Source organism: Carcharhinus amblyrhynchos, chromosome 4, assembly GCF_965287045.1.
Source record: "Carcharhinus amblyrhynchos chromosome 4, sCarAmb.v2.hapA, whole genome shotgun sequence".
Lineage (NCBI taxonomy): Eukaryota > Metazoa > Chordata > Chondrichthyes > Carcharhiniformes > Carcharhinidae > Carcharhinus > Carcharhinus amblyrhynchos.
This window is the reverse complement of record NC_137327.1, coordinates 110,632,343-110,920,700: the sequence shown is the minus strand read 5'-3', so window position 1 is coordinate 110,920,700 and position 288,358 is coordinate 110,632,343. Positions and strand designations below refer to the sequence as shown.

The following is a 288,358-nucleotide window of genomic DNA, read 5'->3' as shown; positions in this document are numbered from 1 at the left end:
CTAACTTCAGGAGTTGCATCTCAGTCTTAATGCTTGGGTGGACCTAAAATGTGTGAGAACACCTCTATTCTATTGTATCACTTCAAGCAACTATGAAGCCACATTTCAAATTGGTTCTTTTATAGTTGCAAGGTTAACTTAACTTTAAATTAGCTTGGTTAACATCAATCCATGTAGTCTTCATTAACGTCTCCTTGGAATATTAACTACACCAATGACCACTGACCTACCTACAATAATTAAATCCCCATTTTTGGAACAAGGTTGTTGTCACAATCGAGAATTAATTAATGATAACCCTCATCCACCCCCAAATCACATTTTGATTCACCCACTGTCATTCTTCTTGCCTAATTATAAAAATACATTCTTTTCAACCCAACTATAAAGACTGCATGATCCAAACATGAAAGTTTTTATTGTTTTCTTGTTGGTACCCAAAATGCTAAATTTAGTTATGCCATACTCAGATTTCAATAAAATGGCAGCACATTTTATAAATATAATGCTGATGAGGTAATTTAAACATAATGCAAGGATTAGCTTTGAATGAAGTTGGGTTAAACTGCAGGTGTCACCTAGCTGTTAACTGGTCTCTTGCAGGATCACAAAAGGAAAGACATGCCAAATGCAGGAATCCCTGATGAAGGGTATTCTAGACGTGAAATGTTAGCTCTATTCTCTCTCCATAAATGTTGTTAGACCTGCTGAGATTTTCCAGCGTTTTCTGTTTTTGTTTCAGATTCCAGCATTCACAATATTTTACCTTTGTGTTTAATTCACTGCCATTCCCCTTCGAGGAATGCCAACCAAGAAGTACTGCTCTTCTCTCTGACAGGATTTATTTGTCTCTTTCACCCTGTCCACCGTCACTGCTTCCCATTTCCCATCTGGTGTCTGACCAGGTGTTTACCAAAACTTGCTTTCACAGTCATATCTCCAACTCATCCCACGTAGATTCCAATTGAAGTTCCACCCCTCATCTTTTGATTCCACTGAGGATTACAGGTATCTCTAGGACATACAACACTCCTCAGACTGCTGTTTCTGCCGCATCCTGAGATCCATATTTAGCGCCATGCGCCACCATACATAACACTCCATATCTTTCTCCAGCAGCACCCACACCAGCCCTGATGAAGGGTCATCCAGACTCCAAAGGCTGGCTCTATTCTCTCTACGTAGATGCTGTCAGACCTGCTGAGTTTCTCCAGGATTCTCTGTTTTTGTATCTGTGATTGCTGTTTGTCTGAGGACAGCTCCCTTTGAACTATTAAGAAACAGAGCGTGTCTACCTTGATGAGGATGCCAATGAGATCCATCAAATGATAGAACATAAAACTCCAATTGCTACTTTTCCATGTTTGGTTATTGCTTTTTAATGGATGGGAATTTTCATCCAGGTCACTGTTGCACTTGTTCTTACAGGGGTTGGGGGGAGCATTAGGGGCAATTGGGGCCCCTCAGAGGGTCGGCAGGGGGTGCTCCCTGGGCATTGGCACCCAGCTGGTGCCAGTCAGTGCCCTGGTACAGCTCAAGGGACAAAGAGCCAATGCCCACTGGGCACCTTGGCACTGCCCACTGGGGATGGGGCAGGAAGTCCAGGGAGCGGGGCATATGTGGGGGGGGGGAGGGGGGGTGCTAGGGGGTAGGGCCCAGGGGTGATTGGTCAGGTGGGGGATCCCACTGCCACTCTGCATAGGGATCAGTGGAGGAAGCAGGGAGGCCAGCAATTGGGATGGGCTGGAGGAGGAGGGTGCAGAGTCAGCCAGGGGAACGGTCAGCCTGCTGGGGGGCAGTTAACACTGTGGGGGGGGGGTGGTGTTGGGACTGTAGTGGAGCTATTGTCGGGGGCGTAGATCGGTGGCAAGGGGCTAGAGATCGCAAGGGGCCATAAGGGACCAGCGGTCGAGGCTGGGCCAGGGAATGGTCATGGGGGGGCCCAGAGATCGGGGCACAGGGCCAGCAATGCGGGAGTCGAGGGGCTGGCCACTGATTGTGCTGGCCAGCAATCGGGAGATCATCAGTGCGGGACAACTGTGCATGTGGCAATCTCTGCACTGACAGATCAGCACATGCGCAGTGGCCCACTCATTGTGCTGTTTTCACCCCTTTCAGCAGGAATAGGCTCCACCCTCTGAAATTTAATAATATTCACACTGGTGGCCTTCACAGTGCACAGAGTGTGGGAGATTCTTCTCTAAACTCGCAGCGAAAAATCCAGCGTGAAATATCTCAGTTTCCACATAAATTCAACACTTTGAGTTTCTTTAGGAGAATTTAGCGCAGTGTGTGCAGATTGAAGTAGCATAGAGAAATGCTCCTTGATTTAAGACAAAATAGTGCATTCGCTTCTGTAAGCACTAACACATTAAACAATTCACCAGGTACATTAACACAAACTCATTACTGTGCAATGATTTCACACATTCCTGTAGTCAGCAAATGCATCTTGGCAGTTTCCATCACATCATTCGGCTGAAATGAAGGGCTGGTTGTCCATTTAGAAATACGTTGCTGAGTAAAAACTGACAGCAAAGATGTTAGTAGAAGTGGACAGGTTCACTTGGATTTTTTTTAACCTAAGTCACTGATGTGCACCTGCAAGATTCATGTCTCTGCCAGTTAATCTTAATTTACAACATTCACAGGCAATCTGGGGCCTGGAAAATTGTCATTATTTATTCTCCAGGCATATCTTAAATCATAGAATCATAGACTCATACTGCCAGAAGAGGCCCTTCGGCCCATCGAGTCCACACTGACACATTAGAAACACCTGAGCTTCCACCTAATCCTATCTTCCAGCACTTGACACATATCCCTGAGTGTTATGATGTGTCAAGTGCTCATCCAGATACTTTTTAAAAGGTGTGAGGCAACTTGGCCTCTCCCACCCTACCAGGGCAGTGCATTCCAGACTGAGACATCCCCTAAACCTCCTACTCTTCACCTTGAACCTATGTCTCCGCGTGACTGACTTGTCAACTAAGGGGAACAGCTGCTCCTTATCCATTCTACGTTTCTCATAACTCGATCAGGTCACCTCTTAGTCTTTGCTCCAACGAAACAACCCAAGCCGATCCAACCTGTCTTCATAACTTAATTGTTCCCGGGCAGCATCCCCATGAATCTCCTCTGCATCCCTTCCAGTGCAATTACATCCTTCTGATATTGCGGTGACCAGAACTGCATACAGTACTCTATCTGTGGCTTCACCAAAGTTCAATACAACTTCAACATGACTTCCAAGCTTTTGCAATCTATGCCTCGAGTGATAAAGACAACTGCCCCATATGCCCTATTCACCACCCTACAAACATGTCTTTCCGCTTTCAGAGATCTGTGGACAAACACGCCAAGGTCCCTTTGTTCATAGTGTCCTACCATTCATTGAGTACTTTCTTATCAAATTAGTCCTTCCAAACCTCACTTTTCAGGGTTAAATTCTAACTGGCACTTATCTTCCCATTTGGCCATGCCGTCAATAACTTTTTGTCGCCCAAGACATTCCGCCTCACTGTTAATCACCCAGCCAATCTTTGTACCATCTGCAAACTTACTAATTCTACCCCAACATAGTCACCTATGTCATTTATATACATGGTGAGTAATAGGAGGCTTATCGCAGATCTCTGTGGTACGCCACTCTCGACACTGGCTTCCAGTCACTAAAGCAACCTCTGTCTTCACCCTCTATCTGCTACAACTGAGACAATTTTAAATCCTCTTTATCAAATTACCCTATATTCCATGTGAATTTACCTTCTTTATAAGTCTCCCACATGGGACCTTGTCAAAGGCTTTGCTGAACTCCACAAAACTACATCAACAGCACTACCCTTATCTACACACCTGGTCATCTCCTCAAAAAATTCAATCAAATTTGTTAAGCATGACCTCCCTCTGCAGAAGACATGCTGACTATCCCTGATTATGCTTTACCTCTCCAAGTGGAGATAGATACTCTCCTTTAGAAGTTTCTCGAATAATTTCCCTACCACTGACATGAGGCTCACTGGTTCCCTGGTTTATTTCTACAACCCTTCTTAAATAGTGGACCATATTAGCTGTTCCCCAATCATCTGGCATCTCCCCCGTGGCCAGAGAGGAATTGAAAATTTTGGTCAGAGTCCCTGCAATCTCCTCGTCTTCCTCAGCAGTCTAGGGCACAATTCATCTGGATCTGGAGATTTATCCACTTGTAAGGTGAACAACACCTCCAATACCTTGTCCTTCCCTCTGTCAATTTGCTCAAGAATCTCACAATTTCTCTCCCTCATTTCCATACCATTGTCTTCATTCTCTTGGCTGAAGATGGATGTGAAGTATTCATTCAACACTCTACCAATGTCCTCTGGCTCCACCCACAGATTGCCCTCTTTATCCCTAATGGGCCCTAGTCTTTCCGTGGTTATCCTGTTCCCATTGATATCGAACATTTTGGGATTTTCCATATTTTTATCAGCCAGAGCTTTCTCATATCCCTTCTTTACATTCCTAAATGCTTTCTTAAGCTTCACCCTACACTTGTTATACCTCACTCATGCATCCACTGATTTGCTCCCCTTGTACTTTCTAAAAGCCTTTCTTTTCCTTCTCATTGTATCCTGAATGTATCCTGGATATCTCTGATCATACATGGTTCTCTGGGATTGCTATTTCTACCTATCACCCTAGAGGGAACATGCTGGGCTTACACCCTCCCCATTTCCTTTTTGAAATCCCCCCACTTCTATTGAATTTCCCCTTTTTAGCTGTCCCCAGTCTACCTTGGCCAGATCTTGCCTTATTTTACCAAAATCTGCTCTCCCTCAATCCAAAATCATTTCTTACAGCTTGTCTATTTCCTTATCCATAACAAGCTTAAATTGTATCATGTTGTGATCATTGTCACTAAAATGGTCGCCCACCATCTACTCAACTACTTGTCTGGCTTCATTCTCCAGAATCAGGTCCAGCTCAGCTCCCTCCACATATAGACTTAAAATGTTCTCCTGTACACACTTCAAGAAATCTGCTCCATCCAAGCCCTTAACACAATGTATACCCCAGTTAATGTTGGGAAAGTTGAAACCATCTAATATGATAACCCCTTTGTTATTGTTTTTACACACCTCCACAAACTGAGCACATACTTGTTCCTCAACATCCCTCTGACTATCTGGCGGTCTATAATAAACACCTAACAATGTGGCTGCTACTGTTTTATTTCTAAGCTCTACCCACAAAGCTTCATTTAATGCCCCCTCCAATATAACCGCCTCTTCGCACACCATGGAACCCCAGTGCGTGAGGGGCCAACAACGGAAATGTCTGTTGACCTTGGGTGGGAATTTCTGGTCTCACTCAAGCAAGGCTGCAAAATCCCACCCATCATCTCCCCTTTCTGCAGTAACTGACTGCTTAACCAATAATGCAATGCCTCCTCCTCTTTTACCTTGTCCCCTGTCTTGCCTGAAGATTCTACATCCTGGAAATGTTGAGCTGTCAATTGTAACTATTGATGACCCATCATTGTAATATCATAAATTTACTGAAGGAAGAGGTCACCCCCATGACTTGATATATGCTCACTGCAACTTGTACTAATCTCTGAATGCAAGGTTCCACCTTCTGGGTTTAAATCCCACTCTGAGGTTTGAGCACAATAATTGAGGCTGGCACTCAAGTGCAGGAACGGTGGAAGCATTGCACTGATTGAGGTGCCGTCTTTTGGGATGAGATGTTGAACCGAGGTCTCTTCTACCTGCTCAGCTGGATATAAAAGATCCAATTGCACCATTTCAAAGAGCTAGGGAGTTATCCCTGCTCTCCTGGCCAACATTTAACATGCAATCTACATCACAAAAACAGATTATCTGTGAGAGTTTTGCTGCTGCATTTCCTACATGACGACAGTAAACATACACTTCAAAAAGTACTTCGTAGGTCATAAAGCACTTTGAGACACTGAGTGGTTATGAGGAGTGTTACATAATGCAAGTCTTTTTTATACAAAAAGATACATACCTCTCTGACAGTTCTAAGATGGACAATCTGCTATTTTCAATTAATGAGTTAAGGTGCAAGTAATATTCATTCTCCCCTCCCCCAGCCTCTTTTGCTCAATTATTTATATTATAAAATGCTCACTTTTCTGCTCCAAACCAAGATCATAAGAAATAGAAGCAGAATTAGGCCTTTTAACCCCTGGAGCTTGCCTTGCCCTATTTTATGATCAATAAGATCATGGCTGAATTAATTGTGGCTCCAACTCCACTTTCCTGTCTGCCCCTGTAACCCTTCACTCCCTTGTAAATCAAAAAGCTGTAACCCTTCACTCCCTTGTAAATCAAAAAGCTGTCAAAATCAACCTTAAATATATTCAACGAGCCACAGTCCTCTCGGGCAGTTAATTCCAAAGATTGGTAACTCTGTGAGAGAAGAAGTTCCTCCTGTTCTTAGTCTTAATTGGGAGACTCCTTATTCTGAAACTGTAGCCCCTGCTCCTCCATGAGTGGAGACATCCTCTCAGCCAGCACTCTGTCAAGCCTATTTAGAATCCCATATTTTTTAAATCTCTTCACATTCCAATATATACAGGCCCAAAATGTTTAACCTTTCCCTACCAAGTTTTTCCACCACATCATGGTGCAAAGTAACCTGGAGTGTTCTGGAGGTGTTTTTGTGAGTTCTTGTGTTTACCAGGTATTGCCTCATCTTCAGTGGGTTGGGGGTTGTGGCCAGTGGCCTGCACACATAAAGACTGGAGCAGATATAGCAACAGCAAGCAACAGTCTCTCTGGATCTGCAGCACCATAGGGAAAGGGGCTAGAGGCTGAAGAAGCACCCCCATTTATACCATCCCTCCTGCTAGTTTGGATCAGGACTCATCCATGCTCCTCAATGGTGACAGGGCACTGTCTGGCAGGCCAGCCAAAGCACCTAGCACCTTGATACCCATTCCATTGAGGTGTCATTGATACCCCATTGAGGTGTCATACAAGAGGAATTCTCTGTAGCAATATTCATCTGTCACTTCATCCTCTGGTAAGCTGGCAAAAGCACCACTGATTAACCCTGACCTGGAAAGATGCCACTAATGCCCAGATAACTTACTAAATGCTAATCCTAACTCTATATTGAGTCAAATAATTCAAGATCCAATGATCAGCCTCGTTTCACATGATTTAACAATTACTTCTGTAGTTAAAATAATTATATTAACGGCTTAGTCAACTTTAAGGCTATGTCCAATGGATCATAAAGGATTAAACTATAATAGACAAAGCACTAAAGAAGCATTGCAGGATTCCAGTATTCACATTTGTATTGAGGGGAATGCCTTTTTATAACTGTCCAGTAAAGATGACAGTGGTCAGATTTTAATCATCAAGAATGTCTGAGTTGGGATTTGTGAGCATTTAGGATCATCGAATTCACTACTGCACATAAGAAAGCCATTCAGCTTACAGGTTCTCCCATGGGCAGCACGGTGGCACAGTGGTTAGCACTGCTGCCTCACAGTGACAGGGACCTTGGTTTGATTCCCAGCTTGGGTCATTGTCTGAGTGGAGTCTGCACGGAGGCTGCATTTTCTTCCCATGTCTGCATGGGTGTCCTCCGGGTGCTCCGATTTCCTCCCACAGTCCAAAAAACGTGCTGGTCAGGTGCATTGGCCATGCTAAATTCTCCCTCAGTGTATCCAAAGAGGTGCCAGTGTGTGTCAAAGCATTCCCTTCCCAAGACCATGCACTGCAGGATTGATGGAACTGCTGGATAATCAGAAAGTAATTAGATTTTCACAGTCACTTCATTGCAGTGTTAATGTAAGCCTACTTGTGACACTAATAAACCTTATAAACCAAAAGGGCAATTCACATATTCCTCCACCCTTATACCCGCACATTTTTCCTTGTCAGATATTTAGAAAAGTTAGAAAATGTAAAAAAAAGGATTCCCCTAAGTAGAACCACAAATGGTTTCAACATCCAATGAAATTGAGAAAACTATTCACTATTATATGTGCATGATGATACTGTGTCTTTAAAAAATATATTCACATCATGTTTCTTGGAAGAGATTTGTTTTAATTTCATATCTGTTTAGCAAGGTGCCAATTTATCCAGGAAAACCCTTAAATTAGTAGCTGGGAAAATAGGATAAGTACTCATTTTAGACATGAAGTATTTGTTTAAGCAGTGCTAATGTACTTAAGTTCCCCTTGGGGTTTGAAGACCGTTACTTCAATTGATTGACAGCAACAGATGTGATGAATGGGAAGAGCTAAGCTTGCAGGAAAAAATGGTTTCAGTTTAATCTTAAAACACAAGCAGTGAAAGCTCCAGGGCTGGTAACTTAAGTCACAGTAATAATGCACATGTTTTGCTAACTAATTTTAAAGAGGAGGTTTAAGCCTATAAGAGGAATATTGCTTAAGTTGGAACTCATAGCATTAGGTTAGCAGTTAAGACTTGTATCTTGTCATGTTTAAATATTGTTCAATTATGAAAGGTTAAGCTAATTGATTTGTTATTGTTAAACAGTGTTGTTAAATAAAGTTTGTTTTGATAAGAGCTTCTTAGTTTTTCAGCAAAATCATGCCTGGTGCGAAAATCTTATCCTCACACAATGACAGAAGGGAAGTAGAAAGAAACTTAAGCAAGGAGTAAGGAGGGCTAAAAGGAGTCAAGAAAAAATCAGGATTAAGGAAAATCCCAAGGCTTTTTATACATACATAAAGAACAAGAGGGTAGCTCCCCTAACATAACAACCCTCTTTCTTCCTGCCTCTCTGCTCTCCAAAATATACCAGCTCCAACCACTTGCACTCCCTCCCTTGGCTAGCTAGATCCAATGATGTGGAGATGCCAGCGTTGGACTGGGGTAAACACAGTAAGAAGTCTCACAACACCAGGTTAGAGTCCAACCAGTTTATCTGATAGTAATCTCACAAGCTTTTGGGGTTTGCCCCTTCATCAGGTCAGTCGCCTGACGAAGGGGCAAACCCCAAAAGCTTGTGGGATTACTATCAAACAAACTGGTTGGACTCTAGCCTGGTGTTGTGAGACTTCTTACTGTATCTAGATCCAACCCATCCAATACCAGATTCACCTCACTCCAGGATCCATTAAGCTTACTTCTTGGGACTGGTTGCAGTCCCAGCAACACCCACTGCAGAGATCTTGGTGCTGCAGGGGTTCCTAGAGCAGTTAGCCAATCTGATTGGCCGATAGCTCCCTCAGGATGGAAGCCCCAACCTCCACCAAATCAGCCCACCCGCAGTGTGTTATGACTGTGGGGTAAGCTGGCTTTCTGCTGAATTTCCTCCCAGAATGTAGGGGATGGTGAGCCATGGTGCATCTCCCCCCCAACTCCCCCAATCCCATCCCAGTAAAATGCAGCCCATTGTATATAGTTTGTAGCAGGATAGAGGAATGATAAAGGGTTGTATCATTTCGGGGATATAGGGAGGCAATGGCAATCAGCATGCCCCCTCCTACCCCCTGCCCCCACTGCCCTACAATCCTGGAAGCAAAGTTCCCATGAAGATTTAATTGATGCTGGCCCACCCTGCAGCAATAATATTCTGATTACTATCTGATTATCCAGCAATTCCATCAGTCCCACAATGCATGGTCTTGGGTAGGGAAGCCTTTGACAGATCAGGGATTGGAGCTGATGGGATGGCATTGGGTTTAAGCTCTGGGAGTTTAAGAAAAAAAGAAGGTTGCATTTTAGATGGGGCACCACCCCCCAATGCCACTCCCACACCCCAACCTCCACCCCCATGTAAGCCACCCCCATCTGCAAAGGGCAGCCTAGAAAGATGAACGCCCCTTCCCTGATGCTTTTCCTCCTACTCTTTGATGAATATGGCTAACAAATTGGTTGCCTACTCCCATTTGATGTCCCACACCAAATATTTGATGGCTTGGGTTTTATCAGGGTCCATTAGCTTGGTGACAAGCCCAATTGAATATAATGGATGGGATGTTAATCAATGTTTCCAGGCCAGTCACTGGAGGCGATTCTCCCATTCTGACCCACTAATTTTTTGGCAGGTCAGGCCAGGAGATGTGCGTGTGCGCCGATTCACAGGATTCGCACACGCGTTCCCAATGCACTTGTATCTCCCACCGCCGGATATCCGGTGTGGTCAGGACCATGCAGGAAACCAGTGGGAACACCACTTAAGTAATTTTAATCTATTTTTAATGTCATTTGAATGTGATTATCAGGCCCAGGACTGAATTCTCCAGGCCCGATAGCATCTCCTACCCCAGCAGTCCAACTTCACTTTGGCGGGGTATAGAGTAGCTTTCCACTTTTGGGCAACTGGCAGGAGACCACACTGGAGTGAAGGGGGGAAATGGGGGCTCCCCTGGGGGTTGGGCAACAAAGGGATGGTACTCACTGGGCATGGGCACTCTGGCAGTACCGGCTCATGCCCCCACCACTGCCCAAGGGGAAAAGTGACCATGAGCACCTGAGCACTGCCCACTTCACATCGGACAGTGTCAAGGGGGCAGACCAAGGGGTGGGCTGAGGGGATAGTGGCTTGGGGCATAGGATGAGGGGGGGTCTGCCTCCCTGGGAAGGGGTCTGCCTCCCGTGGTGGACGTGTCTGCTAGGGCGGGGTGCTGGAGAGGATCGTCACTGCTGGGGATGATGTTAGAGATCAGAGTGCTCAGGAATAGAGGGTGTCAGGGCTGGCCTTTGAATTGTCATGTGGGCCTCAAGCGGGCTGTGGTGGGGAGGGGAGTTCTAGGCGGCCAGCAGTGCGGGGATCCCGGGTTGACCAGCAATCAAGCTGGCCAGCAAAGTGCAGGCTGACAGTTTGGGGCCATTGCGCATGCGCAGAGTTCCAGAACTGTCAAACTCTGACGCAAATAGGCCCCACCCCCCCCCAAGCTTTTAATGATATTAACAGTCGTGACCTCTGCATTGTGCAGAGTAAGGGAAATTCTTGTTTGAACTCCCACTGAAAAAACAATCGGTAGTTCCATTTCAACCTACTCACCTCACAAGGTTTGTTTTTTAACACCAATCACCTTCGACATTCTTCATATCCTAATTCCCTGATTATCTGGACCGTATCTTGTTTCTGAAGAAGCCTGCATCTTTGCAACTCCCTTGTCCTGTGCAGCTTTTCCTAACAGCATTGAGAGATGTGCACTCCCCAGTGTCTAATCTCCAATCACAATATATATCCAGCTGAAACTAAGACTTAAAAGCTTTCTTACCTTCCAATTGCTAAGCAGCAATTGCTGCTGCTAGTTACACTTCACAATGTGGAGTTGCCAGCGTTGGACTGTGGTAAACACAGTAAGAAGTCTCACAACATCAGGTTAAAGTCCAACAGGTTTATTTGGTAGCAAAAGCCACGAGTGTTTGGAGCGCTGCTCCTTCGTCAGGTAAGTGGGAGTTTGTCAACAGAATTTTCACTTACCTGACAAGGAGCAGTGCTCCGAAAGCTAGTGTCCTTTGCTACCAAATAAACCTGTTGGACTTTAACCTGGCATTGTGAGACTTCTTACTGTGTTTACACTTCACGCCATAACCCTCTCTAAGCACAATAGAACTACAGTTGGAATTGAAACCAATCCCCACACGTACAAATAGTTCTGTCCAACATGAATCTTACAGCAGGTTTTACTCTTCCAGGAACAGAAACATTATATTAAATAAACTTACATACCTTGGGGGCAATTTTCCCAAAAGTGTTGAATTGGTGGGAAAATTGTTCTAGGTCACTATTTTTTCAGTGCAGCTCCAGACCTGTGCAATGGCCCCAGTCTGTCAGTCTCCCCATTTGCTAGCCAGCTTGATGGCAGTCCTGCCCCTCTAGCACACCTTCCCCCCCACTGCTGATTGCAGCCCCCACAATCCAACCCACCCCTGCCAAAATAGCGAACCCCCCCCGCCACAACCCCTTACTCCAGCCGGCCCTCCCCCCCACCAGCCACCACCACCGGGGTCTGACCTCCCCTGGAAGGCAGGCCCCCTCCGGCAGACCACCTCCCTGTCAGCCCACCCCAATCACTGCCGTCTCTCCATCACAGGCCGATTGCTCTGCATGGGATCCCCCCCAACCCCACTAATCACCCATAGGCCCTGCCCACAATAGGCCCCACCCCCTTGGCATTGCCCAATGCCAGGTGGGCAGTGCTAAAGTGGAGGGATTTGCCCCTTGCATACTGCCGGGGGCAGTGCCAGGCTGCCCATGCCCAGGAAGCACCTCCCCTCACCGGCCAACACCTCCCCCACCCCCCCAGAGGGTTCTGATTGCCCTCCCCTTCAGTCCGGTGTGATCTCTCGCTAGTTTCCAGAATGTGGAGAGCTACTCTAAACTCCGCTGGAATGAAGAACTCCTGGTGGGGTGGCAAACGCTATCGGACCTGACAAGTTCCATGCCAGGCTCGATAATCGCATTTCAAATACCTTTCAAATATATGTAAAACATATTCAAATACCTCACTTCCCACCGGACATCTACATGTTCCTGACAGTGTCATTTTCTTCTAGTTGGGAGATGCACGCTGGTTGTAAAAGCTCGTGGGGTACCCTCAAAATGGCCAACACACATATCTTCCAACCCCGCCTACCAGAAAAGCTGCAGGTTGCAATGGGAAAACCAGGCCCTAAATTTCACATATTCCACCTGAAAAAAAACCCCACTGATTTCCCATCCTGTCTCTGTTCTCTTTGTCAGAAATTGCTAGGCACATTTTTTTCACAACTTTGGAGGTTTTCAGAGAATAAGGATCAAATTTGGAGGCTTGCTGGATGTGGGTTTTTTTTGCACGAGTTGTGAATGTCACCTGAAAGGCAAAGACATGCATTGTCCAGAACTAATTGCCCTTGAGATGGTGTTGTTAGGTCTTCATCCTGATTCTCTAAGCATCCATGTGGTGAGGATACTGTTTGGGAGGGAGTTTTAGGGTTTTGACCCAGCGAATTTGAAGGAATGTTGATATATTTCCAAGTCAAGGTTGTGTGTGATGAGGAGTTGGAGCTGGTCATGTTCCCATGATCCTGCCATCCTGTCCTTCTAAATGTCAGAGATCATAGGTTTGTAGTTCTACTGTCAAAGAAACCTTGGCAAATAACTGTAGTGCATTTTGTAGATGGTATGTATTCAACATTTCATCGCCTTCCCGTTTATCCAACTACCATTGCACTTAACTTTTCCTTATGCAATATGAGCTTGTATCTCATGGTTGTCCTCACCAAATGCACTGCATCCACCTTCAGTCACTCACAAACCTGTTCCTGCACCCCTTGTGCCAAAGGGAGGGGATGGAGGGGGAGAGGAGGGCAAGTGCAGGAGGGGCAGTGGGGAAGTGAGGAAGCACTGTCAATAGTGCGGCTCACACACATTCCCCGCAGGTTAATAGAACATTTGTGTCCCTCTCAGGCAGAGAGGTTGCAGAGAGCTGCTAACTGAATTACAAATATCCCTGGCACACATCTGCTGAGTCTATTTCATCAATTGCTGAACTAATGAGTAACCTCAGCATGGTGATTGTCAAGGTACTGACTTTTCCATGACAAAATAATATCCCTTTCTTTTGTTTAAAGTTGAGTGGGCGTAAGTAGTGACGTGATGGAGAACACTTTGCATGACAGAGTGAAAATGGGGTGGGAAAAAAAGCACAGAGGTAGATGAATCAGCACATGTACTCACTTTAAATCCCTTCCTACACTGCAACCATGGCCAGAGCACTGAGTTCCTGCCGCTGACCTCCTCGGCTTCCACCCACCATCACTTCCTGGTGAGAGCAGCAGATTTCTTTCACCCATCACTGGGGAAAAGTATATCCATCCTGCTCCTGACTGCAGCTAGCAATGATACCAGTGCCTCCTCATTAAAACTGGAATAAATCCAGCCCTTACCCTGTATGTCCATCATTCATCCTGAAAGCCTCCAATTTCCCACTGCTGCACTGTTTCACTTTAAATGTGGTTTATGTGGGTGCAGATCACACCAGCTGTGCAGTTTAGAGAAGCAAAATCCAGAAAGTAAAATTAATTGGTTAAATTTTGTCACAGATTGCAACTCAGTTCCTAAACTTCTGGGCTTTCATCCACATATTTGCACCTCCCAACCTGCTGCAGCTCCCCAGTCCCCCATCGCCTGCCCCCCTCTCCAACCCCACCAGCATCACCAAAGTCAGTCCCAGTTTTTTCACACTAATATTGAGGTCAATGAGTCACATTGACAATCAAAAGAAATCCTCTCTCCCTTTAACACGCAGATTCAGGCATGATTTTACTTTAAATTTTAATATTGTTTCAGGGCTTGTTTTTTTTTATTGTAGGCATTGCCACGAAAATGTCACACTTAGGTAACATGTTAGCAGTGATTGACCCACATCTTGCTTGTCAAATCTGTCGCTGAGGCTCTGTCACAAAGCAAAATTTTAACTTTTGTCTGATTCCTTATGCATGCTCATGAGATCCCCTGGGCCATTTGGATTTACACTGCGGCAGCCTGCTGAGCTTTTCCAGCTTCCTCTGTCTTAAGCATACCTGTCTGTGTAGTGCCTCAGCACAGACTATGCATGACTGATGGTCCCTATGGTTCTGTCCCACATGGCTTCATCCAGCTGTGCAATTACCTATGTCTTGACTGCATGAAAATCAGCTACATGGTTCCCGTAAATATCTTTATTGAAAGAGACAGTGTTCCTTTCTGCAGGCTGTAATGAAATTTACAGAAGACCAGCCCTTTTGAAAATCCCTGCTGGCAGCATTTGAGAATCATATTAATGGTCAATTAATTTCTTCCCCAGGACCTAAGGTCTATGCGTTCACCTCCAGCATCACACCTTTTGAACGCAGCTCCAAAAATAACTTTTTACCTGCTGCATTGCTTTGGAACAAAATAATTCAGTGTCCGTACATCAGGAATTCTGCCACACCAATGATTTGTTTTGGAACGAAGCCAGGCCAAAAGCTGCAGTAAGTACTGTCTCAGTTATAAAACCAAACCTCAGTATCTACATATATCCATCGTTTTCCAGAGAATGCAATCTGAACATCACACTCCAGGCATCATTCTCAGTTTCAGTAGTGAAAGCAATCTTGTGCTTATTCCTTCTGGAGCCTGAAATGCACCAAAGGCTTGAATTGCCCTTTAACTGGCCTCAGGAGTTTTTAGGTTAGTACAATTACTCGAATTTGCTTATTTATATTTAACTGCCCTCCAATTCCCAGAAAAAGCGCAACAAAGAGAGGAAGAAAGAAACAGTCTTTCACAACCGTAGGATGTCCCACAGCACTTTACGTCTAATTAAGTACTTTCAAGGTGTAGCCCCTGTAGTAATATACAAAATGCAACTGCCAATTTACACAGCAAGCTCCCTCCAATAGCAATGAAACAAATGACCAGACAATCACTCACTCAATCACTGCTAACATGCACCTCTGGCCAGTTTCCCACATTGCATGCTCTGCAAACTAGCAATCATTGAAAACCCTGCAGTCTGTGTGCTTACTCAGAATGTGCCCCACTCACCCATCTCCCCAGAACAGGTGGTCCAGATTAATTCCAATACTTGGACTTTAAAATTCTCATTTATGTTATCAAATAGTTTCATTCCCTCCTCGTCTCTGTAATCTCTGTCAGCCCTGCAATCCTTCCAGATCCCTGTGTTCCACTAATTCCAGTCTACCGGGCATTCCAATTTTAATCGCTTCACCATTGTTGGCTGTGCCTTCAGCCATTTAGGCTCTAAGCCCCAGAACTCTCTCTCAACGTCTCATCATCTTATTGCCTATCTTTCCTCCTTTAAGGCACTCCTTAAAATCTTTAGACCAAACATCTGCTCTCATCTTTTCTTACTTGCTGGAATACCTTACTATCATACACAGTGAAATGTATACTCCATTTCAACTTTCTCAGCAAGCTAGCCTACAGGGCAGTTTGTCTTAAAAATGCTCTTAGTTTTGAATGAAGACAAAACATCTGCTGTAATGTCTCCAGCATCCAATTTTACCTTATAATTCTCCTTCATTTTAATTCATTCATGTGATGTGAGCGAGGTCAGTAGTTATTGTCCATCCCTAATTGTGCTTGAGAAAGTGGTGGTGATCTGCCTTCTTGAACTGCTGCAGCCAATATTGTACAGATACACTCACAGTGCTATTAGGGGGGGAGTTCCAGGATTTGATTCAGCAACATGGAAATAATAGTGACATATTCCCAAGTCAGGTTGGCCAGGAGGGGAAAGTTCAGGTGGCGGTGGTCCCATGTGCCTGCTATCCTTATCCTTCCAGGTGGTATCAGTCCTGGGTTTGGAAGATTCTGTCGAAGGAGCCAAGGTGAGGGCCTGCAGTGCATCTTGTTGATAGTACACACTGCTGCCACTGTGCATCAACGGTGGAGAGAGTGAAGCTTGTTGACGGGGTAAACACAGCTACGTTCTAGCACAAGCTTTCTTCAGACCAACTGTTAGTATTGCAGAGAAGTTCCACTCATTTATTTTATATTTACTCACACAACCCCTGTAGTGTGCTCACGCTGAGGGATATAGAATATCAATTGCTGTGTTACGGCATGTAATGCTCAGTGTGTTAACTGGACCACTGATTTACAATGACTGAGAAAATCAAAATATTTCTTATTACACAGTATTTTGTTATTTTTATGAATGCTTCCATTATCGAATTCTGCAATCCTTTATTTCCCTGTGAAAGTCAAAAATCAATAGTCTTGATTATTTTTATATTCATAAATGAGCATATTAGATTCTTCATCATCTGAAGCAATTAAAATTCAGCAGCATAAGTGTCATGATTTGATTATGTCAATCGGTGGTGGTGGTAACAAGGATCTCTTGGAGATGGAAAGTCCCTTACCCAGAGTATCTTCAGTGCCCTGATTCCTCTGATTGACAGGGAAGAGATTGAGTTGTCATTTAGGGGATGGGGATGAGTATTTAATGTTGAAAGGAAGATTTGGTTGGCCTTCTTTGATCTGAATCAATGAGATTTCATGGACCAGGCTCAATGACAGGCCACGCTCACCAAACTCTGTGCCACAATACCCAAATCTTGATTCTATCCCGTACAGGTCAAATTTAACCCTATCCTCCTATTTGATGGACAGTTCAAACAAGCAAGTTTCTTACCAATTCAGAACCCAACCATTTCTGATTTGAACTGGCCAGCCCAGTTGCTGCCATCCATGCCGACTGGTGCAATCAGATGTTGGGCCCTCAAGAACTCGAGTTCCTATTGAGAAAGGTAAAAAATCATTTCAATTTCATTTAGATTTTGTTTATGAACCCCTTGGTGCCTGGATAGACTTGTCACTGAAAGGTTTCACCTCTTTTGTGTTTAATTGTACATATATATAATGTATATGTATGTCCTAGGCCCAGCCATTTTCAGCTGCTTCATCAATGACCTCCCTTCAATCATAAAGTCAAGTTTGCAAGTGACTACACAATGCTCAGTATCATTCACAACTCCGAGATACTGAAGCATTTCATGTCCAAGTGCAACAAGAACTGAACAATATCCAGGTATGAGCTAACAAGTAGCAAGTAGCATTCATGCCACACAAGTACCAGGCAATGACCATTTCCAACAAGAGAGGAACTAATCCATCATCCTATGACTTTCAATGGCATTACTATCACTGAACACTAAACTATTATCGGCGGGGGGGGGGGCGGTGGATGGCGTGCTGTTGACCAGAAACTGAACAGGACTCATCATATAAATACTATGGCTACCAAAGCAGGTCAAATGCTCGGAGCAACTCACCTCCTGACCCCTCCTCAAAGCTTGTCCACCATCTACAAGTTACAAGTCAGGAGTGTAATCGAATACTCTCCACTTGCCTGGATGAGTGCAGCTCCTACATCCCCCAAGAAGCTTGACACCATCCAGGATAAAGCAGCCCGCTTGTTTGCCACCTCTTCCACAAACATTTAATCCCTCCACCAACAATGAATGGTGAAAGCTGTATGTGCTATCTACAGGGTGCATTTAAGGAACTCACCAAGCTCCTTTAGACAGCACCTTCTATGCCCAAGATCACTATCATCTAGAAGGGCAAGAGCAGCAGATACCTGGGAACACCACCAACTAGATCTCCCCTCAAGTCAATCACTATGTTAATCTGGAACATATTCCAGGGTCAAAATCCTGGAATTCCCTCCCTAACAGCACTATGGCTAAACCTACACCTCAAGAACTGCAGTGGTTCAATAAGATAGCTCACCACTACCTTCTGGATGGCAGCTAGAAATGGATAATAAATGCTGGTCTAGCCAGCAATGTCTATATCCTGTAAATTAAATTTTAAAAATGTATATTTTTAATGCAGGTTTACAACCCTGGAAGTGGAAGAAATGGATTAAAAGGGATTGGAAATTCAATGGTTCAGGAAATAGAATAAAATAAAAAAATGCCCAGTGACAGTGCTTCAGTGGCAAAGGCAAGCAGTGGATAAACAGAGAGTTCAGTGCATGTGTGTCAGAGAGAGAAGACGGAGTTTAAGTTCTCTTGACGTAAAACTAGAAGGTGACTGGGATAGTAGTTAATTGAACAGTCAGTTACAGGACTTAGTAAAGTGATCAGCATAGCAGAGTGCTACTAAAAGACTAATTTTAGGAAACTTAATTGCTCTGCAATTGAAGAAACAATGATTTTAGAGTGCAGTTTTTATTGGGTGTCTCAGGAGAGAAACAACTTAGGTGAGAAATATCAAGTAAATGCCCAGGAATTCAATGGAAGGAAACCTTTTACAATGTGTCAGCCAGGCTACTGGTAATTTTTCACTGGTTTATATGTATCTATAAAAATTTTGCTGGTGTAATACTGTAAATTTAAGTCATCTTCTTGTGTTTGTATTGAAATCTTTCCAACCTTTGGACCCAGTGTAATACAGTTCACAATTCTTGATCTAATAAATGTTATATTCTTTGTATTAAAAGTTTATCATCAGACTCCTGTGAGTTTATTCACTAATTTTCCTCCTCAGCTTCTGAATAAAAGTTAGGATCTATCAAGCCAGGTTCCACTCTGGGTTCTGACTTGTCCAGTATCAGAGGCTGGAGTGTGTGGACAATTGACTGTCATAAAGAAAGTCAGTGACATTTTTTCATCCAACACCAGGGTCACCTTTCATCAGGAATTGCCACGATTCCAAAACGTTTGGAAAGCTGAAGGCCAAATATGATGGGTGGGATTTTATGGCCTTGTTCATCCCGAAATTTGAGGTCATCCGCCAGAGGTCAACAGATCTTTCCATGGTCCACCGCTCACCCACTCCAACTCCCGTGGTGGGTGGGATGGTAAAATTCCAACCCATATTTTTCTGCTCCCTAATGACATGCCAGTCTGTCCTAAGGAAGATCCTGTGCCCATTAAAAAGGTAAAGTTTATTGGCCGTAAGTAAGGCTTACATTAACACCGCAATGAAGTTACTGTGAAATTCTCCTAGTTGCCACACTCCGGCACCTGTTCCTGTCAATGCACCTAACCAGCATGTCTTTCAGACTGTGGGAGGAAACCGGAGCACCCAGAGGAAACCGACGCAGACACGGGGAGAATGTGTAAACTCATGACCTAAGCCAGGAATCGAACAAACGGTCCCTGGCACTGTGAGGCAGCAGTGCTCACCACTGTGCCACCATGCTGCCCACATGCCAAAGGTTAAGGAGGAAATTGACTGCATGTTACACAGGGCATTACTTCTGCAGTCATACAGCACAGCCCATTGGTATTCTGGTCTTGTCACCGTTCTCAATGCTGGAATTTTGTGTGGATTTTAATAAAGTGATGCAGTAGGAAATCTGCCCAATGGCATTTGTAGATGACAGTTTGACAAAGTTCACCTGGTCTCTTCAGATATCCTGGCACATTGTAACCCCACATTGCCTACGATCATCGCTACAAATGCTTCCTCCACTAACTGCAGCAGAAACCTCATCTCTCTGCAAAAGAATGATGATAGAAAATTTGTCTATTTAGATTTGGGAGCTCTCACAGAAACCAAAGAAAGGGAAGTCACTACTGTGAAGAGGCACTGGTGGTTACAAGGGCAGTCAAATGATTTTCTGATTATACTCTTCCAGCTGAGAACAGATCACAAGCTCTTCAGACCAATTCTTTGGAAATCGTTAATAAACATAGCTATAGGCTATGATTTTGTCTCAAGTTGATGCGTTACCAACACACACCATCTATAGCTCAGACATGTCACAAACCGCATCTGGTGCTCTCTCCAAAACCCTGGTCAACCATGCTGTCACTATCCATTCTACATTCGTGTCAGAAGGGGAAATGTAGTCATCCAGCATCATGGGCCTCTTGCCCAGATCTGTGATGAAGCTTTAAAGTGCCCAAAATGAAGGTGCCGGATATTTTGAAGTGCAAAGGTTCTAACCCCAAACGTGATCCAATGACAACCCTACTGATTATCTTATCTGCGAATATCATAAGCAACATGCTCTCTTGACTAGTATGGAGGACCTTCTAGTTTATGCCCATCATTTGGCCATTTCACATGTCTTGTGACAGGAAAGTCTTCACAGTCTTCAAGGGTGTAATCTTAGCATACTAAATGCGGACTGAGGCCCCTACAATCAGTGTGGTGGTCGGTTAACATACAAGTGGTCCAGAAATTTGTCCTATCCTGCCACATTCACATTCCAATACCAACGGAACTCTTGTTACCATTTGTCTTTTCTAAACCCCTGTGACAGTAGTTAGGCCTCAACCTCTTTGACTTCCATGGCAAGACATGGTGGTGGCTTATTATTATTTTCTGTGATTAGAGATAACAAAATTTCATAAAGTCACAGTGGAGTTTACCATCAAACTCTATACACCTAGGGGTTCCCAGATGAAATTATTTCAGATAATAGTTTACTAAAAACTATTTTCAGCACTTTACCTTTGATATTGTCACAAACTCTCCTCTTTACCTGCAAGCCAATGGGAAAAGAAATCAAGCTGTCCACATTAATAGGGGCCTGATGTCCAAGAATTCAGATGGACATCAAGTAGTATCAGGCTACTCCCCTAGCCAGCAAACTCTATATGGGTTGACATTGAAAAGTGTAGGTTCCCCTGCTACCTGCAAGCTTGGAGCCTCGTATCACCCTATTGGCTGTAGCACAGTGAGAGCAAAGACATTGAACCTCTGGCAAAACAATGCCAATGATACATTACCAGACACAGAGTGAAGGTTTTGCCATTTTTAATATCTAGTCAGTGAGTCTGGATCCCGGACCAGAAATCTGAAGCCTTATTCTCACTATCAAGTATCAACCACACTCATTTGTGTCCAGATGCCATATGGTACTATCCAGAGAAACAGAAGCACCATCATCACACTCATTCCCACTCATCAGAGGGTCCTAAAGACTAGAAAACACGGCCAGACCACCATAGCAAAATTCCAGATGCTCCAAGGGACGTTGTCCCATCCCAGGAGCCATCCACCACCAGTGCTCCAACCCAGGGAAGCAGTCACCAGGACATGCTCAGACAGAGTGGCGAAGGCACCCCACAGACTTAATCTGTCACTGGGGGTCTCTGGGAGATAGTGAGGATGGAGTGGTGGCAGGGGGGTGGGGGTGGCTAGGTGGGGAGAAGGAGACAGCACTGTAAATAATTAATACTGGGATGAGGCATAGTTCGACGGGTTAACATAATGGGCATGTTAATCTATGTGGCACTCATGTCAGGCCTAAGGTAAATAGTTTTGCTGCCCCAGCAGCAACTTGTCCAGCCTGTTTGCTTCCTCAAGTAATGCTGCTATAGCGGACGCCTACAAAATGAAACCAATTCCTAGGTATCACACACTCAATTGTGTAATTTAACTTTTTAATTAGAAACAATCACTGGAAGCTTTTCTTATTCATATTAACCATATCATTAATAAATAGCTACATGTACCTTCAATGGGGCCTGTGCTTCTGAGAAAACTATCATTCAAAGTGTGATATCCCAACTCTCTTGAGGTCGCTATGTGTTCATGGATGCAAAGAAGAGGTGTTTTCCCACCGAACAGTGCACCAAGACATATCTGATACATTGGTGCAGATACCTATCAAAAGATCATCAGTGGAGTCTCCAAAGAACCGAACAGTATGGTGGCACACTGGTGAGCACTGATTGCCTCACAGCGCCTGAGATGCGGGTCCAGATCTTGGCTTGGATCACTGTCTGTGCAGAATCTGCACGATGTCCCTATGTCTGCGTGGGTTTCCTCCACGTGCTCTGGTTTCCTCTCACAGTCCAAAAGATATGCTGGTTAGGTGCATGCTAAATTCACCCTCAGTGTACCCGAGCAGGCACCAGAGTGTGGCGACTAAGAGATTTTCACAGTAAGTACATTGCAGTGTTGATGTAAGCCTTCTTGTGACTAATAAATAAACAAATAAAAGTAAATAATATGGAAATGTGAAATAAAGTGATCTTCACAGACAGAGCTGTCCCTTTCACTGGATATGTTTTCTGCTGTTTTAGATAAATGACAAACTGGTTCTTAGATGATAAGGTTTCTCCAGACATGTGGCAGCCATTGTCCAAAATCCCAGCAGTCAATGTCTCTGAACCAAGAGCACATTCTTTTTCTTCCCTCACAGGAAATACTCTTCCTCCTCACAATCTAGGATTATCGGGGAAATGAGAAAAGGAAAACAGCTGTCAGCAAAATTGCTGTGGGAAAAGAATTGAGGAAAAGTAGCTTTGCAATGCCAGAAAAATACAGCAAAAGTCAGCACAAAAACTACACAACCAGATCTGTGCCCATACAGACACTCTAGAATGTAGAAGAACTAGAAGGGTCACTGCACATCTTTGGGGAAGGAACTCCAATATATTCCATTAACGCCATTTTATGCGATTTGGTCCAGGCAGCTAAAAGGAATTGTAATTCTGGCCTGTGACCATTTTACATAAGAATCAATGAAATTCAAAGGTCCCATGAGACTTTCCAGTGCTCAGTTGAACCTTCATCTTTCCTTGGCCTTGTTCCCTCCAGTTTCTGTAACCACTTCCAGAATTAATTCCTCCTGAGGTCACTGCACTTCTCTAGTTCTGTCTCACCCTCTATTTTCATTTTTCCCCCCTAGGTGGTCTTGCCTTTAGCTGTCTAGATCTTTAGGCTCTTGAATTCCCTTTATAAACTTCTCATTACTTCGCTCTTTTTCTTTAACATGCTACTCAATACTGTTGCCGCCACCAACAGTAAGTCTACATCTGAGACAAACCCTGTGCTCATTTATCCCAATATCTGCCCATGTAACATGCATCAAATTTTGTTTGTTATGCTTTTGAGAAGCTAGTAAGAAGCCTCACAACACCAGGTTAAAGTCCAACAGGTTTATTTGGTAGCTCAAGCTTTCGGAGTCTCGTTCCTTCTTCACCGGCAGAAGGTGCGAGACTCTGAAAGCTTGTGCTACCAAATAAACCTGTTGGACTTTAATCTGGTGTTATGAGACTTCTTACTGTGCTTACCCCAATCTAACGCCAGCATCTCCACATTATTTGTGAAGCTATTCAGGACATTTAAGGATATTAAATGTGCACTGAAGCACATTCCCTCAGCGTATGAGTGCTAAGATGACCCATGCTAGTTACAAATTCTTGCTGACAATATTGATGGACAATCTCACTTGCACAGTCATGGAACGGTTAGAGTCTAGAAAGAGACCGTTCAGCCCAACAAGCCTGTGGCGGCTCTCTGCAACAGCAATTAGTCCCACTCCAGTAGCCCCCAATATTTTTATCCAATTTGCCTTTAGAAAGCCATTATTGAATCTGTCTCTGTCCAGTATTTTAATAGTGCAATTTACATACTTAAAGTAAATAGGTTAATGCCTCTTCAGTCAGCAAACATAGGACTGTCATAAAAGCATGTTAAATGTTCATCTGCTAATAGAGACCACAGCCATTTTTCACTTTACGTTTCCTTTCTCTGTTGCTGTGCAGATAATTGAATCAAGGTGAAGATATAATTTTTCAAACTGTATATAGTATATATATTCAGTGGGAAAATCTGACACATTTTCTACATCAGAGCCCATGTAGTAAATGAGGTCTCAGAGGTTTCTGATTCTGAGAACATCTTCAGGGCAACCTGTTAGGATGGCTGTAAAAACTATTTTTATATAAGTGCGCCGCTACAATTACCTGGTGTGAACAGTCAGAAAAATGAATGAGTTTTTATTCAGATTCTTGCTGTATTCAAAGTTCCTGAAGCCATTCACCTTCCACAAGGTCAAGATTGCACATGCAAAGCCACTCAATTCCCAGCACCACCCCTAGTGCATAGCCTCATAATACACTAACAATTCTAATTGTAGCGTCACCCACCTCCAAGGTCATAAAACAATAAAGAGTAGCACAGGTCTGATCTGACATTAACAACCCAGTTGTTCTGCTTCCAAGACACAAGTTCATTCTTTCCCAGCATGATTATGACCTTTTTCCAATGATATTAGGAATTTATAATGCTTTGAAATTTAATTGAACCCCCACACTATCATTGATTTGTCACATTCTTATTACTAGACACAAGCAAAATAAGACCAGAAATTACCTCTGCTGATTTTAGCAGGTAAACATTTAACACATTTGCATGGTGTTGTATGCATGGTGTGTGTGTTGGCATTCATTAAAGAGGCCGCATAACATTTTGTTAGCGAGCCTTTATCCTAATGCCCTCTCACAACAGCGACCAGTGGTTTGCGACTGAGAGCTACTTAAAATGTTACTCATCATTTCATGTTCATTCCTTCTGGAGCCCTGAAAAAGACTATTGAAATGCATCAGGACACGTCCTGTGAATTACGTTTGCAATGATTTCACCAACACTCAAACCACGTTTTTCTGAGAACTTCAAATAAAAGGAGTAAGTGCTGTGCAACTCTGCCTTTTCAGAGACCTTTCACAAATCGTGAGGAAAAGGGCACAACATCATAGGATTCCTCCCCCCTCCCCCCGCCCCCACCCCCCACCACTCTCCCCAGTCTGGGTGAGAAAAGGGATGTGGATGTGAGGACAGACAGAGAAGCACCAAATGAGGTGGTCTCCTTCCCTTGCCAGTTACAGGACATCATTGTCCCTCTTGACTTCCTCAGCTAGCATCTCCAGTGCTGTGCTCAAGAATCTGTGGGTGTTCTGTTTCAGTCCCTGAACTAACTGAAATTTACCACCTCGTGCCAGCCACAAAACATCAAACTCACATAGGAACATGGGAGTGGGGTAGGCCATTTATTCATTAATCAGCATTAATAAAAAGATTATCTGGTAATTTATTTCATTACTGTTTGTGGACTTTGCTATGTGTAAATTGGTTTTGATGTTTTCTGTGTTGCACCTCTCAAAAGTACTTAATCACTAGTGTTGTGCTTTAGGAAATCCTAAGACAAGAAAGGTGCTACATAAATGCAAGTCTTTTTGTTTTCCAATTCTGTCTGGTCTTCAGAAGAAGTCATGCTGGATATGATCCACTTGTACTGGCAGCTGTCCAGTACTTCAGATATTCAAAAAGTCTACATAACGAATATCAACAGCCTATTCCACTATTGAAACAGACATGCTCAATACTCTCCTCAACCAATAACTTCATACACACAGAGACCACTCTCTGCTGTTCCCCCTCCTGGTGGAAGGAAGCTGTGTGCAATTAAGAATGTAAAAAAATGGCAAGATCAAGAAAACTCTGCAGCTTTAAGCTCATTTCTTATTTCAACTCACTCAGCCCACCAGCTCCTTGAACCCAATTAGTATCTGATTCCACTTATTCAATGCATCATTCCAAAATATAATCACGCTTTAAGTTTGAACATTTTTCTCTCAAGTTTGTCATAAATTTTCTATACCCTAATTTGAATTTCTATTCTCTTGCCAGTTAGCTCAGTTGGCTGGATGGCTATCACATGCTGCAGAATAATGCTGTCTAGCGTGGGTTTGATTCCTGTTCTGGTTGAGGCAGACTTGGGAATAGCCTCCTCGCCTGATCCCTGAGAGTGGAAGGGAATGGCAAAGCACTGCTCACAAAAACTGCCAAGGAAACAGCTCAGAATGAAGTATCAGCAGAGAATGAGCCAAGCTGCCTCCGGACATAGCACATATGAATAAATGAATCCTCTTTTTCTAACAGTCTCGTTGGCAAACTAATAACTCACTTATCATCACAAATTCACATGGCCCCAATGGTTTGAAACAGCATCATTTCTATGTGGTGATGCAACGGTGTCAATAATCACCAAAGGGTTTGCGCAACTACTATGAACCAAAAATGTTTGTAACATACCCTCTTCCTTCCTCTGCAAACAGTCTTTCACTTACAGCCTAACTTGAAGTGCTCTGCAACATTATATATGTAGTTATCATTTTCCCTGTACATATTTCCTACCTGCTATCAGATACAATTGAATATTAAAGCTCATGCCTCTTTCTGAAATATTTGTGATGGTTGTGCTGGTTATCTGCTCGTTCTTCCCTTTTTTGTCAGCTCCTCAGAAAACAGTGGGAGGGCTGAGGCGAGGGACTTGGTGGCTGAGTTTCAGGAGTAAGTCACTGCTCACTCCCTCCCTCTCTGGTGGTGAATTGTTATTGAGCTGGAGAGCAACGCACAGGAGCTTTACAGAGAGGCCATAGTAGTTTGGAAGTAAGAGATGAGATAGCATCATTGATGGTCAGCCACTCAGGAAACATCCAACCCTCAGCTGAGGTGCCTCAGGATAAGATGATAGTCCAGTCTTTACAGAAACTGCCAGTCAGCCACCTCCCCATGTCCTACCACAGTGGGTGTATAGAGGACAAGTAACAGGATGATTTGAAAGGGCACGTAATTGCAGGGCAGGTGGTTGGAAACATTAGCAACACAAACATTTCTTCTGTAGATCAATAAACTGTCAGCACTGACATTATATGTGCAGATTGATTTTTGGCAAGGTGGAGAAATGCCTTCAGGAATGCAGAATAAGAGTTACGGTACTTGTAGACGAGAACCAAATGTCCATGTAGTTTTGCTTTAATGTTTATCGATAAATTGGAGCCTGATGACAGGTTAGTTTATGTAATGGTCGCAGGTTATACAAAGGTGGCTCTTATTAATGCTACAGAGACGCCATACAGTTGGTATTCTGAGATGTATCCTTCTGTCTTTGATTCTTGGCATGGGACGTGGTTCTGAGATAGACAGTGGACTTTATCTGGCATCTTCTTAACACTTGCTTATTAGCATTACTTCTCAACAGATTGCAGAGTCTGCACATTACTCGTAGGCATGGTTTCAACCTCTCTCTCAAGTGTCTGACACAAGGCTGACTGATGTCAGTGGTATATCATTATCTATATGAACCTTACCATGTCCCATCTGTCAAATCCTAATGCTACACCTCCCCTCAGTATGCCATCCTACTTCCAGAAATGACATGAAACAATGGCTGGAATTTTCCGATTTCACACGCCCTGCTACTGCTACCAGTGAGAATGGAGAACTTCGTGCTCAGCCAAATCTTCGTTCATTGCAGCAGGACCAGAAGATCCCAGCCCTGAGCAAGGATGGAAAATGCAGGCTTATATCTTTAAATTAGTTACATTGCATTTCTGTAACTCCCTTGGCTGGTTCCAGCCAAGACCAATTCATAGAATCCTAGAGTGCAGAAGGAGGCCGTTCAGCCCCTCGATTCTGCACCAACTACAATCCCACTTGGGCCCATAACCCCATGCATTTACCCTAGCTAGTCCCCCTAAGGGGCCATTTAGCATGGCCAGTCCACCTAACCAGCACATCTTTGGATTGTGGGAGGAAACCAGAGCACCTGGAGGAAACCCACGCTGACACGAGGTGAATGTGCGAACTCCACACAGACAGTGACCTTAGTCAGGAATCAAACCAGAGTCCCTTGCACTATGAGGTGGCAGTGCTAACCACTGTGCCACCGTGCCACCCTCTTCCTTTCCTCAAGTGACAGTCCTGAGGGATTTAATCTCCCACAGGACTCTCAGCCCTTAGGGAAGAGGTCTTTGAGATATGAAAGCTTTCTTCTGCATCTGGAAGGATATTGTCAACTGCAGAAAGGGACAACACTTTAGCATCATTGCGATCAGCACAGCTGGGAAACTGAGTGTAGGTTGCAGAGCGACTGAACTGAAAGGACAAGAAAGACTTTTCGATGAAAGACTGATCCAAGAGAGAAGTCTGAAGAGAATGGACCACTGGGATAAACTCAGGACGCTCAAAACATCCATAAAAAGAGCTTTGTAAGACGAATGATATGCAACTCCAAGGAAGTCTGTCATCGCTGTATCATCCATTGCTGTATGATCACTGAAAAGAAAGGAAGACCTGCATTTCAATAAACTTAGACAATGAAGAAAAGAAATACATTCCTGTAAGACTGTCAGGAAAAGAAGAATAAATTGTTTCCCTATGATCTTGTACGAGGGCTATCTACTTTCTGTAAAAGTTTTTTTTTAAAGTTCATTTATTAGTCACAAGTAAATCATACATTAACACTGCAATGAAGTTACTATGAAATTCCCCTGGTCGCCACACTCTGACATCTGATCGGGTCAATACACCTAACCAGCTCGTCTTTCAGACTGTGGGAGAAAACAGGAGCATCTGAAGGAAACACATGCAGACTCAGGGAGAACGTGCAAGCTCCACACTGACAGTGACCCAAGTCGGGAATTGAACCCAGGTCCCTGGCACTGTGAGGCAGCAGTGCTAAACACAATGCCATCGTGCCACCCACGTAGGCTGTGGTAAGAGAGCCACACTTTTTCTGTGTGAGGTTGCTGCACTCTGAGCAATGGGAATTGCTGAGGATGTGGAGACAAGACAGCATCATCTTCAGTGATGAGAAGAATGTCCTGTAGAGAGTCAGCTCTGGGACAAGGTTGCAGAGCAGGATTCTGCAGCTTCAGAAATGCCACAGATTCTGCCACAGCCTCTCTGCTGATGCTTCAACTCCAGGGGGAAGAAAGCTTTCAGAGGGGACTGAAGAATGGACTTTTCCTCTTGGAAAGTACCAAGTTTTTCAGAGTATGATCCTCTGATGTGGGCTCGGGCAAGACTTCCTCCATGGAAGGTTCTTCATGGATAACCGGAGATAGGCGAGGAAATACATTGGTAGATTCAGTGCGACTCACATGTGCATGCTACTCAGCCATGAAAAACACAGCTGGCTCCTTTAAAAAGACTAAAGATATTTCATATGATGCACCCATCACGCTGAAAGATGAATCAACCTATAGCGCCTTGAGCTCCATGAAACCACTCAGCACTGCAAGAGGTTCATTCCAATTACTCTCAAGGAACAGCCAAGTCAAGTCCAACAGGTCATCATGGGAATAGTCACTGTCTGCTACTGTATCTTCTGTGCCTGCCATATCTGGCTTTACTTCATGAGTAACTGTAAGATTCATAACTTCCGTCTCTGCTGGGGATCTAATGGACCCTGCCTCTGAGAAAAAAGAGCCTTGATGTGGAGATGCCGGTGTAGTACTGGGGTAAACACAGTAAGAAGTCTCACATCACCAGGTTTAAGTCCAACTGATTTATTTGATAGTAAACTCAAGTTTACTTGCGAGTGCTTGCGAGTTTACTACCAAATAAATCGGTTGGACTTAAACTTGGTGTTGTAAGACTTCTTACTAAAAAAGACCCTACCATTGATTGTATAAACTTCCTCAGCTCCTAAAAGCTGAATGTCCACTGCTTCAAAATAAATGGATGTCAACTGTAGCAAGAAAGACATTGAGACGTTCAAATGATGAGGTGGTACAGTTCCATTAGAAATAATTCAATTGGTTTCCGTGGTCATTGCGACAGCTGATTAAAACATGCAAATTCAATTACTAAGTTTTGCTTTCAACTAAAGTAAGTGTCAAATGCTTTATGAATGGATTATGGGTTCCTGATATTGGACCAACTCATAGAGTCATTGAGGTTTACAGCATGGAAACAGGCCCTTCAGCCCAACTTGTCCATACCACCCTATTTTTTAAACCCCTAAGCTAATCCCAATTGCCTGCATTTGGCCCATATCTCTCTATAACCCATGTTATCCATGTAACTATCTAAATGCTTTTTAAAAGGCAAAATTATCTAAATGCTTTTTAGAAGACAAAATTGTACCCACCTCTATTACTACTTCTGGCAGCTTGTTCCAGACAGTCACCCACCCTCTGTGTGAAAAAATTGCTCCTCTGGACACTTTTGTATCTCTCCTCTCTCACTTTAAACCTATGCCCTCGAGTTTTAAACTCCCCTACCTTCAGGAAAAGATTTGACTATCTAGCTGATCTGTGCCCCTTATTATTTTAAAGACCTCTATAAGATCACCCCTCAGCCTTCTACGCTTCAGAGAAAAAAGTCCCAGTCTATCCAGCCTCTCTTTATAACTCAGACCATCCACTCCCAGTTGCATCCTAATAAATCTTTTCTGCACTCGTTCTAGTTTAATAACATCCTTTCTATAGTAGGGTGACAAGAACTGCACACAGTACTCCAAGTGTGGCCTTACCAATGTCATGAACTACTCCAGCAAGATGTCCCAACTCCTGTATTCAATGTTCTGACCAATGAAACCAACCTTGCCTTCTTCACCACTCTGTCCACCTGTGGCTCCACTTTCAAGGAGCTATGAATATGTACCCCTTGATCTCTATGCTCTGTAACTCTCCCCACCACCCTACCATTAACTGAGTAAGTTCTGCCCTGGTTCAATCTACCAAACTGCATCACGTCGCATTTATCTAAATTAAACTCCATCTGCCATTCGTCAGCCCACTGGCCCAATTGATCAAGATCCCGTTGTAATCGGAGTTAACTTTCTTCACTGTCCACTATGCACCAATCCTGGTGTCATCTGCAAATTTACTAACCATGCCTCCTATATTCTCATTCAAATCATTAATATAGATGACAAATAACACTGGACCCAGCTTGATCCCTGAGGCACACCGCTGGTCACAGGCCTCCAATTTGAAAAACAACCCTCTATAACCACCCTCTGGCTTCTGTCAAGAAGCCAATTTCTATCCATTTAGATACCTCACCCTGGATCTCATGAGATTTAACCTTATGCAACAACCTATCAAGGGGTACCTTATCAAAGGCCTTGCTAAAGTCCGTGTAGACAACATCGACTGCACTACGCTCATCTACCTTCTTGGTTACCCCCTTCAAAAAACTAAATCAAATTTGTGAGACGTGATTTTCCACTCACAAAACCATGCTGACTGTCCCCAATCAGTCCCTGCACCTCTAAATGCCTGCATAAAGAAAGGAATTAATCTGAATTCTTTTTCACGAAGACGTTGCTCAGTGCAGGAGAAAATGGCATTTCTGTAGTTCCCACTGCTGGCCTCTCTGGCATCCCTTGAGGCAGTCAAATTGGTCATTCGACTGGATTATTACATGGAATATAGTCACACTCTGGTTTCTTATCTCATACTTAACTATTAGTGAGGGAGAGAGACAGAGTCAGAGAATGAAGGTCTAACACACTGATGTCAGTATCTCAGCCCAATCTGTTAAATTATGCCCCTGGATGAGGAGGGGTGAACTGGCTCCCTTGCTTTGTTTGGTTGGTCACAAGTTTAATTCAAAAGGATCCCTCCCTTTGTGGAAACCGTTTTTTAAGTCCAAATGTTTTATGTTTTAAAAGAGGAAATTTAACCAGGCTTTCCTGAGTTAAAGAAAATGAGTTTATTCACTACTAAACAAGAGGAAAATAATAAAATATAGTTCGTGCACATTCATTCACGCAGATTAGAAATGATAATTGAGTCCTAAAATAAGTTAAAAAAAGATTTACAAATCAGCTTTTGATTTGTCCGTAACAGTAGATGATGAAATGTTGCAGCCGTGAATTCATGATTCAATAGTGTTGACTTTGATAGTTGAATAGCTGGTTTCAAGATTCCAGGGTTTTGCAGTTTAATTGTGAAAAGTTGCCCTGCTTCCTTTACAGCTGTGGCTTTTCTGACTTGGATTGCTTTCAACAATCAGAGAAAGGGTGAGACTGTTAACTGCAATCCTTGCAGGGGCAACTGCTGCTGTCCTTCCTTGCTCAGTGCCACACACTCTGACACACTCAGCATTAGCCCACACTGACTATGTTTACAGCTGGCTTTTGACCCCACTCTCTGTATTCCTGAAAAAGGGGATAATGCATAACAGGTCTGTGACATACCTGTCAAGATGTGATTCCTGCTAAGATGGTAATGATCTTCCATTATCTCCACAGGAGATTACAATCAGTTGCCTTGTGCTTTTGATGTGTTCCTGTCTGGAAAAAGAATGTGATATTCCATTGCCTCGTAGGACTTAGGTTCACTCACAAAGGATCCTCTCAGACAGTCACTGAATTTATATTTTCAAAAACAAATGTCTTGTTGAGAAGTTAAATATGTCCATATGCAACTCAGGCTTTTGCTCCATCATCATGACTGCATGCACAGCTCAATTCACTCTGTACATGAGAAACCCTTTGATTCAGTAGTGTTCTTATATTGGTGCACAAGGTTATGAACTGGAAAAAGCAATGCACCCATAACATGTTTGATTTTGTAAAGTTCCCCTTGTGCTGCTTGAAAGAAATCTTCAGCATAGATATAGATTTTCCAGTTTGCTTGAACAATAACAGAAAATGGTAGGAAAACACAGAGGTCTGGCAGCATCTACGGAGAGAGAAAATAGAGTCTTCTTAAACATTGCTGCTGGTTGAGTTTCAGAAATGGTCAGGATTTGATTGTCCTGTCACCGCTTGTCTCCCGCCAGCGAATACGGCTGACCATCTAAATAGCTGTTCACTTTGGCAGGACTGTAGTATCCCACCAGGCTAGAGGGGCTGTAATAACCCGCTGAATGAGAGGAGCTGTAATATCTCACAGAGTGGAGCGAATGGAATCAAAGATTATGGAGAGAAATCAGGATTAGGCTGTTGAGTTGGACCATCAGCTACGAAGACTGTAATTACCCAACAAGTGGGAGGCGCTATGATATCCCACCAAGCAGAAGGGGCTGTAATTTCCCCCTGAGCAGGAAGACCTGTAATATCCTGGTAAACGTCTTTTGTCAGGCAAGAAACGGTTAACTTTGATGCACAGAAGGAATGAGTTAACTGAGTCCCTGACTCGTAACTGGTTTGGAAAATGTTAGCAACTGGATGATGCCATAAGTTAACTGCAAATATGAATCCACATCAGTTCCTGGCAGCTTTGACATCAAAAGAATAGGATGAGCAAAATGCCCATGAGGGAAATCACCTTATATTCTGTTGTGTAAAGAGTAAGGCAGGAGATAAGAAATTATCTACAATGTGGCAGCTTCACATAGTTCAGGAAATTGAAATACCAGGATGATGAGGTATGCAAGGCCAGATGATAAAGCAGAGTGTTAACTGAATCTAATCTGGTATATGACAGCATGACTGGGACACTATAAGATAAAGCAACCTCAAAGTGTGGGCACTGTAGTAAGGGGAAGAAGAAAAGGGACTGGTCATCTCCAGATCCAGCCTATAGTCAACACTGGCAATGACCAGTCGTATGGCTGCTTGTAAGTTTCAGTCAACTCATAAAGGAGTTTGTATTGGGGCTTTATTTGTTTAATAACAAGTTTACGGCTGAGCCAAATTTTGATTTGATTTGATTTGATTTATTATTGACATGTGTGTGAGCATATAGTAAAAGTAATATTTCTTGTGCGCTATACAGACAAAACACACCATTCATAGAGAAGGAAACAAGAGAGTGCAGAATGTAGTGTTACACTCATAACTAGGGTGTAGAGAAAGATCCACTTAATGCAAGGTAGGTCCATTCAAAAGTCTGATGGCAGCAGAGAAGAAGCTGTTCCTGATTCGGTTGGTACGTGGCCTCAGACTTTTGTATCTTTTTCCTGAAGGAAGAAGGTGGAAGAGAGAATGTCTGGGGTGCATGAGGCAATGGGAAGTGTAGACAGAGTCAAGGCTGGTTTGCATGAAGGATTGGGCTATATTCATGACCTTTTATAGTTTCTTGCAGTCTTGGGCAGAGCAGGAGCCATACCAAGCTGTGATACAACCAGAAAGAATGCTTTCTATGGTGCATCTGTGAAAGTTGGTGAGAGTCATAGCTGATATGTCAAATTTCCTTAATTTTCTGAGAATGTAAAGCGTTGGTGGGCTTCCTTCATATAGTATCAGCATGGGAGGACCAGGACAGGTTGTTGGTGACGTGGACACCTACAAACTTGAAGCTCTCAAGCCTGTCTATTTTGTCCCCATTGATGTAGACAGGGGCATGTTCTCCTCTATGCTTCCTGAGGTCAATGACAATCTCCTTTGTTTTGATGACATTGAGGGAGAGATTATTATCACTGCACCAGTTCATCAGATTCTCTATCTCATTCCTGAACTCTGTTTCATCATTGTTTGAGATCTGTCCCACTACACTGGTGTCATCAGCGAACTTGAAAATCAAATTGGAGGGGAATTTGACCACACAGTCATGAGTGTATGAGGATTATAGTAGAGGGCTGAGAACATAGCCTTGTGGTCACCTGTGTTGAGGATGACCGTGGAGGAGGTGTTGATACCAATCCTTACTGATTGTCAAATAGTGTTTGTCACGTGCATTTTATTCTTGTAATTCCAAAGTAGAGGAAATGAACTCTTTACACTTTATAAAAGGAGGGATGAGTGGGAATGAGAGTGGTGGCTGACCAATCTGGAATTTAGAACCCATCTAAAAATGGGTCATCAATCTAAGGTAAATTAACTCTCTGTATTAAACAGCTTAAAATTTTGAGCAGATAATTCTGGTTTTACCTGTCACTGCATTTGGGTTCATTGTTCCCCAGGGATGGTTCAATTTATCTTGCGTTGAGTGTTGTTGCACGCTCTTCACATTGTCTGTCCAGCTAATAACATCATCCAGTGGCTACAATTTGTGCAAACACAGGGAAAAAAACAGCAGTGTCAATGTCATTTTGAATACAGCAGCCTAAATTTTTCTAAATTTCCATTGAACACGTTAACTGTTAAAAATGAAAAAAGTATGTTGTTGCGTCAGAGGTTTAGTTGATAAAATAATACAAGATAATGTCTGATAATATTATAAGATCTGCAATTGCACGTCAGCCCAATTTCACTTTGAGTACTCCACAGCTTTGAAGTGACATTTTATGGGCATTAGCATCACTATGAATGTTTAATATATTCATTTGAAATTGAAGTATGCATCCATATATTTTTCAAAAATAGGTTAACTCCTCTGTTATAATAACAGATAAAAGATTGCTACGTCTATGACTGCATTAGGGAGCATATGTTAACAATCTCACACTGTAATTTCAAGGACTGTGTTCAAGCTTAAATTTGGCCAAAAAATATTTTGGCCAAATCCTGATTTCTTTTCCCAAGAAATCCTGCACAATGTTGCATCAGTGAAAACAATGTTTTTGCCATCATCCAAAACTCCCTGGATCACTGAAAACAAATTCTTAGAACTTGGTTCAGGAAGTTGAAGTGAGAAACTCAGAATTAGGAATGGGGGTTGGGGCTGATTCATAGTGCCAGGAACCTGGGTTCAATTCCAGCCTTGGGCGACTGTCTGTGTGGAGTTTGCACGTTCTTCCGTCATCTGCATGGATTTCCTCCAGATGCTTCGGTTTCCTCCCACAGTTCAAAGATGTGCAGGTTGGGTGGATTGGACATGCTAAATTGCCCCTTAATGACCCAAGGTATCTAAGTCAAGGGAATTAGAACGTGAATAGGGCGAAAGGTGGGTCTGGGTAAGATGCGCTAACGGAGAGTCAGTGGAGACTTAATGGGCCAAATGGCCTCCTTCTGCACTGTAGGGATTCTGAAGAAGCAATCTGTCAAAACCTGACGACCCCCAGTAATTCAGCATGCCAACATACGAAGCTGCAAAACTTCCATACAGGACTGTCACATTGCCAGGGTACTGCAAATATAGGTCACTAATAAGTTTGTTTAAAGGTCAACTGATAAGGATGAGATTTTCTTTGCACAACTGTGAGCATGAGGATAAATATATTCAGAAGACTTTTTTTTAAATCCACTTCAAAGTTATTTTACATGCATTTCTTCACAACAATGTGCCCATAGAAAAGCACATAGTAATGACACATTCTTAATAGTTTGGTTCAAAGAGTGGGAATAATGATATGGATAATACTGAAAGTCAACGGAATAAAAAAAAATGAACCTCCAGTCACAATACAACGCCTCCTCCACAGCAGATACATGAGTGCTGCAGTGGAAAGGCAGATGCTCTCACCACGTAAAGGAAAGAATTTGCTGTTGAAAGAAGCAAATTATGCATTCCAAATGTCAGTCACAGCACGCTGCAAACGTGTTTTACACTGACAACAAAATGCTCGTTTATATGGCAAGATATAAACTGTGCTGGCATTTTAAGAAGAAAGAACTTGTATTTATATAACTTCTTTTATGATCTCAGGAGGTCCCAAAGTTTATGAAGGAAATTTGAAATCTAATCATTTTTGTAATCGAGAATGCCAGACAATTTACACACAGCAAGGTCCCAAAAACAGCAATGAATAAAATGATTAAATAATGATTGCATGAATTTCTGCAATCGACCAAGAACTATTGCGAGCCCACTGACTCTCACAGTTACTTTGACTACAATTTTTCACATGCTTCCTGTAAGGATTCTATTCCATTCTCTCAGTTTCTCTTTTTAAAGTTTGTTATTAGTGTCACAGGTAGGCTTATGTTAACACTGCAGTGAAGTTACTGAGAAAATCCCCCAGTCACCACATTCCGACACTTGTTTGGGTACAATGAAGGAGAATTAAGTATAGCCAATGCACCTAACCAGCTTGTCTTTCAGACTGTGGAAGAAAACCAGAGCTCCTGGAAGAAACCTACGCAGACACGGGGAGAATGTGCAAACTCCGCTCAGATAGTGACCCAAGCCAGGAATCAAACCCAGGTCTCTGGTGCTGTGAGGCCACTGGGCCACTCTCTGTCACAACTGTTCCCATAATGCTACTTAAAACTTTGACTGCATGCTACTCTACATTCCTGTTATTATTTGACAGCTGAAAGTGATCAAGTGAAGTTACTGCCCTGAAATTAATTTATACAGCACACAACAACACATTAGTTGTTAACATTTATTTGCCTGAATGCATTCCATTGGCATCACAGAATCAGCTCTCAGCTTCACTGCGCTTTGAGCAACTACCTTAGGGCTGTTCACAACTCACAGGTAAAATTCCCCAGAGGTGTTGGGAGCTTAACTAAGACCCTGCAGTGTGGTTTAAGTGCAAGCACTAGAAATTATAATTGGCCAATATGCACATGTCAACCTCCCAATTTCTGGTGTCATGGAAATGTAGCCACTAAACATTTGATATAAACTCATCCACCCTTAATGGCCACTCCCCCACCACACTGACCACCCAAAGCCTCCCACATCCCACCCTATCCTTACCCTTCTACCCTCATCCCCATCCCCTACCATCCATCCTCCAACAGCTCTCACCATGCTCCATGACCCCATCTAATGCCCCCCAGCCCCAACAGCCACCCACTATCACCTCATCCTTTTGCAGCCACAGACCCATTCCCATCTTTTCCTATGGCCCAACACTCCATCCCAAACTCCCCCACCTCCCCCAAACCCGATATTAATTAACAATATATTTTTACTTTTTTACTGACCTTTTCCAGTAAGATGTAAATTTTGCCTAGATGTCCGCTTTTCTTAGGCAATAGGATGGCATGGCTGTTAGGCATGCTGTGGTGACTTCCCCAGCAGCTTGTTGAGCTCCTTGCTATTGCTGACGACATGCTGCATGTAATGGAAACTAATTTGTGTACTCTTGCTGAACTGGCTCACATCGCCTGCTTATTGCTCGGTGTCAATGATCAGGTAGTCATGAACAGTGGCCAAGCATCAGAAGGAAGTTCCAAAACTTTAACCCAATGACAATGAAGAATGGCATTATCAATACAAATCAGGATGGTGTGTGACTTTGAGAAGAGGTTGCAAGTGATGGTGTTTCCATGCAACTGCTGCACTATCCTTAGAACCATAGAATCCTTACAATACAGAAAGAGAACATCCAGCCCATTGAACCTGAATCCACCCTCTGAAAGGGCATCTTACTCAGGCCCTCCCCTCTGACCCATCCAATTGACAACCACATCTTCAGGGCATGTGATCAAAGCAAACAGGACTAGGTCAACACCTAGCCTGCAATTGGCCTTTGAATCTTATCTTTGCACAGCAAAAAATAGGATGAAGGAAAGGAAGGCTATGCACCAACAGCAAAAGCTTAATCCATGTTTTACCCAATGTATGTACTGCTAGCCTGTTCATCTGGATGTTATAAAACGGCTCACACACGGTTACTGTTCATGCATACTGTTACACCTCAATAAACTGGTTGTCCCAATTTAAAAGGGAAAGCGTAATAATGTGATGTCAGGAGCACAAGCATGAAGTAGTTGCTCAGCTAGTGAATAAAGTGTTACAAGTCCTTGTTGTCAATGTTTGGGAACCCAGTACTTATTACAGAAATTACTGGACATGTTATTTTCTTACAATTCACCCTCAGTCCTTTCTTCTCACTTTCACTCATTTGGCAACCCAAATCTTTGCAAGTTTCTCTGCAGAGTCAGCAATAAGAACAGTGTCATCAATGTATCTCATACCAATAAGCTTATAATCTCTGACAAATAATCCCAGCAGGTCTTAAATCTCTCACCTATTTTCACTATCCAAATTGAATAAACCTCTGGACAAAGTACACCCCTGTCTGACCTCTCTTTCAATTTTCACAAAATCATTTAGATCGTTCTCAAATTTTATGCCAGCAGTTTGTCCCCAATAAAGATTTCTTAAGACTTTTGTTATCAAGGTCAACAAACTACTAAATACAGAGCATCAATTAAAGAAAAACATCAAGTATAAGTTCAAAAACATTTCAAACAGCATGAAGACAAAGGAAAGCATTCAACATGGGAAATGTTCAAAGCACTCGGTTTTAGAATCATCAAAAAGCAATATTCTGACTAAAGAAAAGGAAAAGCAACAAAAATGGAGAAGAGATGAACTATTGGATCTGATGGAGCATAGAAGAAAGGTGAAGCAAATAGACGAGATCAATAGAGATGGCAGGATTTGGATAAAATGATCAAACAAAAATGTGAAGCGGAAGTGATTGAACAAAAACTGTGAAGGAATAGAAAAACATAAAATACCTGCTGAATCTCTGTAACATGAATATCATTTTTTATTTTGATTGATTTTTACAAACTGCTGTCCCCTCCACAATGCTATTTCCCCATCCCCGGCCAGCTTCATTTCTACTTGTATTCCAGTTGTAGTTGCTGTTTCTAATTCAGAGTTGTGCTCTATTTATTCAGTCTCAGAATGCTTGGATGTGCATGACCCTGACTGACTCAAGCTCTAATTTCCTTCCATTTCTGTGGGCAACTCAAAAGAGCTGAACTGAGATCAAGAACTCCATTCAACTGTGTGCACAGTTCCAAAGACTGACACCAGAATCATTCCATGGCACAGCATCTTTGTACACCAGTCTGTTACCTTACTGGAACGTGACCCCCTTCAACAGCTCATGTTCAACAAACTAATTCTAGGAGCAATTACATTATCATTATTTGACTAATTTATATGTTGTCACCTCCTTGAAGTGTAGCACCTGAAATGAATGACTGACAAAGCACATGAAATGTAAGAAAATAAAGTATTGGCAATTATATATTTTCATTCACATCCTCAGATCATTCCAAAAATGCTTCATAGATGATGAATTACTTTTCAAGTGCAGTCATTGCTGCTGTGTAGACAAACACAGCAGCCAATTTGTAAACAGCAAGGTCCCACAAACAGCAGCCATCTGAAATGCATAACTAATTGTCTGATACAACTCAGCTATAAATTAACATTTAAGTGATGTTTGGTGAGGAAAGTGTAGAGATTGGAAAGTTATTGGAAATTTTGTACACTTCTGAAAGTTGAATTCATATGCACACAAAAATATATGGCTCTCTTACTTTTTAAAAATAGCTTTGTTTTGCATCTGTAAGTGAATGTGACTTCTGGTGTGTGAAAGGCAAATATACATACTCCCCATGAGGTAGTAGCAATGTGCTGATTAGGATTGAGAACTCAATAGGGATGCTATTCTAAAGGACGTTAAATCTGAAACTTGATGGCACGTAGCACCATGGTAGCACAGTGGTTAGCATTGCTGCTTCATAGTGCCAGGGATCTGAATTTGGTTCCCAGCTCAGGTCACTGTCTGTGTGGTGATTACACATTCTCCACGTGTCTGCTTGGGTTTCCTCTGGGTGTTCCGGTTTCCATCCATGTTCTGAAAGATGTGCTGATTAGATGCAGTGGCCCGAACAGGCACTGGATTTGGCTACTAGGGGAATTCCAGTAACTTCATTGCAGTGTTAAAGAAGCCTCACCTGTGACTAATAAATGAACTTTACTTTTTGATTGGGAGATGCACTTGTACAATGCTGGATGTTGGGGAAGGGCTATTCGGGCCCTTAGGTTGTGAAGCCCATGTTCACTGACAAAGATGGGATATCAGAAATGATAGGCAGCACTTTCACAGCAAAATATACGTGAGTCTTTTAATAAGTAATGTTGTTTCATAAAAATTACACTCAAGGACAAAACATATACCCTTCCACAGATCAGCACTATTTCCACCTCTAGAACATCAGCCACCTTCAATCTTGTCTCAAATAATTGGTGTTATCCAAGTTTTTAAATGTTTTTTGTGTTTATATTATTTTCTGAACCTTTTTCTTAACTTGATAAATTTCATTTACTTAGAAAAATGGCGGGTGAAAAGAATTGAATAATTTTGAGTGATTTCATTTGTTAGTTTAATTGACATTCTCCGTTACAAAAGAAGAGGGAACATCAATTAATAATGTTGTGTACCACCATTCGGACATTCAGTTTATAACACACCTTTACCAAAAAAAATCACAAGATGTTTTAGAGCCAGACATTGTAAAGAAAAATGGGCGCCAAGCTAGGAAAATGAAATTAATGTTTATGTTTATTTATTAATGAATATGCCAAACAATTTGTCTGATAAAAAGCAGAGAGAGTGAAGTGTAAAAGTGGATAGCTCAGCCTAATAGTTCCAGATGTTACGACTGAGGTAATGTCTAATGATGGGGTGAAGGGAGGAAGGTGAAATTGAAGTGACAAAGAAATATGTAAGTTGTTCAACAGTGGAAGAGTTGAGATTGAGGAGTAATAGACAACACTGCAGGGTAAGAAATGAGTGTTCATTTTGATTGGAAGAAACTGTGTGATGAGTGGAGAACAAAGAACAAAGAAAATTACAGCACAGGAACAGGCCTTTCGGCCCTCCAAGCCTACACTGACCATGCTGCCTGACTTAACTAAAACCCCATACGCTTCCAGGGACCATATCCCTCTATTCCCATCCTATTCATGTACTTGTCAAGATGCCCCTTAAAAGTCACTACCATATCAGCTTCCACTATCTCCCCCCGCAATGAGTTCCAGGCATCCCCCACCCTCTGTGTAAAAAATCTGCCTCATACATCTCTTTCAAAATTTGCCCCTTTCACCTTAAACCTGTGCCCCCAGTAATTGACTCTTCCACCCTGGGGAAAAGCTTCTGACTATCCATTCTGTCCGTGCCTCTCATAATCTTGTAGATTTCTATCAGGTCACCCTTCAACTTCTATCATTCCAGTGAGAATAAATCAAGTTTCTCCAACCTCTCATCATAGCTAATGCCCACCATACTAGACAACATCCTGGTAAATCTTTTCTGTACCCTCTCCAAAGCCTCCACATCCTTCTGGTAGCATGACGATCAGAATTGAACACTATATTCTAAGTGCGACCTCACTAAGGTTCTATAAAGCGTCAACATGACTTGCCAATTTTTAAACTCAATACCCTGGCTCTTGAAGGCAAGCATGCCATATGCCTTCTTGACTACCTTCTCCACCTGCATTGCCACCTTCAGTGACCTGTGTACCTGTACACCCTGATCCCTTTGCCTATCAATACTCCTAAGGGTTCTGCCATTTACTGTATATTTCCTAATTGTATTAAACGTTCCAAAATGCATTATCTCACATTTGTCCGGATTAAACCCCATATACCATCTCTCTGCCCAAGTCTTCAACTGATCTATTTCCTGCTGTATCCTCTGATGGTCCTCATCACTATCTGCAAATCCACCGATCTTTGTGTTGTCTGCAAACTTACTAATCAATCCAGTTACATTTTCCTCCAAATCATTTATATATATTACAAACAGACTTTGGCCTGAGTGAGGCAGAGAGTGAATAAGTATATTTGGGAATTTGGCTCAAAGTGCAAATCTGGGACATAGAGGAAAGAGTTGCCCTCGGTAATGTTTACCGTAAGAAGTGGAATTGAGAATGGAGTGCTTGGCAGTGAGTAACTGAGGAGTTAGGGAAAGAAGAGAAGGAGCTGCTCTTTTGCTTTCTATCTTTCTCAGCCTTCAGGGAGTGCTTTTACTCTGCAGCATGAAAATAAGCTAGATATTTGAGTATCTGGTTGGTGACAAAAGTTTAGTCTATTCTTAAAGTTCAAAATAGTCTAGAAATTGGTGGCAATGTTAATAAAACATATAAAAGCAAAGATAAAATATGTAATTGAATACAATAATTAAATAACTAATTAGAACACATTAAGGTGGCAGGACAAGGTGATGTGTCACATCTGTGGCACGTGGGAGCTCCTGGATGCCAATGTAGTACAGGGTAAACTCATCTGCAGCAAATGTTTGAAGTGAAAGGAGCTTGGATTCAGAGCTTAATGTTGGAAGCTGAAATACAGACACTGCAATGCATCAGGGAAGAGAGAAGTTCTTTGGATTCTTTTAAACAGGAAGCAGTCACACCTCTTAGGGCAGGCTCTTCTGATTTGGTTATAGGTTTTTGACAGACAAGGGAATTAAGGGTTATGGGGAGAAAGCGGGAAAATGGAACTGATCCACTTCAGATCAGCCATGATCTTATTGAATGGCGGGGCAGGCTTGAAGGGCTAGATGGCCTACTCCTGCTCCTATTTCTTATGTTCTTATGTTCTTATGCAGTAGGAATTGAAGTGATGCAGGTAAGTGGCCTCAGAGGGCTGGAGCAGAGGAACTTCAGCTCTTACAATTGTCCAATAGGTTTGAGGTTTTTTCAGCCTGTTTAGCTGAGAGTGGGGTTTGCAGATTGGATGAGCTAACTGTCCATGACATCCGGGTACAGGGAGTCACTCAAACGAGGGGAGTAGGGGATGGTGTAGTCAGAGGGATTGACATCATTTTCTAAATCAAATAATGTGAATCCAGATCGCAATATTGTCTGCCCAGTTCCAGGGTTCAAAACGTCTGCTTGGAGCTCGAGAAGCTGGAGAGTAACTTGCAGTGGGAGGGTGGAAGACCCTTCATTGTGGTCCATGTAAGTACCAATGGCATAGGCAGGACAGAGAAGAAGGTCAGTGTGAAGACCTTGGCACGAAATTAAGAAGCAGACCATCACAGGTCATCATCTCTGGATTATTACCTGAGTCATTTGTAAAACAGCACAGGACAAATCAGATTAGAGATAAATGTGTGGATCAAAGACTGGTGTGGGAGAAGTGGATTCCAGTTCATGGGCCACTGGCATTAATACTGGGGAAATTGGAATCTGTACCATTAGGATGATCTACAGCTGGACCATGCTGAGTCCAGGGAGTTTTTTGTGAGACACATGACTACAGAAGCAAAAAGGATTTTAAACTAAATAGGGAGGCAAGGAATCAAATGTAGGAAGATGTGGCAAATCATAGAACAGAGACAAGGCAAAAGAGAAAAAGAAGTGACAAGCAGACTGTGTCAGGAAGGGATAGACTGTACAAATCAAACTCTAAATCAGCAGATGCGCCTGGAGATAATAAAAGAATCAGGTATAAAACTAAACGCCCTGTATCTGAATCCATACAGCATTCTTCCATTAGGAAAAAGATACAAAAGTCTGAGGTCATATACCAGCCAATTCAAAAGCAGCTTCTTCCCTGTGTCAGACTTTTGAATGGACCTACCCTGCATTAAGTTGATCTTTCTCTACACCCTGGCTATGACGGTAACACTACATTTTGCGCTCTCTCATTTCCTTTTCCATGAATGCTATGCATTGTCTGTATAGTGCACAAGAAACAATACTTTTCACTGTATGCTAATATGTATGACAATAATAAATCAATCAAATCAAAAAACTGAGAGCACTCATAAAAATAAAGAAGTGCAATTTGATGGCCAGTATAGAGGCAAGGCTGCAAGAGGAAATGGATTGGAACCTGAATATTGAACAGTACAGGATATTTAGGAAGGACAGAAGGCAAGGTAAAGGTGGAGAAGTGGTTTTGTTAGTTGATGGTGGCATTGGCATAATAGACAGGGATGACTTAAGTGTAGGAAGCCAGGATGTGGGTAGATTTGGGTAGAGATGAGAAACAGTAAAAGAAAGAAGTCATTTGCAGGAGTGGTGTACACGCCCCGCAATTGTAATCACATGGTAAGGTGGAGCATAAGGGAAGAAATAATTGGAGCTTGTCATAAAGGTACAGCGATAACCATGGGAGACTGTAACTTGCATATAGACTAGAAAAGATAGACGGGCAAAGGTAGCATAAATTAAGAGTTTATTTAATGTTTTATGATAGCTTCTTAGAAGTGAATGCTCTGGAGCCAACCAGACAGCAGGCCATACAAGACCTGATATTGTGCAACAAGATGGGTGTAATTAATGATCTCATAGTGAAGATGTCCCTAGGGAAGAGTGATCATACCATGATTAAATTTTACATTTGGTCCGAGTGAGAGAGAGGAGTGGATCTTTAATACTTAAATAAGGGCAATTGTGAGGGCATGGAAGCTGATCTGGCTCAAGTGAACTGGCAAATGAGGTTAAGAGATGAGTCAATAGAGATGCAGAGACAAATATTGAAGAGGATATATCAGGATGCACAAATTAGATGCATTCCAATTAGTAAGAAAAAATACACAGGATGGACCCACCAGCCATTGTTAACTAAAAAGGATGCAAATCAAACTTAAAGAAAAAGCATATAATTGTGTAAAAACAAGTGGCAGGTCAGAAGGTTGGGCAGAATATAACAAACAACAAAGGATACCTAAAAGGAAAAAATTAGGGTGCAAGAGAAAATGAGACAGAAATACAAAAAGAGATGGTAAGAGTTATTAATAAGGAGTTAAAGAAGAAAACAGTTAATAGAGTAAGCATTGGTCCCATAGAAAGTGAGTCTGGAGAGTTGATAATGAAAAACAAGGAGATGGCAGATAAATTGAACAGATATTTTGCATCAGTCTTCACTATTGAAAATGCAAGCAACATCCCAGGGCAGCTAGAAACCAGGAAATGGAAGCGAGGTAGGAACTCAGGAAAGTTACAGTGGTGGTGGTGCTAAGTAAATTATTGGAGCTGCAGGCTGATAAGACCTCAGGTCCTATTACACTTCATCCTACTGCCTTAAGGAAAAGTGGCTGGTGGGATAGTTGATGCATTGGTTTTAATTTTATAAAACATCCTAGATTCAACATTGATAGGATGCAGAGCTGGGCCAAAAAATGGCAGATGGAGTTTAACCCTGATAAGTGCAAGGTGATTCATTTTGGCGGGACAAATTTGAATGCAGATTACAGGGTCAATGGCAGGGGTCTAAGGAATGTAGAGGAACAGAGATCTTGGCGTTTGTATCCACAGATCTCTGAAGGTTGTCACTCAAGTGGATAAAGCTGTGAAGAAGGCCTATAGTGTGTTAGCATTTATTAACAGGGGGTTAGAGTTTAAGAGTCATGGGGTTATATTGCAATTATACTGGATGTTAGTGAGACCATATTTGGAATATTGTGTGCAGTTCTGGCCAACTCACTATAAGAAGGATGTGGAAGCGTTGGAGAGACTGCAGAGGAGATTTACAAGGACTCTGCCTGGTTTGGAGGGTAGGTCTTATGAAGAAAGATTGAGGGAACTAGAGCTTTTCTCTTTAAAGTGGAGGAGGATGAGAGGCGACTCAATAGAGGTTTATAAGATGATGAGGGGGATAGATAGAGTGGACTATTTCTTCGGGTGGATGTAACTGCTACTAGGGGGCATAACTATAAGTTCATGGTGGGAGATATAGGAGGGATGTCCAAGGTAGGTTCTTTACTCAGAGAGTGGTTGGGGTGTAGAATGGACTGCCTCCTGTATTAGTGGAGTTGGACATTTTAGGAACTTTCAAGCAGTTATTGGATAGGCACACCAGAATGATAGGGAGTGGGATAGCTTGATCTTGGTTTCGGACAAAGCTCAGCACAATATCAAGGGCCAAGGGGCCTGTATTGTGCTGTACTGTTCTATATTCTATGTTTCTATTCAGGAAAGGCCCTATCAGAATGGCGGATAGCAAATGTAACTCCATTATTCAAATAGGGAGAGGTACAGAAGGCAGGAACCACAGGCTTGTTACCTTAATACATGACATAAGAAAGGTGTTAGCAGCTATTATTAAATAAATTACAGCAGGGCATTCTGATAAGCACAAGGTAATCAGGCAGCTTCAGCATGGCTTAGTGAAAGGGAAATCATGTTTAACTGAATTATTGGAGCTCATAGTGGAAGTAATATGTGTTATGGATAAAGGGGACCAGTATGGATGCAGTGTAATTAGATTTCCAGAAGGCATTTGATGGAGTGCCACATCAAAGGTTATTGCAAAAGAAATCTCGTGTTGTAGGGAGTAATATACTGGCATGGATAGAAGTTTGGCTGGCTAACAAGAAGCAGAGAGTAGTCATTAAAGGGTCTTTTCAGGTTGGCAAGTTGTAATGAAGGGTGTGCCACAGGGATCAGTTCTGGGACCTCAGCTATTTACGATGTATATAAATGACTTGGGTGCAGGAATTGAAGGGATGGTTGTCAAATTTGCTGATGACACAAATACAAGTAAGAAAGTAAGTTGTGAAGAGGACATACGGAGGCTATAAAATGACTAAGATAAGTTAAGTGAGTGGAAAAAATTCAGCAAGATGGGTTATAGTGTGGTAAAATATGAAAAATCAATTTTGGTAAGAAGAATAAAATAAAAGCTATTACCTAAATGGTGAGCAATTGCAGATTTCTGAGGTACAGAAGGATTTGGATGCCCTGGTGCATGAATCATAAAGTGTTAGTATGTAGGTCCAGCAATTAATTAGGAAAGTTAGTGCTAATGTTATCATATTACAAGAAGAAATGAATAGAAAAGTAGGGAGGCTATGCTTCAGTCATACAAGGCATTGTTAAGATTGCATCTGGAGTATTGTTTGGCGTATTAGTCACCTTATTTAAGTAAGGATGCACATGCGTTGGAAACAGTTCAGAGAAGATTCACCAAACTAATACCAGGGGTGGTAAGGTTGTCTAATGAAGGAAGTTTAGACAGGCTAAATTTGTGCCCATTAGAGTTTGCAAGAGTGAGTGATGATTTAATTGAAACATAAAAGATCCTGTGTGTCTTCGCAGAGTGGATGTGGAGAGGATGTTTGGTCTTGTGTGAGAATCTAGAACTAGGAGTCACTGTTTAGAAATAAGGGGTCGCCCATTTAAAATGGAGATGAAGCAAAATATTTTCACTCAGGCGGCCAAGAATCTTTGAAACTCTTTTCCTGACAAGGTGGTGGAAGCAGAGTCTCTGAATATTTTTAAGGCAGGGATGGATAGATTCTTAATGAACAAGGGGTCACCAATGTGGGAGGCAGTCACAAATGAAGTCCATCCCACAGGCAACAACAGCAGTACAGGAAAAGGATGAATGATCTCATCCATACTACCAGGGTAAGTCACCTTTAGCTCACTCCAAACTCACACTCTCATAACGGAATCATGTAGTCAAAGGTTTCCACTGCTTTGGGAATCCCACGCAATATTGGCAAGGGAGATGTCCGCATTGAATATTTCACAGCCATTGTAACATCACCAGCATCTCATATTACACAAACAGCATCTTAAGTTCTTACACAGCGAAGGCTCAGCACACACAGTAGGCATGCATTCTTCCCAACCTCTGCCCCAACCCTTCTTATTATATTCTATCCATTTACCTAATGCAGGCCACAACAGGGCGGAGAAATCCCAGACAGGAGGAATGATGGCCAATATTCTAGAGCTCACTCGATTCAAGGAGGATGCTGCTGAGTTAGCACGGAGGATACAAATCATTCCTTTGACGAAACTGAGATCGGCTTCTCCCAACAACTCAGTACGGTGGAGCCTCAGGAGCAGATCACATCCTGATGTGCCCAATAAGTGACATGAAATGTTATATTTAGTCTGCTTGTGAACTAAATCCATCTGCTCTCTCCTAAAGGCACGAGCAGACACAGGCAGACCACCAGAGCTACGATTAGCCCCAGACCCCAGGGGAGGATGCTTCAGGTGAAGATCCATCACTGCAGGATGCAGGTAAATGCAGTGATAGGTCTGGACGTAACTTTTGCTGCAGCCTTGTGGCTATTAGAGTGTCACAGGCACGTCATCCACATCATGCCACATGTTCCTGTGGAAGTTAACTGTCACCACCTATTAATGTTCCTGCCTTTTCAGTTCTTCATTATCCATAAAGCTCTCAGCCTCGTCCATGTTGTGAAGAATATCTATGAATAAATAAGTAGAATTCCACAAAGTAACTGCTACAGGTCATATCTCACAAGATTGCCCAGAGTTCTTTGCACCCCGTATGCATTGGCCACTCTACCTACTGCTGTGCAAGTTAAAGTTCAGTTTGATACAGATGCTGAATTCACTGTCTTAGATTTTTAGGGCCATTGTGAGAAGATATACACAGCCTGAACTACAATCTGTTAACATTTATTGTCTTCCTATCACTGTTTATGGTGTTACAGCCAGCCTTGAGTTTGGACTGGTGCCTAGCTTACTTTGTCGTCTTATTATAGGCCAGGCTGTTAATGAAGCACTTCCTTTGAATTTCCTCCAGGCCTGTGGGCCCTTCCATGGACCAGGATTACTGTCAGCTGCATCTTCAGGAACATTTAGATCACACTTGTGTAGAGGGGAGGAGAGAAAAAGTCTCCTCAAACAACTCTTTAACAAATACTATTCTCATTTACAAGACACCCTAATCAAAGTGGCAAAGTGGACAGAGCCTTATTCCCTTAACACTGGTTGACACCAGCCTCACAGACAATGGCCCATTCACAACCATAAAAGTAAATTTGATTTTCTTACAATCATTATAGATACAGGAGAATGTGGAGTTCTCGTTATAATGTCTTCCCACACTAGCTCACATTTGTTTTGCATTCCTGAATCTGATAAGAGAGAGGAGGTTGATTTTTTAGGCCTTGGTATGACTGGAATTGGCCATGGGTTAGCCCATTCCTATAAAGAAAAATGAGCTACAATGAGTATCCTAAGACATTGAAGAATTTTACACCAACCTTTGTCAATCTCGCAGCACTTTTGTGTGCTCGAATGGGTGAGGCGGCAACAAGTTCATTTTTCCCTCCCCCAGATGATTTTTCCAGATTACAGAAATTGTGTCATGACGTATAGAGAACCATCTCTGGAACGGAGAGACTTGCAATTAATTTCCACTCATCATCCATGTTCAGATTTCACCTAAGGTAGCAGTCATTGTTTGAGTCACATAGTTCTGGTTCAGTTTCATTCGTAGAATTTCTCAAACGTTGAAAGGTGGTGCAATAGAAAGGGACTCAAGGCATGTTCCCCCCAAGGGAAATATCCCCTTATCTTTTGCACTAAAATTGCAGATTTACAATCCATTTTGCATATGGTACCTGATGAAAAAAGAGCCACTCAGATAAGATACAGTAAGTGGGTTCATTCCTGAAGGATCCAACATTCTTTTCAAATTTTTACCCTTAGGCAGGGATTTAGAACATTTACCTGTTATGGAAGATGATGATATGGATGAGGGAATTAAACAAATGCCTTTGAGACTACTTGCAGATTACTAACAGGTTATTTACTGCGATGAGTCATTGGTGATGACTGAATGAGGGACATCCCAATAGGTCTCAGCTGGGATGAGAAGAGTGATGGATACCCTCTGGGACTCATTCCTTTTATCTGGAGGATTTACTAACCATACCCCGTGGTCAGCGGACAACATAGTATGCTGAAACGGCAGTGTTCCAGTGTGCTTTAGAAAAGGTGGTTCCTATTAAGCATTTATACTGATAATGACACTTGCAACCAGGACTTGGTGATCTGGGAACCGACAGGTTTTACAAATCCCAAGGGGAAGCCTATAAAATGTAAGTCACTATGGGGGGACAGAGAATGTGATTGTCAGGCAATTCATGCACCCAGGCATACTACTGGTTCAGTCCACTCAAAATGCAACGGTCTCAGAGACAATCAGGAAAAAACTGCACACAGTCTGCATGCCACCTCCTCAGAAGGAGGCCTGTTACAATAAGGGCAGTAACAGCAGATAATCAGGATGAGGAACTGATTCAGCTATTAGATCCAAGGAAAGAGAATCCAAAAAGACACCCATCAAGATATTTTTATCCTATAGGATATTGTTCTGGTACAGTTGCCCAAGGAATTATAAGAAATATCCCCAGTTACAAATGAGAACACCTTTAAAAAGAAGCTCACATGGGTGTAGACCAGGTGTGTTCTGATGTCCATACAAAATTTTGCAAATTGACTCCTTTACAATGGCAGCCAGGAATGCTCTGTGTCTGTAACACATAGATGAAGAGTTGTGAGCCATGTTGCAAATAATTGTCATTCCTTTGAAACTTACTCAATTGATGCCAAATTTTTTAAGGGATTTTATTGAACCACTTCCCCCTTCATCAGGGTATAGGCATGCTCTCATTTGTGTAGACAGTTGCACTTGCTTCTGTTGGCTGGTCCCCACAAGGTCTGTTTCGGAAACTGCACTTGTTGATGCTAGCACTAGAATTATTACTGTGGCTGGTGCACCCAATGTCCTGCACTATGGAGCCTTCATTGTCAGGGTCCTGCGCTATGAAGCCTTCATTGTCAGGGTCTTCAGGGATTCTGGTGAGCAAAGGGAATCCCCCTTAGAGCATGGCATTCCATGTCATCTGCAGTCAAAGAGACTGGCGGAATATAAAAATCAGGAGGTAAAGTGACCCAAGCTGTTGAGAATTGGAGGGAATAAATGGACCACCATCATTCCAGAGGTGCAACTATCAATAAATCATATGCCCATATCTGTTTCTGGAACTGTACTATTTGATATATGGTGTTGACACAAAGGCACCACTTAGCCATGGTTCTTCTATGGCTTGTGCACTTTTTGATTCCTTGACCCAAAGCAACAATTAGATTTAAAACAAGGGATAGTAAAAGAGCTTCATGCAATTGATCAGGGGATACATGAGACACACAAACAAGAATTGATGTCTGGTAAAGCATGGCTCTCTTTAGCTGGGGAATGGGAATGTGAGAAAAGGTTTGAATCTTCACCACTGACTATAGCAATGCCTGCTCCACTGTGGTCTCTAGATTTGTTTCTTGCCTTGCAGGTCATTCCCCTATGATTTCTAAAGAAACATTAACAGTGTCTCCAGTATCACTTCATTTTTTGTATTATCCTGACCCGTCAGCTACATACACTTGTCCGATCATAAGGGTCCATTTATCAGCTTACCTATGTTGTATTCAACTCCACTATTTTGGCTATGTAATTCAGCCTATAAATGAACTGGTTGCACAACTTCATGTTACTCTGTGCAGCCTTTCATGAGGAGAACATTTTGGCTGGTAACCTAGGTGAAGACACAGAATGAGCAGTTATTGACTGGGGTGGACAGATGCTTTATCCTCATTCTTGCTCTTCAGTGATTTTTATCTTTAACCCTTTGCAGCACTGTTGCTATTGCAGGGTTGTTGTCTTCCTTTTTTTGCCTTTTATTGATGTTGTAGTGACTCTGCTCCAGATTAAATGACCTCGTTCTTCGCTACATCATGGGCTATCTCAAACCCTTTCATACCTTGTTTTGCTCCACTACCTCTTCCTATAACTTCCTCTGGTAGTTTTGGTCATTCTATCACACATGGACATGTTCCGTATGCAAAACTCCTTGCTTTGGACCAATGATGCCTCTTATTTACATTGTGCTTTGTTGCATGTGTTTGTTATTTATGTCGTATCTTTAATATTTTATTATTGCTGTTTTTATTTGTGTACTTTTGACTTCTGCATCTTAGGTATTTGACTTGATTTATTATTGCCACATGCATTAACATACAGTGAAAAATATTGTTTCTTGCATGCTATACAGAAAAAGCATACCATTCATAGAGAAGGAAGCAAGAGACTGCAGAATGTAGTGTTACAGTTATAGCTGGGATGTAAAGGAAGATCAACTCAATGCAAGGCAAGTCCATTCAAAGTCTGATGGCAGCAGGGAAAAAGCTGTTCTTGAGTCACTTGGTACATGACGTCAGACTTTTGTATCTTTTTCACCTCTGGTTTCGGGAAAGCAAGAGTAGCAGGTTGTGATGTCTCCCATAATGGGTGTAAGGTCAAGCTAATGATGTTGTGCCATCTATAGCTAATCATTTGATTGCATGTTTTCAATGGCAGGGAGCTGCAGCCATTGGCCTGACTCTGCTGGAGGACAATGATGGCTTGCAGCAAGGATGAAGTGATGTTTCCCTCATCCTCAGCGATATGTCTGATTCCTGCCTAACAGGGAGCTGCATGTGTCATGCCAATGAATGGGCACATCATGAGTTTCATCAAAGCTGGAATGATAGCTTCAGGCATTGCAGTCCCCTCCAAGTATGAGGCCAGGATTTCACTTTAATGCTACTGGGCAGGACCTTGCAGTTTTGGCCTCAGTGCGCTTCAGTGATGACACCATCTCCTTTTACAAAAGGCAATGGGATTCCTCGAGACAGGCTTGCAGTCCATGAAGGGATGCTGTCATCCCCTCCTGATGCTCACGGCTCCCCCTTGGCAGCCATGGCAGCGCTAGGGCAAAGGTCAAAGTGGCTGGGTAAGAGATGATATTGGAGCTGCGAGGAGTGTGCGCAGGTGTCCAAAAAAAGGTGGCATGAGGCTCATTTATCCTGGCTGAGCACAGAAAATCATTTATCTTCTCACAGCACTGCTGTTCCATCCTCTTCTGCAACTTGCACTGACCTGGGCTGCCATTACGTCGTAGCCAGGCATGGTGACCTTGGTAGGAGGCCCTCCCCTGGAGCAGGGGTAAGAGTGCATCCTGTTTCTGTTCCATTCCATCAAGGAGACTGGTCAGGGATCCCTCTGAGAAACATGGTGCAGGCTTCCTGGCTGCCGTCCCCTGAAGTAGCTGTGGAACTGGTGCTGGGGAATGCTGGTGAGTTGATCCTAATGATGCAGAGATGCCAGTGTTGGACTGGGGTAAACACAGTAAGAAGTCTCACAGCATCAGGTTAAAGTTCAACCAGTTTATTTGATAGTAATCCCACAAGCTTTCAGAAACGCTGTTCCTTCATCAGGTGTGTGGAAAGTTCACCTGATGAAGGAACAGTGTTTCCAAAAGCTTGTGGGATTACTATCAAATAAACTGGTTGGACTTTAACCTGGTTTTGTGAGACTTCTTACTGAGTTATTCCTAATGCCATCCCCCAGTGGTTGGTGTGGATAAGTGCAGCCAAGGCAGGTGGATCAGAGGGAGGCTTTTCTTCCTGGAACCAACACATTTTTGGGTAAGATTTCACCCATATGTTTTTTTATCAGTTGTAGTCATTAATGTTACAGCCTACTCAACCATTTTAAAATGTATAGCAAGTTAAATAATTCTGTAATAAACTTGTCAATAAATTGGTAAAGTATAATGGGCAGGATTTTACAGCCTTGCTCGAGCGAGACTGGAAATTCCCACCCGAGGTCAACGGTCATTTCTGTTAACAGTCCCTTGCCTGCTCCGATTCCATGCCAGATGAGGCGGTAGAGTTTCAGCAAATATTTCTTGGAGCCTTCTGCATGCAGTGTAAGTGGCAAGATACAATTTTTGAAGCTAGACCCTCAGACTGAGGAGAGACTGAGGGATTTGGGGTTGTTTTCGTTAGAAAGAAGGCGGCTAAGAGGGGACCTTATTGAAACATATAAGATGATTAGAGGTTTAGATAGGGTGGACAGTGATAGTCTTTTTCCTCGGATGGAAAAAGCTAGCACGAGGGGGCATAGCTTTAAATTAAGGGGTGGTAGATATAGGACGGATGTCAGAGGTAGGTTCTTTACCCAGAAGGTGGTTAGGGATTGGAATGCCCTGCCTGCTGCAGTTGTAGATGCGCCTAGTTTGGGGCGTTTAAGAGATCCGTGGATAGGTTTATGGATGGAAAGGGATTGGTTTAGGTTAGAGGGTCATTGCTTTTTTAATTGGTCGGCGCAACATCGTGGGCCGAAGGGCCTGTTCTGCGCTGTAATGTTCTATGTTCTATGTTCAGACAGTAATAATATCCAGGAAGTTATAACTTGGCCAACAAATTATTTAACAGGGGGAATTTCTTCAGTCAGAGAGTGGTGAATCTGTGGAACACTTTGCCCACAGAAGGATATGGAGGACAGTTCATTGAGTATCTTTAAGACAGAGACAGATAGATTCTTGATTAATAAGTGGATCACGGGTTATGGGGAAAAGGCAGGAGAATGGAGATGAAAGAAATATCAGCTATGATTGAATGGCAGAGCAGACTCGATGGACTTAGTGGCCTAATTCTGCTCCTATGTTTTATGGTCTTATGGTCTTAGGTCTATCTCGGAAACGGTAATATTTCTTAATAATTGCTTTCCTTGGGGAGGATGTGGTCCACTTTCTCAGACCCAGAATTGGTGTTTGTGTGAAGTTGCTGCCTTGAACTCAGAAGGGCATGGTCATTGAGAGAATGCTCCCAATCTAGAGTAGTCTATATTTTATATAATCCACTTCCAGCTCTTCCTTTGGCAAGTGACATCCCCTTTGAAGCACTAGGCTGTGCAAGGCACAACAGACCATGATTATGCGGAACACCCTTTGTGGAGAGTACTGCATAGCCCTAACTGAGAAATCCAAACATCAGAAGCACAACCATTCAGCCAATGGTTTGCTCAATGATGGATTTTGTTTCAGTGTGTAATGTTGTATTTCTCCTCCAAGGCACTTTGAGGACAATGCACAGGTGTCACGAGCCATCTCTACTATGAGTAACCCTTCTCACCCAGCACCTAAATCTATAAGCTCTCCAACCCCATGAAGATCTGTGGCACCTACAAATGACTCATCAATAAGTATTAATGAGAACACCAGGGTACATATCACAAATATGCATGATGTGCTTCTGATGATCGCACATCAGCTGAACATTAAGAGCATGGAACTTTTTCCTGTTCAGGAAAATCAGAGGCTACTGTCCGGGAGCTCTTAAAGGTACATGTGTGCATTGTACACTCTAGCGAAGACTGAAATCAACAAATCCCAGAAATCTAGCAGACTGGCTAGTGTCAAGAACAAAGAACAACCCAGCATGGGAAACAGGCCCTTTGGCCCAACGAGCCCGTGCCGCTGCATCACCCTACACCTATTCTGCCCTGCGTGTCTACGAATGGAACCCCTAACTTAGCCAGATTCAGGGGAGAATAGTGTCAATTTGGTGAACCAATCAGCCTAAGAGCACATCTTTGGGGTGTGGGAGGAAACCGGAGCACCCGGAGGAAACCCACGCAACCACAGGGAGAATGCACAAACTCCCACAGACACAGGCCCAAATCCATGTATCTGCACAGCTAGCAGTCCTAGTCACCGAGCTGTTGCGGCGCCCGTCTACCGGTCCAGGGTCAAGCACACACACCGACACGAAGTACTAGGCCACTCCCGGAACCTCCAAGAGCAGCCCACGCATGACCCACCGTGTGCATGCCCCTCGTTTGACAACGAGGTGGACCTCCACCTGCAGAATAAAAAGACAAAAACGTTAACTTACAAGTCTGCAGTCATCTATTGTGATCTTTATATAATAACATACATTACTGTCGAGGACATTCACCATCTCCTTTATGCATTTATATGTGGAGGACTGTCAGGTGCCATGTAGATCTCTGGGATGAGCCACTTCCAATGATTTGAGCACAACGATGACCTTCTCGGGCACTGGCAGAAAATGGTCTCCCAGTTCATGTGGCCCTAGATCCTTCTGTAGAATGTGGCAGATATAAGCCACCACATTTCCTGACAAACACACAAATGTGTAGCACTGTGTCTTGCTCATCTCCAAGTAGCAAAGGCATCTTCAGTAGTCCCTTGGTTGTGCCAATTATATCCGTGGGTTGGATCTGACCTCCTCTTCCTCTGGTTCTTCCTAGGCCACCCCTGGCCCATGCAGCACAGGCTGGGACTCCCTCCTAAGCTGTGCTCTGGCCTCTTCTTATCCTCCTCAAACTGAGCACTGACATCAAGAAGGCAGACTTAAATGAAACCTCCAGTATTAAATCCTCCTCCTTCATGTGGACATTTAGATCCAACAAATTAATTGACATTGACCAATTATAGTAAGTAGACCTTCCAATCTAGCCAGAAAGCCTGTCATGTCCTAGTGCTGCACTTATGCTCCTCACCTTTCTCTCTTCTGGCCCTGTGCCTAAGGCATTCCTTCACACATTATAGGTGCCTAAGAAGCCACCTGAACACTCTGACATCTCAGGTCTATGGAGGATGGGAGAGGCTTGAGCACAACCGTGCTACGGTCACCCTCACTAAAGGCACTCATACAATGTGTGATTTAGATTAGAGATTAATCCTGCCTGCACTTATTGAATGTCAATTGGACCATGCACTTTACAGGATATGATTGAGCATCTTGCAGATAACCAGCAGCTGTGCCCCCTTAATGGCTGGCTGCTTCTTCCTTTCTCACATTCCTGGCATTTTAATGCTCAATGAGGCCATCTCTAATGTGAGCCCATTGACTATTGTTGTCTTGTATAAAAACATACTATTACTTAGAGATTCCAACACTTCGGTCTCAATAAAGTGTTCATGAGTTCCATCAGCTTTATAGGTAAGAGGGTATCCCCTGAAAAAGCCTCTAAGTCCAGCTTTATGCTTCTCTCACACAGCCTCAGACCCCTCCTGTGGAATATTTTCCAATTTTGTTTTTAAACTGCATCATTAATTTGGGATCGCAATGTGCAGGTAAAATTCCCTCCGGTGATTCTCCAGCCTCCTCCAGTAACCCTGGAACCCACTGTAGTTGTGGTGGACATTCCTGCTCTCCCCCGCCCCCCCCCCCCCCCCAACAAATCCATCATTGTGGATATCCCCATGCCCCATGTGAAAAGAAATGAACATCATGATGAAGAGTTGCCAGCATTGGACTGGGGTAAACACAGTAAGAAGTCTCACAACACCAGGTTAAAGTCCAACCAGTTTATTTGATAGTAATCCCACAAGCTTTCAGAAATGGTGTGCCTTCGTCAGGTATGTGGAAGGAACTCCATTGCTATTTTTTTGATATTGGGGGCAATCTTGAGCCCATGCTAGCTGCCCTCGGGAATAGAGGAGAGGGATGCTCAGGATCCAGCAAAACGTGGAAACTGGAATCTCACCAGCGAGATTGCAAATTCTGATGTTTGGTACCCCTCGCCGGTGACATAATAATGTCCACACCCACAATGGGCATGAACCTGATTTAAATACATTTGGATAGATTACCATGTCATTTAAGCCCTCTCCCCCCACCCCTTGCCATATAATGAGCCTGAGGCATATTATCAAACTGACATGACATCACATTGTCGCAGTTTACAACACGTTCACCCAGATGTGAGCCTCTCCAGGGGCTCCCCCCAGGACGTAAAGTTAAGCATAGCTCTCGGGAGAGAGGAGAATGTGGCAGAGGTGTGCCATCAATGGTACTCTAAGATCCTGCCACCATGATGGGCCAAAAGATCCTGCCCATTGTCATCAAAATTTGTTATATCTGAAGAAGTGTTAGCAGTCAGCATTTTGCTCCTCAGGGAAACAATGTATTTTAGCCAGGAGCGCAGAAACTGCTTGCGAGATTGGAATTAATTCAATTATGGGCCATTCAGCTTGCTGCTTTAACACCAAACTAAAGGAGCAAGCAGCTGAACAAGCAGCCGGCAATCATCTCTCGACTGCTTGGAGCCTGTCTAATTTCAAAAGTCTCTGATCATTGCCTGCCAAGTGGTCTGCCAAGTATAGAAATCCCCATCATGCAGCATTTTCATTCATTTCAAAGCTTCTCGTATTGCTGTCTCCAACTCATCTGTACTGAACTCTATCACAAAGGAAATATCCGCTGGACTTTGATTTCTCAGACCCATGATTTGATATTAATTTCTGTGATTACTTTACTGTTGTTGCCCACAGTTGCAAGTCTTTCTCTTTTCTATCCCTAATTTACTGTATATGTTGAGGTTACAAGCACTACCCACCCACCCACCCACATTCCTTTATTGGGTTTGAATGTGAAAATACGAACCTTCTGAGTAATAATGCATGTTTGCTGTGAGTTATTACTAAAGTTGAACACACAAACTGAGGTTTTGAGGACACATGTCACTGCCTACTTTAGAAATAATTTAAAAACTCCTCTGCCTACAGACAGAATGGGAAGAGGATAAAGAAATTCAGTTTCTCCCTCTTTTATTTGTAATATACCATGTTTACCTTTTTTTTTATTCATTCATAGATTATGGGCATTGCTGGCTGGCTAGCATTTATTGCCTGTCCCTAGTTGCCCTTGACAGGGTGGGGTGAGCTGACCATTGTCTTCCTTCGCTGTATCTCAAAGAATTCAATAAAGTTGGTCAAGCATGATCCTCCCTTTTGAAATCTATGCTTATTGTTTCTTATATTTTCAATTTCTAGGAGTTTTTCTGTTGCATCTTTGAATAAGGGTTCCATTATCTTTCCTATCACCAATGCTAAGTTAATTGGTCTTGTATTTGTTCTAGCTCCCTTTTCAAATATGGAAATCACATTAGCTATATGGCAGTGTTCTCTTTTATAGTGAAATATTATATATGTTTTTTATATTTAACATGCAAAGATGCAATCCATCTGGACCAGGTCACAAGTTTAATTTGTTTTTTCAGCTATCTTCCCTGTAATACTGTATGCAATTCCGGTCACCCTGTTATAGAAAGGATATTATTAAACTAGAAACAGTGCAGAAAAGATTTGCTAGGATGCTACCAGGACTTGACGGATTGAGTTATAAGGAGAGGCTGAATGGACTGGGGCTTTATTCTCTGGCGCGTAGGAGGCTGAGTGGTGGCCTTATAGAGGTCTATAAAATAATGAGGGGCATAGACAACGTAGATAGCTAATATCTTTTCCCAAAGGTAGGGGAATCTAAAACTAGAGAGCATAGGTTTAAGGTGAGACGAGAGAGATAGAAAAGCGTCAAGAGGGAAAACTTTTTCACATAGAGGTGATGAGTGTCTGGAACAAGCTGCCAGAGGCAGTAGTTGAGGCAGGTACAATTTTATCTTTTAATAAGCATTTAGATGGTTACATGGGTATGATGAGTATAAAGGGATATGGGCCAATGTGGGCAATTGGGATTAGCCTAGGGGCTTTTAAAAAAAAGGGCGGCATGGCTCTAACTTGAAGGTTTTTTTCCCAACTCATTTCTAATGTCAGGTTCACCATGTTTGTTATGTATACACCTTTAGGGTACTTTACTATTTATTTTATGATACTTGATAGTCTGATTTTCTAGCTTCCCTGCATCTAGTTGTTTTTTAAATTCTTTTCTAATCTTCGTATACTCCCATCCTTTCCATTGTCCATCCTTTCCTTCACCCTCTCCTTTTTCTTTAGTTTCAAGTTTAATCTTTATTTCTTTATTCACCAATGGTGTGTCATTACTGGCTATTTTCTGCTTGCATTTTAGTGAGATGTATTTCTCACGGACTCTATTAGTCATCAGATTTAAATGTTTCCCGCTGCTATTCCATATCTTTGTAGTTTTTCTTTCAAATTTACTTCCCTGAGTTGTATTCCCACTCCCTAAAACATGACTTCTTCAAATGTATTACTTTTGTCTTATTAATATCCTTCTTATTCTTTATCTTAAGCCTTGTGATCGCTATTGCCTAGAAATTCCCTGATCCTTACTATCCTTATCTGTTCAATTTGGTTATAAGTAGGAATGATATATGTGATGAATCTGTGTGCAGTAAGTAATTTCAAAAAAAATTACAGACAGTTACAAATAATCTCCTGGAGCACAAACCTTGGCATGTCAGAGTTGTTGGAAGTAAGTATGTGCCTGTGGGAAAGAAGTTCATGTTTCCAATGAATGAAATTGGAAATAAGTTTGTAAAAACAAAACCGTCCTAAAATTTTACAATATCTGTTCAGCCTCAATAAGAAACTTTATCAGTGGGGAGCATTTCTTATGTATAAAGCTTGTTAAACGTAATCTACGTATTTGTTATAGGCATGTATTACCAAAGGTTAAATCTTTGTCTAGTTTAGAATGAAATCAACTATATCTTATTTGCATCTTGATTTTAATCACTGATCACAAACTGCAATGAAATTAATCTAAACAGCTCTATTGGTAATTGTGTGTGAAAGAGCAGTTTTGGTGGATTATAGCATATCAGAATTGTTACAGGAGGCAGCCATTCAGTCCATCATATTCTGCATTGGCTCTTCGAATGAGTAATTCATTCAGTGGTATTCCCCTGCCTTGTCCTCTGAAACATGCATATTCTTCCTTTTCAGATAATAATCTAATTGATTTTTGATTGCCTCCATTGAAGCTGCTTCCATCACACTCACAGGCAATGCATTCCAGATACTAAAAAAAGTGAAAAATTGTTCTTCATGACATCATTGCTTCTTTTGCCAAGTACCTTAAATCAATGCCCTCTGGTGCTCAATCTTTCCAAGAGTGGGAGCAATTTCTCCCTATCTACTCTGCCCAGACTTCTCGTGATTTTGAATACCTTGAGTACATCTCTTTAGAGTCTCCACTTCCTCAAGGAAAATTGTTCTGACTTCTCCAAGCCATCCACATAACTTAAGTGATATTATAAACATAACAAGCAAGACAAGGAAGGCAATGAGATACTCCACAAAAAAGCCACAAGCCCAGGATAGTCACTGTGTTATTATCGAAGTAAATCTATAACGTTACTTCTCGCAAGTGGATTGAAAAGTTGTATCAACAAAGACATGCAGCGACAGGAAGTTTCTATAAAAGAATGTAAAAAGCAAATTTGGGATTGTATATGAGCAGCATTTCGTTTTGTCAAAATATATCACCCCATAATATTTTCCAGTCAATTAATTGTCAATAATCAATTACTTATAGACAAGTTTAAAAAACTTTCATGTTAAAATTTGTATTTATTATTTAAAATTGTGCCAGCTGCCAAAACACTTTTATTTAATGGTCAATTCAGAAAACAATAGAATAGATCAATATTTCAGCATAAAGGCCAGGATTCGCCCAAAAAAATTCAATGTCCCCAGATCACGTGAAAACGGGAGTAATTCCCAAAGGGTTTTTTTGGCGTGATTTTCAGAATGAATCTCCCACATTCTGAGCACAACAGAGTGTCCTGGTTAATTCACTCTGAAAATCAATGAGCAGGACCTATTCCCGCTGGAGAGACCAGCAGCAGAGCATTGAGCGGGCCATTGCATTTGCACCAATGCACAGTGGTCCCAAACTTCTAGCCTCCCAATCGCTGGCCAGCCCTGCAAAGTCCCACCATCACTGGCCTTCTGACCACCCCCACTCCACACCTCCACCTCGCCCACCCCTCTCCCCTGCCCCTCCGATTGCTGACAGGTCAGCCCCGACGTTCCTCCCCCCAACTCCCCTGCCAGACCCAATCTCCCCAGCCACCACCCCTCCCCCCCGACCCCCCCACCTTCCGGCTGCCCCGACTACCCCTCCCACACAAATCAGATGGCCAGTCCCTAATTCAGAGAGGCAGCAGATCCTCTCATCCCAACTGATCGCCCCTCATAGGCTCCACCCCTTTTGGCCCTGTCCCCTTGTCACTGCCCAATGCCCGGTGGGCAATGCATTGATGCCTGTTGGACATTGCCAGTTTGCCCATTGGGCAGTTCGTGGGGCCAGGCTGGCACTGCCAAGCTGGTATTGCCCCTTACCCTGACTTCCTGGGGGAGGTGGGGGAGTGGTCAATCCATGGCCTCTGTTCCCTCCAGTGGGGTTGGCTGCCAGTTCCCTGTTTATGGGGAGCAGTAGTAAACTCCACTGGACTGAACCTGGCAGGGTGATAGTCACTGGTGGGCCTGGAGACGTCAGTCACTGGTGGGCCTGGAGACGTCAGTCCCAGGCCCGCTTATGGGGTGTGAATACCGATTTAAATATTGAAATCAGCTCCACGCCGATTTTCAGTACGGAATTAATGACACAAAAAATCTTTGCCACAGAGGCTGTGGCACCCAGCAGAGCAATGGGCTGGGGGAATCGCCTTCAACACTTTTAGAAGTAATACTGGAATGAAGGAAATGTAATAATGCTTTGCAGTGGAACACTGACTCACAGTGTCACAGAGTGGGAGGAGTCAGGTTATCCTTCAGACCTACATTTGCAACCAAATCTTTGGTCTCCTTCCTAATATATTTTTATATTATTCATTTACCAATTGGCTTACTGTCCAATTTTATCTCATATTACCTCTGTACAGCCCTTTAGAGATTTTTACTACATTAAAGATAAACTAAGATAGAAATACATACTGCTTTTATCCTTTGACAGCCTTTCCCTCTCTAATCTGCAGCCAGTGAGAAGAAATAGTATAGAGAGAACAGCATGTCTTTGAAGCAGGAAGAGGAAATCAGTAGGTATGTTGTTACTGGCTCAATATCTCATGCCTCCTGGTTGCAGGTAAAGAAAGGATGGTGGAATAGTAGCAGTGCTTCTGGACCAGTAAGCTAGACGAATGTGCCAACGATGTGAGTTCAAATCCCACCCCAGCAGCTGGGAGATTTAAATTCAATTAAGTAATAAAGCTGGGACAAGAAGTTAGTCTCAGTAATGATAATCATGAAACCACCAGATTGTTGTGAAATACATCTGGTTCAACAATGTTCTTTAGGGCAGGAAAGCTGCCACTTACCCTTTCCAGCTTATGTGTGACTCACAGACTCACAGCAATGTGATTGACTCTTTACTGCCCTCGGAATTGTCTTGCAAGCCATACTGTAATATCAAACCACTGCAGAAAAGTCAGTCAAAATAAAACCAGACAGATAACTTGGCATCAATCTCGTCACACCCTGCCAGTCAACTCTGTAAAGTTCACTTCACTAATGTCTGGGGACTTGTCACAAAACTGGGAGAACTGCCACACAGACTGGGTAAACAACAATGGAACCTAATCATACTTACTGAACCAACTACTTATAGCCAACATCACTTCCTGAATATGTCCATCCCACCAACAAGGCAACCCACCGGAAATGGCAACACAGTGACCTATGGTTGGGAGGAAATAGCCTGAGAATCCTCAACATTTACTCCAAACCTCAAGAAATCTTATGGTATCGGAACAAATTTGGGCCAAAAGCTCCCTGCTAGTTCATACTGTGAAGATCCTGTGCAATTTTGTTCTATTTTGTGTTTAAGATGGGGTGATGATTGCGCAGTGTTTAATTCCATTCACAACTCCGAGGATACAGAAACAGCCCGTGCCTGCAAGAAGAAAGACCTGTATAATTTTCAGGCTTGGTGTGACATTTGGAAAATAATATTCGTACTGCAATGGTACCAGACAAGCGACCACTTCCAACAAGGGGGAAGCCTCACTAAAGCCTGGTTTTACTCCATTTAATCGTTTTTTAATCACATCACAATACATCTCCCTGCTTTCTCTTGATGTTCCTTGGTGAGGACACTTTAGGAAGGTCACACCTGCAGTACTATAGCCAGCTTGACTCCAGTTTGTTACTTCCAACAGTGTTATCAATCTCCAGAGCTGGGTAAAAGTGGCACATTTATTGCCCCTTAAAGAAGTTCCATCTGTATATCTTCCCCAGCATGAGCTTTCCTACAGTTTAGATCATTTTGCAGAACTTTCTGACTCTAGAAAGCTTTCACTTAACCAAATAAACCACCATGCTTTGTATTTTGAGCCTATAGTGCAGTTCAGTCTAGTTCTTCAGTCTCGCACCTTCTTATATCTCAGTGCTCTATGTTACCACCATGAGGCTGACTCCACCACACAAATGGTTACACTACAACCAGTCTACAGTAAATTCATGTAAAATAAATAAAGAAACAGTTACATAGTTAAAAAAAGTAAATTAATAAAGGTAAATAATACATCGAGATACATCTCTTAACATGCAAATTCAAGCTATAAATTGAACTTCATCTATACGTTATTCTTAACACAATGATGTGGGTGTACTTGCACCACATGAGCTGCAGAGATTCAAGAAGGTGGCTCACAAGGACTGCTCAAAGGCAATTAGTGATGGACAATAAATACTGACCTTGTTAGTGATCTCGCATCCATGAATTAATATATTTTAAAAAACAAGGCTCTAAAAAATTTAATAGTAAACTGCACACTTTAATGGTGATGAAGGAGGACACTCCAGGCAAGATGTTTCAATAGAATGTAAACACACTCAAAAAGAGAGAAAACGCTTTTTTAAGTAAAAACTTAACAGCAAGACAAATGGACAGAAATACAAAGTAGCGAAAAACAAATGTCAGACTGTTGGCTCGAAGCACTCCTAAACACACAACAAAGAGTGGTTAATACCTGGGATGATCCACTGGAGGCAAAAAATTCTGAAATCATTCAGTTACTACAACTAAAGGGGAACTATTGACATCTATGGGCAGAATGAGCAAATAAATAACAGGTAATAATACTGTGCCAAAACTATGCAACAACACTGCTGTTTCACCCATATCACACATGCTCTGTTCCATCATGGAATATCTCTGACTTAATTAAATGAAGGAGGTAAATAATCAAGCATAACACTAGAGATGAGAAAGATCAAGTCTTAAGAGATATTCAGAATGTCTCTCAGTGAAATTTCTTCTTGACTGCATAATGTAATCAAACAAAAATCCAAGATAGCGCTAATAATGCAAGAAATGTTATACAGTCCAATTAGTTCCAATTTCGGAGATGACATTCCTTTGGTCTCAACAGAGTGGAATCTTTGAGAGTTATTTTCTGCATGTTAGTCATTAGGATCTTTAACAGAAAAACTGTTCATACAAAGTAACTGCTGTAAGTTTCCTCTAAGCAATTTGTGATTGCTGTTGTTTTTGACTTTTGCTCATTTGTTTCGAAATGAAGGTTTTTCCCTATAGTGTTGCAAAATATTTACAGGCCAGAAGAAGGCCATTCGGCCAGGAAGGTTCTTGCCAACGGTTATACTCCCAATGAGCTTCCTCCCTCATTTAATTCCATTAACATATATTTCTATTCCTTTCTACCTCATGGGTTTATCTAGTTTCCTCATGTCTATGATGTCCACTTCAACGACTCTATGTAGTAGTAAATTCAACATTCTGCCAATCTCTGGATAAAGACGTTTCTCCTGAATTGCCTAGTGGTTTATGGACCCTCGTTCTGAGTGTCACCAGAAAGTGGGGAAATCTTCTCTATATCAATCTTTTAAAACACTGCCACATACATCTAGTGCACTACATATTAACCCATCACCCAACACCAGCCCCACCTCTACCCTACCTTTTTTTAATTTTATAGTGCAAAGAACCCTAATTTGTTCAATCATGTCTGATGCATATGGTTCTCTGATGACATTATGCCAAATTCCATGGTCCACAGATCTCTTTTGCACTTGGCTGTCTTACGCTACAATTGTTCAGGGATGATAATTGCTGATTAAAACACAACTTATTTTTTCTGAATGAAGGGCTGTGACAAGTGGTGTTCCTCAGGGATCAGGTCCTCAGGGACCTTTGCTGTTTGTAATATATATAAATGATTTGGAGGAAAACATAACTGGATTGATTAGTAAGTTTGCGGATGTCACAAAGGTTGGTGGATTTGCGGATAGCGAAGAGGACCATCAGAGGATACAGCAGGATATAGGTCAGTTGGAGACTTGGGCAGTGAGGTGGCAGATGGAGTTTAATCCGGACGAATGTGAGGTAATGCATTTTGGAAGGTCTAATACAGGTAGGCAATATACAGTAAATGGCAGAACCCTTAAGAGCATTGATAGGCAAAGGGATCTGAGTATACAGGTACACAAGTCACTGAAAGTGGCAATGCAGGTGGAGAAGGTAGTCAAGAAGGCACTCGGCATGCTTGTCTTCATTGGCCAGAGTATTGAGCTTAAAAATTGGTGAGTCATATTGCAACTTCATAGAATTTCAGTTAGGCTGCACTTGGAATATCGTGTTCAATTCTGGTCGCCACACTACCAGAAGGATGTGGAGGCAGGAAAGATGGTACAGAAAAGATTTACCAGGATGTTAACTGGTATGGAGGGGCATTAGCCATGAGGAGAGGTTGGAGGAACTTGGTTTGTTCTCACTGGAGCGTTGGAGGCTGAGGGGAGATCTGATAGAAGTCTACAAGATTATGAAAGGCATGGACAGAGTGGATAGTCAAAAGCTTTCTCCCAGGGTGGAAGAGTCAATTACTAGGGAGCATAGGTTTAACGCGTGAGGGGCAAGGTTTATAGGAGATGTATGTGGGAAATTTTTTATAGAGAGGGTGGTGGGCGCCTCGAACTCACTGCCAGAGCAGATATTGAAAGCAGATACGAGAGTGACATTTAAGGGGCATCTTGACAAATACATGAATAGGATAGGAATAGAGGGATATGGTCCCCAGAAGGGGAGGGGCTTTTAGTTAAGTTGGGCAGCATTGTCGGTGCAGGCTTGGAGCGTCAAAGAGCCTGTTCCTGTGCTGTAATTTTCTTTGCTCTTTGTTCAATGATGGCGTGTTCTGTTTTGTGTGCCCAACGGCACTTGTGTTTGGTTAATTTATTAAAGTGGGACAGGGTGCCTGTTTTCACATTGGGATCTGACTCTCCAAGCAGTCAGCCATGTCATCAGTCATCACATCCAAATACTGCAACCAGAGATGAAATGCTAATATGTTGATCTTGAGTATGATACTTTCATGCACAAAGACTTTCATTTTGCATTGGAAAGCATTTATGAACTAATTGAATAGAAGCTTTTACAATTTCTGATGATGGCTATAGAGTTAAAATTAACCTATTTCAGTCGAAATGATATACCCTCAAGGTACATTTCATATTGTTGATAACAGAATGGATACTTTTAGTGAATGAACCTCATTCAAATAGTTGTCATATTTGACATTGGGCATTCAGCGCTTGGCAATATACATTTCATTTCTCCCGTACCAATGTGCAGCACCATGTAATTTCTGACATTAATTTCTTATCTTCACTCCTTAGATCACTCATTTCATTTAGCCAGATGTCTATGAATTCTACCAATCTCATTTACTGAATACTTGGGCCATGTCTGTTTTTCTTAATTTATATATATATATGTGTGTATGTATGCAAAATTAAATTTTATACAAGAAGTGGGAATGTGGCCTCAGGACACTATTTTACACGTGCTTGCACTAACTTTTATAATAATTACAGACAAATGAAGTTTCATGAATTGTTGCACTATTAATTAGGGTGAGGGATGGTCAGTGACAAAGCTAGAACCATTCTTGGTTAAGGGAGGTTTGTCGGGGAGGAGTAACGAGTTTCTCCAATATGAGAATGAACTACCTAAACAGCGTTGTGGAAGATACTGGAGATGGTCTCTCCAGCAGGATTGCCCTGTGGTTGGTTCAGCTGAGTGGATCTGGAATGGATGAAAAGGTGATCTAAGTGAAAGGAACACACTGCTTTGTGGTGTTTCTCCACTTCCCTTCTGAGTAGCTTTGTTACTGACTCCGATTGACACAGGGCTCAGATCATATGATTGTGGTCATAATGTTGGACTGCAATGCATCAGTGAGCTACATATTCTTAGTGGCAAGAGTATGATCTGTATGAATCATTGTTCTTCCTGTACTAGGTTAAGTATGCATAGACTGTCCTGAGGGCAAGGTTAGGCTGTCATAACTTTAGCAGCCTCCAACAACTTTGTCTAGAAAGACTAGAGGTTGGCTAGATTATCAGAGAGTGCCCTTGGGTCTACAGATTTTCAGCATTCATCTGCCAGTGTACTTTTGAAAAATTAATTCTTCAGATATCAATACAACTAGCAAGGTTCAATGTGAATTGTCATATTGTTGCCCTTTAGAAGTTGGTAATGAGCATTCTATTCAAATTTTTGCAGTCTGTGCAAGGACGATAGTCTCACAGTTCTGCTGCTAGGGACATGATGAAGGAACACCGATATATTTCCAAATCAGAATGGCATGTGATTTGGAGGGGAACTTGGAAATGCTAGTGTACAGCCATAGTATATCAGCGGTGAAGGGAGTGGATGCTTAAAGTGGTGACGGTTGGGGTATCATTCAAGCTTTTTGAATTTGACTGAGAATGATTTTTTCCAACAAATGGAGGGTGTTCCATAATTCTCTGGATTTGTACCTTGTAGGTGATAAGGTTTTGGAGAGTCAGAAAGTGACACATTCACTTAAGTGGAGATTAGGAATAGCTGGTGGCCCGCAAACAGGCCCCTAACAGTAGTTAGATTGTTGGACAGAACACCAAACACAAAATTACTGGAGAGTGCAACAAAAGCAATGCAATAATGGTGGGAACTTTAATCTTCATATAGACTGGATCAACCACATTGGCTCAGGTGGTCTAGAAGATGAATTTGACAAGAATTTATGCGATAGTTTCCTGGGGCAGTACAAAGTGCAACCAGCTAAAAGCAAAACTATTTTAGCTCTCGTATTGTATGATGAAGCAAAGTTAATTAGTAATCTGAGTAAAAGATCTGTTGGGAACTAGTAATCATAACACAATTGAATTTATGTTAAGTTTAAAAGGGACATATTTCAATCACAAATACAAATCTGAAACTAAAAACAGTTACGAGAGGAGAGCTGTTTAGGCAAATAGGCCAAATAGTATGCCGTAAATGAGCAATGGAAAACATTTAAAGAACAAATTATAATTCATCAAAAAACAAAAACAAAGCAAAAGACTTATTTGTGACTTACTCAGGCACTTAAGGTTGGTAGCAGATTGAAAGAAGAGGCTTATAGAAGTGGCAAATAATAATAAAAAGTCCGAGGGATTCTGCATATTTTGGAAACCAGCAAAAGGGCACTAGAAAGTTGATAGAAAAAGAAAAAAACAGAATTATAGCAAATGAGAAAAGAAAATAAACGTAGATTGTAAGAATTTTTACAAGTATATAAATTGGAGGAGAGTAGCTAAACTAAACATCAAAACTTGAGGAACAGAGATGGAGAATTTGTCATGGAGAATGAGGAAATTACAGAGATGCTAAACAACTATTTTGTATGTATCTTCACAGAAGAAGACATGGATTACAGGCATAATTAGAGGATAAAGCAGTTGCTAAAATGGTGAGGAAATTAAGGAAATTGATATCCACAGGGAAAATATACTGGAGAAACTCAAGGAATTAAAATCCAACAAATCACCAGGATAGAAAGATAGAATCCTACAGAGCAAAAGGAAGTCATTTGGCCCATTGAGTCTGCACTGACCACAATACCACTCCAGGCCCTATCCCATAACACACATGCAATTACCCAAGCAAGTCCCCCTGACACTAAAGGCCAATTTAGCATGGTCAATCCACCTAACCCGCACATCTTTGGACTGTGGGAGGAAACCAGAGCACCTGGAGGAAACCCACGCAGACACAGGGAGAATGTGCAAACTCCATACAGACAGCGACCCAAACTGGGAATTGAATCAGGGTCCCCGGTGCTGTGAGGTAGCCGTGCGAACCACTGTGCCACCATGCCACCGATGTGGAGATGTATATCCTATAGTTCTAAAAAAGTTAGTTGTAGAGATGGATGATTTGTCAATGATTTTCCAAAATTCCCTAGATTCTGGAATATTCTCAACAGACTGAAAGCTAACAAATGTGATACTTCGGGGAGGTGTCTGACAGATCTGAGCGTACACAATGGCGCCCTCTGCTGTAATCTGTTGGCTTTCGGTCGGCTTAGGTCTTGCCCCCTCTCCCTGCTGGTGGGAAATGGATCTTGCTTCTTTTTTTTGGTAAGATCTCCCCCAAAGTTTTTAGGAAATCAAGCAATATGGGGAGTTGGTGAGAAGATGGAATTGAAGTCCAAGACCAGGAATGATCATACTGAATGGCACAGTAGGTTTGAAGGATAGTAGGGTCTATTCTGCTTCTATCTTTTGTGTTCTTTCTCTAGTAGCCATAGGTCATAACAGTAATGTGGCTGCTCCATGCCTTGGGGGAGTTCATTTGAGTAGAGTAGCTTGGCCATAAAATTATTTGCAAGTAAGGTCAGCAATATTTTGAACCATTAGAATATAACATGGAAAGCTAATGGCATTTGGCAAGGAAGAGAGTTGATACTTATCAAATTTTTTGTGGATGAGGATGTGAGCTGTAAACCTTCGGACACTTTGCAACATATTGCAGATGTTTAGGAGAGCATTAATGAAGTTGTGCCTCATGGTTACAAAGTCATTGACTAAGATTTCTTGTGGTGGTTGGGTAGAAGTACACAAAGTGGGAGGTTAAATGAAAATAACTTGTCTCAGCATAAATGGGAAGGAGGATGTTGGGTTTGGGATTCTGTAGGATGCCAATGGGTGCATTCTTGGGTCAGGAAGTTAGCCCAACATGTCTTCTGTATAATAAAAGGGAGAAGAAGCAGAATAATCTCTTTGTGTATTTACCGTCTTCAATTTCTCATTACCGAGCCAATTTCAAAACAAGCAGTAACTTACCATTCATTCAATACACATTTAATTCCAAATTTATGTGCCAACAAACATTCTTAATTTTTAAAAGATACATGTCTCATCACTAATTTTATCTCCTTACAGAATTCCTTCAGATTGTTAATTGCTTTCTTAATTCTCTGCAGAATTTACAAGAATGTCACTAGGGCTTGAAAATTGCAGCTATGAAGAAAGATTGGATAGGCTAGGGCTGTTTTTCTTAGAACAGAGAAGCCTGGGAGGGTGGCCTAATTGCGGTGTACAAAATTATGAAAGGCCTAAATAGAGTAGATAGGAAAGACTTGTTTTCCCTATCTGAGGGGGCAATTACCACAGGACATAGATCTAAGGTGATTGCTGGAAACATTAGAGGGGACATGAGGAAAAACCATTTCAGCCAGAAGTTGGTAGGCCTCTGGAATTCACTGCCCGAATTAGTGTTTAGGGTAAAAATACTCAACTCATTTAAAATATCTCTGGATTTGCTCCTGAAGTGCTGTAACTGGCAAGGCTATAGACCATGTGCTAGAAAGTGGGATTAAAATGAATGGCTAGTTTGTTTTTCACTCTCAATTTTGACGGCGTAGACATGATGGGCTAAATGGCAGCCTTCTGTGCCATAACCTGTCTATGGTTCTATTTGATTTGATTTGATTTGACTTGTTTTATTATTGTCACATGTATTAACATACAGTGAAAAGTATTGTTTGTCGCGTGCTATACAGACAGAGCATACCATTCGTAGAGAAGGAAATGAGACAGTGCAGAATGTAGTGTTACAGTCATAGATAAAGTGTAGAGAAAGATTAACTTATTGTGAGGTAGGTCCATTCAAAAATCTGATGGCAGCAAGGAAGAAACTGTTGTTGTGTCGATTGGTATGTGTTCTCAGATTTTTGTATCTTTTTTCCGACGGAAGAAGATGGAAGAGAAAATGTCCGGGGTGTGTGGGGTCCTTAATTATGCTGGCTGCTTTGCCAAGGCAGCTGGAAGTCTGGACAGTGTCAATGGTTGGGAGGCTGGTTTGTGTGATGGATTGGGAGGCCGGTTTGCGTGATGGATTCACGATCTTTCATAGTTCTTTGCAGTCTTGGGCAGAGCAAGAGTCATACTAAGCTGTGATACAACCAGAAAGAATGCTTTCTGTGGTGCATCGGTAAAAGTTGGTGAGAGCCATGGCTGTCATGCCAAATTTCTTTCGTCTTTTGAGAAAGTGGAGGTGTTGGTGGGCTTTCTAAACTATAGTGTCCGCATGGGGGCACCAGGACAGGTTGTTGGTGATCTGGACACCTAAAAACTTGAAGTTCTCGACCCTTTCCATTTCGGCCCTGTTGATGTAGACAGGGGCATGTTCTCCTCTACGCTTCCTGAAGTTTGATGACAATTTCCTTCATTTTGTTGACATTGAGGAAGAGGTTATTGTCACCACACCAGTTCATAAGTTTCTCTATCTCATTCCTGTACTCTGCCTCGTCTCCATAAATGCATAAAGCCTTTAATTTCTTTATAACACAGGCCTTATTATCCTCAATACAGACTATAGTTTGGCAAGCTTAGTTGAGTGCATCATGAAATGAGTGGAGTAGGTTCATGATCGGAACGAAATACAAAGACTTGGGCTAATTTTTATAGCCAAGAGTAGATAGTGACGTTACTGCATAATATTTGGAAACTATGATGCTGAAGTTATTAAATGGTTAACAAAAAGAAAACCTGAGGTTTTGATAATAAAGGTAGATTTAAAACTGAACAGCACACACCATCACAGAAAGTAGAAATTTCCCAAGTGGGAAGGAAAGCAAGACAAAATCAAGACTTGTCTTGCTTTCATTTCCAGTTTCTCCCTAGAGGAAGTCCATAATGTGGAAATTTTGTTAGATTTCTAGATCCTGTGATGTTATATGATGTTTTCTTGAAAATCTAAATTGCTTCTATATCAAATTTCTTTTAAATGCACAAAAATATCTAAATTTTGTTTTTAATGCTGCACAATTTATTTTGATATCAGTGATGCACTGTCTCAAAATATATGACTGGAGACTGCAATTGGCTTGAAATATATTACAAGGCAATTGTTAAAGGACAATAACACAATTATAAGGTGCTGATAGCATTATATTGCTCAAGACCAAATATCACACAGTTGATTTAAGTCATTGAGACCATGACATTGTGCCACGACCCATAGCTTATTCCAGACCAATGATTATTTTATATAGTGTTTGATGCCTACATTCTTCTGTCAGTTGCAGTTGATGATGATTTCCATGCTGTGTAGTCCAACAGAGATATAAGAAACAACTGGATTCACATACAGGATAAGAAGCTACAACCCCAGTTATGATTAAAGTTCCCAGATATGTCACATCATATGACAAAAAGAAATCCCGCAGTGAAATAGAATGCTCTCACCATTCTGTTAGTGAAAGATAATACAAATGCAATCCACTTAGGAATAACTGCAAAGCCTGGAGCAAAGGGGACCAGGCAGAAACTGGTCCTAACACTGTCCTTTCAGTTCTGAGACCTCAATTCCAAATCAGTTCACATTAATGGGATAAACGTGATTTCTCTCTTTGCTCTCTGCTGTTCATTATTAGACAATGTTAAATCACACCTTACTTGCTTTGAACCCACAAAGCAAAATTTAGCCTTAATTTCAATGAAGATGTCACTAAAGTATGCTGTAAAAATGGTTCAAGTATGAAATGCAGATGCCATTGACACAATTGTGAATGCTTCTGAGATTGGGATCATCTGATTTGGAACGGAATAAATATTCTGGGGTAAATAAATTCTCAACAATTTTCGGACGCGTGTGGTGTGATGCATGATTGACTTATGCCTAGTCCCGTTGAGGCAGGCAGTGCATAAAATTTGTGCTGATTCTCTTCTGCTGCTGACGGGCTTCATGCTGAATAGGACACCCAGAAATTTAGAGGGCTAGCATACACATGGCTGACATTCACCCCTTAGAATCATATAATCCCATAGAATCCCTGCAGTGCAGAAGGAAGCCATTCGACCCATCAAGGTCACACTGGCTCTCCAAAACAGCATCTTACCCAGGCCCACGCCTCCACCCCATCCCCGTAATTCACGCATTTACCAAGGCAAATCCACCTAACCTACACATCTTTAGACAATAAGCGGCAATTTAGCATGGTCAATCCACCACATCTTTGGACTGTGGGAGGAAACCGGGTCACCCCGAGGACACCCACGCAGGCAAGAGGATAACGTGCATACTCCATGCAGATAATCACCCAAGGCTTGAATTGAGCCCAGATCCCCGGCACTGTGAGGCAGAAGTGCTGAGCACTGTGCCACCGTGCTGCCCAAAGACAACCTATCACCTTCTTAAAGGGAAGCTCTTCTATTGTGCTGCAGGTTGTCTGTGGAAGCAAATACACAGGAAAAAAAGAGCATGGGCTCTTGCCTTTTCTGATGGTAACACCAAAGACATTTGTTTATTAGAAAGGTGGGAGGGCAAAAAGTATCTTCAGGTGGCCAAGAGGTATAACTTGAGAAGGAAACGGATCATCAATTCACAGAGTTTTGACCTAAGGACCTGATTCATTGTTGGAAGGAGTTCAGTGACCTCACATGGGTGATCAAGGTCAGTGAACGTGTTTTCATATGGCATTTCCTACCTGCTAACTCGCACCTCAACCCCATCACTCACTCATCTGCAGTCTCATGCAATCAGGAGTCAAGCCTAACACTCATATACGCCAAGCCACCCTCACAACCTATCAATTCTGCCAGCCTCATACCACATCACGTTGCTTCCCTGTCCCCCAGATATTCAGCAGTGGCATGGGGAACAACATGTAATGTGCTCAATGACATCCTTCCTTCTTTTTTGCAGGATGAGATAGCACATAGCCATGGAGCTTACCACATATTGAGCAGGGGACAGGAGTGTCAGTATCATTTGAGCCCTCGGGGGTAGATGATACTATGTATCTTGGAGTTCATGCACCTATCATTGTTGAGTATATTCAGGATTATGATAGTTTCCTGCCTTCTGCCACTTCACAAACTCCACCTTATCCTCATCCTGCTACCTGGCATGAAAGTAAGCTATAAAAGATGATTATCTTATTATTCTTTCACAGGATTTGGCATTGCTGCATTTATTGCCCATCCCTAATTACTCTTGATAAAGGGAAATAGATCTGCCTTCTTGAATCACTGCAATCCATGTGGTGTAGTTATAAAATGCTGTTAGGAAAAGTGTTAAAGGATTTTGATCCAGCGTCAGTGAAGACAATATAGTTCCAAGTCAGGATGGTGTGAGAAGTAGAGGGGGACTTACAGATGGTGGAGTTCCCATGCACCTGTTGCCCTTTCCGTCAAGATCACAAATCGTAGATCATAGAATCCTACAGCACAGAAAAAGGCTATTTGGCCCATCAATTCTGCACCAACCATGAACTCACTCAGGGTCTATCCCCATAACCCCATATATTACCTTAGATAGTCCACTTGACCCTAAGGGGCAATTTATCATGGCCAATCCACCTAACCCACACATCTTTGGACGGTGGGAGGAAACCAGAGCACCCAAAGAAAACCCACGCAAACACAGGGAGAACGTGCAAACTCCACACAGGCAATGACCCAAGCCAGGAATTGAATTTGGGTCCCTGGCACTGTGAGGCAGCAGTGCTAACCACTGTGCCACCGTGCTGCCCAGATGATTGAGTTTGCATGCTGGAAGGTGTTATTTAAGGAGTCTTGGTGAGTTGCTGCAGTGCATCTTGTAGATGGCACACATTGCTTGTTGGATGGTGTTGAACTTCTTGAGTGTGCTAGAACCACACTCATCCAGCCAGGTGGAGAGAATTCATCACACTCTTGACTTGAACCTTGTAGCTGGTGGACAAGCTTTGGAGTATCAGGAGGTGAGTCCTTGCCACAGAATTATCAGCCTCTGACCTGCTCCTGTAGCCACAGTGTAACCACGAACATCTTCCCTTTCACCCAATTCTGCCGTTCTTAACTTCAACCCCTCCCTTTAGCATTTATGCTTTAGGTACCAAGGCACTGCCTCCTTCACCAACTCAGATCCTAACCCTGCACATTGGTTAGAAGATGATACATAATGTTGATTAGCACATGCTGAGCCGTTGGGCATTAGTGGGCTGTAACCAGATCAGAGGGGAAAACATAGTTTGTGTCCACTGGAGAACAAAATCATAGACAAGCTCTGCTGCAGAGGACATGGATAAGGGCTTATCTGGACTGGTGCATGGTGGGTCGAATGGGTGGGGGAGTGGGTGCTGCTGATGGGAAGGTACATGGAGATGCTTGGCACATTGGTAGACTGTCCCAGACCCTGTTGCCACTGTAGAAAGCATGGAGGAATCTAGTTCCAACTTGGCACAGGGGCTTCTGGCAAAGTGTGGAAATGGTGAACAACTGCATGACACACCTTGTACATCAGCCCATGATGCGACATTTGGTCTTCAATATCTTAGCTTACTTTGAAGGGTGGCTACATCTTAATAATGCAACAGAAGCTCAGACTGAGGGCAAAAGCTCCATGTTTACAGCCATGCAGAGCATTCAGGGTGGCAGTTACGTTCCCACCTTTCTCGAATTCTACTTCACTCTTATCTTGCAATCTGACATGGAGTACAATGGACATACCTGAAGTACAACCTGCAAATGGTATCAGCATGGCTCTCTCGCCTTCCACCCAACAACCCCATCTCTCACTCCAATATCCCCCGATGTCATGGTAACAAATATACTCAAAGGGACATGCATGCTCCCACAATCTGTCCAACAACCATGAAAATGAGTAATACATCTGCAGTTTCCTCAGCTCTTTGTTTTAACAACACATAGTGAAAAACATCCAGGCATAGATTTGTGAAACTCGGGTCCAATTATTTCCCCCATTCTGTTCCTCACCCATAATTAATTTTAAGCCCTTCTTGTATCATGTTTATCGTGTTCATGTTCACTTCTGACAGTATAAAATGGATATAAACTATTAACTTAAAAAATCAGCCATTTCCATATTATCCATTAAGATTTCATCTGAAATTGTTTTCAGTAGGCCTGTATTTCCCTCTCACCACTTTAGATATTTATAATTTTTCTCGTAACTTAAATATTCCTCGCAGTTTTTTAGAATCCATTTTTGCATCCCTTGTTACTTTTAACTTGAAACGTCAGTCCAGGAAACTGTCTTCTGAATGACTTGCTATACCATTGCAGAGGGTAGTTAAGAGTCAACCACATTGCTGTAGGTTTGGAGTCAAATGTAGTCATTCCCTAAGCCAGATAACAATCAGTAATCGCAGCCTGAGATGAGCTTCACATTCCAGAATTTAAATTCCACCAGCTATGCAGGTGAGATCTGAACCATCTCTCCACAAAAGCCTCTCCATTACTAATCCAGTAATATTACTGCTAAACCGCCATCTCCCCATGCATGCTGACACTCATTTTCTCCAGGTATGTGAAACTTTTCACAGTAACTTCATTGCAGTGTTAACGTAAGCTCAATTGTGACACTAATAAATAAAAGTAAAACTTTAAATTGAAATCAAAGCCAAAAATATCAGCGGACAGAGGGTAAGGTGAACTGAGATAAACATTAAAATCACTAAGGATGAAAGTTCCTCAGTGGAATAGAACGGAAGATATATTGGAAAGAGATTTGGGATGGGACATGAAAAGGTGGAGTCTAGAGAAACAATATTAGAGGAAAGGCAAGACTGATGAAGTAGGTGCTATAAGATCGAAAAGGTGCCAGAGAATTAGGAGCAGGCTGTGAGGTAGGTCAAGATGTCACGTGGGACTAAAGGCCACAGCAGCTAAACAGTAGCAGTTTTAGTAAAGTAGCTGGTGGAAAGTATACCTGGACAAGACTGTTTTGGCGAGAAGTAGGGTTGTCACCACCCGCAAGCCAAGATTTGGTCAAATCCAGGATGTCAACAACAAGTTACCTTTATGGAACTCCTTTAAGGTGTTGAAACATCTCACGGTGCTTCATGGGAGCATCTGCAATCATTCACAATAAATTCATGGATGGCAAAGATCTGGAAGGAATCTGGCTGGGCAGTGATTGGTAATGTACTGATAAGAGGCTGAAAGCACAATGGTAGGTGCAGTGAATGGGATAGGGACAACGTTTGCAGCGATTGACTCACAAAGGGTGGGCTGACACCATGGATGGTGAGACGGAAAGATGGAATAATTGTTGCTGCTGCTTGTAAAGAGGCAGTGATAGATTCTGAGTTGGCATGTTGGCGAATGATAACTGAGTGAGTGACAGGTGGCAGTGGTTTTATCCAATAATGGCAGCAGGAAAATTGGTGATAGGAATTGTGCTGGAATGTGGTGTGGTTGTGGCAGAAGGGGCAGATAGCAAGAGGAACGATCTGAGAGGGGGGAAATGAAAGGAGACTCAACTGGGTGACAGGAATGGGAGGAGAGTAAAAAACACAGAGGTAGAAGTAATGGAACAGGGTCCGTTGCAAGATTCAAATAGAACATGGATGGACATGGAGGGAATTCAAATTGTATGGGCATGGCTGGGTTAAGGAGGGATATGTGAAACATTAGACATATATGAAATAGGACAGGAACAGGCCCTTCAACACATCATGGCTGCTACACAATTCAACCTTCTAACTCAATTTCACTTCTCTATTCTAAAATCCCTTCATTCCTTTCATTGTCAAAATCTATCAATCTCTGCCTTAAATAAAATCTGAGCATCTTCAACCCGCTCAGGTAGAGAATCCTAAACATCTGTAGCCATCATCTCATTTCTGTCCTGAATACCATCCCTTATTCCAAGACTTTGAGTTCTAGTTCTAAATGCCCCAATCAGCAGAAACATCCTCCCAGCATCTACTCTATCAAGACCCTAAAGAATTGTATCCGCTTCAGTTCAGTCTTCTAAATTCTGGTGAATATAGGCCTAGTCAACTCATGTCTCTTCCTAGGACAAGCAGTATCCCAGAATTCAATTTAGTGAACCATGCTCCAATCTCTCCAAGGCAAGTATATTTTTTGTTCAGTAAGGAGACCAAACTGTCACAACAAGGCCCCATACATATACTCTTTATCAGGCTGCCATTTCATTCACTTTCTTAATTGCCTGCAGCACCTACCTGCACATTGCCTTCCTGTGACTCATGCATAACAACACAGATCCCACTGGGTACCAACATTTTCCACTTCCTCACCACTAAAAAAAACTACCCCACTTTTGCATTTTTCCACCTGAAGTGAATATCTGCCTTTTTCCCCACGTCACGAGCTGGATGCAAGTCTTCCTGGCAAGGTCAAAGAGGCTGAGTCCCTCGCTTTTCCCCCTGTTACATCAGTTCGAATCATAGTGTCAGCTGGCTAGCTGACAGCTGGCCAATAGCAATGCCAGCCATTTAACAGTGCTCAGTTAGGCTCCTCAGCAAATTGGGGGCCTAAGGAGGGATTGCATCGGGAGAAGTGAGCAGCCCATCCAACACTTGCCCCGCCAATCAGGGCAAGTAGCAGGTATGTCTCCAAAGGCATGGTGTCCTATTGTATGGAGCTACCCATCTGGTCTGCCACCCATTGGCGGTCTGTAGAATCCAGCCCTATGAATGATGAATTTTTAAGTGTTGCCATTGCTTATCTACCGTCAGATCTTTAAATCCAGTTTTGTGAGCTATCTTAGACAACACACCCTTTATTCCAACATAGTTTGTTTTGTTCAGATTACATTTGGACTTAAGTTCTCAACCTCAATATGAAGAACAATCATATTTTGCTCTTTATACCTGAGAGCGGTGGTTCCCAACCTATGGTCCATGGACCACTGGTGCTCCATAAGGGTACTGCAGGTGATCCATGGGGAAAAAAAAATCAGCCTTCTCATTAGGTAAGTGTTATCTATCCATTGGTTGACCTGCTGCAGGTAAATGGGATGTGACAAGTGCAATGTATTTGTGAGTGTGCATCAGGAACTATTAGCAATAGCTGTTTCTTTAATACCCGCTGATGTTTAAGTTTGACTCCCATCAGCCATGGGCCATGCAAACAAAAAATGTGAAAACAGTTTGTGTACATTGTGGTCTGCATAAGCTTTTGATGATGATCTAGCGATCCACATAAAGGAAAAGGTTGGGAACTGCTTCCCTCGAGGTTCCTTTAATGCAAGGATATTGACTCATCTTTCCTCAATTCAAAATACCTGATTTAAACTCATCTGTCCCCTTGTTAGTTTTTCGTTTCTACTGATCTAGGAAACTATCTTCTACACATGCCATAACTCATCCTCTATACCAGAGGTTAGCAACCTTTCAGTATTGCTACGCTGAGTCTTCGCTTATTCATTCCAACTGAAGGTTTCACATGCAGATAATATATTTTAACATTTAAATGCCTTCTATATGTAAAGTTGTATGTAAAGTAAATAGGCATTTTAAAATGATTAAAAAACCTCATTTAAAATAAAATTACAGTGCAGATTTTACCAATTTAGTATGATTCTTGGCCCTGCCGAATTTTCCAATGTCCAGCATGTATTTAAAAGTAAAAGTTTAGTCACAGGTAGGCTTACATTCACACTGAAATGAAGGTACTGCGAAAATCCCCTGGTTACCACAGTCTAGCGCCTGTTCAGGTACACTGAGGGGGAATTTAGCATGGCCAGTTCACCTAACCTGTATATTCTGGATTGCGGGAGGAAACCAGAGGAAACCCACACAAGACACAGGGAGAATGTGCAAACTCCACACAGACGACTCAAGTCGGGAATTGAACCTGGATCCCTGGCGCTGTGAGGCAGCAGCATTAACCATTGTGTGGCCCATTTGGTACATGATACGTGCAGCCAAATGCTGAAAGCATTGCAAACACAATTTTCTGCAAACAGTTAAGTTTCACTGGAGGGGAAGTCCAGCAGGTTACAATAGAGGCCCATAATTTGTCACAGCAGCTTCTAGTGCACTCTGCACATCTCTAAACATTGAGGCCCACAGTTCTGTTCCGTCACGAAATGCCTTCTAGAGCATTGTTTGAAAATGTGTTTGAAAACTCGATGTAAAACAAAACAACACTTTAACAACAGAAAGCACAAACAGCATAGCCTTTCCTTTGAATAAATCCAAATTCGTCTATCCAGGAATTCTGAAATGAATGGACATTCAATTTGGCTTCCTTGGGAGGTGACATTTCGTCAGATGTGCCTCTCAATTTACAGTGAAAAGAAATTACGACAAATAAAAAAATCACAATGTTAAATGCATCGCACTCTTCCACATAATGTGATACTGCTCTAAGCAGCAAATTAATTAAGTCTTAATGGCAGCGATCTTACCAGAATTTGGCAAAATGGCAGGATCTGACTGGAAACCACAGATCATCTGATGCTCTGTCAAAAAAAAGGGACATGTTTCACGCCATCATGTTGGACCCTAAACATGCCAGCAAGCCCAGCTGCACTGGCATCAGTGACATTTTTAGAAGGTGCTCCAATCAGAGGAAAAAAACCCTACCCCAGCAGATGTCTCAGGGCTACCCTCCCCCTTGTCCTATGAGCAGAGCCAGTAATGCCCCCTATCCCGATGATCAAAGCCATTATTCCCTCCACTCTGTGATAAGGACTGGATTTCCACTTTTCCACTCTTTGTGCTCCCCAGGATCAGAGTCGATATCTCTCCTTGCCCCCATCATGACCCTCGACATGACTCCCATCATGGCCCCAACATGTCCCCTCCCCATCATGATCCACCCCTGCATGAACGCCCCCCCCCCACATAGTTTCCCCCTCACCATAACCCCCAATCAGGCCCCACCCCCTTGGCACTGCTCTGATATACTGTCGGGGCCAAACAGCACTGCCAGGGTGCCCAGTGGCAACTGCCAGTGTCCAGTGGGCACAGTCAATGTGCCAGATGGGCACTGCCCAATAGATTGCCCACTCATGCCCCTGACCACTGCAAGCCTCAATGGCCTCTGGGCCTCCCGGTGTGGCTTTTGGGCCAGGTCTCTGTCAGTGGAGAGCAGCAGTGATTCACAACAATGTGACCACCTGCCAGAGAGGTGGGAACATTCTGGGAGGGGGGACAGTTGTGTGTCAAAATCGCTAATGAGAATAAAATGTAGCCAATCTCATGCTAAACAGCCTCGTGCCCTTTCAGGACATTGTCTGGTTCATGCCAGTAGAACAGAACTGGGTCCATTGTAAACTTTGACACTGACACAGAACTGATTTTTAGCCCCCAGTGGCTGTCTTGACCAGGGACAGCTCTGACTCAGCCATGACTTGGACCCTGCCACCTATGACAACCATCTCCTGACTCCACTGTGGATGCCATTCTTGCAGTGTTGGCCTACAACAGCTCAGGAGACACCTCAGAGGAAGGCCCCAAGGAAACCTTCGAGACTAGGACCAGCCAATCGACACAGGCTTCAACCACGCAATCCACCAGTGCAGAAACTATCATTATGGTGGGATAAGTTAGTGATGAGGCTTCTGGTTCACTCTGTCGTGCGCAGAACACGTACATTGCTGTACCTCGGCTGCAGGCAGGAACATTCAAGGCCTCAGGCATGAGGAGGCCTGCCAGAGGCGAGGACTCAGCTGGCCCCAAGCCAGGTGCTGGGCCTCGGCACTTAGTGCCCCATAAGCTGCTGGAGATGCAGCAGGACAGAGAAATAGAGGAGGGGGTGTCAGCCACACTGCAGCAACTGCAAAGCTATTGGGAGGAGTTCCACAGTCTGTGCCAGTGCCACCTTGTGCACATAAAGCCTGGCAGATGGAATACAATGTTGCTAAATGTGAGGTTATCCATTTTGATAGGAATAACAGCAAAATGGACTGTTATTTAAATGGTAAAAAATTGCAGCATGCTGCTGTGTCCTTGTGCATGAATCACAAAAAGTTGGTTTGTGGATGCAGCAGATAATTAAAGTTAAGTTAAAATTTATTTATTAGACACAAGTAGGCTTACATTAACTCTGCAATGAAGTTATTGTGAAAATCCGCTAGTCGCCACACTCCGACGCCTGTTCAGGTACACTGAGAGAGAATTTAGCATGGCCAATGCACCTAACCGGCACATCTTTCAGATTGTGGGAGGAAATCAGAGCATCCAAAGGAAACTCATGCAGACACGGGGAGAACATGCAAATTCTGCACAGACAGTGACCCAAGCCAGGAATTGAACCCAAGTCCCTGGATGTGAGACAGCAGTGCTAACCACTATGCCACTGTGCTGTCCAATTAAGAAGGCAAGTGGAATCCTGTCCTTCACACTGCTGAAGGGATGGAGTTTAAAAACAGGGGGGATGATGTTGCAGTTGTATAAGGTACTGGTGAGGCCACATCTTAAGTATTGTGTACAGTTTAGGTCTCCTTACTTGTGAAAGAATGTACTGGCACTGCAAGAGGTACAAAAGTTGATTTACTAGATTGATTCCAGAGTTGAGAGGGTTGGCTAATGAGAAAAGGCTAAATAGACTGGGGCTATACTCCTTGGAATTTAGAAGAATGAGGGAAGATCTTATGGAAACATATAAGATTATGGAGGGAATAGGTACGATAGAATCAGGGAGGTTCTTTCCACTGGCAAGTGAAATCAGAACTATGTGTCATAGCCTCAAAATAAGGGGGAGCAGATTTAGGACTATGTTGAGGAGGAACTCCTTCACCCAGAGGGATATGAATCTGTGGAAGTCCCTGCCTGTGAAGCAGTTGAGGCTGCCTCATTGAATGTTTTTAAGGCAAGGAACAGTAAAGGAATTAAAGGTTATGGTGAGCGGGAGGGTAAGTGGAGTTGAGTCCACGAAGAGATCAGTTATGAACGTAATGATAGGTGGAGCAGGCTCAAGGGGCCAAATGGCCTACTCCTGCTTCTAGTTCTTATGTTCTTTTGTTCTTATCAAAGGCACTCTCCTCAAAGGGAGTGAAGATTTGCACGTCAGGGACTCTACCTCCTGTTTTCTCCCACTCCCTCCTGTTATGGGCCATCTTCTCCTTTGGGGACAGAAGGGTGGGGCTGAGAGCCTGATAGCTGGAAGTGTATGGGGTCTTGGGGGTGTCGGTGGGGGCAAGCAGGTGGCATATGTTGGGACTGTGCCTTGGCAGGCAAGGATTTTGATGGGGTTTGCCAGAGGGGTTGGAGGCACTGGGGGGTCGGGTACTGGAACGCCATGGGGTGTCACAGGGTGGATCAACATTGCTGAAGTGACAGACAGAACTCATGGCAGGATGGGGTGGATACTCACCCGTGCTGTCCAAACAAGGTCATTGAGTTTCTTCCTGCACTGGTGACCGTTCCTGCTGCTGCCACTGTCTCCCATGTCTCATTGGCGATGAAACACATGGCTGGTCTCCCATCTGGGAGAACAAAATGTCCCTTTTCTTTTCCAAAGCATTGAGCAGATGGCCCAGCTCTCCCTCTGTGAGCCTTGGAGCAGTTCATCTCAGAGCAACTTTGCTGGTCTGACTGCCTGTGTGCCCATCGTTAGCGCTTATGTGCAGCTTTCCATTGTTAATAGTGTAGAGCTGCAACCGCTGCCCCAGAGAGTCCATTCCAGCGAGAATCATTTTAAGGGCCTCTTATCACACTAAATGCCATAAGAGTGTGATTCGCGGCTCACTGAAAAACCTGCTGCCATTCATGGGATCATATAATCCTTACAGCGCAAAAGGAGGCCATTCAGTTCATCAAGTCTGCACTGATCACAATCTCACCCAAGCCCTATCCCCATAACCCGCTGCATTTACCCTAGCTAATCCCCCTGACACTAAGAGACAATTTAGCATGGCCAATCCACCTAACCCCGCACATCTTTGGACTGTGGGAGGAAACCAGAACACCCAGAGGAAACCCATGCAGACATGGGGAGAACAAGCAAACTCCACACAGACAGTGACCCAAACCGAGAATTGAACCCGGGTCCCTTAGAGCTGTGAGGCAGCCGTGCTAACCACTGTGCCACCGTGTTGCCTTCGCCTCTGTTTTCTCACTTATTTGGCTCTTAGAATGTTTTTCCTAAGATCGTGCCCGCAGTATGTTGAACTTTACCATGCTTCTAATTTACCTTGATGTCAGTTTGGTGCGATAGCGGACACAATGGATTACATATTAGTTTCTAAATATTCAGAAACTTTTTTTTCACGTCTATTATCCCGGTTCATATGGAAGCTTGTAAATTGTGAATTTGATGTCCAAATGTTTTACTGCAAAGCAAAATCTGGTTCAGTTTTCCGTGCACTGAGGTGCGGAGTGGCTGACGGATGAAAAGTGCCAAACCGGAAACACACAGCGGGCAGGAGGGAGCTCACCCCAGTGACAGGTGGATAAACCTAGCCCTGCCTCTTTGACAGATTCAGCATCCTGGCATTACTCAAGCCTAAAGGAAGCTGCATGTGATTAAAGCTTCCACTCTTACTTCAAATATTATTAATCTTGCATTTTCACACAACTCTGGAATGTTGTATGCATTACTTACTTTGTACACAACCCTGATTACTTCTTGAACTGTGAAAATGCAAGTTATTAAAATGGCAGCTACTCCAATTGCATCCACATCTAGGACGTTACGTCAGCCTAATAATCAAACAGCTATCTTCCAAGTCCCACAAGCACAGAACCCAAGACTCGCTCGTATTCTTTACTTTAAATTGAATCCGGGAAAATGATTTTCCAAATCCTCAGATTGATTTTCGATTCACTCAGAAGGCAACTTAAAGTGAAAAGGGTTGAAAAATGGCAATGGTCCATCCATGCATAACCGCCACGTTCTTCATCAGCACCTTAAAGCTCCTCATGTGTTACATTGTTAATATCTTTTAAGCATCATCACAGGTCCATTTGTGCCAATATAAACCTCATATGATGCTGATGCAATGCATTGGCTCGGCTGATTCTGATGGTTCCCGAGCTTTGGCTTACTGCTAGCTGCTCCACGTTAATGGTGTGGCTCACAACTTTAAAGGTGACAAGACCACACACTGTTCTGTAAAGGAAGATGAGTTATTCAGGATTGTCCGCCGTGTTGTCCTCCTTGTAAGCAGAGAAATGGAGAAGATGATAATAGAGAACGCAAAGTTAATGTCTAAAGTCCAGCAGTGGATGGAATTGGCTTGTGGACAATGTGGGGACAATTCTCCCAAAAAAAGTATGTGCCCAATTAGCAGGAAGACAAAAGTTTTTCCTGCCTATTTTTTGGGTGAACTGAGTGCAATGACTCGCCAGGACTCTGTGCAACACAAAGTCCGTAATGCAATTCACGCCAGTGGGGCGGGGAGGATAGACGGAACCTGAACCTGAACCTGCCTGAGAGGACAGAATCAGCACAGGCCACTGTGCATACACCAGTCAGTCAGTGGGAAGATGAGAGCATGATTATTGCCATTTCCCCTCCATTGCCACCCTCCTGATTGCTGGCCTCGTGATCCTCCCTGCCCGATCACCAGCCTCTGTGACCCCCCCTACAGCCCAGATCGACAACCTCTGTGTCCGACACCCCTCTGTGACCCCCCGTGGCCAGCCCTGATTAGCCCCCTCCCTCCCAATTTCACTGATCCCAAATGCAGAGTCTGCAGCGGTTCTCCCCCCACCTCCACCTCCCACATCACCACTGATCGGTCCCATCCCTCATAAGCTCTGCCCCCTCAGGCCCTGCCCCTGGCACTGCCCAGTGCTCAGTGGGTAGTGCTAAGGTGCTTGGTGGGTAGTGCCCAAGGGCCATACCCCACCCCCGACCTCCTGGGGGGGCCTCAATGGCTTCTGCGCCCACCAGCAGAGTGATTACACCTGGTACCCATTTATGGGGAGAATTCGTGAACCCCACTGGTGGGAACTTCTCCACGGGAAGACATTAGCAAACCGAAACGATACCATCCCGGGCTCACTAATGATGTGGAAACGAAAATTTCCATATTGTAATCAGCCCCGGATCGATTTCCAGCACGAGGCTGATTATGCTGATAAAATTGGCCCGGGAGAGTCACGATTGGCTGGATGCTGGTCGCAAATCCCACTACGGCCCTCCCCCAGATATTTCCCAACTTTTCCCAAAGGGAGGGAGGGAATTGTGATCGTGATCTGAAAGTACTGAAGATGAATTTTTCAGATGCCGCAGAAATCATCCCCAATGATTCCAACAGCTCGCTGCCATTTTACCCTCAGTTAAGCATTGATTGACAGCAGGCAGGAGGCCCTATTTTACCATTTTGATTCTAAATTCTAAATCCTGGGAATGTTTCAGATCCGACTTGATTAAATGTTCTCAGGCACCCCCAGACACACTGTTTGAAAAAATATCATTGAATCAAAATCATGCTGCACAAGCCTCTGGGCAGGGCTTAACATGCCCAAAACCCTGCAGCTCTGATTGGTGCTCCCAACAGCGCACGTGCAGAAAAAAAAAATGAGAGAATGCTGCTCCCCTGCCACATCAGTACCGGGCCAAATAATGCCTCCCCCTGGTCCCCACAGATATTACCCCATCCCTTTCATCACCCAGACCGATTGCGGGTCCCTTCCCTTCTCCCCTCCTTCCCCACCATCAATCTCAAGCAGACTAATCCACCCTCCCCCTTTACCCCCTCCCCCGCCTCGCCACTGATCTCAGGCAGAGTGGCCACTGATTCCTCTTCCCCCACACCAATCCCATGCAGAGTGGTAGCGGACCCCATTCCCCCCCATCCAAGCTCAGGCAAAGTGAAACCTTCCTCACCCCTCCCTCCACCCTGGATTGTCCTGCACAAGGTCCCCATCTCCTTTGGACTCCAATAGCTGTTAGACACCTCTCTCTCTCTCTCTCTCTCTCCCCTGTTTCCAATCATTGAGGCACTGATCCACCACCTATCCCACTCCCCACCAGCATACCTGCAACTGCTCACTTGCCTTTGCTTCAGTGCTAACAAGCAAACTGTATGGAACTTGCTGGAATGTTCTGGCAAACTGCCTGCAGCTAACCTGCCTTAATGAGGGGCAGCACCATAATAAATGCAAGGATGGACAGGCAGGCAGTACAGGAAAAAACGACTACATGACCAGCACCCCCAATTTACTATTTACTGAGGGCGACCTGTGAGGCTGCTGGATGCAGCAGAGGCGAGACAGGACACGCTGTACCCCCACCAGGTGGACGCAGACCCAGAGGGGGCTGATGGCAATGCGGCCTGGGAGGCAGACGCTGCCTCGGTCAGTGCCATGGCACTGGCCCCCAGAACTGGGAAGCAGTGCCACAAGAAGGTCAATGACCTCAACTGGGCAGCTAGGGTGAGTGCTTAACCCCACTAACATCTTCCCCAGATCCTCACATCCCCAGCACCCTTGATGCCTCAAGCACCTCCTTCCTAACTCCCCTCAAGAGCACCACTGAGCTTGCCCTTTAAGGGCCACCACCTGATGCACTGCAGGAATCACATCACCATTTGTTCCATGGCTTCTTCTGTCTCCATCGGAGAAGACTGACCATAACGCCAGAGAGAGGGTGAAGACAGAGGGTGCTGAACCAGACCTCCGAGTCCTCACCCACTTTGAAGAGCAGGCACCGGAGATGTCCATGGAATGGGAGATTTGGGCTGTCAGTCACAGCATGGTCGGACTGGAGCCACGAAATGAGCACCTGTCAAACTTCCAGTCAATTTGAGGCAACTTCTCAGGGGCATGAATTTTGGGAGCAAGGGGCCAGGTTTAGAAGAGATGTATGAGGCATGTTTATCTGCACAGGGAAGGTGGTGAGTGCCTGGAATTTGCTGCCGGGGGATGTCGCAGAGACAGATACGAGAGTGACCTTTAAGGGGTACCTTTCCAGCTACCTGAATGGGGGGGAGTAGATGGTCCCCGGAAGGGTAGTGGCTTACGGTTCAAATGGGCAGCTTGGAGGGCCAAAAGGCCTCTTCCTGTAATGTAATCTTCCTTGTGCTTTGTTCTATGTTCAATGACGAAATGTGAATCACATTTTTTGCATCCCAGATTCCTCTCATTTCCTTGCACTGAACCTTGTGTCCTGTGTTGTAGGAACAGATCCAGATGCCCCAAGCCCATCCCGAGGCTCCCACCCATACTGGTCCACACAGTTCAGATGAATCCTTGGAGGAATGGGTGAAAGGACCTCACAACTCACCATCCCAGATACTGACACATTGGTGGGTCCTGTTAGTGGTGAGGCTTTTGGGTCACTCTCTGATGAGCACGGGTGAAGGAGGGAACATCCAAGACCTCTGGCATGCGGGGGCTGCTGAAGGCGAGGACTCAGCTGGCCCCAGGTTACATGCTGGGCCTCTGAGATCACTTCTCCCTCAGCTGCTGGAGATGCAGCAACAGAGCCAGGGAATGCAGGAGGGGCTCACGGCCACACTGGACCGACAGCGAGGCTGTTGGGAGGAGTCCCAAAACTTTCAGATGGACCAGTTATTGTCTGTCTTGCATGGTTCCCAAGCCAACACTGCAAGGGTGATGTCTGCATTGGAAAGCCTGCTGCAGGGGATCCTCACCATGATTGTCAGGCTCCAAGCCGAGGCATAGCAGGCCATAGCAAAGTCCTAGAGGTCCACAGCCAAGTCACAGTGGGCCACAACTGAGGAAATTAACAGGATTCTTGAGGTTCTGTGCCACATTGCTGAGAGGCTTAAGAGCTTGCAGGAGATCCAGCAGGACTAAGGACTACCGCAGCAGCCCTTGAGAACGTGGCCCAGTCGCAGAGGGTCTTGGCTGAGGGACTGCAGAGCATGGCCTAGTCGCAGAAGGCACTTGCTACGCCTATTGACAGGTGCCCCTGATTCAAGTGACCATCGCTGAGGTCTTAACCACCATGGGTAGGATGCAGGTGGTCCTCCAGGGCTGGCAGGACCAGGTGACACTGGAGCTTCTGGAGCTCATTGCAGAAGCACCGCCATCCTATGGAATGACCTAGAGGCACACAGGAACCCCAAGGGATGAGGAAGGGCTCCAGCCCATGCCGGGGCCTTCCAGCCAGGAGACTGCGACTGTGGCTACATCTTCTGACTCCCCCCTTCCTGACATCAGGGCATCTCGGCAGTGGGATGAAGAGGGTGTCATGGAAACGTCCCAGACACCTGGAAATCTGCCAATGTCCAGGGCCTCCTGCGAATGCCTGCCACGCGCATCAGAGTCGAAAGGCAAGGTAGCAGCTGGCCCCCTCCACCTCCGATGTACATTCTGGGGAGACACTGAGGCGTAGTGGTAGGCCACGTAAGGTTAGAAAGTTATAGTTGCACTAAGATGTCACAGATGAAGGGCTGCACCAGTTAGATAGATCTTAAGTACCTTAACATTTTCCTTTCACAAGTTTTTATATTAGAACTTATTATTTAAACAACTTTTTTTGTAATCATTAAATGTTTTTTCACTGCACACTTGTGACTGATTTGTCTCAGATTTTTTTTCGAAAAGGAATCCTTTTCCATTGATGATCGTCAGGGGGATGCTTCATGCTGATGTCAGTTGGGGAGGCCCCTCAATGCTGAGAAAATGAAGCCATTGGTTCCCCAGAACCCACCAGTGATTCCCTCCCCTCCCTGAACCCACCCACCCCAGGGCCCTGTGTGGGAGTTTCAAATTCCTTACCCATTATGCTGACATGGGCCCAGGTGCCAGCGTGCATGCGGAGCTCAGATAGGAGTCTGACAGTTTGCATCAGGGCATCATCATAATGGTGCTTAGCGAGTTGTCTTCACCCTCCTGCCTGTCAAAGAAACTCACCACTCTGATGTGACAATGTTGCAGGAGATAGAAGGACTGTTGGGGGGGGTCAGGGGAGATGGAGCCCACAGACACAAGCCCCTAGCAACTGAACCCCTGGTGATCAGGGCCTCCCTAGCCACGCTCGCTTGCCTCATTCAAGCTGCCAGCCCTCCAGCACTTGGGTGGTGCTACTCTGCGTGCTCCTCCTCTTCTTCCTTCTCCTCCTCCTGTTGGGCAGCCTCCTTCCTAGCAACACCGGGCTGGTCACCCTCCATGTCCTCCTACTTCTCCAATAGGTCACCTCTTAACTGTGTCAGGTTGTGAAAGGCACTATGAAGGAAGAGATCACTGGGTTGTATTAAAGGGTTCGGTCAGATCGGTCCAGGAATTGCATTTTGAGCAGTCCAATGCATCTCTCCACTATCACGTGGATGGCTACATGGGCCTCATTACAGCCGGTCTCCGCCCCAGTCACAGGCTTTTCGCACAGGCATCATCAGCCATGTCCGAAGCGGGTAACCCATATCACCCACGAGTCATCCCCGCAGTCTGGGATCCTCCTCAAATGCCTCCAAGATATCAGAGCTCCTGACAATGAAGCTGTCATGCACACTACCTGGGGGCTCTTGCGCAGAAGGGTATGATGTTCCTATTGTAGCCACACACCAGTTGGACATTCAGGGAGTATTGATGTATCTTCATGGATTCTGCAGGGGGGCCTTCAGGACAACATGGGTGCAACATGGGCCCTGTACATTAGGCATCCCACAATTGGCTGCGAACCCTGCTTCCTAATGGACCTGCTCCAGGTTAAATTTGATGTACGGCCCAGCGTGGGCATACAGGACTTCTGTGACCTGCTTGACACAGGTGTTCACAGGGAAATGCCACATCTCCACTCGGGCTCTGGAAGGAGCCAATCGCATAAAGATTCAGAGCAGCTGTCAATTTGACAGCCACCGAGAATGGATGACCCCCCCTGCCCCAAGGTGTCAGGTCCTGCAACAGCTGTTTCACTGTCTCCTTTCAGAGGTGGAGCTGTTGGTGGCACACAGTGTTCAGCATCTGTTCAAATGCTGGGATCTCTGCTCCCTCCTTCTCATGCTCCCTGTCCCTGTGGGTGAATGGCGGTCACCTCCTGCCTCGCGTGGTTGTCTCCCTCTACTCCTGCAAGTGGTAAGGCCTGGCTCTCCTGTGCCCACAATTCTTCCGTCTGCTCCTCCTCCTCAGCTCCAGCAGTAACCAAAAGAACAGCAAGCTTGATCGGTTGTATCACAAAAGCCATCTCGTCACTCTGTGAAAGGGGTTTCGGGTTGGAGATGGAGAAGAACACATGTAGAGGTTAAGGAACGCTGCTTGCCCCAAGCCCATCAACAGTCACTGCCCATACTGCCCATTTCCCCAGCTACATGCTCCCCCGAATTAAAGAACACTCATTCCCCTAGCCACATGCTCCCCAGATTCACATTCCCCCCATTCCCCTAGCCACATGCTCCCCAGAATCACAGATCCCCATTCTCCGAGCCACATGCTCCCCAGAATCACAGACCCCCATTCCCCTAACCACATGCTCCCCAGAATCACAGACCCCCATTCCTCTAACCACATGCTCCCCAGAATCACAGATCCCCATTCTCCAAGCCACATGCTCCCCAGAATCACAGACCCCCATTCCCCTAATCACATGCTCCCCAGAATCACAGACCCCCATTCCTCTAACCACATGCTCCCCAGAATCACAGACCCCCATTCCTCTAACCACATGCTCCCCAGAATCACAGATCCCCATTCTCCGAGCCACATGCTCCCCAGAATCACAGACCCCCATTCCCCTAACCACATGCTCCCCAGAATCACAGACCCCCATTCCTCTAACCACATGCTCCCCAGAATCACAGATCCCCATTCTCCAAGCCACATGCTCCCCAGAATCACAGACCTCCCATTTCCCCAGCTGCATGCTTCCCAGAATCACAGACCCACATTCCCCCACTCACATGCTCCCCCGAATCACAGTCCCCCCATTCCCCTACCCACATGCTCCCCCGAATCACAGTCCCCCCATTCCCCCACCTACATGCTCCCCCAAAAATCATAGACCCATTTCCCCAGCCACATGGTCCCCAGAATCACAACTCCTTGAAAAGTTAAGAGGCTGCTGCAGTGCAATGTGCAAGGGTTTTGCGCACATTCTTCAACTGGCAGTGTGCTGAGTGCACTAGGACCCAGTAGCATCCAAAAGACCCGAGGTCAGTGCTGAGACCCGGACCTGTGCTGCAAATCGGACATCAGGGACCCTGCTGAGCAACAGCTCCCCCGCCCCCCACCCCTCCTACACACTCGCAGAACTCCTACCAACCCGAGAAAGAAAATGGCTGCAATGAAAGGATCTCCATAAGCAGCAGAGAGCTATTGGGCACTAAGCACTTACCCCCTCACTAGCCCTCACTGATGGAATGCCCAAATTGGACTTTTATGGAACATGTCTGTTTCGCACCAATTCCAAATTGGTGAACGCAATGGTAAAGACGGATGTGCCAGGAAAGCTCGATGTGCAGCCTAGTAAGTCAATTGAAATGTATGCAAATGCATTTAAATGACCGTCATGCCCATTTTGGGTGTGGTCCCAATTGTGGCCATTTTCGGGCTTTGATAAAAGGGGAACTGGCATAGAGTCGGGCATGGATTGCGTGACTTGTCTCATGCCAGACTTTACCAAGTTTTCACACCCGTAAACAGGCGCAACTTGATGGTAAAATCGGGCCCATGTCCTCCATCCACTCTTGCAGCAAGTCAGTCCGGCAGGCGTACCGGGGAGACCAGGGTAGGGGATGCACTGGGGACTTGTGAGAGGAACGATTGAGCTATCAGTGCTTCGGCTGGTGGGGGCGAAGTATGCAGTCCATGAGGAGAGGGCATCCCTGGTCAGATGTTGGGCCACAACCCGGTGGGAAAAGGCTCTTGAAGCAGCCATGAAGGGCCTTAAATCGAGGAAAGGGTAGGCCTTCTGCCCCACCAGAAAAGAAATCACATTCAGGTCAAGACAGCAGGATCCAAACGGGAATCCCATCCATGCAATTTCACACTCCCCACTTCCCCCACACCCCCGTCTCAAAAGGGGAAGGCAAAATTCAGGCCTTGAAATCTCATTTAATAAAACATTGTTTAATTTACTTATTCATTTTGGTTGTTGGTGACTCTCTTGAAAAGCCAATACATAGGGCTGGCTGCTTTTGAGTTACTGGTTGCTACTTGAGCTACCAGCTTTCTCAGGGCTGTGTCAGCTTTTTTGAAACAGTCTGTCAGCTTTTGTAAGTTTCCTAGATTGGCATTTGCACAACACACTCAATTAACTGACTCTTTGAGTCTTGATGCTGTCTATCTCTCTTCTGACCAGCTGTATCCTAAGTCGTATGTTTGTTGTCTCCAGTCTCTACCACTTCCCTCCCTAGTTCCTCAGTTGCATAATCCCTGGTGTCAACAATGCCTGATTTATCAACGCTGTCGTACACCTAGACGTATGAGCCCGCTGGCATCCCTTTTCTGTAAAGCTTGGATTCTTAAAACAAAACAGAGCAGCTAAATCAAGGATTGCTGGATAGGAAGAGGGTGCGGAGGTGGGGGGGTAGGTGGCGGAAGCAAGCTTCGTGCTTGATAAACTAATTCCTTAAAATGTGCTGTTTCAATTGAACACAAGAATTGAGTGAAATTAAGAACACGCAACTTGGACACACTTGTGCCTGTAGTATTCAAGAATTGTGTAGCCCACAACTCCTGTTATCACATTTTTCATCATTTCCTGCTTCAGAATGTGGCATCTCTTCATAGCATCATCTTGTGACATGTCTTTTAGACCGACTTTATGCCACCCACCTTGTGGCTCTAAAATAGAACATTTTTTAAGGAGCTTATGATTGAGACAGAACTACTTTTATTTATTATTCTCTTTTTCTACTTGATTTCCAGCCTGGTCTGCTTTGTTCTATTATGTCATTCCTTATTCCAACTGCTCTGCGTCTTCCTCCTCTCCACTCTGTATGTGAAATAGTTGCAATATTCAAAACTCTCCACTTCAAGTCCTTGTTACAAGTCCCATGCCTTATTCTTTCGCCCCAGTATCACATATTGGTTTTTTATAGGTTTTGAATGTGCAGGTCTACAAACTTTTGCAATACTGGGTGCCAACTATTCCTGAACTTGGACTGCATGATAGGTTTATAGAGACTTTCAGCCATTTTGTTTTCCTGTTACTTCAGTTACAATTCTCTTCCTGTTTGTCAATATACCTATAATTCTCAACTAATGTATATTTAGACAGCCGAGGGGTGTTAGGTCTCTACAGAATCTTACACACGTCTGACTAGCTTCAGGACATCACCTGAATATTTTGAATGTATTCCAGTACATACCTGCACATAAATTACAGCTTAGAAACTGGCTTACCATTGGATCTGGTCTCTAATTATCTTAACTAAAAGTATACAAGATTAAAGGGATTACAATGAAAGGAGTGGCCTGCAAGTAGCTAAATTCCTACTATAACTCGAATCCTGGAAGGCAATGATGAACCTCGTTTGGCAGATAACATTTTCTAATACAGTGTTTGTTCCTGAAACCAACAAAGATGTAAAGTGCTATCCTTATATGTTGTCAGGGGAGAGAATTCCCTAAATGCTCATGGTTTCATTGCTGTTTCTGAAATATCATCACAAACGGTCCTGGGGATGTTGACAAAGAATACTGGAAACAAGACACTGAGTGGGATTTTTCAGCCACTCTCTCACCAAGGCTGGAAATTCTGACCCAACATCAATGGCCTTTGCATGATCCACCCCCACCTGCTACAATTCTCATGGCAGGCCAGACAGGAAAATTCCACCCAACATCTATGATTCTATAGAATCTCTCAGACAGAATACCTTACCCAGGCTGCATCCCCGTGACCCCATGTATTTACCCTGCTAAATCCCCCTTTGGGCATGAAGGGACAATTTAGCATACCTAGTCCACTTAACCTGCACATCACTGGAGTGTGGAAGGAAACCTATATACAACTAAATACAGAGATATAAAAGCATTAAGCTCTTTCCAGAGGCTTCAATCTCTGAGTTTCAGAGACTTGTGATCTGACATTACTACTAATGTACATTAGCTATTCACAGAATAGCTAGTAACTCACTGTACTAGTTGCAGAAGGCCAGTGATCAGGGGGTTGTGGGGCAAGCCAGCAATCAGGGAACTGGTAATGGTAGGTGGGAGGGGCAACTAAGCATGTACCGATCTCTGCTCTGGCAGCTTGGCGCACGCGCAGTGGCTCGTTCAGTGCTTTGCTGCCGGCCTCTGGAGCGGGAATAGGCTCCAGCCCCTATTTACCAGATTGAATCACGCTGAGGCATTCTGCAATGCTCAGGATGTCGGAGATTCGTTCTAGTAAGTACACCCAAAAAACAGACAGGAAATATTCTTGTTTTCCCATACGTTGGGCACTTTTTGTGACAATCCCAACCATTAACTCAGACTGGAGGGAGGTAAACAGTCGTGTTCCATAGGGAAACAGTATGACATATCCATGACCTGGCATGATTTTCGAAATTTACAGAGGTCACAAAACTTGGAAATGTTATAAACAATGAGGAGGATACTCATACACTTCAGGAGGACACCAAGAGAGTGAAATGATGCACTTTAGTAAGAAGAATAAGGAAAGGTGGTGTAAACTAAGTTGTTCAGTTCTAAAGGGGATGCCAGATCACAGAGACCTGGGGGTGTTACTCTGGGGAGATGAAATTGAATGTGGCACCGTTATAGCTGCATTGAAAATTTAGCACAGATTAAGAATTGCGCTTTGGATATTTCTGATCTGCACAACTCTATTCTACTCTAAGAAGCCCACACTCACCCGCTGAAATATCAGGGGACTGAGTCTGAGTTCTTGCGATGCTTGCTGCTCATTTGCTTCAACTCAAAAATCAGTGCATTGTTCTGCATCAAGATTAGACAGCCATTGGCATCATGATCTGCTGCTTGATGGAATTATTCAAACGAGGCATGACAATAATTTTAAACAAGTCAAAATAACCTTCCGTCAAGATTATCATCACAATCTGCCTTTGTGAAGACTAATAATCATATGAAGTATGTACATTTTTTGGATATATCCAAACCACTAAAAAAAAAGATTGTATTACATATAGCTGCATAAACGTGCCTTTTGGAAGCTTTGTCACCTTGCACAGCCTTGCGTATGTATCCATAAAAATAACGACTGCCACAACAGAAGAGGCTGCAGATAAAGGCCCTGAGACCTGAGGCCAAACATCATGATCAAACTGACCCATTTCTTCCCCCCAAAATTCTGGTTAAATTAAACGGAACTGTGTAGATTGAAACCTGGAACCCAGAGCTCACCTCAGTCTGAATGAAATCTGCAGTGCCCACAGGACAATCAATGCCTGCAGTGCAGCCTGGTTAGACATTAACACAGAAAAGAGATAGTGACAGAGGCATTAAATTAGAAACAGTGCAGCAAGACTCTATAATGTGTGAACCTTTAAAAGGAAAAACAGAACTTAAGTATCTAATTCAAGCAATAGGCCAATTGAGTTTATATTATTAAATGTGCAGAAGCTATCGACTTCAACTCAGATCCTGGTCTCAGTAGCAATGCTTCCAACAATAACTTTATTGAACTTTTATAAACATTTGCCCTTCTTAAGCCCTAAGCTGCTGGGACTAGTCACACGGTTGTGAAAATTCACTTGCAAATCTCTCAGCTCTGCCTTCCAGCTTTCATTGGATTTAGGATCCTCAACCCATAAGTTGTAGAGGGTCAAACTGTCATCATTAAATGTAAAAATCATTTACATCTTATCGCAGTAAAACCTTGAGCATTTTTAATGTGTGAAAACTATGTAGTTTCTACTGGAAATCAATATTGTTTCCAACTGTGTGGACAGCATTTAATATGCACAAAAGAAAGCTGATGGGGAAAAAAGGAATACAAAATAGGAAGGTTTTTTATAATGTATTGAGTTGTTAGTTCTTTAGCATCAAGTAAAAGTTAAGTGGGCTTAATGTTAACATATGCATGGTCCATTTGGTATTCTGGACCAATTTATATTTGTGTGTGTGTGTGTGTGTATTTCAGTTTTTTGTCTCCTCTCTCGAGCCTGCAAGAGGAAAGGTCATGCACGCTCCAGGCATTGGAAGTATGAAACAAGATCTATGGACCACCCGGTTGAGTATTGTATAAGTCAAAGTATAGGAACAAATTTTAGCCTGACATAAGAACATAAGAAATAGGAGCAGGAGTAGGCCATCTAGCCCTTCGAGCCTGCCCCACCATTCAATAAGATCATGGCTGATCTGTCGTGGCTCAGTTCCACATTCCCGCCCTCTCCCCATAACCCTTAATCCCCTCTCTTATCAAAGTGGTTGAGTGTGCAACTAGGCGACAGGTTAACAAGGCCTTGAATCGCCAACATGTCAAGGGGCCGGCAGCAATCCATTGGCTTTCGCTTTTAATGTCAGCACGATTTGCAGTGTGCTGGCAAGGACAGGGGGTAGGCAATTTAAATATGGTTAAGCGCTCATTATAAACTTTTTAAACACTGATTTCTGCATTAAACAGTGTATGGATGGGCTTTGTGGAACTCATGGGAATCAAGCTGAGGACACAGCAGAATTTGAAGAGGCTGAAACAAACTTCGGACAAAAAGATCCTTCAAATGCTCATTCCTCAAACCAGCTTCCTTGCCTAAGGGAAAGGCTTTTGCTCACAAGATTTGTTCTGTGAGTCTGTTCGCATTGCTTTTGGGGGGCTATTTCCATGATGTTGATGGTCACTGCCACGATTTTGTTACCTTTATGTCATTCAATCTACCCTTCCCAGATGTGTACTTTGAATTCTGCCTGGGGATTGTTGATAATTCTTCTTGACTTTCAAGGTCACTCTTTGTCACAAGGCACACTTTCCCTCATGCAACATTTTGAACTGATCTCTTTCAAAGCAAGGCCTTACAACAGTTGCATAGAGTGAAATTGGCCTTGGGCAGCACACCAAATGGATGACAGTGAAGTGGCACTCTATTTTACACCCACCCAAATTCCTTTACTATTGACATAATGGAAGGAAAAGTCAGTCTGAGTTCTAAATAATATGCTGCATCACTATCATCCATTTCATACTATCACTCAAGGCTATTTTGTTTTTTGTTTTTTATTCCATCAAGGTTACAGGAATAGTTCAAAAATGACTTCATTTCTCACAACCAGTGTATCATTTGATTTATTATTGTCACATGTATGGGTATACAGTAAAAATATTCTTTTGTGTGCTTATACAGACAAGGCACACCATATATAGGGAAGGAAAGGAGACAGTGCAGAATGTAGTGTTAGAGTCATAGCTAGAGTGTAGAGGAAGATCAATTGAATGCGAAGTAGGTCCATTCAAAAGTCTGATTGCAGCTGTTCTTGAATTGGTTGGCATACGTCCTCTGACTTTTGTATCTTTTTCCCGATGGAAGAAGGTGGAAGAGAAAATGTCTGTGATGCGTAGGGTCTTTAATTATGCTGGCTGCTTTTCCGAGGCAGAGAGAAATGTGGTCAGTGTCAATGGATGGAAGGCTGGTTTGAGTGATGAACTGGGCTTCATTCACAACCCTTTGTGGCTTATTGCGGTCTTGGACAGAACCAGAGCCAGACCAAACTGTGATACAACCAGAAACAATGCTTTCTGTGGTGCATCTGTAGAAGTTGCATCTGTTGACAATGAGGAAGAGATTATTATCATTGTACCAGTTTATCAGATTCTCTAGCTCTTTCCTATATTGTGTCTCATCATTGTTTGAGATCTGACCCACAGCAGTGGTGTCATCAGCAAATTTGAAAATCGAGTACATGCCAAATTTCATTAGTCTCTTGAGAAAGTAGAGGCATTGTTAGGCTTTTTTAACCAGAGTGTCTGCATGGAGGGACCAGGACAGGTTATTGGTGACTTGGACACCTAAAAACTTGAAGCTCACAACCATTTATACTTCATCCCCATTGATGTAGACTGGGGCATGCCCTCCACTATGCTTCTTAAAATCAATGATTATCTCCTTCATTTGTTGACATTGAGGAAGAGATTATTGTCATCGTACCAGTTCATCAGATTCTCTATCTCGTTCCTATATTGTGTCTCATTATTGTTTGAGATCTGACCCACAACGGTGGTGTCATCAGCAAACTTGAAAATCAAGTTGGAGGGGAATTTGGCCACACAGTCATTGATGTATAAGGAGTATAGTGAAGGGCTGTGGGCGCAGCTTTGTGGAGCACCAGTGTTGAAGATGATCGCGGAGGAGGTGCTCCTTACTGATTGTGGTCTCTGGGTTAGGATGTCTCGGATCCAGGTGCAGATGAGGGAGTTGAGCCCCAGGCATGGAAATTTAGAGGTGAGTCTAGTAAAAATAGTGGTGTAGTCTACGAACAGGAGTCTCTCATAACAAAGGTATCTTTGTTATCTGGGTATTCCAGGGTTGAGTGTAGGGCTAGGGGTATGGCATCTACTGTGGACTTGTTGCAATGATAGAAGAACTGTAGTGGATCCAGACAACCTGGGAGGCAGGAATTGATTTGTGCCATGACTAACCTTTCAAAGCACTTATTAATGATGGATGTCAGAGCTGCTGGTAGTCATTAAGGCACACTGGATGGCTTTTCTTTGGCACTGGGATGATGGTCGTCTTCTTGAAGCAGGTAGGGTCCTCTGATTGGTGTAAAGAGAGGTTGAAGGTGGTCTGTGAATATTCCCACCAGCTAGCCCGCTCAGGATCTGAGTGCTTGTCTGGCTACTTCACCTGGGCAATTGATCTCCATGGGTTGACTTTTGAGAAGGATGCTCTGACATTGGCAACTGCTCTGCTTTCACATTCATGCAAGCGTTATACAGTCATACAGTGAAAATCACACTCATCAGTCGAGATATGACCAGGAAAATGTGCAGCAAGCCCAACAGAGAGACACAGTGACCATCATATAAATTCATAGAATTGTTTTGGGAGAATCCCATCCTAAGTGTTGAATTCCTGTAAAAATTGCAGTAAATTTCAGTGGGATTTTTAAAATGAATTTCCCACACTCAGTGCATCACAGAGAGCCCAAGCATGAATCACACTAAAAATCAGGGGGCTATATCTGCCCTAGAAGCCAGCAGTATAGCACTAGGTGGGCCACTGTGCATGCGCTAATCTGTCAGCACCGAGATCGGCACATGTGCAGTTGCCCCACATTGTTGTTCTCCCAATCATTGGCCTGTCAATCGCTGGTCAACCCCATGACCTCTGCAAAGCTGGCCTGCCCATACCCCCCAGCCACTGGCTACCCAGATCTGTCCTTGCCAAGCTCAATCCACACCCCTACCTCAACCTCCCCCCACTCCCGACAGTCCCGATCTCCCCGTCACAGTCCATCCCCCTCCCACTCCCAACTCTCCCCCACAGCCTCCACCTCTCCAGCAGGCCAAACCCCCCCCATCCATCCCAATTGCCAGTCTCGATTGTTAGCTTCCCTCCCTCTGTCACCAAGCCCAAGTGCAGAGTAGCAGTGGGATCCCCCCCACCCTAGAGACCCACTCCCATAGTCTCTACCCCTGCTTTGGCCCCACCCTCTTGGCACTACCTGAAGACTGGTGGGCAGTGCCAATGTGCCCCATGGGCATTGCCACTCTGCTCCTTGGGCAGTGCCAAAGCATGGCTGGCATTTCCAAGCTGACAATGCCCAGGGGCACCTCCCAACCCCTGACCGTGTGGGGGAATCCATAGCACCTCCCCCCCAATCACTCCAGCAGGTTCAGGCCGCCAGCTAGTGGGGAGCTGTTGTAAACCACACCTGGAGTGAAACACTGCTGGTGGAGTGGACTCTCTAGCAGGCCCAGAGATTTCAGTCCCAGGCCCATGTAACTCTTGATTAGAATAATTTATACAGCTCCACAATGATTTCTGGAAATTCAGTGTCCGGAGACCCGCAGTGGCCATAGCACCCAGCAGTTCGCTAAATGGCCTGCGCTTGAATCTCCCGGTTCACTGCACTGCAATGCAGCAGGCTGGATGAATTGCCCCATAGAGTGGTTCCAGCACAGAAGGAGGTAATTCACTCTGCCGTCCCTGTGATGCTTCTCTGTGAAAGCACCTCAGTAAGTCTCGCCTCTAATCTGTTGCCATGTGAATCTTTTCTCTTCAGGTAAATCTCCAATACTCTTTGAAAGACTTATTCAAACCCGCCACCACCACATTCCCAGGCATTGCATTCAACAACCTGACCACTCACTGCAGAAGACATCTTGTCCCCATGTCATGTCTGGTTCTTTTACCTTTAATCAGTGCCCTCTTGTTCTCAATCCTTCTGCAAATCGGAACTGTTGTCCCTGATCTCCTCTGCACAGGCCCCTCATGATTTTGAACACCATGATCAAATCACCTCTCAACCTTCCAAGTAGGACAGTCCCAACTTCTCCAATCTATCAACATAACTGAAATTCCTCACTCCTGAATCCATTCTGATCATTTTGTTTCTGCACGTCTCCAATGTCTTCATATTCTGCCTAAGTGTGGTGCCCAGGATTGGACACAATAGTCCAGCTGAGAACAAACCTGTGTTCTCCAAAACCATCTTTCATTTGTACTCTATTTATAAACCCCAGGATCCCATATGCTTTATTAACTATTATCTCAAACTGTTCTGTCACCAGCAATGATTTGTGCATATATATCTCCAGGTCCTCTGCTTCTGCACAACCTTTAGGATTGTATTATTTATTTTCCATTGCCTTTCAAGACTTTGAGGGTGGAATTTTCCCATCCTGCCCACCATGGGAATCGTAGCGGGTGAGACATGCACCATGTAAAAGTCCGTTGACCTTGGGCGGGGATTTTTCAGGTTTGAGGCCAATAAGGCCGGATAATCCCTGTGCCCCCAAGTTAATGTTTAATGATAAAGAACGAAAAGAGGCCTGCTATCCAGGAGTAAATATGAAAGACCACCATCTCTCTCCCATTGTATAACAATGACTTTGGACTCCCAAACCATCCGGCTCTGACATTATCAGTATTGGTCCTGTGATCAAAATCTGTTGGAGATAATACATTTTACCACAATAATGTATCCTTTTTTGTTAATTTTACATTAAATACACACTGGTATAATAGCTATGTGCATGCACACAACATTGGGGAGCCTTGATGTAACAGCATTATCCTTTCAAAGATCTGCCTGCTGGCATTTGAACTATAGAGGGGATCTCCATATTCCCACAGAAATCTTATACATACACTTCAATGGTCTTGTGCCATTGAATGTTTCCTGTGCAAACCTGCTAAACACAACAGAGCAGTTCCCTGTGGCTTTGATGTAGACACCCAATTTTATTTTTAACTTTGGAGGCAAATCTCTGGACCCTTGAGGTTCTGCCAGCTTTAAATACAGCATGTCATTAGACCTGAAAGATGTTTTGCTCCATTTTCTTGAATTTCAAAGACATCTTATTATATTGTTGCCTCATGAATGGTGAATCACAAAACCATCTAATTATGCAATCATTTAGTTAAAACTGGGTGTTGGCTGTGGCACAGTTCATTGAAAATAAATTTACACCTAATGTGGATACAAAGAATATAAATGCATCTAAATGTATCAGGAATGGGTCTTTTACAGATCAGATCAAGTTTAAACTGTTTTCAAGATAATGTTAATATTTCTGATATTTGTTCAAAGTATGTGGGTGTCTGAAGATGGTGGCAAACTTCATTTTTGAACCCTGCATTTTTTGTGTGGTGTAGGTGTGCCCAAATTGCTATTAGATAGGGAGTTCCAGGATCTTGACTCAGTATCAGTGAATGAACAGAAGCACAGTTCAACAACAACATTGTGTGTGACTTGTGGGGAACTTGCAGATAGTGGTATTCCCATATACCTGCTGCTTTTCTCCTTCCAGGTGGTAAAGTTCATGGGTTTGGAAGATGTTGTTAAAGGAGACTTGATGGGATTTTGCAGTGCATCTTGTAGGTGTGGACTGTAGCACTTTGATGCATTGCCTGGTCCAACACACTTACAGGGCTATTATTGCAGTGACTATACAGGATGCAGATTCAGATTGGGGTGGCACAGTGGTTAGCACTACTGCCTCACAACGACATGGACCCGGGTTCAATTGCCAGCTTGGGTCACTATGCAGAGTTTGCACATTTTCCCTGTGTTTGCATGGCTTTCTTCTGGGTTCTCTGGTTTCCTCCCACAGTCTGAAATATGTACAGTTTAGGTGCAATGGCTATGCTAAATTCTCCCTCAGTGTACCCCAACAGGTGCCAGAGTGTGGTGACTAGGGAATTTTCACAGTAATTTAGTTGCAGCCTACTAATAAACTAAAAGATGGTACACCTTCCTGCCACTGTGTATCAGCGGTGGAGGGAGTGGAAGTTTAACATAATGGATAGGATACCAATTTAACCTTTATCCAGGATTAACTCCTTGTACCTTGGAGCAGCACTCATCCACACAAGTGGAGAGCATTCAATCGCGTTCCTGTCCTGTGCATTGTTGATAGTGGAAAGACTTTGGGGAGTCAGGACCTGAATCGTTTGCTACAGTTTTCCAAGCCTCTGAACTGCTCTTTTAGTTTCAAGTCAATGTTGAAACCCTGGATGTTAATGGTGGGAATTTAGCCATGGTAATGCTGCCAAATGTCAAGGAGAGGTTGTTGGGCTATCGTTGGAGATGACCGCAGGCTGGCATTTGCATGGCATGAATATTACTCTGCACTTAGCAGCCCAGGCTTGAATGTTGTCCAAGCCTTGCTGCATGTAGGTGTGCATTGCTTCATTAGAACATAAGAACATAAGAACATAAGAAATAGGAGCAGGAGTAGACCAACTAGCCCTTCGAGCCTGTCCGCCATTCAATAAGATCATGGCTGATCTGTCGTGGCTCAGTTCCACATTCCCGCCCTCTCCCCATAACCCTTAATCCCCTCTCTTATCAAAAACCCATCAACCCACGTCTTAAAAATATTTAGCGAGGCAGCCTCCACCACTTCAACGGGCAGAGAATTCCAGAGATTCACCACCCTTTGAGTGAAGAAGTTCTTTCTCAACTCCGTTCTAAACCGCCCCCCCTTTATCTTGAGGCTGTGTCCCCTAGTCCTACTGTCCTTTCTGAGCGGGAAGAGTCTCTCCACCTCTATCCTATCCATCCCATTCATCATCTTATATGTCTCAATGAGATCTCCCCTCATTCTTCTAAACTCTAATGAGTACAAGCCTAGTTTATTCAGCCTCTCCTCATAGGTCAACCCCTTCAACTCCGGCATCAGCCTAGTAAACCTCCTCTGCACTCCCTCCAAGGCCAAAATATCCTTGTGTAAGTGCTGCCTAGTTGTGAATGGAAATGGTCATTGCAAAGTAGTCAGTCAACATCTCTATTTCAGATGAAAGGTGAGGATCGAGAATACCACCCCACCTCCAAAATCCAGCTCTCCAACGGAGAAAAAAATGCGAATCAGCTCACCAAAACAAACTCATTTTTAATGTGCGGGTTAAAACAAACGACGGTAAATAATATCACTTCAAAATGAACTGCAGCACAGTGTTTTTGTGGATCTCCGGGAGTGATACCTGATAGAGCTATTTTACTCCATGCAAATGGAGAAGCAGAAAAGGCACAGACAAGAGCTTCAGATTACAATAATAAATTGAAGGGATGGTGCAGAAAGCTCTCCCTGTGGGGGCGATCGATAGGTTCCTGACGCTGACCGAATGAGGTTCTGGAAGCAGGAAAACAAAACGCATGAGAGACTTTTCAATTTTGCAAAAGTGTGGTTAAAGCGAGAGAGAGGGGGAAAGAAAGGTGCGTGGCCTCAGTAAGGTTTGGGCTCTGCCTCTTGGCCTGATTTATCTGCAGCCGTGGCATGTTACTGACCACTGCAGATCTCCTCTCGCCCCCACCACCCGCGACATACATTATATTTTAGTTTCTACAGCGCGGGTTGCCTAATCTCCCGTTTTTAATGTGCTGCCCTAGCCCGCAGTTTCTTAAAGCCTCCCCGATAGCCGGCAAACTAAACATATCTGTAATTCAGAGCCCCCGCCCCAAACACACAATAAAAAGCACGGAGGTAAGAATTGCACATTTCTCTGACAATCTGACGCGTTCAGGTCCTCACACTCACACACACTCACACACACACGACATGCAGAAATGTACAGCCACAGGCTCTCACTCTCTCTGGGTGTGACATTCATAACAAACTTGAATGATGGCAGCCGGGATTCCGAAGGGAGGGAGGGCACCGTGAAGGATTAAAAATAACATTTGGAGCCAGGGATCGCAGATGCAGAAAATGACTGAGATTGTGGAACGCCGCGATGGCGAAAGGTGTGTTCTCAGCATATATTATCGTGCTCTGCTTCCTTCTGTGTTCCCCGTGTTATCCTCTCGGCTTCTGAAGCGCTTTTCTGTCAGCGCGGATTTGGAGAATGCTAATTAGGTTTTGTTTTCTTAATTTGTATCTGCCCGGTGTCAAATGTAAAAGCAAAGGAGAGTGCGACCCGGTGTAAAAGTGAGAGAAAACAGGGGAGAGTTCAGGCAACACCCACTGACATGACGCCAATCCTTCAAGTGGCTCTTCACTACCCTCAGATTGCTATCTGAATAATGCTACACGTCCTGCAGCACCGAGCGAGGCAGTTAGGCCCATCGTGCTTGTGTCTGCTCTTTGAAACAGCCCCCTGGAAGGAAAAAACTGTCACAGAATACTAGAGTGCAGAAGAGGCCCTTCAGCCCATCGAGCCTGCAGGGACGCATGAAAGGCCTTGACCTGCCCACCTAATCCCACTTGACAGCATTTGACCCATAACCTTGAATGTTAGTGAGACAGTGAAACAGGGAAATGAGAATGCTGGTCTGAACTGTTCCTGTATATGTTAAAACGGGCACAATACAAAGCATCACAACATCAGGTTAAAGTCCAACAGGTTTATTTGGAATCATGAGCTTTTGGAACACTGCTCCTTCATCAGGTGAATAGTACAGGGTGTGTAGCATTATTCAGATCACTCAGACAATTCAGGAGCAATGAAGAGCAACTTGAAGGATTGGCATCATGTCAGTGGGTGCTGGTTGAACTCTCCCCTGTTCTCTCACTTTTATACCAGGTTGCACTCTCTTACTCACCTAATGAAGGAGCAGCACTTCGAAAGCTTGTGATTCCAAATAAACCTGTTAGACTTTAACCTGGTGAGACTTCTTACTGTGCCCACCCCAGTATCTCCACATCATGTTACAGTGGAATACCAGTAAAAACTGAGAAAAAAGAAATACTGGCCAGAACTGATTTTTTTCTTCTGGGTATTACTTAGTCTCACCGGCCTGCTCTTTTCCCCCATAGCCCTAGATTTTTCTTTCTCCCTTTGGTACTTATTCAATTCCTCTCTGTAAGTCTGTGTCCATTTCAGGGAGTGCATCCCGGAGCAGAATAAAAGTATTCTCATTTTGCTCCTGGATTTCTTGACAGTTGTCTTAAAATATATATTCTCTGGTTACAATCCTCCTGGCAGTAGAAGCAATTTCTGTCTCTCTCTTCACTTGTTTTTTTCCCCTCTCCACAGGTGCTGCCCAAGCTGTGGAACATTTTGAGCATTCTCTGTTTTCATTTCAGATTTTCAGCATCTGCAATGTTTTGGTTTTGATCTACCAAATTACCAGAACCTCTCATCATTTTGAACAGCCCGATTACATGTACCCATGGCTTTCTCTGCTCTAAAGAGAACAATAGCTTCTAAAGAGTAAATGGGTTGGTGGGAGCTTAGAAATATGCAGAATCACCTTTAATGAAGTAGATTTTCTGGCTTTATTGAACAGACTAAATAAGTCAAAGTAGGTATCCTAATGTACGTGAGAGCATCAGATAAAACAGACAACCCTCAGAAAAGCATGCAGTCCTAGATGTCTGTTCCACGCCGAATAGGTGCCTATTTTAGTCAAGATTTGGTACTTTAAAATTAAAGCTATTATAACACTTCCAATCATTCTCTAAAAAGTATGGACCTGATACAAAATATTGATATTTTCTTGCCTACATTATGATATAAGAGTTGTGACTGGAATTCTACATGCCAGGGCAAATCTGACGACACTGTCCCTGACCCCAACACTCCCTAGGCTGGTAAGCCAATACTTATAATGATTTCAGTACATGAGAAGCAAGCAACACACACTGAAGCTTTGACTATCCCTAAATACTACTGCATATGTGTGAGCATTGCATCTTAGAAGAGTCACTTATAATAGTGGACAAATGTAGAGTGACAAATGCAAGCAACATTGTTAATTGTTTGAAAAGACACAAAAATGTCAGCAATACAGTGCACTACAGGTCTGTCTGATAGGGCATATAAACCCTTCATCAGAACAGAAAATTAAGAAATAAGCAATTACTGAACAAAGCAGGGGGTGGGGGGAAAGAAATAAGTAGAGTTTAATTATGGAGAACTCTGACTCTTATGTCAGAGAGATGGTTCATGACTAAATTGGAGATTTCATTTTGAAAACTTGGCAAGAGATGGAAGTGGCTGGATAAGTTAAATTCATCTCCACACAATGGCTAAGTAAGGCTGTCAAAGATATGGAAAGCATGCTGCATGTTTCCAGCATTTCGATATTGCTTCAAATGCTTCAGTCAGATCTGATGACAGATAGTTAAATTGTTCATCAAAAATTTTCAAATCTGCATTCCTTATAGACCTGAAGGAGTAAAGATGGGGTCTTATCAGGGAAAGCAACTAGGATGATACAGTGCAATAGCTTGAGTGGGGACAAGAAGATCAAAGGTAGTGGAGATTAAGGGGCAAATGTGGAACATGGCTGCTTCTGTCAAAGTGGTATTTACCAGATCATGAAGTTTTCAAGATAAATCCTTATAAGCTGCCGTAAAGAATATCTGATAGGATGGAAGGGAAGAGTTGAGAAGGGACAGTAGGATAGAGGTTAATCAAAGAAGGAAGTGATTGTGAAAGGAGTGGGATAGGCTGAGAGGAAGCAAAAAGAAAGATTGAGACAAACTAGAGCCTAGATGACCACAACTGAGCCAAAACGTCAGCTCAAAAGAAAGGACAGTTCAAAGGTTTTGGTGTAGAGTGAAAACGGCAGAGCAAACATGCACCAAAGGTAAAATTGCGAATAGGATGGTGGCTTTACAAAAGTGTTGAGGGACTATCTCAGTAAGTTTGAACATCAGTGAGCTTGTAATAAGTTTCTGTGGAAAGCTTTTTAAGAAGTGTACAGCACAGTAAAAAGGTCCTTTGGCCTATCTTGTCTGCACGAGTCAAAGACAAACCACTTAATTGTTCTAATCCCATTTCCCAGCACTTGACTCAGTCTTACATGTCTTGGCATCACAAGTGCACATCTAAATACTTCTTAAAATATTATGAGGGCCTCTGTCTCCACCATCTTTTCAGGCAGAGAGTTCCAGACTTCCCCCATCCTCTGGATGATAATATTTTCCATCACATCCCTCCAAACCTTCTACCCCTTACTTTAAATGTATGCCCCCAATCATTATCCGTCCCCAAAGAGGAAAACTTTCTTCCTGTCTACTCTATCTATGGCTTCATAATTTTATATATCTAAATCATATCCTCCCTCAGTCCCATCTGCACCAAGGAAAATAATCTCAGCTGGATGCTCCAGTTTCCTCCCACAGTCCAAAGGTGTGCAGGTTTGGTGGAATAGCCATGCAAAGTTGCCCATTAGTGTCCCAAGACGTGTAGGTTAGCTGATTAGCCCTGACAAATGTATGGGTTACGGGGATAGATGGCAGAGAGGGGTGGGTAAGGTACTCTGTCAGAGAGTTGGTGCAGACTTGATGGGCCAAATGGTCTTTTCTGCACTGTAGGAATTCAATGAATCAATCTAATATCTTGAGACAAGTTCAGGAAAGAATGGGAAGAGAGTGAAATGAAGGATTTGTGGAAATTGAAAGAGAAATCAGTGACATTTTCCAAGTTAGAATGAGAGCATGTTCAACAAAGACATTGATAAAACAGAGAATTGCTCAAGGGAGGGCAAGCAGATCCAATAGGATAAAGGGTGTTCCACATATTGTACAAAAGGACAGGCATAGTTGGAACCATGCAGGCTACTGTAGCAACATGTTCTACTTTAGAAAACGAGTAGCATTGAAAGGATGGTTGTTCAGGCTGGGAACAAATTCATCAAAGCAGAGGAGAGTAGTAAAAGAGACTGCTAGGGCCGTTGTTTCAGAAAGCAACTTGGGGAGAGAGAAGTGTGAAGGGACTGTATGCAAAAAGTGAAAAGGAGACAAGTTTGACACAAAAAAATCTGAAATGATCAAAGGAGGAAGAAAACATCAGAAAGGTCTGGGTAGAGAATGCAAAAGGGGCAAGGAACTTAAATCAGAGGCTAGCTCAAACAATGGATCAATGAGGGCTGCCCTGTTTTTATATTCTGAGGAGGAAATAGAAATAGCCTTGCAGCGTTCAGGAACAATGAAGTTGGAAACAGTGAAGGTCAATCTCCAGATCAGTTAGAAGATCAATTAAAATTGTTGCTTATTTTTAACTTCACATTCATAGCATCAGCACTCATTACGATGCTATACATGAAGTGACCATGCAATTCTCTCCCTTTTGGAGAGACAGGTGGCATGCACCTTTCTCTACAAATAAGTACAAAACCTAATGAAGGCATATCAAATGAAAAGGGCCTTTGTGAACATGATTAGCACCAACAAAACATAAAAAAGAATGGGACCCACACCATGATTAAACTAAACATAAGGAATCACAATAGAAGGGCAGAGACAACCTAGAGATTGACAAATTAGTGGGGAATTGGTTAGCTCAGTTGGCTGGTTCAATTCCCATACCAGTTGAGGTTATTCATGAAGGTCACTGGCGGCACAGTGGCACAATGGTTAGTACTGCTGCCTCACAGTGCCAGGGAACTGGGTTCGATTCCCGGCTTGGATGTGTGTGGAGTTTGCATATTCTCCCTGTACCCTGTTGGCTTTCCTCCAAGAGCTCCAGTTTCCTCCTACAGTCTGAAAGACATGTTGGTTAGGTGTATTGACCTGAGCAGGCGCAAGAGTGTAGCAACTAAGGGAATTACACAGTAACTTCATTGCAGCATTAATGTAAGCCTTACTTGTGACTAATAAACAAACTTTTAGGTCCTGCTTTCTGAACCTTGCTCTTCACCTGAGGTGTGGTGATTGTCAGGTTAAATCACCATCAGCCAACTTTCCCTCTCAAAGAGGAGAGAAGCCTGTGGTCATCTGGGACTCTGATGACTTTACCTTTTACCAAAATCAGCATTGAAACACTGGTGGTCTCCATGCAAGCAATCGCATTGCTTATTCAAGCATTTTAAACCAGAGTAACATGATAAATCGTTTTCGTAATAACATGTGAAGCAATTTATTTTAATTGTTGCAAAAACAACCACAGGTTGTTACCTGTATCAAGCTGCAATTTATGAGACTACGCCCAGGACTAATTTAAACTCTTCCCAAAAAGAATTGTCTGTTCACTGAAAGCCCATTAGTATAAATTAGGATGGCATACATTTTTCATGATTCATGAAAATGAAAGCAGGCAAATATTCATGTTTTGTAAGCGTTGTTATCACACACAGAGCTAAAAGAAAAGTCCTCTTACTGCCTGCAGCCCTATCAAGAAATTCAGAACTGCTTTTCATGCATTGGGTTTTAAACAATTTGAAGATTGCTCCGTGTATTGATACTGCAGCCTTCCAGTCTTGATCTAATCAGTTGGGAGTCTGAAACCTCGCCCAAAGCCAGACACAAAAACAGAAGGTGCTGACAAAACCCGGCTGGCCTGGCAGCAAGTGTGGAGAGAGAAGCAGAGTTAATGATTCAAATCCAATGCGAGTCCTCTGCGGAACAAGGGACTTTCTTTAACGTGACTCTATCTGACAATAGTCGATGACACTGCAGTTTCTAGTATTTAAGTTTGCCAAGATATTTTCGAAATTTGTTTCACCGTGCCAAATCCCTGCCCAAACTCAAATGCAGAGGTTCTCCATCAGAGTATACGATGTACATGTGTGCTTCAGTGAGCATGAAGTTAAGTCCTTACACAGCACTCTAGCTAACTTAACACACATATCAACCTTCATTTTTCAAACACTTCATATCCAGTCAGCCCTCCAAAGTCAGAAAGAGTGACAGGGATATGATTTCACGTTCTCAAATAATTTAGCTAAAAATCTAATTAGCCTCACAATCCATCAACAAATGTTACCTATCCTTGCTGGAATGTAATGCAAAACAAGTGCTGTATTTAAATGAGGATATCTGACAATTAAGCCCATTGTTAGGGCCCACCAAGCACCTTAATTGCAAGTGAAAACAATGATTACATTGGCATATGAGGCATACCATTATCATAGTGCCACATACTGTGTCTTTAATTTCACCGCGGTTAAAACAAAACAAGGGATGCGCTAAAACAATCATAACATCGACAAGACTGCAAGCCTGTGCAACTGCGAGCAGACAGCGACCGACCGTGTGCGTGAAAAGTAAAGCTAATACATTGCCGTGACAACTTAACAAACAACTTATCAGAAAGCCTGAGAAACCGTCCACTCAAGGTTCCCAAAGGGGCAACTGGGATTATTTTGGGTACATTCGCGAGTGTCCAGATAGTCCATTTAATCTGTCCACTGTGTGGCGCCAGTGAGGTTCATTTCTCCAATTCTTCCCAAGTACTTAAGAGCTGGGTGAACCAATAAAGGAGATTTTTTACTTATCGATTGCGCGGAATGTGGAGACTAATTGAGTGTATCCCTTCATTTCGCACGAGTCAAGACTAAAGATGGAACAGGACTGGTTGCATAGACATGTGTCTGACGAGCTGAATCCGTGAAGAGTTCCCCCAAATCTTGAGAATGTGGAAAGTAAGGGGACATCACTTCCTCATTTTTCACACTGCTCTGACACCCAGCATGGCCCTAAAAGGTGCCTCGAAATACCTATTGCACAAGGGAGTGGACGAAGGTGCAAATTCAATCCCGCCCCCAAGTTGTTATGCAAATCAGGAAGATCTGACTTCCAACACAGGTTCTGCATACGCGCTGTAACGCACACTGCATGGCGACTCGGTAACACTGGCTGTCGAAATGTCAGCAACCCTCCCACACAGTCTCCTGGCCACGATGCGCACTCTTTGCAATTTGACCGTCTCCCTTTACAAGTGGGCATTTGCTCCACTAACTGAATGGCGTTTTCCCCTTGACACTTGGGGTTGCTTGTCACTGAATTTATGAACATTGCTCTGTGCTAAAAGTGTGTGCGTGTGTGTGTGTGTGTGGAGAGGGTGGGGGGAGGTGTAACACACCTCACTGCGGCACTTGAAGGGTTATAGCTTTTTTTAGGCAGGTTGGCGGACGATCAAAGGTGTTGGAGGAGCTGGCACACAGGAGGAAGCTTGCCCTTTTAATAAAAAGTCTTCGCTTCGATCCACGCAGTGGCTTTTGCAGTAACAGAAGTCAGGAAATCGGGCTTGGGATCTGAATCTGCTATTATTTAGCTGCGAAAGACAGCGAAACACAGACATCCCATTTAGTTTCCCCCCAGGGTAACACAGTTCGGCTAACACACTGTCGTTTTCTCGTTGAATGATTTAATACGTGAGCCCCTCCCTCCCACCCACCCATTACAGCGTTTTTTTTTACCTGCACCCTTATTCCATTCCAATGTACCTGGGGGAGTTTTAATGGCACTGAATCCCATTCAGACTGCGCGCTGGGTACTCAATCAAATATTACAGGCGCCACTTCAGTTGTATTGATCACCCAGTTCCGACAGGGTCGACCACAAAAAATACCATCAAAGAGCTCCATGTACGTGTCACCATTTCAAAGAACCCCGGTGGATCCGTGCGTAATCACAGAATCAACACCGCCAACAACAAACAACACAAAAAAAGGAATCTCGCTGACTCATTTCAATTGCAACCCGACTAGCGGGAACAAGTCAACCTATTGGTTGGGATGTTATTGCAATGGAAATCTTGTCATTTCTGTCGGCAGACCCTAAATGCGGCTCTCCGGCGACTTTAAAAACAAAGCGCTGTCTGCAGAGAGCTGATCTCTTTCAAGAAAAGCAGCAAACTGATTGATTTATTTTCCCGAATGTGTGAGAGTAAGATCCAAATGCACCTACCCCCTCCCCTCCCTTCCAAAAATAAGGTTTTCTTAATGAAAGAAAATCTGTTCTCACGTAATCTGCTTTTAAGTTAGAAGATGTCTACCTTAAATCTCTCTCTGATGTCCAATGAAATGGAATTTCTGCAGCACAGGAGGTGATTATACGACGCAAATAGACACCGCCTCTGCTCTGCCATAATTACGGTATTTAAACACAATAACAATTATGCTGGTGCACACAGATTGATTCTTCAAATTACATCCATGTTAATCTCCCACTTCCTAGCCTTTTAATGAGTCTTCGAGGAAGCCGAGCAGATATTCTATTTGCTTTCTTGTCAAAGTGTAAGAAAAGGAATAGCTTTCAAACCGCCATTTGGAAAATGGACAAAACAATTGTGTTCAATTTGCAAGCTATTTACAACTGGATGTATTTTACACAGCCCCGCACTCACACATAAACTCCCACACAAACACACTCACATACACACCTAAATACTAACACTCCTCTCTCACCACCAACACTCATCACACACACACACAAACTCCCACACACTCACATAGACACAACTCAACACTCCTCTCTCACCACCAGCACACTCTCACACACACAAACTCCCACACATTCACATATACAAAACTCAGCAGTCCTGTCACCACCAGCACTCACACACAAGCTCCCACACACTCACATACTCACCTTAACACTTACACTTACACACACACAATCACACAAAACTCCCCCACTCACACAACATTCAACATTCCTCTCACCGCCAATATTCATCACACAAACTTCTACACACACACATCTCAACACTCCTCTCTCTCACAAACACTAACATTCCTCACACAAACTCCCTCACAGACACAATCACATACACACCTCAACACCCCAACATTCCTCTCACACACAATCACACAAACACCACATACACACCTAAACACTCCACTCACACACAAACTCCTGCAGTCACTCACATACACACCTAAACAGTCCAACACTCTCTCACACATACACCATCAATCCTCACACACAACCACCCTCAGATACATATACTCCAACACTCCTTTCTCATACACTCCTCCACAAACTCCCCCACAATCACTCTCACATACACACCTAAACAGCCCAGCACTCCCCTCTCACATACAAACACTAACATTCCTCACACACACACAATCACTCTCAGATACACACTCCAACACTCATCTCTCACACACAAACTCCTGCAGTCACTCACATACACACCTAAACAGTCCAACAGTCCCTCTCTCACACACACACTAGCATTCCTCACACACAACCACCCTCAGATACACATACCCCAACACTCCTTTCTCACTCATACACAAACTCCCACACATACACAACTAAACAATCCAATGCTGCTCTCATACATAAACGCTCCTCATAAACAAAACCACACATAAACTCCCATACAATCTCACACAGCCACACATAAACTCTCCCTCTCTCTCACACACACCAGCACTCCCACATATACACCCTTCACATTTCTCACACACTCAAACTCCTCTCTCTCTCACACACACACACACACACACACATTTTACAAGCTCCACCTCTCTTGCTGGGATCACAGGAATGGTCGCTCGTCCCCTTCGCTCCTGAAATTGTTCAAAAGAACTTGTCAATTTGCAGCTGCCGATCAATCCTTGCACTTGGCTCTCATTGGCTGCAGCGGAAGCTGGTCCCGGGACTCAGCCGCGCCAGGCTGAGTCGCCACTGCTCAGTTGCACTTTGTGATGGCAGCACTGTGAGAAAGAGGAGAGAGAGGGGGCTGCTGCAGCACCGGGCTCCTAACCCACACCGCCAGGATGCACAAGTGCGTGCTTCCAAAATAAACTTCCATCGGAGCGGGGAGGAGGAGAGGAAAGAGTGCAGACTGGGATCTGAATCCAAATGAACCCTCCTGCCGCAACATCTTTGTAAGATCTGCGGGTCCGGGCATGGTTGAGTGGTGAACTAAGTGCTGAGCGGAGAGCAGCTTTGCAACGGTTCAAGTCTCTCTCTCTCTCTCTCCCCACAATAAAAAGAGACTTGACCCTTGGGGAGGGGGGAGGTGGACTGAGTGTGTGCGGGGTCGGGGGGGGGGGGGGGGGGCTGATTTTTGCAGTTTGCTGCTTCACTTTGCAAGAGGGGCAGCGAGGATTTGGCCAGGCTGGGTTTTGCTCTCGCATCATGTCCAGGATCCCCTTGCAATGAGTGGGGAAATCAACAGGTACCGAGGCGGGATGGAGGTGCCGGCGCCTCTGCTGCTCTGGCTGCTGCTGTGGGCTGGGGCTGGCGCCGTGGTCAACCTGAAATACTCGGTGATGGAGGAGGAGAGAGCGGGCACGGTGATCGGGAACATCGCCAAGGACGCCGGCTTCTCAACTTGGGAGCAGAGCGTGCCCCTGTTCCGCGTCCTGTCCAACTCGGCGCCGCATCTGGTGGAGATCAACCCGCTGACCGGGCTGCTGGTCACCAAGCAGAAGATCGACCGCGACCTGCTGTGCCGCCAGAGCCCCAAGTGCCTGATCTCGCTGGAGGAGATGGTCAACTCCATGGAGATCTACGTGATCAAGGTGGAGATCCTGGACCTGAACGACAACTCGCCCAGCTTCCCGAGCGAGCAGATCGAGCTGGAGATCTCGGAGACGGCCAGCCCCGGCACCCGCATCCCGCTGGAGAGCGCGTACGACCCGGACGCCGGGCAGTTCGGGGTGCAGAGCTACCAGCTCAGCCCCAACGAGCTGTTCGGCCTGGAGATCAAGAGCCGCGGCGACGGCTCGCGTTTCGCCGAGCTGGTGGTGGAGCGGCCGCTGGACCGGGAGCTGCAGTCCCACTACAACCTGCTGCTGACCGCCCTGGACGGCGGGCAGCCCCCCAACCTGGGCACGGCCCAGCTCCGGGTGCGGGTCATCGACTCCAACGACAACTACCCGGTGTTCGAGAAGAGCGCCTACACCGTGTCGGTGCTGGAGAACGCCCCGGCCAACTCGCTGGTCACCCAGCTGCGGGCCAGCGACCCGGACGAGGGCACCAACGGCCAGGTGGTCTACTCCTTCAACAGCTACGTGCCCGAGCGGACCCGGGAGCTCTTCCAGCTGGACCCCCGCACCGGGGGCATCACCGTGCGCGGCGACATCGACTACGAGGAGGGCAGCGTCTACGAGCTGGACGTCCAGGCCAAGGACCTGGGACCCAACTCCATCCCGGCTCACTGCAAGGTGACGGTCAATGTGCTGGACGTCAACGACAACGTGCCGGTCATCACCCTCTTCTCGGTCAGCAGCCAGACGGTGGAGGTGAGCGAAGCCGCCCCCCCGGGTTATGTGATCGGTCTGGTCCGCGTCTCCGACCGCGACTCCGGCGCCAACGGCCGGGTGGAGTGCAAGCTCCTGGGGGACGTGCCCTTCAAGCTGCAGGAGTACGAGAGCTTCTACACCATCCTGGTGGACGGGCAGCTGGACCGGGAGCAGCGGGACCTCTACAACCTCACCATCCTGGCCAAGGACGGCGGCTCGCCCTCCCTGCAGGCCACCAAGTCCTTCAGCGTCAGGATCACGGACGAGAACGACAACCCCCCGCTCTTCTCCAAACCCTTCTACCAGGTCATCGTGCAGGAGAACAACACGCCGGGCTCGCACCTCCTCTCCGTCTCCGCCCGCGACCTGGACCTGGGCTTGAACGGCAGCGTCTCCTACCAGATCGTCCCGTCCCAGGTCAAAGACATGCCCGTCTTCACCTACGTGTCCATCAACCCCACCTCGGGGGACGTGTACGCCCTGAGGTCCTTCAACCACGAGCAGACCCGCTCCTTCGAGTTCAAGGTGATGGCCAGAGACGGGGGCAGCCCGGCGCTGGACAGTAACAGCACCGTCAGGGTCATCGTGCTGGATGTCAATGATAATGTGCCGGTCATCACCGCCCCGCCTCTGGTCAACGGCACCACTGATGTCTACATCCCCAGAAACGTGGCCTCCGGCTACCTGGTCACCGTGGTCAAAGCCGATGACTACGACGAGGGCGACAACGGCCGCCTGACCTACGAGATCGCAGACGGGGCCAGGGGCTTCTTTGAGATGGACCAGACCAGCGGCGAGATCCGCACCAGCAGGAACTTCGGCGAGGGGGCTGACACCAGCTATGAACTGATTGTGGTGGCCCAGGATCACGGCAAACCCGCCCTGTCCTCCACCGCCCTGATTGTGGTCTACCTCTCCCCTGCCCTGGATGCCCAGGAGTCATCGGGCTCCCTCAATCTGTCTCTCATCTTCATCATCGCCCTGGGCTCCATTGCTGCCATCCTCTTTGTCACCATGATCTTCGTGGCGGTCAAGTGCAAGAGGGACAACAAGGAGATCAGGACCTACAACTGCAGGGTGGCCGAGTACTCCTACGGGCAGCAGAAGAAACCCAAGAAGAAGAGCAAGATCAGCAAGAATGACATCCGGCTGGTGCCCAGGGACATGGAGGAGACTGACAAAATGAACGTGGTCAGCTGCTCCTCGCTCACCTCCTCCCTCAACTACTTTGACTACCACCAGCAGACTTTGCCCTTAGGGTGCCGGAGGTCGGAGGCCACCTTTCTAAACGTGGAGAATCAGAACTCGAGGAACACGACTGGAAACCACGTGTATCACACCTTCACCAGCACCCAAAACTCCCAACAGCAGCCGGATCTCATCATCAATGGCATGCCCCTTCCTGAGGTGAGTGCCCCCTGACTTAATCTGGCATTGTAGAGGCTAGTACGTGACCAGCGCAGTTGTATGAATGAGTTCACCCCCATCTGTTGCCCCCCCCCCCCATCCCCGGTATTGACAAAGAGCCTAGGGTCGGTGGGGAATGTAAAAGGTTAGTTGAGTCTCTTCATCAAACAACTTGGCACATTTGTGGTTGCCGCTTAAATGCTTAAATGAAATAACCTACAAAGGCAATTAGTTCAAGGGCAGTTAGGGATGGGCAATAAATGCTGGCCCAGCCGGTGTTGACCACATCCCATGGATGAATAATGGAGAAAATAAATTTAAAAAGTTACGATTAAGCAGCAACAGGACTGCTGGTCAGTCTAATTCAGCAAACTGGTTTTAATTCAGTGGTGTGGAATGCACAGTCTGAGAGGGTGCTGGGTGCAGATTCAATCTTAACATTCAAAAGAGAAAAGGGAACACATTCCACCGCAATGAGGAAAATCAGAGGTTTTGGGTTAGCTGGATTGCCCCAGCAAAGAGCTTCTACAGGCATGAATGGCCTTATTCCGTGCTTTATCATTCCCAGATGCTGGAGGAGTGAATAGTTACGTTCCATTTCACTTAATTTCACCAGAGTTCTGAGAAATCATTGCAGGCAGCGATGAGCAGCTGCATTGTAACGCTGCAGCTCCTCATTTGGCTTTGTTGTGGGTATGAAAATGGGTTTACGTGCCGCTCAAGAAGTCAGTGAAACAATGGAATAAGTGGTTGACTTTACAGAACTAATTGACATGACACTCCACATCTGAGAAGCGATTACCCTGCCTCTAGTCATAATGTGGGGCTGGGTCAATGGGCTGAGTGGGGGCGGGGGGGGAGATGAAGAGCCATGTGTGGGGTAGAAAACCCCTTTGAGGTGTTTCAACCCACTGGTTTGCACTTCGAGCTGTTCGGCAGTGCATGCTGTTGGCACTGCATATTCAGTTACGGTTGGATGTGAAATTGGAGGCGGGTGATGTGAATAATAAGGATGTTAAAATGAATCATAAATATCGCAAGGGAGAGGCTAACATGGGTTAAATGTTAAGAGAAAAGTCAGTTCATTAAATAAGCACTGATGAACATCGGGAGTTGACAAAAATGAGAAAGGAGAGACACTGGAGGAATGAAAGAAGTTCAGAGGAGGGGAAGGAATTTTTTTTTAATACAATAACGGGAGGGCACTGAAAGTTACTGAAAAAAAGGACAGATTGATGTTCCCTGTCTCCGTTCCCAAAAGGAACATAGACAGCAAAAGTGAGCTTCCTGTGAAGTTATGACCTTCTAAAAAGTTAAATTTAAAAAAAAGGAGAATCCAAGAACACAAAGGCAGAAATAAAAGTAGAAAATAAATACAAGTAAAAATATACATCAATATGGCATCAAACAAAAGTGAAGGGAAATATTAATAACAAGCATTATAAATATATCGTCAAAATAAATGAGACGCTTTGTTAAAATGAAAGCAATGTTTCTTCCCTGCATTTTGCAACAGTTCTCAATGGAACTGAGTCATTTAACGCACTGAAAGCTTTGTGAACAAAATTTTTCCTGGACTGACAAAATAGTTTCAATTCTTATTGAAATAGTAGACAGCTGCTTACTACAATAAAAACATCATCCCCCCAGAAAAGAGGACTTGTTTGCCATTGGCCCTCCAAGGGACAAACTAGTGCATGCTGACAATCTAAACGCTCGCACTTCATTCCCACAGCTACCTAAATTGCTGAAAGCAGAATTACGACCGGTAAAAATGCATGGTTCTGCAGCTGGATTGCCTGGGGAAGTTTTGGAAGCAGAGAGAGAATGTTGATGGTGTTTAGAAGGCAGTGGGAGATTCTCCCCTTCGCAAAACATGCCTCAAATTGAACCTTATTTCTAACTGGATCTAATTGTTTTCTTTCACCCTGAACATGCAGGCAGCGTGTCACCCTTGTGTGTCAGTTAAATAATTGATTGAAAACTCAAATTATTCAGTGGGCAGAAAAAAAAGACTTGCTGAATGTAATGAATATGATCTGTGCAAAGGGAAGATTCAACTCTTCAGAGTATCGACTGCTTAATTTGAAAAAATAAACTAAACTAAAATTCTAATGTTAAATATTAGCAAAGAAAATTGAATAAATTCTTAATATTCTTAATTTTATGTGTTCTGCAATGTAGTGAATGGGAAAAATAGAGCTACAGTCATTCTCAAAAGATTGGGTGCATAATCAGGACTTTAGATCCAGCAAAAGAAGCGCTACAATTTGAGTTTCTGACACAAAACTCATTCTTCCAAGATAGTATCACTGAATATCAATAGTCATGATTGGGTTCCATGTTCCTACACGCATCATTGACCATTCTTCTTCCACCAAGCCACCCCCTGCTAAAAACAATGTTTGAATTACCTTAAGAGATTCTATGCTTACACTTGACATCAACAAAGCGCCAGCGTATGTGAGAATGTAGCCGCAGAGTCAATGGGACTCAGCCGCGTTTGGCCCTAGCAGCTGCTTTGCTGTGAACTACTTAGCCCATTTTCTCTTGATCCGCCACGATCACTGTAATCACAATAGCCAAAAAGAAGGCAGCATTGATTTTACATCCTGTGACGTTGTGCGACCCCTATTGCCTGGGCCACACACTTTCCACAAGCTCACTCTTTAATTACTTGGTAGCATTTTAGTTTGCTATGTAACTCACTTGAGAAAATTTTCACGCATTGTATAGGAATTAAAGTGATTTGAATTTTCATTTGTTATGCCAAGCAATATGTCACACTTGTTCGGCTCACTGAAATTTGAAAATTGCAGATTTCCTCTGGTGCAGAAAAGAGTCACAATTTCACTAGCCAGTAACCTTTCCCGACAGGCAAGAAATAGTTAGTTGCTGTAGTGCAGTACATTATAATGCATGGCATCGTAACAGCTTGAGTAAAGGATGCATGCTTCAGCTGTTAAAAGTACCAAGTGCTGGTAATGCCAGAGTACTATTACATCACAGGTTGGTGTGAATCCACTTAATACCACACCTCTGCTGACCTCTTTAAACTTAACCACGGTGCTGTGGCAGGAACTGAGCAAAGATCAGCAAATGCCTGGTGGGAAAAGAATAAGTATTGAACTGGTGGGTTGGGATGGGGGTTTGGGCGAGGTAGGGATAGGGGCTTGGATGAAGTGATGATGGTAAAGCCTCCACCAAGTCTCTCCTAAACACTGTCTGACACAATAAGAAGTCTCACAACACCAGACTAAAGTTCAACAGGTTTATTTGGTAGCACAAGCCATTAGCTTTCAGAGCGCCTCTTCTTCATCACGTAAGTGATGAAAAAGTTACGCTCCAAAAGCTAGTGGCTTGTGCTTCCAAATAAACCTGTTGGACTTTAACCTGATGTTGTGAGACTTCTTACTGTTTTTACTCCAGTCCAACGCCAGCATCTCCACATCATAGATACTGTCTGCCACCCAGACATAGGCATTGTTGGCTGGGAATTAAAGACACATGCCATTTTCTCTCAGATACCAGAAAAATGCACATGTGAGAAGGAAAGGGGAAAAGCAAAGACAGCAAATTGGGTAAGGGTGGAGAAGTACAAGGAAGATGCAACCTTCAAATAAAGTTCTAGTCTCAATAATTTAAGTTTTTAAGTATCTTGATAGTTGCTTCTAATGTAACTGAATTACAAACACCAGATTCGAATGAAGAATGAATTAATGAACAGATTACCTAGTCAGCATCAAAGTGTTATTTCTGAAGTTTGCTGAGTGCAAGTTTGCTGCTGCGCATCTTACTTTACAACAGTGACCATATTTCAAAATACTGGAAATCTGAAATAAAAGCAGAAAATGCTAGAAATACTTACAGGTTCTGGCAACATCTGTGGAGAGAAAGAAACACATATTGTATTGGTAAAATATATTATTTAAATGCAATGATAAATGTAAAATACTGCAGATGCTGGAAATATGAAATTAAAGCAGGAAATACTGGGAGAATGCGTTGGCAACATCTGTGGAGAGAGAAATAAGGGGAACTTCACAGAAACGTCATTGCAGTGTTAATGTAAGCCTTACTTGTGACTAATAATGAAGCTTTAAAAAATAAGAGTTAACATTTCGAACCTGTATGACTTCTTCAGAGATATTCTACTTAAATTAAGTTTTCAGCATCCACAAATTCGATTTAAATGCAAGTTTTTCTTTAACTTTGATTATGCTAGTCACAGAACACTGCTGAACAAACTAACAGTTGTTACTGATGTAATGCAGATTTGTGCCATCATGCAGGCAAGGGAATTATTTAATAAATACCCAACTAAATAAGCGGTTTTAGATGAGACAATACAGAGTCATTATTTATGGTAACTTTTGTATTTCCCTGATAGGTATGTTGTATAAATTATGACCTTTTATGTAGATGACCGAGCATTAGTTCAGGTTCTTTAATGCGCTTTTTAGCTTCCTGGCACTGTAATCTGAACCATTCAATCTGAAGATTTACTGCTGAGATTAGATTTCAACTGTTTTGTTAAAAGAAGGTGCTGCAGGCATGTTCCAATTATCATTCATCAAGATAAGGTAAAGGCCAAACTCTCACAGGAATAGGCTGCAATGCAGGTTATTGACCCATAAACAGCTATCATTGAATCCATTGTCTGAATTACCCTGGTGGGGGCACATTCCAAAAGGATTGGAAAGGTTACAAAAAGGTCCGTGAAGTTCACTAATGTATGGAACACCCTTGGAAAGAATGTGCATTCTTTACTTTTGTGCCCATTGTTGTCTGAATGGCCACCTTGGGTGTTTGTGTGATCTACATAAAAGCTTGGATCAGGCCTGACTTTTTACCATAATAATGGCGCCCCTGTTAATGTCATGCTGAGGGCAAGTTCTCATCAAAGCTGAGACTCTGGACAAAGCAGGAGTGCTGCTATCATCTTTAAACCATTAAAGAGGGGAATAAATGAAGATCAGCACTCAGGGTTTTACATTACAACAGTGCAGAAGACTATTCTCTGGTGCCAGTTACATTTCTGCCTATAAACAGCGTGAGATTTGGGGTAAAATCAATGGAAGGACTGTGAGCCTGCTGCTGAATGAAGGCCTGCTTATTCTGCGACATTAAATGGTGATGAAATCCAGTCCCAGATGTTTGCAGTTGTCCTTATGTTATACCCCAGAGCCTCAGATGCCAGCAGAGGCCAGTGTGTGATCCAAATGTTAATGGAAAGGGAGTCAAATAGCTTTGAGTAGCCAGATTGGAACTAAAACAGCCAAAAAACCAGCTTATGATTCCCCTGATGGGTACAGGGCTGCTATGTGCTGAAAAGATTGCCAGAGTAGAATTGACAGCGTAATTTAGGTATATGTAAAATTTGTTGGTCAAATATATAGGGAATTAGCTGCTTTTTGCCTGTTTTCTGTCTCTGATTATCAGTGGTTCACATGTAGCTTTTGGCTACATTTAAAAAAAGGCAATCCTTTTGCGCTTAATTGATTTCATCCCTGGTAAGAAGAATGTGTTTTACATTGTGACACATTTCCATGTGACAGTCCGTATGTTGAAAGGTTCTGCGTTCTACTTTATAGCTGGGATTACACTGGTAACTCTCTTATCACACACTCCAATTTCCATTAAACTTTTATTTAAAAAAAATGCTTTGGAAGTCACTGGAATCTCAAATGGTGTATGGGATTGTGTTAGAATGTGAAACTGACTTGAGTTCCTTCTGCCAGTTTTGCTATGGTGAGAGACAGCAGGATATAGCAGATTATGGAGTCAAGGATGGGCAGGATGTTTCTCTAAGGGGTGTGAGATAGAACTGAAGAAGTAGTTGCCTTATACAAGCCAGTTATAAGGCAGTGGTGCTGCTAATATGAGACTAGCCACCAGCGCCACAGCAGCCAGCTCAAAGCAGCATTTGGAAAAGGCTCATCGCAGGTCATCTGTCCTTTCTGTCAAAACATAGCCCAGCGGGAGAGGTGAACAAGAAATCTCGTGTGAAAAGGAACTTACTCCCATTCTGTTGTTCCACATGTAAATAGTAGCCTAGATGTGCCCAGTAGATTGATTGCACCAAGCGCTCTGTATTACTGAGATTGTGCCGTTGGTAACGTCTCCTCAGTGCATCAACTAGTAATCGTTTAGCTTGACCTTTTCAACATAGGGAGGGGGAAAAAACAGATCTGCCAAAACAAGAGTGCATCAGGGCATTCCTGACACTGCATTGTTAAAAAAAGATAAACCTGCAATATGGAAGCGGCAACAGGTTTTTCGAACTTTGCCTGTTAACTGATTCCGATCCATTAAGTAATCATGGAAAGAAAAATGTACTTTGCCTTGGGGATCAATGGAAAATAAAAAAAAGGGATTGTCCTTACTGAGTAATACTGCACACTTATTGAAAGCTCAGTAACAAGGGTGGTATTTGGTGTTGTCCTGCCAAAACTGTGGAAAAGCAACCTATTCTGAACATGCAGCTCAAGGGAGAGTTACATCAAAATACATCTGAGGCAGTAATCAGTCGAACGCAGGTACAATTTAGTGTTTAGAATTGACCTGTGTAATTTTACTTCAGTATAATTCATGCATGAGCAGCAGTTTAATTCTATCACTGGAAAGGTCAGGTTTATTTCGTGTGGGTGGAGTTCAATATATCTTCTCTTCAGGTGATGAACCAAGGGTGACGGTGCCTCCATTTGTGTTACTCAGGATCAACCACTAGGAGGTGCATGTGAGCTGCCTGGGGGATGGCTTTCTTTTACATTCTCTTTTGTCTGATCTGCCAAGAAGCAACTGGTATTTTCTTGGTACTGTGGGCCTCAGTAATTAAGGGTGAAGTGGAGGCGTGTGGGGGAGGGGTTCAATTTATGAGTCTCGGTCTAACCTCTCTCCTTCATTAGGCACCCCTTGAAACAACCTGACCTCTTTGACCAATCTTGTTATCATCTTCACTAATATCTCATTGTGTAGCTCAGTGTCAGATTTTGTTTGATAATGCTCTTGTGAAGTGCCTTAGGGAGCGCTTTACTAAGTTAAAGATTTTTTTATTCGTTCATGAGGGCACAACAGCACAGTTGTTAGCGCTGCTTAGAGCACCATGGGCCCGGGTTCAATTTCGGCCAGGGTGACTGTGTGGAGTTTGCACGTTTGCCACATGTTTGCGTGGGTTTCTTCCGGGTGCACTGGTTTCCTCCCACAGTCCAAAGATTAAATGGATGGTAAATGTGTGGAGTTATGTTGATAGGATGGGGGGGCAGGGGTAAGACCTGGATAAGATACTCTGTCAGAGAGTCAGTGCAGACTTGATGGACTGAATAGCCTCTTTTGCACAGTAAGGAATCTACGATTCTATTGGCACCACTGGCTGGGACAGCATTTATTGGCCATCCCTGATAGAGAGAGAGTCAAGCACATTGCTGTGGGTCTGGAGTCACATGTAGGCCAGGCAGTAAGGATGACAGATTGCTGCCCCTAAAGGGCAATAGTGAACTAAGTGTGTTTTTACAACAATCGACAACGGTTTCACTGGCAGCATTTAACTTTTAACCTGCCATGGTGGGATTCGAACCAAGGTCCCTAGAGCATTAGCCTGGGGATGGATTATTAGTCCAGGACAATACCACTTTGCCATTGCTATATGAATGTAAGCTGTTTTTCCTTGGCCCACTGTCTACTGAGCACATGTCCTTTTTTAATGATTTGCTGTTAAAAAGCAGACAAGAAAGGCACAAGGTCCTGTTACACAGTTTACTCCAGCCATAAGTGATGATGTGGTCTTCTGACCAATCTGTAATGTGCCCTAGTCAGTATTCATCCCTCAACTTAGATTACTGGGGTAGGGGGGGATATCTGGTCATTTTCACATTGCTGTACATGGGATCTTGCTGTGCATACATTGGCTGCCATATTTCTCACATTACGACAGTGATGGTGAAGAGCTTTGAGATGTCCTGATGAAAGGCACTATAGTAATGCTTTCTTCCAAAAAAACAATAGGAGCGCAAGCTGAGAACCAAGCCTGCCCTGCATCATAGAATTATGATGCAACTTGTGCATGTGGAAACTAGCACTTGGATGCATTGCTTGGCCTAAGGCACTTACAGAGCTATTGTTGCAGGTGACAGTACAGGATGCAGGTTCAGATTGGGGTGCCACAGTGGTTAGCACTGCTGCTTCACAGCGAGAATTCCCAGCTTGTGTCACTGTCTAGAGCGGAGTTTGCACATTCTCCCCATTTCTGTGTGAGTTTCCTCCGGGTGCTCCAGTTTCCTCCCACAGTCCAAAGATGGGCAGGTTAAGTGCATTGGCCGTGCTAAATTCTCCCTCAGTGTACCCAAATAGGTGCCAGAGCGTGGTGACTAGGGGATTTTCACAGTAACTTCATTGCAGTGTGAATGTAAACCTACTTGTGACATATGAATAACATAGGCCAGAGTATAGGTGGGGGACCATTGCCAAGGCCTGAATAAAGGGGCAGCTCATTTACATTTCACTGATCCAGCATGCCCCACGCAGCCCACACATGCTGAATCAGGGATGTGAAAAAAAATTCTTTTAAGAAGAGCAATTGAGTCAGGCCTGTGAAGTTATGGAATCCATTGGAACTCTTAACTTGGACGTGGAAGCTTAATAAATTGCTTGTATTGTGGGTCACAAATTTGAACAAGAGCTTTTAAAAAGACATGAAGTAACATGATTTCAGTAATTGATGGTGAGCTCAGTCTGTAGATGGAGGAGATAATTCAAAAGCCTTCATTTTACTGATGTCCTGCATTGTAAAGCCTAGCCACTACAAACCCAGTGTCTTTCATTAGATTTTAGTGCACAATAATGTGTGAAATGTGAGGAGAATACAGCTTGTGATCAAAGCTTCAGGCTCTACTTTTGTTAAAATATAACTGCGTGAGCAGGAGATTTGCATCGTGTTTGGTGCACTGAATTGTTAGACTGGCATTAATGGCAAACAGAAGGTTGTAACCGTAACACCTTAATGACAATAGTTAGGAATTTCACACTAATGGGTGAGGTTGAATTGCATTGTTGAACAATGGCCTGAAAATTACTCCTAGCAGTTTCCTTTTGGATGAATGCATGTTATGTTCCATTTAAGGTGCTTTTAGTCAAAAGAAGTCCAGCTAGGCTTGGTCAAAAATGCTTAACTTTCTTCTTGGGTGGTGGGGGCAGGGATTGGTGGGAAGTGAAGCTGAAGTCACCGCTAACATTGTAGCTTCAAAGTCACTGACAGAATAGAGGTCTGGAACTTCTGAAAATGTCAGAAGTACTCTGTTTCTGTGGAGAGAGGTTTTTGGATGTTTCAGGATGTTTATTTCTTGTGATTATGATTATTTATTTATGATTAATTTATTATGATTATCATTATTATTGATGATTATTTCTTATCAGAACAAGAGAAAAAATAAAGACGTGACAAAGTTTAGGCAAATACAGAAACAGAGGGTGGGAGAAGTGGGGGCAGAACAAAGGGGCAGATCTGTGAAAGAGTGGAAGGTAGGAAATATTAGGTGACTAAAAGGATAATGGTGTGAGGTAAATAGAGATGGTAATGGAACAAGGAGAGGAACAAAAGACAGGTCTAAGTGAGCTGTAGATGGGGGGAAAAAATGAGCCCCCAATGGCTGCTGTCTGAAAAATGCAGTCATGATGTGGATGTGCCGGCGTTGGACTAGGGTAAACGCTGTAAGCGTTCTCCAAGGCGGCCTTCACGACACACGACAGTGCAGAGTCGCTGAGCAGAGACTGATAGCCAAGTTCCACACACATGAGGACGGTCTCAACAGGGATCTTGGGTTCATGTCACACTATCTGTAACCCCCCGTGACTTGCCTGGGTTTGCAAAACCTCACTCACTGTGCTGTCTGGAGACAATACACATCTCTTTAACCTGTGATCAGTGCTCCTTCCACACACATTGTCAGCCACTTTAGGACTTGACCAGCAGGTTAGGTGTAAAGATTCGCATTCTAATCAGTAATCTCTAAACTGTCTGTGCTTTATATGCTCTGTCCGAGGCCAGAACTCTCCATTCACCTGACGAAGAGGGAAACCTCAAAAGCTTGTGCGTTTACTATCAAATAAATCGGTTGGACTAAAACCTGGTGTTGTCAGACTTTTTACTGTGAAAAATGCAGGACAGAGGTTTTGGCCTGAAATTATTAGTCTACAAGATTATGAGAGGCACGGACAGAGTAGATAGTCGGAAGCTTTTTCCCAGGGTGGAAGAGTCAGTTACTAGGGGGTACAGATTTAAGGTGCGAGGGGCAAGGTTTAAAGGAGATATACAAGGCAGATTTTTTACACAGAGGGTGGTGGGTGCCTGGAACTCACTGCTGGAGGAGGTATTGGAAGCAGATACAATAATGAATTTTAAGGAGCGTCTTGACAGATACATGAACAGGATGGGAATGGAGCGATATGGTACCGGAAGGGTAGGGGCTTTTAGTTAAGTCGGGTAGCAGGTTAGTGCAGGCTTGGAGGGCCGAAGTGCAAATTCCTATGCTGTAATTTTCTTTATTCATTATTCTTATTGAAGTCGATACTGAATCTGGAAAGTGTAAACTGCCTTTTTGAAATATCATGTTCTGGTCTTTGAGCTACATTGGAATATTGTAGGAGATCGAGGATAGGGGGATCAGTACGATACCAAGGTGGAGGATTAAAATACCAGCTAACTAAAAGCTCCGGATCATTCATTACCAACCCATAAACTGTATTTGGATGCTCCAATGTAGAGGAGGCCATGTTGTGAGCAGTGAATATGGTACACCAACTTGGAAGTACAAGGAAATTGCTGTCTCTCCTGGAAAGAGTGTTTGGGATACTGAACAGTGGATAGAGAGGGAGGTAAAGAGGCAGGTGCTACATTGCTGACCTTACATTGGAAGCTAGGTGGGGGACATTTGAAATAATTGTAAGTGAACCAGGGCACCATGAAGGAAGCTCACAAAATGATATAGTTGACTATATCGGTGCAATTTCCTGCTGGGATCGCTTAGCTCAATTGGTTGCTTGGCTAGTTTTATGATGTAGTGCAACGCCAATAGCATAGGATCAATTCCTGTGCTGGGTGAGGTCATCCATGAAGGCCCTGCTTTCTCAAGCTTGCCCTTGCCCAAAGTGTGATGACCTTTAGGTTAAATCATCAGTAGTCAGCCCTCTGTCAAAGGGGAGAGCAGCCTTTGGGCCTCTGGGACTAATGCGACTTTTTCTCTACTTCCTAAACCTGCTCTGAACTAAAAACTGTCATTATCTTTGCTTCTGATTTCCAACCTTCCTTATACATGCATTCATGTCCATCTCTGCCTCATCCAGTCCCTCCTTGCCATCTTAGTTCCATTCTGGGCAAAGGTTATTCACCAGTATCCTCTATAATCCCAATGACTCTTCCAGCAACCTTGACTCCATTTCACCTGTGAGAACTCTGTTCAGTTCTCCTCATGTATTCCAGCCCATTTTGATTGTTCTGAGGACATCATCTTCAAGTCATAGAATCATAGAATCCGTAAAGTACAGAAGGAGGCCATTTGGCCCATCGAGTCTGTACCAATCACAATCCCATCCAGGCCCTATTCCCGCAACCCCACACATTTACCTTGCTAATCCCTCTGATACTAGGGTCAATTTAGCATGGCCAACCAACCTAACCCTCTTATCTTTGAACTGTGGGAGGAAACTGGAGCACCCAGCGGAAACCCCCACAGATGTGGGGAGAAAGTGAAAACTCCACACAGGGAGTAGTCCAAGGCTGGAATTGAACCTGATCCCAGGTGCTGTGAGGCAGCAGTGCTAACCAATATTGAGTTCAGATCTTAACCTCTGCCCCATTTTCTTTGGATGGTAGTTGTTGGTAATGATTCTGTTGTTACCATTTACCTCTCTTCTAGACTCATCTTTTGTTTCTTTGTTTGTTCTTTACCACCCTTTGATGTGCACCATCATTCTGTTCATAATTTAACCTCTCCTCCCTTTCACTCTTATCACCAACCTTCCCTTCTGTTCTTCCAGCACAATTTTCTCTGCTGCTGTTTAAAACCCATTACATCTGTAATTTTTTCAACCTGAAACATTAATTCTGTTTTGCCCTTCATAAATGCTGCCTGACCAATGGGGTGTTTTTTGATTTTGTTGTTTCAGTTTTCCAGTAACTGTGCTATTTGCTGTTCCATTGGGTCAAAATGCTCCCTTTATCAAGTACTCCTTTCTACACAGTAAGTGTACAGCTGCCAGTCAACGTATAGTCTTTTTCTCTCTCTATCTCTATGGGCTGCACTCCTCAGTATAAAATGTCTTCTAAAGTAAAGTAGAAAGTTCATTTATTAGTCACAAATAAGACTTACATTAACACTGCAATGAAGTTACTATGAAATTCCCCTAGTCACCACAGTCCGGTGACTGTTCAGGTCAATACACCTTACCAGCATGTCTTTCAGAATGTGGGAGGAAACCAAAGCACCCGAAGGAAACCCAAGTAGACAACGTGCAAAGTCCGCACAGAAATGACCCAAGCCTGGCATCGAACCTGGGTCCCTGGCGCTGTGAAGCAGCAGTGCTAACCACTGTGCCACCCAGATTATTGCGTAGGAAACGAAACTCAGGCTGTTGCTCCCAAATATTTACGTATGGTTTTGCGCTTATAGACGAATGGCATACAGAACCTGAAGAGAACACAATTCACAAATCTGACATGGTGCTCTGAAGGGGGCATGGCACACCAAAAATCTGTTCTTCCTCAAAAAAAATGTTTTTGATTTGAATTAATTTATTATTGTCCCATGTATTAGTATACAGTGAAAAGTATTGTTTCTTGCGTGCTATACAGACAAAACATACTGTACATAGAGAAAGAAAGCAGAGGGTGCAGAATGTGGCGTTACAATCATAGCTAGGGTGTAGAGCAAGATCAGCTTAATATGAGGTAGATCCATTCAAAGGTCTAATGGCAGCATCGAAGAAGCTATTCTTGAGTATGTTGGTACGCGATCTCAGACTTCTGTATCTTTTATGCCATGGAAGAAGGTGGAAGAGAATCTGTCCGAGGTGCGTGAGATCCTTGATTATGCTGGCTGTTTTCCCAGGGCAACAGAAAGTGTACACAGTGTCAATGGGTGGGAGACTGGTTTCCATGATGGACTGGACTTCGTTCATGACCCTTTGTAGTTTCTTGCGATCTTAGTCAGAGCAGGAGCCATACCAAGCTGTGATACAACCAGAAAAAATGCTTTGTATGGTGTATCAGTAAAGGTGATCTAAAAAAATGATTGTTTAAAATCACCAAATAATTTACAGGTGAAAGTTCTTTGGTGACTTCAAGCTAAACCAAGCAATATTAAACTGACTCATAATGATGCGATGTATGAAAGCAAAAGCAGACACCATCAAGGCACAGTGTGAAAATAAGGGGTTTTTAGAGGAGGATCTTCAGTCTTTATCATTGAGACATAAATTAGATTGAAGTCATCCATCACACTGGGACACAATATCTAGAGGTGGAAAAGTCTCAATTCCTGTTCTGAACAGAGGTAATAAACACAGACTCTTTTAAACTCCATTACTTTTCAAGACACTAAATGTGAAGTATTTTCGCATTTTTACACCAGCAGTTGTTTCTTTTTATGAAGATCGACAATGCAAGGATCATTTTGAAGTGGATTCATAAGAATACATTTTCACCAATGAAGAAAACAAATCCTTGTGAAGCGCATAGTATAGTAGGTGTTGAACCTAAACTTTTGATTTAATTTAATAATAACAGGATGTTGCAGAACAGACAATGCTGCATTGCCAGTTGAGCAAAAAGAGATGTGTGGTAAAATTGTAGATCTGTTGTATATCTCACTTCACCTGTCTGTGTGAATGATAATTATAGGATCTCAACTGAAAATACTGCTTGCTTCTAATCTGTTTATCTGAAGAACTTTTTCTGTTGTGTACTGCATGTATCCAGGGTAAACCTATTAGCCTGACAATAATGACTCACTTAGATTAACCTTTTTATGACAATTATGCTACAATTATCGGGGCAGCTGCATTAACATCCTTTTCTTTTAAAAGGAGAGGCACGTGATATATTTAATAGCTAGTCTTCAAAATGGTTTGACCTGATTTTCTGGGTAGTTGCATCAAGTGAAAGAACATGGAGATAATCTGCCTTTTCAAAAAATGGAATCAGTTAGATGACATTTCAACCCAGATACAGTATTTGTTGATGGATGTAGAAGTTATCTAACTTAGGGCATTGAGGTGGCCACATAGATGAGGGATATACTGGGTCGACAACTGCTTCTCTAGCTCACAAATAGATGGGATCTTTTGCAAATAACAATGTGCTACAGTTTAAAATCTTTCTCCTTGACCAACCTTCTGGCCACCTCTCCAAATGTTCATCACAACTTTAGACCTGATTACTTTCTCCGAAGGCCTTTTATTGTGTTAAAGGCTCTGTGTTGGCATAAGTTTATATTATTATAAGCCATTTTTTGCAGTAGAATGGGACTACCTTATTCTTTTCTGTATTACATATGTATCAATGCAGATCACATGAGTACATATTAACCATTATAGTGTTTATATTAAATTATTTATCCAATGGATTTCATGTTTTCATCAGATTTTTATGGAGTTGTGTTTGTCTTATACAGCGTAGTTGAGGGCAGATGTTTAATTGCCTCCATTGGAGGGTGGCATGGTGGCACAGTGATTAGCACTGCTGCCTTACAGTGCCAGGGACTCGGGTCCAATTCCCAGCTTGGGTCACTATCTGTGTGGAGCTTGCACGTTCTCCCTGTGTCTGCCTGAATTTTCTGCAGGTGCTCCAATTTCCTCCCCACAATCCAAAAAAATGTGCTGGTTTGATGCATTGGCCGTGCTGAATTCTCCCTCAGCGTGCCCGAACAAGGGCCGGAGCGTGGCAGCTAGGGGATTTTCACAGTAACTTCGCTGCAATGTTAATGTGAGCCTACTTTTAACACCAATAAATGAACTTTTAAACATTAAAATCTATGTAAGATAAACAGATATGGGTTCCAGGAACAAAACAGGGAAATGTAGGTGCCTGATTCTGCTGATGGGTTGAAGCAGTCATGATGCTTCAGTGATGAGAGACTTGAGGAACTGCTCATGCATACTCTGCTCTCGGGGTATCTTCAGACTCAGAATATAACCAAATGCAAGATTCCCAAGTGTGTGAATGGGAGAGGTTGCCTTCCTGAAGTGAAAAGCTTTGTTTAAGAAAATTGAATCAGATAATTCGGAAATGCTGTTCAGTGGATTCACTTGGAACATAATCAACAGTATGTTCAACAAAGCAATGTGGAGTCAGTGGTGTCACCAGTTAGGTCTAGAATCAGTGATTCATTTGTTATCTTGGGTTTAATAAAGACTTGGAACAAAAATATAAAAAGCAGCTCATAAAGATGAAACTGCAGCAGCTATTGCTGTAGCGATGCAGTGCAAAGTGACAGCACCATTGGGAATAAAGAGTTGGTGCATCTTAGCTATTCAAGAAAGTGGTTAGAATCAATCTTTTGCCCAGGGAAGAATTAATTTACAATGGCATCTGCCAAAATATCCCTAATTGGTTTACAAATTTGAAAATGTACTGATTGTCACATATATATCTCTGCCAATATTTGGGAGGGACTGGTTCAATCAACATTAATTGGGCACTCTATCAGTTTGGCTTGTTCATTTTTAATTTTCTGCACAAATTAAGATGCAAATATATTTGTTTAGAAGTAAGAAACTTGTAATTCTAACAAAATAACTGAAGACTTGTGTTCAGCCTGTTTTATTGTGGGGATTTGTCCCCTGTTGGAATTAACAACAGTGTCCATGAAGCAAGCAAATGGCCAAAACCTTTGTTACACTATTTTTGCTATAATTGGACATCTAAGTTGAAAAAAAAATAGCCTTACACCTATTTGGAACTTTTCATGACCACCGGATCCTCAAAACCACTTGAGATGTATTCACTGATGTAATGTAGGAAACACGGGGGCTACTTTCTGTACAGTAAACTGCCACAAAATAGCAATGTGATAATAATCAGATAATCTGTTTTTATAATATCGATTGATGGATAAATACCATTCAGGGCAGCAGAGATAATTCCCTGGCTTTTCTTCAAAGTATGCCATGGAATCTTTAACATCCATTCAAGCAGGCATGTATGGCCTCAGTTTGCCACTTCATCCAAAAGTCAGCACTTCTGAAAATGCTGCACTCTCTCAGTCCTGCACTGGAGTAAACGGTTTGATTTTTATGTCAAACTAGATGCCAAACTGGAACTAGTTTTGACACAGCTTTGTGAAAGATGAGGTAGATCACAGGGATGAAAAAGCAATAACAATAAAATTAGAAAGTGAATCATTTAAAACATTGATGTTATGTAGTAAAGCCCTGGATCAGAGATAATCTTCACCAGTCTCTCAGTATTTTTTTACCTTCACCTGACTTGAAAGCCCACAGGCTATTACAAGTTGATTGGCATCAAATTCTAATTCCATTAAGAACTTTGGGATATTCGTGGTCCCTTTGGTCTGTACATCAGTGATTTCAGCTGCTTCAGTCAGGAGAGGTTAAAGTGACTGTTGGATTGTTATATCCAATGCATTTAATCTCTAGTTCCTTGCAGTAATTCATTCTTTATCATTTCATATACACAGTAAATGATATGTTTTCTGCTTAGCAAGTTGCAGCAATTAACCACTGTATTGGGAAAATAAATGAACAATCTCTTTGTCAGAGGATGGCCAAGTCACTCTGCATTGCTGTTTTCAAAATGGTGCTTTTTTGTCTTTCGACAAAACGCACAGGAAACATGCCCCAGTGAATCAATAGATAGGAACTGAATGCCCATTGTTACCAAGTGATTTTGCTGTATTCTTGGTTGAAGCTATCAATGCGAAGAGTCTTTTAAAAATATGAAATTTTACTCTGGCATAGTAGATACTAACATGTAACACACTCACATCAATTTTTCCCCCTGTTAGTTCAGGCATGAAGCCATTTATTTTGAATTGCCTAAACCAGCAAGGGTAGTTCCAAATGAAAGGTGAGACAGTGTAGTCAGAAACAGAAGGTGGGATTTTCTGGCCATGCCCACCCCAAAACGAGAAAATCTCACCTGAGGTCAACAGATCTTTGCATGGTCCACCAGCACCACACCACCACCGCCCCCGCTCCCCCCCCCCACCCCCCTGCCCCCCGCTACAATTCCCACAGCAGACAGGATGTGAAAATTCCAGTCAGAATGTTTCCAAATGATTGAAAGTAAATAAACATAATATTAAATATAAGGGATTTGGAATAGTGAACAAAAGAAATCTTTTTCACCTGAAGATTTTAATAGGTTGTGCTCGCAGCAGAGAGTGCACCAGCTTTTCAGAATGTGTTACATTGATGCATGGAAGAAAGAGGAAATGCAAGTTACGGGGAATAGAGCTGGAGCATGGTAAGAGGACAGCTGATTGTGTGAAGAATAAGCATCAACTTGGACTGGTTGGGTTGAACAGCCGATTTCTGTGCTGTAATGTCTATGGAATCCCATACAACTCTTTGTGTTATGTGTCACAGCTGGCAAATAGTCAACTCTTCTAAGGTTTGACATACTGTACTATTATACCATAATGAAAAGAACTGACATATCTTGTCAATCATTATAAATCTCACTGGCAACTCAAAACCAGTAATCAGATGCTCCTGTGTGTCTGAGATTCTGGTACAATGTGGGGACCTCTGCTTTTCCCACACACAAGACAACAGGTCAGTATAACCACGGCTCCCATTTACATCAGCACTGCAACTGTGGTTAGTCGTGCACCACTTCGGGCAAAACAGCTGAGGCATAAGCTGCTCAGAAACAACAGTTTTCTTTCACTGAGCAGACAAATGGTTGATTACTGCATGTATTGATTTTCCAATTGTAGTCAGCAGGCACCGTGGCCTAATGATCTCCTTTTCTCAAAATGAAGAACAAAAACTTGTGTGGAACAGGTTTGAACTCCTGATGCCTCCATTTTGTTTGAAGTGGTCATGTCATTCCGAAAAGCTGTCGCTTGAACTTTCTTCTCCTTTGTTTGACATCAAACACCCGCTGTTTGCAGGTGAAGTTGTCCTGAGGAAACTTCGCCCACATGGTTCCTCTTGACTTTTCTCCTCTGAAAGAAACAGGTTTGGCTACCGTGAATGGCGATCCCTTTTAAGTCTTTATTATCAACTTTAATCATTATAAAAGCAGAGATAAATGTTCTGCAGAGGCAAACAGCAGGGGCAAAGGCATAAAACCTGAGAAACATTCATTGGAAGTGAAAGGAAACCACCCCCCACCCCCCCCCCCCAACTGCCAACTCTCCACCTAGCCTTGGAATATTTTACACATTTAAGACAGAGCTTATGTGTATATCATCCCTTACACAAGTTTGGGATGTTCTGAAGCATTTTACAAGCAATTAAGTTTATTTGTGATGCAATCACTGTTGTAATGTAGTAAATAAAGTAAATGTTAAAAATTAGTGCACTGAAATTCCTCCTATATAGCCCATCGATGACTGCTAGCAGGTGAAGTATTCATAGATTTGTCTGACATGCATCTATGTGAATGGAGGAGTTAAAAGGCTCATGATAATTATCTCACATTACAGGTGGGAAAAATCCTCAATTTCCTCACCGTTTGGATTTGAAAAGCTTGTAAGTAATAGCTTTTTCCCCTTCCAACAGATGTGCCTGGATCACCCACAAACGAGAAATTCTAAGGCTTAAAATGCCTTTTGCAAACTGTAAATCTTTCAGTTTCTTAGAAGGTTTAAATAGCTTATCTGAAAGCCTTAGCTGAAACAGAAACATCAGAATGGTTGCATGCCTTAGAGGATTCTCTGCAACGTACCTAGAATTTGTTTAAAAAAGAGTGTAATCCGTGGTTTTTCTTAATGGAATCATACAGAGCAATTTTAAAATCATATTTGATTTGACACCGTCCCTTGTCAAAGTATGCTGGAGGCTCTCCAGTCTTCTTCCTGCGCAAGAGATAATTAATAAGTTCAAATCCATACTGAACTGAACACTGATGGCTGTATTCAATGAGCTACATTTAATGATCCCCCGCTAGTGGGTTTGAAGGTGGTGGTGGAGAAGGTTGGGGATGGTGGCGGTGGGGGGAGGGGGGGGGGGGGGGGGCGAACCATGTCACCTCAGCCCTGTCTGTCACAGACTCCTGGGGCACACTGGAGACTAGTCGTACAGTGACAGAAGTGTAACTAGCCCCACCACCATTCCTCCCATCACACCTGAATAACTGCGAGACTTCCAGCTTCACGTCCCCATACAAGCAGCCCGAACATTATCGCAACAAAAACAGGTAGGTATGCAGTAGAGTAGGTAAGAAAAGATGGGTTCCTTCTTCTGAGCACAATTTTCCCTTTGGTGGATTTACGACAGGAAAATAAAAGCTATGGACAAGCGTTCGTTCAACAAAAATTCAAATGTTATCCTTCATTGCAGCTGGAGCAGCAAGTGGAAATATGGTAACATCTCCCGAGGCAACTTTCCATCCTCTCCCTTTGAAGTCCGGCTGAAGACAAAAATTTCCAAAGAAGCTGGAAGATAATGCACTAATGTGACAAATGGACCACTTAACTCTTTTTGCTTGTGACGTAATTGGCTGCAGTCCAACCCCATTGAGGCACATTCCTACTGCAGGAATCAACAACAGCAACTTGCCTTTATACCATGCCGTTAATATAGTAAAATGTTTCCATGGTGCTTTGTGGGAACGTTATGAAACAAAATTTGACACCAAGCTACGCAAGGAGCTATTTGGATCACTCAAAAAATATAGAAGATTCTCACATTGGCCAATTCACGGGGTTAGCTCATGTGTTCTCATCCTGATAACATCCCCTAGTACTCCGTGCCAGAAATTGGTAGGGAGGTGCCAAGGTGCATTTAAATGGTCATTTAAGTATAATTTAAATTTCATTACTGGACTCAGAACTGAAGTCTTCAGGCCTGCTAGCATCCCCCCACCCTACCAAAGTGGTTCACTCCAGCAGGGATTACAATAGTAGCCCATTTTCAGGGAACAAGCAGCCCAACCTCACTGGAGTGTAAGGGGGGCAATCATGGCCCCCTCACTTCCCAAGGGCCAAAGTGTCAATGCCCAGGAGGCACCTTGGCTGTGCCAAAGGGGTAGGGCCTATGGCTGGCAGGAGCTGATGGGGACAGGGCCTAGTGAGGCAATTGGTTGGGATGGGGGGGGCGGTCTAGCTGCCATTCTGCTGTCTGGATTGATGGAGAAGGAGGGAGGCCAATATTGGGGTTGGTTGAGTCGGGTAGGGTTGTCAGCCTAGGGGGGAGGGTCTGGACTGGGGCAGAGGGGGAGGGTTGGGGTTGAGGGGTTGGAGATTGGAGCAGGCTGGGAGAGGGGGAGTTTGGGCTGGTCCGGAAATGGTCAGGGGGCTAGCAATCGGTCCATGGGGTGGAGGGGGGGGGGTCAGGGGGCCAACGATTGGGCTGGCTAGCAATCAGGAGGCTGGCAGTGTGAGGCTACTGCGCGTGTGCCAATCTTGGCAGTGACAGATCGGCGCATGCTCTGTGGCCCATTTAGGGGTAAGCTGTTGGCCTCTCCAGTGGGAATAGGCCCCATCCACTGATTTTTAGCATGATTTAGGGACCTCTGCGGTGCATCAAGTGTGGGAGATTCTTCTCTGAACTCCCACTGAAAAATCAGCGTGAGTTACCCCAGTTTGTTCACAGATTCAACACTTAGAATTCCAGCCCCCATGTTGTGTCCTTTATTGAATGATTGTGGCATTCAGCTGGGCAGCTCAAGCATCAGCTCCCTGGACACTAATGTCACAGACAAGTTCTGTTATAAGGAATTCATCGAAATTGAGACTCCAGTGGGGCAGCCTGCACAAGAACACTATTGAAGTGGCAGTGTGGTTAACACTGCTGCCTCACAGCGCCAGGGACCTGGGTTCAATTCCCAGCTTGGGTCATTGTCTGTGTGGAGTTTGCACATTCTCCCTGTGACTGCGTGGGTTTCCTCCAGGTGCTCTGGTTTCCTCCCACAGTCCAAAGATGTGCAGGCTAGGTGAATTGACCTTACTAAATTCTCCCTCAGTGTACCTGAACAGGTACCAGAGTGTGGTGAATAGGGGATTTTCACAGTAACTTCATTGCAGTGTCAATGTAAGCCAACTCGTGACTAATAAATAAACTTTAACTATAGTTCAGGTTTTTAGTATAGTCAGTTGTGTTATTGGATCAGGTTGTTATGGAGAGATTTGGACAGCTTTTGTTGCTGGATTTTGGCTAAGGGGAGATTGTGAGAGGACAGCGCAGATGAAAGGGAACAGGGCTAAGGGCTCTGGTGGTGAAAGGACGGCATCCTAAGGAAACCAGAATCTCAGTAGGTGCTCCTGGGCAGTCCAGATGCCTGCCTCCTTCCCTGATTCTTCTCTTCCTCTGTGCTCTTTTCAGTTGGCTTTCATATGCCTGGTGGTTCTGGGAGATGCAGCAGGCCAACAAGAACTTGGGAGACAAAGAGGGTTTCTGCCAAGTGGCTGACACTGAGGAACCAAGGCTTGAGAATGCTGATGTGCTTGTCTGTGGCATTTTCGGTGGCCTGTTTTCTACCTCCTTTGTCTGGGAGTGGTCAGATAGAAGAGAAGGGTCATCAGTATATAGGGTGTTATCTCTGAGAAGCCAACCTCAAGTCAATTCATGGTGGCCTGGAGGCAGCAGGAATAGTGCACTGCCTCAGGATGAAGGCATCATGGCCGTTGCAAGAAAAATGGCATTCACCGTCATTATGGTGTGCGATTGTCAAACACCAATCGTGGTTAATGAAGTGGAATCCTTTGTATCCTGTAAATCTCCCTATTAACATGCAGGATCCACAGAGCCATGTGCATACAGTTAATTATATTCTGCACCATTGGGAATCCTGCTACCCTGATGAAGTAATATGCTCAACCACAAGAAAAACAGAGAATGCTGGAGCAACTCAGTAACTCTGACAGCATCTGTCGAGAGAATAGAGCCAACGTTTTGAGTCAGGTTGGCCCTTCATCAGAACTAATGCCTGGCCATCCTGCTTCTCTCTGGTTACAGACAAAACAGTGAATTTGCTCCTCTTTGTATGCAGATCCTCCTGAACTTCTCGGATGTTTAGCTGGCAGCGATGAAACCACGATCATCTGGCCAAGAGTGTGCCTCAGCCTTTTGGCTAAAACCAAGCATCAAATCAAGCATAAGATGGGTGCAATGTCTTTTCAACCTCTCAGATGCGGCAACAGATGGAGAATTGGAAAATATTGGCAGTGTCATCTGCCCCTGTCTCAAAGGCACTGGTCACGTAGAAGCTAAGGGTGATAATGACCTTGAAGCCACTGGAAACACCCAGCTCTGAGAACACAGGTCCTGTTGAAGGAGGTGGTACTATCCTGTGACTGCATCCTTTTTTTTATCACAGCTGCTTCCGGCATTGTTGCTTGTGACAGTCGAGGTAGAAGACTGTCAGTGGGTTGGGACTTACTCTTCCTCTCCTTCCTTTCTCTCTACACACTGTGCTCCCTCATTTCTTGTCATATAGCAGACCCAGGGGTCCTTATAAGGTGTATCCTAATAAAGAGATGTGACAGGAGTCAGTGAGGGAATTCTACAGCACAGAATCCTCAGTAGCTGAAGTCAAAGCCATCAGTGATGGAATACTTGAAGTCAAGATTGTGCAAAAGGCAGAAATTGAACTCAGGGAATGTAGAATTCTTTTTCATCTCGGGCAGAAATGTGATTATAAACCAAAAGAGAAAATGCTGGAAAATGTCAGCAGGTCTGGCAGCATCTGTTAGAAGAGAAAAGAGCTGACGTTTCGAGTCCAGATGACCCTTTGTCAAAGCTGGAAGTGTGATTATGTTTCTGTTACTGCCAGTGACGGAACATACCCAAACAAGGGATAGCTTTGGTGACACAAATGCAGTTTTTTTTTAGCTGCCTTTCCCTTCTCCTAACTCCAGGGATAAGCAGCATTTTCATTACTATATTCTAAGTGGAAAATAATTTTGCCTTTGGCAGTAATATCACGATCCTGAATGAGAGGAAATTTAATTTGCTAATTATTACAGTGCCAAATGGTGCAGAGACGACCATGATTTGAAAAGTGATGCAAGCAAAGAATCACAAGTTTTATTGAACCACTTACGCCCCTGTTGAAGCAAAAGAAGGCAGGGGTCTGTTTGGTCACACACGTGGATGGCTGCTTACTGGCCTGTGATCACTGATGAAATTCATAATGATTGAAAGCTGATAGAACTGTCAGGCTTTTTTCATCTATCAATCGAAATGGAATGTTGAAAAGCAAATCACCCAAAAATTGATGCTAACTTGTCCAAAAAATAGAAACTCTGTGCCAAATTCTTCATTACATCCAGTTCTTTGTATGGAATACATTTTTGCAGCTTAAGTACACTTATGCCCTATCTGTCATCCTCTGTCATTGTAATCCTAATGTATACATTCATCACATTGTGAATTAATGTCTTGAATGTTTTCCTCGCCAGCTTCTGCATCTCCACTCCTCACAAATGCCATCTAATCTGAAATTCTAAAACCTTTTAACCCTCTGTGCTAAGTGGCCCACTTTCATTATCTTTATTCTTGCCATAGTCCAGTTGCACACTCCCTCTCAGCATATCAGTTTGAAAGTTCAATGCGCCATTTTAAAATCCGTCCATGGTCTTGCCTTATATTTACCCAAGTAATGTCCTCAGATTGTGCACTCTCTTTGTCACCTCTGGCTTATTATTCACCTCCACAACTTTCAAGCCATCTTCCTTCTGGAAATCCCCTTCTAAACCTTCACCTCTACCAGTTCTCTTAGTATTTAAAGGGCTTCTTAAAAGCTTGACCCTTCAACCAAAAGTTTCTTTACTCTTCCCAACCCCAAATACTTCCATCATTACCTATTGTCTTCTTTCTCCTTATTAAGTTTTTGCAGGCATTTTGCAAGCTCATGTCCTTAATTGGAATGTCTCACTGATAGGATTGCCAATCTTAGCTGAAACATTCCCGGAGGTTTTATTATGTGATGTCCCACATCCAATGCTTCCTCCTCCCCGGCCTCTTTTCCTGACCTCCAATATTTCTGTAGCTAATGGATAAAAATGTTCAACAATAGTGGAAGGAAAGGACCATTTTCTTTTAAATTCTCCTATGATTTTGTGGTGCTCACAGTAGTCCCCAAGGGGTTTAAACTTTAACTCCTGGAGACTCTAGGGCAACCCTGGAATGTTGACAGCCTTCATAACTAGTGGTACGAGGCCACCCCTTCCTGGTGGCCTTGTCACCGATGTGAAACCTTTGCAGCACTAGTGGTACATTGCAGAGCTGGAGTAGGTTGTGTACTTGATACTGAGCCAGTCCAGCCAAGATAATAGAAACTCACAACAGCTGCTGAATGCTAGAATGCTCAATGGTGAGAGAACTGCAGCAATAATAGGTGATACAGATAGACAGGATATTGAATGGGTGGATGTGAAAAGGTCAGGGAAGTGCCAGTGTGTAGGAAATTCTATCATTAAATCAAGAACAGCAAATTCCATATCTGTGGTAAGGATCTTATTGCTAAGTGATGTGCAGTACAGATATTCTCAGCCTTGTAATTACTGGAGTATGAAGGCAGTACACTGTTATGCTACAGTATCACGATCAGTATTTCATGTTAGATTGTACTCCAGGCTGGTAATTGTAGGCTTGCTGGAGGTATGCAAGTCTAAATAGGTGAGAAGAAAACTGTACAATGCTTAAAGAATGATTTCAGCATGACTTAGCGGAATAGGTTAACAGAACTACTGCATCAACTTCAATTGTAAAGTGAGCGTGTGTGGATTAGGCTCAGCTGTGATTCCCCCCCCCCCCCCCAACCTTACCACTTCCCCCAGGCTTTGAACAGCTTGCTGCCTCTCACTGTCAAGGCTTATGGATAAAGACTAGCTACTTGTATAGGGTTGTCGAATGATTAGGAAATTGTGAACCAGTGCAAGCTAGCTCCCCTAGAAGTATGGTGAAAATTAGAAAAATGAAACGCATTTCTGTTATTTTATATATCATGCATATTGGAATGTGAGATGATGTGATACAGTGATAGATAGATTGGCATGGCTAAGGTCCATTCTTTGCAAGCAAACTATCCCCTCTCTGGATTTTTAAGAGTTAACCTCTGGATTGTGAACTGCGCTTTAGCCTTGATATAATGGGCAAAAATGTAATAATCTAGTATGTCATCAATTGTACATCACCTGCTGCCTCAGTACATCTGAAATGTCACCATGTGCAGTGGGGATTGCTCATGAGGGATTAGGGTCAGACTTGGTTGCATTGTCAGGGCAAAGCGAAGATCTGCTGATTTGCATCATACCTGATCAAAGCAGCTTTGTACTGATATGAGGCAGAAAATATTATACTCTGAATCACTGTCAAACCGTTCATTTTGGTCACCAAAATGAATGAACAAAAATAGTAATGTAATACTTACCTACTCAAATGCAGTTTGATAATTTTATCATGTCAGAGTCAATCCCTGGGAACATGTTTCATCAAGGTTTGCATTCTAACTTGGGTTGTGAGTTTTATTCTTATCAATCTGCCAATGTGTACATTGTGTTAACTCTCTTTTTCGTATATGTTTCAATCTATTGTTTTAATCTCAGATTTTAATTCTTGTATTCCAATGCATCTTCCAGTAATCTAATTTCATGTAAGACTTTGGATTTGAATTTGGATTTATGAGATTTATTTTTAGGCTGGATATTTCGATATGCAAAGATTACAAAACAGTGGAAATCAAATCCCCTGATTTTTAACCCTTTTTACCACGGTACAGCCACAGCTATTCAAAATACTCTGCATAGTTACAGCACTGATGATGGAAAGCTGAATTGACAATTGGTGCCAGCCACTCAAACTCTTTCAAATAACACTGCTCATTTAATTAAAGTCAAAGTCTGACTCTATCTAAGCTCAATGAGTTCACTGAATAATGGAAAACCCATATCCTGGAGGCATGCTGAAATGAAGCAGTTGGATCTGCTTGATAACATGGCCATTCAAAGGGTGAGTTTATAGTACTTGATACTGGGATGTACTCGTGATTTTGATTTGATTTGATTTATTATTGCCACATGTATTAGCATACAGTGAAAAGTATTGTTTCTTGTGCGCTGTACGGACAAAACATGCCGTTCAAAGAGAAGGAAACGAGAGGGTACAGAATGTAGTGTTACAGTCATAGCTCGGGTGTAGAGAAAGATCAACTCAATGCAAAGTAGGCCAATTCGAAACATCTGACAGCAGCAGGGAAGAAGCTGTTCTTGAGTCAGTTGGTACGTCACCTCAGACTTTTGTATCTTCTTCCCGACAGAAGAAGGTGGAACAGAGAATATCCGGGTGCTTGAGATCCTTAATTATGCTGGCTGTTAAAATATTTCCAGCATCCTAAATAAAACTAAGTTAAATCATGTGGTTTAACTGGAGCATCTGGGAAGTACATGTTAAAACTGAAGTTATCATTCAACTTGCAAATTTGGGCACCTCAAATTCCATGCTGCACTATTTCATCTGAGGGAGGGTTTGCCCGAGGATACCAACACTAATTTGTGGTCTAAGATCACATGGATCCTGGCACCCTCCAACATTTCAATGCAGATTATTCCTGTTGAAATGTCTCCCAAGTAGCTGAAGTAGTTTTGACAAGTGGGTTAGCTTAATTTAAACTGAACTTAACATGCAAGTAAGTTAAAAGCAGATTGAATCTGAGGATTGAGTTTTACCAGCTTTCTGGCAACAGGCTCATAAACTGGAGCTGGAGATGTTGGGAGGAGAACCTGGCAAATTCCCAGCACCAGGCATAATGCCAGTAGAATGGAAAGGAGTGTCATGGCTGATTGCCCACTGGAGGCAGACAACAATTAAACCAGTTAATTGGGTGATTAAGGACTTCTTCCTGCCCATGCAGGCATCAGGATATGTCACATGGAGAGGCTCACCAATACTCTGTGGGCGGTAGGTTCCCAGGCATGTACCCTATTTGGCTGTGCCTTTGCCCACAGAGAGGTCTATCAGTGGCAACGGCTGACCCTGCGGCTCCAATGCTGCTGCTGGAGGGTTGATCCCCTCTGACCACTAGGGACTGTCTGGCCGTTGAGGGTATCTCAATGTATCTTCCTCTTGCTGTGGCCTCAGTAGTGCCACCTCTAACTGTAAGGCCACTGAGACTGCAGTCCTGTGATTGGGCCATCAGGTTCATAAGGAAGAACCGCCACCCTCAATTTGATGGCGGCCTCTGCTATAAAATTCTGCCTGGGATCCTGCCATCTGTCTGGGCGGCCTCTAAAATTCGCTTGCAGTCCTGCAGATGGGGCAACCTAGTATTGGAAAAAAGTCAGCCCTTAAACTCTGAATTCTCAATTTCTTACCATTTAGCCGATCTGTTTTCGTTTGCTCACCAATATTCTTTCCTCTCTCCTCTCTTGACGGCTCTTGGATTATGGTCTCAGTGTTTGCTATCATCTATTCCTATTCTCAAGTAGCAGTCGTTGGTGTGTGAGCAGAAACAAGAGGTATAAACATGAGGATAGCAGAGTTATGTCTACTCCTGTCTTCCCTGATCTCTGCATATGCATTCTTCCAGTAGGAATCACCAGATAGTAACCAGGAGCAGGAAGAGTGACCAGCCAGTCTGCTGACCGACTGTTGTCAGGGCTGGCAGTCTTGTCGGTGCTGACTGACTGTTGTCAGTACTGGCAGACTGATGTCGGTGCTGACAGACTGTTGTCAGGCCTGGCAGACTGTTGTCAGTTCTGACAGACTATTGTCGGTGCTGGCAGACTATTGTCGGTGCTGACAGACTGCTGTCAGTGCTGGCAGACTGTTTTTGGTGCTGGCAGACTGTTGTCAGGGCTGGTAGACTGTTGTTGGTGCTGACAGACTGTTCTCAGAGCTGACAGACTGTTGTCAGTGCTGGCAGACTGTTGTCAGGGCTGACAGATTATTGTCAGTGTGGCAGACTGTTGTCAGTGCTGGTAGACTGTTGTCGATGTGGTAGACTGTTGTCAGTGCTGACAGACTGTTATCAGGGCTGGCAGACTGTTGGCAGTGTGGACAGACAGTTTTCCCGGATGCGGAACTCCGATCTCTATGCAAGTAGGCTATTTCTTTGGATCTATGCAATCTGTGCCAGGCAGAGCGAAGTGGGAACATCCCATCCTCTTATTCCCTACTCACTGCTTTTGCTCATAATGCCTTTCTATGAAATACTCATCCCGCTTCCAATCATCCTGAGACTATTGTTTAATGGTGTCAAATAGGTGATAGCAAATCTTCCGCCAACAGCAGAAATTTTAAAAAAAATGGGCAGGATATCAGACAGACTCAACATCACCCATTTTATTTGATTGAACAGATTCAAAATCCACCGGTTTCTTGAATTCTTTTGGAATTTTCCATTGTTAATAAATTGTAGTTGGTCTAAAATTCATCCAGAAGTCCCATAGCCTACATTAAATTCTGCTTGCAAAATTTAACGTGCTTGTCCTGAAATTGTTCCATGCCTATTCTATCTCAGCTTTTCCCTCCAGCCTTGTAGCCCTTGCTGCAACTGCTCATTATTTGACTTGGCCTTTCGTGCATCCCCATCCTCTTCATGTTACCTCTGGGAGCAAAGCCTCCCACCACCGCTGCTCTCTTGGTAGTCCAGCTGGAACCAATTCTTCTCCCTGTACCTTCACACATCTTCTATGCACACATCCAAAGTATGCGATCGTCCTTCCTAATCTCCTTCCATTGCTTAATGTCATCTCCCTTACTTATTTCTATTTTCTTTCCTCTTCTCTGTAAAATCCCTTGGGACACCTACATTTAAGACACAATAAAAACCCAAGGTATTCCTGTTGCTAAGCGATACTGATCCAGGGTTCAATCCATTGCCTGTGCTGAATCAAGAACTCTGTGATTAGCCTCATTCACCTTGTGTTAGGGTAATAGAATGGGTCAGCCAAGCTTCCCATATAGGATCTATTCAGCAACCCCTTCTGGATAGTAATTGCAAGCAAATAATGTCACCACTCTCAAATATCCTGTTTGCTACTCAACATTTAGATTCACACCTGAAATTGCTGGGGGGGGAAATGGTTAGTGCGAGGAAAAGGAGTAAAATATAATTAAGGAAATGTACAATCGTGCAAGTCCAAGCTTTGCAATCTGTAAAAGAAAGATTTGCATTTGTGTGGCATCTATCACAACTTCAGGACCTCCCACACCATTTTGCAGCCAATGAGATTTTTTTTCAAAGTGCAGTCACTGCCATGAGATAGGAAGAAATTTGCCAACAACAAGGTGACACAGATAGCAGTGTGATAATGGTCAACTAATCTGTTTTACCTGATCTTGGTTGAGGCCAGGGCACCATGGAGAACTATACTGCGCTCCTTCAGAACAGTGCCGTGAGAAATGTTACATCCATCCAAGAGGACAGTTTTAACACCTCATCCATGACACAATGGGGCGTGATTTTCCAGCTGTGCTTGCCCCAAAACCGGAAAATCCTGCCCAAGGTCAACGGAACTTTCCATGGTTTGCCCCGCGCCCGCTACGATTCCCATGATGGGTGGAATGAGAAGATTCGCCCCAACATTTCCAATATGGCAGCACTCAGTCTGTGCTTTGCCAGAGGGTAAGTCTGGATTTTGTGTTCAAGTTGCTGTGCAGTGGAAGTTTCTGTAATAACCACTCTGCGGTATAAATTTGCATCTACAGCACTGGGACCAAGAGCTGGTGCTGCAGAAATATATCAGGAATAATAGCACTATTAGACCCATTGCTGCTCCCTTCATTAATGACGCAGATGATTAGATAATGTAGTTAGCTGTGCGCGATTGCACTCTGGGCAGAATTATTAGCTGCAGGAAAGGTAAAGCTGAGTCACCTTCGCGACAGTCGCTTTTTTAGGATTTTTGTCCTTTAAGGACAAGAATTCCTCCCTAAACATATTTACAGATTTTTAGTTTGGGAATAATTAATTCCAAAACAGGGTCTGTCTAATGACCCTGTTTTCTTTAATCTGTCAACACACCACATAAGACCGGCACAATTCTTGCACCAAACCTTCCCAAATAGCTCCAAAGCAACTGAAAAACATTCTTAATCAAACTAGAGGGAAAAATTTAACCTACATTTTCACAACAGTAGGGAAGAACTGTCACCAATGGCAAGAGAGCTCCTACCCATAGGACACAGACTTAAGATAATTAGCAGAAGGATCAAGAGGTAAAATAAAGGCAATGCGTTGTTATGATCTGAAAGGGTGGTGGAAGCAGATTAAATAATAGCTTTAAAAATGTGATGAGATAAACAGTTTAATAAAAGTCATGTCTATCACTATGAGGCAAAGGCAGCAGAGACAAACTAATTGGATGGCCCTTTCACAGAGCTGGCCCAGGAATGATGGGCTGAATGGTCACCTTCTGAGCTGCATTATTTTGTGTGTGACAGGAACCCAATTTAATAGCATCGCTGAGAAAAGAACTTACAGCATGAGGGAATTCTCCTCAAATGTTTGTTCAACACATCAATGTAATGACCCAGAAATTCAGCAATAAAGAATACTGTTTAACCCATTAACACAGCAACTGTCTCCTTCAAAAAAAATACACCAAATGGAATTGTATCAGTATCCTCTCGAGTATTAGTCAGAAAAGTCATATTAAAAAGTAAATTAATCTGATTCAAACGTGGCAAAAGAAAAAAAAAATTAGCTGTCACATTAGGCAGAGTAATACAATAGAGTATTTCGAAAATTTGAGTTGAACTACAGGCAAAGCCTGCTTAGCTTTTTGTGTGCAGTAACAAAATCCCTCAAGAATAATCCAGTAATTTTGTGTCCTTTAAAACATTTTTTTGTTACAACTGACAGTTGGAATCAGTTATTTATAATATGATTCAACAGATAAATTAAAGTATAGTTACACCAACACTGAACAACTCCCTGCAGTAATAGTGCTGCATTTTAAGTTTGAAGAGGAGGGAGAAAAAAAAAATAGCACCATTGGTTTTGTCTTTGATTTAATTACATGTATCCAGTGGGCAAAATTACACTTGAGCCAGTGCACTTCAGTGCTTAAGAGAAAAGCAAAATACTATGGATGTTGGAATCTGAAGCAAAAACAGAAATTGCTTTCAAATCTCAGCATCTGTAGGGAGAGAATAGACCCATCATTTCGAGTCTAGATGAGCCTTTGTCAGAGCTCTTGGACAGCCTCGTGAGTAAAATACCATCAGTGGTGGGACAGGACCTTTAAATGGCAAATTATTGGTCACTTGAGGGCTTCAATAAGACCAAGGATGAGCACGTGACACCTTGCCCATAAAAATGGTTGGAGAGCATGTAGAAAGGCCACGCACTATATTTTGCATGCAGGCCTGCCTTTAAATCAGGGAGGCATAAAATGCAGCCCTAGCTTTCACAGCTGTCCCTTTTAAAAAACAATGCTGACCTTGCCCTCTTCTACAACCTGGCTAGCTATAACATTGATCCAGTGGCAAAGCTGAACTACAGTGAAACCTCTTCTTCTTTCAAAACAAAAGCCATTGGATTGAATTGTACAGTCCATGAGGAGAAGATAGCACCAAACCCATGTTCCCCTGTTCATTGTGAAAAAGAGTGAATCTGATCTGTGCATGTTAGAATTGATGATGTACGCATTCAGGTGCATATCATGTACATAAATGCTAAAGCTCTGATGAAGGGTCATCTAGACTCAAAACGTTGGCTCAACTCTATCTCCACAGATGCTGTCAGACCAGAAATTTTCCAGCTTTTCTGTTTTTGTTGCATATCATTTACACACAGGCGCAATGTTAATTTTCTCTTCTGGAAATGATTTCCTTTCCTTATTTAAGTTTTCACCCCACAACCCTCATTCCCTCTTCTCCCATCACAATCACTTTTCGGTTGTGAGACAAGAAAAGCATCCTTGGTGATACCGTTCTGAATCTGTTGCCGCTACAAGCTTGTCAATCGTAGTCTTGATTTTTCGCTTCCAAAGTGAAGTATTTCACCATAATACAACATGATCAGAAACTGTCGACTCTGTGGAGACTCAGTTTTGAATTTCAGTAAAATGGTGTACAGAAATGCAAACATAACATCATTTTATCCTCCTCCACGTTTGCTGGATTATTTTATTCTTGTCAGTCATGATGACTGTTACCAATTTCTCACCAAATTCCTGTGCAGTTATTGGCTGGAGAGCTATTTGGCTAACTATTACCCACCGAGGAGTAGATTTTTCCTTGATATTCCCACTCTATTTCTCCAACCATATCACAAAAGCTTCCTGGAAGCAAATTGAGAGAATGAGCCCCACACAGGCCAAGATAATTATAAGAACATAAGAAATAGGAGCAGGAGTAGGCCATCCAGCCCTTCGAGCCTGCCCCGCCATTCAATAAGATCATGGCTGATCTGTCGTGGCTCAGTTCCACTTTCCCGCCCTCTCCCCATAACCCTTAATCCCCTTGCCTATCAAAAACCCATCAACCCGCTTCTTAAAAATATTTAGCGAGGTAGCCTCCACCACTTCAACGGGCAGAGAATTCCAGAGATTCACCACCCTTTGAGTGAAGAAGTTCCTCCTCAACTCCGTTCTAATTATGCAAAGTAGTTTTAAAGACTGGCTCTTTCACTCATAGGTGAGTTTAAGAATGCATCACTCCCTTCCTTGCTTTAATGGCACCAGTCATTCCAGGTAATATCATGGATATTGAGATTTTGCGGATTAACTTTTAATAACCCTGAATCTCAGTTTACATATTACAGTTTAAACTGAAAATCCCTGCTTGATCAAATCACCAATAATCCTTAGTTGTGAGAATGAAGTACATCAGCTGGAAAAAAAAAGAGCAATTTAAGGTCAATTCCAGCATCAGATGGTGGGTAAATCTCTTCTCCCTCTGTCTCATTAATATCCCTTAATCTCCATTGTACTAGTACGACATTCCAACCGCTATTTCTCAAGCAAATGGATAATCCAATGCCAATTTATGGAGAAATGTGTGAGATTACATTGTGACTTTGCAGTAACTAGGGAGTGGTCAGAGACTGGCAATCTATTTCATATACAGCCCAGAAAGAGAGACAATGCTTTCCTGCTATTACTCTGGGCTTGATTCAGGCTGAGGTCTCTGAGGTAAATGGTCACTACAATCGGCCACTTAGTCCCTAGGTGCCAACATTGCTTCATGTGAAGTTGCACAATATTTTTAGAGGAAACCTTTGGATATTAAATATCATGCGCAGCCAGGCATTCACCTTGTTCTAAACAAAATGATGTATAATATATGTTTGTATATTTTATTTATAAGATATTACAGGATTGGAGACAACAAGTAATCAACACGGCATTTCTGTAAAAGCCATGAGTTCACGGGGCAACAGTAGACAAGTGATCTGGGGACAGTGTGCGTTGTACCAAATTAGCTGTGAAATTTCCAACAGATTAGCATTCAAGAAACATAATTTAGAAACAGGCTCTTGTGACCCAGTGTACAACAAAACTAATTTCTTTCGAAGAAACCGTGTTAAGAAAAACACTGCCATGCATTTTCAAGGATGCATTTGAAAGGAAAATTATGCTATGCCTGACGGTTCAGTCAAAGAAGCAGGTCTTACAGCAATATGAAACTGCCAGGCAGATTTAAGGTAATTAATATAATTAATGCCTCTCTTTTGCCCTTTTCACAAGATGTTTCATGGACAATTCAATCTTGCCTTAATGGTACAAGTGATCTTGTACAGCAAGAGGGAAAAGAAATGGTGAATGGCATGCTGTGCAATCGCATAATGTGCTCTTAAGGCATACTTCTCCTTATTTAAAGAACTGCCTGGCCCGGATATCATTAAAGATTGCACAACAATGGGTTGTTTAAAGATGTCACATCTCTCCCAGCTGGACAGGGTTTTTGGTGTAACTAATACCAGGAGTTTGAATCCACAAGCCAATTTATTTTACATTTTTGTCTCAACTGATCCTCCAGCAATGTTTTATGACAGCTGAAAATTTTCCTTAATGGTTAGCCATCTTTTGACTATATATTTAGAATATTGAGGAAGGACAAATGGAAATTGAGTCAGAAGGCATGAATGTGCAGGGCCGTCACAGGACTATGATCACTTTCTCTCACAAGCTATGTTCCTTTCCACAGTTCCATCGATGTTTCATCGATATGAACAGCACCTCCAGCCCAGAGATTTTTCACCAGGGCAAACTGGCAGTAAAGCCAGAAGGGAAGCAGCCACACAGCCCCCGTCCCAATGGCTATGGCTGTTTGCTCTTCTCTGCCCAATTTCTGGCACTTGAACCTGTCACGTAGTGTCCTTGTGGTGATGAAGCATCAACTAAAGGTTGGAGCAGGAAAATCCTCCCAAAGTATGCCAAAAGGGGAAACCTCATCTTTTTGAAAAAACATGTCTCAGAATAAGATCAAATATTTACCCAGTACATCACAGTTCAATGATCCAGCAATATATCTTGAATCTGAATTTGAATTGAGTTTTGTGGTGGTTATCCCATTGTCTGTATTTTTCATAAAATCCCTTTTCTTCCTTTCACCATCATTCTTTTCTCCTCCTGTCTTTCTCCATCTTCCCTTCCATGTATTCCTTTTTCCTGTCAGATGCTGATATATTAATTTGATGTTTTTTTTCCTACATATGGACAATTTGCCTTTCCAATTCTTGGACTCTGCAGTTCATGAGCTCAGAGAAAAAGAAACAATTCAGGGAAGGCACACTGCAAATTAGGGCTAGGCTTGAGTTGGCACCCACCCGGGAGGATAAACTTCCTCATCATCTTTTGACACTGATTTTAAACAGCTGGTGTAAGTCAAACTCAGGAGTCATTTAAAAGGGTGGCAAAGATTCAAGAGCCATGTTACCATATGCTCTTTGCTAAAATGCAAAGCACATGCAAATACTCTTTGTAAGACGCGGAGGTTTAAAGAAAACAGACAAATACAGAATATGTCTTATTACTGGCAATGAAAGGCAGACAACATTGTTCCTACAAGATCTTTGGATTGCATTCCACACAGTATCAGGCAACTAAGAGAACCTTATCTATTAGGCCAGTTCCTATATACCACCAGCTGTGACATCTGAATTATTACTCTGAGATTATTGATTTGACAGTTTCACTAACACAAGAGGAGCCTTTTTTTTAAAATAGAGAGACCTGCAGTATTACATTTTGGCGATTTGAAACTGAGTGCCTTGTAATAACTCTGTATTAGGAACATTGCAGATTGAAAGTGCTTAGCAAGTTCTGTCACTGAGCCAATTCTTTCCTCATGTCATTCTAAATTAATTTTTGTACTCTGAGCATCGTAATGTGTTTGATAATGGTTTGTTCCTTGATCCAACATTTGTCTGTTAGTAAAAGTGACATCACGGAAATCCGGATGTCATCATGGATCACCTAGGTAACTAATGTTCAGGTCCATTTTATTAATGACTGGGGGAGGCAAGCATTACCACTAGAAGACATTCAGGCAGCCCACTGTTTCCCAGAGGGAAGAGTTAGCCTTGTAAATGATGTGCTTCATTATGACTTGTTAAACAGCTCCTGACAATAGTGGCGCTGCCTAAATTTATGCAAGTCCCTCAGTGCTGTGCACTATGGCACGCTAAAGTGGAGCTGGAAAGGAACAACATGCTCATTTATGTTTGGAATTTGATGCACTGCACGGAATTTTCTAGTGAACACCGGAAGATGAGGATCTGCGGCTTGAGTGGACTTTCTCATAAATGTGCTGGTTGGTTTCCATCCACCTCTGCCAAAGCTCAGGGGCTCCCTGTGGAGATTCCATAAGGTTTTGCTCAACATTTGTGTGGATCACTTATTTTCTGTGAAGTTCCAGACTGACTTCTGCCTCTCCACACATCATCCTATTCTCTGAAAAGGTGTGCAAAAATGATGAGAATTTTGCACCACCTCATTTTGTTGTTCTTCAGTATGGTAGAGCTCTTAATTCCCAACCCCCTGCCTCCCACTCCTTGCTCTGTGTAGGTCTGTAAGAAATCCATGAAGTGAACCATCTCCTCTTGCCACAGAACAAAAACAGAGGGACCTGCAGTATTACGTTTTGGCGATTTAAAACTAAATGTGCCTTGTCATAAGTCTGTATTGGGAACATTACGGATTGAAAGTGCTTAGCAAGTTCTGTCACTGAGCCAATTCGTTCACTGGGACACCCAGAGAGTAAAGTTAGTTTTTTTCTCCCTGTGTTTTACTCATTGGGTAATTGGCCTGTCATTGGTGGTGTACAGCACATTTTCTCAATTTTGAGATACTAGCAGCAGGCACTCCCAGCTCAGACTGAGTAGAGGAAAACTCCATCTGCTTTCCACCCTTGTGGTATGCGTAAACTCCACCCTCAAGAAAACATTGCCTATTAGAAAAGATGAGTGTTTCCCATGTCCTGGCCCCTAAATGATCTTACAGATTTTGTCATTGCTCTTCTGACTCAGTGGTGCACAAAACAGTTTCTTCTGTTTCCCTAGTGAGTTTTCTCGAGGCTTAGAGGTTGTTGCCCATCAGAGGCTTATAACTTGAGGGGCACCACTGCGCATCAATCATAACTGACTAGCAGTCTCTCCCACTCTTATCACATGCTATTGGTGTGTTAGAAGGATTTTGCAGGTTGATACTCAACCTGTTAGCCACATTATGAATCTACCTACCTTGGCCATAGTCAAGTCTTTGGGCAGCACTTGAACCCAGAACTTCTGACTCAGGAGGTGGGGACATATCCAATGTGCCACAAAACCTCCCTCTTCTTGTTTGTTTTGGTACCAAGTTATGTTGAATTGGGAAGGGTGGTCTTGTGTTCCAACTACACATTTGTTAGATGGTAGCAGAATGGTAATGTTACTGCACGAGTAATTAAGAGGCTGGAACTGTTGCGCTGGAGGCACAAGTTCAAAATTCAATGCATTATTAAATCCAGTAAAGGGGTGGCACACTGGTTAGCTCTGCTTCCTCACAGCACCAAGGACCTGGGTTTAATCCTGGCCTTGGATGACTGGGTGGAGCTTGCACATTCTGCCTGTGTCTTGGCGGGTTTCCTCCAGGTGCTCATGTTTCTTCCCACAGTCCAAAGATGTGTAAATTAGGTGGATTAACCATGGTAAGTGCATGGGGTTAGGGCAGAGGGGATGGTAAAATGCTCTTTCAGAGAGTTAGTGCAGACTTGATGGGCTGAACAGTCTCCTTCAGCACTGTAGGGATTCTGTGGGAATGATGACCATAAAATTACCAGATTGTGTCAAAAATCCATTTGATCCACTCTTGCCCTTTAGGGAAGGAAATCTGCCCTCCTTATCCTGTCCCGCCTACTTTCACAGTCCAAATCCACACTAGTATGGTTGTCTCTCAGCTGCTCTCTGATATTGCCTAGCTAGCCACCCAGTTATATCAAAGTCACTGCAGAAAAGACAGCACACTACACATATCCCCATCTCATGAACTGTAGTAGCTCAAGAAGGGGGCTCACCATGATTTTTTTGAGGGCAGTTCGGAATGGTCAACAAATGCTGGCATTGTGAACCATGTCCATATCTCAGGAACGTAAAAAGCTGAAATTGCACAAGGTAATGTGGGAAATTTAGAGTTAGTTTCAAATATCTACAGCCTAATAGGTCAGCAAAAATAAGGAAAGGGCAGGGATGTAATATGTGCTCAGCTCCTCTTTAAAAGAGCCAGTGAGGGCATGGAAGACTGAATGGCTTCCTTCAGTCTTGTATACATTCTATGAACTTGTGATTCTGGGGGCATTTGGCTACAAGCCAGAAATGTAACTGTTATCCTGCATAAATCATTGGTGTTACTACATCTGAGATATTAAGTGCCAAGTACTCAGTCAAATGAACCTAATACAGATTCTCTTGCAAGACTAGGAAATTTCACCCTCGACTACCTCCTTCAGTATCTCACTCTAGGATGCTTAGGCAGCGCTATCCAAGGGAAACTGAGGAGAAAAAACAGATTCTTCAGCAGGGGTGCACCCAGAAAATGTGCAAAATTATGTTTGAAGCTAACAAAGAGAATTAATTCTGACAGCTAGGTATTTTGATGGGAGAGCAGTTCAATTTGAAGCTTTTTGTTGCTACTGTGATCTCTGAAGAGCAGTCTATTCCAGCCACATCTTTCCCCACATAGTTTCCCATCCCACGTTAGCTGAGATTTTCCACTTTCTGGTGGCAGAGACCACTTGCCATTATCCACCAGCAGGATCTTCCAGTCCCGCCGATATCTATGACATTTTGCGTGACTCGCCAATTCTCGCCATCAGGGAACCTGTCACGGGCAGGGAGAGGTGGTTGCCTTTGGCAGAACCAGAAGGTCCTGCCGATGAGATGAGCCCGAATATCTCATCAATTATATCCCACTTGGCATGGCATATAAAAGTTCTGGGTAATGTTGAGAATCTCAGCTTTAGAGAGCAGCAAGAGATCATTGCTTAAGTGGAATAGGTAGGGGACAGGGATCTTGGTGCCATGTAGATAGTTCAGCAAACTGAGCACGAAGTATAATTGCCGAGATTCGAGTGAACATGAAAATAGATACCAGTGGCATCCAACCCATTATTTGTCATGTCCACATCATCTGCAGACATGTGAGCTATCATTGGAAACCCTTTCACTGCAGTAATTGACATATCAAATCTTTGCTGGAGAAATGGTAACACCCATGACAAGGGTTATTAAATATGCAATGTCCTGAAGGGCTACAGTATTCCTCTCCATCTGTATTCTATGTGTGAACAAGAAGGAGAGGTCAAAAGAAATTGTGCGTGAGAAGAAAGGGAATGATAGAGATGCAGAGGAGGATTCTGTGGCCTGGATTCATTTGGGTCAGATGTTCTCTTCCAGTTATTGATACAATCTATCCATGCCTAATGTGGCATTCCATTCACACTAATGTTCTTTTCATCTTTTATGAATATGTCAGTGTGCTGCATTATTTAAGAAATATTCATGAAAAATGTTACAGTTCATGAAAATTATGAATTATTAGTAATCCAATCTAATGACTCAGAGGGTCAAAAATTTGCTGGCCCAAATTAGTTCAGTCAGTATAGACAATCTTTAAGACTGACATTTGGGAGATAAGAGACATCTTTTGAATATCATATACTCTCTGCCTTTGAAGCTTGTCCAGAAGCCTTGATACTCTCCCTTGGTACTAAAAAGGCATTTGAAAGGGTGAGTTGCCCTTTTCTGTTTGTCACACTTCATTGATACAAACTCCCTGATGCCATTCTTTGAGTAGTCCAAATATTTGTAACCTTGGGCTACAGTAAGCATTAATGGTCTGTCTCTTTGCATATCACACTTTAACAAGGATAACTTTTATTGTTCCTACTTTTTTGCCTCTTCCTGCCTTTAGCAATGCCAATTTTGTATAATCCAGATGTTCGGTGAGCAGACCTGAATGATACGAAATCTCACAATCTGCCCATTCTTTTTTAAGTGAACCCCAAGACTTTGTTGATATTTCAACAACAACAAAAAATCAGATATTTAAATATTGTTGTACTGTTCTTCAAAAAGGATGAAATGGATTGCTCAAGTAAGTACAGCCCAGTCAGTCCAATCTCGGTGGCAGCCAAATTGTTGGAGAAAATTCTGAGGGACAATCTAACTAAATCATTGTTCATAGACACAATATTAATCAATGGATTTATTAACGGAAGGTCATGTCTGACTTATGTGACTGAATCTTTGAAGAAGTTAACAAGAAGGGTTGATAAGGGTATGCATTTGAAGTAGTCTGTATAGATTTTAGAAAAGCTTTGGACAAAAGCCCACATGGCCAATTTGTCAGAAGATTTAAAGCTCAGGATCCAAGGGAAAGAGACAAGTTGGACCAGAAATTGGCTCAATGGTAGGAAGTTGAAGGTTATGGTCAGTGATATTATGTGACTCAAAAGCTGTGGGGTTCTTCAGTGCTCAGTTCTGGGTCCCTAACTGTTCATAATTTATATATAAAAATATATAAATCGATTAAATTTACACATAGGGAGCATGATTACAAATTGCAGGTGTTAGGAAAATTGGCTATGTGGTTGATAGTGAGAAAGATAGCGGGTTGGGCAGAAAAGGCAATTGGAACTTCGTATGGAGAAGTGTGAAATAATGCATTTGTGGAGGATTAACAAGGCAAGAGAATGCACAATAAAAGTGGAGGAACAGACAGACCTCGGAGTGTCTCTACAGAATTTCACAAGCGATTAAGATTGCTCGGTTATCTTGTTCATTTTTCTCTTTTAGATTTTTATTGTTTTATTTTATACTTTAATGTCTTTCCATTTTTGTAATAAAGTTTTATATTTTATTCTTTCTGTGTATAACCACATATCAATTGATGAAAGAACAGCATCTAACTTGTTAGTGGATGGTCTATTATCCTGCTGTCAATTTTAGCCCGCTGCTTTGTGAGCTCTGCAGCAACAGTATCTTTTATAATTAGAGCCCCTTTAACTTTTATTGAATCTCCTGCTCCCATGTGACTTTTCTTTGCCTATTTAGACTTTGTAGACAAGCCACATAAAAACTCAAAGTATGCATTGAATATATTATATCAATGTTCGATTCCAGCAGAATGGGACGATAAGACCATGAGACATAGAAGCAGAAGTAGGCTATTTGGCCCATCAATCTTCTCCGGCATTCAGTGAGATCATGACTGATCTGATATGATAATCCAGAACTCTACTCTCCTATCTAATCCCTATTACCCTTGATCCTCTTACTGACTAAAAATTTGTCTATGTCAGCCCACTTAGAGATGCAGACTCTACAGCCCTCTGCGGTAAAGACTTCCACGATTTCATTATCTTCTGAGAGAAGAAATTTTTCCTCATTTCATGGGCAACCCCTTCATCTGAGATTATGCCCTCTGGTTCCAGACACTCTCACAAGGGAAGTGAACCTCTCAGCATCTACCCTGTCTAGCCCCCTGAGAATGCTGTGGGTAGGATTCTTTAGCTGTGCTCACCTGAAAACCAGAGATTACCACCCGATTTCAATGGACCTTTACATAGTACCCCCCCCCCCACCCCCGACCCCACTCCCCCCACTATCCAGGATAAACCCTAGTTAATCTTCTCTGCACTGCCTCCAGTTAGATACAACCAAAACTGTTACACTGTTCCAGGTGTGGTCTAAGTTGTACTACATATATTATTAATATTATAAAAATATTCCCTATTTTTATACTTCATTACTTTTGAAATAAATAACAATATTCCATTTGCATTTCCTATTACCTGCTGAAGTTGCATACTAGCTTTTGGTGATTCATGCACAAAGATCAAAGATCCCCAAATCCCTCTGTGCTGCAGCTTCCTGCAGTGTTCCTCCATTTCAATACTATTTGGCTCCATTTTTCTTCCAAAGTATATAACTTCATATTTTCCTACGTTATATTCTATCTTCCAAATTTTTTGCCCACTCACTTAACCTATCCATGTCTCTGTTGACTTGTCACTCTCACCACTTGCCTTCCCACCTATTTTTGTGTCACCTGCAAACTCCTCCAAACTTCTCTCCTGCAAACCGTTAATATATATTGTAAATAGACTCAGTGAAAATCCAGCCCGTAAGATCATACGCTGAGAGTAATTTTTTCGATCATTATGTTTTCTGCTAATTGCAAGTCTTAACTGCACAAATTTCGAAACACCCTCGGGATGAAAATGTGCCTTTGAGATCATTAATTTCTTCTTGGCGCTTTCCTTGATAGATCCGCTGAGCAGCACCTTGGAGAAAGTTTCATAATGATATAACTTTAAAACATGTATCCCAGATCTTTGGCTTACAGCCAACTTCATAAAACGATTTACAGAGAAGAAGTGTCTTACACCATTTCATTATGATGAGAACCATTTTATTAAACATTAGGACCACTAATGCGTTTGCTGCAGTGCTGCTGGCATGAGGGCTCCATATTATTGGCCATGGAGGCCTGAGGCGGGTTTATGCCCACATACTCAATTCTCTCCAATTGCAGGCATAAAGTACTTAACACTAGGAGTCTTCATGCTGAATGTGCGCAAGGCTCATTAAGCCATGAGCTCTATTTAAATTAGCAGTCATTACCATAATACAGCTGGAGCTTCTGAACAGCACTGCAAATGCTCAATTCAGTATCTGTTGGATGTAAAATGGACAATTTATATTGTTTTCCTGGTTGTTTGGGGGACAAGCACGATTTATAAACATCGGTGGCCAGATTTTGAATACAACTGTATGTCTCCAAATGGATTTGAGAAAGAAAATGGTGGCCAAGGAAGGGGGCAGCCAACAACCTTTCACTTGCAGTTTCCTCTTGATATATTGGCCAGCCGGCTCAGGAGGTGCATAATTCCCAATAGGATTGGTTGCCATGCAGATGCCCTAGAATAACACTGAGACTAACAAGGTTAAGTCATGAGGCGATGTTACATAGGTGCGAGATTTGTTATGCTTTGAGGATAGAAGATTAATGGTTGATACAGTTGAAGTCTTGATTGAAGAAATGATTTACCAAGGCTTAGAGGATAGATAGAAATAATAGAACCCTACAGTGCAGAAGGAGGCCATTTGGTCCATTGAGTCTGCACCGAGTTTCTGACAGAGTATCTTACCCAGGCCTTCACCTCCACCTCAAGCCCGTAACCCTATACATTTAACACGGCTAATTTACACATCTTGGGGCACTAAGGGGCAATTTAGCATGGATAATCCACCTAACCTGGCTTATGGGAAGAAACCAGAGCACCCAGAGGAAACCCACACAGACATCGGGTGAACGTGTAAACTCTGCACAGTCACCCAAAGACAGGACTAAACCCAGGTTGCTGGAGGTGTGGACCAGGAGTGTTAATCACAGTGCCACTGTATCGCTCCTCTGGTGGGGGAGGCCAAGATTAAAGAACACTACCATAAAATTAGAGCTAGTCTGTTCAAGGGGGAAGATAGGAACATCTCTCTACACTAAAAGTCATGAACATTTGGAACATTGGGTGCAACTTGTGGGCCGAAGGGTCTGTTTGTGCTGTGGTTTTTCTATGTTCTAGAAAACGGTTACGTTAAGGGTAGATTTCAAAACTGAGATTGATAAATTTTTGTTAGCCATAGTCACCAAGATACATGAAATCAAGATGGATAAATGCAGTCAAAATATCGAGGAGAGGCTGTACTTGACCTGGCGAATGAACCAGGGCAGGTGATGGATCTCTCGGTAGGAGAGCATCTTGGGAATGGTGATCATAATTCTATCTCCTTCACAATTGCATTGGAACGAGATAGGATCAGGCAGGCTAGGAAGGTGTTTGTCTGGAGTAAGGGGAAATACGAAGAAGTCAGGAAGTTACTTGGACAAATAAACTGGAAGGAGGCGTTCTTAGGGAAAAGTACCGAAGGAAGGTGGCGGATATTCAAGGAATGTTTGTCTGGAGCTCTGCATGACAACGTTCCGATGAGATAAGGGGGTTTTGGTAGGTCGCGGGAACCGTGGTGCACGAAGGCTGTGGTGAACCTAGTCAGGAGGAAGAGGAAGGTGTACAAAAGGTTCAGGGAACTAGGAGATGTTAAGGATCTTGAGGAGTATAAGGATTGTAGAAAGGAGCTTAAAAGGGAAATTAGGAGAGCCAGAAGGGGTCACGAGAAGACCTTGGCGGGTAAGATTAAGGAGAATCCCAAGGCCTTCTATAAGTATGTGAAAAGTAAAAGGATGAGAAGAGAAGGGATAGGACCTATAAAAGGTGAAGGGGGAAAGGTCTGTGTGGAACCAGAAGAAATGGCAGAGGTGCTTAATGAGTACTTTGCCTCAGTATTCACAGTGGAAACTGATCTGGGAGATTTTGCTACGGATTTGCAGCAGATGGAAAAGATTGAGTATGCGGATATTAAGGAGGAGGATGTGTTAGAACTTTTGAATTCTATCAAGATAGATAAGTCGCCGGGACCAGATGGGATGTACCCCAGGATACTGTGGAAGGTGAGGGAAGTGATTGCAGAGCCCCTGGCGATGATCTTTGCGTTGTCAATGGAGACGGGAGAGGTTCCGGAAAATTGGAGGATTGCGGATGTAGTTCCCATTTTCAAGAAAGGGAACAGAGATAGCCCGGGAAATTACCGACCGGTGAGTCTGACCTCAGTGGTTGGTAAGCTGATGGAGAGGCTTCTGAGGGACAAGATTTACGAGCATTTGGAGAGGTTTGACATGACCAGAAATAGTCAGCATGGTTTTGTCAAGGGCAGGTCGTGCCTTACGAGCCTAGTTGAGTTCTTCGAAAATGTGACTGAACACATTGACGAAGGAAGTGCAGTGGACGTGGTGTACATGGACTTCAGCAATGCGTTTGATAAGGTGCCCCATGCAAGACTTCTTGAGAAGGTGAGAGGGCATGGGATCCAAGGGCCTTTGGCCTTGTGGATCCAGAACTGGCTTGCCTGCAGAAGGCAGAGAGTGGTTGTGGATGGGTCTTTTTTGGCATGGAGGTCAGTCACCAGTGGAGTGCCCCAGGGATCTGTTCTAGGACCCTTGCTGTTTGTCATTTTCATAAATGACCTAGATGAGGAAGTGGAGGGATGGGTAAGTAAGTTCGCTGATGACACGAAGGTCGGTGGTATTGTGGATGGTCTGGAAGGATGTCAAAAGTTGCAGCAAGACATAAATAGGATGCAGGACTGGGCGGAGAAGTGGCAGATGGACTTCAACGCGGATAAATGTGTAGTCGTCCATTTTGGCAGAACCAATGGGATGAACGAGTACACTATCAAGGGCAGGAGTCTTAGTAGTGTTGAAGAGCAGGAGGATCTTGGGGTCCGGGTCCACAGGACTCTTAAATCAGCCTCACAGGTGGAGGATGTGGTCAAGAAGGCGTATGGTGTACTGGCCTTCATTAATCGAGGGATTGAGTTTAGGAATCGGGAGGTAATGCTGCAACTTTATATGACCCTTGTCAGGCCTCATTTGGAGTACTGTGCGCAGTTCTGGTCACCTCACTATAGGAAGGATGTAGAAGCTATTGAAAGGGTACAGAGGAGATTTACAAGGATGTTGCCTGGATTGGGAGGCATGCCTTATGAAGTTAGGTTGAGGGAGCTGGGACTCTTTTCCCTGGAGAGACGAAGGTTGAGAGGCGACCTGATAGAAGTTTATAAGATGTTGAGAGGAATAGATAGGGTGGATTCTCAGAGGCTATTTCCCCAGGTTGAAATGGTCGCTACGAGAGGACACAGATTTAAGGTACGGGGAGGCAAGTACAGAGGAGATGTTAGGGGTAAGTTTTTCACTCAGAGGGTGGTGAGTGAATGGAATCGGCTGCCGTCAGTGGTGGTGGAGGCGAACTCGCTGGGGTCTTTTAAAAGACTTCTGGATGAGTATATGGGGTTTTATGGGATTAGGGGTTATAGATAGGTCTATGGATTGGTAGGGGTTGATGTGATCGGCGCAACTCGTGCGCCGAAGGGCCTGTTTGTGCTGTAGTGTTCTATGTTCTATGTTTCCCCTGAGTACATGGGACTTAGTAAGATAGAGGGTTATAGGTAAGCCTAGTAGGTAGGGATATGTTGGGTGTAACTTGTGGGCCGAAGGGCCTGTTTGTGCTGTAGTTTTTCTATGTTCTAGAAAACGGTTACGTTAAGGGTAGATTTCAAAACTGAGATTGATAAATTTTTGTTAGCCATAGTCACCAAGATACATGAAATCAAGATGGATAAATGCAGTCAAAATATAGATCAGCCAAGATCTAACTGGATGCCAGAATAGGCTCTATGGGTTGAATGGCCTACTCCTATTCGTATGTTCTGATATACTATTGTAATGTGAACGTAAGGAATGTCAGCATACCATCACTAGAAGGGAAGTGTGTTGTGTAATCCAGTATCAGTTTCACTTTGGCCTTTGAGCACAATGCAAGGCACACAGCTTTGCAGCTTATGTCTTCAAACTTTCTATGCATGTATGTTCTCATTTATCCACTTCAAATAAATGAGTCAACAACATGTTTAACCAATAAGTGAGTGGTGCCTTTACATCAATATAGAAACACAGCATGGTGCCCAGCAGTGATCAGAGTGGCAGCAGGATTAAGTGCCGGTATGACATGGTGCAGTGGCAATTCAGTAAAGCAAAGGCTGTGCAGTTACAAACAAACCTGAACTGATTCAGACTGTACATATTGCATACATTCAAGCAATAAGACAGACCATCCGTCATCCCATCAGGAACATATACTTCATGACAATGATATGCATCACAAAACAAAGGGGTGATTATGAGCCCATGCTGTCCATTCCCTGGAATCATGGTGCATGCTCAAAATCTTAGAGTGCGCAATTCACGCCACCGAATTTCTGAGTTCTGATCTTCAGCTCCCATTCCAGCAGAGAAGTATGAAACATATCATAGAAGCTGAGGAAGCTAAAATAAATACATTAGCATGTCATGAGTGAGCACTCTGTCCAGGACATCTCGCCTCACGGGATATCCATCGCACCAGCATCATTTACAACAGGTTCATCTGGAATCTGTTGTGGGAGTCTCCCGAGGGTGTAAACATAGAACATAGAACATAGAACATTACAGCGCAGAACAGGCCCTTCGGCCCACGATGTTGCGCCGACCAGTTACAAAAACAATGACCCACTAGCCTATACCAATCCCTTTTCGTCCATAAACCTATCCAGAGATCTCTTAAACGCCCCCAAACTAGACGCATCTACAACTGCAGCAGGCAGGGCATTCCAATCCCTCACCACCCGCTGGGTAAAGAACCTACCCCTGACATCCGTCCTGTAGCTACCCCCCCTTAATTTAAAGTCATGCCCCCTCGTGCTAGCTTTCTCCATCCGAGGAAAAAGGCTATCACTATCCACCCTATCTAAACCCCTAATCATCTTATATGTTTCAATAAGATCCCCTCTTAGCCGCCTTCTTCCCAACGAAAACAACCCTAGATCCCTCAGTCTCTCCTCATAGGACCTCCCCACCATACCAGGCAACATCCTAGTAAACCTCCTCTGCACCCTCTCCAACGCCTCCACATCCTTCTTGTAATGCGGGGACCAGAACTGCACACAGTACTCCAAGTGCGGCCGCACTAGAGTAGTGTACAGTTGCAACATTACACTGCGACTCCTAAATTCAATCCCCCTACCAATAAACGCCAAGACACCGTACGCCTTCTTGACAACCTTATCTACTTGATTCCCAACTTTCAGGGATCTATGTACACACACACCTAGATCCCTCTGTTCATCCACACTATTCAAAGTCCTCCCGTTAGCCCTATACTCGACACATCTGTTGCTCCTACCAAAGTGAATTACCTCACACTTCTCCGCATTAAATTCCATCCGCCACCTCTCGGCCCAGCTCTGCAACCTATCTAAGTCTCCCTGCAGACTATGACACCCTTCCTCACAATCTACCACACCTCCAACTTTGGTGTCATCAGCAAATTTACTAATCCACCCAACTATACCCTCATCCAGATCATTAATAAAAATTACAAACAACAGTGGCCCCAAAACAGATCCCTGAGGCACACCACTCGTAACTGCACTCCATGATGAATATTTACCATCCACCACCACCCTCTGTCTCCTATCTGATAGCCAATTCCTGATCCAACTTCCTAGATTACCCACAATCCCATACATCTGCATTTTCTGCAGAAGCCTACCATGGTGAACCTTATCGAACGCCTTACTAAAATCCATGTATACCACGTCAACTGCCTTACCCCCATCCACCTCTTTGGTCACCTTCTCAAAAAACTCAATAAGGTTAGTAAGGCACGACCTACCTGCTACAAAACCATGCTGACTATTTCTAATCAATTCATTACACTCCAAATAACTATAAATCCTATCCCTAATAATTTTTTCTAAAACCTTGCCCACAACAGAAGTAAGACTCACCGGTCTATAATTCCCGGCAAAGTCTCTGTTCCCCTTCTTAAACAATGGGACAACATTCGCTATCCTCCAATCCTCCGGGACTACACCAGAGACCAATGACGACCTGAAGATCTGAGCCAGAGGCTCTGCAATCACCTCTCTAGCCTCCCAGAGAATCCTAGGGTAGATCCCATCCGGACCAGGGGACTTATCTATTTTCAGCCCCTCAAGAATTTCCAGCACATCCTCTTTATCAACCGTAATACTTTCTATTTTACACCCCTGCGACCCAATGTCCTCCTCAGCTATATTCATGTCCCCCTGCGTGAACACCGAAGAGAAATATTGGTTCAATACTTCTCCAATCTCCTCCGGTTCCACACACAACTTCCCCCTGCTGTCTGTAACTGGCCCTAATCTTGCCCTGACCAACCTTCTGTTCTTGACATACTTATAGAACGCCTTAGGATTCTCCTTAATCCTATCAGCCAAAGTCTTCTCATGTCCTCTTTTAGCCCTTCTCAACTCACTCTTCAACTCCCTCCTAGCCAATCTAAAGCTTTCTAGTGCACTATCTGAGCCCTCCAATCTCATCCGAACATAAGCCTCCTTTTTCTTTTTAACCATCGACTCAACTCTTTTAGTGCACCACGGTTCCCTAGATCTACCAAATCCACCATGCCTGACAGGGACATACCTATCAAGGACTCGCAGTAGCTGCTCCTTGAAAAAATTCCACATTTCAGATGTTCCCAGTCCCTGCAATCCCCTAATCCAATCCATGCTTCCTAATTCACTCCTGATAGCCTCATAATCGCCCTTACCCCAGCTAAAATTGCTGACCCGAGGTTCACGCCTATCTCTTCCCATCACTAAGGTGAACGTAACCGAATTGTGGTCACTATCACCAAAATGCACACCAACTTCCAAGTCTAGCACCTGGTCTGGCTCATTTCCCAGCACCAAATCCAATATAGCCTCACCTCTAGTTGGCCTGTCTACATACTGAGACAAAAAACCTTCCTGCACGCTTTGTACAAACACTGACCCCTCTAGCGAGCTAGAACTATAGCAACTCCAATCAATATTCGTAAAGTTAAAGTCCCCCATAACAATTACCCTATTACTTTCACTCCTAACCCGGATTGTCTCCGCAATCCTTTCCTCAACCTCTCTAGAACTTTTAGGAGGTCTATAAAAGACTCCCAACAGGGTGACCTCTCCTCTCCTATTTCTAATCTCCGCCCATACTACCTCAACTGACAAGTCCTCATCAAACTTTCTCTCCGACACTGTGATACAGTCCTTGACTAGCAATGCTACCCCACCCCCCCTTCTACCTTCTTCTCTACTCCGACTAAAGCATTTGTACCCCGGAACCTGCAACATCCATTCCTGACCCTGCTCTATCCAAGTCTCAGAAATGGCCACAACATCAAAGTCCCAGGTACTGATCCACGCTGCAAGTTCATCCACTTTATTGCGAATACTCCTCGCATTAAAGTACACGCATTTCAAACCCTGCTCCGCCCCACCCCCACTATGCCGTGCCTTGCATTCCCCAACTATGCCCCCCTCACTTTCACCCCCTTTCCTCACTATCCCTCCCCCCCTCCGAATCAGTTTAAACCTTCCTGCATCGCTTTTGCAAATTTACCCCCCAGGATATTGATTCCCCTCTGGTTCAGGTGTAGACCATCCCTCTTATAGAGGTCCCACCTTCCCCAGAATGAGCCCCAATTGCTCAAGTACCTGAACCCCTCCCTCCTGCACCATCCCCTCAGCCACGAGTTCAAACTTTCCCTCTCCCTATTCCTCTCTAATCTATCCCGTGGCACAGGCAAGAGTCCAGATATAACTACTCTTTCTGACTTCGCCTTGAGTTTCCATCCCAACTCCATAAATCTTTGCTTAATCTCCCCTTCCCTTAATCTCCCTATGTCATGTGTCCCCACATGAACTATAACTTGGGGTTGATCTCCCTCTCCCCTAAGAGTCCTGAATACTCTGTCCGATACATCCTGGACCCCAGCCCCTGGTAGGCAACACACCAGCCCAGAGTCCCTACCCTTACCTCCAACTCTCCTATCCGTCCCCATAACCGTGGAGTCCCCAATCACGAGGCCCAATCTCTTACCCCTAACCACCTGAGGCTTGCCAATAGGCTCACCCCCAGAGACCTGCTCCCTTTGGCTATCCCCAGTTGATTTCTCCTCAACTGTAGCCTCCAGGACCGAGAACCTATTTTGGAGGGGAACAGCCCCAGGGGATTGTCCCCCCAACTGCTTTTTGCCCCTCTTCCTGGCAGTGACCCAAGACTTATTCCTAGGAGTGACTATCTCCTTATAACTCCTTTCTATGTCCTGCTCCACTTCCCGAATTATACGGAGCTCCTCTAATTCCCCTTCCAGCTCCTTTACACGCTCCTCCAGAAACTGCAATCTAACACACTTCCCACAAGTAAAATCACCTGAAACACTGTGGGAGTCCCTCACTACATACATCCCACAGGAGATGCAGCTTACAGCCTGAACTGCCATCCCTGAATCAATTACCAGCAGAAAAGTAAGAATATAAAAAAAAAACTTCCCTCACACTTATAATTAGGTTAGAGGAGGTGGAAGGGTGGGATTCTCTACCAGTGTAGAGAATCGGGAATCCTCTCTGCACTAATTTATAGTGTTAGGGGCACGAGAAAAAAAAACTACAACTACCGGTAAGCGTCCTAGTGACGACTTCCGGTTTCTAACTAATTTAAAAAAAACCGCCGAAACTCGCGACTTAACACTAAAAATAAAAAGTTAAACGGAATAAACAGAAAATTATACCTTATTTTTGCCTCCTCGCACGCCCAAAAATCGCTGCCTCTCGACTCAGCTCCACAGGAACAATGAGGCCGAGACACGGAGGTAGGTGTTTTTAAACCCGAAAAAAAAACTACAACTACCGGTAAGCGTCCTAGTGACGACTTCCGGTTTCTAACTAATTTAAAAAAAACCGCCGAAACTCGCGACTTAACACTAAAAATAAAAAGTTAAACGGAATAAACAGAAAATTATACCTTATTTTTGCCTCCTCGCACGCCCAAAAATCGCTGCCTCTCGACTCAGCTCCACAGGAACAATGAGGCCGAGACACGGAGGTAGGTGTTTTTAAACCCGAAAAAAAAACTACAACTACCGGTAAGCGTCCTAGTGACGACTTCCGGTTTCTAACTAATTTAAAAAAAACCGCCGAAACTCGCGACTTAACACTAAAAATAAAAAGTTAAACGGAATAAACAGAAAATTATACCTTATTTTTGCCTCCTCGCACGCCCAAAAATCGCTGCCTCTCGACTCAGCTCCACAGGAACAATGAGGCCGAGACACGGAGGTAGGTGTTTTTAAACCCGAAAAAAAAACTACAACTACCGGTAAGCGTCCTAGTGACGACTTCCGGTTTCTAACTAATTTAAAAAAAACCGCCGAAACTCGCGACTTAACACTAAAAATAAAAAGTTAAACGGAATAAACAGAAAATTATACCTTATTTTTGCCTCCTCGCACGCCCAAAAATCGCTGCCTCTCGACTCAGCTCCACAGGAACAATGAGGCCGAGACACGGAGGTAGGTGTTTTTAAACCCGAAAAAAAAACTACAACTACCGGTAAGCGTCCTAGTGACGACTTCCGGTTTCTAACTAATTTAAAAAAAAACCGCCGAAACTCGCGACTTAACACTAAAAATAAAAAGTTAAACGGAATAAACAGAAAATTATACCTTATTTTTGCCTCCTCGCACGCCCAAAAATCGCTGCCTCTCGACTCAGCTCCACAGGAACAATGAGGCCGAGACACGGAGGTAGGTGTTTTTAAACCCGAAAAAAAAACTACAACTACCGGTAAGCGTCCTAGTGACGACTTCCGGTTTCTAACTAATTTAAAAAAAAACCGCCGAAACTCGCGACTTAACACTAAAAATAAAAAGTTAAACGGAATAAACAGAAAATTATACCTTATTTTTGCCTCCTCGCACGCCCAAAAATCGCTGCCTCTCGACTCAGCTCCACAGGAACAATGAGGAGTATAGCTCCCAGGGCTTGGCCAGGCATTGGTATAGCAATGCCTCCTGGCACTCCCCCTTTGCATATGCTTGTGCCAACCTGACAATGAGAAGGAGTCAATGATTTGGGGGGGAGGGGCCAATGATCAGGGAAAGGCGAGAAGGGGCCGGTGAAGGGAGAGAGAAGTGCTTCCATCAGGGCTGGAGCAGGGAACCCCTGAGATCTCAGTGGTCGGCTGGGGAGGTGGGGAGGGGAGAGGTTTATTCCTGTTATGATTGGGCTGTCTTTTAAACATCTCGGTGCAGCCGAGTTTTGCCAGTATGTTGAGGCCCAGCCTCAACCGTGTGAAACAGGCCCCTTGGTTTTTTTAGGCAGATTGTCGTAAGATCTGGCGAGAAAACAGATTCTTCTCTGAAGAAAAACATGCCGGTTTTCTCACTGGAAACAACACTCTGCCATTTTTTGTTAAGGTTCCCTCCAAAGTGTGGTGAATACATGTTCCATGCTATCACACCGTCGGTGGTGTTTGCCAAAATCCAGTGTGTGTGTGAAAATATCAATCACATTACTTCTGCTCCTCGTTACCTTAGATTTAATGGTCCAGCTGAACCAACGATTCACATAGTGCAAATGTAGACAGACAAAGCAAGATCTGCACATTGCTATGTTACATCTGAGAGCAACACCTTTGAGTGCAGCTTTTCCATCACTGGCAGATCTCATGTTTGGCAGACCAATGTGTACCAATCTACATACTGTTTCCCATTTTACCCTCTCAGAAATTAGAAACCAATTCTTAAGACAGCAAGAGAAGATGACCAATGTGTACAATAAAAATGTAAGTGCAGAATTGCAAATATTATAGCTTACAATATGTTCACATCCAGGATCCCACAGAAGGCACATGACAGCTAGCCAAGATGACAAGTATTTGTTTGAAACCAAGTTCCTATCAGGTTATTAGACACAGAAGCACAAGGAGAGACAAAACCAAGAGCAGATCAGACCCATTTCAGCTCCTTGACCACCATGCAGTCCCATTACATCCAGGATTACAGCACAAATTCAACCAGAAACAACACACAGGAATGACAGCCTCGCGGATCACTGTGAACAATTAAAAAGAAAACTCCAGATAAGGTTACCATTATCTTAGCAGATTGCCTCTGTGCTTTAGGGGCTCTTATATTCATCTGTTCTACGCATTTAGATAATGGTAACTAAACATGAAGATGTATTGAAGATAGTTATATTTCTTTGGAAGATGTGTGTGGGGGGGAATATCTTTAGACAGAAAGGGGGGTTGTAATGTGCCTTTAAAGGATAGCAGCATGACATCAGTGGAAGGAAAGTGTGCCTTGTGTTCCACTTTCAGTTTCACTTTGGCCTGTGAGCAGAGCACAGCACACACAACCAGTGTGTTCAAATTTTATATCTATGTATATGTGTTCACATTACTGAATCCAAGGCATGTTTACACAATCCTGATGAGAGATTAGTCCCTTTAAGTTATGATAAAAATATGACATATAATGGAAAAGTAGCAATGACATTTAAATTAACTCAACTTGCCTTAATGTTTACAGAGACAGTTGATTTGGACATAGGTGTGATTGTGGTCCTTCCTGAGTAGTGGTCACAACAATACTGCAATGAAACTGTTTCACTATCCCTGTTCCTTTCACATGTGAAAAGATTCAGGAACCAGTCCTGTTGATAAAGTCATTCGAGAATAAAGATGCCTTTTCTGCTGGTTTGCTGAAACTGTTCAATCTGTTAAATAATTATAATGAAAGATAATACTGCATTTAAACACTCCCTATCCTGTCTATTAGAAGAGTCCCAAAAGGCATTCACAGTGAACTGCTTTGAAGCATTGTTACTGTAAATATGCAAACAAAAACCACTACACTTTTCAGCACGGCAAGATCCCACCCCCAGCACCAAAATGAATGAGAAATTAGGTTGTGAATTTATTTTTGCAGTGCATGCAGGAGAAGACAGTGCCTGCCTGCTTCTTATTTGAATAATGCCATGGATCCTTAATGATTATTCAAACAGGCAGATGGATCCATAGTTTAACAGCCCTGTGATTTAATGTTTCCTAGCATTCTTGCACAAGTCAAGGGAATATAAAAGGCTAGAATTACTGTTAATGATATTACCAGTGAAATGTTTTTCACATTCTGCTGACATTTCTGGAGTTGTTAAGGATAAATGAGTTAATACCTCCAAAATAAGTGAAACAGTATTGTTACAGTGGAAGTGTCATCTTCTGTTCACCTACTAACATTGCTGACCATAATGTTCAACTCTGATTATAGTCATTGCTGGAGTTAAACTCTGAATAGTATTACCTGCCAATTGCCTGAATAAGTTGGCTGAACTCATGGTAGATCAACAGCTTATCAAGTGCCATCAAATAATGTTTAATGATATAAGACCTGTACAATAGACCTGTTGATGTTATAATCAGATTTAGTGCTGTTGTTCTGCATTTCGAACCTATCCTGTTAAGCTCATTATTTTTGTTCCACGCAGTAAAAGTAATTTTCTTACACTCGCGACAAAAACAATATGACAAAATATGCCTCAAACTATGTTTTGAGATATAAGGGCAAGTTGGCCGTCAGCCTGCTCAGTTCGCAGCAAACAGAATTGCAAAGTATTGAAGGAATCAAAATTGGATAATGTTCCTTTAGTCTTCTCATTCACAGCCTGACAGAGATGATGAAAAATGTTAATTTCTTTGTTATTGATCTATGCGGTATACATTGTGGTTCTGTGCTTTGACATTCAAATAAACCAAATACCCAATAGCCTACATGCTGTACATATTTAACACAAGCAACAGAAGAAGACAAAGTCATGCACAATTTCAATTGTGGAATAAACAACTCAAAAAATAATGGGACTCTTGGAGAAGAACAGAACATTATGGTATTCCAGGCTGTTTTGAATTTCAAAATCGAGTTCAGGCAAAGATTGGTTTAAGGTGGAAATAATTCCTGTTTTCTCTGCTTCCACTAGTCCTGTGATGTTGGCTGTCAGTTGTGGAGAATGATCCACCAGAATGGCAATCACTCAGCCATCTATGTGAAGTGACATTGGAATCGTGAATTGTACAATTGACAACCCATCGTAGGCAGACCGTGAAGATTTATGTGCACAGTTTTGACTTGATTCCAACTTCAAAATGCAATACAATGTGGCTATCTTTCTAGGATCCCAACATTTGATGGGTGTAGTAGGGCTTTTTTGCTTTAGTATTTCGGAGGTTCATTCTATTGTCCAAATTTGCCAGGACATGTGGGTTTGGTTTAATTCTCAGAATTACGGTGATGTTGAGCAGAGTTTTACCCTAACCTCTCTTGAAGTCACACGTGCTATTATAATTTAAGCTGGTTTCATCCTCAGTACAATGACTGCAATCTAGCTTGAACAAGCTGCAACTGAATCGATTCTCTAAGAGTTAAAAAAAACTCACTTTTTTTGGGAGGCATATATATAATTTACAGTATTCAATCAAACTTGTGTCAATTTCCAGCTTCGTTTTTTTTTAAGTGCAGTTTGTGCTCAAGCTGTTATCTGTTGCAGTGCAGATGCTGAAAAAGCCATATGCAGCCCAGAGCAGCAGTATCGAAAAGCTCCAATGTGAGCTCATTTTCAAACACTAGATTAAAAAAGGAATCTGAGTCAATGAAGCCAGCAGGAGACATTTATTTAATTATTTTGAAAGAAAATTTATACGAAGAGAGAAGCGTTTCTAAGGATATAGTTGTTTTGCTTCCTCATTTGGCAAGTACGTTTAGATGTTTGTTTTTGTCTAGTCTTCTGCTCTTTCAACTGGGGAGCTGCTCTTTTTTTATAACCTTACTAAACTGCAGCTTCGCAGTTCAGCCGCGTCTGACAGGGTAGCTCTATTTAGTAGGATCTGTGCTAATGTTCCTAAATTACGTGCTCAATATTAAACAATATGCCCTTAATGAGGGGATGGAACGGACAAGGATCTTACGGGTCTGCCAGTTTTCTCACGAGTATGCAGACAATTGTAACGAGCAATATGACCTTTCTGAATGTCACACATCACAAAATCTGGTGACACAAAATGACAGGTTGTCAAAATAAAAGAAGGCATGCCTTTTTTATACTGTTATCGGTGCAAATGTGTTGTGATATACATTATAAAAACGATCCTCACAATTTGAAGGCAGAATAAAAGTGAAAGCCTGTGGTATGCATCAAAGCCAGTCTGTAAGATAGTGTTTTATGTTTCAGAGGATGGGATACACAGTACGATGCATCCCACTGCACTCAGACTCAGCACTGGTTTACATATGAACCAGTTGCAAAAATGTTAGTTAATATTTTGTCTAGTCAAATTTTTTTTTTATTTTTAACATCACAAGTAGGCTTAGATTAGCACTGTAATGAAGGTACTGTAAAAATCCTCACTCCAGCGCCGGTTCGGGTGCACTGATGGTGAATTTAGCACTGCAAATGCATCTAATCAGCAAATCTTTTGGACTTGTGGAAGGAAACTGGAGCACCTGGAGGAAACCCACGCAAACACGGGGAGAATGTACACAGACCCAAGCCAGAATTGAACCCTGGTCCCTGGCGCTGTGAAGCAGCAGTGCTAACCACTGTGCTCCTGTGCAAATCTAATAATCCAAGTTATATTTGAAAAGGAGTGGGTGGATTTCACAGCAAACTAGAAACAACAACAAAGCAACTGAAACTGACAATCATCTTTTCTGTTCACTGGAAAATCAGACCTCATTTTTAATTTAATAATTGTAAAAACATTGGATGGGACCACAACTTTTCACTATATACATTAAAGATCTGGAAGATGGAATGGAGGGCATTGTTGCTAAATTTGCAGGTGATACAAAGATGTGTAGAAGGACAGGTAGTGTTGAGGAAATGAGGAGGCTGCAGAATGACTTGGACAGGCTAGAAGAGTGGGCAAAGATGTGGCTAATGGAATACAATGTGGGAACATGTGAGGTTATGCACTTTAGTAGGAAGAATAGAGACATAGACTATTTTCTAAATGGGGAAGGGCTTTGGAAATCTGATGCACAAAGGGACTTGGGAGTCCTGTTTCAGAACTTTCTTTAAGGTTAACATACAAATTCAGTTGGTATTTAGGAAGGCAAATTCAATGTTAGCATTCATTTTTAGAGGGTTAGAATACAAGATCAGGGATTTACTGCTGAGGCTGTAGAAGGCTCTGGTCAGACCCCATTTGGGGTATCGTGAGCAGTTTTGTACCCCATAGCTAAGGAAGGCTGGTCTTGGAAGGGATCCAGAGGAGGTTCACGAGAATGATCCCAGGAATGAAGGATTTGTCATATGACAAACAGTTGAGGAGTCTGGCCTATACTCGGTGGAGTTTAGAAAGATTGAAACTTACAGAATATTCAGAGGCCTAGATAGAGTGGACCTGGGAGAGACACAACCTCAGAATGAAGGGACACTCCTTTAAAACTGAGATGAGGAGGAATTTCTTCAGCCAGAGGGCTGTGAATCAGTGGAACCTAATACCACAAAGGGCTGTGGAGGCCAGGTCTTTGAGTGTCTTTAAGACAGAGATAAATAAGTTCTTGATCAATAAGGGGATCAATGGTTCTGAGGAGAATGGGGATGAGAATCATATCAGCCATGATTGAGTGGCAGAGCAGACTCGATGGGCCGAATGACCTAATTCTGCTCCTATATCTGATGGTGTTATGGATTTTTTCTATTGTAATTTTAAAATCCATCAAGCTCCTCCCCCCTCCCACCCTTGCCCTAAATTTCATGTTAACCAGCTGCTGTCTAACTCCATGCATTCTAAAACAGCTAGTTGGGTGAGCTGGGAACATGAAGGAAAGTTGGATAGTGGGCAGCAGATAAACTGTGAACACAGCAAACTGCAGTTTGATGGCACATGGTTGAAACCCAATCTGCGCAAAGCTTCAGTAATCATAGCTAAGCACCCAAACAAGCAACATATGAGCTCTTGATCCTATAATTCACTGGGCAGGAATTACAGTGACAGTGCTGATCAAAAAATAATTCACTCTGCCTCAGAAAAGCAGGAAAGTTTATTTCATTGAGCGGGGGAAAATAATTTGATGGGCTCTGATCTACTCCTGTTAACTCCCCCTCTTCTCTGGATCCTGCTCTCCTGTTACATAATGACCTGTTCTCTGCTGCTGTATGCACATTTCCTTAGCCACTGAGTGTGCTGTTCAATTTCAGAACTTTTCCACCATGTTTGTAAACCCAGGACAGATTGATTCATTGAGTAACTGCCCTAAACTTTGAAAGTATCTCTCCACTCTTCAGCTGTTCCTCGAGCCTCATACCTTGGATTTACCTTTCAGCTACATTTGGCTCCATCTATGCTGTTCATGGACTCTGGGTCTCATTCCATGTTTCTTCACCCTCTGTTGCAGTTCTAGCTTTATTGTTGATCCGCACTGGTTGCATTAGCAGACCACTGTGTACTAAATTCTGAAATGACCCTAAAGAATATCTAATTTACATTCTGCCTATGGTACATTATTTGTCAATATGTTCCTCAAGCTAGCTGAAGCCTGAATTCACAGTTGATCACACAATCCTTTCCCATTCTCTAATCTCCATTGCCCAGATCTGTGAGACTGCCCTTGTTTGGTTCCACTTTTACTTACCTAATCTAGAATCTCTACCAATAGTTACACTCTCTAAATCACACCATTAGTTCCAAAGCTCCTCAACAATCCAACTTTGGCATCCTCCTTCTCTTCTTTTCACAGGCAAAGAGAAAGAAAAGGACATAAGGACAATCAGTTAACCTGGCCAGGAGAGAGCAATCTATTTTAGTGAGGAGATATTCGTTAGCTTAAGCCCAAAATCAGGGCCAAGTGGCTGACCAATAGGCATTAACCGCATGGATAGAAGACCAGCTTGGTCCACCTAGTCTGCTCCATCCATACTACAATGCCTAGTGATTCATAATCAAACAATTACTAAGTCAACAGCCATGTCATTGCATGGGAGTGATGTCATCACATGGGGGTGACAAATAAAAATGCTGGGGAAAGTAAAACCGTCACTGATCTCTTTCAGGTCAAAGGACAAAGAAAATTACAGCACAGGAACAGGCCCTTTGGCCCTCCAAGCCTGCACTGACCATGCTGCCTGACTGAACTAAAATCCCCTACCCTTCCAGGGACCATAATCCCTCCATTCCCATCCTATTCATGTATTTGTCCAGACGCTCCTTAAAAGTTACTATCGTATCTACTTCCACTACTTCCCCCAGCAGCGAGTTCCAGGCACCCACCATCTTCTGTGTAAAAGACCTGCCTCATAAATCTCCTTTAAATCTTGCCCTTCGCACCTTAAACCTATGCCCCTAGTAATTGACTGTTCCAGCCGAGGAAATGCTTCTGACTATCCCTTCTGTCCATGCCCCTCATAATTTTGCAGACTTCTATCAGGTCGCCACTCAACCTCTGAGGTTCCAGTTAGAACAAATCAAGTTTCTCCAATCTCTCCTCAAAGCTAATGCCCTCATATTAAGCAACATCCTGGTAAATCTTTTCTGTACCCTCTCCAAAGCCTCCACATCCTTCTGGTAGTGTGGCAACCAGAATTGAACACTATATTCCAAGTGCGACCTTACTAAGGTTCTATAAAGCTGCAACATGACTTGTCAATTTTTAAACTCAATGCCCGAGTCAATGAGGGCAGGCATGCCAAATGCCTTCTTGACTATAGATCATCAAAACTTGACTACAAGTCATCAAAAACAACCTCAGATGCCACATTGACCATGCCTACATTGAATGTTAATGTACTTACCTTTCATATTTGTTAATTTCATATGTTGCTGAGGAAGATTCTGTGGGTGACTGATCACACCTTCTACTGGCTACCTGTAACAAATTACACCTCCACTGACTACCTATAACATAAAAATAGTTGTGTTTCGCTGTCAGAAAGTTTGAAAAAGTATATGTAACGGAACATAGAAAAACACATTTTCAGTTCAGATTACACAGGGTATGCTTGTGATAACATTATTATAAGATTGTATTTTGTGCAGTACAGGTATACTAGGAAGTCTTGTGGCCTAGTGGATAACGTCCCTGCCTCTGAACCAGAAGCTCCGGGTTCAAGTCCCCCCTCCCCAGGACTTGATGGCCAAGAAGGTGCGTTCACAATGCGGCCAAACAGGTTGAGTGTAAGAACAGGAAGAATGGGAGAGACTCCTGGTCAGCCATGCTTGATCGGGAGTGGCGCTCCTCAAGCTATAAACCCCTGGCAACAGACTAGCAACCTGTTCTAGGAATAACTAGCTATGAAAACAGACAAAAATCAGCCTTAGTGCACCACTAGGTATGGGAAGAGAATTGGATAGGACAGCTCGACTTCTGAATTTCAGATGCTCATGTGAGTTACAGCAGTGACTGCCGCTACAGCTCCCAAGAGAATATCCATTACAGACCTGTAGGAGGTCACTGGAGATAAAAAAAGACAAGAATGAAGTTTTCCACATCTCACATTGGGAATAAAGCAAATAGTACTACTGATGTGGACGCTACCTTTCTTTGTGATAGAGAAAATGTGGGTTTGGACATTTAGTTGAATTCAGACAGGGGCTAAGATTGCACATGGTTTGGTTCATCTGCCCGAGGCAGTGTCATATAACACTGAAGTTGGTGAGACGACAGAGTGTGTGCTGAGGATCAAATGGCTTCGGTCTACTCAGTGTTTAGATGGGTGAAATTAGGTCTCATACAAGATTACATTCTGGACCAATAGTTGTGACAACACAAACTTGTGGAAAAATTGAGAAAGGTGATGAAGAAATAGAACTGGTAAATGTACATGTTGAGGAGGTCAAGCATGGATCCCTGGAGAAATGCACAGGTGACAGTATGGGTTTAGTAAGTGAAGCAGTTTCTAGAGATGCTCTGTTATGGTTAGAGAGCAAAAGAGCGGATTAAACAAGAGCGGTCCCACTGGGAAGAGCAGTGGGAAAAAGGTGTGGAAGGAATATTGTGTGTGCTTCACAATCAAGGACATTGAAAGCAAAGGGAAGCTGATGGTGGGATTTTTTTGAGCAAGTGTCTGTTGAGGGCAGTTTTGAAACAAAGTGGGCAATACTTACAGTAACATCATTGCAGTGTTAACGTAAGCCTTACTTGTACTAATAAATAAATAAACTCAAACTTATAATTAGTAAAGAGAGCTGCTGTCAGTTAGCAGGAAGAGAGGATTAAGGAGAATGTAATTGAGAAAGCAAGTTAGTAGTGTAGATGGGAATGTTTTTGAGGGGCCATATTATATAAAACGAGCTGTTTGTGAGAGTTTGCAGTGTGCAAACTCCACTGTTTTTTATACCACACTGTAACTACATTTTGAATATTCTTAATTGACTGTAAAACACTTTGACATGTCTGGTAGTTATGAAAGGTGCTATATAAATGCAAGTTTTTCCTTATGGCAGCTTTTGCCATTGTCTTGCCATCTCATTTCTATCAGTGCTCTTTCAATCTGCTGGTATAAATTTAGTTCGCTCTGAATGTGATTTATAACTCAAATAAAGTGAGCTGTGTAACAATTTGAAATTTGCAGTACGACTAAAATTAATTGGCTGCAAGTCTTCCCTCCCAATAATTGCCTCAATTGATCTTTTATAGTTCATTGGTGTAAAAGATTTATTGCTGTGTTATGCCTATGTCAGGATTTGCAAACTAATGTAAATACCAATGAAGTGGAGTGTAGCACCTAGTATGCAATCTTCTCGGAGGCTGAAAATCAGCATTAAAATTCCAGGTAGTCAGAGTATTGCCTCAAGATCCCTGAATGCCTGAACCCAATGTTCTGCTGCAACTTAGGTGGAAGCAAACATAAAGTGGAATGTCAAATTTCCTTCTTCTAGCATGGGAGGATCCATCTAGTGGTTCAGGAGAGAAATGACAAAGACTTGCAAAGTTGCACCAGTTCATTGTCAGGAAACTAGGTTGACGCCTGAGAGAGTGTGTTTGAGGTCTACATTGCAACAGTGTTCGTCAAATGCAATGCAATATTTTCCAAAGTCAAAGTGTAATTCTTAAGTTTTCTAACCTTACTGACGATAACTAAAAATAGCATTCACAAGTGATCATTGTGAAATTAAACCTCTTGAGAGTTACATGAAGCAGATTCTACTAAAATCTTTGGGGAACTGATGAATATTATTCTGATAGTTTGGTCTGAGCGGATCCCAATTTGTGTATCCCTTCAAACTGCAAACTCTGAATGATCAGCAACTACAGATGTCAGCCAACAATGCGGTTTTAGCTTGCATGACTAATTTATTGTGTGAGCATATCACAACTACACTGCCTGACATGCTGCAGTGAGGATTGCATTGCAACTGTGGCAGAATCAAGGGAACAGTTCCTTTGCCTCTTGACATTACAAGAATGTTCCTGTGCTCCCCGTGAGACACAACCATCAGCTGAAGCCTGGATTGAAGAACTGGGGCTCCAATATTCTAGTTGTTCTCTGACCTATCAGTCGAAAAACTCTTATGCGTGACTCAGAAGGCTAAGGGCTCAAGCTCACTCCAGAGACATGAGCAGATAATCTAGGCTGACAATTTAGTTCAATACTGAGAGCATGCTGGCCTGACAGTCATCTTTCAGATGAGATCTTAATCTGCTGCCCTCTCATGTGGATTAAACAACCCAATGGCATGAATTGAAGAAGGATATGGGAGTGCTCTTAGTGCCCTTGTCAACACTCATCCCTCAGTCAACACCTAAGAGAAGATGATCATTTATTTCATTGCTGTTTATGAAACCTGTCCTTGGTGCAATCAGTACAACAGTGGCTGCACTCCAGACATGCATCATTGACTGTGAAGCACAGCACATGTGGGATTTTACAACCTCACTCAGGCAAGATTGGAAACTCCCACCCAAGGTAAACGGAGATTTTTCCGTTGTCGGACCCTCGCTCGCTCCGATTCCGTGGCGGGCGACATGGTAGGGTTCTGGTGCCTGAGTTTGTGAAAAGTGTTATCAAATGAGAGCACTGTCCTTTTATGCTGACTGTGAATGCAGCTTTCTGCTGGGAGTACGGGACTGCAGAATCAATCTTGTTTGTTGTATTGGACATTTTAGTTAGAGCAACATTGGTAAATTCAAATTATTTTGTTGGGAACATGTGAATAGGCTTTTTGTTGTCATGTGGAGAAAAGGTAACATTGTCAGGAATGGGACCTCAACAGCCATTGAACTCTGCCACAGAATAGGGCGCTATTTTAGTTTGTAAATTCACATCTACTTAGTGTCCAAATATAGTCTTTCAGGCACAGCTGTTATCCCTAATGGTTGGCCCTATCGTAATGATGATTGTTGTTTTATAAATATTATCGGTAGAGTGATTGATCTGATATCCTAGCGGATATCAGGCAACATGTTCACACTGAATCTACCTATTCATTAAAAAATCGTTTGCTGGCCTATTGAAAAGGGATCTGTGATTTCTCCTTCATCAAGGTATGAGAAGCTGCCTCGATCTGCTATTTCTAAACCATCTTCAGGTCAAGCATGTTAACCATGGGGGCAATTCTCTCAAAAAAGTTCTAAGTGCTGAATTGGCGGGAAGACTGGTGTAAATAATGATTCTTTAATTCAGTGGGTGTTCAAACAAGAATCTCCCCACTCTGTGCAATGCAAAGGTCAAAATCGTGAATATCACTAAAAGCCCAGGGGATGGGGACTATTCATATCAGAGGCTGATAGTTCCAGAACTCTGCACATGTGCAGTGGCCCCGAACTGTCATCCTCCTGATCGCTGACCAGCTCAATTGCTGGCCAGCCCAGGACCCTTGCAGTACTGCCCAAACCCAGCCCCATTGCCTGATCATGGCCCCCACAAGCATTCCCAGGCCCGCCCCACCCCCACTCCTGTTCTGGAGCATCCCAATCTCCAGCCCCCACCACCCCCCCACGCTCCAGCACTGACGATCCCCATTCACCACCCCCCACCCCCCACCCCGGCAGATTCTCTCCCCTACTCCACAGCAGACAGACCACCCATAGGATTTACAGACCTCCCCCCCGCCTTTTCCCCACCCAAGCAGACCACCCCTTCCCAAGGGAGGGAGACCCACCTGTAGCAGACCATCCCTCCACCCCCCACTGATAGCCCCTCACAGCCTGGCCCAATTGCTGGCCTCCCTTCAGCCCCAATCGATCCCAATACAGACTAGCAGCAAGACCAACCCACCAAGCACTTCTAGACACCCAGTTGACCCTGAGCCTAGGCCCACCCTGTTGGCATTGCCTCCTAGGCCCGACTTCCTTGGCACTGCCCCAAAACCCTGCCCCTTGACACATCCATTGCTGTGTGGGTAGTGCCAATGTGCTGCCTGTGCATGAACACTTTGTTCCTTGGGCATGAACACTATGTTCCAGCCTGTGCCCCTGGCACAGGCTGGCACAACCCCTTTGCTCCAACAGGATCTTCTGGTAGTTCCCCAAAAGTGGGGAGCTCGTGCTGACTTTGCTGGAGTGAAATTGTACTGGTGGGGTGGGAGATGCTATCCGGCCTGGAGACTTCAGTCCTGAGCCCAATTCTGATATTCAAATAACATTTAAATAAGATTAAAATGACTTACCTGCTGATCCCGCTGGTTTCCAGCCTGGTCCCGACCGCACTGGATATCCGGTGCTCGGAGATGCACGTGCATTGGGAATGCATGCCCAAATCCCACAAATCTGTCCACGCACGATTCTTCTGACCCAACACACTAACAACGTAGCGCATTGGGACGGAAGAATCACCCCCACCCCCAATATTTCCAAACTTTGTTGTCAATCCCTGCTCAGCACAACTGTGAGTGCTAACCAGTATGGCCATTTTGTTCTCAGGTTAGAAATTTTCATTCAACAAAATCGTAGGCTGTTCAATGGCAGTAATGCAAACTCAAGAGTGGTGAGAGGTATTACTGAAAAGCCAATATAAATTCCATCATAATTGACACAACTACTAACAATGTTCAGAAAAGGAGCATTGGTTTTGGATAATTGTCCAACTGCCATCTTATTGGTTAACATGTAAGACTGGCATTAATTTCAAAATTCTTAATTTCAAAATGACCTGGCCAATGTTTATCCCTCAACAAACAGGATTTAAAAGAAACTCAGGTAGTCTGATCATTGTTGCATTGCTGTTTGTGGGAGCTTGGCATATGCAAATTGACTGCTGTGTTTTTTAGATTATCACAATGACAACACTCCAAAAGTAGTTAATCGGCTGCCTTCCATCTCTGTCACTCCAGCCTCCTCTGCTGTCCTTATGTGTTCCTCCAGCCTTACTTTCCCTTCTCTAACCCTCTATCCTTCTCTCAGGAAGATTGAATATCAATTGCAAGTAATATATCAAGCGGGGTCAGGTAAATAAGGTGAACACAATATAACTGATGTAAATGCCAAATTGCAATATTAGCAACTGTAGCAGTAGCATTAAAAACACAAAGCACAAAATTTCTAAACGTTTTCTGATGTAGAGATGCTGGCATTGGACTGGGGTAGGCACAGTAAGAAGCCCCATAACACCAGGTTAAACTCCAGAGGTTTATTTGGTAGCACAAGCTTTCGGAGCATGCCCCTTCATCACTCACCTCACGAAGGAGTGGCACTCTGAAAGCTCGTGCTACCAAATAAACCTTTAATCTGGTGTTGTGGGACTTTTTACTGTGGAAACGTTTTCTGCAATTGGTTGGAAAGATAGTTTTCCTCAGAAGGAAAACAAATAGATTTCCTTGTGTTGCCTTGGGAAGGTTCTTCATATCAGAGATGAGAATGCATATATTGACGTCCCACTGCCACAGAAAAGCAGCCAGCATAATTAAGGGCCCCATGCACCCAGACGTTCTTTCTTCCATCTTCTTCCATCGGGAAAAAGATACAAAAGTCTGAGGTCACGTACCAACCGACTCAAGAACAGCTTCTTCCCTGCTGCCATCAGACTTGTAGATGGGCCTACCTTACATTAAGTTGATCTTTCTGCACAACCTGCCTATAACTAACACTACATTCTGCGCTCTCTCATTTTCTTCTGTACAAACGGTATGCTTTGTCTGTATAGCACACAAGAAACAATATTTTTCACTATTTGCCGTATGAGTGGCATGATGGCACAGTGCTGCGTTGGTACCAGAGGCCTGAGTTCGATTCTCGGCTTGGGTCACTGTCTGTGTGGAATTTGCACGTTCTCCCTGTGACTGCATGGATTTCCTCAGGGTGCTCCGGTTTCCTCCCACAGTCTGAAAGACGTGCTGGTTAGGTGCATTGACCCGAACAGGTGCTGGAGTGTGGCGACCTGGGGAGTTTCACAGTAATTTCATTGGAATGTTAATGTAAGCCTTACTTGTGAGTAATAAATAAACTTTAACCTTAAAAATCTTTAATACAAGTGACAATAATAAATCGATCAAATATTGCATACAAAATTGATGCTCAGTAGTCAAGTAGACAATTATATTGAATGGTTCTAATAACATCATAAACCTTGATAATATTCATCAATGATTTGTTAATATATACATAATTCTTGAGAAGGATGTTATGAACAGACATATAGTTGTTCTTTTAGTCTTGTGGTGTGGAGTGCGCTTGGTTTTGGTCAATCTCATGGGACTCACATTCAACTTGGCCGATGAAGTGACAATGTTATGCTATTTAATAGGACTTGATCTGGGTGAAATAGTTTGGCTGGTTAAATTATTTTATGGATCAGCTGTGAAGAACCACTGAGATTTTACCTTTGCTGCTGATGATCCACAATGTTTAGTCATTGGCAATGGGATTGCCATGGTTACAGCTGTGCGCTCACTAATGGTGAGAGTGAGCACACAGCTGTTTGATTTATTTTTAAATGGCCATTGACTCAAGGGAAAGTAATTTTGGTCAAACTATTATCGAAGTGCATGGACAAAATCCACGAGGTAAGAAACATGGCTTGGGTCTTGTACATTACACAAGAAGGATTATTGAATATATACCCTGCAAACAATATTCATGAGTGCAGCTCCAACAACACACGAAGCTCAACACCATCCAGGACAAAGCTACCTACTTGATTGATACCACTTCCACAAATATTCACCTTCTCAACCATTGACAAACAGTGGCAGCAGTATGTGATTTCTATAAGATGCACTGCAAGAACTCATCGAGTCTCCATACACAGCACCTTCCAAACTCAATGACCACTAGCATCTAGAAGGATCAAAGGCAGCAGATACCTGCGAACACCGCCACCTGGAGGATCGCTTCCAAGTCACTCACAATCCTGACTTAGAAACATATCACTGTTCCTTCACTCTCACTGTTTGAAAATCTTGCAATTGCTTGTCTGTGAGGTGGATCTACACCTCAGAAGTTGAAAAAGCTCACTGTCACCTTCACAAATAGGGATGGGCAATAAATGCTGGCATCCCGTAAATTAATCTTAAAAGTATTGTGACTGTTTCCAAGAACTGAATAAAAACCTCCCAGTATTAAATCTTATTCTTAACTAATATTTATAGAGGTATTATGATCATTTACAAGTATGTATTGTTCCCACCCGATTTCATAGTGGGTCACTTAACTATAGTTCAATCATGGACTGGCAAACAGTGTTTGGAAGACTACAGCATGGACACCTTCTTTACACTTGTGTTGGTGATTTGATAACTGATAACCAATCATCCTCCATCTCCTAGTTTTTGAGATCTGAGTGTGGATTGAGCCCAATTCGATAGAAGGAAGATCTCCACTCTGCCAGTTAGAAATCTCCTCAACAAAAGACATTTGCCACTTTTCACCCAACATCCACACTGGTTCAAGTTGACTGTGAAAAACTCCATAATTCCACACAACTTGAAAAAAATATGGTATACTCTCCAGGATACGCAATATTAGCTGCTGCGAGGGTTAGAAATGCCGTATTAATGCCTTAGAGTTATTCCAGTGAGGTAGATTTTAAGGGGATGGGGGATTGGATTTCTGCTGTGCTGGAGAGAGAGAGAGACAGAAAGATAGCAAAATTGTATCTGTATTTACAAAAAACAGGTTTACAGCTTTGCAATACTAGTAGAAGTCAGAAAATGGTCCCCTTTTATTGGAGCAATTATAGGGAGCTTTACTCTGTTTATATGTTCTACTACAGTTGGGAGCATGCATTGATCATGAATTAGATTCTCTCTGTTTCACTTGCAGGAAATGACATCCTCACATTAATATTACATTAATATTACGCCCAAAATTAATTTTATATTGAGAAGAAAGATCTTTTAAGCACATTATTTAATTTGGCAGAAATGTGTATTAAGATATTTTGGGTAATCTATTCCTTCCTTCAATTCCACTTTCAGAGTTCCATTATTTAAGTAATGTATTGCACAGAGGTGAAGGTGCATGTGTCTTAAAAGGAATGACATCTCAATACTTTATGAGGTAATGTTTGAGTGTACATTTTTACATTGGATAATGTGAACACTTAATGAAAATGTTGCCTTGGATGCACTACAGGGGCAAAGAAATCAAGGTGAGTACAGTGTTATACATGTGAGAAAATATTATTTTGATATCAGGCAGAGGTTTTGTTTTGCATATTGCCCTCTTGTGAGTGACCTCTTGGTCTGAATGTAAAAGTCAGGCTGGAGTGGAGTTGTTTTTTACTCAATTTGTTCATAGCAGCGAGTATTTGCAGCAACTTTCAGTTGTTTCCATTCCATAATAACATACCTTCATGTAACCGTCAGTATTAAAAGCTACCCTTTACTTGCCACTTCCTAGCATTTGAGAACAAGCAATACAATTTCAAAAATCATGCCATGCTGCCACCATTTTGTCCATTTTTATAATTTCTTATCACCTCCCCTCCTGAAGGCATTGCCACATGCTTGGGTTCCAGGACTGCCAACATCTCATCCATCTGGACACCTATATGTATGGACCTTGGCAGTGAATAGACTCCTTAATGGTGTGAAGGTGCATCACTATGAAAACCAATTGCATTCTCACCTGTACTCCCAAGGCACTGACAATCATTTTAATCCAATTATGTAGCTGATATTCAATTGCTAGGCCCATATTTCACTTCCCATTATTATAGTCCCAGAGCAGCAACTTTAATTATAAAAAACTGGTAAGTATGCAGTAAACATTATTTCCCCCTCCTCATACTGTCTGATAGTTTAATGTAGAAATGGACATACAGAGGCGTAGGAAGACTCCTGTTTGGCCTTTGTCATCAGTAATAAATCATAGAGTAATTAACTCACATCGTGGTCATGTCTGATATTGGGTTGCTTTGTGCTTAGAGTGTTGGAGTTGATAACTTTTTAAGTAAGTGTCCTTTAAGTGTAATTCAAAAACTCTATTCTTGATGTATTAATGCACAATCTGAGAAAATGCCACATTGTTTTGGGAAAAAACACCAGCTTGCTATGGCATCACATTCACAAATTGAAATGGTGCAGAGAAGATTAGCATGCTCTTTTCAGCAGGCCAATTGTTTTCACTTTTGTCATCTTCCGAGATGAAAAGCTAAAAGTTAATTTCGGCTGCATCAGCGGATGAATGGTTATTTGTATGACATTTTTTTCTGCCCAGTATTTTAATGAAGACATCAGCCATTTATTTCAAAAAATGCTTCCACTAAAACAGTGGAGACAGAGGTATTATACAAGCAGTGTTCATTCATTAGTATCGCCAGAAGCCATGTCTTGTCTGCAGAGGGAATTGCCTCCATTTAAATTGGCTGATGTTCATAAGCACTGCAGCGTATTACAGAGTGTCAGCAAGGTTGTGACTTCAAGTCCCACTTCAGAGACTAGAGCACATAATCTAGGCTGACACTCCAGTGCAGTAGTGAGGGAGTCAGACAGAGGTGCTGTCCTTTGGATGGAAGTCGACTCTCTCAGGTCCCACTGCACTATTCAAAGAAGAGCTTTGGAATTGCTGCCAATGTTAATCCCTCAACTGAGATCACGGATTGTTACCATGTTGCTGTTTGTGCGACCTTGTTGTGTGCAAATTGGCTGTGTTGTTCCCTACGTTTCATCATAGACAAATCTACCAAAGTATTTAATTGGATGTAAGATGCTTTGGGATGTTCCATGCTTGTGAAAGTCAAGGGGCAACATTTTCTGATCACACCTGCCGTGGGAATCGTAACGGGTGGCACAGAAAATTTGGTGGATCATTTACAGGCCCGTTGACCTCGGGCTGGAATTTCCGGTCTTGGGCTTCCAGAAAATCCCACTGTTTTTGACAGGTGTAAAATCAACCACCTGCTTTCTGGTGGGAGATTGTATAAATCATTCTGAACATCATGAAAAGTGATGATGGGATCAGAGGGTGAGGATGGGGGTTGAGGAAAGGCAGAGACAACAGTCAAAGTGATCAGGGTGCAAAGGAATGTTAAACAGACTGCCAATGAGAGCAGGAAGAAGAAGCACGTGAGGAGCCATTACAAATAAATAGTAAATAAAATTGCCTAGGCAAATCTTCTTGTTCATATAATTAAGCTGCTGTTATTGGGTTGGATTTTGGGAGTGCTTACTGCAAATCTAATGTTAATTTCAAGTAACGCAGACATTTGATGCAGGACTGCTGAACTAGCGCTTCAGCATAGCCAACTCAGTGCAGTCATGTTCTGTGGAAATCAATCCATCTCCAACTGAATTGAGAGTCCCAAAACTCATTTCACTTAACACCCTTATCAGCCATCGTTGATAGAAAGGCTATTCTAGGCCGGATTCAAACGTGAGTCTCAGAGGTGAAAAACATATGTGTTTAAGAATAGCACCGTAATGCACTGTTCCCACCCCTTCTTCAATGAGCGCAGTGGACTGTACTTAAATATCCATAAGCAGGGGTTTGAATAAATGTGTCTCAGGTCCCAGCATAGCCGACGCATGGGAAACGAGAACCAAGTTTAAATATCATTGCTTTCTCCAGAAATCAGCCTCAGCATTTAATTTGGAAGCCTGCTTACTGCAGGCATTTATGATGCCGTTTTTGTGCGGCCGTTAAATTAATCGTTTTTTTCTAATCCCTTTGATGGATGAGGACTAAGTCAAGATGTTAGATTCTCAATGCAGAAGCTACTCAGCATTTAATTTGAAGTACTGTCAGTCTGATTGCTTACATATAAAAAAAATTCCTCATGCACCCATACTATTTTTTATGGAGCAAATTTGAAAACCTTGTGAGAGAGACCACACTGTGCTTGTGATGCCAAAGGATTTTTATCACAGTCTCACAATTAATTGTTAGCTTTGGTAAAGCATATGCAAATAACACTTTTTTAATGGGAGAATAAGGATTTCAAAATTAAAACCTTATATTTAACGAGAAAAATAGGGTGGTGGTGTCTCTGTCAGTTCAGAGCCTCCTTTTAAAAGCAGCAGAGAGGACTTATGATTAAACTGGTTTTTATTCAAAGTGAAAGCTGAACTGATATCATCAGGAGACCTGGGACCGGGGAAGAATCAGATATTGAACCAACAGTGCGAGGGAAGTGAATTGACCATCAGCTGAAGTGATGAGATTGAGGCATGTCAGGATAATGACTGCCCTCCTGTTAAAAGCAGCTTCCTCGCACTGTCAGGTTCAATAATTCTTCTGTCCCTGTCCATCTGCTGTAATGATCAAGGCCAGTACCGTTTTCATAGAGTGAAGTAAAGAATCACGAAGCATAAGTAAAAAACAGTGGTTGCTGGATATCTGAAATAAAGAAAACTGGAAATACTCAGCAGATCTGGCAGCAACTATGGAGAGGGAAATAGGGTTAATAGGCTGCATTTTATCAGCTCTCTGACAATCAGCTGGTAGGTAGGAAGACTCATAAAATGGAGGGCATTGGGAGGGGAGCCTGACGCTGTCTTATTGCCACCTAATATTGTCAGGGACAGCAGCGGCTGCAGCATGGCTGCCCACCAACTGTAGGTGGGTGGACAATTAAATGAATTATGGTCAAATGAATGCCACATCCAACTCCCTGCAAGTGGGAAGACCACCAGGGAAAGCCTGATTGTCTTCCACTGAGAGGGGGGCTTTCTTTACCACACTAAGACCAACAGAGGGACTGGCTGGCAGCAGTGGCCATCCCTACAACTCCAATTCCGCTGCTGATGGGTTCACTGCCTCTGATCGTCAGGACTTGCCAGCCTAGCCTTGGTGCACTCAATTGAACAAAACTCATCTTTCCTTCGAGAGGCACCCCGCGATCCTGCAGCTTCAGTAATGGCCACCTCTGTTGGTGGCGCTGCTGAGTTATTGGCCTTCCTAATTGGGCTGGCGGTTCTGAGAAGTGCACAGCCATCCTCAACTAAATGGGTCCTGGTAGAACCTGCTCAATTGCCTGCTGCCGGGAACATCCTGCCCACCTGCACAGGTCTCTGTTCCGGCAGTGGGATCAGTTATTTTTTGGAAAAGATTTGGCCAACAGTTCAAGTAACCTTTCATCACGGTAGCGCCAGGGACCCGAGTTTGATTCCTGGCTTGGGTCACTGTGTGGAGTTTGTACGTTCTCCCCATGTCTTTATGGGTTTCCTCCAGGTGCTCTGGTTTCCTCCCACAGCCTGAAAGATGTGCTGATTAGGTGCATTGACCCGAACAGGCACCAGAGTGTGTCGACCAGGAGAATTTCACTATTTCAGTGCAGTGTTAATGTAAGCCTTACTTGCAACTAATAAATAAACTTTAATAGGTTACCTTTTTAACAATGTCAGAATTTGAACCCACACAGTTTCTGTAGATCAATTACCTCGGGTGTTATTCATTCCCTTCTTAATAATTATTTTTGATACTTCTGTAAAATTACATGCAACACGATCTTCAAATTACAGGAAGAACAGCATTCTAATTCTTAATTCAATTTAGATGAGAAAGCGATGTGGTGGTACAGCCACTGGCCTAACAATCCTGAGCACCAGCCCGATGCTATGAAGACATGGGTTCAAATCCCACCATGGTAACTGGTGGAATCTAAATACAATTAATAACGAAAAAAAAATCTGGAATATCAATCCAGTGTCGGTAATGGTAATCATAAAACTATTAATCGATTTTTGTAAAATAACCTCCTGGTTTACTAATGTGTTTTAGAGAAGGAAATTGAACATCCTTATCCAGTTAGCTTACATGTGACTCCAGACCCACAACAATGAGAGTCTTAACCACCCTCTGAAATGGCCCAGCAAGCCATTCATTTCAAGGAGCAATCAGAGATGGGCAAAACATACTGCCCTTGCCAGTGATGCCCACCTCCCTTGAAAGAATAAAGGAAAAAAAAAGTACAGCTAAACATTCGTGTGTAAAAAGGTTGAACAAAATTGTTAGCTGTATTGTACAATTCTAGTTTGATGTTCGTGTATATTTTTGCAGGGTTGGTCTTTTAGAAACTGACTGTGGGTTGAACTTTTGACAGGATTTCTGTTTTTTAAAGGTTAATCAAGGAGCATCGGCAACATTTCAGATCATCTGCAAGTGCAGACGCTTCCAGCTGGGAAATTAAAGGCCTGGCAGACATTTTGTTTCGAATGATCTCAACCATGACATGGTGCCTCAGGGTATTTTAAATGCTGTGTAATGGTCACCAGGTCGTAGGATGTCTTTGACCTGGCACAGTGGGAAATGGCAGATTGATGAATGTAAAACATGAAGAAAAATTGTGTTTTGAGAGCTGAATTGCTTCAATAGCTTACTCTAGAGACTCCAGCAATTACAGTGGTCAATAGACTTTGTATTGTAAGCATAAATCATTTTAGTTTAACCATTTCTTATTTTATATGAGCAATTATTATATTACGTAGGGTATGGCACAATCTGCGCTGAGTGTGGTTCTATGGAACAGGGTGAAATGGCATTGGCTTCCCATTCTATTTAACATCTGACCTGAGCTGCACCAGTTGGGTGGATGTGAGAGTGTGGCGGTTGCTTGTGGGGGAGGGCAGTGGGTAAGGAAAAGGATAAAAATCAGCCAGAGATGTTCAGACTTGCGGATACTTTTCCCTTGCTAATTGGTGGCCATGTTGACCGTTGGCCGCATTTTGTTTCCATTCTTAGGGTGTAGGAGCTGGCAAGACAGTCATTTATTGCCTGTTCCTCCAGTGGCTTGCCAAGCAACTTCATGGGGTATTCTAAGGGTCAACCACATCCTCTGACCATTCATTTGGGACTGAATTTTTATAAGTCATCTGCAGGTTTCCTTTCCTGAAGGATAACTTCTCAACCTTTTAGCTAAGATCAAGCTGTGCTTGGTTACTTTTTAGTCATTGGGTTACATATTAGCTTCATTTGAAGCAATCTTTAAAAGCAGCATCTCGGCCTTTTGGCTAAGATGCAAATGAGTTCAAGCCTTGGAGGAGGAGCTATACCTACTCCAATCAGCCTGGATCATGTAGATCAAGCCCAAGACAGGAGGTGAGAGCCCTGTCTTGTCAGCTTGGATCAGGAATGTCTCAACTTGTTGAGACTCTGAATTCGACTTGATTGGACTGAATTGAAATAAAAACAAAAAAAAAGGACATTCGGGGCAGCATTTTCAAGCTGCCCTCACCCTGAGTCCTGCCTGAGGTCAACGGATCTTTCTATAGTCCGCCCTTCGCCCACTCCAATTCCCGTGATGGCTGGAATAGGAAAATTCACCTCTCAGGAATCCGCTTTTTTATAACAGTTCAGAAGCTTCATTCCCACTGACTTTAATTTCCAATTTTTATTTTAACTTGAATTCACCTTCTCCGATGGCTGTGGTAGGATTTCAACCCCTTTTCTGGGTTCTTCATCTAGGTCTGCGGGATTATTATTCGAGTGATATATCAGCACACTACCCAGCCTGTGAGCAGATCTCATGCCATCCATCTCATCAGCAACAGACGTTAATCAAACTGGACATAATTGCATGTTAATTGTAACACTGGAAATGTTTACCAAATAAGCAGTACTTGTAGTAATCAGTCATAAACGTACCAGTATGGATGTGGAAAGGAATTGTTAATGAAGTCTGCACAGACTGTATTATCATAAAGAGATAGTTTCTATGAAAGTATTTGATTGGAATGCCTATTTTTAAATGTAAGCCACAATATATGCCTTGGGATGACTTGGTGTGATTGTAACAAAAGGTGCTCCCAGTAGAATTAAAAGTTTGTTAAGGGTCAAATATTGTTTAAATTGGAATCACATATTGCTACCCGTAGTCAGCACATTAGGTTTTTATCATTTATAAATAAGTGTACAAATTTCTTGTGAGTGATTTGTGAGTAATTTGTTCTTAACATTTGGGGTGAAGGATTTTCGTATCTTTCATCTGGGTGGCTTGTTTTCAAAGAATAGTTTGAAATATTTAGGTTTATTTGAGCACTGCATAATTAATCTGCATGACCTTTGGGAGGGATTAAGTTCCCTTGCATATTTTGTTGGAAAAATTGAATGCAGAAGCCTGATGTACGGTGGATCAAAAAGGCCTTATGGAAATGTGTGCATTATACTGGGATTGTCACTCAGCTCCTGAGGTTGCATGCTCAGGTGTAAAGAATATCTTCATTTAATTGTTCCTGTGTTTTATGGAAAGCCAGAACACATAAAGATTTAACTAGGAGATAGTGTCATGGTGGAATAGTAACTCAAAGAGGTACAAAACCGATGATGGGTTACACCTAAAACATTAATCTTAACTTCCCTGTAAGATACTGATCAAATGGCTAGATATTTGCAGCAATCTCATCTCTTTTTCCTTTGCATCTTTTCATTTAATTTTTAAGATCCAAGCATCATGCAATCATATATATTTATGACTTATAGGAACTGCTGGAGCAATTCATTTGAGAGTTCAATTAGAGACAGAAGGGCTGGTGGTAATGGAACAACTCTGCTAGACCTTACTGTCTTATTTAAACACCAGTCAACACTTTCTAAATCTTAAGAGAATAGATTCCAGAAATTGCTTACAGCTTAAAAACACTCCAGTGTGTCCTTGTGTGCAGCAGCAAACAGAATTCATGTGTATTTCCTTCCTTTTTTAAAAATCCTAATTGCATTTAAAATGTGTGCTTTTAAAATGGCCTTTTTATATTAAAAAAATACAGTGTAACCAATCTTATAGCCTAAGTGCTGCAGTTCACAATGCTGGATTTTTAAAGAGAGAAACTGCCAGCAACTGCCATGAATCTCAAGTGTGGCGTTGCGATAGTAATTACAATAGGAAGGTAACAGCTGAAGTGAATGTTGTGCTGGCTGGACTCCCTTGGCTTTAGCAGAGTAACATCTTGTACCTTGCGAAGATGGTATTTTATTAAATGTGACATATTTTTATAAAGGTTACTCGTAACAAGCACTATTAAAGTATTATTTTCTCAGTATGGCAAGGCAACCTCAATAGCCTTGGCTTTGATGCTGCATATTGTGCCTTGGCTTTGGTGGTTCATATTGTGCTTCCTTTTGCAGTTTCAGCTATTTGTTCTTATTTATCGTTTAGAGAGCTAATATGGTGAGACATTGAGATTGAAAAGCCTGTGCCTCTCACTCATTCCTGACCCCTGCAAATGCTGGTGTGAATTTTCATATGGGCAGACTTGCACTTAATGAACAAGCCTGGCTTCTTCCTAGAAGTGGCTCGATAGATATCTTGGTAGATGTAGGAAGAAATTATTCCACCTGTGCTGAGTCCAAAACTAAGGGTCATAAAGATAAAAATAACTCACTCATGAATCCACTAAAGCATTCAGGAAAAACATTTTTACCCAGAGAGGTTAGACGATTGAGGAAGCAGTTCAGCCAAATAGCATGAATCCTTATAAAGAGAAGCTAGATAAATAATGGAGAAAAGAATAGAAGGATATGTGGCCAATTACCGTATGGCCGGCAGTCTACCCTCTATCATTGTTAGAGTAGAAGGTGTCATTGAAGTGCTATCTAGCGACACTTACTCAACAAGAACCTGCCCACTGATGCTCAGTTTGAGTTCTGCCCATACCACCCTCATTACTGCCTTTGTCCAAACATGGACAAAAGAGTTGAATTCCAGGGGTGAGGTAAGGATGACTGTCCTTGACATCAAGACAGTATTTGAGCGAGTGTGGCATTAAGTAACCCTAACAAATCTAAAGTCAGTAGAGGGACTTTCCGCTAGTTGGAGTCAGACCATGCATAAAGAAAGATGGTTCATGTTGTTGGAAGCCAATTATCTCAGTCTCAGGAGCTCATCAGGGTAGATCTGCCAGCCCAACCATCTGCAGCTGCTTCATCAATGTTTAAGGTGTTAGATCAAACAGGCTACAGTCTAGCTTCTTGAGTGTTGCTGGAGCTGCACTAATCCAAATAAGGGGAGAGTATTCCACCACATTCCTGACTAAGAAATATACTTCTTTCATTTTCTTGTAAGGGGTATATTTAATATTCAGCTCTGTTTTGCAGGGTGACAGTTTCACGAAGAAAACCTTAAACTAGTAGCTGGGAGAACAAAATAGACATTTTAGACATGTTTGTTTATGCAGAGCTAATGCATTTGTGTTTACTTAAGTTCTTTTGGGGTTTCAGAGGAGAGTTTTAATTAAGTTGATCGTCAGGGACAGAGTCATGCTTAATGGGAAGAGCTAAGCTCGCAGGAACAGACTAGTTCCATTTTCATTTCAAAATAAAAATAGTTGCGGCTTGGGCTGCCAGAAGAAAGCTGTGTCTCTCTCTGTCTCTCTGTTTCTACAATGACTTTCTGAAAGCTCCAAGCCTGGTAATCTAAGTCAAAGCAAGGGGGAAGGTGATTAATTTTAAAGAGGGATTTAAGTCTATAAGACAAATATTGCTTGATGGGAATTCATAACAATAGGTTAGCAGTTAAGAATTGTGTCTGATCATGTTTAAGTATAGTTCAATTGTTAAAAAATTAAGCTTTTGTTATAGTTAAACAGTTTTGTTAAATAAATTAGTTTTGATAAAATTTTCCCACTTTGTCAATAGAATTGAGCCTGGAATGAAACATATCCTCACATTAATGCCAAAAATCTGGTGCTTTAATACTGGATAGGTTTTGAGGAGTCTTGCCTTTTGCAGAATTCCCAGTGTCTGACCTGCCCTTGCATCCAAATTATTTATATGTCTTCATCAATCACCTTCACCCAACGTAAGGTCAGGAGTTTAGATGTTCACATCAGTATTCAATATTATTCACAACACCTCAGGCAATCTGTGTCTACATGTAGAAATATCTAGACAATAATCAGGCTTAGGCTGAAAAGAGGCAAGCAACATTCATGCTACATAGTTGACGAGCTATGAACATCTCAACATGAGGCAATATAATATCTCTCCTTGAAGTTCAATGGCGTTACTATCACTGAATTCCCCACTATCAACATCCAGGGATTATCACAGACCAGAAATGAAACTGGATCGGATATATACTGTGGCTAAAAAATCAGGATATGGAGATGCCAGCGTTGGACTGGGGTAAAACAGAAAGAAATCCCACAACACCAGCTTAAAGTCCAACAAGTTTATTTGTAGCAAAAGCTGCAAGCTTTCGGAACAGGCTGTCCTTTCATCAGGTGGCTGGGAGTTCTGATCACAAATAGGGCACAAAGACACAAACTCAATTTACATGCATAATAATTGGAATGTGAGTCTTTACAGCTAGTCAATTCTTAAAGCTCCAGACAATGTGAGTGGAGAGAGCTTTCAGCTCAGGTTAAAGAGATGCGTATTGTTTCCAGACAGGAATGCTGGATTCCGGGGAAGTGCCGGAAGATTGGAAAACGGCTAATGTTACGCCGTTGTTTAAGAAGGGTGCCAGGCAAAAGGCAGGGAATTATAGGCCGGTTAGTTTAACGTCTGTGGTAGGTAAAATGTTAGAATCCGTCATTAAGGAGGAAATTGCGAGGCATCTTGAAGGGAATTGCTTGACAGGGCAGACGCAACACGGTTTCATTAAAGGGAAGTCGTGTCTGACAAATTTACTGGAGTTCTATGAGGATGTGTCTAGGGCAGTGGATAGAGGTGAGCCGGTGGATGTGGTCTTTCTGGATTTTCAGAAGGCGTTTGACAAGGTACCTCACAAGAAGTTATTGCAGAAGGTCAGGGGACATGGAGTTGGGGGTAGGGTGTTAGCGTGGATAGAGGATTGGTTGTCAAATAGGAGGCAGAGAGTGGGGGTCAATGGGTGCTATTCGGATTGGCGGTCGGTGACTAGTGGGGTGCCCCAGGGGTCGGTGCTGGGGCCTCAGCTATTTACCATTTATATAGATGATCTGGAGGAGGGAACCGAGTGCAGGGTGTCGAAATTTGCTGATGACACCAAGATTGGGGGAAAGGCAAATTGTGCGGAGGGTGTGGAGAGTCTGCAGAAGGATCTAGATAGGCTGGGCCAATGGGCCAGGAAATGGCAAATGGAATTTAATGTTGGCAAGTGTGAGGTGGTCCACTTTGGTAGGAAGAATGGTAGGAAGGACTATTACTTACGTGGCGAAAAACTGCAGCAGGCGACGGTGCAGAGGGACCTCGGGGTCCTTGTGCATGAGTCGCAAAAACCCAGCTTGCAGGTGCAGCAGGTGGTCAGGAAGGCGAATGGGATGCTGGCCTTCATAGCGAGGGGGATTGAATATAAAAGTAGGGAGGTCTTGCTGCAGCTGTATAGGGCATTGGTGAGGCCGCAGCTGGAGTACTGTGTGCAGTTTTGGGCGCCGCACCTGCGCAAGGATATTTTGGCCCTGGAGGGAGTGCAGAGGAGGTTTACTAGGCTGATACCGGAGTTGAGGGGATTGAGCTATGAGGAGAGGCTGAATAAACTAGGCTTGTACTCGTTAGAGTTTAGAAGAATGAGGGGAGATCTCATTGAGACGTATAAGATGATGAATGGGATGGATAGGATAGAGGTGGAGAGACTCTTCCCGCTCAAAAAAGACAATAGGACTAGGGGGCACAGCCTCAAGATAAAGGGGAGGCGGTTTAGAACGGAGTTGAGGAGGAACTTCTTCACTCAAAGGGTGGTGAATCTCTGGAATTCTCTGCCCGTTGAAGTGGTGGAGGCTGCCTCGCTAAATATTTTTAAGAAGCGGGTTGATGGGTTCTTGATAAGAGAGGGGATTAAGGGTTATGGGGAGAGGGCGGGAAAGTGGAACTGAGCCACGACAGATCAGCCATGATCTTATTGAATGGCGGGGCAGGCTCGAAGGGCTAGATGGCCTACTCCTGCTCCTATTTCTTATGTTCTTATGTTAGTGCGATTTTGCAAGTCCAGGCATTCATGTCACACTATCAGGCAAGTCCAGGGTTCATGTCACACTATCTGTAACCCCCACAACTTGCCTGGACTTGCAAAATCTTACTAACTTCCCTGTCTAGAAACGATACACATTTCTTTAACCTGTGCGACACAAAGGTTGGTGGATTTGCAGATAGTGACGAGGGCCATCAGAGGATAGAGTAGGATATAGATCGGTTGGTGACTTGGGCAGAGAGATGACAGATGGAGTTTAATCCAGACAAATGTGAGGTAGTGCATTTTGGAAAGTCTAATACAGATAGGAAAGATACAGTAAATGGCAGAACACCTAAGAGTATTGATAGGCAGAGGGATCTGGGTGTGCAAGTACACAGGTCACTGAAAGTGGCAATGCAGGTGGAGAAGGTAGTCAAGAAGGCATACAGCATGCTTGCTTTCATCGGCCAGGGCACTGAGTTTAAAAATTGGCAAGTCATGTTGCAGCTTTATAGAATCATGATTAGGCCACGCTTAGATTATTGTGTTCAATTCTGATCACCACACCACCAGAAGGTTATGGAGGTTTTGGAGAGGGTACAGAATAGATTTACCAAGGTGTTGCCTGGTATGGAGGGCATTAGTTATGAGGAGAGGTTGGAGAAACATGGTTTGTTCTCACTGAAATGATGGAGGTTGAGGGGCGACCAGATAGAAGTCTAGAAGATTATAAGAGGCATGGACAGTTTTGATAGTCAGAAGCTATTTCCCAGGGTGAAAGAGTCAATTACTAGGGGGCATAGGTTTAAGATGCGAGGGGCAAGGTTTAAAGGGGATGTTCAAGGCAAGTTTTTTATACCATGGGTGGTGGGTGCCTGAAATTCGCTGCTGGGGGAGGTACTAGAAGCAAATACAATAGTAAGTTTTAAGGCACATTTTGACAAATGCATGAATAGGATGGGAATGGTCCCATGAAGTGTAGGGGGTTTTAGTTCAGTCGGGCAGCATGGTCAGTGCAGGCTTGGAGGGCTGACAGAAGGGCCAATTCCTGTGCTGTAATTTTCTTTGTTCTTTGGTAAGGTGGGGAGGTATTCAACAAACGAAGCCTAACCATAGTTGAGGAAAGGACACGATTCTTTAGTCGAAAACAGAATGAATAATAAAACCCTTAAGGAGATAATGGAGACTGTGATAGGGATAGCAGTAAACTAAAGGAGCAAGAAAGGCACTAAACTAAGCTGAGGAAGTAATGATCAAATGATTATGGAAATCACTTGAGTAACATCACAAGGTACACAATCAGCATAAAAGAACATTCTGTCCATTTGTTTTGCCCATCCCTCCTAAATAAGATCATGTTTGCTGGGATATAGTTACACAGAAGATATTAGGCACCCTCCTCCCCCCACCCCAATATCTCAATGGTTGTTTATGAATCTGAACAGTGAGTGATGGGTTGGAATATTACAGCCAGATTGTCCGCTACCTTCATCTTACCTACACACAGATTAGCTTTCCAGCAGTGTCACTGAACACACACAATCAGGAGTGTGAATATTGAATACTGATCAATATTTCTTCACTCCTCCATATTCTCGGGGACAGTGAAGCCAAAAGTAACACCTTGGCTGGCACTCCAGATGAGGTCATTAACCCAGGAGGCTAGCGATTGAAGCTAGGACTGTGCTGGTCTGTGTGTCCACCTGATACATTTGTCCACCTAACCTGGAGGGCAATTTTCTCACCCTTTCCCACCTCTGAATTCCTAGTTTCCACATTCAAATCATTTCCAGAATTTGCGTATGAACTATATACTAATTTCTTAAAAATGAAAAAGATGAACATCCTATATTTAGAAAATAAGAAATAAATACAGCAGATACTGGAACATCCAAAAGGAAAAAAATGCCACAAACACACAACTGATCAAATAGTGACTGCGGAGAGAGAGAATGTAAAATCAATGCTTCAGACTAATAACTTTAGCCAGAACCTAACCTTTTGTTCTCTATTTATAAAACCCTGTTCCATAAAATGTTTTTGCTTCATTTCACTTGTGTTATGTTGATGTGTATTGTTGTCACAACAAACAGCTTTCAAAAGAACGCTAGTCACTACCACCGTTCTCCATTGCAAGCATGCTTTCCTACAGCAGAACTGAATGGCAAGGCTGTAGATCTTAATGAACCTATTGACAAGAATGAAACCTCATTGCCGTACAATTGAAGATGAACTGAAATGATTAGGCTCTAGATGGGTTTTATCTGTGGAGTTTTTGAGTGCAAAATGAAATGAAGTGCTTTTTAGGGGGAGTTGTAAAGAAGACCCAGCTTGTTCTGCTGATTAAAAAGCCTGTGAGTTCAGAATGCTGCGGTCTTTATTTTCACATATCTTTCTTTGTTTTATCTTTAGTCAGAAAACTACTCCATCGAGTCAAGCTACGTAAACAGCAGACAGCATCTAATTAAAAGGTAAGTCACAGCCTTGTGCAGTATTAAACAGTTTGAGTGTATTTGTATGATAAAGACGTCTGCCAATCGTTTTTGGTGTCCCTCTTGGTTATTGTTAGGAGATCTTCACCATAATCTTGACTTTGCAGGATTTGGCCACATCCCTCTCTGATTTAATGCGGGTCAATCATTTCTCAGCAATGCACTCTCTCTTAATGTAAAAGAAATCACCTCAGTGTCAAATTCTATTCACAGTTCCAACTGTCCAGATGCACCTAATAGCGAACAAAATAGAAAAGGCTTTCACTTATAAAGGATCTGAGTTGCAATGAAGTATGTCGCTGACGGTGACACCTGGCCAATATGTAAGGAAAGGGATTCAGGCGTCTGCCGCAAATAGCACCATGAAGGCAAGGCAGACTGACAGGAAAGCTCCCCACCAACCTCCAATGGGGCTTAATGGGAAAAAGTCTGGTGAGAGCAGCAGGGAAAATTGCAACTCGGTACTTAGGGAATTAAATCAGATGGTGGCAGACAGAATAATAGCGTCTAACTGCAGACTCATACTGACTTAAATTGGAAATAGTCAATTTCTCAGAATTTTAAAAATAAGTGTTTTTTTTAGAGATTTACTGCCCCTGGATTTGCTCAGTTTGCTGCTAAGAGACACACCCCTGCTGATTCGTTCATGGCTTGAACATCAGTCTAATCAAATTTCTGTTGCCGCGCAGCCAGTCACGCGCAATTGCAGTGGAGCAATGGCTTATCTCTTCCTCCTCACGGTAAAGAATCTTCACCAAGACATGCACCCTGCCTACACCCACACCCTGTCTTTGCCCACCCTTCCCTCGCCTGTCTTAACCACTGTCCCACCTTTACCCACACACCAGGTGGCACAGCAGTTCACACTGCTGCCTCACGGTGCCAGGGAACCGTATTCGATTCCAGCCTTGGGCGACTGTGTGGAATTTACACATTGTTCCGTGCCTGTACGGGTTTGCTCCTGCTGCTCTGGTTTGGTCCCACACTGAGTTGCCCCTTAGTGTCCCAAGATGTGTAGGTGAGATGGATTAGCCATAGTAAATGTGTGAGGTTATGGGGATAGAGTGGGGGGGAAGAGGGCCTAAATAAGATACTCTGTAGAGAGTCGGTGCAGACTCGATGGGCCGACTCCCCCCCCCCCCCACTTCTGTGAATTCATCTCCTTTACCCATGCCATACCTTGACCCGTGTCCCGCCTTGTCCCATGTCCCACTGTGTCTCCTGGAGAGTTTTCTCAGGACAATGCAAACCGGATCTGACCTGAAGACCTGCACGCCAGTTCCTATCATCCCTCCAAGAAACATTTTTCTGACATAAATGGCAAGGTTTTTCAGATTTAGGTTGGTTTCTGAGTTCCAGTTAATATAAACATCCTCTGTCCAAAGTGCTGGACCATAATAATCCTTTCAACTGCATTGAAAATGAAAAAAAGATTGAGGGTAAACCCACCTGTATATATGGTCATGTTTTCACTCTAGCCTTGTGTTCATATACTCAATATAGAAAATTGCATTAATAATAAATGTAAATAGCCTGCAGTGAGAATGAGAAATGGACTGCATTCCACTGACTTCAGATTTTAGACTCAAATTTATCCCATTATTATCTTAAATAATATGGGACCAGAAATTAACTGCAGTGCTCGCCCTTGCTCCTTCATCCTTTTGGGAAATCATATAATTACCCAGTCACTGCAGTTTATAATCAGCAATTCTGGTGTTTTTGACAGGTTTTTCACCAACTGTTTCCTCTTCCCATCACTTTGTTGTAGTGATTACTGCTGTATTTGAAGTGACAGATTTTTGGTACCTTCCATTCCCAATTAATACGTCTGTGAAGTGAGCTGTTCAACCCTGTGTTGTCACCACCAAACAATTCTTGCCTAGAGTCCACACATATGTAATGTCCCTCATCGCTGAAGAATGATCAGCAATGGGAGTGCTGAATGAGCTTCCAGAATGAGCACTGTGGGCGGCATGGTGGCACAGTGGTTCGCATTGCTGCCTCACAGCGCCGTGGACCCGGGTTCGATTCCCAGGTTGGGTCACTGTGCAGAGTTTGCATGTTCTCCCTGTGTCTGCACAGGTTTCTTCTGGGTGCTCTAGTTTCCTCCCACAGCCTGAAAGACATGCTGGTTAGGTGCATTGACCCAAACTGACACCAGAGTGTGGCAAACCAGAGGAATCTCACAGTAACTTCATTGCAGTGTTAATGTAAGTCTTACATGTGACTAATAAATAAACTTTTTACTTTTTCTCTTCCCCACTACTCCCCAGTTGGGGAGGCGGTGGCTACGCAGTATTGTCACTGGACTAGCAATCCAGAGACCCAGGGTGTCTCTGGTGACCTGGGTTTGAATCCCACCCTGGCAGCTGGTGGAATTTAATTTCATTATAAACAAATACCTAATGAAACCATTGCTGATTATTGTAATAATTCATTTGTTTCATTAATGCCCTTTGGGAAGGAAATCTGCCACCTTTACATAGTCATACTGTACTAGATCCACAGCAATGTAGTTGACTCTTAATTGCCCTGTGAAAGATCCTAGCAAGCCACTCAGGGCAGTTAGAGATGGGCAACAAATTCTGGCCTTGCCTTTTGTGCCCACATCTCATTTAGGAATAAAGAATAAGAATCATCATAATCATTGAGGCCTACTATAATCCCCCATTTTTTGACTGAGATTGGATGACTCAGAATGGAGTAGAGTTTGGATTTGATGGTTTCTTTAATGGCTCAGTAGCACAGCAAGGGTTATGTTTATCATTGAGCCATCGTAAAGTGTGAGCAAATTTACTGTCTTCTGGCATTGTGCTGGGGTAGCTGTTTTTTAGTTGCATGTATTTGGGGAACTTTCGAACCAGATAATTTCAAATACAATTTAATCCCTCCATCATTCAACTGCAGGGTGAATAAGAACTTTCAATGTTGAGAATTGTAAACCAGCAGAAACACACTGCTCTCCAGAACATTAGTGAATTCAGAATGTGCCCTCAATGAACCAAAAATAAAAGTCTTAACAAGCCGCATTATTTATTTCAATGCCAGAATCCTCTGAGCCCTGCAAGAGCAAGATGTCTTTGCTAGTCAACTGAAATGCATTTCAAATCTCTTGTCAAATATAATTAATCTTCTGCTTTCTCAGGCAGCTGTAATTTTTTTTGGTACAAAATGGGTCGGTGAGTAGGACTAGGAAAACCTCTGGACACGCATACATCCGTTTCTACAGCAACAGATCTCATCTCAACATTATAAATTTTAACAGCTCAGAAATGGAATACAATTTCTGAGCTGGTGCCTTTGCGGCAAACTGCATTAAAATGCTTCCACCGTCATCATTGCTCCATCATGTTTAAAGTTTATTTATTAGTGTCACAAGTAGGACTATATTAACACTGCAATGAAGTTACTGTGAAAATTCCCTAGTCGCCACACACTAGCATCTGCTCGGGTACGCTGAGGGAGAATTTACCATGGCCAATGCACCTACCAGCACGTCTTTCAGATCGTGAGAGGAAACCGGAGCACCCAGAGGAAACTCATACAGACACAGGGAGAACGTGCAAACTCCACACAGACAGTGGTCCAAGCCAGGAACTGAACCCGGGTCCCTGTGCTGTAAGACAGCAATGCTAACCACTGTGCCACTGACATTACTGAGCATCGAGCTGGGTGCATCTTAGCCATTTGGACTTTATCATGGGCGTATCTTTCAATTTGAATTGGCAGCTGCCCGCCCCATACAGACCCCATCTACTTTCCCTGTCCCATCAGCTGTGGTTTATAATGGGCGGTCCATTTGTCAGGGAGCTGCACTCACAGTACTTTTCTCCCTATATTTTTCATCCCCATCTTGGAGAGCTGACCTCCATGTGCTGCTGTTATTGCCTTTGCCATTGTGTGCCAAGTACTGATGGGCTGTGGTTCGCCTGTTTGGGATGCGCTTGAGGGACTGATTCCACCATTGCAGCAGCAGCAGTAAGCAATGATCCAGCAGAGAACACCCAGACTCAGGAATTCCCATTGAGCAGCTCCTTGGGTTTTGGTAGGCGAGTTTTTTGAGGGGTGGGGGATTTGTCACCATCAATCAGCCACCCGATTCTTCTGAAGATTGACGTTGCAAGGAAATAACATCAGGCATGGTGTAGAGCAAGCTATTGAACCACCCTCGCCAGTTTTACACCCCCATCAGAGTTGTCTGTTCCAGCCATACTATCAAAGTTAAAATTTCACCCTACTTTGTAGTCACACTCCCAGTGAGATTTTGATAAATCCCAGTATGGAATGAACAAGCACAGCAATGCATTAAATGAATCGGAAACCAGCTCAAGTGTAAAACATTCAGTGCAAATTACATTCATCAGCATATGGGGAAAGATATCAATGCTAAGACAGGGGGGTGATGACCTGTGCACATGCACTCCCCCTCCCCTGAACTAGCCAGCATTACCAGGATCAGTCCCTTATTGTGAACCCTGTGTAAAAAACACCTTGTTAAATTTTTATTTTAATACATGCAATTCCACTACTGAAAATGTAGCACAAGACTGTGTCCATGAATTGCTTTTCAATCTAGAAGTATCCCTCTTCAAGGGTCATTTATAAACAGACTAACCTGAAAATAAAGAACATTACTTCCATTTGGATTTTGTTAAAATTGCCACTTTCCCAGTTAAAAGTAATTATATCCTGCAGCAGCCATCCAGCAAATGTGGATTTTCTTTCAAACAAGCTCAGGTATACAAGAGGTCACCCATTGGTCAATTCTGAGAATACAGAATGAAGCTGAAATTGACAAGAACGCCTTAGGAATAGCGATAAGGCAGTTATAACATAAACCATTCGTAGAGCGATGGATTGTTGCATTTAAACTAAATTTGCTTTGCCCTACTTAGCAACAGCAACCCTTGATAAGGTGGGGGGGGGAGCCACTGGGAAAAAAAATGACTTCTCGTTTTTGATATATTTTGACACACTATAATATCTGGCAGCGTATTTTAGATGGGTTTCATAGTAAGGCAATATGTATTGCAATGCATTTCTTTTCCATAAGGAGAACATTATCTGGTACTGCTAGGCATGACAATAAATCAGTATTGCTTCACACTCCAGTAGTTCCACATTCAAAGACTTGGAAAGAAACAGTCTCAAGGACAGCGGACATGAAGAAAGTGACCAAACTGACAGCGAACATGATGCACATCGAGGCCTGTACTGTGACACAGCCATCAATGAAGTATTGAATACAACTCTCAATTCCACCGGGTCTCAGGTACCTGAACAAGGTAAGATGATTAAAATAATGTTGCCAAAGACTCAACAAAGAATTGATGGGTGTAATAGATTTCTCCTTTGTACTTGTACATCTCGGAAACCAATCATGATAAGCGCTGAGTTCATTCTGGTTGATTCAGAGGCATTTCTTGTTCGAGAAAATTAGTACAAATTACATAACATAATCATACAATTTACACGAGTTTAATTTGAATTATATATTGAATTATAATTTGAATTTGCATTTAGACTACGAGTACACTTTGCTGGGTGAATTTGTGAAAAGTTCTTGAATTAAATTCAAATAAACAATTTTCTGTGAACCTTTTAAAAGTTTATTTATAAATTAACCCTTGAAAAGCTGAGTATGAATCAATTTGGATTTTTTAAATGATTGTATTCAAATTAAACTTCCATCCTGTTATCACTTAAAGGAGCACAGTCTTCATGAGAAGATGATTGACGTTGTTTCTTCACCCATTCAAATGGTTTACCACATAAACATGTTTCCTTTGGTCAGAGGACTGTGAGGCCATTTTAATACTATTTGCAAATACTTATATCTCTGGAAGCCTTTTACTCCAATTCAGTGCCATAGGGAGTTGGAGTCTATCCTCACACTGACACACAAGCACAACACACACACACACACCCACACACACACACATGCTCCAACATGCTGCCATCCCTGGAAGCTGTGCCTTTAATTATTGTTTCATTTGTTCTTGGGATATTGGTGACATCTTCCAACCTGCAAATCCCTCATTGCCATTGAGAAAGTGGAATGAACTTTCTCCATGGATGGCTGAGTGTTTGTTGAGGTGGTGACTCCACAATGGTGTTAGAACGAACAGCCAAGATATTGATCCAGCAAAAAGGAATTAGCGATATATGTCCAAGTCAAGATGTTGTGTGAATTGAAGGTGTTGTAACTTTGTTGAATGAAGTAGAAGCAACTGCAACTTTGCTGAAGTGTGCAGCACCTTTCTCTTTCAATTTATCTATGAGAATATCAGTGCGTGGGTATATTGGCAATCAGGTTGTAAATGTATTATTTTAGACATGTACAAATCTAACACTTTAGAATGAATGTTAAATGCCTGGAGAGGATGTTGAGGAGGTTACTGGAACAATACATGGAATGAGGGACTTCAACAATATGGAGACGTTGGACAGCTGAATTTTTCTCTTCAAAACAGAGATGGTTCAGAGGAGAATTGCAACAATGACAAATTGTATAATTTTTTTGTATTCATTCATTGGATGTGGACATCAAAGGTGAGGCCAGCAATTATTCTCCATCCCTAATTGCCCTTGAGATGGTGATGGTGAGCTGGCTTCTTGAACTGTTGCAATTCATGTGGTGTAGGTACATCCACAGTGCTGTAAGGGAGGGTGTTCCAGAATTTTGACTCAACAACAGCGAAGGAACAGTGAAATATTTCCCAGTCTGAATGGTGTGTGATTTGGTGCTGAACTTCCAAGTGGTGGTGTTCCCACATGTATGCTGCCTTTGTCCTTCTAAATGGTAGAGGTAACAGGTTTGGATGGTGCTATTGAAGGAGATTTGGTGAGTTCCTGCAGTGCATCTTGCAAATGGTACATACTGCTACTATTGTACATTGGTGCTGGAGCGAGTGAATGTTTCTGGATGGAGTGCCAATCAAGCGGGCTGCTTTGTCCTGGATGGTATCAAGTTTCTTGAGTGTTGTTGGAGCTGCACTCATCCAGACAAGTGGAAGAATATGCCATCACACTGCTGACTTGTGTGTTGTCGATAGTGGACAGATTTGGAGAGTCGAGAGATGATTGATTGATGATTGATATCAAAGCCACATTTGACACTCACCTCACCTATGGAGTTCAGCTTTTTTATCCATGTTTGAAACACAGCTGTAAGGAGGTTAGGAGCTGAGTGACCCTAGCAGAACCGAAACTGAGCATCAATGAGCAGGTTATTGCTTGGGAAGAGCTGCTTGATGGTACTGTTCATGACCCCTTCCATCACTTTACTGACGATTGAGAGTCGACTGATGGGACAGTAATTGACCAGGTTGGATTTGTCCTACTTTTTGTGTATTGGGCATAGCTGGGCAATTTTCCACATTGCTGAGTCACTACCAGTGTTATGATTACACTGGAACAGCTTGGCTATGGATGTGGCAAATTCTGGGGCACAAGTCTTCAGTATGTTATAAGCCAGACCAGAAACCCCAAGGTTTATGAAGTTAGCTGAGACCGGAGAGGGCGGGAATGTGGAACTGAGCCACGACAGATCAGCCATGATCTTATTGAATGGCGGGGCAGGCTCGAAGGGCTAGATGGCCTACTCCTGCTCCTATTTCTCATGTTCTAACTTTTGTACTTTGATTTTGGCATTGGTAAAAATAAGATATTTCACTCCAGATATGATTCAGGTAACCCACTAGGAAACTTTTGTCAAACAAAGTTTATATACAAACCAAGTTAACATATAATAAGAAAAAATAGCATAACTTTTACCATTTGCAAGAATCAATCATGATATAATAAAGACCTTAACAGCTAGCTACGATGTTCCAATTCAAACAACGTTCCATAAACATACACCCCTTCCAGACTTGCCAGAAAAAAAACTAGTATGCTCACACAATGCTGGATTTTGCAGCTTTTTTAATACCTGCTGTGAATTGGTCCTTTGAAATGTAAGATTAAAACGCTAAGGCTTCCCAGCCCTGGAACTTTCAGCACGTCTCTGGAGAGAGAGAGAGACAGACAGAAACATGGTGCCTTCTTCCACTAGCTTCTAACAACAACACACAGACAGTAGAATTTTCCAATCCCCCCAAGAGGGAAACAAAAATCAATGCTTTCTTTCTCAACTCCAAACAGCTGCTGAGAAAAATGAAAGTAAAACCTTGGACTTTCCTGTGGTAAAAAAACTGTTCTCCAGATATCACCTGACCTGCCAATCATGTCCAAATCAAACCTTAGTCAGCAACCCCAAGGGATCATTAAAACCCCAGGACACTGCATTAACCCAGATTAAAATAAACATGTTGTCCATGATATTGTTCAACAACAATTTGAGATCACCACATCGGACAGTTCAGCAACAATAAAATACCAAGACCTGTTTGAAAAGCCTACAGAGAAATATGATTAAAATACATTTCTTAAAGGCACAGTATTGTCACACATACTATTGCCGGGATATCATTGGTGCCTGCAGTGTTAAAGTCACCAATAGTGAAGCAATTAAAAGGAGGATGCTCAAGTCCCTATAATCGTAGATGGAGTTGTGTTTTGAGAAGATTACAGGGATACGGAAGTTTGAGACAACGGAAAGGGGTTTTTAAAAAAGGTTGCAAATTTTACAACTGATGATGCTTAACTGGGGGCCACATAGATCAAAGTGCGAATTGACAGGCAGCAGAATTTTGGAAGAGTTAATGTTCATGGAGAAGTTGAACGAGGGAAGCTGATCAGGAATGCAATGGAAATCGATCTGAAGGTAACATGGGCATTCAAGAGAGTTTCAAAAACTGGTGAACAGAGTTGGGCAATGTTATTGAAAAAGAAATAGGCATTTTTGATGACAGGGCAGACACATGGTCAGACATTCATCTCAGAGTCAGATATGACTGCTATAAATAATTTGGTTGGGCCTCAGACAGGTTGTGAGGGAGAGGGAAGGAGTCAATGGCTAGGGACTGGAATTTTTCGAATAAAGATGTTCACAATTATATGGGTTTTGACAGAGCACCTGAGGAGAAACTGCTTCCATTGATGAATTGGTTGACAACCAGAGGATATGGATTTAAGTCATCTGAAATAAAGAACAAGAGGAGGGATGAGTATTTTATGCAGAAAATTGGATTGACCCTGATTAGATGGCAGCACCAGATTCAACCTTAACTTTCAAAATGGAATAGGAAATGTATTTGCAGAGCCATGAGGCAGAAGCAAGAGTGGAATCAATTGGATAATTCTGAGGACAGGCATAATGGGCCAAATGGTCTCCTTCTATGCTGTAAGATTCTATGATATGGTTGGTAGCCTGATACTGTTACTGGTCTCCTGTGGTCCCCTGTGGATCTGGCTGTAAATGAAAGTTGGCACATCTGATTTCAGCTAACACGTTTTGCAAATTCTCATATCTGCCACAAATTCTCAGCATTCAGCTAGAATACCAGCTCTGTTTACTTGTCTATTTTTATCGCACTTAATTAAATTTTTGATCAAATTACACCTAGAAAGGTATTTGCCTCTCATCAGTATAATGATTTAAAAATAAATTCTTCCACCTTATCAAAGTTGTGTTTGAAGATTTTTAATCTTAGTGTATGACAAACATTGGGCTATCATTGAATGGTTGAAATTCCCACATACCTACCTACGGGTGTCCACACATATCCCAGGACACTAAGGGGCAATTTAGCATTGTCAATGTACCTAACCCGTACGTCTTTGGATTATGGGGGGAAACTGGAGCACCCAGAAGAAACCCATGCAGACACGAGGAAAATGTGCAAACTCCATACAGGCAGTGACCCAAGCCGAGAATCGAACCTAGGGCTCTGGAGCTGTGAGGCAGCAGTGCTAACCATTGTGCCAGCATGTCGCCCTCAGTCCCCATACTGGCTGAGGTGAATTTGGGGTCTGCCTCACAGTAGTGAAAATCACAACACTTCACCATGCTCTGACAATTAATGGCCTAAAACCTGACTGCAGGAAGAGACCTCAAGAAATTTGGAAGGCACAGTGGTTAACACTGATGCCTCACAGTGCCAGCTTCAATTCCGGCTTCAGATCTATGTGGAGTTTGCACTTTCTCCCCATGTCTGTGTGGGTTTCCTCCGGGTGCTCCGGTTTCCTCCCACAGTCCAAAGATGTGCGGGTTAGGTTGGTTGGCCATGCTAAGTTGACTCTAGTGTCAGCAGGATTAGTAGGATACATGTGTAGGATTATAGGGTGGGATTGAGGTCAGTGTAGACTCGATGGGCCAAATGGCCTCCTTCTGTACTGTAGGGTTCTATGAGTCTATGAAAAGAGATAACTCACAATGGAGTTATTATACAGGAAACATCAGAAAGAGAATGGTATGAGAGACAGCTCCTTCAGCTGATCCGCAGCTACCATTTTAACCAACTCTCAGCCAGCAGTAAACACAAACACTAGCCTCAGAAATGGAATTTGAAATAAAAATTGTATCTGCAGTACTGTAGCAACATGTCAAGGAGGATGAAATTCCCGTGCTAAGTTCAGTTCATTCTCCGAACCATTAGCAAATATACTCACTGGAAAGAAAAGACCATTATGAGAAATAGAAAATGTCACAACTACTGGTGACATGCAATAAAATATCTCCATCATGGATTTGTCTGGGCAAACCCAGATGATAAAACCACAAATGGGTTGCGGCTGGTGGCACAAGTGTTGTAGCTGCCCTGATATGCAATTTATAAAAAAGAGGAGATAAATTTGGGCCAAAACTTAAGCTCACCTCAAGTGTGGACAGTTAGTTAGACCAATCCATGTGAATACCAAGTAAACTGCAATTATTTCCAGTTTGATTTTCCTATAAGATGGAGAAATGTGTCATTTCTCAAAGGCTCCAAATGTAAACAGTGCCAGCAACCGCCTGCAATTACATAGGGTGAGACTCTGAGTAAACATTACTCGTGATCAGTGCAGTAAATTGACAGTGAAGCAAAGAAAGCCACATTTAGCAGTGGTGACCAAAAGCTTGGTCAAAGAGCTCAGTTTTAGGAAGTGCCCTAAGGGAGGAAAGAGGCAGGGAGGGAATTCCTAAGCTTTAGACCTGGACAACGGAAGGCATGGCCACTATTGCAGTGAGGCATAGGGAGTGAAGGCTTCCCCAGAGACCATAACTGGAGAAAATCCCAGTTCTCGGAAACGGCAGAACAAACTGGAACTGAGCCAGGCTTCCTCTTGTACTATTGATTCAGATAGTGATTTTTGTGGTCCAGATTCAGGCTCAGTGGCCTTGAGACGAGTTCAGATTGAATCAGATATCTGCATCAAGGTTGCTTTGCTTAATTCTCATTAGCACTGCACTACTGTGGAAGAAAATACAACTGTGTGTTAGACCAAATTAAACAAAACAAAAATATTTCCAAAGCTTCCACACATTACCAGTCATAACTAATATGCACAGTCTGTAGCGGAGCTCTGCCTGTCAGCTTGCTACTGAAGACTACGAGTAATGACTCTCCGAGAGACATGCTGCGACTGCATCAACCTAAATGTGCCAGATGTCTGACATTAATCTCGAATGTAGTGTTTTGTAGCACTTTGCTCACTTGAAAATACGCAAAAAAATATATTTTCCGTATAAGAACCCAGCGATTTTCCAGGTAGTTTAATCAGTCGGTTTATTGCACCTTTATACCCTTGTGTTGTATTATAGAGATTGACAATCAAGCAATGTAGGTGAGGAATATATTGCAGCTACAGAACAAACAGACCAGGTCATTAGAATGCATTGAAAAGTTGAGGGTTTCAGTTAGACTCATGCAAGCATTTCGGAGGAGACGCAATAGCCATTTTGGTCACTGTTTTGCCAGCTGAATCAGCTAAAAATTTTGTTTGCTGCCTTCCTCCTGCTCCCCCACATCCAAGTCAGTGGGGTTGGTTTTGACTGTTCCTGCAGCAGGGACCTATCAGTTTTACACCCCATTCAATTGAAGTGATCAGAAAGGAGAAATGCTGGACAGTTCAGTCCCCTGTCACCCAGCGGGTCCAGTTAGAAATTACCCCTTAAATCCAAGTGTTCGACTGTAAGGTTATTGACACTGAACCTCAGACAAGAAAGCCTCGGAGATGTTTCTGTTTCTGACCAATGTTGTTTCTGAATAAGCCCAAATAAATCTTTCTGTTATGGTTTGCTATCAAAAATTTGGGTTTCGTTCCTGTGACTAGATACCAAAATTTGGACTTTCTCTAATGTTTTCAGTTGGAAGTCATGATTTCAAAGTTTAAGCTCATTCTAGATTCCCTCCAAATGTAACCTATGGGCAGGATTTTATGGCCTCGCTTGTGCTGAAACAGTAAAATCCCACCCAAGGTGTCAATGGACCTTCCCATTCTCCGCTCCTCAGCTGCTCCGATTCATGTGGCGGTGGGATGGTAAAATTCCAGCCTATGGATCATAGAAATTGCATTAATATAGAGGGTGGGATTTTCCAGCCTCTTGCCCCAAAGCCGGAAAATCCCACCCGAGGTCAACGGTCCTTGGATGGTCGCACCCCCCCCCCCCCCCACCTCTCCCCCCCCACCTCTCCCCAAACCCCACCCCCATCCTGCTGCCGCTACAATTCCCATTGTGGATGGAACGGGAAAATAGATTGCAAGAAAGATCAAAAAGAGGAAAGGCTTTGAATCTTTATCACTGCTAACTGCTCCATCATCGCATCCACCAATACTTGTACACTCCCAGTATTTGTCTCCACTGGATAGCTTGTTCCAGGTACTTATTACTGAGTGGAAATATTCTTCCCAATAACTGTTCTTAAGTCTTATTTTTGAGTAATTTCTAGTTTCCAGTAATGTCCTTTCATTACATTCTTTAGTCTTTGAACAATATGTTAGTTGTACCTTAACTGCACCATTTAATGTATACTTCACAGGCTCTGCCACCCTGCCTGTTGACATTTTTCTTTCCAGACTGTAAACATTGGATTTCTATAATCTTTTCTCAGAGCTCATCCCTTTTGAAGTTCTATCTTTGCACAGTGCAATATCCAGTGCATTAAAGTATAGTCTGACTAATGTTCCAAAATATCTCAGTGTAACCTCTGTAACCTTCATCTAGTTACATGTTTGAACATTATATTCAGTTCTTTTAAGTTGTTCTGCTGTGTTTACAGTATCTGGATAATGAAACTGATCACCCCTTTCTCAGCCTACCTATGTAAAAGTTTATTTGTTATTTTTGGCTGTGTAGCCTGAGAAGTCTGCAATCCTCACGGCACCTTTTGTCTCCATTGTTCTGCTGTGGGTTTGAACGTTATCAGCAAATTTGGCAAACTGCAGCTGGTTTTGGTTGGAGTCAGAAAGTTGAGACTAAGCTATCTTCAGATGTAGCAGCATTAGAAAGCAAGGGAAAATTAGGCATGAACTTGATGACAAAATTCAGACATTTTAAACTCTTACAACCTGGCCTTATCTGTCCATAATAAACTCCTATGGTCACCTTTATGCCGTGAGGAATCTCCAATATCTGCTCTAGCCCTGACATTCTCAAAGAACACGGAATCTTCTAACTCTGTGCTGCTGCCCATTTAAGTTACTGCTGTTCAAGTCTTTCTCAAGCTTAATTCTTATAATAGCTCCCATTAATTTACTTAGAATTGATCCTAGACTAATGAGAATGTAATTGTCAAAGTCAGCCTTGTCATCCATCCCCTTTTAAGTGTAGCTGCTATGTTTGCGTATTTGACTTTACTGTGAAATTTCAACAGAGCTCTGTGATTTTTCTGTGATGTTAACCAACGCATTCCAAACTTCCGCCCTTCCAAGGATATTGTCACCTAGTCAAGGGGCAGAATTTTCCCGCCCTGTCCACTATGGGAATCACAGCAGGCAGGACAGAGCCATGCAAAGGTGTGTTGACCTTGGTCTTGAGGCGAGCACAGATGAAAAATCCCATCTAAGGAATTGTTGGTCTTACCAGACCAACCCCCCACCCGCGACAACCTATTATCTGTGTCATACTGAGTTTTAATTAGGTCATTGAATGTACTTCAAGAAGTTAATACCATCTGTCTCACGTAAATGTTTGCTGAAAATATACAGTTCATGTTTCAAACTGTACCTTTTAAAATTTTCTTTTTTATTTATCTTTAAATTCAAACTCCTTTAAATATTCATTTATAGATACATCATTGGAATAATATTGTAATAAAGATTGTCCAAAGATGTGCAGGTTCGGTTGATTGGCCATGCTAAATTCTCCCTCACTGTCAGGGGGTTAGCAGGGTAAATAAGTGGGGTTATGGGATAGGGCCTGGGTAGAACTGTAATCGGTACAGACTCGATGGGCCAAATGGCCTGTTTCTGCACTGTAAATATTCTATGATTCTATGAATATTATATTTAGCATTATCATCTATACATGCAACCCAATCAAAAGTCTGTTCAATTTTACACTAGTTAACTTTTATAATTTCATGTAGATATTGTTGGAAAACGTGGCCCATCCAAGAATTTCATGACATCTGGGGTGAACCTAGCTGTAGAAGTCTGTTATTTATATTTTTTTCCTAAAAGGTGAAACTTGGTAATTAACATTTTGTCCATCAGCCCTCCTGAGAATGATTGTCCTGCAGGCTTTGTAAATAAAAACAACTTCATTATTTTTATTATTAATTATTACTTATTAGTATCACAAGTAGGCTTACATTAACACTGCAATGATGTTACTGTAAAAATCCCCTTGTCGCCACACTCCGGTGCCTGTTTCTGGTATGCTGAGGGAGAATTTATCATGGCCAATGCACCTAACCAGCACATCTTTTGGACATCTTCAGTTGAGAAATCTCACACATTTACTCATTATCCCTTCATTGACATAAAATTCAGGACCACTGATTAGAGTGCACAAGCTTAAAAAGAACTGGTAAAAGGGAAAATGTGGCTAAATGAAGACTTGCTTCCTGGTTCCAGATTACAACGTTGGGTTGTTAACACGTGACTGTTGCGGTCCACAATATAAATGAATGTTCAAACATTAGCTGGCTCCATATATACAGGGAAATTTATTTTGCACCAATATCGCATTTGATATCTTTTAAAGTGGTTTTTCCATTCACTAATTTTCAAGAGATGCTCAATCGCAGTTCCAAGTATATTCCTTATTTCTGATGCCACATCATAAAATTTTGCAATTTGAATGTCAGTGCAGAAAAATCAGTTATCAAACTGGTTGCTGCTTAATTTTATTAGGTCTCTTGGATTTAAAAAATACAGAACTTTTGCTCTGAAATCTTAAGACTCCAAATTGTATACTCATCGTTGATTTTTTAAATACTGAGGTGGTTCATCCTTCAATCCTTTAATCAACTTAAGAAAACATTTCCTTTTGCAGATTTATTTGCATTTTTCCATTCAACATTATTTGAAAGATTATTTTCTGGCATGTTTTTCACTGTCAGTATGTAAATTAACTGTTGCTGTTCATTTGCTGTTCAATCTCAGGTTGAATTTTTTTTGATGGAGAAGCAATTCTGCAGGGGTGATTCTCCCCAAAAAACTCATCAATGCCGAAAACTGGAGTAACTTCCGCCGATTGTTTTAATGTGATTTTCAGAATGGATCTCTGACACTCTGAGCACTGCAGAATGCTCTAGCCTGATTCACTCTGAAAATCAGGGGAGCTCTGGCTTATCCCCACCCAAGAGGCCGGCAGCATAGTATTGAGTGGGCCTTTGCGCGTGTGTTGACCTGTCAGAGTGGAGATCGGCGCATGTGCATTGGCCCCGCACTTCTGGCCTCCCGATCGCTGGCCAGCCCCATGACCCCACATTGCTACCCCTTCCCCAGCCCCAGCCCCCAACTGCTGGCCTTCCGGACCTCTCCAGACAAGCCCTGATGTCCCTTCATCCCATCCTGTTCCCCCACACCATGTCCCCTCCCACTAGCCACGATCTCACCAGCCCCCTCCTTCCCCACCCCTCAACTTCCAACTGCAGACCCAAACCCCACCAAGCCACCAATCGCATGCTCCTGGACCTCTCTGGGCAAGACCTGATGTTTACCCCTATCCCCCCACCCAGGCAGCCCCAATTCACATCCCCGCTTCCCTTCCTCTGCCACCAATCCCTGTACAAAGTGGCACCGGGACCCCCACCATCACAACCGATCGCTCCCCATCCCATAGGTCCTGCTCCCTCTGGCCCCACCTCCTTGGTAGTGCCTGATAACTGTGGGCAGTGCCAAGGTGCCCCTTAGGCAGTGCCAGAAAATCTCCTGGGGGGACCTCCAAAGGCGTCTGTTCTCTCCAGTGGGTTGGCCGCCTACACCGTTAGGGGGGTGCTGTTGTAAACCCTGCTGGAATGAACCACTCCCAGCGGTGTGAGGGTGCAGAGGGGGAAGGTAGAGACACTAGTGGGCTGGGAGACTTCAGTCCCAGCCTACTAATGAAATGAAAATTGCAATTTCAAATATTTAAGCCAGTTCTGCATCGATTTCCAGCGTGGAGCCGATTACTCCAAAAATTGTGGAGCCGGAGACGCACAGAGACCATGGCATCCAACGGTAAACCCCGCTAAACGGCCTCTGTTGATGTCTCCCAACGCATTGCACTACTGGAGCAGCGCACTGGGCTGGAAGAATCACCCCTATTATTTTCAAAAAGGACTATTTTTGTTGGAATAAGATGCTGTAGTAGTTCATTAACTGTTGAAGATCAAACTGATAGCGAACCAGGTGTGGCACTTTTCAATCAGTTCACCTGCTTGGTCTGCACAGAAACCCAGACAGGTATGTAATCCTGATTGACAGTGCATTTTTGGCACAACTGAAATGTGCAGTCTCCAAGGAGGAGATGCCACAGGCATCTCGACACTTGCCTCTTTTACACACTGTTCTTTGTATCAGCTTTCAAGAGGGTAAAACCTGCAAAAGAAAAGGATTTTTTTTTGCAGTGTACTAATAACGTTTTAGGATTTTAATAAAAAGCATTATTTGGCTCTTGGTTTTTCAGAAGATTCAAAATTAAAATTGCTCACAGTTCTCTGTATAGTCAAGTCCCAGATATCTGTGTCACAACTGCTGGGGAGGGTGGGCAAGGTCAATAAAAGGAAGGAAGGATACTGAACAGAGGAGAGGGGTGTGATGGAGGAGGGAGATGTGTTTGAACAGAGAATGTTACGTCCTGTGTGGGTCTGAGAGAGGGAAAGAGCTCTATTTCAGGTGTGGTAACAGAGACCATGCTTGAAAGTTATACAGAGAAAAGAAGCAAGTTAAATCTGTGACTGACTGAAGTATTAGAGCAAATGGTGATAATGGAATTGCTTAAGTGGGAAAAGCCTTCGATTAGCACATGCAATCTGATGTTCACACAATGTACAGACACATTCTCCCAATGTCTGCGTGGGTTTCTTCCGGGTGATTCAGTTTCTTCCCAGTCCAAAGATGTGCAGGTTAGGTGGATTGGCCATGCTAAATTTAGTGTCGGGGACTAGCAGGGTAAATGCATGGCGTTATTGGGGTAGTGCCTACATGGAATTGTAGTCAGTGCACACTTGATGGGCCAAATGACCTCCTTTTGTGCTGTTGGATTCTATGATGCTATAAATGCAACAGCTCAAGGAAAAGTCTGGATCAGAATGCTACCTTCCTTCCAATGAACAAGAAATATAATTTTTTTGCTAATTTTTGTGGTTTATTTTGGAGAGGTGAAAGAATACAAGGAGGGGACAGTTATCCTTTACCATACTATCCTGCAACATCATCAAATGCCACAAAGGCATGGGATGTTGCTGAGTATAGTGAAGACATTGTTTTAAAAATTTGCCATGCAAGTGCCATATAATTAGCATGAGTGATGGGCAAAACATTCAGAGAATTATAACTATGTACCACTGTCACCTACTTTTCCAAAAGAACAAAATTGTTTCAGTCAGAAGGGTAGGCAAAAATTGATGCAGATAAATACTGAACAGCACAGATTTCACTCCACTTAGTATATAAAGGTAGAAAGAAAGATTGGCAATTAGATACCATCTTTCAAAACTTCAGATTGTTCAGAGCTCTTGACAGCTAATGAAGTGCTTTTAAAGTGATAGTTAATGTTGTAAGATAGGAAACACACTAACCAGTTTGCACATATCAAGCTCCCACAAACAATGTGATAAGGACCAGATAATCTACCTTCATGATGTACTTCTTAAGTTTTAAAGTTTTATTTATTCATCACACGTAGGCTTTCATTAACACTGCAATGAAGTTACTAGCAGTGAAAATCCCCGAGTCACCACACTCAGGTGCCTATTCGGATGGAGAATTTGATATGGCCAATGCACCTAACCAACACATAACTAACTTGCCCTGTTCGTTGAAAGGCAATTATTTGGTAATTAACTAGGGGAACTCCTCTGCTCTTCAAAGTAAAGGTCATGGGTATTTTGCTAAACTTGCCAGAGCTGACAGAGTTTTGGTTTTTTAACACCTTGTTTCAAAAGTAGCAACTCTGACAGTGCAGCCTTCCCTTAGAATTGCGCTGGAATATTAGGTTTTCTACTCAGGTCTCTTAAACATACAAACTACTGACTGAGTACCACAACTGACACAGATAGAAAAGCCTTCAAAACAAAAAGGCAAATACACGCATTTGGATAGAACTCAGATCCCATTTTCAGTACAGAAGATTGTTACTGAAAATTATTTTTAGATTTGCCATTCTTCTTAAATCTCTTTGTTCATGATGATGGGGAACTTTTCAGCTGGTGTTTGCCATGGGCACGAAAAATGGTGACAATGGCAGAAAATCCAGCAAGACCATCGGAATGAGAATCTCAGTGGCGATATCACAGTCTAAGATTTTCCTTGCCCCTCACCAGTGACTGACTGGGTGGGAACCTCATTTATACATTTTTTTTAAACTGTAATAAGTGCAAAAGTTAGCTCTCGGGGAGGGGAATATGGGATGGAGGGGGAGGTGGGGGCATGCCTAGCTGCAGTGCCAGGGATGGGTCCTACTGGAGGGGTTCCCCATCTGTGTGGGGGTGGCCCTGATGCCAATGTTGTGTGGCAGGGGGTGGCTTTCCTGTTGCTTGTGGGGAATGGGGCTACCTTGAGACTTAACCCTTGTGGGGTGGGGTCACCTGGATGTTGTGTTTGGGAAGGAGTTTATTTCAAAGGCAATTGGAGCACCCTTTAAAAACAGTGCCTGGATCTTTCCATCAGACCCCATCCTGCCAGATTGATGGCGGAAACCAGGCCCCCCAGATTCTCAGTGCACAGAGCGCAGAGAATCTGGAGAGGAAATTCGGCCGAGCAGTAGGCGAGATACACTTTGGGTTTCTTGCTGAAATCCCGACACTCTGACGGATTATCGGAAGATTCTTCCCAAAGAGACCATTAAACGGCAATTTTTGTTGGAGAAAGTTCGCTCCATTTCAAGTGTGTAATCATGAAACTCCATCATCTGCTACATAACTGGCATGTGTTATCTGAGGAACACTACAGTTTTTGTCATGGAATTTTTAATCATCATTTGAAAATCTAATTTATCAAAGCCAACTGTGGAGATCTGCTTCACTCATGGCTACAAGTTAAACACTTCATCGGAGCAAAGTATTTAAGGTTCTCCACCTTCTGTCAGTAGTTGTAAAGTGCAACTAAAAATGTGATGGTATCATGTGTATTTGCATGGCATTTACAAAAACAAGATTTTCGCTCCCTACTTAGTGTCATATTTAATTCATGAAATATTCCACCATGATGATCTACTTGTTCAAGTTCCCAGTGCCATCTGGCAGTCCAGCCTGCCTCCAGCAGTACATGTGATTGGCTTTCTGATAAAACTGATCAATAAAGCATGCCAACCATGATGGGAAATAAAGCGTCATAATTCATTTAAACTGCAGCAGCCAATTTCTATACCAAAGTGATTTTTTTTCGTCAGAGCTTTTCTTTGGGGAGAAGAGGTCAGAAGTAGCTGGAATAATATGAGTTTAAGTTATGTATTAGCATCACAAGTGGGTTTGCATTAAACCTGCAATGAAGTTACTGTGCAAATCCTCTATTCGCCGCATTCCGGCACCTGTTTGGGTACACTGTGGGAGAATTTAGCATGGCCAATACACCTAACCAGCATATTTTTTGGACTGTGGAAGGAAACCGGAGCGCCCAGTCCAAAGATGTGCGGGTTAGGCTGATTGGCCATGCTAAAATTACCCCTTAGTGTCCTGAGATGTGTAGGTTAGCGAGATTAGTGGGTAAAATATGTAGGGATATGGGGGGGTAAGGCCTGGATGGGATTGTGGTTGGTGCGAACTCGATGGGCCAAATGGCCTCTTTCTGTACTCTAAGGTTTCAATGATTCTATGAAACCCATGCAGACGCAGGAAGAACCTACAAACTCCACACAGACGGTGACCCAAGGCAGGGATCAAACTCGGGTCCCTGGCGCTCTGAGGCAGCAGTGCTAACCACCATTAAAGGCATTCATCATTGTTTAGTTGTAAACCACACACAGCAATTTGCAGCGAACATTTAATGAGATGTGAATGACGAGGTAAAATATCCAGTTATAATATTGGAAGTCATGCAAGAAGCACCATTTTAGCGATTTTTGGCCCTGTCATTCGAGCATACTGATGCTATCAGGATATGTGTTCTAATGTCATAGCTGTCCAACTTTGACAGGGTGAAAAGAATGAATAAGTCAATGCTTGGCTGCTTCAACATACAGTTCTTAACTCCATTGGAGCGTCATGGTAAATGCACAGCTTGGTAAGAAATTACTATGCATTTTATCGGGACTATGATTGAATGAGGAATTCTATCAACTATAGAAAAAAAACAGCCAGTTTGCAAATCTTTCTCACCACAGCCCACTTAATCACTCATTCAACCATCTGAAGAAAATAGCAGGAGAAAAAGCATGTGTATTTATACACCAATGTGATTAGACTTCTGAATCCCTTCACACTTGAGTCAAAAATCTGCAAATTGCCGTTGTTAGGTGAAATCTGACCGTGGGTTATTTACATTGTCGAGCAATACAAAATGAATGACTGTGGAAATATTTTGCTCTTTTGCATTTAAATGTTGTGTTTGGAGGGGAATTCAGCACACTGAGAATCCTCCCCGGAAGATTGTGGATAGTTACAAGTTTAGGTGATGTAGATAGAGGGAAACAATTTCTTCAGATGGGAGAATTGAAAACAAAGGAACATAAATGTACAGTTAAGAGTCTGAATGTTCAGCGGTGAAGTCAGGGAGTAACGTTTCTCAGAAAGGGCAGCAGAAATCAGGGCCTTTCTGCCCCAGTTAGCCATTGAGACTGGGTCAGTAGAAAGTTTCAAAACTGAAACTGAAGATCTTTTGTTTACTAACAGGTATAGAATCAAGGAGAGTAAATTGAGTTGAGTTATCCACCAGCCATGACTTTTTAAAATGTTATTCCACAGGATGTGGATGTCACTGGCAAGGCCAGCATTTGTTGCTTGCCCCTGTTGCTCATGAAAATTAAACAACCGAACAGGCTTCAGGGCTGAATGGCTTATACCTGTTCCCACGACTGGAAATGGAGGGATTCGTTTTCAACAGGTGATTCACTGATAACAGAATCGGCCAAGTCATTCAGACCAGGCAGTATGGTAGCACAGTAGCTAGCGCTGCTGCCTCACAACACTAGGGACCCGGGTTCAATTCCAGTCTCAGGTGACTGTCAATGTAGAGCTTTCAATTTCCCTGTGCCTGCGTGGGTTTCATCCATGTGCTTTGGTTTCCTTTCCACACCCCAAGATGTGCTGGTTGGGTTGACTGGCCATGCTGAATTGTCCCTTAGTGTTATGGAGGTTAGCAGGGATGACCATGTGGGGTTACAGGCATAGGGCCTGGGTAGGATTGTTGTCAGTGCAGACTTGATGGACCAATGGCCTCCTTCTGCACTGTAGGGATTCTGTGATCATGATATGAAATGAAAAAGGAAGCGTTCCTTCTACGTAATGCATGCTATGCCCAAAGAGAGATTGCTTGATGCCGCAGGGTACCAGAAGTTGAAAAGTATTCCATTCTCTAGCATCATTAGCATTGAGAAGCACAGAAATTTGTCAGTAAAAGATACTTACAATACAATGCAACACATTGGTTTTGGATGGAACGCCATCCTGAATTTAGCCATTGCTAGTGAATAAAGTCCCACTTTCTGTGCACACATCAAGTATTATCAGGTCAGGTGTTAAATAATACAAGCCTATGACGGGGATTCTCTGATCTTGTCCTCCCCACCACTGCTTGCCAGTGAGAATCGAGAAGTTGGCGCTAAGCCAACACTCCATTCACTGCAGGGGGACTGGAGGACCCCAGACGCGGGCGAGGTCAGAGAATTCTGGTCTGTAGCTCAGCCATGCACAATAACCCCAATCTTGGAATTCCCTACAGCAGCAGGGCACTTCATTTATTTTTCACCAGTTTACCCAACGGCATCCTGTGATTTATTACAGATTGCTGAATTGTAGGCAATTCTGTGCTGTGTGGACTTATACTCAATTCAAACCAGACCGATTAAACACATCACACCTCACAGCCATATTTTAGTTGTTAGAGGGAGAGACTCTCTCTTTTCAGAATGAGCTGAATTGATACCCAGCAGTTCAGTGAAAAGACCATTTTGTAAATCTCAGCACCGGCCACTCCCAGTTCAGCTTGTTTTTTACTTCTGGTGTTCGCAGCACATACAATTGATTGCCCGTTTTATTTGAGTTGTGAGGGTGACCTTTGTAAAGCACTCATCGTTTATCACACATGAATTACATAGCTGGCCTCACTCCTAGAATAAAATATTCCGCTCTTCCCATATGCCTCCCCAGTGAGCTTTAGTCATTTTGAGTTAAAAGTATATTGCGTAAATCTGGCAGATGCTCTCAATCCAGTATCACCACAGACTTTTTAAGGAAAAAACAAAAGCCTGTCACCCTGTGCCACTTTTCAGTTCTGCAAATCAAAACCATGCAGAAACAGCAAGCTATGATTTCCCATTGGTTTTCTGTCTCACTGCAAAGCACAGCATGTGTATCAAAAAGTAGTTTGATATTTCTTAACCAATGGATTCCTTCAGGGCCATGGTGCCACACCAGTGCTGGGAAAGATCGAATTCACTCTGGATCAATAGATTCAATTTGAATTTGACCTGCCATATAAATTAAGTATCTGCCTGTCTCAGTCACTGACACAAGTGGGGAGAAAAAATGGAGAGCGATATCTTTAGTAGCTGTTTGGAATTATTTTTGGGATTTGTACATTTTCACTATTAAGAATATAGAAATTGCTAGACAAGTCAAAAATGATCCAATTTGCCTCCTGCCATCCAGATAGTCATACTAACACAACCATAATCTGTTAGTCCACAGCAGTCTCCTCACCGAACCAATGACATTTACAGCACGGGAGGCCATCTGTGTCTCTTGCTTTGAGCAATTCACACCTGATCCCTCCACCCTGCTATCTTCTCCAGAGCATTGTGTCTTTCTCTGCTTAAACAGAATCATACAAAATAGGAGCAGAAATCGACAATTTGGCCCTTTGAGCCTGTTCCGCCCTTCATTAAGATGAAGGTTGATCCTCTGTCTCAGTGACAAACTCTCAGGCTCTCCCCATATCCCTGACACATTTAGAGTCTAGAAATCTTATCTATTTCCTTCTTAAATATATGCACTAACTTGGCCTCCACAGTCTTACAAATTCTACAAGAAGAAGTTTCTCCGCATCTCAGTCATAAACGGCCTACCCCATATCCTGTGACTTCCTGTTCTAGACTCCACTCCCTCCCCCACCCATCAGCCAGAGGAAACAACCTCCCTGAATCCAGTCTGTTCAACCTTGTCAGCGCTAAATACATTTCAATTACGTCTCAGTCAACCCAATCTCTTCTCATAAGACAATCCTGCTATCCCGGAAATCAGTCTGGTGAACTTTTGTTGCACTCCCTCTAAGTCAAGTATATCCTTTTTCAGGTAAGGAGACCAAAGAGAGAATATTGTTGGAGAATAAATATTCTATATTGGATATATTATGGTAGGAATGTGAGTGGTGAGGAGGGTGTTAAGAAGCTTCAAGGTGATTTTGACAAGTTGAGTGAGTGGGCAAATGCATGGCAGATGCAGTAAAACATGGATAACTGTGGAGTTATCCACTTCAGCCAGAGTATTATGGATCTGAAGCGGCACAGAGATTTCATTGAGGAGCATTCTGGGAGTAGTTGGCACAGTCACATCTACTTGTACAGCTGCAGTAAGACACCTTGCTCCTGTACTAAAGTCTTCTTACAATGCAACATACCATTCATCTTCCTTCCTGAATGCTTACTTTCAGTGACTGCTGTACAAGGATATGGTTTGGAAATACTCAACAGCGCTTAGTCACCAAACAGCTGCGTCCATTGGTCTCATGTCACTTTCTGAACTATCTGTGCCTCTTTTTGGTCAGATAATGAGAGAGGGAGGGAGGGAAACACTAATGTAGAGTTTCAAGTTTAACTACTCCTTGACATCAATATTTCCTCTTCCCGCTTTTTAGTAGATGTGACTGTGCCAACTTCTCCCAGAATGCTCCTCAATGAAGTCTTTGCTCCGCTTCTGCTGGATATCCAGATCCATAATACTCTGGCATTCTGTTTCTCTGTCTGAAGTGGATAACTCCACAAGTTATCCATGTTTTACTGCATCTGCCATGTATTTGCCCACTCACTCAACTCGTCTAAATCACTTTGAAGCTTCTTAACACCTTCCTCACCACTCGCATTTCTACCATAATATAAGCAATATAGAATATATAATCTCCAATATATTCCTCATAGGTTGCAATGGTCCCTACCTCAACCGCTCTGTAGCATAGCAACCTAAACTCCAACTACTTTGTGCAAAGAAAATCTCCTCGCCCCTCTCCTCACTCTCTTTGTAATGAGGAAATCCCCAACGGTGGAGAGCTCTGCAAGTCATCTGTTCCTCGACATGTAGCAAGCATGCTGTGCTTGCTACATGTTGTTTCTCAAATTATTCATAAACTGTGTCCCAAAATGTTATTTCCCACATTGCTACAAGCCTTCTCATTTTACTGGCATCTACTGATACCATAGTGCATTCACCATTATAATAGCAATGCAGAATTGACATTGATGATAATGACTCTGCAGTGCAGCACAGACAAAAGGTACCTGCCTGGGAAGAAGTGTATCTATAATTCAGATCTCTATTCGGAAAGGTTATTAACATCCAGGATAAAATGCTTTTAAAAAAAAATGAACCTTGGAGGATCAATGGAAGATTTACTCCAAAATATAACAAGAGATGGCTTTTTTATGAGGTAATTCACAATACATTCTCAACCTTTACTTTGGATAATTTCCATTATTATACAATCAGAAAAGTAAGTGTTTTAAAAGCTGCAAAGGCCATACAGCACTCCCAACACTGAATGTGTGCAAGAACAAATGCAGAAAATGTATCTTCTATTTTCATATAATCCACTTGTGTCCACCTCCAACATCACAGCTGAGCTATAAACAGGTCCTGGCAGTGCCACTGTGTAACCAGCTGGCAGAGCGTTATCTCAAGTTGACTCCTAGATACTCTCCCTCTGTCTGAGAGAAAGCAGCTCACCTCTGTTCAATACCTCTCTCAAAAGCTGTCACAGAGATTATAAATTGGCACATCAGCTGTGTTTTTCCAATATCATGGCTGTTCATGGAGTAGAACATTCGGCAGCAAATAGTGTTAGAAGGGCTAGATGGTTGGAGTGTGATGGAAAATGATGTCAACAGCTTGTGTTCAATCCCCGTAGGGCTGTGGTAGATCATGGAGGCTTGTCTTCTTGCCTCTCTCCCCTCCTCCCACTGTCCCTGGCACTTGCTGTGGATTGCTGCTCCTCAACTATACAAGCACTTGTCTCTCTCAACAGAGCGGGATATCTATGGTCCCTCTTAGACTATGGCTAATTACTTGGGTTTACTCCTGTAAAAAGCTACTATAGTTTGATTGATAATGCCACAGCAAAGTTTAGTAACTGAATATGTTATGCCCAAATGAAGCAGTCTGTTTCTGGTATTGGGTCACTTGTAATGAGGTGTTATTATTAAATCAATTATTCTGTTAATTGCATTACAACTACTTGGGTGTTTCATGTGATCATTATTCAAAAGAGTATTTTAACTGGGGCTTTTCAGTGTCTAAAACACTTGAACTTCAAGTATTATTCGCATAGAAAATAAATGCTAATCAAAATTCACACCTTTATGTTTTATGTTGATCAGTTTAACATCACAGCCTACTTGAATGAATGGTTTCAGGTATCCATATGGTTTTCTGTTAATTGCTTAAGAGCGAATTGCTTATTACAAATCATTTCAATTATTAGCATATTGGCCAGTGCACAGGTTTTCCTACCTGCATTCATGCATATGTGCCTCTGTATTATTAGTGAAAATTTCTCTCTTAGACATTTAAATCAGCTGTTTGTCTCAGGGTGATTTAACCGAAAATGATGCAGTAACTCCAATTTTAACTTACAGTGGGAGTGCATGGACGGATAAATTTCCTAGAACTCAGCAATATGAGAGATTTTCATTCATGAAACTCATCTGCTTCACTTCCATTAATGTCCCACCCAATTTGGTAGGAAGTGGCAACGAAGTGTGAGCGAGATGTTAGGGTGAAAAGAGAAATCCGCTAATCTTTCTGGGCCTCTTCTGGCCTGACTAGAGCTAGGGCTATAATCTGACCCACTGGCTGTTGGATCACTTAGCTCTGTCCATGTCATACCAGTTCCTCTGTTTAGGTTCATCAGGTAAGTATCTCACTTTTAGGTATGCTAGTTCTGCTTGTGGCACATTATCATGCACTCCTCATTGAACCAATTGTGTCCCCTGGTTCGAGAGTATGAGGGATGCACCAGATCGTGTGATTAGAGACTTTGGTTGAATATAATCCACTGCAGCTGATGGCTCACAATGCCTCATGATTTTCATTTACAAGATCTTTCTAGTTCTATCCGATTTAGCACAGTGGTAGTGCCGCACAATTTAATGGAGAATGTCTACAGTGAGAGTATAGGACTTCATCTGCACAGACTGTACAGTGACCATTCCTACCAATACTGTTGTGAACAGTTGCACATGTGAGCACTGGGGTACATGCATTGCATTGGTGAGGATGAGGTCAAGCGAGTGTTTGCCTCCTTATAGTCCCTAGCTGTTCTTGGACATTTTTTCACATCTAATAACTGTATCCAGAAATACCCTTCAGAATACTCTAGGGCTACTGTTCATCTTATAAGGGCTCTGCCTGTATTGAGATAAAGTGGTATCACTTAATTTACATATTTTAGTGACTCTCCCGGCATTTATTTCATCATGTTTTGGTAATATCACAGGGTTTGGAATGAGAGGCAGCAGCATAAAACCCATTACCCTGCCCATAAAAGACTGTCAACTCTTCTCACAACAGAAAGACAGTGGGAAAGCAAGTCCCATTACAGGTTTGGTCATTGAGAGGTCAGAAGAGGAACGAGACAGCTCTTTAACTAGAAGAAGCCATGCAGAAAAAATTCTTACTCAGTGCCCTAGCCATCCGCAGTGCCCCCTCATCCCTACCCACCCCTCTCTCTGACTTCCCCTAAAAGTACTTGAAGCAAATGCTTGAACCAAATTCGAAGCTCAAAATTTGAATAAAAGTCAGGGTTGTAATGAGCCCAGTCCAACGTTTAAGCACAAAATCAGAGAGCCAATGAATTAATGTGGCATTTTTGAGTTTTTATAGAAGTCTTTTATTCTTTTTTAATCCATTCCTACTGGTACACTTGTGAAATATTTTGGCTTCAGGCAAGGTTATTTGTAATTTTGTCAAATATTATACATTTCTGAGATTGTTCCAAAGGATTTCAAAGTATCCAATGGTAGCCAAGAGCGACTACTTCTGCAAATTAATATTATAACCGGGAGCAACAGCCCCATGAATATTGCTGACAGCTGCTAAATAAGCAAAATATTTGCATAATTCAGCCAGTTGTTCTTCTGACTTAACAACCACGTGAATCAGAAGAAACATTTGCCAAAACTTTTATCTCCTTTCAGGCTGAATCATGTCTTCTTGCTTCAAAGATGTTTTCCCAGTGCAAACTGTGGCGATTTTTTTTTTAATTACACAGCTCCTGTGGTTATCTTGATATTTACAGGATCATTCTAATGTAGTAAAGTGATGTTTTCAATAAGCACTTCCCATTAGGGCGAGATCACATTTTGCTTCCCAATTTTTAAGGAATAAATCTCAAATTTATGACAGATCATCTATCTCTGTTGTAGAAATGCAAGAACACAGTTACAAAGCCAAGACTTTGTGCAAGAATGAAACATCCTCGTGTGATTTAAATGACAATGCAAAAAGCTTAAATGTCTTGCTCTTACATTTAATTATTTCAAATACAGGCTTGCGACACACTCATTTTCCAAGCTAGCACTCACATCGATACTGCATTGTTGACGTGGTCAGAATTTTAAATTTCAATATTTTGTTGTATGAAGTTGATCACAGAAGCAACTCCACATATATTTTGATCTTTTGTGAGGCACATTTTAATTAATCGATGCCACGTATTCTGAAGTTAAGACTCTCTTTTTATAGTACACACAGGGACAGATTAACCATATATTATTATGTCACCCCACACTCTAGAATAGAAATATTTCTGTCCGTGAGTTCATAATAACTCCTCTGATGCCTTAACAGTTCTGTTATGGCCTCATGAATTCACCAAAGTCCCTTTAGTGTTTTGTTATTTTCAGCACATTTAAAGGTTATATTTTGATGGTTAATAGTTGGCTTGTGCCTCTTTGTTTACATTATAGAGATAACTTTATGTACCCATACACCGAGTGGGGATCTTTGCCTGTGGAGAATATGTGTCAGAAATTCAGGTGTTTGATACATTCAGATTAATTTAACTATGGTCATAAAGTGGTGTATAACCTCGCTCCAATCTATGCATTACCTACTGCCGATACCGGTATGCAAGGTCAGAAAATGACCTCCATAATTTGTACAGGGTACACAGGGAGCCGTACAATAAGTCACTTTTGTGTATTGCCTCTCTCAACCTTTAATGAAACAGCTATTGCGTCTTGTTTCCTCCACATGTCACGTTGGGAGATGCAAAAAAAACACTGAATTATTTTAATGGCCTCCTTTGCTATTGAATATCAATAGCAGAAATACCATGTCAATCAGCACTCCCCTCTCAGTGAATCTCTGGGGTCCATTCCAAACTGAAAACAGTTTGTTTCGTGCAGCCGACTGATTTATCTGGCCACTGGGAAGAAAGATTTAACAAAATATCACAGTAAGTATTAAAGCAGCCTCTCCCCTGAATCCTTTAAAAGCTCGCAACTGCAAGAAAGGGATAAATTTTTACTTCATGAAGTGCTTTCTGATAAAAGATTTTAATGGGTGAGATGTTTCTCCCTCTCCACAGCAGTAGGAGGTGGTGTGGTGCTTGCCGGCAGCAGGATCTTATTGTCCCCGTTATTGGAACACACCTCTCGCCGTTGGGAAACCCGCAGAAGGGATGTGTTGTCAGCAGGGACTGTAAGATCCCGCCAGCATGAATGGGAACAAGATTTTGGCGAGTGTATTTTTGTATATCAAAACCTGCTCCAAACATCTTATAATTGATAAATTTATATTGACCCAAAAAAATGTTCAAAGGGATATGTTAATGCAGAGATGGGTGCAAATTCGTTTATACATGCCTGTAATTGTACCCAGAGTATAGCAGCACTGAACTTTACAGGCACCGGTCTTGATTTTGTGTGTGTACATATACATAATATGTATAAATATATTGTATATATAAAATAGAGAATTATGTTTATACTGCTATTAAACAAGGTAGGTGGTCAAAACCTACTGATGAGCATAACCCAATTGTAAAACACAATTGCCCCTTAGTGTCCTAAGATACTAAGGTTAAAGGGATTAGTGGGTAAAATATGTAGGGATATGAGGGTGGGGTTTGGGTGGGATTGTGGTTGGTGCAGATTCGATGGGCCAAAGGGCCTCTTTCTGCACTGTAGGGTTCTATGATTTCTTATTGGAAGTTGTTACATCTGTAAGATTAACGATGAGGAGAAGTTAAACCCTAGCCTGAAGAAGATTTTAAATTTTCTTTACCTATATAATTAGTTGATTTATGATCTAAAGTCAGGGTAGCTTGGGGATTGCATCAGCCAAAGGTTATAGTAGATGCTAGAACCTGGTTCATTAATTGGTGTCAGTGGGAGATGGGTTTGGTTTGAGTTGAGGATTTAGCCGGTGGGGAGTGGCTTTATCTGAAATCAGTTTCCTTCAGCCAGCCCTGCTGACCAGCTGGCCCTGTTCTTGGCATTTTACATGGAAATTGTATAACTTAAATATAAAGGGTCAACATGTGCGCTTTAGCAGGAATTGTCAGTTCCGTTGTCTTCACCAATTACTGACTAAATGCACAGTTAGCTGCATACATCTGTCCTAATGTTAATCAACATCATGACACAAGTACTTGTGCACAATTGGCTGCACATCGATTCCCAGAACTGTTCAGCCTTCTCACAGATCCTGCCGAAAACAACAGATTGTCTAAAAAGGCTTATTTTTTGATCTTAATCAATGAGCAAACAAAATAATCAGGGTCCTTGGTGAATATAATGGCATCACTTACACCACAGTACTCATCTGTTCATGAATATGCAATCATTGATACTGCAGAGTAGGGCAATGTGTGGGTTACTATCTTTGGAAGCAGCAGTAAATAAGAAAGAGTGGTACAAATTATTAACCAGTCTTTGTTTGACCAGATCTTGGAACATGAGATTAAAATTGCCAATGCTTTTGAGGTAATAATGTTGTTTCATTATCTTGCTGCTTCCCCAGATCAGAATGAAGGCTTTACATGTATGGAAGAATGCCGGATTTTGGGTCACTCAGACAGATGTTGGATGCCACGGGTCGCAGTGCCAACTCACGCCAAATCACCTGACCGTGGCAAAAATGTTATTGCACTGTCCATAGAGACCACCAGTGTAGACTCGGAACCCTATGAGAATGGCGGTTCAAAGAGAACTTTTGCAACTTTTGGCAAAGACCCCAGGGATCGTACTACTGAGAACGATAAAACAGATTTGAAAGGAAAGAGGACATTTGATCTACCCATCTGCAGCCCAAAAGTGAATGGTTCGGTCTCCAGCAGCCAGGAAACAAGCAACGGCATTGACATTTCAAGTCCTGCCAGTACACCTGTGCATTTGGGCAGCCCTTCGTCCAGCAGGCCTCCAGTCACATACTCTGTGATGCACTGCCCAATAACACGCGACCTTGATCGGCCTGTCAATCAGACCTCCTTGCATCCATCAGAGCCAGGATCCAGGGAAGCAGACTCAGAACATGTCCGAGAGATCAACCACCTCCTGCACGATTGCAGAGAAAAGGACTCACTGGGCATCAAACGAATACAGGACATTGTGCTGTGATCACTGGGTACCACCCACAATGCAGATAAATATTAACACCGTGACAGTTTGTAAATCCTTTTATTTCAGTTTGGTGTATGGCTCATTTAAATGCTTTTTTCCTAAGTGTACTTTTCATTATATTTTTTGATAAGAACTTTCTCTTTGGTTTCATAGGCATTGAAGGTAGAGAAGGAACTCTCAGCATTGAGCTCCCATGTAATTCCAAAATCAAATTAGTCCAAACTGAATCAATTTGGATCAATTTGTAGTCATCCAAATGCAATCATTTCAGATGCATTTGAGGACAGGCTCTGCGGGCCAATATAAGTCAAAGCAGCTTCAGGTTGTAATCATGGCCACTGTAGTTTAAACCTTTGGGAGCTGCACTAGGAAGAATTGATTGACCGAAAGTTAATGTTCAAAAGATCCAGAAAGTAAATCAGAATTCAGATTTTTCCAACTACAGTTTGTGTCTATTGCTTATTCTCCTTTAGTAAGCCCAGTCACTGCGAACTCAACCTCCACAAAAGTGCCACCCCATGATAGCTTAAACTGTACTGATGGTGTTTTCACCATTTTCGTAAAGTGGTTTTTCTCCTATAGTCTTCCTGTATAAAATAGGTGACAGTCATTGCATACCTTGTAAAAAGCACAGTGGAACTGGCTCAGCTACCCAACAGCACCCATCCCCTCCCCTTCCAGCACCCTGACATGTAACCCAAAGGTCTGAGACTAAATGTTCTGTAACAGAACGCTATCTCTTCTTGAGAGGGATATTCCTTTCACTGGCAATGCGAGGTATTATATATGTGAAACTGACTGCATCACATATGAATGGCGGAGTGTGTCCCATTCACTTGGTCCAGTGAGTACCTCTCAACTCTGCTAGCCATAATTATGTTCATGATACAAGGGAAGTGCTGAGAAAGATCAGCGCTCTCACTTTATAAGGCTTTTTTTATTTCAGTATAGTGATACTGTAATTGTAAAACATTTTGAGTATTAGCATGGGTACTCTCTTTCACAGCAGCAGAACTGTATTCAACCCCAGTCAAGCAGTCAGATATATACATATACTGTTGGTGTGACATGTTGCTGAGCTTTATTATGTCTTGAAGTGCGTGTCAGCACACCAGCTGCAGGGTTGAATTTATTTTATAAACTTTAGGCAGGAAGAAATTGGTAACTATTGAATAGTTATTGAAGTGGAATTGATACTTTCACATGATCCTTGTGTAATTTAAATGCCATAAAACTCTTTAAAATATTTATTAAAAATTTCAAGTCAACCAACAATATCTGAAACCAAAAGAGAAAATGCTGGAAAATTTCAGCAGGTCTGTAAGGAGAGAAAAGAGCTGACATTTCGAGTCCAGATGACCCTTTGTCAAAGCTCAATGGTAAGTATGTTGACCGGTACAATGGTACAGTAGTTCATTCTCCAATGATAAATATCTTTTCAGCTGAAAAGAGATTCCCATCAAAAAAGCTGCTGGGTTATCCTGGAACCAAAGCCTGCATCTCCAAAATATTCCAACACGGAGTGCTCAGAGGAGATGGGTGTTTATTTCAATCCCTTTTCTTTTCACGTTTGTTGTGAATTTCACACTTTTTGAGTTCATAGTTTGATTCCTACCCAGTGCACGGGCACAATCGCACACGTAGCAAGTCGCCACTGATTTGCTGGCTATCACGAACCCCGGTTTAAGCACTTTGCTTTAGCTTGCCAATGATTGTACAGCCACAACGATAGCAAACAAAAACAAACCCACAATAATTGGTGTCTTTTTAAACATTTGCCCGGCTCATGATATCATAGGCCCACCGTGTGATAGTGTACAGTTGTTCAAGTTCTCTGGTGGCAGTTTAAGATGGCTTTTCTAGGACAAACCTTCCACCACATCGGCCTGCTGATATTTGAGATGTCGATTGTCGGCAAGTCACATAATTATAAAAATAAGCCTTATGATCGCAACAGCTACAAGTTGTGCCTTCACGTTGTATGACTTTGTAATATCTAGTGATGAGACGATCACTAATGTATATTCTGATGTGTATAGTTGACAGACTATGATTTTTTGGATGATGGGGTTGGGGGAGGGATCAGAATAAGAAGGAATTTGTAAATATCAGACAATTGAGTGAGCAGCTGCCCCTCAAATGTGTGCCTGTTGTTGTTACAAGCCTTGGTCATTGCTAAATCTTCAGAACCAGTCCAAGTTTGAAGAGTTTGTTCCTTTCACACTGTCCACTGTTGAAATCTCAACTGTCATAGTGTTAATATTTGTAAATATGAGTGCATTTTTCGGGGTGGCCATTCATTATTAATGTGTTTGATTGAGGTATCCAGCAAGATTGATCCCCATATATGCGAAAAGTTGTAAATGATAAGTTCTGGAACAAGCTCAAAATCCTGCAGCAAGAAAACAACAGCAAAACAAACCACAGACACTAGAGCAGCACAGGAACATCGGACTGGCTGCCACCGTGTTTTAGTCCCAAACTTAGAGAGATGGACAATCCAAAACCCCACTTTCCAGAGTGTACAAGAGGGCTGATCAATCCAGAGGCAGGTCACTTCCCAGCAACCATCATCGGGACCAATCAAATGGAATTGTTCACACAGTGTTTTGGACAGGTGTGAACTGCTGTGCCATTTCAGCCTTTGAAAGCATGCCCAATTCACCCTGGCACTAACTGCAGTGGGAAAAGTACTTCACTTGCAAAGTGCAAGGTTTAATGCCCATCGAAATGGAATGATGGTGGCGGTGGCTTGTAACCCGAGCAAAATGGAGCAAATCTATCTCATGCACAGGTACCTGCTAACAGAGAAATCACAGAGCATCAGAGTCCAGGTTGAGAGAGAGGAGTCGACTGTGGGAGATGCACCTGCCCTGACGGTTTTATGAATGATGTACCTTGGTGACCAACTGCAAAAGGATGTTAATGGAAAACTGAGGAAGGAGCAGCTAAGTATTGGACAAGTTTGCCCACTGCTTATAAAACTCCTCATTAATGCATTTCCTGCATTGTTTTAAGTAGTTCTTTTTTAAAAGTGCAATATACAGTCAGCCCATGTCTATTGGTCTCTTGTGTCTCTCCAGTTTTTTAGTCTAATGTTCACACAATTTCCATCTGTACAGTAGTTCATTCTGCAGCAGTGTACGACAGGCACTAATTCATTTACAATGTGCAACTCCGGATTCTTTGCCTTTATTTTCTTCAACCGAAGGCCATTTGCACAAAGACATGCAGTTTGCTAATGAGTTCATCAGCAGGGTTATATCTGTCATTTTAAAAGAGGGCCAACATCCTACTTTCGCTACATTCATTTTTTTTTATATTGAAAATTCTGGCAGTCACATTGCAGAAGGGGGAGGGCTCAAGGGCGAGAATGAATGATGTGAGGACTGCTTTCCAGGTTAACCCTTTGAGGACCAAGGTAACTTAACTATATGTTGCATTGGTGGTGGGGGGGAGCAATTTTTTTAAACAAAGACAACTATAGTATTAGATTATTCTGCTTTTCCAGAGAATATTGTTCATAAAGAAATGTTCCTGTGTTTGTGAAGTTATTGTAACTCACCTGTGTGAACATAGCTATATTCCTCTAAATTAAATTCAGTGTTATAAATGTGGGGGGCAAAAGTTTGTCAGTGCTTTACAAAAGTATAAAAGGAAGCCCAGTTCTCAGAGGGTTATACTTGTATCATTCCCCAACCCCACATCCCACCTCGTCCCCACTCCACCCCTCCCCCCCCTTCCCAGCTTTCTGAGTGGCATTGCACAAATTAACATCTGTTCTGTGATGATTGTTTTACGACTGGGGGAAAAAAGGCTATTTTTGTGAAGAAGCTATTGTCAGTGATTTATACATGTCAAAATTGCTCTTGCATAAAAAGAAACCTCTAATTACAGAATGCAACCACATTCAGCGATCATCAGAAGCAGACAGATGTGCTGCTACAGTTGAAGCACAGAGAAAGATAACAATCTCTCATCATAGTTCACAGAGTTGCCGTACAGAAGCATCTGATAACACTACACACTGGTCATTTGCCAAAAAAAAGCTCAAAGGGAGCTTACAGCACGGACTGTTTTACCAGATTATCTGTCAAAGATTGTGTGAAATGATAAGATAATGCTGTATATGCATATATGTTATGTACATTTTCACAGTGATTGGTTCATTGTAAAATAAGAACCACATTTCTGTATATTTTATGATAATATAAAGCAGCTTTATTAAATTATTATAATGTTTCAAATGATGGACTGTCAGCATTGTTTCACCCGTTTCTATGTTGATCTGTGGGCTTTTAACCCTTTATGCCAGTGGCAAGTTGAAAAGCATTTAATCTTGACAATCTTTTGTGCACTTCTGACCCAAGAATAAAAGTATTTAGGCTCTTCATTCCCAGTCTCAGAAGTAGTATTTAAATATCGTGAATCAAATTTACAGAGATACTAAACAGTTCATTAAGTCTGGACTGGGAGGGTTCTCTGAAATGAGTACCACACACGTGTTTACCCAGAATGTTTTCTGGATCGCACAATTCATGACTGCAAATATAATCACCAGACATGATCTAACCTGCATACCAGACAATAGTTACCGGCTTTGTGGTTCGTGAGGTTCAGTTATTCTCCTGCATGCGCTTGTCTTTCTCTAGCACTGACCCCATTCTTCTTCCTGCTCCATCTCTCTGTCCTGGCTCTTAATTTGTCTGCACTAGTTTCTGTTCTGCTGCCTTTTTTTAATGAAGCTCCCTGATGTGAACAGTGGGAAACATGAACGCAAGGTGATCCCTCAGCAGCTCTGAATACAACACCGAGAACTGCACAACGAAGCACAACCTAAACAGAGGCAAAGAACAATTGGACTGACCTTAATGCTGTTCTGATGATAGAAGTAGAATTCCTGTGGAATGAAACAGCACAGGGTTGAGTAATAGTACCTTAAAATGGTGAGCTTTCCTTTGATTTTCAATGTCAGAGAGGACGCTCGTATAATTTGTTTTTCTAAGGATCACCACCAATAGTTACTCACCTCCCATGGGAGAATGTAAATAAAACAGGAAGAACCTATGATGTTGCAAATTGGACATGGTCCATTACAAGGACTGTTCCTACATTCTTATTTTTAAAACAAAAAATACCATGCCTCAGATCTTCAGAATCCATAAACTGCATCAATAATGCATCCCTGACCCAGATTGGTTTCCCAGCGCCTGGATTGTTTAAATACTTCAGGCAGGGGTTCACTGCTGAGTGCATTTTGGAGAGGTGGAGATTGGCTGAAGCAGGCCTCAGGAGTGTTGTGTATCATAGCACAGCTTATATGCTATCTGTTAAAGATTTAAAAGCAATTTTTTTTGTAATAAAAAGAAGTAAGCCTATACAATCAGTCAATCTCTATTGGATCACATAGGCTTTTGGCCTATTTACATTTTAAAGGGCCTTCGGACACATTTATTATGACTGTATTAGGGAACAAACATCCCTTACATTCTTACAAAAGCAAATACTGCGGCTATTGGGAATCTAAGATGCAAACAGAAAATTCTGGAAATACTCAGCAGGTCAGGCAGCATCTTTGGAGAGAGAAACAGAGTCAACTTTTCAGATCCATGCCATTTCATCAGAACTGACAAAATTTCACCAACCCAAAGCACTGAGTGTAATCTTGTTGAGGTGTCAGGGACCTTGCCTGCCAAATGGAGAGGTGGTATGTGGTCCTCACTGCCCTTTCGAGAAGGACCTCTGAACTACAAGCACCAAGTGGTCGTTGATTGGCCACTTAAAGCGTGTCAATTGGAATCGGGGAGGGTCTTACCACCCAGAACTTCATGCTGATGAAGCTGGGAAGGCAGCCTCTGGAACCAGGCTAAATCGTGTGTTGTCACTGGAGGTGAACTTGGAGGCAGGAAGGGCATGTAATTAGGCTAAGTGGCGGTGTACTGCTGTCTTCATTAGTAACTATAAGAGGGAAGGCAGCAGAGTTCCAGTCCTCCACCATCCGGCCTAACTACATGCCCTGTCTGCCTCCAAGATCATCACCAGTGAAGACACAAGATTCCGCTCATTAACGCTGTTTTACCACAGGCTGTCTGATCTGTTGAATACCTTAAGCATTTTTCTATTTTTACTATCTTTTACGTGCTGCTTAGTTTTAGGCCAAATACAGCAGTTGATATATTTCCATCATTTGCTTGGCATTTCAGTGTGCCCACCTATTTATATATTTGGGCAGATACATTGCGCATGCCAATTCCAATTAACACTAGCAGGTAATTCCAAAAGTTGAAAAGGTTAGTGGGGAGCCAGTAGATCAGCTCCCAGTGCATTTTCCACCCACATCCACTTGCATTGGACTCAAATAGACCCAAGTATCTAAAAGCAGGAATCAGGATTTATGGAACAATCCGTATGCTTGCCAAGGTAGGAGCACATTACACTAATTGCAAAATTGGCTGACGAGGGGCCCTGCCTGGAAGGTAGCACATCTTTCTCACTGAGATGTAACAGATATATGTTTCTAGGATTTTCTGTTTCTTAAGCCACTTGTATACCCTTCTATTGTGACGTGTCTTCCCCCCAGTGCCCCAGGCACCCCTCAGCTCCACCACCATATACCTCTCGCAGAGGTGACTCTTGCAATCAAGTATATCACTGAAATAAGTAATCCACAGAGACTTGGATTGAATGGAAATTTCACTTAGTCTTGGTGCCAAACTGCATTGGTTCAGTTAGTTCCATGTGGCTACATTACAACTCTTGGAACCAAGCATTTCCTCCAGTCCAAGTCAAGCTATCAAGTGGGTTAACATTAGTCTCTTAGTATTTAAGAAAGAAAAATATATAGTTCTGGACACGGAAAGGTACCTAGGGGTATGGAAAGAGAGTATGATGTCTGACCACATTGAATGGCAGTGCAGATTTGATGGGCCGAATGGGCTATCCTTGCTCCTATTTCTCTACTTCTGTATCTCCTTGACATTGCTCCACTTCCTTGTCTGTCTAACAGTGAAAGGGAGTGATGATTGATGGTGTATATCAGCAGTTCAGTGCAGCAGCGAGACCTCAATCAAATTCTCGGCTCCAGTCATTGCAATGAAGGGAACAAGCGCCCATTAAAGAAAACCTAAGAGTTAAATCATAAACTAAATTGGCTCCAAAAGCAGATGCACAGCTTATCCAATGCAGGCTGCGATTCTATTCTCTCACCACAGTCTGGCCTGCGGTCTTATTATGGCGCAGTATTTTTTTAATGGCTCAATTCATTCTCGAAAGACAAAATTTAATCTGATTGTACATTGAATTTTTTTAAAGATTTTTTTCAGCTGATGGATTTGCATGGCTTTCGGGCTTTCCAGCTCCTAACTGTACCATGAAGACAAATTAAGATTAAATCAAACTCTATAGATGTGCACAGAGCTGAAGCACCTGACCAACTCACTCCCCTGAAGAAAATAATGTAACACATTGATGATGAAAGCTACTTTTATGGAAGAATTGTGTTCCCAGGTTCCAAATTGTTCCTCTTAGAAACATAGAACAGTTGCCAGCACAACCAGAGGCCATTCTGCCCATCATGTTCGTCCTGGTTCTCAAAATGAACAAATTACCTAGTCCCACCCCACCTCCACTATTCTCCATAGCCCTGCAAATCATTTTGCCGCAGATATTTAAAGGGTTGCCAGCTGTGATTAAATGTATTCCTGGAGGTTTCATCACATGACTTACCCCCAACACTCCAGCCATCAGTCAGCCAACACATCTACTGCTTTCCTATGTCAATGAGGAAGCAAAAATATTCATGGTCCAGTTGGATAATATTTGGTTGTCAGCCAACCAGTCTTTTTTTCTCCTCATGTTCAATGTTTTTCTATCTGGTAAAGAAAATTGTTTAAAGAAAATTGCAGAATTTTGTTTTTAATGTCCCGATTACTTTCCTCTAGGCTTTCACAGAAGAGTCCCCAAAGCCTGATGGGATAGACCCCAGAATACTGAGAGAGACAAGGGAGGAAATTGCTGGGGCATTGAGAGAAATCTTTATATCCTCACTGGCTACATGATGTGGAGATGCTGGCATTGGACTGGAGTAAGCACAGTAAGAAATCTCACAACACCAGGTTAAAGTCCAACAGGTTTATTTGGTAGCACCAGCCACAAGCCTTCGGAGCACTGCCCCTCACAACTCCCACTCACCTGATGAAGGAGCAGTGCTCTGAAAGCTAGTGGCGTTTGCTACCAAATAAACCTGTTGGACTTTTACCTCGTGTTGTGAGACTTCTTACTATAGGGGAGATCCCAGAGGATTGGAGAATAGCCAATGTTGTTCCTTTGTTTAAGAAGGGTAGCAAGAATAATCCGGGTAATTACAGGCCAGTGATCCTTGCGACAGTGGTAGGGAAGTTATTGGAGAGGATTCTTTGATACAGGATTTATTCCCGCTTGGAAATAAGTGGACGTATTAGTGAGAGGCAATATAGTTTTGTGAAGGGGAAGTTGTGTCTCACTTGATCAAGTTTTTCGAGGAAATGATGAAGATGATTGATGAGGGTAGGGCAGTGGATGTTATCTACATGGACTTTAGGCAGGTCTTTGACAAGGTCCCTCATGGCAGACTCATACAGAAGTGAAATTACATAAGATCAGAGATGAGCTAGCAAGATGGATACAGAACTGGCTTGGTTATAGAAGGCAGAGGGTAGCAGTGGAAGAGTGCATTTCTGAATGGAGGGCAGTGACAAGTGGTCACAACTCAAGGATCAGTGCTGGAACCTTTGCTGCTTGCAATATATATAAATGATTTGGAGGAAAATAACTAGTTTGATGAGTAAGTTTGCGGACGACACAAAGGTTGGTGGATTTGTGGATAATGGCGAGGACTGTCAGAGGGTACAATAAGATATAAATTGGTTGGAGACTTGGGTGGAGAGATAACAGATGGGGTTTAATCCGGACAAATGTGAGGTAATGCATTTTGGAAGGTCTAATAAAGATATAAAATATACAGTGAATGGCAGAACCCTTAAGAGTATTGGTAGGCAGATGGATCTGGATGTACAGGTACACAGATCACTGAAACTGGCAACGCAGGCGGAGAAGGTAGTCAAGAAGGCATACAGCATGCTTGCCTTCATCAGCCAGGACACTGAGCTTAAAAATTGACTAGTTGTGTTGCAGCTTTTTGAGCCTTAGTTTGGCTGCACTTGTGTCCAATTCTGGTCACCACACTACCAGAAGAATGTGGAGGCTTTGGAAAGGATACAGAAAAGATTTACCAGGATGTTGCCTGGTATAGAGGGCATTAGCAATGAGGAAAAGTTGGAGAAGCTTAGCTTTTCCCACAGGAATGACAGAGGCTGAGGGCCGACCTGATAGATATCTACAAGATTATGAGGGGCATGGACAGGGTGGATAGTCAGAAGCTTTATTCCAGGGTGGAAGAGTCTATTATTAGGGGGCACAAGTTTAAGGTGCGAGGGTCAAGGTTTAAAGGAGATGTACAAGGCAAGTTCACAGAGAGGGTGGTGGGTTCCTCGCTGCCGGAGGAGGTAGTGGAAGCAGATACGATAATGAGTTTTAAGGGGCATCTGGAGAAATATCTGAATAGGATGGGAATAGAGGGATATGGTACCCGGAATTCAGTTGGGCAGCGTGGTTGGTGCAGGCTTGGGGGACTGAAGGGCCTATTCGTGTGCTGTAATCTTCTTGTGTATTGGAGATGGATCTTCAATTCCTAGAGAATAAATGTCAATTGGGGGGTTGGCAAACCTACCTGGTTCTCTTCTGAAGCCCTCAACTGAATCTGCCACCATCACACTCGCAGGCATAGTTATCCAGAGTTTGCCTCATGTCACCATTGCTTCTTTTGCCAATCACCTTAAATCTCTCCTCAGATGTTGCTAGACCAGCATTTTTTTTTGTTTTTTATTAACTTAAATCAATTGGGCCAGGGGGCAGATGAATGGCAGATGGAGTTTAATTTAGACAAATGCACAGTGATGCTTTTTGGCAGATTGAATCAGGGCAGGGCTTACTCAGTTAATGGTAGGGCACTGGGGAGAGTTATAGAATGAAGATATCTAGGGGTACACGTTCATAGCTCTTTGAAAGTGGAGTCACAGTGGACAGAGTGGTGAAGAAGGCATTCGGCATACTTGGTTTCATCAGTCAGAATAATGAGTACAGGAGTTGGGACTTCTGTTAAAGTTGTACAAGATATTGATAAGGCCACACTTGAAATACTGTGTACAGTTCTGGTCACCCTATTATAGAAAGGATATTATTAAACTAGAAAGAGTGCAGAAAAGATTTACTGGGATGAAAATGGCACTTGATGGTTTGAGTTATAAGCAGAGACTGGATAAACTGGACTTTTTTCTCTGGGGCAGAGGAGGCTGAAGGGTGATCTTATAGAGGTCCATGAAATAATGAAGGGCACAAGTCAGCTAGATAGTCTATATCTTTTTCCAAAGGTAGGAGAGTCTAAAACTAAAGTGCATACGTTTAAGGCGAGAGGAGAGAGATACAAAAGTGTCCAGAGCGGCAATTTTTTCAGACAGAGGGTAGTGAGTGTCTGGAACAAGCTGCCAGAGGTAGTAGTAGAGACAGGTGCAATTTTGTCTTTAAAAAAACACATTTAGACAGTTACATGGGTAAGATGGATACAGGAGGATATTGGCCAAATGTGGGCAATTGGGATTAGCTTGGGGGTTTAAAAAGAGGGCTGCATGGACAAGTTGGGCCAAAGGGCCTGTTTCCATGCTGTAAACCTCTATGGCTCTATGACTCCAAATCAAGAACATCTGGTTTTCCGCCCTTCCACCAAAAGAAATGACCTTTTCTTTCCTACACTGCCCAATCTCCTCATTTTGAAATCCTCTAGAAAATTTCCTCTCAATCCTCTCCACTCCAATGAGAACAGCCCCAACTTCTCAAATCTTTCCACTTAACTGCTCGAATTTCTCATCCTTGAAACCATTCTCATGTATTTTTCTGCACTCTCCCTAATGCCTTCACATCCTTCCTAATGTGTGTGGACACAATACTGTATTCCAGTTGAGGCGTACCAATATTTTATACAAGTTTATCATCATTTCCTTAGTTTGTACTTTGTGTCTGTTTATAAAGCCCAGGCTCCCATAATCTTAATCACTTTGTCAACCTGCCTTGCCACATTTAGTGATTTGTGTGCATGTGCCCCCAGGTCCCATTGCTCCTGCACCCCCTTCAGAATTGTGTCCTTTATTTTGTATTGCCTCCTCTTATTGTTTCTAACAAAGGATATCACTTCAAGCTTGTTGCATTAATTTTTTTTGTCACTTGTCTGTCCATTCCACAAGCCTATTTTAAATCCTCTTGAGGTTTATCACCATCCTTCTCAAGAGTTCAGATTACTTCCAGATTTTGCATTAAGCGCAGATATTGAAATTGTGTCAGGTATATCAAAGCGTAGGTCATTAATGTAGATCAAGGTAAGCATAGGTCCAAACAGCAAATCCTTGGGGGACACCAATATATACATATTCCTCCAGTCCAATAAACAAGCTGTTTCTGTCACTCAGAAAATTGTATATCCATGGTGCCCATCACTGTCCCTATTATTCCACACAGTTCAACAAGACAGCTGACAATGCCATTAAATGCCATTTTATCAAACGTCTTTTGTCAGTCAGGGAAACCACATGAACAACATGACTCTCATCAACCCTCTGTTAACTCATCAAAAAGCTCCAATAAGTTAGTTAAACATACTTTTCTCTCAACAAATCCATGCTATATTCTCTTAATTAAGGTGCATTTATCCAACTGACTGTTAAACTTGTTCCAAATTATTATTTCTTAAAGCTTCCCACCACTGAGGTTAAACTTGCTGGCCAATAACTGCTGGACTTATCCTTGCACCCTTTTTAAACAAAGGCATAAGATTTGCAATTCTCCAAACATTGGCATCACTCTTCTATGCAAGGGGGATTGGAAGACACCACAGTACCTACTCAAGCTTCCCTCAATATCATTGGATGCATCTCATCCAGCTCTTGTTGGTGTATTAAATTTAAACACAGTCTATGGTAAACTCTTCTTCATTAATGTTTAACCCATTCAATGCCTCAGTTTCCTTCTGTTTTAACGTGACTTGAGCAATACCTTCCTCCTTGGTAAAGAATATACTAACTTGGTATTTCAGCCAAGCCCCCCTCCGTCTATGCATAAGAATTGTTTTTAGGCCTTAATTGGCTTCTTTGCTGCCATTTTACTGTTTAAACGTGTATAGAAAATTTTTGGATTCCCTTTTGTGTTAGCTTGCAATATCTTCTCCTGCTCTTAGAATCGTAGCATCCCTGGAGTACAAAAGGAGGCCACTTGACTCATCGAGTCTATGCCGACAATCCCACCCAGGCCCTATACCTGTAGCCCCACGTATTTACCCTCCTAATCCACCTGACCTTAAGGGGCAACTTTCCATATCCAATCAACCTAACCTGCACATTTTTGAACTGTGTAAGGAAAATACATTTATATCTTATCACTTGTGCACCTAATGCCTTTTACATCAATGACTGTGCAGCCAAATTCTCCTCCAATTCAATTTTCAAGTTTGTTGATGACACTACCGTAGTGGGTCAGATCTCAAACAATGATGAGACAGAGTACAGGAATGAGATAGAGAATCTGGTGAACTGGTGTGGCAACAATAATCTCTCCGTCAATGAAGGAGATTGTCATTGAATTCAGGTAGCATGAAGGAGAACATGCCCCTATTTATATCTAAGGGGACGAAGTAGAAAGGATCGAGAACTTCAAGTTTCTAGGTGTCCAGATCACCAACAACCTTTCCTGGTACCCCCCCCTGCCGACACTATAGTTAAGAAAGCTCACCAACACCTCTATTTTCTCAGAAAACGAAGGAAATTTGGCATGTCAGCTACGATTCTCACCAACTTTTATAGATGCACCATAGAAAGCATTTTTCTGGTTGCATCACAGCTTGGTATGACTCATGATCTGCCCAAGACCACAAAGATCCACAAAAGATCATGAATCCAGCCCAATCCATCACACAAATCAGCCTTCCATCCACTGACTCTGTCTACACTTACTGCTGCATCGGCAAAGCAGCCAGCATAATTAAGGACCCCCATGCACCCCGTACATTCTCTCTTCCACTTTCTTGCTTCGGGAAAAAGATACAAAAGTTTGAATTCACACATCAACTGACCCAAGAACAGCTTCTTCCCTGCTGCCGTCAGACTTTTGAATGGACCTACCTTGCATTAAGTTGATCTTTTCCGACACCCCAGCTATGACTGTAACACTGCATTCTGCACTTTCTCGTTTCCTTCTCTATGAACAGTATGCTCTGTTTATGTTGTTGTTGTTCGTCCATCGTCCTCGACACCATTAGTCATTTTGAAGCTGGTTGCGGTGTGTCTGAAGATGACTGATCAGGCCAATTCGGGCATGGAATGTCCTGGAACATATTGGACAGACTTGTGTAGGCACTGTAGTTGTTGCGCTGGTGGCACTGATGATGATGATGATGGTGTTGAGACTAGCGCTTGATTTGGATTAAAGTGAGGGAGAGTTGCCAATTCCCATCTCCATCCAGTAGCAAGACAAGAGTTAAGACAGCTGGAGATGGGACTAGGTGCAGTGGATGACCAGGACGTCTTCTGTGTCTTGTCCTGCTCTTCACATTCCACAACACTTGCAGAGACCGCCTTCTTGACTGTTGGACCTGCCATTAGTCTCGTCCGCTCAATCTGCCAGAGTCTGTCTTCACATGCTGGAATAGACATCTCTCTATCTCACCGAGGGTTGAGACCCGTCGGCTACTCTCACCTGGTTTAGCCGGCTTGTCAAAGCCGTTGCCCGGGGTGTGGTCGCTGTCGCATGCAAACAGCTACAGGGAGCCAAAGGTGAGAGTTGAATGCCAGGTGGGGACAAAGGGTGGACAAACCGCCCTGAAAGGACACGACATGTTCCCCCACCAGAGATACTACCCCTTCCTGACACCCTCTACTTGCTCTGTCTATATAGCACGTGAGGAACAATACTTTTCACTGTAAATATATGTGACAATAATAAATCAAATCAAAGAAACCACAGCATCTGGAGGAAACCCACAAGACATGGGGAAAACGTGCAAACTCTGTACAATCACCCAAGGTCCAAATTGAAACCTGGTCCCTGCGCTTTGACGTAGCAATGCTCACCACTGTGCCACCATGCCAACCCAAAGATACCTGAAGGCACACTGTTGAGCAAACTTCATAACTCCAGCTAGGGGAATTGAACACCAGTCTCCTCCATGACAGATAGGGATACTAACGAGGATTGCTTTGTTGCTCTCTTCCCTATATTCAACCTAGTTCTTAATTATATTACCCAACTGCCAACTGACATTTGTCTACTTTTTCTGCTTGGTCTTTGTAGACGGAGAAATAATAACCACAACAACGATTTAACAAGAATATTTACAATAGTGGCTTTAAAATGACTACTCTGGCTGAGAGTTAAGCATGTTGGGTTTTTTTTGGTTAACATATAATTAAAACTAGATGCGGGTTCTAAAGTTACTCCACATCAGGGTTCTGGTCTAGGAACTGTGATCTGAAGCTTCCAATGCTGATCAAATAGGGGAAGTTGTTTACTTTCGAGTAGTCTGGATGACATCAAATTTTATTGTTGTTTTGTGAGGGACATGCAGTCTGAACTAAGCGTAATGGCATTGTTTACAAGTAATTTAGTTGGATGTTGGAGGCATGTGATCGGTTTCTGGTTACATAATTGGCTGGATGATAGACAATCTTCTGGAAGCAAGAGAAAATTTATAGATAAAAGACATGCCCTGTCCTTTTTTTGCCAATGACAACTTTATCGAGATTAACCATTGTAAGAATTGAGTCCTGCAGGATTCTTCAGAGAGAAAATAGGCTCTATCAGGGATATTTCTTGGCCAAGGTTTTTCCTAAACGCAGTCGTATCTATTTTTCGTTAAATAATTAAAGTGGATGTTCAGTTAAGAGTTAAAATTCAGTTAAAGTTGATGTTCAGTTAAGAATTAAATAGTAAGAGAGTAAAACAGCTAAAATGTTGCAACTATTTAAGTTTGAATTGGTATCTAAAGTGTTAAATAAAGGGAGATTATTGGATTAATTATAGAGTCGACTCTACTTCTTGTTTGTCTCATTGAAGTGGAATCCTTGGAGGGTGTTTAGATTAGTAGTTGAATAATGTCTTATTATCACTACATTTGCTTGTCCTTCCTTTCCTTCTCAACTGTACCCAACTATTTGCTTTTTCAAGCCAGCCAATTGTTCTTGCTGGTCAATCTTTGATACAAATTCACCTGGAGCAAAGCTTTTCACACCCCACTGAATTTGACCATCCCCCTAATTAATAAGTTTCACTCCTTGCTCTGATTATACGCAAACAAAACCTTATGATGTTATGATCACTGTCTCCCTACTAAATGTCCCCCGACTAACATTTGATCCACTGCATTTCCAGATTACTTCTGCTATGCTGCCTTCCTTGTTGTGCCAAAAATATTTCACTCCAATTCTTTTCCGCCAAACTGGGACAGAGAATTTGGCTGAACATGATTCGTTAACTCTTTCACTCTCTGCCCTTCGCACTATTACTATCCCAAGCTATATTAGGATAATTTAGCCCTCTTATTATAACTAATCTAAAAGTCTTGCACTCAATTTTCCTTGCAAATGTGTTCCTCTTCACCTTTTCCATTAAACAATGCCCAAGAGAGGACACCCAGGGTAGAATAATATCTCTATTATTTCTTTGCTTTAATCAAATAGATTCTATTTTTGCCCCTCCAGTGCCATGTATTCTCCTTAATTAATATGGTTGCACTACTTATTTTCTTTCCTCTCCTAACTTTCCTGAAAATCTTGTACCCAGAAATACTTAGTCTCCATTCCTGTCTTTTTAAGCCAGGTCTCCATTATCCCCATATCATATTCCCACATGGCTACCTGTGCCTAGGGTTCAACAATCTCATTAACTACACTCTGTGCATTCACATACTTGCACAGAAAACGTAATTTAGACTTATTTTAAACTCTGGTTTAAAATCTCCAATAGCACTAGCAAATCATCCTCTGCAACGGCATTGGCTCTTCAGGTGAAAACTGCTTGTCCTGTATAGGTCCCATATCTCCCAGAATTGGTTTCAAATTCCCAAGAATCTCAAGCCCATCTTTCCAGCCACATGGGGTATAGAATATAAAAGCTGGAGTCTAATGTTGCAGTTGTATAGAATGTTGGTTAGGCCGCATTTAGAGTACTGCGTCCAGTTCTGGTCGCCTTACTGCCGGAAGGACGTGGAGACTCTGGAGAGAGTGCAGAGGAGGTTTACCAGGATGTTGCCTGGTATGGAAGGACTGGGTTATGAGGAAAGATTGAGCAAATTGGGGCTGTTTTCCCTTGAAAGACGGCGACTGAGGGGGGATCTAATAGAGGTATATAAGATTATGAAGGGTATAGATAGAGTAAACAGAGGTAAGTTATTTCCTATAGTTTTAGAGACACACAGTACGAGGGGCCATGGGCTTAGGGTGAGGGGGGAGAGGTATAACACAGATTTTAGAGGGAGGTTTTTCACACAGAGGGTAGTGGGGGTATGGAATGCTCTGCCAAGTAAGGTGGTGGAGGCAGGCACGCTGGAATTGTTTAAGAGTAACTTAGACAGGCACATGAGTAGGTTGGAGATGGGTGGATATAGGAGATTGTTTTAAATAAGGTTCATTAGCATTGGGACGTCCCTGGTAATGTAAAAGGATGTGGTGTGATAATACTGTTTTTCTCTTTTAATTCACAGGTTTTAAGTCGGTCCGCCTTGTTGTCCAATGAGGGGCATACACGCGATGGGTCGTACAAGGGCTGCTCTTGGATGTTCGAGAGTAGCCTAGTGCTTCATGTCGTTAGTGTGTGCTTAAACTGGACCAGATGCTGGGCAACACGACAGCTCAGTGACGATCACTGTTTGCTGTGCAGACACATGGATTTGGGCCAGTGTCTGTGGGAGTTTGCGCATTCTCCCCGTGCTTGCATGGGTTTTCTCCGGGCGTTCCAGTTTCCTCCCACGCCCCAAAGATGTGCTATTAGGCTGATTGGAGGTAATAAATTGTCCCTAAATTAATTTCCCTCAATGTGGAATGCCATAAACAATAGATAAGGGTCATGGGTGGAGGGGGGGGACTGGTAATGTTAAAATGGTGGCGCAGGCTCGTTGAGCCGAAGGGCCTGTTTCCCGGGTTGTTTTTGTTCTTTGTTCGTCAGTTTTACTTTCCTATTCTTATATGCACTAGCACATGGTACTGGGATCAATCTGGAGATTACCACTTCTGCTGCTACTCTTGCTAGTTTCTTCCCTAGCTCCCTAAACTTGAATTGTAGGACCTCGTTCCTCTTTCTGCCCATGTCATTATTACCAATAAGGAACACAATTACTGTCTGCTCACTCTTCCAGCTGAGAGTGCTCTGCAGCCTATCAGGGCCAATTCTGACCATGGTATTAGGGAGGAAACATACCATCATGGATTCACACCTATGGCCACAAACATACTGCCGGTTCTCCCAACAATCAAATTCCCTAACAATACGGATTTCCTAATCTCCCCCCATGTCCTTTTAAGTTGAGTCATCTGTGATGCCATGAACTTGGCTCTGGCTGCATGCCACAGAGAAACAATGCTTCTCTATTCAGAAATGAATATTGTTGGAAAGTGAGGAAGATGACTCCTGCACTCCCTGCTTTGTCCTTCTTGACTGTTTGTATCCATTTTCATTCCGCTCGCATACCCTTAAGCTGCAGCATGATCGCATCTATAAATGGACTATCCACAAAACTCTCAACCTCACGATGCACCCAAGCGTAGCCAGCTGAAACCCAGATCTCAAGCTGCTGCAGCTTATTATAATTCTTACACATATGATTGTCCACGACACATGTCCTGGAGTTCCCACATAGAACAGGATGTGCATTTCACAGGCCCAATTTGCAATGGTATGCCGCTACTTATTAGGTTCTTAAACTTTCTACTTCGATAAAGACTCATCTGCTACTTCACTTTATCTTACAAGGAAGTTAACTGACATGTTTTTATTTAACTCTTGTAATTTAAGACCTTAGATTTTAATTTCCTGAAATTTTCGGAAGCTTTAGTGTGACCTTTGTTGTTTCATTTTAACTTTGGCTCCCAGATCTGGGGTGGCATTGTGACACAGTGGGTTAGCACTACTGTCTCACAGCGCCAGGCATCCAGGTTCAAGTCCAGCCTTGGGTGACTGTCAATGTGGAATTTGCACATTCTTCCTGTGGAGTTCCTCCGGGTGCTCTTGTCTTCCTCCCACGATCAAAAGATGCAAAAGTTAGGTTGATTGACCATGATAAATTGTCTCTTCGTGTCCCAAGACTTGTGGATGAGATGGAGTAGCCATGGCAAATATGTGAGGTTATGCGGACATGACAGGGGAGAGAGCCTGGGTAAGACAGTCTGTTGGAGAGTTGGTGCAGATTTGATGGGCCAAATGATCTCATTCTGCACCGTAGCTACACTGTAATTCTATGATCTGATTAATGGATTGTAATATGATAATTTAACAAATTGACTTTAGTTTTTCATATTTGTACTAATTAATCACTCTATCAATCTAACCTTACTTTACAGTTGATTAATTAAATTCAGATTCAATTAAATGCTTATCAGAAAACCCATCCGATATGACTACCTGATCTGTGAAGTCACTTCACTTCTGGGCCAGCTGTATCCATTCTCACTCCCTGTTTCCAATCTTTTCAAATCTCCAGTCCAACTCATAGCTCCTTGTTCCTTTTAATCTCCACTCTGGTTTTCAGGCTTCTCTTTTTAAATCTCCACTCTGACTTGCTGATCCCACCCTTTTTAAATCTTTCTTCATCCGGAATGTTCTTAAGGATATTTTGGCCTTGGAGGGAGTGCAGAGGAGGTTTACTAGGCTGATACCGGAGTTGAGGGGGTTGAGCTATGAGGAGAGGCTGAATAAACTAGGCTTGTACTCGTTAGAGTTTAGAAGAATGAGGGGAGATCTCATTGAGACGTATAGGATGATGAATGGGATGGATAGGATAGAGGTGGAGAGACTCTTCCCGCTCAAAAAAGACAGTAGGACTAGGGGGCACAGCCTCAAGATAAAGGGGGGGCGGTTTAGAACGGAGTTGAGGAGGAACTTCTTCACTCAAAGGGTGGTGAATATCTGGAATTCTCTGCCCGTTGAAGTGGTGGAGGCTGCCTCGCTAAATATTTTTAAGAAGCGGGTTGATGGGTTTTTGATAAGAGAGGGGATTAAGGGTTATGGGGAGAGGGCGGGAAAGTGGAACTGAGCCACGACAGATCAGCCATGATCTTATTGAATGGCGGGGCAGGCTCGAAGGGCCAGATGGCCTACTCCTGCTCCTATTTCTTATGTTCTTATGTTCTTATGTTTAAATGGGTTCTAAAGCTGGAGAGTTTTTTTTCACCTTCTTATGTACAGGCTATCAATCATAGGTGTGCAGTTGGAGATCATTCTGATGGTGTTTATGTTACCCCTGGCTTAAGCAGTATGGCTGTGCCAATGAATGCTATTGTTAGAACCACAAACCTTGCAGCCCCAAAGACTGATGTCACAGAGTCACGACCTTCAGTCGCAGTGCTGAGATAGCTTCAGGTTATTTTTATGGTTGATTTCTTCATCTTCCCCAAGCCAGAAATTACAGAAAGCAGCTCCAGGATTTAGGAATATATTGGAAAAATTCAAAAACACGATGCTGTCCCGACGTACCATTTTAAAGCTGCATGCTTCTTCCACGGAGCTGTGCAGTGCTGCCAGTGGCAAGCCTCCACTGTCTAAATGGGATCTTTACTCTATTAACAAGCTGATTTAGACCCAATAAGGTCCAAGTCAGCAATCTGCGCAGAGCACACATCGCAAAATGAATGCTGGTACATCTCCACGGCACATCTCTGGAAATAAACTGTACTGAAGCTCCCTGCCATTTTATTGGTACCTCTTCACATCAGAGATAGTAGGAAAACAAATATTGGTTCCTCTTTTCATCAGCTGAAATAAATGGGTTCTTCTTTTTTCAAGTAATGAGCTGCATTCTTGTGCTGCACAATCTGACAAGCTAACAGTGTACAAAGGGAGCTCACAGCCCAGTACCTCAGAGGAGTTGAAGTGCACCAACTGATTGTGAATTGTTACTACTTTGTCAGTTGTTAGTCGTTACCCTCTCACCACTGAGTCAGAAAGCCATGATTTCCACTCCAGGAAATTAGGCACATGATCCAGGTTGACTTTCCAGTGCAAAACTCTTCTTGTTGCTCATGTAAGCATCACTGGCAAGAACAGCAATTATTGCTTATCCTGAATTGCCTTTGAGAAGGTGCCCCCGAGAAACCAACTTCTTGAACGACTGCAGCCCATATGGTGCTGATGCGCTCTGCACTGTTAGGAAGTGAGTTCCAGGAGTTTGCCCCAACGACAGTGAAGGAAAGGCAATATATATTTCCAAGTCAGGGTGATGTGTGATTTGGAGGGGAACTTGCAAGTGGTGATGTTCCATGGATCTGCTGCCCTCGTTTTCCTCAGTAGCAGAGGTTGTAGTGTCTGGAAGGTGCTGTAAAAGGAGTTTTGGTAGAATTGCTACAATGAATCTTGTAAGTGTTACACTCCGCAGTCACAGAGCAGTGATGGTGGAGGGAATGAATTCCAACTGGTCTTGGGTGGTGTCAAGCTTCTTAGGAGTTCTTGGAGCACTCATTCAGGTAAATGGTGAGTATTCCATCACACTCCTGACTTGTCACGTATAGATGGTGAAAAGGCTTTGGGGAGTCAGAGGCTGAGTTAATCACTGCAGAATACCAAAAGTTTTGCCTTGGTCTTGTAGCCATGATATTTATATGGCTGGTTTAGATCAGTTTCTGGTTAAAGATAACCCCTCCCCCAGAATGTTTATTGTGTGGGATTTGGTGATGGCATTATCATTGAATATCAAGGGAAGATCGTTAGATTCTCTCTTGCTGCAGATGGTCATTACCTGGAATAACAGTTGACCACTCCATTTGGCCTCAGTGTCCTTCAAACAGTGAAGTGGGTAAGGTGTCACTTGACAGCTTCTCATCTGGCGGTGAACTAATATGAAACATGGATGTTTTTACCAGCCCACAGGTGGCTGGCTGGGAATGATGGGGGTTGGGGAAAGTTGATAAAATAACAGGGAGCCAGGCTAGGGTTGTTCCTACAGGCCATGTTACCAATGGCAGGACTGGATGAAAGTTAGAGACCTGCTCCAAGGAGATGGACAGCTGAATAGCAAAGTTAAAGGATCTATTAAAGGGCAATTTCACAGTGATGTTGGCAAGTTGACAATGGTGAAGTAGCGTCCAGTACATAAGGCATCTGCCAACTGTATGGAGGTGGCCTTACTCTGGGCAGTCCAAGTGATTTTTGGAGTCAAAGGCTCAAAAACATAAATGGGACATCACAGACAGGGAAAGTAGCCCTTGCAGATCTGCCAGAAGAGATTCCCCTCCAACCATTGGCCCTGAATTCTTTTTTCAAACCTCCTTGTGAGAGACCAGAGGACTTCAGCCCTCCTAAGCAGCAATACCTGTCTCAGATGTCTGATGGGGCTGACAGCATCAGGACTTTGTTTGCTGTCCATTAGCAGGTATGCTGGTGCAGCCTGTGGTAAAATTGCTGAGCCAATGTCACTTGACAGTTCAGGACCAGCTTTTCACTATGATTAAGGCCAACCCTTCTTCAAATCCAGTGACATGGCGTCCACTTGATGCTTACACTAACCAGCTTTGAATGTGAAGAGTGGCCAAAACCATGAAATTTTGTTGTACCACGAGTCATCATTTTCATGCAATCATAGAACCCTCTTATAGTGCAGAAGGAGGCCATTCGGTCCATTGAGGCTGCACTGATCACGGTCTCATCTAGGCCCAAATCCATAACCCCATGCATTTACCCTAGCTAGTCTCCCTGACACTAAGGGGCAATTTAGCATGGCCAATCCACATAACCTGCACACCTTTGGACATCTTTCTGGAGAGGAAAGTCAAAGAGAATACTGTCAAGGAGAAGAAATCTGTGAAAAGTATCAAAACCTTTCAAAAGTATTAGGAAATAAAAACGGAAAGTGCCAGAATCAAATAATTGATCTGTGCTCTCAGAACCAGCACCAGTTGGGCAGCATCCCAAACTGATGATCATGGGCACTAGCTACAAAAGCAAGAAGCATTTAAAGATTTCAGCCCCTATTCAGAGACTTGTACCCATAACCTGTGATGATACTTGAGTGTAGTACTGAGGGAATGCTGCACTGCCTTTTAGATGAAAAACTAAACCAAGGCACCAGGTGCCCGCTCTGGTTGATATAAGTAATTCCCTGTTGTATTTGAAGAATAGCTTGGAGGTTTTGCTAGTGCCTTGGACAACTTATTTCATTTATTGCCTAGCCCTAATTGCCTTTGCAAAAGTGGTGGTGAGCTAGCTTTCTCGTAGTGCTGCAGTTGAGGTGTAGCATATACACCCACAGTGCTAAAGGGAGTGAGTTTCAAGATTTTAACCCAACACCAGTGAAGAATGGAAGATTTATCCCCCAACCACTGGAACAGGTTTTTCTGATTGTTATCACTGTTCCCAGTGGAACATTGCTGCGCTCAAAACACTGCCATATTTGTCCAAACTACAATGGTAACTGCAATGGAAAAAAAGAATGCATGGACGTCAGGATGAGAAATATGATACCAGCGTTCATCACCAGTACACCAAGCCAACGTTTACAGACTAAAGCATCCACTTAGCCCAGGATCACTGCTGTGCCCCATCACAGGTGCTAGCTTGCCAATGGCCCAGATGAGCATCAGTTCCTTGCATGTTTATGCTTCAGAGTCAGCCTGCAGATGTATTAGCAACATCACTCAAACACCTGTGTGAAGATGTGTTAAGCACATCACAAATGCATTGGTTAGCTTGTTCGTTAGCTTTCTCATAGACATCTTCCACCAGTAAAACTTGAATTTTACAGATTGGCAGGATTGTTCATCAGTACATGCAGCTGTAGGTTGCACTGCTGTGGGCATAAATGCTCCCTTCGTCAATCTTATCTGCTCCTACAGCACAGATGAATGCCATTCACTCCATACCCACTTCGTTTGCATTCTACTTTTGAATCTTGCTTTCTTAGCAATTGCCACAATGTTGACATCAACCCATTATATTGCTACTCTTTCAAGAAGGAAGACCAGCGCTTATGTGGATTCAGTGTTATTCAGTGTATCCTGTACAATCGTAGCTGATCACATCTGTGCTTCTCTGGAGTCATAATATTATGTAATATTGTGAAAGTTTAGTTCAGGTGCTTGGATGGGCTTTTAGGTGTCATACCCATTAGTATCAATGGTAGGTGGTGGACTACTCCAGCTCTGCAGTCAGCTGCTGTACATTCCTTGTGACCTGTGCTGCCTGTGCCTATTTTTGATGCTTTTCAGGCAGTTCTTTGAAAGATGAAACTTCTGAAATCTGAGCCTTCTGAGTACAGGGGACACACCTCCTAATGTGCAACCAAGACTACCTGCACCCTCATTTTCCATCATAGCTCTTCCCAATACCTATGAAGGCCCTGTGTGCACCCCATCCCATCTCATTCAGCTGGTTATCTCAGCCTGGTCCTCAGCAGAGAGAAGGTGTTATGCAGTGTTGGCAGAGATTCAAGCAAAGAAGCTGGAATACCTTTCTGCTCTGCACCTTGTGTGTATGCTGCATCTGAATAGAGACTATTGAGGATCAGAGTTCACATGTGACTTGCAGCAGAAGCAATCACACAAGGAATTCATACTATCGTTTGCTGACAGATTGTGTGCTGCAGTAGCTGGAGCAGGAGGAGGCGTTGGACATCGCGACAAGTAGCAGAAACCAGCTTTTCAACTTCATACAGTGCCCATTCTTGGCCCTCAAATGCGTGGGAACCTGAAGGAAGCTGAGATCAATAACTGTGATCAGTGTTTCGGTGGTTGTGTGTTCCTTTCACCTTTCAAAGAATGTAGATAATAAATCCCCTTTGGTTACCATGACAACAGCCACGGATAGACCAGAATAAGTGTATTAAACATGAAAATGCATTTCAATATAACACTATTCATGTATTAGCCCAGACTTTGCAACAAGAATAAGACTCAGGTCAACAACTCTCCCCATTATCTTGGGGTAAATTGAACAACTTCCACCCTCGTCTTTTGTAGTCCTTGCCTCACAATGCTGGCACTGAAAAGCTGCAAAATTCATGCCCTTGGTTCTGGCTGCTACGCATCCTGCCCACCCCTAAAGAGGCGTCTGGGCTGGATGTCCAGTGACATCCTGAAACTCCTTGGGAGCAGGCTGGCAAAAATGGTGGCAGGGGAGGGCATGTGAAATCAGGTGAGATGGAGTGGGAGGTGCGAAGGGAGCATGCCTTTGACTTCCAGCTTCTTTTAGCATTTTATCAGCAGCAGTCGATGAGCAGCCTGTCTGCCCTGAGGTCAATTGAGACCCGTAAGTGGCTAATTAATGGCCTCATAAGGATTTCCTCCCCTTCTACTAATATTTTACCAGCAATAATGATGGCACACATCTCACAACAAGGCCAAAAAGTAAATCCTAATGGCCTGGATGCAGTCTGGGGTCCTCTCAGTAAACCTCCTTCTGCCCAATAGAGATTCCCCATAACAGTGATCATTGACATTGCTTATTTCCAACGACCTGGCTGACTGTGAAGCAAGTCAGTATTACCGAGACACAGACTGGGAGAAGTGTGAAGCAGATTGGGAGGGTGTGAAGCAGATTGGGAGGGTGTGAAGCAGATTGGGAGGGTGTGAAGCAGATTGGGAGGGGTGTGAAGCAGATTGGGAGGATGTGAAGCAGATTGGGAGGGTGTGAAGCAGATTGGGAGGGTGTGAAGCAGATTGGGAGGGTGTGAAGCAGATTGGGAGGGTGTGAAGCAGATTGGGAGGAAAGTGAAGCAGATTGGGAGGGTGTGAAGCAGATTGGGAGGGTGTGAAGCAGATTGGGAGGAAAGTGAAGCAGATTGGGAGGGTGTGAAGCAGATTGGGAGGGTGTGAAGCAGATTGGGAGGGTGTGAAGCAGATTGGGAGGGGTGTGAAGCAGATTGGGAGGGTGTGAAGCAGATTGGGAGGGGTGTGAAGCAGATTGGGAGGAGTGTGAAGCAGATTGGGAGGGTGTGAAGCAGATTGGGAGGGTGTGAAGCAGATTGGGAGGAAAGTGAAGCAGATTGGGAGGAAAGTGAAGCAGATTGGGAGGGTGTGAAGCAGATTGGGAGGGTGTGAAGCAGATTGGGAGGGTGTGAAGCAGATTGGGAGGAAAGTGAAGCAGATTGGGAGGGTGTGAAGCAGATTGGGAGGGTGTGAAGCAGATTGGGAGGGTGTGAAGCAGATTGGGAGGGTGTGAAGCAGATTGGGAGGGTGTGAAGCAGATTGGGAGGGTGTGAAGCAGATTGGGAGGGTGTGAAGCAGATTGGGAGGGTGTGAAGCAGATTGGGAGGGTGTGAAGCAGATTGGGAGGAAAGTGAAGCAGATTGGGAGGGTGTGAAGCAGATTGGGAGGAGTGTGAAGCAGATTGGGAGGGTGTGAAGCAGATTGGGAGGGTGTGAAGCAGATTGGGAGGGTGTGAAGCAGATTGGGAGGGTGTGAAGCAGATTGGGAGGAAAGTGAAGCAGATTGGGAGGGTGTGAAGCAGATTGGGAGGGTGTGAAGCAGATTGGGAGGGTGTGAAGCAGATTGGGAGGGTGTGAAGCAGATTGGGAGGGTGTGAAGCAGATTGGGAGGGTGTGAAGCAGATTGGGAGGGTGTGAAGCAGATTGGGAGGGTGTGAAGCAGATTGGGAGGGTGTGAAGCAGATTGGGAGGGTGTGAAGCAGATTGGGAGGGTGTGAAGCAGATTGGGAGGAAAGTGAAGCAGATTGGGAGGGTGTGAAGCAGATTGGGAGGGTGTGAAGCAGATTGGGAGGAAAGTGAAGCAGATTGGGAGGAAAGTGAAGCAGATTGGGAGGGTGTGAAGCAGATTGGGAGGAAAGTGAAGCAGATTGGGAGGAAAGTGAAGCAGATTGGGAGGGTGTGAAGCAGATTGGGAGGGTGTGAAGCAGATTGGGAGGAAAGTGAAGCAGATTGGGAGGAAAGTGAAGCAGATTGGGAGGAAAGTGAAGCAGATTGGGAGGGTGTGAAGCAGATTGGGAGGGGTGTGAAGCAGATTGGGAGGGTGTGAAGCAGATTGGGAGGGTGTGAAGCAGATTGGGAGGGGTGTGAAGCAGATTGGGAGGGTGTGAAGCAGATTGGGAGGGGTGTGAAGCAGATTGGGAGGGTGTGAAGCAGATTGGGAGGGTGTGAAGCAGATTGGGAGGGTGTGAAGCAGATTGGGAGGGTGTGAAGCAGATTGGGAGGGTGTGAAGCAGATTGGGAGGAAAGTGAAGCAGATTGGGAGGAAAGTGAAGCAGATTGGGAGGAAAGTGAAGCAGATTGGGAGGAAAGTGAAGCAGATTGGGAGGGTGTGAAGCAGATTGGGAGGGTGTGAAGCAGATTGGGAGGGTGTGAAGCAGATTGGGAGGGGTGTGAAGCAGATTGGGAGGGTGTGAAGCAGATTGGGAGGGGTGTGAAGCAGATTGGGAGGGTGTGAAGCAGATTGGGAGGGTGTGAAGCAGATTGGGAGGGTGTGAAGCAGATTGGGAGGGTGTGAAGCAGATTGGGAGGGTGTGAAGCAGATTGGGAGGAAAGTGAAGCAGATTGGGAGGGTGTGAAGCAGATTGGGAGGAAAGTGAAGCAGATTGGGAGGGTGTGAAGCAGATTGGGAGGGTGTGAAGCAGATTGGGAGGAGTGTGAAGCAGATTGGGAGGAAAGTGAAGCAGATTGGGAGGGTGTGAAGCAGATTGGGAGGAGTGTGAAGCAGATTGGGAGGAAAGTGAAGCAGATTGGGAGGGTGTGAAGCAGATTGGGAGGAGTGTGAAGCAGATTGGGAGGAAAGTGAAGCAGATTGGGAGGGTGTGAAGCAGATTGGGAGGGTGTGAAGCAGATTGGGAGGAAAGTGAAGCAGATTGGGAGGGTGTGAAGCAGATTGGGAGGGTGTGAAGCAGATTGGGAGGAAAGTGAAGCAGATTGGGAGGGTGTGAAGCAGATTGGGAGGGTGTGAAGCAGATTGGGAGGAGTGTGAAGCAGATTGGGAGGGTGTGAAGCAGATTGGGAGGGTGTGAAGCAGATTGGGAGGAAAGTGAAGCAGATTGGGAGGAAAGTGAAGCAGATTGGGAGGGTGTGAAGCAGATTGGGAGGGTGTGAAGCAGATTGGGAGGGTGTGAAGCAGATTGGGAGGAAAGTGAAGCAGATTGGGAGGGTGTGAAGCAGATTGGGAGGGTGTGAAGCAGATTGGGAGGGTGTGAAGCAGATTGGGAGGAAAGTGAAGCAGATTGGGAGGGTGTGAAGCAGATTGGGAGGGTGTGAAGCAGATTGGGAGGGTGTGAAGCAGATTGGGAGGGTGTGAAGCAGATTGGGAGGGTGTGAAGCAGATTGGGAGGGTGTGAAGCAGATTGGGAGGGTGTGAAGCAGATTGGGAGGAAAGTGAAGCAGATTGGGAGGGTGTGAAGCAGATTGGGAGGGTGTGAAGCAGATTGGGAGGGTGTGAAGCAGATTGGGAGGGTGTGAAGCAGATTGGGAGGGTGTGAAGCAGATTGGGAGGGTGTGAAGCAGATTGGGAGGAAAGTGAAGCAGATTGGGAGGAAAGTGAAGCAGATTGGGAGGGTGTGAAGCAGATTGGGAGGGTGTGAAGCAGATTGGGAGGGTGTGAAGCAGATTGGGAGGAAAGTGAAGCAGATTGGGAGGAAAGTGAAGCAGATTGGGAGGAAAGTGAAGCAGATTGGGAGGGTGTGAAGCAGATTGGGAGGGTGTGAAGCAGATTGGGAGGGTGTGAAGCAGATTGGGAGGGTGTGAAGCAGATTGGGAGGGTGTGAAGCAGATTGGGAGGGTGTGAAGCAGATTGGGAGGGTGTGAAGCAGATTGGGAGGAAAGTGAAGCAGATTGGGAGGGTGTGAAGCAGATTGGGAGGGTGTGAAGCAGATTGGGAGGGTGTGAAGCAGATTGGGAGGGTGTGAAGCAGATTGGGAGGAAAGTGAAGCAGATTGGGAGGGTGTGAAGCAGATTGGGAGGAAAGTGAAGCAGATTGGGAGGAGTGTGAAGCAGATTGGGAGGGTGTGAAGCAGATTGGGAGGAAAGTGAAGCAGATTGGGAGGGTGTGAAGCAGATTGGGAGGAAAGTGAAGCAGATTGGGAGGAAAGTGAAGCAGATTGGGAGGGTGTGAAGCAGATTGGGAGGGTGTGAAGCAGATTGGGAGGGTGTGAAGCAGATTGGGAGGGTGTGAAGCAGATTGGGAGGGTGTGAAGCAGATTGGGAGGGTGTGAAGCAGATTGGGAGGAGTGTGAAGCAGATTGGGAGGGTGTGAAGCAGATTGGGAGGAAAGTGAAGCAGATTGGGAGGAAAGTGAAGCAGATTGGGAGGGTGTGAAGCAGATTGGGAGGGTGTGAAGCAGATTGGGAGGGTGTGAAGCAGATTGGGAGGGTGTGAAGCAGATTGGGAGGGTGTGAAGCAGATTGGGAGGGTGTGAAGCAGATTGGGAGGGTGTGAAGCAGATTGGGAGGAGTGTGAAGCAGATTGGGAGGGTGTGAAGCAGATTGGGAGGAGTGTGAAGCAGATTGGGAGGGTGTGAAGCAGATTGGGAGGAGTGTGAAGCAGATTGGGAGGGTGTGAAGCAGATTGGGAGGGTGTGAAGCAGATTGGGAGGGTGTGAAGCAGATTGGGAGGGTGTGAAGCAGATTGGGAGGGTGTGAAGCAGATTGGGAGGAGTGTGAAGCAGATTGGGAGGAAAGTGAAGCAGATTGGGAGGGTGTGAAGCAGATTGGGAGGGTGTGAAGCAGATTGGGAGGGTGTGAAGCAGATTGGGAGGGTGTGAAGCAGATTGGGAGGGTGTGAAGCAGATTGGGAGGAAAGTGAAGCAGATTGGGAGGAAAGTGAAGCAGATTGGGAGGGTGTGAAGCAGATTGGGAGGGTGTGAAGCAGATTGGGAGGGTGTGAAGCAGATTGGGAGGGTGTGAAGCAGATTGGGAGGAAAGTGAAGCAGATTGGGAGGGTGTGAAGCAGATTGGGAGGGTGTGAAGCAGATTGGGAGGGTGTGAAGCAGATTGGGAGGGTGTGAAGCAGATTGGGAGGAAAGTGAAGCAGATTGGGAGGGTGTGAAGCAGATTGGGAGGGTGTGAAGCAGATTGGGAGGAGTGTGAAGCAGATTGGGAGGGTGTGAAGCAGATTGGGAGGGTGTGAAGCAGATTGGGAGGGTGTGAAGCAGATTGGGAGGGTGTGAAGCAGATTGGGAGGGTGTGAAGCAGATTGGGAGGAAAGTGAAGCAGATTGGGAGGGTGTGAAGCAGATTGGGAGGGTGTGAAGCAGATTGGGAGGGTGTGAAGCAGATTGGGAGGGTGTGAAGCAGATTGGGAGGGTGTGAAGCAGATTGGGAGGGTGTGAAGCAGATTGGGAGGGTGTGAAGCAGATTGGGAGGAAAGTGAAGCAGATTGGGAGGAAAGTGAAGCAGATTGGGAGGGTGTGAAGCAGATTGGGAGGGGTGTGAAGCAGATTGGGAGGGTGTGAAGCAGATTGGGAGGGTGTGAAGCAGATTGGGAGGGTGTGAAGCAGATTGGGAGGAGTGTGAAGCAGATTGGGAGGAAAGTGAAGCAGATTGGGAGGGTGTGAAGCAGATTGGGAGGAAAGTGAAGCAGATTGGGAGGGGTGTGAAGCAGATTGGGAGGAAAGTGAAGCAGATTGGGAGGAAAGTGAAGCAGATTGGGAGGGTGTGAAGCAGATTGGGAGGGGTGTGAAGCAGATTGGGAGGGTGTGAAGCAGATTGGGAGGGTGTGAAGCAGATTGGGAGGGTGTGAAGCAGATTGGGAGGAGTGTGAAGCAGATTGGGAGGGTGTGAAGCAGATTGGGAGGAGTGTGAAGCAGATTGGGAGGGTGTGAAGCAGATTGGGAGGGTGTGAAGCAGATTGGGAGGAAAGTGAAGCAGATTGGGAGGAAAGTGAAGCAGATTGGGAGGGTGTGAAGCAGATTGGGAGGGGTGTGAAGCAGATTGGGAGGGTGTGAAGCAGATTGGGAGGGTGTGAAGCAGATTGGGAGGGTGTGAAGCAGATTGGGAGGAGTGTGAAGCAGATTGGGAGGGTGTGAAGCAGATTGGGAGGAGTGTGAAGCAGATTGGGAGGGTGTGAAGCAGATTGGGAGGGTGTGAAGCAGATTGGGAGGAAAGTGAAGCAGATTGGGAGGGTGTGAAGCAGATTGGGAGGAAAGTGAAGCAGATTGGGAGGGTGTGAAGCAGATTGTTGTCGGTGTAGGCTTGATGGGCTGAATGATATAGCGTAAGCCCTCTATCATTTTGTGAAACTTGCTATGTCAATAAATAGTTTATCAATACTAATAATTGTTGCTGCTCTGAATAAATCTTAACAATAATAATAAACACTACTATTAGCGAAAAACCAAATAATACTAACTAAACATTATCGGTAATAGTAAATCTTACTTTAAAAAGATACAAAGATAAGATTCATTAATTTATTCCCTCAATAAATAGGAAATGGTAACCAGCCAATCACCCACCTGCTTCTTTGTAATGCCTTGATTTTTTTTTCAGAACATGGGCTGGAATTCTACCGCTGTGCCCACCATGGAAATCAGAGGGCAGATCATGGAAATGTCCATTGACTCCGGGTGGGAATTTCCCGGTCTTGAGTTGAGTGAGGCCATAAAATCCTGCCCATGGATTCTGAACCAACAGACCGCCTCCTGGTGGTGGCAGTTAGACTTGCTGTCCTCTCGCTGATATCTCCTATTCACCCAATAAAATTAATACTCTGCACACAGTTTAAAGCCATGCTTCATTCTCACTGTTTTGCATCAATCTCCAGTCAAGCTTCAGAGCGATGAAAACAGGAGCAATGCTTCTTGGCCAATCAACTCAAGGATTTCCAGTTTGATAGTTTTTCTCTCTCAATTCAGTGAATCTGGTCTGCTTCACACCCTCCCAATCTGCTTCACACCCTCCCAATCTGCTTCACACCCTCCCAATCTGCTTCACTTTCCTCCCAATCTGCTTCACACCCTCCCAATCTGCTTCACACCCTCCCAATCTGCTTCACTTTCCTCCCAATCTGCTTCACACCCTCCCAATCTGCTTCACACCCTCCCAATCTGCTTCACTTTCCTCCCAATCTGCTTCACACCCTCCCAATCTGCTTCACACCCTCCCAATCTGCTTCACACCCCTCCCAATCTGCTTCACACCCTCCCAATCTGCTTCACACCCTCCCAATCTGCTTCACACCCTCCCAATCTGCTTCACACCCTCCCAATCTGCTTCACACCCCTCCCAATCTGCTTCACACCCTCCCAATCTGCTTCACACCCTCCCAATCTGCTTCACACCCTCCCAATCTGCTTCACACCCCTCCCAATCTGCTTCACACCCTCCCAATCTGCTTCACACCCTCCCGATCTGCTTCACACCCTCCCGATCTGCTTCACACCCTCCCGATCTGCTTCACACCCTCCCAATCTGCTTCACACCCTCCCAATCTGCTTCACACCCTCCCAATCTGCTTCACACCCTCCCAATCTGCTTCACACTCCTCCCAATCTGCTTCACACTCCTCCCAATCTGCTTCACACCCTCCCAATCTGCTTCACTTTCCTCCCAATCTGCTTCACACCCTCCCAATCTGCTTCACACTCCTCCCAATCTGCTTCACACCCTCCCAATCTGCTTCACACCCCTCCCAATCTGCTTCACACCCTCCCAATCTGCTTCACACCCTCCCAATCTGGATAACCAACAGGAAAGAGAGAGTTGGGTAAGTGGGTCATTTTTAGGTTGGCAGACTAACTGGTTGAATACACAGGAATTTTTGCTCAGATCTCAACTCTATACCATCTATGCCAATGACTTGGATGAAGGAATGGGCTGTATTGTAGCCAGATGCGCTAATGATACAAAGAAAGATAGGAAAGCAAATCATAAAGAAGACATAGGAGTTGGAGGCTGGAGGAATGGGAGGAAGGGAGTGGGGGAGGATATAATGGCTTCTTTCATGGTCTATTTGGTGGCATGGAGGATATTAATCAGATGGGTAGATGGCATGCAAGCACCCAACCGCCTCCCACCTTCACCAAAAATTACATCCAGGACAGCTCTTGTTTGAGCACTGAGGCATCACTGTTTGGTTTAATTGGTCATCAGCCAGCATCCACACACTCACTATTCCAGCAGTGGATAATAGATAGTAATCAAGAATAGGAACTGTGATTAGTTTTCTCCTTCTTAATGTACTAACATTGAGGCCAATTGCAGTGACTCCACCACTGTTCTGGCTGACATTGAGCAACTCTGTATGATTCAAGGATCAAATTGGGACCTCTGTGAACAGTACGCTGTCTTAATCAGCTGAGAATGCAGAGGAGTCAGTTCTTACTCTGCCTTAAAGATGTCCCATTACCTGACCCCACTTACTCATGTCAAACGTGCAATATCGACAATTCTGTGCTATTCCTGAGAGGGATTTCTAATTTAGGATTAATTTTTGTACTGTCCATGCTGAGCTATGTGGACTAGCAACTGGGCTGAGTCTCCCGTAGCTCATTTCACATAGATTCTTGTAGCCAAAAGACACAGGGTGGTTTGCATCCCCATCTGTCTTCTCTGGATGGAAGCACAGTTTCCAGGAAAACAACGTGCCCTGGAAACCTCAGGAAAACAAAGCACTCAGTCAAACTGTTCAACAACCAAGAACAGGAAAGATCATTGCCTCAGCTACCTGGCAAAGCATCCCAAAGAATGAGGCCTGTCCCACTCATGAAGGCTTGGAGCGCATGTTAAGATGTGATGTGCCTTGATAAATCATTTCAAACCACCTGGTGTCCAAAGCAGGCAGCCTAATAATCCTTACATCCACACACGAGAAATCAATCAGTCTGTCCGTGCAGAGCTGTTGGCAATCTTAATATGCAAACCTTTGCGTGCACTGTTACCTCTTTCCCCATTGTGCTTTCTGACACTGCAAAATTTATATCCACAGATAAGTAATTATATTCCTTTTTGAATACTTTTGACTTCTGTGCAGATAAAAAAAAGTTTTTGGGGAGGGGGACAAAAGGATCTGGGCGCTCACTAATTAGAAGCCAGCGGCTCTTAAATTGTAAATGTTGCTGTAAAAGATGCAAGATATGGCAAATCCTCTCAGTGTGTGGATTGTATCCGAAAGCTCAGCTGGATAAGGGTTACTCAGACTTAGTGCAGTTTGGGGTCTGTAAGCCTTTTGTGTGTGTGGTGAATGGGCTCAGCGTTTTGTATAATAAATATAAAAATTCATTTAGATTCCTTGCACACCTGTCGAGTATTCAGTGTGGCTGAAGTGATTTGTGAATGTTGGCAGTTCATTGAAAGGAGGCAATTGGCTTACGTGGATGTTGACTGGCAAACATTATTGACTGACAAACATTAATGACAGCTATGGTGTTGTACACTGTTTACTCCCTGAGAGTTGAACTCTTAACTGTCAGTTGTTGAAGCTGAAGCCAACAATTACGTCCGTCCATCTCTTACTCAACGCACAGTAGGACGTTTTTAATGCATTTATTGTCCTAATACTTTTAACTGAACGTCTTTATCTAAACTCTGCATTGGTGATGTCTACAAGCACCAGAACAACAGATTAATTTATTTAAAGATTCTGGCAGAGAGACATTTGGAAGAATTTTTGAAAGTGCATCATTAACTTTAAAACATTTTGTTTTAATAAGCACTGCATGGCTCAGGCTGATTATGTTTTATGGCAGTTTGTCTTTATGTCGCTTGATAAAATGAAGCTTCAAGTCGCCAATTTATTCAATCTGGGAATCAGCAAAGATTAGAAAATAACTTCATTAAGGAGTTCCCCCAAATATTTCACATTTTTATTTTATTTCTTTGCAAAGCAATTTTATGTTTGCTTTATTTTTTTCCCTGCCACATTCGAAGGGATTGTACGTGATTCGCATATTTAGAAGCTTCTCTATGAATAGCTGGTTTGTTTGTGATCGTCTGAAACTAAATTCCAGATTACTGATGGGTTCACCAAAAACCAAATCATCACAGGAGAAATCCATGTTTATTCCATATCTTTCATTGAGACCCTTTTCCCCCTTTTTGTTAATACAATTTTCTGGCAGTTGAATGGCCAAATGAACAGATTACAGAAACCTTGAGAATTCAGCTGAACCTCTGTTCCTGCCTCAAGCCTTGCCATGACAGTTAAGGACAGCTAAACTTGCAGGATGATCTGATAAGTTGGCGGATATACCTCTGAAAGCAGAAGCTATACGACCCTACACCACTCTCCCCTGGAAACAGCGGTCAGGAATGAGCATCCTTTAAGAGAAGAGAAGCTGTCAAAGTCATACTGTACTGTCTTGCTGTCATTACACCTTCACCTTGGCAAGATACAGATTAACATTGTCATGGAGTAGACTGGTAGTACAAGGAGGCACAGTTTGCTGTGCCCATGCTGATCTGTACAAAGCCAAATGGAGGAAGAATTACTGCAGGCAATGTAGTCCATCCCTCAAAGATATTCATTATTAATGTGATGTGACCATGTTCAAGACCTTGGTGACTTCCTCGTTTTTTTGCAGAAATTCAGTTTGCCTAACATGTTGTGAGGTAACGTATGAAACTGTCTGGGTCAGCTCAAGGCTGCACAGCTTTCTATAAACAGAAAACAATATCAAATTCTGTTATGTTATATGAAGCTAGCAAATCAAAGACCTTGTGGCCTAACATTTTCTTTAATGTACACCTGCAATGCGTCATTTATTTATAAAATAGCATTCTCTAATACACGTGTATTTTATCCATTTGATTCACTAATAAAAAAAATGCAATGTGGAAAGTAATTGAATCCCTCTCATTTGAACATAGGGGCAAGATAGACCCTTCAACCCATCAGATCTATTTAGCCATTCACTGAGATCATGGCTGTTCGATATCTTAACTCCATTCAATTGCCTCAGATCTATAACTTCTACATCGTTATGTAGAAATAGGCAATAAATGAGCTAACACTTAATGAATAGCTTTCAGCTGGACACAATGCTGATCAAGCATGACATCCAATTCGATTTGCCTTGCCTGAAATTCTGTTACTGTGCCAATTTTCAGCTTCAGCCATGTGCCCCTTTCTCTTTTGTTTCCTTGACTATTGTGTAACAATCTTCATCACTTCTGCCTGTCTATCTTCCTTCACTTCCATTACTTATTGAATTCTGCTCTCCACTTTTCTATGAAAGAAATAAGCACAGAAAGGCTTGCATTCATATAGCACCTATCACAAGCTTGGAGCATATCAAAACAGTTGACAAACAATAAAGGAAGCGTGGTTCTACAAGAAGCAATTAAATTTTAAGTGTTTTTTGCAAGATGAAACTGCTCAGTTTGCAAGGAAAGCTCTTCCATTAATCCACAAACAGTGTTGTGCATTAAAACAATCCTTTGTCTGTCCAACATGAGGATGAATGTCATAGAAACCCAATATAGCAGAAGGAGGCCATTTGGCCCATCAAATCTGTACCAACAACAATCTCACCCAGACCAACCCCCCAACCCCACACATTTACCCTGCTAATCCCTCTAATTTACACAGCCCAGGACACTAAGGGGCAGCTTAGCATGGCCAATCAACCTAACCCACGCATCTGTGGATTGTGGAAGGAAACCGGAGCACCTGGAGGGAACCCACGCAGACACAGGAAGATTGCGCAAACCCCACACAGAGAGTGACCCAAGCGGGAATAGAACCCAGGTCCCTGGACTGTGAGGCAGCAGTGCTAACCACTGTGCTACCATTCCACCCTGTCCCACCATGTCCCAGCACATTATTCAAAGAGAGGAGGAAGTCTTCCAATGTCTGGGTAGAATTATCCTTCAATAGGCATCATCCAAAAAACAGATAGTCCGGTCATCTAACACACTACTGTTTATGGACCTTGTCTTCCAAGCTCGCCACTGGACTTTCTAACATTGCAAGGGTTATATTTCACAAACACTTTCTTGGCTGTGAGGTGTTTATCACCTTGTTAAAGAATCTGCAAATGAAGGCACAAAAGACCGATGGACTCCATCCATTTCCTGCCCTTCACCAAAAGTCTACCAGAATGCATCAAAAATATTATTCCTTTTTTTGATGACACTGCACTGTACATAACTACTATCAAAACAATTAGACCATGTGTGATAACTTCATCAGATAGAATTTTAACAGTGGAAAGCAAGTAATATGTTTTTTTTCCAGGACTAAAATGATCATGTCAATAATTTTCTGAATCTGCTGTAGTAACGAGTTGCTCTTACTTCCAGACATCCAAATCTTCTGTTGAAGAATGACAAGGTTCTACAAGAGAGGATGCTGCAGCGCCATTGATGCAATCCGTTTAATCCCAGTGGGGGATAACTTACTATTCACTTATCGATATACCAGTACGTGTCAAAGAAATATTTCAAGAAAGTATGATTCTTCACTTATCCAGTAACCACTCACTCCCAAGGGTACCATTTTCCTTTAAACTATGAATATATAGCTGCCTAGCTTGGTACTCAGATCTACGTTATGCCTGTGTAATCTGAGGTTTGTTTTTTTAAGTGGCTGGCTGAGAAATCTTGTAGGTATGTTAAATATTTCAAACAAGATAGTCCTACTTTTCCCAATCAGGAGTAGCAATCTTCTTCAGAATATTAAAGGCTGGATTTTGCCAGTAACGGCAGTCTCACTTTGGCCAACAGCAGAACCCAGATGGGCATATTGCCAATGGCAGTTAGTAATTGGCCACCGCCAGCAATAATTTCCAAGTCAGGATGATGGCCTGCCCCCAAAGGCTGAAGCTACAGGGAGAGGAAGTGCCTTAAAGATGAGGTGCCCTTAAAGATGAGTCAGTAGAGTTGGGACTTAGGGTCAGGTTGGCAGGCAGGGTAAGTTAGAGTCGTCAAGCATCACTGATGCTATTGCCATCGGAGATGCCATTGTCACCAGGGGAACTCCTGTCTGGGCCATGATGTTCCCATAAAGGTAGACGCCTCCCCACAATCCACTGGGAGGTCTACAGGTTTCAGCCCATTGTCTCCTCGTGCACCAGCAGATCCTGCTGACATGGACAAAATGGCTCCATGGATAGGAGATGGAGTAACCTTTAACTGTTGGCATTCTGGCCAAGCCAGTAACCTATCTACCACTAACAATAGGGCATGGTGATGGGGAGACACAGGGCTCCTCTCTCATGCCTGCCTCTAACATTTTGTCAACTCTTGCGTCTCTCAGTCCATCCCACCTGGCCAAAGAAAATTTAGCCGTCTGTCTTGACTGGAAGGAAAACCCTACCTTTCCTTTTCAGCTCAATCCACGTCCATCCAGCCAACTTCAATGGATTATCTTGAATACAGTCCATTTTCCATAAACTATAAATTAGCTGGAAGATCACAACCCAGAGCAGCAAAAATTTCAAATCTTTAAGGCAAACTTTATGCTGACATCAGGAATAAACCAGATTACCAACAACCTGTCCTGTTCCCTCCATGTTGACATTATTGTTAATAAAGTCTAGCAAAGCCTCTACTTTCTCAGGAGGCTAAGGAAAGTCAGCATGTCCACTATAACTCTCACCAATTCCTACAGAAGCACTATAGAAAGTATCCTTCCCAGATGTATCACAGCTTGACCAGAACCGCAAGAAACCTCAAAAGGTTGTGAACATAGCCCAGTCTATCACGCAAACCAACCTCCCATCCATTGACTCTATCTACACTTCTTGCTGCCTTGGAAAAAGCAGCCAGCATAATCAAGGACCCCAATCACCCTGGACATACTGTCTCCACCTTATTCCGCTGGGAAAAAGATACAGAAGCCTGAGATCACATAGCAACTGACTCAAGAACAGCTTCTTCCCTACTGCCATCAGACTTTTGAATGGACTTACCTCATATTAAACTGACATTTCTCTACACCCTAGCTGTGACTGTAACACTATATTCTGCATCCTCTCCTTTCCTTCTCCCCTTTGTACTATTTGAACTATATGCTTTTCTGTATAGCGTGCAAGAAACAATACTTTCACTGCATCCTAATATATGTGATAATAATAAGTCACATCAAATCAAAATTAATACTACACCTGAACTTTTGCATTAATCCAAAATATTTTTTGAATACTAGATGTGAATTTAATTCCCTGTCCTTCTGAATTGTCCTGTGTTGCAATATTAATCTCCTGTTGCCACTGCAAGAAACTTAGGAGAAACATGATGAGGCAATTTTTAAAATGATTAGCAATGGGGTGTGCTGGTATTTAATGTGGAATATTGTGCAGAAGTGGAGTCAGTAGGAGGCGAGAGATCGTGACATGAAGCTTATATCCAACCGGAGCTGGCAAACCTAGAAATGGAACTTTATACAGGGGGTTTCTTTGTGGACCGGTGCACACAGAACCACTCAGTATACTTCAATGCAGACATTTAAACACGGAATGAATCACTATTTGGTGAAAACATTGGTGAATTTTGCATTGAACCAATGTGGTGCCTTGCTGTTGTATCTTTGCTCTCTGTATAATTTTTTCTCCTCTCCTTCACTGTAAGTAAAGATGGGTGTGTTTTGTGTCTATAGTAATAGTTGCTTCTGGCCACAAGTTATTGTTGCACCACTTAGTAAAGAGAAAGAAGATACTTCCATGCAGACAGAGTAATGTTGTATTCGGAGTTTAAGCCCTGAGGCTAGGATTAAGGAGGGCTCACAATGACAATGATAACAGACATGATGTACCATTAAGGCATAATCACATAGTATGTACATTGTTTCTTCACAAAAGGTTTTATCTAATACTGACATGTTATATGAACTGATAGATATTTTTGATAATTAATAGATAATTAGTCCCTCGAAGCAATGTGCTAACCAGAGATTCAAAGGTTTTCACAATGCATACTGATTTGACATATAGTGCATTCTACATTACTGCTGCAATGTCCAATGTACATGTGAAATATTTTGTGGCATCTAGCTTCTTCTAAACTGTATACATTTGTTTCATGTATCATGCTCTTTCTCATATTTGACAGAGATGATGTCACAAGGTAGAGTAAATTAAAGCAATGTAAGGGAGTGGGATTATAGTGACATTGCTGGAGGCAATGTCTATCTATGCATCAATATAGCTTGCATTTCAGTGTGTCTAACCTGTAATTTACTTACTCAACATGAGGTATAATGAAATCTACAATGAGGATCCTTGGGCTTGTGGCGCTGATTATAATGTATTCATTACTCACTGGGTCAACCTACTGGGGAGATATAAATTGTATCCCGTGGTTCCTCATCCCATCTTCTCTATCACTGGAAATGACAGTTGTAAAGTGGAAATGCGAATTTTATTGTGGTTTCCATCCTAAATTAGTTTTGCCAAATGTTCTCTAGTAATCATAAGCATAGCATTAAAAGCTAATTATTTTCTCTAATTGCAGCTTCAAGTCAAAGGAAAATAATAGTCCAGAGATTACTGTTGTTGCACCAAACAAGGGTTAACTGAGTACCAATTAAACCTTTTTATCAATGGCCCATGATCTTGCAGATTTAAGGTAGTGGACTAAAAGTTGTTTTACTGACCACATGCATTTAAATGAGGCTGTAAAATTGTTAACACAGACTACCACTTAAATAGGTCAAATACATGTTTAGAATTTCCTGAACTGACATAGGGGAGCTGAGAGGACTGGTGCATTCACAACCATTTTCCTAACAGTTCTGTCTTCAAGACAAAAGAAAGTAAGGTTCACTAATGAGGTGTTGGAAACAGTGCCGGGGGGCAGGGAGGGGGGAGCTGGTCATAAATGATTAATTCTCACACATGCCATTCTCCAAATGCATCTGTTGTCTGAGTAGGAATCAGAGAGTGCAGCAGGAAAAGCCAATGCTGTGTCCAGAACCCAGTGGGATATGATGCTTAAGAATGTCACACCTTAGGAGATCTGGTAAGCTCAGCCAACGACATTGTCTTGCATGACAAGCAGACACACAAGAAACTCATCTCTGCTTCATTAACATTTTAGTTATTTCATGCTGGGAGATGCTACACATGAGCAGATGTTCATCAGGTGCAGTACTGACAGAACAGGAACAGCGACAGGAATTCCATTCATGAGTGGGGAGACAAGGATTCCAACATGGGAGATAACCTGTGGACATAGTAAATCTGGGAGGAGTTCCACACACCTGCATCTGTCATATCTAGACATGAGCGTAAAGGGGTCCCAACCGTGGGAGCTACATCAAAGACAAGGCTTTGATTTGTGAAGAAATGGTCATAGAAACTCATACCCACTTCAACAAGACTCCCCCCTTTGTGAAAGTTCTTTTTTAACACATCTTCCACAGTTAGACCGCGATTCTCCCATTGTGACCCCCAAGTTTTCTGTCAGGTCGCGGTGGGAGATGCGCATCTGCGGCACTGAACAGGGATTTGTGCATGTGCTGGGGATGCATGTGCATATCCCAGATCCAGCTAACAGTCAGACCACACTGGAAACCAAAAGGAAGGCAGGTGAGTAATTTAAATCTTTTCTGCATATATTTTAAAAATGTATATCTGTTTATTATCGGGGCGAAAGGTCCCGATTGAATGTTCCATCCCTCCAGGAGTACTTCATTCCAGCAGGGTTCAGACTAGCTCCCCACATTCAGGGAACTAGCGAAGACCCTACTGGAATGAAAGGGGGGACAATCAGGGACCCGCTAGAGGGTTGAGCGGCGGAGGGGGTGCCCCCTGATTATGGGCACCCTGGCAGTGCCAGGCTGTGCACCCTGGCACTGTCCAAAGGGCAAAGTGCCCATGCCTAAGGGGCACATTGGCACTGCCCACCAGGCACCGGACAGTGCCAAGGGTGTGGGGCCAACTGTGGACAGGACCTATGTTGATCGGTGGGTATGTGGGGTCCCGCTGCCACTCTACAGATAGGATGTCTGAAATAGAGGGAGGGCAGCAATTGGGGCAGGGGGATGGTCTACCAGGGAGTGGGCTGCCTCCGGCGGGGGGGAATGGGTCTGACCCCAGAATGGGGGGGTCAGCTGGGGCGTGTCTGCCAGGGTGAGGGGACAGTGGGGGGGATTACCACTGCTGGATGCAGGGAGGGGGGTGCTGGACAGTGGGTGGCTCCGGGATGGGGTGGGGGGGTGGGGGGTCAGGGCTGGCCCAGGAATTGCTGTGGGGGCCGCGACTGGGCCAGAGAGGGGGCTGCTGGAGGGGCAGCACTGTGGAGATCCCCAGCTGACCAGCGATCAGGCTGGCCAGCAAACGGGAGTTTGACATTTTGGGGCCTCTGCACATGCGCAGAGTTCCAGAACTGTCAAAATCCGGCATGAATAGGCCCTGCCCCTTTGGGTTTTTAATGAGAATCCTGACTGGGACTTCTTCAGTGCACAGAGTATAGAAATTTAGGTGAAAAGCAGAACTGACAAAACAGTCAGGATTTAGAACAATTCTCCCATCAATTCAGCACTTCTGGGAGAATCGTGGCCTTAGTGTTTAATATCAAAGTTAATAACATCGCCACATTCAATAGCGCAGCAAAAAACAAGAATAAGTGAATGTGAACATTTTCTGCTGGCAGCCACCATTACAAGTTTCATGACTTTTGTATAAACTGGTAAGGAATTTTTACAAATTCCTCCCAAGATGCAGCATTTATTGCCCATTCCTAGGTGTTCATGAAATGGTAGTTGTAGGTCTTCTTCTTGACCTACTACTGTCTCTTTTATTCCTTTGTTCCTTCCTCACAGATTGATATAATTGAGTAACTTGCTAAACAATTTGAGTGGACTGTTAAGAGTCAAATACATTGATGTGAAATTGGAGTCCCTTATGGTTCGGACCAGGTAAACACAGCAGATATATTTTTTTGAAGGACATAAGTTAACTAGTTGGGTTTTTACACAAATCTAGCAGCTTTATGGTCACTTTTATTGCTAGGTGTTTCTTAATTTTTTAAAATTTAATTCAAATTCATAGGTTGCCATGGTGGGATTTAAACTCATGGGGCTGGACTTTATGAAGTGTCACAATCCGCTGCCCCAGCGAAAAAGTTGGATGAGAAGTAGAGCAGCATTAAATTGCCTAAAGGCCAGACCTCTGCCCCTTTCTCACGAGGAAGTCCTGCCTAAGACAGCTGCTGCCCAATTGGATAGCCAACAACTCTGTAGTCCTGCTAGTGCCAGCCAGGAGTAGTGGGCAATGTTGGAACTTCAGGCAGTCCCAAGCAGATTAGAAGCCCAGATAAGTCCACATCAAGGATCACAGTGAAGGCGAGGTGGGTGTGCCAGGGGCAGGCAGGAAGTCAGATTCAAGAGGGCAGGAGAAACTTCAATTGGGGGTAATGTCCTTGTGGACATACCTCCACTAGGTCCAGAGGTTCCAGAATGGGGACTCTCCTCTCGTCCTATGCTGGACCATGCATGTCAGATTTCATGTATGGCATGGGTATTCCCCCACCATGGGTAAAATACTGACAGGTGTGGGATGTGGCCCTTAAATGGTTACTAGCTGACCACTTAAAGGCCCCAATGGACCCAAGGGTATAGTATAGCATAGTGCAGTCTTGTGCCAGACAAAGACCGGATTAGAGACAAGCATGGAGGCAGCTTCTAGACATTATGCTGTTTGTAAATACATAGTTACATTTAGTTAATAAACACTTACTCTTCAACTATACAGGACTCAGCACTTCTTTGTAAGATCTACCGATCTACACACTACTTCTTACAACATAGTGGCAATTATTGAAACGACCCAGAACGGAGCATTGTGCAGTGCAGCCCCAGCTGTCCAGCTGTGAAAACAGCAGAGAAGCCAGGGCACTCTAGGCCAAGGGAAACAATACCTTAAATGTCCATTATGGGTGACGATGCCAACACTGTGAGCTAAGCGACTCCACAGACCTGATCAATGTCTGACAGTCTCTGCACACTGTTTTAATTGCAATCACGTAGGACACTTCAAAAAGCTATGCAATCTAACACAAATGGATGCATAAATGATCCCAAAAAGATTTACAGAATTGATGTACCACACCAAGAGAAAACACAACACTGCTTCTTAGGTGAGGTCAAAGGTCAGGGTTTCTGAATGCAGACGTGTTGGTTTATGATATTCTCACAAATTTTAAATTAGTCACGAGAGTCACTGTTACAGTTCTCTCTGACATGGAATCGTGACTAAGAATCCTCTGGCTATGATTAACAGACATAACACTCTATGAACCTAGAGGAGTCTGACTTCCAGTTACAGACATAATGCTGGAACCATTAACGTATGGCATCAAATAAATCTTTAACATCATATCTGTCATCTGTAGCCAGTATTTTTCTCTTCTGAACAGAGACACCTGTGTTTCCTTTAGCGTACTTAAAACAGCGAAAGACGTCAAACAGCCTCTGCTTTTCATTTTGCAGAACAGCTAGTTCATGAGAGCCCCAACAGAAAAAAGATATTTGTAATGGCCTCAACAAGGCCCATGAATTGGGCCTCTTGGAGTATGAGATCCCTCATTGAGGTAATGACTGCCTGCGCAATCATGGAGTCTCACCTGTCTATGTAATGAGGACTATCAGGTCTACTGACGCTCTGGATTCTGACTTGTATCTGAAACACTCTTAGGAGTTCAGATAAGTTTGTAAATAAAGATGAAGGGACACCGGCCTCTGAGGAATTATTTCAACACTAATAATCATTTAGTAGTACAAAACTTGAACATCACTGAAAAATAACACATGCCAAAACTTTGAAACTCACACTCAGCAGGACATTCACACAAATATCAAATGCACAAGGAACAACTTATACATGATGAGAGGAGAGTGGGTGGCAAGTGGGCTCTGACAGGCAGGGGTGTTGCCATTGAGAATGCACCATTTAACTGATAGCTAACAGTTAACTGCCAAGCTTTGCTTCAATTTAAACCAGGTAGGTTGACGCTGAGACATTGCCCTGGGGAATGTTCAGTTGAAGCTGGTGCACTCTACATAGAAACACCTCTACCAATCAGATTCTGTACAGGAGGAGGTGATTAAAGGTGAAACAAAGGTAAAAGCTGTTCTGTCAAGTCATGAGATGGTCTGTATTTTGAGTTGAAAAATGCTATTTCTTTAATCCTACAGCAAAATCATTTCCCAAGTATTTCACGGTCCTAAATCTAAGCAGCAGCCCATCTATGATGTTTTGAAAGTTAGGCAATCTCGACTGAATTTCCAGGTGACATGAGGTACCGAAGTTCTATTTTTTCCAATGATTGTAAACACAGAAGCACAGTAAATATTGTTTCAGTAGAGCTAGGAGATCGTATGCCTTCAGGGTCATAATCAATGAATCAATATTCTCTCTCACAATATTTGCTATTTTCTTAAACTGAGAGTGCAGTTTTAATAGACTGTCAAAAGGCACCATCATAACTTGGGAACCACAATCAACCTTGTAATCCTTGTTACTGCCTTTTGATACTACCATTGGAGGGGGACCTGACTTCTCAGTGAGACTTCTTGTAGCTGAAATAGTAACTGAGTTCAGCCTCCATCCCAATACAAAGTAAAGTAAAAAGTTTATTTATTCGTCACAAGTAAGGCTTATATTAACACTGCAATGAAGTTACTGTGAAATTCCCCTAGTTAACACATGCCGGCGCCTGTTCAGGGAGAAGGTGCAAACTCAACACAGACAGTGACTCAAACCCGGGTCGAACCCAGATCTCTGGCACTGTGAGGCAACAGTGCTAATCATTGTGCCACTGTGCGCCCGTGTATAAGAGCCATAGTTCCCAGTTGTGATATTTTGCCAAGTTGCACACTTGAAATTTGAAGCAGAAGCATTTCAGAATGTAAACATCAGCAGTTTGCATTTATACAGTAACTTTTACCATTAAACATCCTGAGGTTGCTCCACAGGACTATGATCAGACAAAATTTGACACTATTCAAAAGGCTCGTTCAACAGCACCTTCAAACCCCTCAGGTTCTACCAACTCAGAATGACAATGGCAACAGATACATAGGAACACCACGACCTGCAAGTTCTCCTCCTTGCCACATACCATGCTGACTTGGAACTCTTGATGGTTTGAGTTATAAGGAGAGGCTGGATAGACTGGGACTTTGTTCTCTGGAGAGTAGGAGGCTGAGGGGTGATCTTACCAAGGTCTATAAAATAATGAGGGGCATAATCAACACCTTTTCCCAAAGGTAGGGGAGTCTAAAACTAGAGGGCATAGATTTAAGGTGAGAGGGGAAAGATACAAAAGTGTCCAGAGGGGCAATTTCTTTCACACAGAGGATGGTGAGTGTCTGGAACAAGCTGCCCAAGGTAGAAGTAGACACGGATACAATTTGTTTCTTAAAAAGTGTTTAGACGGCTATATGGGTAAGATAGGTACAGAGGGATCTGGGACAAATGCAGGCAATTGGGACTAGTTTAGGGGTTTAAAAAAAAGGGTGGCATGGACAAGTTGGGTCGAAAGGCCTGTTTCCATGCTGTAAACCTCTATGACTCTACGTTGCCATTCCTTTGTTGTGGCTGGATCAAAATCCTGGAACTCCATCCCTATAGCACTATGGGTGTACATATACCACGTGAACTGCAGCGAATCAGGAAGGCAGTTCACCACCACCTTCTCAAGGCCAATGAGGAATGGGTTATAAATGTTGATCTAGCCAGCGATGGCCATATCCCATGAAAGACTGAAAGAAACAAAGCAACAAAAGGAGAAAGAAGGACAGCTGACTAACGTGTGATCAAAGAAGTAGGCTGGAATATTACTGCTGTTTACACCGGAGGGATTTTCCCATCCCGCCACAGTAAACGGAGATTTGGCTGGGCACTAAATTCTCCAATTTCGCTGCAGCGAGAGCGTGGCATGAATGGCCAGTAAGATCTGTAGTTTTTGAAGAACATCTTAAAGAAGGATAGAAGGGTGAAAAGGAATTCCAGAGTTTAACACCGAAGTAAATAAAAGAACATCTGCCAATGGTGGATGCACAAGAGGTCAGAATTGGAGGTGCACAGAATTCCTGGAAGGGTGGAGGGAGCGGAAAAACCTGAGGACACGGATAGGTATTTTAAAATGCAGGTGTTGCTGGACTTTGAGTCAATGTAGATCAGTGAACACAAAAATACTGGCCTGTGAAGCTTGATGCCAACGCACCAACCAGCCTCAAGAAATGCCAATAGTTCGTGTGCCTCTAGATGTTCAATTTTTACATGCAGTCTGCCAATGAAACTATATGGCATTGTCTCCACACTGTGTCCTTTCATTATATCTGTACCCTCTTCTGTGTGTAGAATGAAATGGCCTCTAAGTTGGCAGATGCATCCAGTGGAGGTGGTGGACCAAAATGTTGAGTTAATGAGGTTGGCCAGGAAAATGTTGACAGCATAGAGAATGGCGATGCCAGATGTTTCCAATGATCATATTGCTCCTATCATAATGCACATGGTACATGTTGTCCAATTGAAAAACTGTCATATAGGCATACACAACTTGATTACCAAATGCCTATCATGCAATGTAGATGGTGTTAGATGCATAATTTTGACACCTAAGAGCGAAAGAAAAGATCTCAAACTACAGCTGATGTCCCAGGCTTTACTGCCATACCACTCTCACCAGCTTCATAAGAACATAAGAACATAAGAAATAGGAGCAGGAGTAGGCCATCTAGCCCCTCGAGCCTGCCCCGCCATTCAACAAGATCATGGCTGATCTGTTGTGGCTCAGTTCCACTTTCCCGCCCTCTCCCCATAACCCTTAATCCCCTCGCTTATCAAAAACCCATCAACCCGCGTCTTAAAAATATTGAGCGAGGCAGCCTCCACCACTTCAACGGACAGAGAATTCCAGAGATTCACCACCCTCCTCAACTCCGTTCTAAACTGCCCCCCCCTTTATCTTGAGGCTGTGCCCCCTAGTCCTACTGTCCTTTCTGAGCGGGAAGAGTCTCTCCACCTCTATCCTATCCATCCCATTCATCATCTTATATGTCTCAATGAGATCTCCCCTCATTCTTCTAAACTCCAACGAGTACAAGCCTAGTTTATTCAGCCTCTCCTCATAGCTCAACCCCCTCAACTCCGGTATCAGCCTAGTAAACCTCCTCTGCACTCCCTCCAAGGCCAAAATATCCTTGCGCAAGTGCAGCGACCAAAACTGCACACAGTACTCCAGCTGCGGCCTCACCAGTGCCCTATACAGCTGCAGCAAGACCTCCCTACTTTTATATTCAATCCCCCTTGCTATGAAGGCTAGCATCCCATTCGCCTTCCTGACCACCTGCTGCACCTGCAAGCTGGGTTTTTGCGACTCATGCACAAGGACCCCGAGGTCCCTCTGCACCGTCGTCTGCTGCAGTTTTTCGCCACGTAAGTAATAGTCCTTCCTACCATTATTCCTAACAAAGTGGACCATCTTGCACTTGCCAACATTAAATTCCATTTGCCAGTTCCTGGCCCATTCGCCCAGCCTATCTAGATCCTTCTGCAGACTCTCCACACCCTCCGCACAATTTGCCGTTCCACCAATCTACAACAACTGCAACTTGTATTTCAAAAGCACAATGTGGTTGTAAATATTTATCCCAAAACATTTCAGGAAAATCATCAAGAAATAAGTGCAAGACAGGATGGGGTAAGATTAAGAAAGTGACTAAAGCTTTATCGAAGCTGTGGATTTTAAAGAGTCCTAATCACGATGAGTTCTAGACAGCTGAGATAATTGGAAACCAAGTTACCAATGGCCAGGTAAGGAAGAGGCACAGAATGTCAGAGTCAGGGGGATGGAGCCTTCCAGAGGGGATATAGGATGTCAGCGTTCATTAGGTTGGTATCTCTGAGACTGGCAGTTTTATATGAAAGCTAGCACATGCAATGCATGAGTTTGTAATATATTGCACGTTTCATTTAACTACCCATTATACTGGCAATAATCAGCTTAACTACCCTAAAGCACATCTTCAGCTTAATAGCTCTTTCCCCTAAGCAGCAATTTGGCAACATGTGAGAGACAAGTGTGAGCCATGCACTTCACTACACTTACTGCTTGGTAACCTTCCCCATCGCATGTGCTTTCCAGCTGGTGCCAACAATAAGTTTCAAGCAAACATCCCACACAATTAATTTTGTGAATCTCAACCTGCTATTTTTTAAAAATCCAAAAGACCAACAGGACACTGTTAATTATGGGCCTTTGCCTGGAATTTCACACCTAAGCAAATTTTGATTTAGTTCTTTACCTATAGCCAAATTGTCATGTAAATCTTTTGGGGCAATATGATAGAGTGGTCATGGTAAAAATGTAGAAAGCCAATAAAATTATGAACAATCATAGATATGTTTAAGGTTAAGAAAATTATATTTGTTTTGCAAATTCCTCATTTCTTTATATTTTGCAATTTTCTCCATAATGGTTTCCAAGTTCTTCCTCAATTATATTTATCTGCTTCTTTCTTCCCTACTTATCTCTACAACAGGCTCCTTGCCCATCCATTTCCTGTGGTGTTCATACTGCCAGGCAGAAGAGACTGCCAGCCACCTCAAGAAGCCTAGGCTGCAAGGAACAGCTTGAATGTCATAAGTGTAAACTGCTGTTGGTGCACGATTCAAAGATTAACCTGGCCACCTGAAAATTTGGGGAAGTTTCTCCCCTCATTAATTGTACATATTGGAGTAAATCATGTGGCATCATTACCAGTGTGCAATAATGAGAGAACGCTCTATTGTAGAATTAGACACCTCTCTCCCCTAAACATTGATTTTCTACTTCAGTAACTTCAGCTGGAAGGAAAATCAGGTTTATAACTGGTGATAATTCAGATTCACCATCTTATACTATTGTCTAAAGCTAAAATGATCATATGGTATCAGACAAGTTGGGCGGTTCTGTATCATTGTTTTTGATAATTAAACCACGTGGCTACTTCCCTACTTTCAGACGAAGATGGTTTGTAATAAAAAAGAGCAAAATACAATTCATTCTGTATTTACCTGTGTAGACTACCGTAAATAACATAGCTACAAGAAAATAGAGTTAGGTGATGCTGAAGGACTCTGGATCACTCATGGCAAATATTACCTGCTTCTTATTAATGCTTTGACACACAGAACTACACTGATTCTCAAACTCGCCAGATACAGAATATTACAAAGATTATTTGAATTGGTTCTTGAAATTAGCATTTTGACACAGGTTAAGTTCCTTTTTTTTAAACAGGCTGGGAGGAACAGATTGATGCCACAGCCGGAGTCCCTGAACACACCAGTACTCTCTCCATCCACTTTTGCCAAGCATTCACACAGCTAGACACTGCCCACTGAGCTGCACTGGAGGATGTAAAATGGTGAGCTTGAGAAGACAACACATGGTGCTTAGGTGAGAAGAGGCAAGTGGTGCTGGCAAATGTTGAGCACAGATCTGCTGTCCTGAAGGAGATTACAGGCCCGGTGGGGTTGGGGGGGGGGGGGGGGTGGCGGCGTCGGGGGCAGCCATAGGAATCATTTGAGTTCTTTCAAAGAGCTGTGCCGGAGTCTGGAGAGGAAATGTGAGGAAATCTCCAACTGGGTCGGACAGGAATAAATAGTCAAAAAGACTTGACGGGTCTGGCAGCATCTGTGGAGGGAGGATCAGAGTTAATGGTTGCAATTCTCCCATCGCAACCCATAACTTTTCTGACAGGTTGTGATGGGAGATACGCGTCTGCGGCCTTGAACAGGGATTTGCGCATGAGCCAGAAATGCATACGCATTTCCCAGAGCTGGTGAACAGCTGCGGGGTCAGACAATGCTGAAAACTGGTGGGAAGGCAGGTAAGCCAATTAAATCTTTTCTGCATTTATTTTGAATATGTATATTTGAATTCTTGGGACTCTTCAGTTCCCGATTGAATCTCCCACACCACCACAAGTACTTCATTCCAGCAATGTTCAGGCTAGCTCCCCACATTCAGGGAACTAGCAGGAGACCCCGCTGGAATGAAGGGGGGCAATCAGAGCCTCTCAGTGGGTCAGGTAGTGGAGGAGTGGTGCTCCCTGAGCATGGGCATCCAGGCAATGTCTGCCTGTGCCCCCAGCACTGCCCAAGGGGCAAAGTGCCCATGTCCATGGGTCATCTTGGCACTGCCCAGTGGGCATCAGGCAATGCCAAGGGGCAGGGCCTACTGTGGGCGGGTCCTAGGTGCGATTGGTGGGGGTGAGGTGGTTCCGCTGCCACTCTGCATTGGGATCAGTCTGAGATAAGAACATAAGAACTAGAGCAGGAAGAAGCCATCTGGCCCCTCGAGCCTGCTCCGCCATTCAATAAGATCATGGCTGATCTTCTTGTGGACTCAGCTCTGCTCACCCACCCGTCACTATAACCCTTAATTCCTTTATTGTTCAAAAATTTATCTATCCTTGACTTAGGAACATTCAGTGAGGTAGCCTCAACTGCTTCACTGGGCAGGGAATTCCACAGATTCACAACCCTTTGTGTGAAGAAGTTCCTCCTCAACTCTGTCCTAAATCTGCTCCCCCTTATTTTGGAGGGAGGGCAGCGACTGGGGCAGGCTGGGTGGGGGTGGTCTGCACTGGGAGGGTACCTGCCTTTGGGGGGGGTGGCGCCTGGGGGTGGGAGCTCGCCACTGCAGGGGGGAGTGGAGCCTGGGCATTGGGGCGCTCCAGGCCAGGGGGTGTCAGGTCCAGCCCGGAAATGGCTGTGAGGGCAGCGATTGGGCTGTGGAATGGGCTGGAGGAGCAGCACTGCGGGGGTCCTGGGCTGGCCAGTAATTGAGCAGGCCAGCAAGTGGGGGGGTTGACAGTTTGGGGCCACCGCGCATGCACGGAGTTCCAGAACTGTCAGACTCCGGTGCAAATAGGCCTCGCCCCTCTGGGTTTTTAATAATTTTCCATGATTGGGACCTCTGCAGTGCACAGAATGGGGAGATTCAGGTGAGAAGCTGAACTGTCCGAACAGTCAGGATTGAGAACAGTTTTCCCGCTAATTCAGCACTTTTGGGAGAATCGCCCCCAATGTTTTCAAGCTTAAATATGGGTCTTCTTCAGAACAGTGTTTAGAACTGTATTTAATTCAAAATGTTAATTCTGTTTCTCTCTCTCTCTCTCCACCAATACTGCCAGGCCTGTTTAATATTTCCCGCAGATTTTGTTTTTTATTTCAGATTTGCGGTATTAGCAGTATTTGATTTATGAATATACAACTGTCTGCATTGTTATTTACTGCAGCGTCACTGGAAACTCAAAGGGCATTTGCAGTGAATCCTCTGACTTCCAGGATTTTAAGCGCAGTTGGAACATATCAGACTTCACAATAACTCTATAGGCCTTGGGCTCAAAACTACAAGAAAGATGGTTTGTAATAAAACAGAGCAAAATAGAATTCAAGCTGTACTTACCTGTGTAGACCACCCTACACACAACAAGAAACTATCTTATGCTGCTTCAAAATGTTGGGTGACTGAATTAAGACAGGGATTCAGGCATTTAATTTCTGTTAGTATGTCTTCTGCTCAGAGTTGAAACTGCAGGAGTGCCCAGAAGGAACGGCATGTTTGGAGTAAGAATACTGAGGATGCATTCTTTCAAGACAAAACCATCTTGCAGCCCAGTAAAAGTCAGTGTAACTATGTCAGAGACTGAACAAGTCAAAATCAGCACGGTGGCACGGTGTGTAGCATTGCAGCCTCATGGAAGCAGGGACCCAGGTTTGATTCCAGCCTGGGGTAACTATGTAGTGTTTGCACAATCTCCCTGTATCTGTGTGGGTTTCCTCCAGGTGCTCTGGTTCCCTCCCACAGTTCAAAAATGTGTAGGTTAGGTGGATGCACGGTAAATGCATGGTGTTATGGAATAAGGTGGAAGGGAGCATCAGGGTAGGATGCTTGTTCAGAGAGATGGTGCAATCTCAATGGGCCGAACGGCCTCTTTTTGCCCGACAGGTATGCTATGATTCTATAGTAGCAGCTGTTCAGCCTCTTGGTATAAAAATGTCACTGAGCAGTTGACAAGGGGCAGAATTCTCCTGAATTTGGACTAAGTGGCTATGCCAGTGGGAAAATTGGAGGGTTTCCCGCTGGTGCTGGGAGGGTCTGTCAGGTGGGATTCACCCACCTGAAGGAGATAAATTTATGCATCCCAGTGGCCAACTCCGCTGCTCAGAGATCAGGACACTTTCTTTAAAACTCGGAGACAGGCTCCTTCTCCACCCAAAACAGTGAAATGGTGGCCTCCCCCCACTGACCAGGGGAGCACCACCAATCCCTCACCAAAGAGGGACTTCTTCCCTCCAATGCACAAAAAACAGGTTGCCACCCCCTTCCCCATCCCCACAACACACCATGCAGGCATGAGAGTAACACCATCATCCCCCCTCCCCACACTGAGCCGCCACTCATCCCCCTTCTCACTCAGACCCTCTCCCCTACTCAAACCCCCTTCCCTCTCAACCCCCCATTCAGCTTTCCTCCCCACTCATCCACACCCCCACTCAGCCCCCTCTTCCCACTCATATCCCCGTCAGACCCCCCCCCCCACTGAGACCCTCTCCCCATTCAGACTGCCACTCAGACCCCCGCTCAGCCCCTCCCCACTCAACCCCCCTATTCAGCCCCTCCCCATTCAAACTCCCCACTCAGACCACCCCGTCAGCCCCTTCCCCCTAATCAGAACTCTCATCAGGCCCTGCGCCAATTGGCAATGCCCCCCACCCCCCACCCCCACCCCCCCCCCCCACCACCCCCTACCCCCCCCACCCCACCACCCCCTACCTCCACCACCCCCCCCCCCCCACCACCACCACCCCACCACCACCACCCCCCCCCCACCACCACCACCCCACCACCACCCCCCAGCTGAACCATAGCTTTAACATCCTGGGCTGATGTTTTGGACTGTGAGTGTGGTCAAGGAAGTAGGCCAGGGTGTCAGTGCCAAGGTGCCAGGGGGACAATGCACCATTGGCACAGAAACCACATGGCCTGAAAGGGACCTGAATGGGAGATCTGGGGAGGGAGGTGGGTGGTGGGGAGTCTGTGAGACGTGGGCTGGGTGGGGGCTGTGAGGGAAGAGGGCCCTGAGGGGGGATGATCAGGTCAACCTCAGGCTTGTGTGGTGTGTGTATGGCAGGGGTGAGAGGGTGACTCCTTACTTGAAGGTAGTGGAGAAGATGCCACTCTTTGCTGAAGGATTTGTGGTGCTCCCTCAGACCCTCTGTTTGGCATGCCAGGTCTACACTGGTCATCACCAGCACTCAAGCCTACCTGGTACATTTCCTGCTGGAGATGTGGGCAAATGGTGGAGGCTGGTGAATGGGCTGTCAAACACCATTGCAGTACAATTAGCAGGTCTGCACTATTATCAGGTTGCCGCCTGTTCTGGGCAGGAGCCCGATCAGGACTGGCAGGTCAGGCTAAGATTATCACAATAGGTTTTTTTTGCCCCATGTCCGATTCTTTGAGCAATCACAATTTTCACCAGACGATGGCTAGTGGGCCTGGAATACTCCCCCCACCCCCAACCCCCAGCAAGAACAGGTGAAGCTTTTAAGGGAAGTTATGTTGTATTCAACCCACGAATCTAGTGGACATCCAGAGTGCTGCTGTGTGAAAATGCTAATATAGGTTCATTATTGAGCTTAATGGTTGCATGAGCCTTATATTTATGCACTGCTTTGATGAGTGACTGTGGCAAGGGTTTCATTGTAAAGGGCATTTGGTCTTTGAGAAACTATTCTTCCAGTTTTCCCTTTGGCTTTGTATAATTCTGGCACGGCTGATTGCTTTAAAATGACAGTAGCACACAAAGTGCCTGGGAAAAGGTCGTTCGCTTCATGTAATGGTGCTGGTAGTTACTGAACAGCTTTGCACCGATGGAGTTGAAACCTTTTCTGTTTGTTCAGGTCAATATTTTAGGAAAATGAACGCGCTTCAGGGTATTGGAAAGCCCTGACATGTTGCTGGTTCTAGTCAGCGGGGGAGGAGGTAAGATAGAATAGAATAGAATAAAACAGAATCCCTACAGTGCAGAAGGAGGCCATTTGACCCATCGAGTCTGCACCGACCACAATTCCATCCAGGCCCTATTCCCGTAACTCCACATATTTATCCTGCTAATCCCCCTGACACTAGGAGCAATTTAGCATGGCCAATCCACCTATCACACACAATTTTGGGGGGGGGGGATCCCATGCAGACATGGGGAGAATGTGCCAATGCCTCATGGACAGTGCCCCGCGGCCAGATTGAGCATGGATCCCTGGCACTGTGAGGCAGCAGTGCTGACCACTGTGCCAAAATGAAACTATTGGATTTCCTGAATGAAGCATCAGTAACTCATTTAATGAATGCATGAATAAGACCAAGGCCAATTCTGTAAACGTCCCCAAGGCCAGCTATGAGGATAAGAAAGCATAAAAAATGGAAGTGAATGGTTGGCTTTGCAGCAAATGGTGATGCCGCCCCCTTCTGCAAAGCTGTCTTCAAGCAAAAAAGTTAAGACCAGAATAATTTTCCTCTCAACCTGCAGTCCCTGCATGGATTGCTGTTCTGTCGGTGCCAGGTAGTTGGACTTGTAGATGAAATGGGTGGCATAATGATGAATCTTGACAGCTCAGCTTTGGGGCTGAGGAAGAATCTTATTCAGTGCCGCAGAAAAGTTATATTGGAATCAAAGCTTTGGCTGGATTTCACGCCAGCAGGATCTTCTTGTTGCAGGTTTCCCGGCAGCATGTGGTGCAGTCAATGGGAAATCCCATTCATAGCAGCAGGCCCAGAAGATCCTGCCACTGGCCTCCCACTGTGAGAAACATGTCGCGAGGACACCAGGGAACTCCCCCCCGTTCACTCCATTTCTCTCTCCATAGATGCTGCCAGTCTTGTTGAGTTGTTTTTCCAGAACTGCCTGTTTTTATTACTGCTCTGGTGCCTCCATTTGCTTCTCTGCTAAAATGTATCCTCCTTAATTAAGCTGGGAAAGCAAATGAAACAACCCCCAATTCCTGTTATCAGAAACTCGGCAATCTTTTGTTTTACTTGACAAGGGAGAGCCAGCCTCAGTTGCAATGTCCACTTCCAATGGTCAGGAAGAATACAGTGCAACTGCATTGCATGAAGCCTGAAATTTGGAGGACAAGCCCTTTCCATTCAAATCCATGAATCACCAAGCCTAATACATGGTTTGAAACTTATAATGTGCAACACTCTTAAAATGTACACAGGATACTCAGATCAAGCAGAAACTGAGCAGGAAGTGTGCAGTCTGATCA

At 43.3% G+C, this 288,358-nt stretch overlaps 1 protein-coding gene across 2 annotated transcripts; it reads left to right on the top strand.

Moving 5' to 3' along the window:
* The first annotated feature begins 116,123 nt into the window (after positions 1-116,123).
* Positions 116,124-237,137, top strand: pcdh19 (protocadherin 19). Of its 2 annotated transcripts, XR_013886530.1 has the most exons (5): positions 116,124-118,586; positions 201,301-201,359; positions 206,496-206,668; positions 232,289-236,308; positions 236,785-237,137. XR_013886530.1 is itself a non-coding variant. In XM_080187725.1 (4 exons), the coding sequence occupies exons 1-4, from the start codon at positions 116,124-116,126 to the stop codon at positions 232,882-232,884; spliced, it is 3,291 nt and encodes a 1,096-aa protein (XP_080043851.1). In that variant the 3' UTR covers positions 232,885-237,137. The 2 variants fall into 2 exon arrangements, 1 of the variants encoding a protein (XP_080043851.1); XM_080187725.1 differs by having other exon boundaries at positions 232,289-237,137.
* The last annotated feature ends 51,221 nt before the right edge of the window (positions 237,138-288,358 follow it).

Bases quoted from the DNA above. Each gene is read 5' to 3' on its own strand.
- pcdh19 (XM_080187725.1), top strand. From the start codon at position 116,124: ATGGAGGTGCCGGCGCCTCTGCTGCTCTGGCTGCTGCTGTGGGCTGGG. The intron at 118,587-201,300 runs GTGAGTGCCCCC...TTTTATCTTTAG, and splicing joins ATGGCATGCCCCTTCCTGAG to TCAGAAAACTACTCCATCGA. The intron at 206,669-232,288 runs GTAAGATGATTA...CTGCTTCCCCAG, and splicing joins GTCTCAGGTACCTGAACAAG to ATCAGAATGAAGGCTTTACA.